General features: G+C 41.9%; 5 protein-coding genes, 2 non-coding genes and 1 pseudogene across 13 annotated transcripts in view; 2 read left to right on the top strand and 6 right to left on the bottom strand.

Annotated features, from left to right (window-relative positions):
- Positions 1-1,691, bottom strand: part of PLIN2 (perilipin 2) — a 13,390-nt gene extending 11,699 nt beyond the window's left edge. Inside the window, exons 1-4 of one of the 3 annotated variants that reach the window (XM_053571983.1) lie at positions 1,561-1,621; positions 1,291-1,317; positions 530-584; positions 246-441 (exon numbers count right to left, since the gene is read on the bottom strand). In XM_053571983.1, coding sequence (XP_053427958.1) covers positions 246-441; positions 530-559 — 226 coding nt within the window. In that variant the 5' untranslated portion in view covers positions 560-584; positions 1,291-1,317; positions 1,561-1,621. Of the gene's footprint in view, positions 1-245; positions 442-529; positions 1,318-1,560 lie in introns of all 3 variants that reach the window. The other 2 variants (XM_053571967.1, XM_053571973.1) reach the window with 2 other exon arrangements.
- A 6,350-nt stretch (positions 1,692-8,041) lies between these two features.
- LOC128580342 (U6atac minor spliceosomal RNA) lies at positions 8,042-8,165 on the bottom strand. The gene has a single exon (XR_008378635.1). It is a non-coding gene; the product is annotated as a U6atac minor spliceosomal RNA (small nuclear RNA).
- An 85,187-nt stretch (positions 8,166-93,352) lies between these two features.
- Positions 93,353-93,516, top strand: LOC128580134 (U1 spliceosomal RNA). Its single transcript, XR_008378471.1, has one exon. It is a non-coding gene; the product is annotated as a U1 spliceosomal RNA (small nuclear RNA).
- A 21,823-nt stretch (positions 93,517-115,339) lies between these two features.
- DENND4C (DENN domain containing 4C) lies at positions 115,340-231,627 on the top strand. Of its 5 annotated transcripts, none has more exons than XM_053571911.1 (33): positions 115,342-115,776; positions 135,364-135,685; positions 141,509-141,761; positions 142,557-142,626; positions 145,775-145,944; positions 153,073-153,311; positions 154,766-154,832; positions 157,164-157,222; positions 158,190-158,334; positions 161,829-162,004; positions 166,813-166,913; positions 167,729-167,947; positions 173,160-173,305; positions 175,332-175,367; positions 175,455-175,585; positions 177,491-177,623; positions 180,901-181,107; positions 183,235-183,363; positions 184,414-184,558; positions 184,820-184,966; positions 191,181-191,303; positions 193,264-193,407; positions 199,253-200,418; positions 206,382-206,559; positions 207,750-207,859; positions 208,175-208,350; positions 209,629-209,808; positions 210,848-211,043; positions 214,503-214,748; positions 216,249-216,366; positions 226,689-226,839; positions 229,350-229,414; positions 229,786-231,627. In XM_053571911.1, the coding sequence occupies exons 2-33, from the start codon at positions 135,381-135,383 to the stop codon at positions 229,920-229,922; spliced, it is 5,868 nt and encodes a 1,955-aa protein (XP_053427886.1). In that variant the 5' UTR covers positions 115,342-115,776; positions 135,364-135,380; the 3' UTR covers positions 229,923-231,627. The 5 variants fall into 5 exon arrangements, with proteins under 5 accessions (XP_053427907.1, XP_053427903.1, XP_053427886.1 ...); XM_053571916.1 differs by lacking the exon at positions 115,342-115,776 and adding an exon at positions 116,635-116,653; XM_053571932.1 differs by lacking the exon at positions 229,350-229,414 and having other exon boundaries at positions 115,340-115,776; positions 229,786-229,928.
- Positions 197,115-198,373, bottom strand: LOC128568666 (fatty acid-binding protein 5-like; annotated as a pseudogene).
- Positions 219,496-219,882, bottom strand: LOC128572047 (transmembrane protein 230-like). Its single transcript, XM_053571948.1, has one exon. It carries the CDS (start codon positions 219,874-219,876, stop codon positions 219,514-219,516), a length of 363 nt encoding a protein of 120 aa, XP_053427923.1. The 5' UTR covers positions 219,877-219,882; the 3' UTR covers positions 219,496-219,513.
- A 2,526-nt stretch (positions 231,628-234,153) lies between the features above and the next one.
- On the bottom strand, positions 234,154-242,049 carry RPS6 (ribosomal protein S6). The gene is made up of 6 exons (XM_053571940.1): positions 241,945-242,049; positions 241,255-241,386; positions 240,217-240,427; positions 239,864-240,010; positions 234,387-234,544; positions 234,154-234,281 (listed from the first exon to the last, which is right to left on the bottom strand). Exons 1-6 carry the CDS (start codon positions 241,948-241,950, stop codon positions 234,186-234,188), a joined length of 750 nt encoding a protein of 249 aa, XP_053427915.1. The 5' UTR covers positions 241,951-242,049; the 3' UTR covers positions 234,154-234,185.
- A 704-nt stretch (positions 242,050-242,753) lies between these two features.
- Positions 242,754-243,767, bottom strand: LOC128572002 (TP53-regulated inhibitor of apoptosis 1). Its single transcript, XM_053571903.1, has one exon. The coding sequence runs from the start codon at positions 243,758-243,760 to the stop codon at positions 243,530-243,532; it is 231 nt and encodes a 76-aa protein (XP_053427878.1). The 5' UTR covers positions 243,761-243,767; the 3' UTR covers positions 242,754-243,529.
- Between the last annotated feature and the right edge of the window lie 44,591 nt (positions 243,768-288,358).

Genomic DNA, 288,358 nt, shown 5'->3' with positions numbered 1-288,358 from the left:
CCCCGGATGCCTCCCTTATGATTCCAGTTGCCAACATAGAAGCATCTCTTGGGAGTTTTTTATTAAAGCATCAGGAACATCTGCTATTGCTAGGAAGTAAGCCTTCTACCGCAAGGAGGTTGCTCCATGGTTTCTAGGTAAAGGCAGAATGTGGCTCAGGTTTCCCCAATATTGCCTCTGTGAGCCCGGGGACTCACCTCCAACCAGCCCCTTGACTGCACCTTGAGGGGGAACTCAGAACTCACTCTGTGGCTCTAGCTTCTGGAAGATGGGCTGAGCACTCATCATGGCCACCGAGGTAATGGTTTTCATGCCCTTCTCTGCCATCTCACACACAGACTTCAGGTAGGGATACTGATCCTTTGTACTGACGTAAGCGGAGAACATGAGGTCATAGGTAGAGCTCACCAAGGGTAGGTTGGCCACCCTAGTCACTACGCTCTGCAACCAAAGAGCAGGAGGCGGTTATTAACTTCTCAAACCACAAAGGGACAGGAAGGAGTCCAAACCCGCTATTTAAAAGTCATACCAGCTGTGGATCAACTGCAACAGATGCCATTTTTCTTACTGGAGAAAGCAGGTATCTGCGGAAGAGAAACTTATTTCAGGACACCGGCGTAAGAGTTTCCGTGATTCATTCCCCAACCGAAACAAATGCTTATTTCAAGTTGAGAAAAATTCTAGATGACCTGGTGTATTCTTCTGCGCTTCTTAGCTTAGGGGAGACTAAGCACAGGGGTTAGGAGGTGCTCCAAGAAATTGAGAAACATTCTAGCAAGCGTTTATATGTTCCCTTAATATCTCCAACAACCCAACCCGCACGAAACGCCTGCCGCAGAGCCGCAGGGAAGGACCAGGCAGCAGTGTCCCTCCCGCCACCAGGGTCCCAACTCTGCACTCTAAAAGTGAGAACCGCCCTGGAGGCCAGGGTCAGGCGCCAGTCTCCTTTTCCCGTCACTGCGTCCCCCTTAAAATTCTGCCTTCGGGCGATTTTCTAGAGTGTTTCACTTTAATGTGCCGGCGGGACAAATGGAAATCGTTTCTCCACAACCATCCAGGCAGGCCAAGAAATAACTAAAGCGGGAGGCGCCTGTGGCCCAATGAGTAGGGCGCCGGCCCCATGCACCTAGGGTGGCGAGTTCAAACCCGGCCCCAACCAAACTGCAACAAAAAACAGCCTGGCGTTGTGGCGGGCGCCTGTAGTCCCAGCTACTCCGGAGGCTGAGGCAAGAGAATCGCCTGGACCCAGGAGCTGAGGTTGCTATGAGCTGTGACGCCACCGCACTCTACCAAGGGCGACAGAGTGAGATTCTGTCTCTACAAAAAAAAAGAAAGAAGAAATAAATAACTAAGGCGGAGCGCAGAGTGGAACAACAAAAGCGAGAAGGGAAAGCGCGGGTTCAGGAGACCGCTGGTCCCAGCCAGGACTCGGAAGCCACGAGGCGGGAGGCCCCCCGGGCCACAAGCCCCGCAGACCCCAGAGCCGCGGTCCCCAGTGCCCCCAAAGCCCCCAGACGCCCAGCTCGGCGCTGCGGGAGCACCGAGTGGGCGCGCACTCACCGACGGACCGCGGCGAAGGGAAGGACAGAGTCAGGCGAGCAAGCAATCAGCTACTGCAACTCCGACCCGGCCAAACTACGAGGCGGCGGGCTGCCGGGCTATATACCCCGCCTCGCCGCCCCGCCCCCTCCGCGCCACGTGACAGCTGGCCAGGGGAGGTGAACACCTCTGGGCAAAGCCCCACTGTTTCCTTCAGCCGCCTGCGGGCTCCTCCCTCCCTCTGCTCGCCCGCTGAGAAGGGTGGGGCCCCAGTCTGGGTGACTGGGAGTCCTGCCAGGGTGAAGGGTCCTGACGGGGACCGAGGGGAACCCGAGTCTAGGTCGGGGCCCTGCCTAGGTCAGTGGTCACCCCAGTCCGGGTCGGGGCCCTCCCTGGGTCAGTGGTCTGCCACTGAGCGGGTCTTGAGAAGGGCTGCCTGGGTTACGGTTTTGTAAAACGCACACCAGTTAACGTTAACATGTTGATTAGCACAGAGCTCTTTTAAAATGGAAACTATGGCTTCTAGGCTGTTGTTTTTAGGGTATAAATAACTTTTTAATTTGGTGAAACTCTAATCCAAGGACAGACCTGGAGAGACTGCTGTTTCACTGCTCTTTTGACTTTAAAGTCCATTCCTCACACATACTTCTAATTTAAAGTTGATCGGAATTTCCAAAAAGTCCTCAGGATATGGTTTGTTTGGTCATCTCCTTTTCTTTTCTTTTTTTTTTTCTCCCTGAAAGACTTAACTCCAAATCACTCCTAATGATAACTGCCTAGGCTAATGCGAGGTTGCCGATTTGGTGCGTGCGTGTTTGGGGGAGAGGGGCCTTATATGTGTTATACATTTTTTTTTTCAGAGACAAGAGTCTCACTTTGTCGCCCTCCGTAGAGTGCTGTGGCGTCACAGCTCACAGCAACCTCCAGCTCTTGGGCTTAGGCGATTCTCTTGCCTCAGCCTCCCGAGTAGCTGAGTCTCATTTTTTTCTTATGTAAAATCCAGAGATTTGAACCAGATTAATTAAGCAAACAGTTGTGCAATCGCCCGGGGCCAGAAAGGGTTCCGTGGACTTCTTCCTCAGTGGGTTAACCGAGGATTTCCTCTGGAAGTTCTCTCGGCTTTCAGCCTCGCCCCCATCTGCAGGCACCCCGGAGAGAACAACTGGGAGGTGAGGTGAGAAGGGAGCTGGCTCCTGGAATTGGAACTAAAGGAGAAGGCGCTGGAGCCCCAGTGATGGGGTGACCGGCTTTGTGTGTCAAGTTGTGGAGTTTAAACTGTGCGAAGTCCTCAAAGGCATTCGCCTCAATTACTTAACCAAGCTTGCCTGCGTGCAGATACTGTTTAAAGCTCCAAAATGGCCCATTATAAATGCATCCCTTGGGGCGGCGCCTGGCTAAGCGAGTAGGGCGCCCGCCCCACATACCAAAAGTTCTCTCGGCTTTCAGCCTCGTTGCGAGGTTGCCGATTTGGTGCGTGCGTGTTTGGGGGAGAGGGGCCTTATACGTGTTATACATTTTTTTTTTTTCAGAGACAAGAGTCTCACTTTGTCGCCCTCCGTAGAGTGGCGAGCCTAATCAAGTTCGAGCCTGATCCGGGCCGAACTGCAACAAAAAATAGCCGGGCGTTGTGGTGGGCACCTGTAGTCCCAGCTACTCGGGAGGCTGAGACAAGAGAATCGCCTAAGCCTAGGAGCTGGAGGTTCTGTGAGCTGTGACACTACAGCACTCTACCGAGGGCCATAAAGTGAGGCTCTGTCTCTACAAAAAAAAAAAAAAAAAATGCATCCTTTACACAGGACTGAATTAATATCTAAAAGTCCTTAGTAAGAAAAATTACAGGGCGGCGCCTGTGGCTCAGTCGGTAAGGCGCAGGCCCCATATACCGAGGGTGGCAGGTTCAAACCCAACCCCGGCTGAACTGCAACCAAAAAAAAAAAGAAAAAAAAAATAGCCGGACCTTGTGGCGGGCGCCTGTAGTCCCAGCTACTCGGGAGGCTGAGGCAAGAGAATCGCTTAAGCCCAGGAGTTGGAGGTTGCTGTGAGCTGTGTGAGGCCACGGCACTCTACCGAGGGCCATAAAGTGAGACTCTGTCTCTACAAAAAAAAAAAAAAAGAAAAATTACAGTATTTATTTCCCTTCTTCCCACCCCACCCCCAAGTAATTTAACATAAAATATAAACTAAATCATAAGTGTTTGGAAATCCAAAACAATACCGGTGGTGTTTTTTCCTATGTTCATATTTTCAGTGTTTTAAACAATTAAATTATGTTTTTCTTTTCCTTTTGGTATTCTGGCTTTCTGGCTTTCTCAGTGGTCTAAGCAAATGTTGAGTCTCCCCATTGATAATCACCCCTGCTCTGATGACCTCTCACTAATCTGACATATTATTTTGTGTCCAAAGACTCTTGCCCTTTCACCTATAAAGTGCCTCCTTCTCTTCTTTTATTGCTTTTAACCTATGAGTCACTTCCTCTCTTTAAGAGTGAGCAAGCTGGGCAGCGCCTGTGGCTCAGTGGGTAGGATGCCGGCCCCAGCCAAACTGCAACAACAAAAAAATAGCCGGGTGTTGTGGGCGCCTGTAGTCCCAGCTACTCCAGAGGCTGAGTCAAGACAATCGCCTAAGCCCAGGAGTTGGAGGTTGCAGTGAGCTGTGTGATGCCACGGCCCTCAAGGGCAATAAAGTGAGACTCCTCTTCACAAAAAAAAAAAAAAAAAAAAAAGAGTGAGCAAGCTTTCTTTGGCTTTTATTTGCCTGTGAAGAATAGGATCCCAGGGACTAATATTGTGACCAGACTCTTCAAAAACACAAAAGATGAAGCATGTTAAATACTGAACTCCCAACTCTCTTTCAGTTTCCTGACTCTGAGAACATTAAACTAGTGGAAAGGTGGATATGTACAATCCCATTTAGATAGGGTCTGTGCAGAGAAGCAGACCTGGGAAGTACCAAGCCACTCCTGTGGCAGAGCCCCTGGAGGTTTTCAGTGTTTTGCTTGATTCCCTCCGTGATTTTCATGAACTTTTATGATTTTCATGATTTTTATGAACTCCATTGCCTCCAGGGTCTGGTTCCTGCCTTTCTCAGGAGTCTCTTTGACATTTACCTGTCCTAAACTTTAAGCTCTAAGCTCTAGCCATACCAATTTATTTACTTAATAGTCCCTTGAATACATCCTAGTATAGGATTCCTGTGTGTTTATCGCTGCTTATGCTGTTTTCTCCAACTTGCTCACTGGGAATTTATTCTTCAAAACCAAGGACTCGGCTCTGTGCCTATAGCACAGTGGTTACGGTGCCAGCCACATACACCAAGGTTGATGGATTGGAACTTGGCCCAGGCCTGCCAAAACAACAATGACAGCTGCAACCAAAAATAGCCGGACATTGTGGTGGGCACCTGTAGTCCCAGCTACTTGGGAGGCTGAGGCAAGAGTATAGCTGAAGCCCAGGAGTTGGAGTTTGCTGTGAGCTGTGTGAGGCCACGGCACTCTACCGAGGGCCATAAAGTGAGACTCTGTCTCTACAAAAAAAAAAAAAAAAAAATAGCCAGGTGTTGTGGTGGGTGCCTATAGTCCCAGCTACTTGAGAGGCTAAGGCTAGAGAATAGCTTGAGCCCAAGAGTTTGAGGTTGCTGTGAACTATGACACCTCAGCACTCTACCAGGGGCAACAAAGTGAGACTCTGTCTAAAAAAAAAAAAGAAAACAGGACTTGGCTAGAAAGAAAAAACCCAGGTCATAATTCACTACCTCCACTCCCTCCCAAGAACTCCTGACTACCTTGAATGGAATCCATCATTCAGATAGACACCTCTACAATGCCTCTGTACTTTGTGCATACTTTTATGCCTGCCTTTAGCACACAATATTATTTGTTTACACCATCTTTTTCTTTAAGGATAAGATATCTCTTTTTTGTAACCCCTAGCACACATAGTAATGACTGCGCTATTCAATAAATAGTTGTTGAAATAAATTTCAGTTTGTGTGTGGTCAATTATATTTTATAAATACTGTTCTATCATTTTGTAGAAGTAACTCTTAATCAAAAATTCTCCTGGAGACTTGGTGCCCATAGCTCAGTGCTTAGGGTGCCAGCCACGTACACCAAGGCTGACAGGTCCAAACTCAGCCCAGGCCTGCTAAACAATGACAAGTACAATAACAAAAAAAAGGGTGGCGCCTGTGGCTCAAGGAGTAGGGCGCCGGTCCCATATGCCGGAGGTGGCGGGTTCAAACCCAGCCCCGGCCAAAAAACAAAAAACAAAAAACAAACAAAAAAAAAAAGCCAGGCATTGTGGCGGGCTCCTGTAGTCCCAGCTACTTGGGAGGCTGAAGCAAGAGAATAGCCCAAGAGTTGTGGGTTGCTGTGAGATGTGATGACACAGCACTCCACTGAGTGTGACATAGTGAGACTCTGTCTCAAAAAAAAAAAAAAGAAAATTCTCCTGGATTATTAAGGTAGTCAGTAGTACTCTTAATGAACTTTTGCAAATGCTGTACAGCATGGTTCTCAAAGTGGGGTCCTAGACAGCAGCATTAACATCATATGGGAACTTGTTAGAAATGCAAAATCCCAGCTCATCACCTGTGACTCAAGTGGCTAAGGCGCCAGCCACATACACCTGAGCTGGCAGGTTCGAATCCAGCCCTGGCCTGCCAAACAACGAAGATGGCTGCAACCAAAAAATAGCAGGGCGGGCGGCGCCTGTGGCTCAGTTGGTAGGACGCTGGCCCCATATACCGAGGGTGGCGGGTTCAAACCCGGCCCCGGCCAAACTGCAACCAAAAAATAGCCGGGCGTTGTGGCGGGCGCCTGTAGTCCCAGCTACTCGGGAGGCTGAGGCAGGAGAATCGCTTAGGCCCAGGAGTTGGAGGTTGCTGTGAGCTGTGTGAGGCCACGGCACTCTACCGAGGGCCATAAAGTGAGACTCTGTCTCTACAAAAAAAAAAAAAAAAATAGCAGGGCATTGTGGCAGGCGCCTGTAGTCCCAGCTACTTGGGAGGCGGAGGCAGGAGAATTGCTTGAGCCCAGGAATTGGAGGTTGCTGTGAGCTGTGATGCCACAGCACTCTACCCAGGGCGACAGCTTGAGGCTCTTTCTCAAAAAAAAAAAAAAAAAAAGAAAAGAAAAGAAAAAAAAAAGAAATGCAAAGCCCCATATACTGAGGGTGGCGGGTTCAAACCCAGCCATGGCCAAACTGCAACAACAAGAAAAAATTGCTGGGTCTTATGGCGGGCACCTATAGTCCCAGCTACTTGGGATGCTGAGGCAAGAGGATGCCTAAGCCCAATAGCTGGAGGTTGCTGTGAGCTATGACGCCACAGCACTCTACCGAGTGCAACAAAGTGAGACTCTGTCTCTAAAAAAAAAAAAAAAAGGAAAGAATGAAATGCAAATCCCCAGCTCAGCGCCTGTGGCTCAAGTGGCTAAGGCACCAGCCACATACACCTGAGCTGGTGGGTTCGTGTCCAGCCCGGGCCCACCAAATAACAATGACACCTGCAACCAAAAAATAGCTGGGTGTTGTGTCTGACACCTGTAGTCCCAGCTACTTGGGAGGCTGAGGCAGGAGAATCACTTGAGCCCAGGAGATGGAGGTTGCTATAAGCTATGATGCCACAGCACCCTACCCAGGGTGACAGCTTGAGGCTCTGTCTCAAAAAAAAAAGAAAGAAAGAAATGCAAATCCCTAGGCCCCACCCCAAGCCTAATAAATAAGAAACTTTAAGCGTGGGGCCAGAAATCTGTGTTTTAATAAATTGTCCACATGATTTTGATAATTTCTTTTTTTGGATTGCTGTCCGGATTGCTGCCCCTCTGACAAACTCTACCCACTGTTAACTTCTCTGAGGTGCTGCTCAGCTCTAAAACCATAAACTAGGAAGGGCAGTTCTGGGCTTCAAACAGGGCTTAATCTGACTCTAGAATCTACACTGTTTACTTCACATGTGCTCTTGGGAAATAAATACACTTGACCCAAATAGGCTTCAGTGTCCACATAAAGATAGCATCAGTAAGATGAGGGAGTCAGCCTCGATGATATCTAGGGTTCCTTTCAGCTGTATTATCTTAATCAAAGACAACAACAGAAATAATAGCTTACATTGTATATCACTATTCAATCTCCTTTCCAAAAATATTATCCCAAACCAAACAGGTGGCTTTTGCTATTCTCTTGTCACAAAACAGCTCTATCCCAGCACAGAGGAAATATTTCTAAATTCATTTCTTATTTTCTCCTAAACTTAAAATAGATAGAAGTATCTTTTTGGCTGGTCATGGTGGCTCACACTTGTAATCCCAGAACTACAGGAGGCTGAATTGGGAGGATCAATTGGGACCTAGAGTTTAAGACCCCCCTGAGCAAAGTAGCAAGACTTTGTCTCTATAAAATATCTACATATATCAGTGTAACTGGCTTATTGTACCCTCAATGAATCCCCAACAATAAAAAAAAAAAAAAAAAAGAAAAGAAAAAAATATCTACATATATTTTTTAAACAATGATTAGATGCCACAAAGTAGGTGGCAATTCTTTAACTGTGTGTATTATTTTCAAGCCCGAGGGCCTCTTCCATCCTTCTCAAGGGCAGAGCTAACCTTTTCTCAATTCGTACAACACTCTACAAAAATATTTATGAAAAATTTCTTAAACTATATTTCTCATGGACCAGAGACCAAGATAATGAGTCACAAGTTACAAGTCATGAGACCAGATGAGTTCTGCTTTGACCAGTTCAAACTTCGTGTACACAGGTCATCAACAGGAACAATTTTTGGATTGCCCAATTGCTCTATATTCCTAATCACCCCTAAACTTGAACCTCTTCCTTTCGTCTTTTGTTTCTTCTCCAAATACGATGGAGAAGAAAAGGCAATACCTTTTTCACATGGACTTTGTCTTGACTTGGTTTCCAAACAGACCAACCTCCTTCTCCCTATTTGAACTCTGTATCTTTTTTTTTTGGCCAGGGCTGGGTTTGAACCCACCGCCTCCGGCATATGGGACTGGCGCCCTACTCCTTGAGCCACAGGCGCCACCCTGAACTCTGTATCTTTTAGCCCACCATGGCCCCTTCCCTTCTCCCTTCTTTTTTTTTTTTTTTTTTTTGTAGAGACAGAGTCTCACTTTATGGCCCTCGGTACAGTGCTGTGGCCTCACACAGCTCACAACAACCTCCAACTCCTGGGCTTAAGCAATTCTCTTGCCTCAGCCTCCCAAGTAGCTGGGACTACAGTCCCTTCTCCCTTCTATCTTTCACAGCTCACAGCAACCTCAAACTCCTGGGCTCAAGCAATCCTCTTCCTTAGCCTCCTGAATACCTGGGACTACAAGTAACCACCACAGTGCCCAGCTAGTTTTTTCTGTTTTTAGTAGAGACAGGGTCTCACTCTTTCTAAGGTTGGTGTGGAACTCCTCAGCTCAAGCAATCCATCTGCCCCAGCATCCCCTTCCCTTCTTTATCTAAACTAGATAACTCAGATAAAAGCATTCAGAAGATAGACCTTATCAATTTCTCATCTGGACTGTTTGTCTTCCCTTCCATCTTATAGCTAGCTGTAGGTTTGAGATCTCATAAGTTGAAATTACCCGGGCTGTCACAATTTCATGTATTTTTATCATTAAGTGAATATAATTAGTAAATAAATTAATAATTATAGTTTCCTTTCTATTGTTGTTTATATCCAACCCATTCCCCACCACACAAAGGATTTAAGTTGCCTTACAAAGATGCATAGAATATAGGAAGAAAAAGTAAATTTTAAGTAGGTGAGAAAAACAAAGAAATTAATAAGAAACATATAATTTTTATATTATCATCGCCACAGTAAGTAATTAATGTTCACAATAGGAAGCCCTGAGTGATTCAACAAGGATGAAGAAACAATCCTTATAAAAGAAATCTATTACATGCAGATATGATACTGTGATTCCAATAAGCTCATACATGTATATAGTGGAAAACCTACCAACTTTGAAATTAGAGTCTATGCACCCTATGACTTTAAATCTATGCATACTATGGCGATAAGAATACCTACCTTGGCTCAGCACCTGTAGCTAAAGCGGCTAAGGCTCCACCAACATACATGGGAGCTGGCAGGTTTGAATCCGGCCCAGGCCTGCCAAACAACAATGACAACAACTATAATTCAAAAATAGCCAGGTGTTGTGGTGGGCGCCTGTAGTCTCAGCTACTTGGGAGGCTGAGGCAAGAGGATTGCTTAAGCCCAAGAGTTTGAGGTTGCTATGAGCAGTGACAACATGGCACTCTACCCCCAGGAATAACTTGAGACTCTGTCTAAATAAAAAAAAAAAAAAAAAAAGACGACGACAAACACCTACCTTGAAGAATTATTGTGCAGAAAAATAATACAATGTATATAAGGGCCCAAACATGGTGCCAGGCAAGTAGTTATATAATTTCTCCTTTTAATTTTTCTTTGATCACAGAAAAATAGAGCTAACTAAAATTTGGGTCATGAGAATTAGAAGTTTCAAGTAAGAAAAGAGACTGTGGATGATCCTTGGTCCTATCTGGTGGGTCTCTGTGTGCTTGTGTGTGCATCATAAATGGCCTGAGCATTTGCTAAAAATACAGATTCTGGGGCCTTGTCTCCAGAGATTCTGATTCACCTGATTTGGGACATAATCTAGAAATTTTTGTTTTCTTGGTTTTTTTCAATTTGAGACACAGAGTCTCACTATGGTGCCCTCAGTAGAGTGCTATGATGTCATAGCTCACAGCAACCTCAAACTCTTGGGCTTAAGCGATTCTCTTGTCTCAGCCTCCTAAGTAGCTGGGACTACAGGCACCCCCCACAATGCCTGGCTATTTTTTGGTTGCAGTTGTCATTGTTGTTTTAGCTGGCCCGGGCCAGGTTCGAACACACCAGCCTCAGTGTATGTGGCCAGCACCCTACCCACTGAGCTATGGGTTGCTACCATTTGGTTGGGTTTTTTTAGAGATGGGGTCTCTCTCTGTCACCCAGGTAAAAGAATAGTGATACAATCAGCTCATTGCAGCCTCAAATTCCCCAGCTCAAGCGATCCTTCTACCTCAGCCTCCTCAGGCACAAACCACCATGCTGAGCTGATGTTTATTTTTATTTTTTATAGAGATGAGGTCTCCCTATATTGCACAGGCTTATCTCAAACTCCTGGCTGGGATTATAGGCATAAGTAACCATGTCTGACCCAGAAATATTAAAAAGTAGCCCAGGCTGGGCACCTATAGCTCAGTGGTTAGGGTGCCAACTACGTGCTGGTAGGTTTGAACCCAGATGGGCCTGCTAAATAAAAAAAAAAAAAAAAGAAAAGAAAAGAAAAAACTAGCCGGGCATTGTGATGGAGGCCTGTAGTCCCAGCTACTAGGGAGGCCAAGGCAAGAGAATTGCTCGAGCCCAAGAGTTTGAGATTGCTGTGAGCTATGATGCCACAGCACTCTACCTACTAAGGGTGACAAAGTGAGACTCTGTCGCAATTAAAAAAAAAAAGTAGGCTCAGCGCCTGTAGCACAGTGGTTATGGTGCCAGCCATATAGACCCAGGCTGGCAGGTTCGAATCCGGCCCAGGCCAGCTGAACAAGGACAACTGCAAAAACAACAACAACAACAAAAACAAAAATAGCTGGGGGTTGTGGCGTGCACCTGTGGTCCCAGCTACTTGGGAGGCTGAGGCAAGAGACTTGCTTAAGCCCAAGAGTTGGAGGTTGCTGTGAGCTATGACATCACAGTACTCTACCACAAGGGACATAATGAGACTCTGTCTCAAAAAAAAAAAAAAAAGTAGCCCAGGTCATTCTAATGCAGGTGATCCAAGAACTACACATGAAGAAACCTTGCATTCAAGCCAGACTCTTTACAGAGGGACAAAACAGTTGAGTCATTTGCCTAAGGCACCACAACTGGCAGATGGAAATAAGAACTTGAGAGCCTGACTCCTTTTCTTTCCTCTAAGCTGCATTGCTTCCACAGTGTTTAAGAAAACACAACTTAACGATAAGTCAATTTCATCTAATTACTCTTGGGTAAGAATTGCCCTTGGCCTAGTGTGGTGGTTCACACTCGTAGTCCCAGCTGCTGAGGAAGCTGAGGGAGGAGGATCCCTTGAGTCCAGGACTTCAAGGCTGCTGTGAGTTTTGATTGCACCACTGTGCTCCAGCCTGGGATACAGAGTGAGACTTTATCTCTAAAAATTCAAGCTTAATGGTCAGGCCCAGAACCAGAAAGTAAACTCATTCCCATCCTCTAGACCTAATGACCACAAGAAAATGATTTTGAGATCATTTGAACTGTCCTTGAAAAAGACAGTTTGCTTTGCATGATGTTTGATTTTCATCCTGGGTAACCTAAGCAGCCCCTTTTTGCTCCTTAGAGACCCTACTTTCTCTGGGTGCAGTAATGTTCTTTGTTTGCTTTGAGTCTCCCTACCAGAGTGCTTCCCCACACATCCCAACCTTAATGAGCCTGTGCTCTTAACTAAAAAAGGCAAAAGGCAATTTATAAATGAATTCAAATGCAAATGATAAAGATTAGTTTATTAATGCCCACTTACAAGTTGATAAATATATATGTATATTTTCTTCTTTTTGTAGAGACAGAGTCTCACTGTACCGCCCTCGGGTAGAGTGCCGTGGCGTGACACAGCTCACAGCAACCTCTAACTCTTGGGCTTACGCGATTCTCTTGCCTCAGCCTCCCGAGCAGCTGGGACTACAGGCGCACGCCACAACGCCCGGCTATTTTTCTGTTGCAGTTTGGCCAGGGCTGGGTCCGAACCCGCCACCCGGCATATGGGACCGGCGCCCTACTCACTGAGCCACAGGTGCAGCCCCATATATGTATGTTTTCACAATTTACAAAATTCATTCTCATGCAAAGTAGAAAGGACGTTTTTTTCCTATTCTGTGCTCTGACTCAAAGAGATTGCCCTTGTGCATGGTTCCCTGTCTGTAAGTAAAAAGAGTTGGATCAAAGATCCTCTCTACAACCTTGAAGCCAAAGTTCTTCCAGCTATGTCACGCTGTCTCTGACGGATAAAGTTCTAAAGGTCCCAGTGGATATTTTTTGAATGAATGTTGAAATAAAGAGCAAGAGGAAATGAGGTAATGAGAAAGAGAGAAACAAGAGTGAGGGTTACTTCCTTAAGGGACCAAAAAGAAGCAGCTCTCAGTAGATGGGGAAGAAGGCTACGTGAGTTTAAGAATACGCCTCCACATGTGTGCACACACGCACACACACGCACCCCTTCTCCTTTGAACTATGTGTCAGTCTTCAGATTTAATTGGTTCCCAAAAAAACTTACAGATAAAATGTTTATTTTTTGCTCCTTTCCCAGGAATTAAAAATCAGGTGAAGTTCAAAACCCAGATGACAACCCTAGATTTTTAGAAGAGGCCCTATTGTTTATCTAGTCCAGTGGGCCTCTGTGTGCGTGGAAATGGCCGAGAGCACAGATCTGTAGGCAAAACGGGCCTCTCAGAGGCGGCTTTAGCAGTTTTGTTGTCCAGCTACCCTTGGAAACCCTTTCTCTCCGCCTGCCTTTATTTTTGTGAAGATGCCTAAGACTTCCATTTTGCTGAGCCCCTCCTATTGGTTGAGAGGCAGTGAGAAATAAGAGTAAGAAAAGGGAGCAATTTGGGGCTTTTTGCATATGTTCATTTTGGAAAGAGAACAGAGCTAAATGCTTTAGGAATGACTTAACCATTTTATTCACTGTCTACCGCCAGCTCTGCGATTGCATTTGGCAAAGATTCTTTTCTTAGGTTTGCTTCTGATAGGGCTAATATTGTAATCCTCAATGACTCAATCCTTAGGACTAATAATAGTAATCCTTAATGACTCATGAAACAACTGAGGAAGTTAGGGAAAATACAACTTTACCAACCAGTGCCAGTGCCATTTTCACAATTACCCCACGCTCTGAGCTGGTAGCTTGCAACTCTCAAGGTCAGGATTTGTGTCATTACTCCATGAGTCATTTCTTTTATCTGAGCCAATTAATCTAAGGTCCACATTTAATTTAATATTTGTTTTTTGCTTGTTTTCTGAGACATGGTCTCACTTCGTTGCCCTTGGTAGAGTGCTGTGGCATCATAGCTCACAGCAACCTCAAATTCTTAGGCACAAGAGATTCTCTTGCCTCAGCCTCCCAAGTAGCTGGGACTACAGGCACCTGCCACAATGCCTGGCTATTTGTTTAGAGATGGGATCTCGCTCTTGCTCAGGCTAGGCTTGAACTCCTGAGCTCAGGCATTCTACCTGCCTCCGCCTCCCAGAGGGCTAGGATTACAGTCATGAGCCACCGTGCCTATCTAACTTAATGTTTCATTAAAGGAAAATCCAAAAGTTTTCACTAAGACAGAGGGATACTGGCTCAGCACTTGTAGCTCAAGCGGCTAAGGTGCCAGCCACATACACCAGAGCTGGCAGTTTCGAATCCAGCTGGGGCCTGCCAAACAGCAATGACAACTACAGCCAAAAAATAGCCGGGCGTTGTGGCGGGTGCCTGTAGTCCCAGCTACTTGGGAGGCTGAGGCAAGAGAATCTCTTAAGCTCAGGAGTTGGAGGTCACTGTGAGTTGTAATACCATGGCACTCTACCCAGGGCAACAGCTTGAGACTCTGTCTCAAAAAAAAAAAAAGACAGGGATACATTATGATTTCCAAAGTTTAGCAGACATGCTGTTAAAATCTATGCTACTAGAAATGTCATGAAATCATCAAGAATTCAGAGTTTGTATTCTAAATGTAAGGCTCTGTTGATAGTAAACCTGATAGTTTAATTGATCTGTAAAGCAAACAAAAATCTAAATCAATCTATCCTTTTTTTTTTTATTGTTAAATCATAGCTGTGTACATTAGTATCCTTTTTTTTTTTTGAGACAGAGTCTCACTATGTTGCCCTTGGTAGAGTGCCATGGCATCACAGTTCACAACAACCTCAAACTCTTGGGCTTAATAGATTCTCTTGCTGGGTGGCACCTATGGCTCTAAGGGGTAGGGCACTGGCGCCATATGCTGGAGGTGGCAGGTTCATACACAGCCCTGGCCAAAAACTGAAAAAAAATAAAAAGAGATTCTCTTGCCTCAGCCTCCCAAGCAGCTGGGACTGCAGGCGCCCACCACAAAGCCTGGCTATATTTTGTTACAGTTGCCTTTGTTGTTTAGCTATCCCGGGTCAGTTTTGAACCCACCACCTCTGTGTATGTGGCTGGTGCCCTCACCACTGTGCTATGGACGCCAAGTCCTGTCCTTGAAGTTAGAACATTGAAATGAAAAAAAAAAAAAGCTTTGTGATACAAAGTTATGCATGTGAGAATGACATCTATCATAGCAACATTTCCAAGTCTCAAGATATTTTCGTGTTTGGGTTTTAGGAAATGAAACCAGTCATCCACTGTCAGAGAAGCAGAAACAGAGACCATTATTCTGAAACTGAAATATAGATCAGCTAGCTAACTTTTTGTTTTCCAAAATAGAACTTTTTTTAAAAAAAATCAGCTAGCTACCTATCTCCATTGACATTAACAGATCTGATTAGATACAACTAAATAGAAATGGAATACGGTCTCAGAAACACCCTCCCAGCCCTTCACTCCCTACATAAAGGTGTCTGAGGCTGGCCTTACATGTCTCAAGATATAACCCTGGAAATACAGGCAAACAGATAAATCCAGATACACCTCAGTAACCAAGAGCTGAATTCAATAAAATGCAGCCTCTTTCTTTCTTTCCTTCTTTCTTTCTTTTCTTCTTTCTTTCTTTCTTTCATTCTTTCTTTCTCTCTCTTTCTTTTCCTTTTTTGTTCTCTTAACATTGTAATCATCTTATTTTAGCTTCTCACAAATTATCATAAGGACTCTCAAAACCATCCTTTCAAAGATGAACAGAAATGGCATAGTCACAGCACTCTGCCCAGGGCAACAGAGTGAGACTCTGTCTTTAAAAAAGAGAAAGAAGGCTCAGCGACCATGGTGCAAGCGGCTAAGGCGCCAGCCATATACACCTGAGTTGACGGGTTCGAATCTAGTCAGGCCTGCCAAACAACAATGATGGCTACAACCAAAAAATAGCCGGGGGTTATGGCAGGCACCTGTAGTCCCAGCTACTTGGTAGGCAGAGGCAGGAGAATCACTTGAGCCCAGAACTTGTAGGTTGCTGTGAGCCGTGATGCTATGCACTCTACCCAGGGCAATAGCTTGAGGCTTTGTCTTAAAAAAAAAAAAAAGAGAGAGAGAGAGAGAAAGAAATGAGATAGCACATTGTAGCCAGGAGTCTTGGATTTTGGTAGGTGCCTCTAGTCTCAGGTACTTGCGAGGCTGAAGCAAGAGAGATCTCTTAAGTCCAAGAGATTGAAGTTGCTGTGAGCTATGATGATGCAATGGCACTCCACTTAAGGAGATGGGCCACAGAATGAGACTCTGTCTCAAAAAAAAAAAAAAAAAAAACGGCTGGGCACAGTGGCTCACTCCTGTAATCCTAGCACTATGAGAGGCTGAGGCAGGTGGGCTGTCTGAGCTGAGGAGTTCAAGACCAGACTGAGCAAGAGCGAGACCCCCGTCTCTAAAAACTAGCAAGGCAGGGCGGTGCCTGTGGTTCAAAGGAGTAGGGCGCCAGCCCCATATGCCAGAGGTAGTGGGTTCAAACCGAGCCCTGGCCAAAAACTGCAAAAAAAAAAAAAAAAAAACCTAGCCAGGCATTCTGGTGGGCGCTTGTTGTGGAGGGCACCTGTTGTGTTGGGCACCTGTAGTCCCAACTACTCGGGAGACAAGAGGATCGCATGAGCCCAGAAGTTGGAGGTTGCTTTGAGCTAATGACGCCACAGCACTCTACCAAGGGCAACAAAGAGAAACTCTGTGGAAGGAAGGAGGGAGGCAGGGAGGGAGGGAGGGAGGGAGGGAGGGAGGGAGGGAGGGAGGGAGGGAAGGAAGGAAGGAAGGAAGGAAGGAAGGAAGGAAGGAAGGAAGGAAGGAAGGAAGGAAGGAAGGAAGGAAGGAAGGAAGGAAGGAAGGAAGGAAGGAAGGAGAAAAACATTTTCTCATCTAAGATAAGATACTTGTTTGCTGAAGCTTATTGAAGTGTGGGGATTTCAGAATGAAATATGCCAGGTGGCGCCTCTGGCTCAAAGGAGTGGGGTGCTGGCCCAGCAAGCCAAAAACTACAAAAAAAAAAAAAAAAAAAAAGAATGAAATATGCCAACATGTTAATGGTAGCTATCATTTAGTAGGAGAGCAACAGCTCATTTTTCTTGTCTGTATTTTCTTTCTTTTTTTTGTTGCAGTTTGGCCGGGGCTGGGCCTAAACCCGCCACCCTCAGCATATGGGACCGGCGCCCCACTCACTGAGCCACAGGCGCCGCCCTTGTCTGTATTTTCTAAAATGGTGCTGTGATAGAATAAAAAGTTAGGGTTATTTTTAGATAAAGATTTTTATTAGATTGTACTTAGTGCTCAAAAAAACTGAACCAGAGGACACACCAATGACTGCTTGATTCTACCCAGCAATTTGATTACAGATAGCCAGTCACTGAGAGCAGCTCTTTGTCCTAGAAAATCTAGCTGTAAACTTCTGAACCTCTCTGAATCAAGGACTCCCACAGCTGCTTGGAAACTGTCAGCTAGAAAGTCTCAAGTTACAAGTCCAATTAATGAACCAAAACATATTGTTTCAAATGTTCCTTGAAAGTGTGGCTGTGGGAGCATAAGAAGAGTGTGGTGCCAGGGGACAAATTCCTGGTAACTTTCAAGGGCTCTACCTGCCTTCTCCAAGCAACATACATTCCCTCCAAACACCAGGACAAATCTCTGGAACTTCTCAGGGGGTGGTGTACTTAGTGCGTATACCCCAAAGGCACACAATTTACTTCCACCAGAAGTTCCAAGTTTTTAGCAGGGCATTGTGGCGGGCGCCTGTAGTCCCAGCTACTCGGGAGGCTGAGGCAAGAGAATTGCTTAAGCCCAGGAGTTGGAGGTTGCTGTGAGCTGTGTGATGCCATGGCACTCTACCGAGGGCCATAAAGTGAGACTCTGTCTCTAGGAAAAAAAAAAAAAAAAAAAGAAGTTCCAAGTTTTACCTGCAGGTTCCAAGCAACAGTTTACACAGGGATTTCTCCTCAAGCTGCCACTGTGGGATGTCCTTGCTAGGCATCAAAGACATGGCTCCTTTCCCGTATCTGCTCAAGAGACCATCATGTTCTTTTTTTTTTTTTTTTTTGTGGTTTTTGGCCAGGGCTGGGTTTGAACCCGCCACCTCCGGCATATGGGACCGGTGCCCTACTCCTTGAGCCACAGGCGCTGCCCGACCATCATGTTCTTGACAGCTCTCCATCAGGCGAGCATATGAGGCTCCTACCTGTCCTTATTCATATATGTGTTTGTTTATCGGAGGGTGAGGGAGATTCTGATGACAGCAGTCTGTAACTGAACTAAATTTTAATGTATTCATGGTAAGTAAATGCTCTGGCTATTAATTCATAACACAATTTCCTGTGAAAGATAAAAATCCAATGAAAAAAAAAAAAAGATAAAAATCAAGAACTTAAAAGTATTTCCCAGAAAAGGAATGGGGTGATTTAATCACATGATTCTCTTTTTCTCTTATACTCACACACATCTTCGCACATTCAGCACAAACTGCCAAGGAGTCTCAGTGTGTGGCATAATTTTATTTTTTGGTTAAAGATGATGTGTGTTTGAAGACACAGTCTGCTCCGAAACATGCCATCTTGAGAAACATACCAAATAATTGGCAACAGCAATCTAGAGTAGATAGATGGGCAGGGATTGCAAAAAGCTTCCACTTTTGGGCGGCGCCTGTGGCTCAGTGAGCAGGGCACCAGCCCCATATGCCGAGGGTGGCGAGTTCAAACCCGGCCCCGGCCAAACTGCAACAACAAAAAAATAGCCGGGCGTTGTGGCGGGCGCCTGTAGTCCCAGCTACTAGGGAGGCTGAGGCAAGAGAATCGCCTAAGCCCAGGAGTTGGAGGTTGCTGTGAGATGTGTGATGCCACGGCACTCTACAGAGGGCAATAAAGTGAAACTCTGTCTCTACAAAAAAAAAAAAAAAAAAGCTTCCACTTTTCATATTACTTATTTCTTTTTTTTTTTTTTTGTAGAGACAGAGTCTCACTTTATGGCCCTTGGTAGAGTCCCGTGGCCTCACACAGCTCACAGCAACCTCCAACTCCTGGACTTAAGCGATTCTCTTGCCTCAGCCTCCCGAGCAGCTGGGACTACAGGCGCCTGCCACAACGCCCGGCTATTTTTTGGTTGCAGTTTGGCCAGGGCTGGGTTTGAACCCGCCACCCTCGGTATATGGGGCCGGCGCCTTACCAACTGAGCCATAGGCGCCGCCCCATATTACTTATTTCTTACAGTGTATGAAAATGTTTAGTGAGCCTGCATTTCTATTTCTGTGAGCAGAAAGCATAAGAGAAATAAATCTTTTTGTTTTTTTTTTGAGACAGAGCCTCAAGCTGTCGCCCTGGGTAGAGTGCTGTGGCATCACAGCTCACAGCAACCTCCAACTCCTGGGCTCAAGCGAGTCTCTTGCCTCAGCCTCCCAAGTAGCTGGGACTACAGGCGCCCACCACAATGCCCAGCTATTTTTTGGTTGTAGTTGTCATTGTTGTTTGGCAGCCCGGGTTGGATTCGAACCCTCCAGCTCAGGTGTATGTGACTGGCACCTTAGCTGCTTGAGCTACAGGCGCCGAGCCCAGAAAGAAATCTTAAAACAAAAAGTAGCATGCCACATTTCCTGGCAGCGGATGGCCTATTACCCTCATTAGCTTCATTTGAACTTTCTGGTGACAGTCCTGTCCACCTATGAGAATTTCCAAGCAACTGTGAGGGCCCCTGAGCAGATTTTAATTCTCTTAATGGGTAGGAAATCATGCTTACAAGTATAAGGCTTGGAAAAAGTAGACGCCTCCAGGATTCCTTTTCTTGTGGCTCCTTCCTTTGGGTCTGTTGGAATTGTTTTCACCCTCAGAATGAGCAGGTTCCCTGAAGGTCCCTGCCTACCTTCTTGCCTCGTGTACCTTTTGCTTATTGTTGATTCCTCAGGCTTCTCAGCAAATGGCCACAGAGGTTTAATCTAGTATTCACTGTCACCAACAAATTTCATGCTTAAAGACGTGGCTCAGAACTGAGCTGTTAGGAACAGCCCTCAACGTGTGGAGGAAGCATATTGGAAGTGAGGTGGGGAGTTTTTGTGCTCTTGGACATACAAATGGTTCAGCACAGCGCACATGGCCAAGATGCCAAGAACTTTTTTTCCGTGATAGATGGGCAGGGATTGCAAAAGAATAATACAAGGGCAGCGCCTGTGGCTCAACGGAGTAGGGCGCTGGCCCCATATGCCGGAGGTGGCAGGTTCAAACCCAGCCCTGGCCAAAAACTGCAAAAAAAAAGAATAACACACAAAATATATTGTATTACTGTAAAATATATTCCAAAAGAATAATACATTGTATTCAGGGAAGCCCTGCCAAGTGTGCAGCCCTGCTGTGTTGGATGACATCAGGGACACCATACATGTAAAATTCACAACCCCTGCTCTTGAAGAGCCTAAAATACATAGTAACTGAAATCTCTGTTATAAAGAGGCAAGGTAATATCTTTCTCTCTCCCTTGTGTGTGTATAAAGGTACTGATTCCTTATTACACAGACTGAACAAGACCAGCTCATCACCAGTCTCCACATACGCCGTTTTCTTTTTTCTTTTTCTTTTCTTTGTTTTTTTTAGAGACAGAGTCTTACTTTGTCTCTCTCGGTAGAGTGCTATGGCATCACAGCTCACAGCAACCTCCAGCTCTTGGGCTTAGGTGATTCTCTTGCCTCAGCCTCCTGAGTAGCTGGGACTACAGGCACCTGCCACAACACCCAGCGGTTTTTTATACTTGCAGTTTGGCTGGGGCCAGGTTTGAACAAATCACCCTAGGTATATGGGGCTGGCAGGTGCCCTACTCAACTCACTGAGCCACAGGTGCTGCTTCACATACACATTTCTTTTCTTCTTTTCTTCTTTTCTTTTTTTCTTTCTTTCTTTCTTTCTTTTTTTTTTTTTTTTTTTTGAGACAGAGCCTCAAGCTGTCACCCTGGGTAGAGTGCTGTGGCATCACAGCTCACAGCTCACAGCAACCTCCTACTCCTGGGCTCAAGCGATTCTCCTGCCTCTGCCTCCCAAGTAGCTGGGACTACAGGCGCCCACCACAATGCCCAGCTATTTTTTGGTTGCAGCCATCACTGTTTTTTTGGGGTTTTTTTTGTAGACACAGAGTCTCACTTCATCGCCCTCAGTAAAGTGCCATGGTGTCACACAGCTCACAGCAACCTTCAACTCCTGGGCTTAGGTGATTCTCTTGCTTCAGCCTCCTGAGTAGCTGGGACTACAGGCACCTGCCATAACGCCTGGCTATTTTTTTGGTTGCAGTTTGGCTGGGGCTGGGTTGAACCCACCACCCTCAGCATATGGGGCTGGCACCGTACCCACTGAGCCACAGGCACCGTCCTGCAGCCATCACTGTTGTTTGGCAGGCCGAGCTGGATTCGAACCCGCCAGCTCAGGTGTATGTGGCTGGCGCCTTAGCCACTTGAGTCACATACACCATTTCTTAAAGATATTCTTCATTTCTTTTTTTTTTTTTCTTTTTGTAGAGACAGAGTCTCACTTTATGGCCCTCGGTAGAGTGCTGTGGCCTCACACAGCTCACAGCAACCTCCAACTCCCGGGCTTAAGCGATTCTCTTGCCTAAGCCTCCCGAGTAGCTGGGACTATAGGCGCCCGCCACAACGCCCGACCATTTTTTGGTTGCAGTTTGGCCGGGGCCGGGTTTGAACCCTCCACCCTCGGTATATGGGGCCGGCACCTTACCGACTGAGCCACAGGCGCTGCCCTATTCTTCATTTCTTAAACAAGTCAAGTATTGCCACTCAAGCTCTCACTTTCCTGTGGCCCTCCGGCTTTGGCAGTCTCCGCCACACTTTATGTCTCTCTGGGGACATATGAACAGAGGTAAGCACTGCAATGTTCCAGTCCAGTGTCTAGGAGGGCTGCTTTCATAGAACTCAACTTATGCCAGTTGCTTCAAAAATCCTCTACCAGCCAAGCACAGTGGCTCACACCTGTAATCCCAGCACTCTGGGAGGCTGACCGAGGTGAATGGATTGCCTGAGCTCAAAAGCTGAAGACCAGCCTGAGCAAGAGTGAGACCCTGTCTCTACTAAAAACAGAAAAACTAGCCAGGTGTTGTTGTGAGTGCCAATAGTCCCAGCTACTGGATAGGCTGAGGCAGAAGGATAGGCTGAGGCAAAAGTTTGAGGTTGCTGTGAGCGATGATGCCATGGCACTCAACCCAGGGTGACAGAGTGAGACTCTGTCCCAAAAAACAAGTCCTCTCACTATCCGTGTTCTGTAGCCCTTCTTCCAGGCATTGCTTCCATGTCAGGCACTCCTAGAATACGGCCCCTGAGGAGTTCCTGCTTTCTTTCCCAGCCAAGCTCACTTGAGGAAAGAAGCCCTAACCAAACTGACAAAACACTCTATTGGGACAGAATGAACACTGGGGTCCTGGAAATTCATGCAAACAGCCATTGCCAATCCAGTTGCTGCCAGCCAATTCCAAGAAGAGGCTAAAAGTAAGAGCCTGCTGGTTTATCTACCTCCTCCCACCTATGTTAAATGGTGTCCTCTTCACAGCTTACAATGCCTCCATTCTCTTGGTGACACCATTTGAACAGACTTAAGTAGCCTCCTTCTCTGACCAGTATTTGTGGGTTTATGACATTCCTTGCCAAACCACAGGGCCACCTGCACATGGTTGATCTGGCCTGTGCAAATTCCTAGAAGCCCTAGACTGGTCACATAATTACAAGCCCCAGAGCAGTAATAAGGACAACGAAAAAGGGCCAGGTGTGGTGTCTCATGTTTGTAATCCCAGCACTCTGGGAGGCGGAGGCAGGTGGATTGCCCTTAGCTCACAGGTTCGAAACCAGCCTGAGCAACAGTGAGATTTCCCCTGCCTCTAAAAAAAATAAAAATAAAAATAAAAAATAGACAGGGGCCTATAGTCCCAGCTATTTGGGAGGCTGAGGCAAGAGAATTGCTTGAGCCCCAGAGTTTGAGGTTGCTGTGAGCTATGATGCCACTGCACTCTACCAAGGGTGACAAAGTGAGACTTTGTCTAAAAAAAAAAAATAAATAAAATAAATAAATAAATAGATAGCTGGGTGTTGTGGTGGTGCCTGTAGTCCCAGCTACTCAGGAGGCTGAGGCAAGAGAACTGCTCATGCCCAAGAGTTTGAGGTTGCTGTGAGTTATGACACCATGGCACTCAACCCCAGGGTGAGTGAGTGAGACTCTGTCTTGAAAAAAGAAAGGAAGGAAAGAAGGAAGGAAGGAAGAAAGAAAGAAAGAGGCTCGGCGCCTGTGGCTGAAGCGGCTAAGGCGCCAGCCACATATACCTGAGCTGGTGGGTTCAAATCCAGCCTGGGCCCGCCAAACAACAATGACGGCTGCAACAAAAAATATCCGGGTGTTGTGGTGGGTGCCTGTAGTCCTAGCTACTTGGGAGGTGGAGGCAAGAGAATCGCTTGAGCCCAGGAGTTGGAGGTTGCTGTGAGCTGTGATGCTACAGCACTCTACCCAGGGTGACATCTTGAGGCTCTGTCTCAAAAAAGAAAAGGAAAGAAAGAGAGAAAGAGAAAGAAAAGGATAATGCCTCGGTGTCCCTAGCTTAGTGGTTAGGGCACTGGCCACATACACCAGTACTGGTGAGTTTGACTCTGGCCCAGGCCTGCTAAACAACAATGACAACTACAACAAAAAAATAGCCAGGCACGCTCGGTGCCTGTGGCTCAAGCGGCTAAAGCGCCAGCCACATACACCTGAGCTGGCAGGTTCAAATCCAGCCCGGGCCCGCCAAACAACAATGATGGCTGCAACCAAAAAATAGCCGGGCGTTGTGGCGGGTGCCTGTAGTCCCAATTACTTGGGAGGCAGAGACAGGAGACTCGCTTGAGCCCAGGAGTTTGAGGTTGCTGTGAGCTATGATGCCACAGCACTGTACCCAGGGCAACAGCTTAAGGCTGTCTCAAAAAAAAAAAGAAAAATAGCCAGGCATTGTGGCAGGTGACTAGTCCCAGCTACTTGGGAGGCTGAGGCAAGAGAATCGCTTTAAGCCCAAGAGTTTGAAGTTGCTGTGAGCTGTGATGCCACGGCACTCTACCACGGGTGACATAGTGAGACTCTGTCTCAAAAAAAAAAAAAAAGAAAGAAAGAAAGAAAAGAAAAATAGCCAGATGTTGTGGCAGGTGCCTATAATCTCAGCTATGCAGGAGGCTGAGGCGGGAAGATCAATTGAACCCAAGAGTCTGAGGTTGCTATGAGCTAGGCTGACAACATGGCATTCTAGCCCAGGCCACAGAGCAAGACTCTGTCTTAAATAACAACAACAAAAACCCACAATATGGTGTATTGGTTAAAAGGATACCTGGAATCACCCAGATCTATATTTGATACCAAAATAGTATTAAACTTGCAAAAAGCTGGGCATGGTGGCTCATGCCTGTAATTCTAGCACACTGGGAAGCCCAGGTAGGTGGATTGCCTAACTTAGGAGTTTGAGACCAGCTTGAGCAAGAGTGAGACCTCATCTCTTAAAAAAAAATAGCCAGGCTTCGTGGCAGGTGCCTATAGGCCCAGCTACTCAGGAGGCTAAGGCAAGAAGATCATTTGAGCCCAAGAGATTGAGGTTGCTATAAGCTTTGACACCACAGCATTCCACCCAGGACAACAGAGTGACTCTGTCTCAAGAAATAAAATAAAAGGGTGGCGCCTGTGGCTCAGTGAGTAGGGCGTCAGCCCCATATGCCGAGGGTGGCGGGTTCAAGCCCAGCCCCGGCCAAACTGCAACAAAAAATAGCCGGGCGTTGTGGTGGGCGCCTGTAGTCCCAGCTGCTCGGGAGGCTGAGGCAAGAGAATGGCATAAGCCCAAGAGTTAGAGGTTGCTGTGAGCCGTGTGACGCCACGGCACTCTACCGAGGGCGGTACAGTGAGACTCTGTTTCTACGAAAAAAAAAAAAAAGAAATAAAATAAAAGCTGCGAGCCGTGGCTTGTGCCTGTCATCTCAGCACTCTGGGAGGTCAAGGTGAGTGGATTGCTTGAGCTCAGAAGTTCAAGACCAGCCTGAGTAAGAGTGAGACCTCATCTCTAAAAAATAAAAATAAAAACAGCAGGGTGGGCTCGGCGTCTGTGGCTCAAGCAGCTAAGGCGCCAGCCACATACACATGAGCTGGCGGGTTCGAATCCAGCCCGGGCCTGCCAAACAATGACAGCTGCAACCCAAAAAGTAGCCAGGAGTTGTGGCTGGTGCCTGTAGTCCCACCTACTTGGGTGGTGGAGGCAGGAGAATCGCTTTAGCCCAGGAGTTGGAGGTTGCTGTGAGCTGTGATGCCACAGCATTCTACCCAGGGTGACAGCTTGAGGCTCTGTCTCAAAAAAAAGCAGGGTGTTGTGACGGGTGCCTGTAGTCCCAGCTACATGGGAGGCTGAGGCAAGAGGATCTCTTGAGCCCAAGAGTTTGAGGTTGCTGTGAGCTGTGATATCATATCACTTTACTGAGGGCAACCAAGTGAGACTCTGTCTCTAAAAAAAAAAGAGAGAGAGATAAACTAAAATAGACTTGCAAGAGATACCTCTAAAAGAAAACAGGAGGGAGCCAGGAGAGGGTGGCAGAGCTATCAGCCAGGGATGCTGGCCTCACTCTAAGAGAAGAAGAGAAGGAAGGAAGGAAGGAAGGTAAAAGCATGTTAATTACAGTGTCCTCTAAGGAAATTTGCAGGGCTATTTGGGAGCACACAAATCATCAGAGGGTCCCACATCTCCAAAGGATGATGCCTTAATATCCCTGCCACCCTGGATCGCCTGCTGGGAGCAGTCCCTGAGTGCCTGGCCTCCCCTCAGACACTGTGATGAAGTTCAGAACACAACAGGGACCCTAAGTTGATTGCTCCTTTGGTAGGAAGGGAATCCGAGAGGTGTATCTCGTGGCCACCACACTTAGTTTCTTCTTCAATAGGATAGGACAAAATCCTTGCCCACTTACCTTCCTGGGAAGTTGTGTGACTCAGAGGAGGTGATGTCTGTGAACACTTTGTAAATTTCCAAGTATGGAACAAGTACCGTATTCTTTTTTTTTTTTTTTTTGGCCAGGGCTGGGTTTGAACCCGCCACCTCCGGCATATGGGACCGGCGCCCTACTCCTTGAGCCACAGGCGCCGCCCAAGTACCGTATTCTTACACAGGACAATGTCTCAGTCATGAGGTGCAGCTGTGATATCATAGCACTTTACTGAGAGCAACCAAGTAAGACCCCCATATTCACCCCCATCTCTGTCTGCCCCCTTAGCACAAGCTGCAGCACTGGATGAGTATGCTGGGCTGCCTGGTCCACAGACCTCCAGCTAGTTCAACTTAGTTACCTCTGGGGCCCAGACCTGTCTGGAAAGCAGAAATGGAAAATGCAGCCTTTTGGCTGATAGCTAAAAATATCCTCAAATAGACTGAGCCAGCTGGACGCTGACAGGTCAGTCCCAGCCTCACAATGCCTCACTCCATGAAGCTGGACATGAACTTCCTTGGTAACCAAGGGCCCTGCACAGCAAGTTCCACAATTTAACAATAATTATGCATGTAAACTACTTGGAAAAGAGGAAGGCTATTAGACATTGAGAGCTCCATGTTTTGGTTTTTATTTTATTTATTTTTGGATAGGTAATATATGCACATGATCTGATATTCAAAACTTATAAAACGGAATAGAGTGAAAAGTCTCTCTTCCAGCTTGGTGCCCGTGGCACAGTGGTTATGGCGCCAGCCACATACATTGAGGGTGGTGGGTTCGAACCCGGCCTGGGCCAGCTAAACAACTGCAACCAAAAAAAAAAAAAATAGCTGGGCATTGTGGCAGGCGCTTGTAGTCCCAGCTACTTGGAAGGCTGAGGCAAGAGAATCACTTAAGCCCAAGAGTTTGAGGTTGCTGTGAGCTGTGACACCACAGCACTCTACCGAGGGTGACATAGTGAGACTCTATCTTCAAAAACAAAAAAAGAAAGAGAAAAGAAACGTCTCTCTTCCATTATTGTCCTTTCAATATTCTCCCTCCCTGAAGGCAATCAATGCTATTATTTTCTTGTTTAACTTTTCAGAAGAATTTTATGTGCATATTTATGCTTCTAAAATAATTTCGCAGCTCGGCACCTATGGCTCAAGCAGCTAAGGCGCCAGCCACATACATCTGAGTGGGCAGGTTCGAATCCAGCCCGGGCCCACCAAACAACATTGATGGCTGCAACCAAAAAATAGCCAAAATAGCCAGGTGCTCTGGCAGGCACCTATAGTCCCAGCTACTTGGGAGACAGAGGCAGGAGAATCGCTTGAGCCCAGGAGTGGGAGGTTGCTGTGAGCTGCGATACCACAGCACTCTACCCAGGGTGACAGCTTGAGGCTCTGTCTCAAATAAATAAATTAAATTAAATTAAATAATTTTGCAATCTGCTAAGAGAAAGTCCCTCAGAGAGTAACCACTGTTTGGACTAGACTAATGCTACTTAGAACATCTGCATATGTTCTAATTTATCTCATTTCAACTTTATTTGGGAGCACTTTTTTTTTTTTTGTAGAGACAGAGTCTCACTTTACCGCCTTCGGTAGAGAGCCATGATGTCACAGGACTCACAGCAAACTCTAGCTCTTGGGCTTCCGTGATTCTCCTGCCTCAGCAACCCGAGCAGCTGGGACTACAGGCGCCCACCACAACGTCCAGCTATTTTTTGGTTGCAGTTCAGCTGAGGCTGGGTTTGAACCCACCACCCTCGGTATATGGGGCCAGCGCCCTACTCACTGAGCCATAGGCGCCACCCCTGGGAGCACATTTTTTTTTTTTTAACTTTTCTTTTTTTTTTTTCTTTATTGTTGGGGATTCATTGAGAGTACAATAAGCCAGGTTACACTGATTGCAATTGTTAGGTAAAGTCCCTCTTGCAATCATGTCTTGCCCCCAGAAAGTATGACACACACCAAAGCTCCACCCCGCTCCCTCCATCCCTCTTTCTCCTTCCCCCCCCATAACCTTAATTGTCATTAATTGTCCTCATATCAAAATTGAGTACATAGGATTCATGCTTCTCCATTCTTGTGATGCTTTACTAAGAATAATGTCTTCCACTTCCATCCAGGTTAATACGAAGGATGTAAAGTCTCCATTTCTTTTAATAGCTGAATAGCATTCCATGGTATACATATACCACAGCTTGTTAATCCATTCCTGGGTTGATGGGCATTTAGGCTGTTTCCACATTTTGGCGACTGTAAATTGAGCTGCAATAAACAATCTAGTACAAGTGTCCTTATGATAAAAGGATTTTTTTCCTTCTGGGTAGATGCCCAGTAATGGGATTGCAGGATCAAATGGGAGGTCTAGCTTGAGTGCTTTGAGGTTTCTCCATACTTCCTTCCAGAAAGGTTGTACTAGTTTGCAGTCCCACCAGCAGTGTAAAAGTGTTCCCTTCTCTCCACATCCACGCCAGCATCTGCAGTTTTGAGATTTTGTGATGTGGGCCATTCTCACTGGGGTTAGATGGTATGTCAGGGTTGTTTTGATTTGCATTTCTCTAATATAGAGAGATGATGAACATTATTTCATATGTTTGTGAGCCATTCATCTGTCATCTTTAGAGAAGGTTCTATTCATGTCTCTTGCCCATTGATATATGGGATTGTTGGCTTTTTTCATGTGGATTAATTTGAGTTGTCTATAGATCCTAGTTATCAAGCTTTTGTCTGATTGAAAATATGCCAATATCCTTTCCCACTGTGTAGGTTGTCTCTTTGCTTTGGTTGTCTCCTTAGCTGTACAGAAGCTTTTCAGTTTAATGAAGTCCCATTTGTTTATTTTTATTGTTGCAATTGCCATGGCAGTCTTCTTCATGAAGTCTTTCCCCAGGCCGATATCTTCCAGTGTTTTTCCTATGCTTTCTTTGAGGATTTTTACTGTTTCATGCCTTAAATTTAAGTCCTTTATCCATCTTGAATCGATTTTTGTGAGTGGGGAAAGGTGTGGGTCCAGTTTCAGTCTTTTCCATGTAGACATCCAGTTCTCCCAACACCATTTATTGAATAGGGAGTCTTTCCCCCAAGGTATATTCTTGTTTGGTTTATCAAAGATTAGGTGGGTGCATCTTACAAGGGTATATAAAAAAAAAAATTAGGTGGTTGTAAGATGTTAGTTTCATTTCTTGGTTTTCGATTCGATTCCAAGTGTCTATGTCTCTATTTTTGTGCCAGTACCATGCTGTCTTGACCACTATGGCTTTGTAGTACAGACTAAAATCTGGTATGCTGATGCCCCCAGCTTTATTTTTATTACTAAGAACTGCCTTAGCGATATGGGTTTTTTTCTGGTTCCATACAAAACGCAGAATCATTTTTTCCAAATCTTGAAAGTACGATGTTGGTATTTTTATAGGAATGGCATTGAATAGATAGATTGCTTTGGGAAGTATAGACATTTTAACAATGTTGATTCTTCCCATCCATGAGCATGGTATGTTCTTCCATTGGTTAATATCCTCTGCTATTTCCTTTCTAAGGATTTCATAATTTTCTTTATAGAGGTCCTTCACCTCCTTCGTTAGGTATATTCCTAGGTATTTCATTTTCTTGAAACTACGGTGAAGGGAGTTGTGTCCTTAATTAGCTTCTCATCTTGACTGTTATTGGCGTATATTAAGGCTACTGACTTGTGGACATTGATTTTATATTCTGAAACATTACTGTATTTTTTGATGACTTCCAGGAGTCTTGTGGTTGAGTCTTTGGGGTTCTCTAAGTATAAGATCATGTCGTCAGCAAAGAGGGAGAGTTTGACCTCCTCTGCTCCCATTTGGATTCCCTTTATTTCCTTGTCTTGCCTAATTATATTGGCTAGAACTTCCAGCACTATGTTGAATAGTAAAGGTGACAGAGGACAACCTTGTCTGGTTCCAGTTCTAAGAGGAAAAGCTTTCAGTTTTATTCCATTCAGTAAAATATTAGCTGTGGGTTTGTCATAGATAGCTTCAATCAGTTTTAGAAATGTGCCACTGTTAATATGGTGGATAATGTTATGGACTTGCGTATGTTAAACCAGCCTTGCATCTCTGGGATGAAGCCTACTTGATCATGATGAATGACTTTTTTCGTGATAAGTTGTAATCTATTGGCTAGGATTTTGTTGAGAATTTTTGCATCTATATTCATGAGTGAGATTGGTCTGAAATTCTCCTTTTTGTTTGGGTCTTTTCCTGGTTTTGGTATCAGGGTGATGTTTGCTTCACAGAATGTGTTGGGGAAGATTCCTTCTTCCTCAATTTTTTGGAATAATTTCTGCAGTACAGGAATAAGCTCTTCCTTGAAGGTTTGGTAGAATTCTGGAGTGAAGCCATCTGGACCAGGGCATTTTTTGGTTGGAAGCTTTTTTATTGTTTCTTTAATCTCAGTGCTTGAAATTGGTCTGTTCAGGAGCTCTATTTCTTCCTGGCTAAGTTTAGGGAGAGGGTGTGATTCCAAATATTGATCCATTTCCTTCACATTGTCAAATTTCTGGGCATAGAGTTTCTGGTAGTATTCAGAGATGATCTCTTGTATCTCTGTGGGATCAGTTGTTATTCCCCCTTTATCATTTCTGATTGAGGTTACTAGAGATTTTTTTTTTTTTTTTTGTAGAGACAGAGTCTCACTTTATGGCCCTCGGTAGAGTGCCATGGCCTCACACAGCTCACAGCAACCTCCAACTCCTGGGCTTAAGCGATTCTCTTGCCTCAGCCTCCCGAGTAGCTGGGACTACAGGCGCCCGCCACAACGCCCGGCTATTTTTTGGTTGCAGTTTGGCGGGGGCCGGGTTTGAACCTGCCACCCTCGGTATATGGGGCCGGTGCCTTACCGATTGAGCCACAGGCGCCGCCCGAGGTTACTAGAGATTTTACTTTTCTATTTCTCGTTAGTCTGGCGAAAGGTTTATCTATTTTATTAATTTTTTCAAAAAACCAACTCCTTGTTTCATTAATTTTCAGAATGATTCTTTTGTTTTCAATTTCATTGATCTCTGATTTGATTTTGGATGTTATCAATTATCTCAATAAATGTTAATGGCTTGAATTCCCCACTGACAAATTAAAGCTCCGTGTATCTGAAAATAAGATTGCAACTCCTCTTTTCTTCTGAATTCCATTTGCCTGAAAAATTGTCTTCCAACCCTTGACTTGGAGTTTTAATTTGTCTTTTGAAGCCAGGTGTGTTTCTTGCAGACAGCAAATGGATGGCTTGTGTTTTTTAATCCAGTCAGCCAATCTATGTCTCTTCAGTGGGGAATTCAAGCCATTAACATTTATTGAGATAATTGATAAGTGTGGTAGTGTTCTATTCGTCTTATTTTGTGAGAGTCCATTGCTTAGTTTTATCTTTTGCATCAGTGTGGAGGTTAGGTTCTGACCTTTAATTTCTGAGTTCTTACTTTGCTGCTGATCCATTGTGATGGTCAGTGTGTAGAACAGGTTGAAGTATTTCCTGTAGAGCTGGTCTTGTTGTGGCGAATTTCCTCAATGGTTACCCAGTGTGCCAAAACCGGTCTCACTCTGCCCCTGGGGTTAGGGCTGTAAGGCGGCTCAGTCCCCGCCCTTAGGCTACTCAGTCACTAGGTTACCAGCCCCCGCCTGATTCTTGCTCTGTGACCCTGAGGGCGAAGCTTGCCGGGGCAGATCACTCACAATGGCTCCCTGTGGCCCACAGCCAAACACCACTAGCTCCGTCTAGCTCAGCGGCTCAGACTGGGGCCCCAGACAACGGCCAAAGTTCTCTGCACTCCAGCTCAGGCTCTCCCCAAGGCAGTTCAACTGAGTGCCAAGTCCAAAAACACCAAAATAGTTCACAGGTAAGGCCTTTCCGGTTTGCAGTCTCGCTGCTACTGTATTTACAGTTGCCAGCGGGTTTAGACCGATTGAACACACACGACCATTTACCGGTTTTCCACTGTTTTAGTCCTCCTCTTGGGGTCCAGAAGTCTCTCACTGACTCCCTGTATCCACACAGGGTTGATTACAGGCAGATCCCACCAGCCAGAGATGCCTGGAGTCCTATCTCCCCAGACTCACGGTGCCCAGATGCAAGGAAGCTGTTACTTGGCCGCCATCTTGCTCTGAACTCTCCTGGAAGCACATTTTTAAAAAACATTTTATTATGAAGATTTTCAAGCATTCAAAGAAGTTGAAAGAATTGTGGAGAGAACACCCACAGCACCAAGCTTCTGCAATTAATAGTCTGGTAGCTTTGCTTTAGATACTGTTATTATTGTTCTCCTTTTACGGCTGATGAAACTGTGTCAAATGTTAACTGTTTGTTGAAAAAGCCTACAATGTTACTTTCCTCTCCATCCTTGTCTGTTACAGTATTTCAACCAAGGTCCAAAGAGATTAATGTTCCCTGAGAAGAATCCAGTTTCTTATGGTCTTCAGATAAGCCCCAGAAAATACAAGTTCTCTTTTTCACTTATGATTTCCCTACCCTTTGGCCCTTAACATCCCACGTGGTGCTGCTATCCCTGAAAGACTTTAGCCTCACTGAGCTGAACTCATTTTTCTCCAAAGCTTGGTAGTTTTTAGACACGTGAGAGAAGCTGATCAGGCAGCCCAGCAGACTCATCCACCTTTATCTCAACAGCCTACGTGGTCAGCCACTTTGCTCCTCCCAGCATGGTTCTCAGGTTCACAGAGCAGCAGCCTTAAGCCATAAATGCATAATGTCAGGCCCACCCAGACTTACTGAATGAAGATCTGCATTTTATTTTTTTTTTATTTTTATTTTTTGAGACAGAGTCTCAAGCTGTCGCCCCGGGTAGAGTGCCATGGCGTCATAGCTCACAGCAACCTCCAACTCGGGCTCAAGTGATCCTCTTAACTTAGTTTTTTTTTTCTATTTTTTGGTAGAGACAGGGGTCTTGCTTTTGCTCAGGCTGGTCTTGAACTTGTGAGCTAAGCAATACACACACCTTGGTCTCCCAGAGTGCTAGGATTACAGGCATAAGCCACCATGCCCAGCCCTGAAGATCTGCATTTTAGTAAGATTCCCAGCCGACCCCTGTGTGCATGCCAGACCACTACATTCTCACTTCAGCCATGGATAAAGAGGAAGCCAATAGAATTTGGCCCATGTGAAAAAAAAAGCAGTTAATGGCATTTATGTTAAGAACTAGGGTGCGCCCAGTGCTAAGTGGGTAGGGCCCTGGCCACATACACCAGGGCTGGTAGGTTCAATCCCATCCTGGCCAGCTTAAAAAAAATGACAGCTCAGTGCCTGTGGCTCAAGTAGCTAAGACGCCAGCCATCTACACCTGAGCTGGAGGGTTTGAATCCAGCCTGGGCCTGCCAAACAACAATGACGGCTGCGCTGCAACCAAAAAATAGCCAGGCCTTGTGGAGGGCACCTGTAGTCCCAGCTACTTGGGAGGTAAAAGCAGGAGAGTCGCTTGAGCCCAAGAGTTGGAGGTTGTTGTTAGCTGTGATGCCACAGCACTCTACCCAGGGCAACAGCTTGAGGCTCTGTCTCAGAAAAAAAAAAAAAAAAAAAAAATGACAACTGCAACAAAAAAATAGCCAGGCTTTGTGGCAGACGCCTGTAGTCCCAGCTACTTGGGAGGCTGAGGCAAGAGTTTTAAGCCCAAGAGTTTGAGGTTTCTGTGAGCTGTGACACTATAGCAGGAGCTTTACCCAGGGTGACAGCTTTGAGACTCTGTCTCAAAAAAAAAAAAATCAAAAGCAAAAAGAAAAAAAGAAGTACTCCTTCGTTTTTTGTTGTTTTTTAGGTCTCCTTTGTTTTCTTACTCCTTTTCTTTCTTTCTTTCTTTTTTTTTTTGAGATAGAGCCTCAAGCTCTCCCCCTGGGTAGAGTGCCGTGGCATGGCAGCTCACAGAAACCTCAAACTCTTGGGCTTAAAAGACTCTCTTGCCTCAGCCTCCCAAGTAGCTGGAACTATAGGGGTCCACCACACCGCCCAGCTATTTTTTTGGTTGCAGCCATCATTGTTGTTTGGCGGGCTGGGGCTAGATTCGAACCCACCAGCTCAGGTGTATGTGGCTGGCACCTTAGTCGCTTAAGCCACAGGAGCTGAGCTTTTTTTTTTTTTTTTTTGAGACAGAGCCTCAAGCTACTGCCCTGGGTAGAGTGCCTGCCATGGCATCACAGCTCACAGAAACCTCAAACTCTTGGGCTTGAAAGATTCTCTTGCCTCAGCCTCCCAAGTAGCTGGGACTATAGGTGCCTGCCACAATGCCCGGCTATTTTTTGGTTGTAGTTTTCATTGTTGGCAGGTCCGGGCCGTATTCGAACCTGCCAGCTCTGGTGTATGTGGCTGGTGCCTTAGCCACTTGAGCTACAGGCGCCACCCTCTTACTCCTTTTCTTTACAACTATAATACCACTTCTTCAGTCCATGCTCTGTAAAAAAGGCATTACTGCTAACCTTTACAGCATTTCAAAAGCTGTTTTATCCTCCTAATTTACAGGTGAGGCTCCGAGGGTTAGAAGTTCACCCAAAGTTAAACAGCTGGAAATAGGAAGCATGTCTTCTATCAAGACCTGCTGCTCTCTTCCAACTGTAAAACAATGTCTCTTAAAATCTTGGCAATTGCTGTAGCCTCTTCCTGGCTCACCTGGCTCAGAGGCCTTATGTTTGCCTGTCTTTCAAGGCTTCTGGACCTATCTGTCCTTCTCAAGCCCTTTTCTTGGCAGCGCCTGTGGCTCAGTGAGTAGGGTACTGGCCCCATATACTGAAAGTGGCGGGTTCGAACCTGGCCCAGGCCAAACTGCAACAACAACAAAAACATAGCCAGGAGTTATGGTGGGCGCCTGTAGTCCCAAGCTACTTGGGAGGCTGAGGCAAGAGAATCTCCTAAGCCCAAGAGCTGGAAGTTGCTGTGAGCTGTGATGTCACTGCGCTCTACTGAGGGTGAGAAAATGAGACTCTGTCTCTAAAAACAAACAAACAAACAAACAAAAAAACAGCCCCTTTCTCATATCCCTTTCGCTGCTAGTTTACCTGGATCCTGTTCTTTTAGCTCCCAAGCTTCGATCAGGCACTCCTAGAATCTAAGAACAATAGGAAACATCTGTGCAACATAACAATGCCCTCCTCTAGACAGGGTGAGAAGACAGGCAGGTGCAGAAGTACTGGGGCAGGTAGGACGTGCTCTGCAGGCATGCCACATGGCAGTCCAAGTGGAGGTCTCACGTGGCTGCTGTGGATATGGTCCTGAGCTCGTGCCCACCCTGCTGGGCACAGGGATCGGTCAAATGTGGTCCCAGTCCCTCAGGAGCATTAATCCAGCAGGGTGGTAGGATATGGACACATAAAAGTACAGCAGGGGCAGAGAGGAGAGATTGCTTCTTGGTGGTGAAATAGATGATTACAAAGAGTGTGGGGTAGGTGGGAGACAGCAAACCGAGCCAGGGGGAATATGCAGAAAGACAAAAGCACCTTTGGAGAGTCTCATATAGAGAGCCCATGTGCTGATCTAGAAGGTATGTTAGAAGCCAGTGGGGAGAGACTAAGGAGGAAGATTGGGAATGGCTGAGTGGGAATCACTGCAGGTTGAGAGTGATATGAGCAATAGTGAGCCCTTGGGAGCTGGGTGTGATGGCTCATACCTGTAATCCCAGTAAGGCCAAGGCAGGAAGACCACTTGAGGCCAGGAGTTCAAGACCAGCCTGAGTAAGAGCAAGGCCCCATCTCTACAAAAAATGGGAAAATTAGCAAGCTGTGGTGACATGTTTTTAGAGTCCCAGTTTGCTGAGGAGGCTGAGGCAGGAGGATTGCTTGATCCCAGAAGTTTTGAGGTTACTGTGAGCAATGATGATGCCACTGCACTCTAGCCTGGATGATAGAGCAGGACTCTGTCTCAAAAAAAAAAAAGAAAAAAAATTGCAGACAGGATGGCATCTGTGGCTCAGTGAGTAGGGCATCAGCCCCATATACCAAGGGTGGCAGGTTCAAACCCAGCCCCGGCCAAACTGCAACAAAAAATAGGGGTGGTATTGTGGTGGGTGCCTGTAGTCCCAGCTACTTGGGAGGCTGAGGCAAGAGAATTGCCTAAGCCCAAGAGCTAGAGGTTGCTGTGAGCTGTGAAGCCCTGGCACTCTACCAAGGGTGACAAAGTAAGACTCTGTCTCTAAATAAATAAATAAATAAATAAAATAAAAAATAAAGAAATTCTCTTGCCTCAGCCTCCTAAGTAGCTGGGACTACAGGAGCTGGCCACAGTGCCTGGCTATTTTTAGACATGAGGTTTCCCTCTGGCTCAGGCTGGTCTTAAACCTGTGAGTTCAGACAATCCATCTGCCTTGGCCTCCCAGAGTGCTAGGTTTACAGATGTGAGCCACCGTACACAGCCTATGCTTACTTTTTACTTTTTATATTTTGCAAAAGGCCTACAAAACTCTTCTTTGGCAATTGTTAATTACTTTTAGGATACAGCATTCTGATTGCTTAGGCTTTCCTCAAAGCAATTTTACGTTTGTTTTATTAATGGCTTTTTTTTTTTTTTTTTTTGCAGTTTTTGGCCAGGGCTGGGTTTGAACCCACCACCTCCGGCATATGGGGCTGGCGCCCTACCCCTTTGAGCCACAGGTGCCACTCTATCAATGGCTTCTTTTTTTTTTTCTTCTTTCTCTACTGTGAGCCTGAATTATTTACCAAGTGTTGAATATTCCAAAAGTAAATTATTCACAGCTATTTTCCAAGATGATATTATTGTCAATGTTACCCTCATGTGTCCACAAGAATAGTTTCTTAATGGCATATAAACTTTAAGTCCATTGATCTTTCTCCATTAAAGCTTTCTGCATGGTGAAAATGTTCTCTATCTGTGCTGCCCATATACTAGCCACTAGCCAGATGTGGCAATTGAACACTTGAAATATGGATAATGTAAGGAATGGAATAAAAAAAATTTTTTTAACAGACAGGGTCTTGCTATTTTGCCAGGCTTGTCTGAAACTCCTGGGCTCAAATTATCCTCTGCCTCAGCTTCCTGAGTAGCTGGGACTACAGGTGTGCACTGCTGCACCTAGCTAGAATTTAATTTTTTTATTTTTAATAATTTATTTATTTATTTATTTGAGACAGAGTCCAAGCTGTTACCCTCAGTAGAGTGCTGTGGCATCACAGCTCACAGCTCACAGCTCACCTCAAACTCTCAGGCTTAAGTGATTCTCTTGCCTCAGCCTCCCAAGTAGCTGGGTCTACAGGCACCCACCACAATGCCCGGCTATTTTTTGGTTGTAGTTGTCATTGTTGTTTGGCAGGCCTGGGCTGGATTCAAACCCACCAGCTCCGGTGTATGTGGCTAGCACCCTAGCCACTTGAACTAAAGGGGCCAACCCTATTTCTAATCAATTTAAATTTAAATAGCCACATAAGGCTGTAGCTATCATAATGGACAACACCATTCTAGATCCTTTCAGCCATATCTTTCAGTATAACTTCATTTATTAAAATGGAGAGAATACAGGCAGCACCTGTGGCTCAAGGGGTAGGGCACCGACCCCATATACCAGAGGTGGCAGGTTCAAACCTGGCCCTGGCCAAAAACTGCAAAATAAATAAATAAAATAAAATGTGGAGAATAGCATCACCTGTTGCTTTGACTTATTTCATAAATGCTTTAGCACATGTTGCCTGGCATTTGTTTTATTCATGAAAAAAGTCTACTCAGCTCATTTCCAATGAACACTATTTGTCAGAAACCTTAGTAGAACCTGTGAAAGGATATAGAAATGAAATAGTTCCAATCCTCAGTCTCAAGGAGCCTATAATCTATTAGAGGAAAAAAGACTGTAGACACCTAAATGTACTACATGGAAAATGAGATGTGATCTACACAGAGAATCAGATTTAGTATGCCTTGAGGACACAGGTGCAGGAGCAGCTCATTCAGAGGGGGCATAGGAGGAGGGAGTGGAGGCTGTGTTGCAAAGAAGCTCTCACAAAAGAGGTGTTCTTAGAGCAGGTCTTTAAGAATGACTGGGATTATGTGGGTGAAGTTTATGACACACTTTGGGAAAGCTTAGTCTTATGAGACTGGGACAGAAGCTACATGTTGGAAGATGGCAGAAAATGAGGCTAGAAACATCTGAAAGGACCTTGAAAAGTGTGTCAAAGGCTCTACTACAAGAAGTTGAGCCACTGCAGTTGTCCAAGGGATATGTGAAGGGTATATGTGAGGAAGTTACAGACACAAGGCAAAAACCAGGTCATCAAGTCTTGGCGTGATGAGCCAAGGATTTTAAACTTCATTCTAAAAGAGATGTTGGAGACGGGTGAAATGGCTCATGCCTGTAATCCTAGCACTCTGGGAGGCCAAGGCCAGTGGATTGCTTGAGCTCAGGAGTTAGCAGCATGAACAAGAGAGAGATCCCATTTCTACTAAAAGTAGAAAAATCAGCCAAGCATGGTGACACATACCTGTAATAGCAGCTACTCAGGAGGCTGAGGCCAAAGGATTGCTCAAGCCCAAGAGTTTGAGGTTGCTGTGAGTCATGACACCACAGCATTCTACCCAGGGTGACAGAGTGGGACTGTCTTTAAAAAAAATTAAATAAATAGATAAAAGTGACATTGGGAGACCATTGGCAGAGGTTCACTAGAACAGTGATTTGTGCTATGAGAGGATCTTAAGTGAGCTGCAAAATTTTTAAAAAGATCATTAATTATTTTTGAAAGAATAAGCAAAAAGCACAGGCTGGGCAGGTGGCTCATGCCTGTAATCCTAGCACACTGGGAGGCCGACACAGGTGGATTGCTTGAGCTCACAAATTAGAGACCAACTACAGCAAAAGCGAGATCCCATCTTTACTAAAAATAGAAAAAATTGAGGTAAGAGGATCACTTGAGCCCAAAGAGCTGGAGGTTGCTGTGAGCTATGTTACCAGTGCACTCTACTCAGGGTGACATCTTGAGATACTGTCTCAGAAAAAAAAAAAAGAAGTTCAAAGCAGGGCGGCGCCTGTGGCTCAGTGGGTAAAGTGCCGGCCCCATATACCGAGGGTGGCGGGTTCAAACCCAGCCCCTGCTGAACTGCAACCAAAAAATAGCTGGGTGTTGTGGCGGGCGCCTGTAGTCCCAGCTACTTGGGAGGCTGAGGCAAGAGAATCGCTTAAGCCAGGGAGTTGGAGGTTGCTGTGAGCTGGGTGATGCCATGGCACTCTACCGAGGGCCATAAAGTGAGACTCTGTCTCTACAGAAAAAAAAAGAAGTTCAAAGCACAGTAAGTATATTATTTTTTTACTCCTTTTTTTTTGAGACAGAGCCTCACTTTGTCATCCTCAGTACCGGGGTGCCACAGCTCACAGCAACTTCAAGCTCTTGGGCTCAAGAGATTCTCTTTGCCTCAACCTCCCAAGTAGCTGGGACCACAGGTACCTGCCACAATGCCCTACTATTTTTAGAGTTAAGGTCTCCCTTTGGCTCAGGCTGGTCTCGAACCTGTGAACTTAGGCAATCCATCCCCGTTGGCCTACCAGAGTGCTGGGATTATAGGCATGAGCCGCCATGCCAAGCCCTTTTTACTCTTTTTTTGATCAACATAATTCAAGTGTGCTGTGGAAGTTTATCTATAGGTTCAAGTGTGCTGTGAGATAAAAAAAGGTTGAAAAATACTACACTAGGGCGGTGCCTGTGGCTCAGCGGGTAGGGCGCTGGCCCCACGTGCCGAGGGTGGTGGGTTCAAACCCAGCCCCGGCCAAACTGCAACAACAAAAAAAAAATAGCCGGGCGTTGTGGCGGGCGCCTGTAATCCCAGCTACTTGGGAGGCTGAGGCAAGAGAATCACCTAAGCCCAGGAGTTGGAGGTTGCTGTGAGCTGTGTGACGCCACGGCACTCTACCAAGGGTGATAAAGTGAGACTCTGTCTCTACAGAAAAAAAAAAAAGAAAAATACTACACTAAATCTATGTGGTCTCTGGAAGCAATGTGGAGGATGGATTGGAGAGGATTCAAGAAATATGCAGCATATCACAATATTGGAAAAACAAGCATCACACGTACTCAATACCAATTTGAAACTAGGAGATTAATGATCACATACACAAACACGAGAGAGAGAGAGAGAGAGAGAGAAAATCTCAACTAAATTCAAGAAGTGGGGAGGGTGCTCAGTAGCTTCCCACCCAGTGGGTACATTTGGCTCACTCCCTAGGTGTAGGACACAGCTACAACTCTGACTTTAATCTTGTAAATTATATAACCTAACAATTTGTACCCTTGTATTAATCTAAAATAAATAAATAAATAAACAAAATCTAAAATAAATAAATAAAAACAATGTTCTGGGGCGGTGCCTGTGGCTGAAGGAGTAGGGCGCTGGCCTCATGTACTGGGGATAGCAGGTTCAAGCCTGGACCTGGCCAAAACTGCAAAAAAAAAAAAAAGAAAGAAAGAAAAAGCCCTAAAAAGGAAGAAAAGAAAGAAATATGCAGCAAAGAGAGCTATTTTGGAAAGTACTAGTTTTGTGTGGCTGTCATGGAAACCTTAAAGAACTTTGAAATCTCTAGGAATCCAGGGGTGGAAAAAACAAGTGTTCTTCTGTCTAAAGCTGGTTTGTAGGTACCTATCTCACACTGGGGGTTATAGATGATTTCTGGAGCCTCTCAGAACACAAACCTATCCTAAGATATGGGCTGACTTCCCTCACCAGCATTTTGGCCTCTATGCATGGACTGTGGCACTCTCTCAAATGTCCCCAACTATTACAGAGCGAATGTTAATGTTACATTTCCCAGTCAGAGAATCCAGCACATCAGTAAATTGGGATACTGTGTTCTGACACCTGGATCTCTAACTCAGATTTTGCCAGTTCTGGGCTATGATGGTAGAGGGTAGAGGTGGTGATAGGTGGAATAGGAAGAGAAGAGGGCTGCTTGGGGAAGGTGGGAAACAGCAGCAGCAGAAAGAGATACGGGGGGCTTTTCTTCCCAACAAGTTCATGGCATAGTGGGTAACAATAGGGGCTCCAGAGCCAGATTGCAGGATCCTGAATTCCCATTTCCCTATCCTGTAGCTATATTACCTTAAGGAAGTTACTTAACCTCTCTGTGCTCCAGCTTCCTCACTTATAAAATAGGGAGAATGGGCTCGGCGCCTGTGGCTCAAACAGCTAAGGCGTCAGCCACATACATCTGAGCTGGCAGGTTCAAATCCAGCCCAGGCCCACCAAATAACAATGATGGCTGCAACCAAAAAATAGCTGGGCATTGTGGTGGATGCCTGTAGTCCCATCTACTTGGGAGGCAGAAGCAAGAGAATCCCTTGAGCCCAGGAGTTGGAGGTTGCTGTGAGCTGTAATGCCACAGCCCTCTACCCAGGGTGACAGCTTGAGGCACTGTCTCAAAAAAGAAAAAAAAAAATAGGGAGAATAAAATAGGCCCCACCTCTTGTGAGGCTGACCTAAAGGGCTAAGAACAATACCTAGTGTGTAGTAAGGGCTTGATAAATCTTTTTTTTTTTTTTTTTGTAGAGACAGAGTCTCACTTTATGGCCCTCGGTAGAGTGCCATGGCATCACACAGCTCACAGCAACCTCCAACTCCTGCGCTTAGGCAATTCTCTTACCTCAGCCTCCTGAGTAGCTGGGACTACAGGTGCCTGCCACAACGCCCAGCTATTTTTTGGTTGCAGTTTGGCCGGGGCCGGGTTTGAACCCACCACCCTCGGTATATGGGGCCGGTGCCTTACCGACTGAGCCACAGGCGCCGCCCTGGGGCTTGATAAATCTTAATTACTACTATTCCCACGGGATGAAAAAGATAGACAAGACACAACTTTTGGGGTCGTGACACAATTATAAGAGGGATTTTACCTAAAAAATACAATCAATGTAACCTGGTTCTTTGTACCCTCAATGAAGCCCCAACAATAAAAAAGAAAGGAAAGGAAAAAAGAAAGAAGGAAAGAGAGGAAAGAAAGAGACAAGTGCTGTTTTCTGGCTGAAATGGAAAAGAGCATTTTAACTTTAAGCATATGTGCTAATAATGTTTATGAAGTATTTAGATATCTCAAATAGGATAAAAAGGATTATTAGGTCTGCCTGAAGTACTATTCATAATTCCAGAGAATCAGATATCTAGGTGAAAGGTTGCAGGGGTTTATGCCTTTGCAACACAAACTGGACCAAAGTTCAGAGCTATTCATCTATCTTATCACAAGACCAATAAACCTTTTAGTACCACAAAGCAACATTTTAACAGGAAATGACTTACATCTAGAGTAAAGTTCCTTCCACAGTGAAAGGTTGTGCTCTCTGCTGGGCCACACATGATCAGCTGATACATTGCTCAAGATACTGGCATGCAATCAAGTTTTGCAGGGGTCAGATCATTGTCTCACTTTAGAAAGGTTTTCCATTTGCCCTAGACAGACACTTTCTCTTCTTGCGTCACTTCACAAAACACATTCACCTTAAACCCATAAGCAAAGAAAACCTTTCTCCAGCGCTCTGAGTTTATTGTTCTCTCTTTCTGGACTCTGTCTTCAGGGTCATCCAAGTGCGAGTGAGGTTCTCAGAGAAGATTGCTTGGGGAGATCGAATATTTATGAATTTTACAGGCATTGAAGAGTGGCTGCACCTGGGCTGGAAGCTGAGCAGCTAAAATTGAGAGGAGTTAAAAAGAATCATCTTTAATCAATCAACAATTGTTTGATTTTATGTTTATTTTATTTATTTTTTATACTGGGAGGCAGCGTGGTGTAGTGGGTACTTTGCTGATGGTTTCAGATGCCATTGTAAATAAACATTTCTATTTAAAAAAAAAATTCAGACAAGGAGGCCAGGTTCAGTGGTTCACACCTGTAATCCCAGCACTCTGGGAGTCTGAGGCGGATGGATTGCCTGAGTTCAGGATTTCAAGACCAGCCTGAGCAAGAGTGAGATCCTGTCTCTACTAAAATCAGAAAAACTGGCTTGGCTCCTGTAGCTTAAGTGGCTAAGGTGCCAGCCACATACACCAGAGCTGGTGGGTTCGAATCCAGCCCAGGCCTGCCAAACAATGACAACTACAACTAAAAATGGCCAGGTGTTGTGGAGGGCATCTGTAGTCCCAGCTACTTGGGAGGCTGAGGCAAGAGAATCGCTTAAACCCAGGAGTTGGAGGTTGCTGTGAGCTGTGACGCCACAGTACTCTACCCAGAGCAGCAGCTTGAGGCTCTGTCTCAAAAAAATATTAAAATTAAAATTAAAAAATAAATAAATAAAAATAAAATCAGAAAAACTAGCCAGGCATAGTGGCGGGCGGCTGTAGTCCCAGCTACTCGAGAGACTAGCTTAAGTGATCCTCTTACCTCAGGATCACTGAGCTCAAGACACTGGGGTTGCTGTGAGCTTTCATGCCATAGTACTCCAACCAGGGCAACAGAATGAGACTATCGAAATCAATAAATAAGATAAAAAAAATTCAGGCAGATCTTGTTTATAATACTAGCTTTTACCTTTGCAAAGTGCTGCATATACAAGGTAATCCACTGCAGTCTTATTTATAATAACAAATGACTGGAAATATACTAATAGGGAACTAATTAAGTAAATAGAGGTCTAACCATGTGGAAATTTACCTAAGTGGAAAAGCAAAATGCGGAGCAGTGTGTAAAGTATGTTACCCTTTTTGGAAATATAAAAAAGAGAGAAATATCTTTTATTTCATATTTGCATGTTTATTTTATTTATTTATTTTTATCTTTCTTTTTTTACTTATTTATTTATTTTTTTTTTTTTTTTATTGTTGGGGATTCATTGAGGGTACAATAAGCCAGGTTACACTGATTGCAATTGTTAGGTAAAGTCCCTCTTGCAATCATGTCTTGCCCCCATAAAGTGTGACACACACCAAGGCCCCTATATTTGCATGTTTAGAAAATAAAATATCTCGGGCGGCGCCTGTGGCTCAGTCGGTAGGGCGCCGGCCCCATATACCGAGGGTGGCGGGTTCAAACCCGGCCCCGGCCAAACTGCAACCAAAAAATAGCTGAGCGTTGTGGAGGGCGCCTGTAGTCCCAGCTACTCGGGAGGCTGAGGCAAGAGAATCGCTTAAGCCCAGGAGTTGGAAGTTTCTGTGAGCTGTGTGAGGCCATGGCACTCTACCCAGGGCCATAAAGTGAGACTCTGTCTCTACAAAAAAAAAAAAAAAGAAAAGAAAATATCTGAGCAGCACCTGTGGCTCAGTAAGTAGGGTGCCAGCCCCATATACCGAGGGTGGCGGGTTCAAACCCGGCCCCAGCCAAACTGCAACAACAACAACAAAATAGCCTGGTGTTGTGGCGGGCGCCTGTAGTCCCAGCTACTCGGGAGGCTGAGATAAGAGAATAGCCTAAGCTCGGGCGGCGCCTGTGGCTCAAGGAGTAGGGCGCCGGTCCCATATGCTGGAGGTGGCGGGTTCAAACCCAGCCCCGGCCAAAAAAATCACAAAAAAAAAAAAAGAGAATAGCCTAAGCTCAGGAGTTGGAGGTTGCTGTGAGCTGTGATGCTACAGCACTCTACCAAGCGTGATAAAGTGAGACTCTGTCTCAAAAAAAAAAAAAAAAAAAAAAGAAGAATGGGCGGCGCCTGTGGCTCAGTCGGTAAGGCGCCGGCCCCATATACCGAGGGTGGCGGGTTCAAACCCGGCCCCTGCCAAACTGCAACCAAAAAATAGCCGGGCGTTGTGGCGAGCGCCTGTAGTCCCAGCTACTCGGGAGGCTGAGGCAAGAGAATCGCTTAAGCCCAGGAATTGGAGGTTGCTGTGAGCTGTGTGAGGCCACGGCACTCTACCGAGGGCCATAAAGTGAGACTCTGTCTCTACAAAAAAAAAAAAAAAAAAAAAAGAAGAGGAAGAAGAAGAAGAAAAGAAAGTATCTCTGGAAGAATATCCCAGAAACGAGCAGTGCCTGTGGCTCAGTGGGTAGGGCACTGTCCCAATATACCAAGGGTGGGGGGTTCAAACTCGGCCCCGGCCAAACTGCAACAAAAAAATAGCCGGGCGTCGTGGCAGGCACCTGTAGTCCCAGCTACTTGGGAGGCTGAGGCAAGAGAATTGCCTAAGCCCAGGAGTTGGAGGTTGCTGTAAGCAGTGTGATGCCATGGCACTGTACCGAGGGCAATAAAGTAAGACTTTGTCTCTACAGAAAAAAAAAAAAAAGAAAGAAAGAAAAAGCATTCTAAGGGAGTAAGGGAGCATTAATTCCATTTCTCTGGAGCCTGTGTTCCCCTCCCCCCCCAAAAAAAATATATATAAAAGAAAAGAAAAGCATTTTAGGAACCTACTTATGACTGTCTTCTGAATATTCTTCACACCATAGAGGCCAGCAAAGAGGAAGAAGATGGGGGTGGGAGTTAGCATCACGGAAAAATGGAAGAAGTTTTCCAAGGACAGAGTGGTGAATCAGAAACACAGTGGGGGGCGGTGCCTGTGGTTAAAGGAGTAGGGCGCTGACCTCATATACCGGAGGTGGTGGGTTCAAACCTGGCCAGGGCCAAAAACTGCAAAATAGATAAATAAATAAATAAAATAATAAAAAAAAAAAAAAGAAACACAGTGGGATAAAAGTAAATAATAGAGGGTGGCCCCTGTGGCTCAAAGGAGTATGGCACTGGCTCCGTATACTAGACGTAGTGGGTTCAAACTCGGCCCCAGCCAAAAACCGCAAAAAAAACCCAAAAAAAGTAAATAATAGAGACAAGGAAAACAGTAGGAGTCAGGCACAAAATGTGAGCTACGAGAAGGAAAAAAAGGCAGTTAGGGTGGTACCCATAGCTCAGTGGGTAGGGTGCTGGCCACATACACAGAGGTTGGCACGTTCGAACCCGGCCTGGGCCAGCTAAAACGACACTGCGACAATGCAACAAAAAAATAGCCAAGCAGGGCGGCGCCTGTGGCTCAGTCGGTAAGGCGCCGGCCCCATATACCGAGGGTGGCGGATTCAAACCCGGCCCCGGCCAAACTGCAACCAAAAAATAGCCGGGCGTTGTGGCGGGCGCCTGTAGTCCCAGCTACTCGGGAGGCTGAGGCAAGAGAATCGCTTAAGCCCAAGAGTTGGAGGTTGCTGTGAGCTGTGTGAGGCCATGGCACTCTACCGAGGGCCATAAAGTGAGACTCTGTCTCTACAAAAAAAAAAAAAAAAATAGCCAAGCAGGAATTATGGTGGCACCTGTGGTCCCAGCTACTTGGGAGGCTGAGGCGAGAGAATCGCTTAAGCCCAAGAGTTTGAGGATTTTGTGAGCTGTGATGCCACAGCATTCCACTGAGGGTGACATACTGGAACTCTGTCTCAAAAAAAATGAGATGATATAAAAAGTGCCTAAAATAGTGGCTTATGGAATACGCAGTATTCAAATATAGTCATTAACTATAAATCGGGGGGGGGGGAATAAAAAGAAAGGCCCGGTGTTCAATAACCGTCAGATTTATTGGAAAAAAAAAGTTTCGCAGTCTTAGTGACATATAAATTAAATTGGTTATATAAGTGTTCTGTGCTAACTCAGCACTGCAGTTTGCTAATGCTAGTTTTCTACCCCTGTTGTTCTGTTTTTGTTTGAGATTGCTATTGTTTTAGTTCCATTGTTGAGGCAGCAAGGAATAAGCAGAATGTGATTGGGTTTCTCATTTCCCAGCAAGAGACATGAGAGGCAAATGAGAACCCTTTGCTGAAAGGATTTTTTTAATCTGTAAAAATGAGAACAAATATTAAGTAATCCACTTGTGGATTTAAAAAAGCTGCAATTCTGTTAGTCAGTCTTTATCTGATGAAACCAAGGTTCATCACAAAACCATGATTACACTCAAGATTTTGTACTGAAACATGGTGTGAGGATGAAACATTTACACTGCAAGGAAAAACCGCAGGCTATGGCCAGGTTAGGTGGCTCACGCCTGTAATCCTAGCACTTGGGAGGCCGAGGTGGGTGGATTGTCTGAGCTCATGGGTTCGAGGCCAGCCTAAGCAAGAGTGAGAACCCCCCTTCCTAAAAATAGCTGGGCATTGTGGTGGATGCCTATAATCCCAGCTACTTGGGAGGCTGCGGTAAGAGAATTACTTAAGCCCAAGAGTTTGAGGTTGCTGTGAGCTGTGATGCCTCAGCACTCTACCGAGGGCAATAAAGTAAGACTCTTTCTCTACAAAAAAAAAAAAAAAAAATAGCCGGACATTGTGTCTATGGTGCCTGTAGTCCCAACTACTTGGGAGACTGAGGCAAGAGAATCTCTTTTTTTTTTTTTTTTTGTAGAGACAGAGTCTCACTTTATGGCCCTCAGTAGAGTGCCCCGTGGCCTCACACAGCTCACAGCAACCTCCAACTCCTGGGCTTAAGCGATTCTCTTGCCTCAGCCTCCCAAGTAGCTGGGACTACAGGCGCCCGCCACAACGCCCGGCTATTTTTTGGTTGCAGTTTGGCCTGGGCCGGGTTTGAACCCGCCACCCTCGGTATATGGGGCCAGCGCCTTACGGGCTGAGCCACAGGCACCGCCCACAAGAGAATCTCTTAAGCCCATAGAGTTTGAGGTTGCTGTGAGCTGTGATGCCACCGCACTCTACCGAGGGCAACATAATGAAACTCTGTCTCAAAAAAGAAAGTGTGTAAACCAAGAAACCATAGATGTGTCACAAGACACAGTGCTCTTTTGTGAAATTCCTTTTAAAGTATAGTAACAATTGCTTTTGTTTACAGAAAAATTGTATAGTACAAAAGGGTACAGAATATGATTCTTTTTTTTTTTTTTTTTTGTGGTTTTTTTTTTGGCCGGGGCTAGGTTTGAACCCGCCACCTCCGGCATATGGGACCGGCGCTCTACTCCTTGAGCCACAGGCGCCGCCCCAGAATATGATTCTTAATGAAACTTCACATTAGAACCACCTGGGAAGCTTTGAAAAAATGCTAATACCTGAGCCCTACCCCTAGAGATTCTGATGTAATCAACCTGAAATGAGGCCTGTGCAATAGTAGTTTTAAAATTTCCCCAGGTGTTTCTATTATGTAACTGGAGTTGAGAAGCACTAATGTGGGATGGGAAGAAACTGTTTCTTTCACCATTGATCCGTTGGCTCTCAATTCTCCTGCTAGATGTTGCCAGGCTAGATGTTAAAATCCAGATATGTGGGCTCCGTGCCTGTAGCTCAATCAGTAGGTAGCCAGACACATACACCGATGTGGACTCAATGTAGGTCCAAGCCCAGTCCTGGCCTGCTAAACAGCAATGACAACTGCAACAACAATAACAAAAAAAATAGGCTCGGTACCTGTAGCTGAAGCAAGGCGCCAGCCACATCCACCAGAGCTGGCAGGTTTGAATCCAGCCTGGGCCCACCAAACAATAATGGCTGCAACAAAAAAATAGCCGGGCGTTGTGGTGGGTGCCTGTACTCCCAGCTACTTGGGAGGCTGAGGCGAGAGAATCGCTTAAGCCCAGGAGTTGGAGGTTGCTGTGAGCTGTGATGCCACCACACTCTACCCAGGGCGACTGCTTGAGGCTCTGTCTCAAAAAAAAAAAAAATAGGGCGGCGCCTGTGGCTCAGTCGGTAAGGCGCCAGCCCCATATACCGAGGGTGATGGGTTCAAACCCAGCCCCGGCCAAACTGCAACCAAAAAATAGCCGGGTGTTGTGGCGGGCGCCTGTGGTCCCAGCTACTCGGGAGGCTGACACAGGAGAATTGCTTAAGCCCAGGAGTTGGAGGTTGCTGTGAGCTGTGTGAGGCCACGGCACTCTACCGAGGGCCATAAAATGAGACTCTGTCTCTACAAAAAATAAATAAATAAAATAAAGTGAGACTCTGTCTCTACAAAAAAAAAAAAAATAGCCAGACCTTGTGGTGGGCGCCTGTAGTCCCAGCTACCAGGGAGGCTGAGGCAAGAGAATTGCTTAAGCCCAAGAGTTGGAGGTTGCTGTGAGCTGTGACACTATAGCACTCTACCAAGGGCAACATAGTGAGACTCTGTCTCAAAAAAAAAATTTAAAAAATCCAGATATATGTTGTGTATATGGTGCAAATATATCCCCTACATATAAATGCAGTGTGGTGATTAACAGCAAGAGCCCTAAAGTCAAGACTACCTGGGTTTAAAGATCAATTCTTCCAATCATTGGCTGTAGAAGTTGAGCACATTATCTAACTTCTCTCTGCCTCAGTCTTTTCATCTATAACATTATAATAATGTAAAAGTACTTATCTCTAAGGGTTGTTATGAAGATTAAATGAGTGCTCAAAAAATGTTGACTATTATGGTGCTCTGTTCCGTAGCATATATGCTAAATGTTGACCATTATGACTTCCCTCAGTTTTCTGCAGCTAGAAATTTTCTAATCATGTATTTTGCATATAATTTTATATCAGTACCTATAAATGTTATTTCTTTCTCTGTCCCCCAGACTAGAGTACAGTAGCATGATCACAGTTCACTACAACCTCCAACTCCCAACTGATGCTCCTGGCTCAGCCTCCCCAGGAGCTAGGACTAAAGATGCACGCCACCACCCCCAGCTAAAATTTCAAATTTTTGTAGAGATGGGGTATTGCCATGTTGCCCAGGTTGGCCTTGAACTCATGGCCTGAGGCAATCCTTCCATCTCAGCCTCCCAAAGTACTAGCATTATAGGTGTGAGCCGCCACACCTAGCCACTTCCAGTCTTTTGCTACCACAAATAATGGTGCAGTGAATATCTAGTTACATTAATATTTGTTCATAAGTCTAAGCACTATGTATCTCTAGAGAAAATGTCTGGAAGACGAATTACTGAATTAAAAAAAAATGTTTTTTTTCACAGAGTCTCAAGCTGTCCCCCTGGGTAGAGTGCTGTAGCACCAAAGCACAAAATCAGCTTTATTTTATGGTATCTATACAGGGTTGTCCAGGGGGAAGTAGCACAGACAATATGGGGAAATAGCATAAACAAAAGACATAATTTTGGTCTTACAGTACAATTGGAAGATATAAATGACTTTAATAAAGACAAATTATCTTGTTAATGGTTTCTACTTAACTTCATCAACATTTGACAAGAAGTAAGAAGGGCAAGATTGCAAGGATCTCAGCATGGTTGACAAAACAAAGGAATGTGACTTAGGGGTTTTTACTCTGTTACCACGTGACAAGGAGAAAGAAGGGAGAGATCTCAAGAATCTCTGTATAGCTAACAAAACGAAGGAAGAGCTACGTGACTTCTAGCAGAGGGAGCAAGAAGAAAGGAATATGGCTGTTTTGGGACCAGAAGAGAAGCGGTTGGGGGCTCATTCTTTGAATGTTCCCCAGCCTGTGAGGGCCCTGCTGTCTCACAGCCTGCTTTCCACAGCCTGGGCCAGGTTCCAACCCACCAGCCTGAGTGTATGTGACCCGTGCCCTACCCCCTGAGCTATGGGCACCACCTGAATTTAAACTTTTGAAAGATTGCTGAATTGTCTTCCAGTAAGCACAAATCAGTGTACACTCCCACTGACAATGTAAGAGAATGCCTGTTACCCTAAACCAAAATTGGGGATATTTACCAATCCCTTAAACTATAATTATGTCTTTTTATAGTTTATTGTGCATTTCTCTTACTATGAGAGCATTTGGAAATCTTTTCTAGAATCCAGGGAGACAGGTTTATAAACAAAAACAATACAAAAATACTGTGGCAGCAGACATCAGGACTTCAAGATGGTGTCAGTCTCACCAGTGAAGGAGAGGAAACTCATGGTGTGAAACCAAGGGAGCTGCCACCTTGGATGCTGTGGGATTTCACCCCTAAGGCATTGTTGAAGTGTTGGAAAGAGGTTACTGTCAGGGTGGCGCCTCTGGCTCAGTTAGTAGGGCGTCAGCCCCATATATGAGTGTGGTGGGTTCAAACCCGGTCCTGGCCAAACTGCAACAAAAAATAGCCGGGCTCTGTGGTGGGCACCTGTAGGCCCAGCTACTTGAGAAGCTGAGGTAAGAGAATCACCTAAGCCAGGCGTCCTCAAACTGCAGCCCGCAGGCCACATGAAGTGGTGTGAATTGTATTTGTTTCCATTTTGTTTTTTACTTCAAAATAAGATATGTGCAGTGTGCATAGGAATTTGTTCATAGTTTTGTTTTTTTTTTAAACTATAGTCCGGCCCTCCAATGGTCTGAGGGACAGTGCTTTGGCCCCCTGTTTAAAAAGTTTGAGGACGACTTCCTTTTTTTTTTTTTCTTGGAGAGAGTCTCACTATGTCGCCCTCAGTAAAGTGCTGTGACATCATAGCTCACAGCAACCTCCAACTCTTGAGCTTAAGCCATTCTCTTGCCTCAGCCTCCCAAGCAGCTGGGACTATAGGCGCCCACCACAACTTCTGGCCATTTTTTTGTTGCAGTTGTCATTGCTGTTTAGCTGGCTTGGGCCAGGTTTGGGCCCACCAGCCTCAACTGTGCTACAGTCACTGAGCCTTCACTGTCACTTCTTAAAGAAAAAAAAATTCAAGGCCAGGCAAAGTGGCTCATGTCTGTAATCCTAGCAATGGGAGACTGAGGTGGGTGGATTGCCTGAGCTCATAGGTTGGAGACCAGCCTGAGCCACGGTGAGGCCCTGTCTCTAAAAATAGCCGGGTGTTGTGGTGGATGCCTGTAGTCCCAGCTACTTGAGAGGCTCAGGCAAGAGAATCGCTAGAGCCCAGGAGTTTGAGGTTGCTGTGAGCTATGATGCCACAGCACTGTACCAAGGGCAACAAAGTAAAACTCTGTCTCAAAGAAAAAAAAAATTCACAGTAGCTTTCTCCAATTCTCTTATTCCATTCACTCTTCAGTGTATTCTAATATGAATTGTCTTTGGGGCGGCGCCTGTGGCTCAGTCGGTAGGGCGCCGGCCCCATATGCCGAGGGTGGCGGGTTCAAACCTGACCACGGCCAAACTGCAACCAAAAAATAGCCGGGCGTTGTGGCAGGCGCCTGTAGTCCCAGCTACTCGGGAGGCTGAGGCAAGAGAATCGCTTAAGCCCAGGAATTGAAGGTTGCTATGAGCTGTGTGAGGCCACGGCACTCTACCGAGGGCCATAAAGTGAGATTCTGTCTCTACAAAAATAAATAAATAAATAAATAATAAAAAAAATAAAAAGATAAAAAGTTTGAGGACGCCTAATCTAAGCCCAGGAGCTGGAGGTTGCTGTGAGCTGTGTGAGGCCACAGCACACTACTGAGGGCAACAAAGTGAGACTCTGTCTCTAAAAAAAAAGACAAAGAGGTTACTGCCAGTATTACAACAAATAGGTCAACGTGAAGAAAGGGAGCATTAGCCTGGTTTTCTCTGGTGCTGGCAGCTTCCTGGCTTTTTAGGCACTGGCTCTATTCCAAGGAATTTAAACATGAGCAGCTATGCAAGTACCACTGAAGACAGCCATTGTGAAGAGCACTCTGTCTGCTCCTGTACCCCTTCATGAGGACGTCGTTATTGCTGTCTCCTTTCATAGCCTAATTGAGAATACCCAAATAAAATGATTGGTTAGGAAAAAAAAACAGTACTGCGGAAGATGTTTTCTACAGGGCTCTGAGTTAGAAAGGAAGGTCAGATAGGCTCCATGGAGGCGGTGGTATTTGAGCGAGGTCTTGAAGGACCTCAACGAGTGGGAATTCTTCCTTGGGGCATATTGATCCTGGAATGTAGGAGGGCAAGGGCTCAATAATGATGGATTGACTTAAATAATAACATTATGGCATTTGGAGAACGTTTTCTGGGGGGCAAGGGGATTTTTAGATATCTGTGGCCAGACACCGAGGCACAAATACCAGTGCATGAGTGAGCAAACCACAGATGTAGACAGTGGGACTTTTCAGCCCTGGAGGACCAGGAGTTTGTAATGTATTAATATAGCGGAGTTCTTCCACTTTGTAATTGTTCAGCGCCATCTAATGGCCAAATAGGAAAAAGCCTATATTTTCAGTATTTTTTATTTTCAAGGAAAATTCTCTTGTGATTACACATACACAATTTTTTTTTAAAGTTTATTTCTAGGCTGGGTGCAGTGTCTCATGCCTGTAACCCCAGCCCTCTGGGAGGCCAAGGCTGGTGGATTGCTTAAGGTCAGGAGTTGGAGACCAGCATGAACAAGAGTGAGTTTTGTTTTTTAAACTAGCCAGGCGTAGTGCCAGGTGCCTGTAGTCCCAGCTACTTGGAAAGCTGAGGCAAAAGGATTGCTCAAGCCCAAGAGTTTGAGGTTGCTGTGAACTATGACTCCACGGAACTCTACCCAAGGTGATTTGAGTGAGACTGTCTCAAAAAAAAGAAAACTTATTTCTAGATTTATGGAAAAATTAAGTCTTATTTTCCCGTGAACAAAGAGAAGTGAATAAAATAAAGGCAATTAAATTGTGTGGTCTGATGGAATGAATGAAATAGAAAAAAAGTTAGAATTGGAAGAGCTCTTAGCTCCCATCTCTGCATTATGTCAATGAGAAAATTTATTTTCAGAGAAAAATGATTTGCCCAAAGCCACACAGTGAATTATTAATTCTCAGGTATATAATAGTAATAATTTTGCTACATTGAAGAGGGAAATAGTGAATACCCATCTGTTTGCAAATGACAAGGTGAAAAATGCAAACACTTTCTGATTATGCTAAAACCTATTAATTCATAATATGGAGCATGCATGGAATTCAATATCTATAATACTCAAAATAACACAGTTACTGATCATGTCATTAGGCTATTGGCCTGGCCACTAGTGGACAAAAACAGGCCAAGTTCCTATACATGTTAGACTGTATTTCAAAAAAATCGAAGTAAAGTTTTGACCTCTGTGAGAGCTGCTTTTGGAATTTTTCTTTTTGGCTCATGTGTGACAACAAGCAAAGTTGGTGCAGATGAGGATCAGTCCACATCATGTAATCATGAACACCTACCAACTTTCTTGTGTGTGTGCACTGTCACAGGGATTTAGGCAGACACAACACTATACATACCAGAGAACCAATCACGGTGAATCCATTCCTCCAAACAGTTGATCTGAGTTCAATCGAGGGCAGCTTTGAGGTGGAAGGAAAGTTACATCATCAATATGACCACCATCCTGGGAGACATTCAGAAGGTGCCAAAAAATATATACATGTTTTAAGAAAGAGCTCTTTGTATATGTGTATACATTTTTTTGGCACCCCAACATCTACTATAGAATAGTGCTAAGGATACTGCAGAGGTCCAGACCTAAATTCAATGGAATTTATCAACCTGGTAATTACATGCCCATAATTATTTTTTTTTACACTGTCTCACTCTGTCACCATGGGGTAGAGCTATGGCATCATAGCTCACAGCAATCACAAACTCTTGGACTCAAGTGACCCTCCTGTCTTGGCCTCCCAAGTAGCTGGGACTACAGGCACCTGCCACAACACCTGACTAGTTTTTCTATTTTTTAGTAGAGATGGGGTCTCGCTCTTTTTTTTTTTTTTTTTGAGACAGAGCCTCAAGCTGTTGCCCTGGGTCGAGTGCTGTGGCATCACAGCTCACAGCAACCTCCAATTCCTGGGCTTAGGCAATTCTCTTGCCTCAGCCTTCCAAGTAGCTGGGACTACATGCATCTGCCACAACGCCTAGCTATTTTTTGTTGCAGCCATCATTGTTGTTTGGCGGGCTCAGGCTGGATTTGAACCTGCCAGCTCTGGTGTATGTGGCTGGCGCCTTAGCTGCTTGAGCCACAGGCGCTGAGCAAGGGTCTCACGCTTGCTTAGGCTGGTCTCCCAACTCCTGAGCTCAAGCAATGTACCTGCCTCAGCTGCCCAGAGTGCTGGGATTACAGGCTCAAACTTTTTTTTTTTAGCTAAGGTAACATTACTTTAATAAAAAGATAAAGAAACAAAAATACACGAAGGTGGGCGGCGCCTGTGGCTCAGTCGGTAAGGCGCCAGCCCCATATACCGAGGGTGGCGGGTTCAAACCCGGCCCCGGCCAAACTGCAACCAAAAAATAGCCGGGCGTTGTGGCGGGCGCCTGTAGCCCCAGCTACTCGGGAGGCTGAGGCAAGAGAATCGCTTAAGCCCAGGAGCTGGAGGTTGCTGTGAGCTGTGTGAGGCCACGGCACTCTACCGAGGGCCATAAAGTGAGACTCTGTCTCTACAAAAAAAAAAAAAAAAAAATACACGAAGGCTCAAACATTATAGATTCCTCCCCCTCCCCCCGACATTATATTTTTTTGTATTTTTTTTTTTTTTTTTTTTTGTAGAGACAGAGTCTCACTGTACCGCCCTCGGGTAGAGTGCCGTGGCGTCACACGGCTCACAGCAACCTCTAACTCTTGGGCTTACGCGATTCTCTTGCCTCAGCCTCCCAAGCAGCTGGGACTACAGGCGCCCGCCACAACGCCCGGCTATTTTTTGGTTGCAGTTTGGCCGGGGCTGGGCTTGAACCCGCCACCCTCGGCATATGGGGCTGGCGCCCTACTCACTGAGCCACAGGCGCCGCCCTCCCCCCGACATTATATAACTGTCCAATGGAAGGGATTTTAGTAGGGAAAGGCAGAATTCCATACATGGTAATCCCCTTGATGGAATCCTTCCAATGTTTTTGTCATCTCCAACCCATGGAGCCTCTAGGACGGACCTGTTTTTTCTATTCTTGTCAGCCTTGTCAGCTCACACCTGTAATCCCAGCCACCTGGCCATATTTGGACAATTGTGATAAATGTTACAAAAAGAATGCACTTGTGCCATCATTATAAAACAGCGAACATGTGTTGAATATTTGCTATGTACTATGCACTATTCTTAACACCTAACACATTAAGTTCTTTAATGCTCACAGTAATCCTAGAATATAAGTTTTACCTTGGTTCATGGATGAGAAAATTGAGAAGCAGGTTGTTAGCTTATCCAAGGATATATAGGTAGATGGGTGAGTGGCTCTGTAGGTAAAAAGAGATAGCAGAAGGGTTTAAGCTAGTCAGAACTAGGGTGTGTGTTAAGAAGCAACTACTCATCTTACCTAAGGCTGATTGCACGTTAGTCCTCTCTGCTGAGTTCCAGATCCTCACATACCTACATACCAATTTCACGTGGCTGTCTGATAAGCATCTCAAAATTAACACATCCAAAATCACATTCTTATAGGCTATTATTCCTATGTTTTCTATCTCAGTAAATACTCTACTACCTACTTAATTATCCAAGCCAGAAAACTGGGCATCAATTTCATCCAATACTGATTTTAGATAATGAGCATGGAGGTGAACATGAGAAAAAGTTAAATAAAGTCCATATCATCATAAAAATAGTTGTTTTTTTACCCTCCTAAATTGTTTATTAGGCATAAATGTTATAAACATGACTTGTATTCGTGGTAATGGTGGAGCTGGAGAGTATTGTACCTTGTCCAAGCTGCAAGGCGAGAACCACCAATAGTGTGGTGGGACTTGCAGCCCTTCCCAAGGCCATGGCTCTGGTGGGCTGCATGCAGATGTCAGTCCATCGGAGCCATCTCCCTGTGCTTGTGGACTGGGTTGGTGATCCACTGGACGTCAGGATTTCTTCTGATAGTTTTATGGAATGGATCAATGAGGACAACCTCAAAAAAACTGTACGTGGAATCTTTACCAACCCAGTAAGAATTCAGGACTCTGGCTCAGTGCCTGCTGCTCAGTGGTTAGGGCGCTGGACACATACACCTAGGCAGGTGGGTTCGAACCCCGCCTGGATCTGCTAAACAACAATAATAACAACAACAACAACAAAATAAAGGCATTGTTCGGTTTCCTGTAGTCCCAGCTACTTGGGAGGCTGAGGCAAGAGAATCACTTAAGCCCAGAAGTTTGAGGTTGCTGAGAGCTGTGACACTATGGCAGTCTACCAAGGGTGACATAGTGAGACTCTGTCTAAAAAAAAAAAAAAAAAGAATTCAAGACTCATAGAGCCCCATAGTGATGTCCAGCTCACTCCTCAGCTGCAGACTGAAGGCTTCAGCAAACTAGCTGATCAACACCACTATGTACAGGCTTGCCACAGGTTGCACCCTTAGGAACTAGGCATTTGTGGCCACCATGGCACACAAATCCTATATATGACATAACCTTGCTTGGCCTCATATTCCAGTCTGCACCGCTTTATCCCGCCTGGTGGGCGGAGAGTCCTGAGTTCAGAGAGCTGGCAATATAGCCAGCAGCGGACCTTCAGAAGAAAGGCATTACATTACATCAGTCTGCTTCTTCCTCCACAGCCCCTAGATGTGCTTGTGTGCACCCATCTTGGCTCACCTGCTGGCTGCGCCCAGGCAAAAAGGAAAAGCCTTTCTCATAAAAGTAGTTTTTGTTTGTTTTTTTTTTGTGGTTTTTGGCCGGGGCTGGGTTTGAACCCACCACCTCCGGCATATGGGACCGGTGCCCTACTCCTTGAGCCACAGGCACCGCCCTTGTTTTTTTTTTTTTTTTTTTTGAGACAGAACCTCAAGCTGTCACCCTGGGTAAAGTGCAGTGGCATCACAGCTCACAGCAACCTCCAACTCCTGGGCTCAAGCAATTCTCCTGCCTTTGCCTCCCAAGTGGCTGGGATTACAGGCGCCTGCCACAATGCCCGGCTATTTTTTTGGTTGCAGCCCTCATTGTTGTTTGGTGGGCCTGGGCTGGATTCGAACCCTCCAGCTCAGGTGTATGTGGCTGGCGCCTTGGCCGCGTGAGCCACAGGTGCCGAGCCAAAAAATAGTTTTTATCTTGGAGACCTTTCAAAGATGACACTTTGAAAACTGCTGTACTAGCTCTGAAATCTCTTGTTAATTGTAAACATTGCAACTATCTTCTTCCAGCCTTTTTTTTGAGACAGAGTCTCAAGCCGTTGCCCTTAGGGAAATGCTGAGCCATCATAGCTCACAGCAACCTTCAACTCTTGGGCTCAAGTGATCCTCTTGCCTCAGATTTTCTGTTTTTAGTGGAGGTGGGGTCTCACTTTTGCTCTGACTGGTCTCAAACTCATGAGCTCAACCAATCTACCCACCTCGGCCTCCCAGAGTGCTAGGATTACAGGTCTGAGCCACCGTGCCCAGCCTTAAATTAGGCTTTTAATGAAGGCAATACACAACAGAAACATTCAATGAAGGGATACTTTCTGACATATTTGAGGAAAGATGAGAGACCAATGAACTAAAAAGGGCAGGTGAAGTGAGGCCGTATAAACAAGGCTGGGAAAGTGAATTGAAAGCCAGGTGCAATAAAGCCTGGGTCTTCAGACACATGAATTCAACATATAGGTAGTGAAATTCTGTTTAAGTTTTTGAGGACAGGAGTGACAGAATGACATACTGAAAGGAATACTTTAGGAAAAACCGTTAAGGAGAAATGCCTACCACTTGATAAGCCCGGTCACTATTCTGCACTGTCCTTGGGATGAAGCAGCTATGGTAAAATATAGCCAATGCCAGGCTGGGCACGGTGGCTCACTTCTGTAATCCTAGCACTCTGGGAGGCCGAGGCGGGTGGATTGCGTGAGCTCATAGGTTCGAGACCAGCCTGAGCAAGAGCGAGACTCTATCTCTAAAAATAGCTGAGTGTTGTGGCAGGCACCTGTAGTCCCAGCTACTTGAGAGGCTGAGGCAAGAGAATCGCTTGAGCCCAAGAGTTAGAGGCTGCTGTGAGTTATGACATCAGGGCACTCTACCAGGGGTGACAAAGTGAGACTCTGTCTCAAAAAAAAAAAAAAAAAGTGACTGCAACCAAAAAATAGCTGGGCATTGTGGCGGGTGCCTGTAGTCTCAGCCGCTCGGGAGGCTGAGGCAAGAGAATGGCTTAAGCCCAGGAGTTGGAGGTTGCTGTGAGCTGTGTGAGGCCATGGCACTCTACCTAGGGCCATAAAGTGAGACTCTATCTCTACAAAAAAAAAAAGTGAGACTCTGTCTCTACAAAAAAAAAAAAAAATTGTATATTGCTTTGGGTAATATGGACATTTTAACAATGTTGCTTCTTCCCAGCCATGAGCATGGTATGTTTTTCCATTTGTTAACATTTTCAGCTATTTCTTTTCTTAAAGTTTCATGGTTCTCTTTATAGAGATCTTTCACGTCCTTTGTTAGGTAAACTCCCAAATATTTCATCTTCTTTGGCACTACTGTGAAAGGAGTAAAGTCCTTGACTGTTTTTTCAGCTTGACTATTTTTGGTATATATAAAGGCTATATATAGATTTATGAGTATTGAATTTGTAACCTGAAACACTGCTGTATTCCTTGATCAATTCTAAGAGTTTTGTAGTAGAATCCCTGGTGTTTTCCAGATATACAATCATATCATCTGCGAAGAGTGAAAGTTTGATCTCTTCTGACCCTACATGGATAAACTTGATCGCCTTTTCTTGCCTGATTGCAATGCCTAAAACTTCCATTACAATGTTGAAAAGCAATGGAGACAATGGGCAACCTTGCCTGGTACCTGATTTGGATTTGATTTCAATTTAACTCCATTTAATATGATATTGACTGTGGGTTTGCTGTAGATGGCCTCTATCAGTTTAAGAAATGTCCCTTCTGGGTGGCGCCTGTGGCTCAGTCGGTAAGGCGCCAGCCCCATATACCGAGGGTGGCGGGTTCAAACCCGGCCCCGGCCGAACTGCAACCAAAAAATAGCCGGGCGTTGTAGCGGGCGCCTGTAGTCCCAGCTGCTCAGGAGGCTGAGGCAAGAGAATCGCTTAAGCCCAGGAGTTGGAGGTTGCTGTGAGCTGTGTGAGGCCACGGCACTCTACCGAGGGCCATAAAGTGAGACTCTGTCTCTACAAAAAAAAAAAAAAAAAAGAAATGTCCCTTCTATACCATTTTCTTAAGTGTTCTGATCATGAAAGGATGCTAGATATTATCAAAAGCTTTTTCTGCATCAATTGAGAGAATCATATGGTCTTTGTTTTTTAATTTGTCTATGTGATGAATTATATTTACGTATATTGAACCTGCCTTGAGACGCTGGGATGAAACCTCCACTTGGTCATGATGTATAATTTGTTTGATGTGTTGCTGAATTCTGTTTGTTAGGATCTTGTCGAATATCTTTGCATCTATATTCATTAGTGATATTGGTCTATAATTTTTCTTTTCTTGTCGGGTCTTTTCCTGTTTTGGGGATCAAGGTGATGTTTGCTTCATAGAATGTGTTGGGTAGTATTCCTTCTTTTTTTATATTTTGGAAAAGGTTGAGTAATACAGGTACTAGTTAACCTCTTTAAAGGTTTGGTAGAATTCCAATGTGAAGCCATCTGGTCCTGGGCTTTTCTTTTTAGGGAGATTTTGTATAGTTGATGTTATTTCAGAACTTGATATAGGCCTGTTCAACATTTCTACTTGATTCTGGCTAAGTCTTGGAAGGTGGCATGCTTCCAGGTATTGGTCAATTTCCTTCAGATTTTCATATTTCTTTTCTTTTTTTTTTTTTTTTTTGTAGAGACAGAGTCTCACTGTACCGCCCTCAGGTAGAGTGCCTGACATCACACGGCTCACAGCAACCTCTAACTCTTGGGCTTACGCGATTCTCTTGCCTCAGCTTCCCGAGTAGCTGGGACTACAGGCGCCCGCCACAACGCCCGGCTATTTTTTTTTTTGTTGCAGTTTGGCCGGGGCTGGGTTTGAACCCGCCACCTTCGGCATATGGGGCCGGCGCCCTACTCACTGAGCCACAGGTGCCGCCCTCTTTTTTTTTTTTTTATGGTTAGGTTAGCCAAAGGTTTATCTATTTAATTGATCTTTTCAAAAAACCAACTTTTTGCTTTATCGATCTATTGTATAATCCTTTTGTTTTCAATTTTATTTAATTCTGCTCTAATTTTGGTTATTTCTTTTCTTCTACTGGGTTTGGGATGTTCTTCCTTTTCCAGTTGCTTATGTGTCCCATTAAGTTGTTAACTTCCTCTCTTTCCGTTCTCTTGAGGAAGACTTGCAGTGCTATAAATTTCCCTCTTAGGACTGCCTTTGTGGTCTCCCAGGGTTCTCATAATTCATGTCTTCATTATCATTTTGTTTCAAAATTTTGGTAATTTCCTTCTTAATCTCCTCTATGACCCAGCTATCATTCAGCATAAGGTTATTTAGTTTCCATGTTTTTATATGAGTGTGCAGATTCCTGTTGTTACTGAGTTCAACTTTTATTCCATGATGGTCCGAGAAGATGCAAGGAATAAGTTCTGTTCTTTTAAATTTGCTGAGGTTAGACTTGTGACCTAAGATGTGATCAATTTTGGAGGATGTTCCATGGGCTGATGAGAAGAATGTGTATTCAATTTTGTTAGGATGAAATGTTCTGTAGATATCTGTTAAATCCAATTGTTGAATGGTTAAGCTTAAATCTAAAATTTCTTTTTTTTTTTAAATCTAAAATTTCTTTGTCTGCGCCCTACTCCTTGAGCCACAGGCACCACCCTCTTTGTGAGTTTCTTATTGGAGGATCTATCCAACACTGCCAAAGGAGTGTTAAAATCTCTGACTATTATGGTGCTGAACCTCCAGCTCTTGGGCTTAGGCGATTCTCTTGCCTCAGCCTCCTGTGTAACTGGGACTACCGGTGCTCGCCATGATGCCCGGCTATTTTTTTGTTGCAGGTTGGTTGGGGCTGAATTCGAACCCACTACCCTTGGTATATGGGGCCAGTACCCTACTCACTGAACCACAGGCACCGCCCAGGGGGATTTGTGTTTTTAACAAGCTTTGTGAATGAGTTTTTAGCAATCCATTCATTGCTTTCTGAAATCAGTCCTGCTCATCATACCAGTATGATCAAGAGAGAACATTGATGTTTCTTTAGCTCCTACCTACTTTTCCTGTTTTTTCTTCTACGGTGACCATATAACATTATTGGAAATGAAATTTTATCAGGGAGGGAGAATAGCGGGGTGGATTTTTAAACGTTCTGACTCTGTAATCTCATCTTGGGCCAAGACAATTTCATGGCCTCTGCAACAGTCTTATGACCTTCACACAGATTAATCCCATCTTTGGCTAAGTGGAGCTCGTGACCTCTGCCTATTTCATCCTCAGCTAAGAAGATCTTTCAACCTCTACCGAGATGATTCTCTTAAGCCAGCGGTTCTCAACTTATGGGTCATGACCCCTTTAGGGGTCAAACGAACCTTTTACAGGGGTTACCTAAGACTGTCCTGCATATCAGATATTTACATTACGATTCATAACAGTAGCAAAATAACAGTTACGAAGTAGCAACTAAAATAATTTTATGGTTAGGGGTCACCACAACATGACGAACTGTATTAAAGGGTCATGACATTAGGAAGGAGTTTGAGACCAGCCTGAGCAAAATATCAAGACCTTATTTTTACAAAAAATAGAAAAATTAGTCAGGTGCAGTGGCACATGCCTGTAATCCTACCTATTGAGAGGCTTGAGCCAGGGAGTTTGAGGCTGGATGAAATGAGATATGACCATACCACTGTACTCTACCTGTGCAAGTAAGCAAAACTGTCTCAATAAATAATTAAGATAAAATAAAAATAAGTAAAGACATGATTGCAAGAGGGACTTTACCTAACAATTGCAATCAGTGTAACCTGGCTTATTGTACCCTCAATGAATCCCCAACAATAAAAAAAAAAAAAATTGTGTTTAAAAAAAAAAAAAATAAGTAGGCTGATGGCTCGGCACCCATAGCACAGTGGTTACAGCGCCAGCCACATACACACAAGGCTGGTGGGTTCGAACCCAGCCCAGGCCTGCTAAACAACAATGACAACTGCAACAAAAAAATAGTGGGGTGTTGTGGCAGGCGCCTGTAGTCCCAGCTACTTGGGAGGCTGAGGCAAGAGAATTGTTTAAGCCCAAAAGTTTAAGGTTGCTGTGAGTTGTGATGCCATAGCACTCTACCTAGGATGACATAGTGAGACTCTGTCTCAAAAATAAAAAAGAAGCAGGCTAGAAGCAGTGGTTCACGCCTGTAATCCCAGCACTTGGGAGGCTGAGGTGGGTGGATTGCCTGAGCTCACGAATTCAAGACCAGCCTGAGCCAGAGCAAGACCTTGTCTCTAGCACAGCACCTGTGGCTCAGTGGGTAGTGCACCAGCCCCATATACCGAGGGTGGTGGGTTTGAACCTGACCCTGGCCAAACTGTAACAAAAAATAGCAGGGCATTGTGGAAGGCGCCTGTGGTCCCAGCTACTTGGGAGGCTGAGGCAAGAGAATCCCCTAAGCCCAGGAGTTGGAGGTTGCTGTGAGCTATGACACCACAGCACCCTACTGAGGGCAATAAAGTGAGACTCTGTCTCTAAAAAAAAAAGACCTTGTCTCTAAAACTATCCAGGCATTTTGGCAGGTACCTGTAGTCCCAGGTACTTGGGAGGGCAACGAAGTGAAACTGACTAAAAAACTAAATAAGTAATAAATAAAATAAGCAAAAAACACATATTACTGCGTCCTTCCCTGGAGATAACAATATCTTTCTTTCTTTTTTTTGGAGACAGAGTCTCAGTATGTCACCCTCGGTAGAGTATGGTGGGGTCACAGCTCACAGCAACCTCAAACTCTTGGGCTTAAGCGATTCTCTTGCCTCAGCCTCCTAAGTAGCTGAGCTGGGACTACAGGTGCCTCCACAATGCCTGGCTAGTTTTGGTTGGAGTTGTCATTGTTGTTTAGCAGGCCTGGGCCAGATTCGAACCCACCAGCCTGTGTATATGTGACTGGCGCCCTAATCACTGAGCTAAGGGCTCTGAGCAGAGATAACAGTATCTTAATCTAGGTGACTCAAATATAGGTAACTCTTAGAGCATACACTGGAAAACAATGTGAAACCCAGTGAAGAAAATCTCAAGAAACTGTGAAGATGTGTGGTCTCTCTTTTTTTTTTTTGAGACAGAGCCTCAAGCTGTCACCCTGGGTAGAGTGCAATGGCATCACAGCTCATAGCAACCTCCAACTCCTGGGCTTAAGCGATTCTCTTGCCTCAGCCTCCCAAGTAGCTGGAAGTACAGGTGCCTTCCACAGCGCCTGGCTATTTTTTGGTTGGAGTTGTCATTGTTGTTTAGCAGGCCCGGGCTGGATTCGAACCTGCCAGCTCTGGTGTTTGTGGCTGGCGCCTTAGCCGCTTGAGCTACAGGCGCCGAGCTGGAATTGATTCATTTTGGAAAGAGAGTGTTCAGGGTGGAACCTGTGGCTCAGTCGGTAGGGCGCCAGCCCCATGTGCTGAGGGTGGCGGGTTCAAACCCAGCCCCGGCCGAACTGCAGCCAAAAGAATAGCCGGGCGTTGTGGCGGGCGCCTATAGTCACAGCTACTCGGGAGGCTGAGGCAGGAGAATTGCTTAAGCCCAGGAGTTGGAGGTTGCTGTGAGCTGTGTGATGCCACGGCACTCTACCGAGGGCCATAAAGTGAGACTCTGTCTCTACAAAAAAAAAAAAAGAAAGAGAGCATTCAGTAATCTCTGAAGCATGGAAACATTTTTTCCATTTTTGGTGTGCAAACAGATTGTTGGCCTTCCTCTTTGAGGCAGGCCCAGACAAAATCTCACTGGCCCTTCCAATAGCATTTCTCCACAAATGAAATTAGGTCAAAGAGAAAATTCAGAGCAGTCTGAGGAAGGAAAAAACATGCTTGAAATGCAACATAAAGCTGGGGCAAGGAGACATCTCACCGTCTTTGTTTGCTTTGGTAAAGGTTGGTGGCTTGTCACATGGACCTCAGGCCTTCCTGTTCTCTGCAGCTGCCTTCTGAGTCATTGTGGGCTTCAGGGGAGGGCCCTCTATCTTCAGGGAACAGAATAAACACATGACTTTTAGGTGAGGCCACTGTGTCAAGACAACTTAAAAACTAAAGCACAACTGCATAACTGCTGATTCTCATTTATTTAAAGAAGTTCTTTAATATTTTTTTGTCTGTAACTGAAAATTAGCAGCAGACACAAAAAACAAGCTGGTAAGTGGAATTCACATCTGGTCAGTGAGAACTGGTGTCAGTCCTATTAAGTCATAAGATCACTTAAGAGCAGGGCGGCGCCTGTGGCTCAGCGGGTAGGGCGCCGGTCCCATATGCCGGAGATGGCGGGTTCAAACCCAGCCCCGGCCAAAAAAAAAAAAAAAAACCAAAATAAGATCACTTAAGAGCAGAGTGTACTGGGCGGCGCCTGTGGCTCAGTGAGTAGGGTGCCGGCCCCATATGCCGAGGGTGGTGGGTTCAAACCCAGCCCCGGCCAAACTGCAACAACAAAAAAATAGCCGGGTGTTGTGGCAGGCGCCTGTAGTCCCAGCTGCTCGGGAGGCTGAGGCAAGAGAATCACATAAGCCCAAGAGCTGGAGGTTGCTGTGAGCCGTGTGACGCCACGGCCCGAGGGCAGTAAAGTGTGAGACTCTGTCTCTACAAAAAAAAAAAAAAAAAAAAGAGCAGAGTGTACTAACAGGGTAAAACATTAAACCAAAAGCCATACTTCCTTATAACATTTGGGGTTTCCTAAGCGATCTTTAAAATGACACTGCAGAATGCCTAGCAGGAAATACCATACAGTAGACCCTCCATAATTGGCCATCTCCCTACATTCATCACCTCCTTAAACTGACCGACTTTTCCTTGACCAGATATATACCACATGAGCACATCAGTGCAGTAGGCCTGGTTCCTTATGTTCACCACTCTGTATGCTGACCAGTTTATAACAGTCCCTTAGGTGGTCAACTTACAGAGCTACTATAGTTAGAAAGGCTAACCTTTGGCTGGGCGAGGTGGCTCATGCCTGTAATCCTAGCACTCTGGGAGGCCAAGGCAGGTGGATCACCTGAACTCAGGAGTTTAAGACCAACCTGAGCAAGAGTGAGATGTCTCTAAAAAGTAACTGGGTGGTCTGGCATGGTGGCTCACACCTGTAATCCTAGCACTCTGGGAGGCTGAGGGAAGTAGATTGCCTGAGCTCATGGGTTCGAGACCAGCCTGAGCCAGAGTGAGAACTTCTAAAAAAAACCAGGCACTGTGGTGGGTGCTTGTAGTCCCAGCCACTTGGGAGGCTAAGGCAAGACAATTGCTTAAGCCTAAGAGTTTGAGGTTGCTGTGAGCTGTGATACCATAGCACTCTACCCAGGGTGACAAAGTGAGACTCTGTCTCAAAAAAGAAAAGCCAACCTTTGCTTTTTTCTTTCCATTGTCCTCAGCTGTTGCAGAAGACTGTTGCTTATATTATACTCTATGATTTAAGATTTTTTTTTTTTGTAGAGACAGTTTCACTTTATCGCCCTCGGTAGAGTGCCGTGGCGTCACACAGCTCACAGCAACCTCCAACTCCTGGGCCTAGGCGATTCTCCTGCCTCAGCCTCCCGAGTAGCTGGGACTACAGGCACCCGCCACAACGCCCGGCTATTTTCTTGTTGCAGTTTGGCCGGGGCCGGGTTTGAACCCGCCACCCTCGGTATATGGGGCCGGGGCCCTGCTCACTGAGCCACAGGCGCCGCCTGATTTAAGATTTTTGTATTAAGTAGGTTAAATTGTAAGGAAGCCTCTCAAAATTTTAATGCTTTCAGTTTTTATTTTTATTTTTATGTTTTATTTATTTATTTTTTTAGAGATAGTGTCTCACTTTGTTGCCCTCAGTAGAGTGCTGTGTCTTCACAGCTCACAGCAACCTCCAGCTCTTGGGTTTAGATGATTCTCTTGACTCAGCCTCCCGATTATCTGGGACTACAGGTGCCTGTCACAATGCCTGGCTATTTTTTTGGTGGAGTTTGGCCAGAACCAGGTTTGAACCTGCCACCCTCCATATATGGGGCCAGCGCCCTACCCACTGAGCCACAGGCGCTGCCCTCAGTCAGTTTGTTTGTTTTTAACTAGTAAAGTACAGTAGTGAGAGGGGGGAGATAAACCTTTTATTTATTTTTTATTTCAAATTAACATGAGGATACAGATTTGTAGATTACTTTATTCTCACTTACAAGATAAAGTTCAAGTTGCAGAAGAGCCCCTCACCAAGGGGGTGTGCTGAACACCCTTGCATTGTGCACATTCAGTGAGACCCGCCAATCATCCTCACCCCTTCCCCTCTTCTTCTTTAACCCTTCCCTTGCTAGACTATATCTGTGTTTTACCACTCATATGAGTGTGTAATTGTTCATATATTGGTTTCATATTAGTATTGAGTATATTGGATTTTTTTTTTTCTTTTGAGACAGAGTCTCACGTTGTCACTCTGGGTAGAGTACCCTGATGTCATAGCTCACAGCAACCATAAATTCTTTTTTTTTTTTTTTTGTTAGCAACCATAAATTCTTGAGCTCAAGTGATCCTCTTGCCTTGGCCTCCCAGGTAGCTGAGACTACAGACTCCTGTCATAACACCCAGCTAGTTTTTAGACACAGTCTTGTTCAAGGCTGGTCTTGAACCCATGAGCTCAGGCGATCCACGTGCCTAGGCCTCTCAGAGTACTAGGATTACAGGTGTGAGCCACTGGGCCTGGTATTTTTTTTTCCATTCTTGAGATACTTTACTAAGAAGAATGTGTTTCAACTCCATCCAGGTAAACATAAAAGATGTTAAGTCTCCATTTTTTTTTTTTGTAGAGACAGTCTCACTTTATCGCCCTTGGTAGATAAAGACAGTCTCACTTTATCACACAGTTCACAGCAGCCTCCAGCTCCTGGGCTCAGGCGATTCTCTTGCCTCAGTCTCCCAAGTAGCTGGGACTACAGGCACCCCCCACAATGCCTGGCTATATTTTTGTTGCAGTTCGGCCGGGGCCGGGTTTGAACCTGCCACCCTCGGTGTATGGAGTGGGCACCCTACTCACTGAGCCACAGGCACTGCCCTAATTGTACCTTTATAAAATATTTATTATAAAATTTTACAAAATGGTGGCTCCTGTGGCTCAAAGGAATAGGGCGCTGGCCCCATATGCTGGAGATGGTGGGTTCAAACCCAGCCCCAGCCAACAACTGCAAAAACAAAACAAACAAAAAACCACAAAATTTTACAAAATATTTACAAAATACTCTACGTGTTGGCTATCTCTTTAGAAATGAATATTTTGTAAATAAAGATGATTTAGCTATAATTTCCCATTTTCCCTATGAATGGTTACTTGAGGGGTGACTTTAGGTACTCTGTATATTACAAAATTACATCTGAAATATATAAGTTTTAATAGTATGGCAGTAACCTCTCTATAACCTTTTAAAAAATAAGTCTGACTGGGCTTGGTAGCTCATGTGTAATCCTAATACTCTGGAAGGCCAAGGTGGGAGAATCACTTGAGATCAGTAGTTCTAGGCTTTAGTAGCTATGATTACACCACTGTACTCCAGCCCGGGTAATAGAGTGAGACCCTGTCTCTTAATTAACAAAGAAAACAAATTAATTAATAAATAAATCTTAATAGAAGAGATGGTAATATCACTCCTTAAGGTTCTCTTTCTCAATAAAGGGTAATTCAGCATACATGCAATTTAAGTTACCCAGAAAGGGATTGAGTAATAAGTGTGTTAATCATAGGCTACATAGTCATCAGCACTGTTCAAAATAATACTCACCCCTTCAGTAACTCAAAAGGAAACTAAAGAGCAAAAATCCAGGATTTGTTTCCCCACAACCAAAACACAAGAATGCCCATAACCATTATGAAGCATTAATCATTTGAAGATCTCCTTCCTGTTAACCTCAAGAGATTATCATGTTTCTCCCTTACTGTCAGGAGATTTAGCATTCTGCCCTGGCTCTGTGCCTGTAGTCATAAATTGATCTTATCCTTAAAACTTTAAAACCCTTGTTTTTCTTTCTTTCTTTTTTTATTTTTTATTTTTTTTTTAAGACAAGAGAGCCTCAAGCTGTCGTCCTAGGTAGAGTGCTGTGGCATCACAGCTCACAGCAACCTCCAACTCCTGGACTCAAGCGATTCTCCTGCCTCATCCTCCCAATTAACTGGGACTACAGGCGCCGGCCACAATGCCTATTTTTTTGGTTGCAGCCGTCATTGTTGTTTGGCGGGCCTGGGCTGGATTCAAACCTGCCAGCGCAGGTGTATGTGGTTGGCACCTCAGCCGCTTGAGCCACAGGCGCTGAGCCAGCAGAGCTCTTCTATTCAAACAAAAAGACAAAAAGTAAGACAAAATCTAGATAGGGCGGTGCCTGCTGCTCAGTGGGTAGGGCACTGGCCCCATATATGGAGAGTGGTGGGTTCAAACCTAGCCCCGGCCAAACTGCAACAACAAAAAAAATAGCCTGGTATTGTGGTGGGCGCCTGTAGTCCCAGCTACTGGAGAGGCCGAGGCAAGAAAATCGCCTAAGCCCAAGAGCTGGAGGTTGCCGTGAGCTGTGATGCCACAGCACTCTACCGAGGGTGACAAAGTGAGACTCTGTCTCAAAAAAAAAAAAAAAAGCTAGATAGCTTTATTTGAAGGAGGGTAGGTATTTGATGCCTCCTGGCTAGTCTCCCCATTTCCTTTCTGCAGTTCTTCAGGGGAGCCCTAGAGCTTCACTGCACAGCTTAAACCATTGACTTATTCCAACCTTCTGATTTCACTGATTGGTAAAACAGACCCAGAGATATTAAGGGACTTTTTGAGTTCATTATAAATTTATAGCAAATTCAGGACCTGTTGTTCATTATTATACCCATAGTCACAATAATTAACGTTTATTGAATGATTTATTTGGGCTAAGCACTGCTCAGTATTTCACTTGCATTATCTCACTTACTCCTTACACTAACCCTTGAAGGTATAGTTACAGCTAAGATCAATTTAATTGATAAGAAAAGTGAGAGGATAGGTAAACTGCCCAAGATCACGCAGTCACCATCTTGTCCTCCTCAGCTTCAATTTCTTCATCAGCAAGAAGGAGCTGGACAAGATAAGCATCTGAAGTTGCATGCTAGCGTGCACCTGTAAAATTCTATAGCCATGACTGCAAGTGGTGAGACTGGTTCTTCCACTATGAATTGTTCCTTTAGAACCAGTTACTCTTTTCTGAGACTTAACTATTTGAGTCCTAGAGAGGCACGTTTTTAAGATGCAATTGTTTCTTTTTATTATTTATTTATTTTTTAATACTAGTCAAACGCAGTAGTGAATAGAGGGTAAGAGAACAAGGAGTTCAATCTATCACTGATGTGTGAACAATCAAGTGAGATGACTACCATTGGACCAGCCAAATGCGATTGTTTCAATTCGCCTATGGGGAAGTCTAATAACCTTATGCCTTTGAGCAAGTACTTCCATCGAATTAGTGTTGTTGATTTGATAAAAGGTATTGTAGGGGGTCAGAATATGCTGCCCTGAATACAGGTATGTCACTTTGTTATTTTGATCTGAAGACAATTGAGAAATAGCAGGTGCAAAAGAAACTCTTGGTACTCCCCCATCTTGACATAAATTTCTATTTGTAAAGGTGTCTTCCTCTCCTCTCCAGGGAAAGAACAACTCTTAATCATCCTAGACTCTTACCAGTGCAGACTCTTATTAGTGCAGGGATCAGAGATGGCCCTGAGAAAGGAAGCTACACAGCAAACTTTACTACAATAATCCTTATCTTCTATAAATGTATCCCCATATATGTAACTGCTTGCAGTTTGCTGCCCCTAAAAGCTTAAACCCCTTTTCCTTTGTCTTGCTACTTAGTAAGATGCTAAATAAGCTCCAAATTTCAACCAGTCCTTTGAGGGTTACTCATAACTGAGCTTGTCCTGTATGTGTGCTGCATATGTTAATACACTCTTTTTCTCTTGTTAATCTATCTTTTGTAGTTTGATTCCAGGGCTCCAACTGGAGAATCTACTAGGAGGGGAGAAGAAAAGGCTTTTCCTCCCTCCCCTACAGTTTGATGGTGGTGTGTTGCTTTGGGCTTAGTCTTTGTGGTCTGAAAACTATGATGTAGGTGGTGAGAAAAGATAGAAAGGGCTCCTTGGGGAAGATTATCCAGCAGTAGAAGCAGGAAAAAGAAGAGGAGTAGCCAAAAGTAGGAAAAGGATGAGTAGCAAAAAGTAAATTGAGTTTAAGAAAAGGCAAGTAAGTAAGGTAGCAACAGCAGGAAACGTCTGGGGGAATGTGAATTTAGAGCAATTTCTTTTTATGTAAATTGACAGAATCTATTAACAATGGGCAAAATTTTACTTTTCCATCACTTTGATTAAAAATGTAATTTTGTGTATGAAATACAAAATTTATTACCTCAATAATTTTGGTGGCATTGTGATGACCTCACAAAGAAGAGAGCGATATTTTTATAAAGCTAACCAGTTCTGGCTCGGCGCCTGTAGCACAGTGGTTATGGCACCAGCCACATACACCAAGGGTGGTGGGTTTGAACTCAGCCCCAGCCAGATAAACAACAATGACAACTGCAACAAAAAATAGCCAGGTGTTGTGGCAGCTGGGACCTGTAGTCCCAGCTACTTCGGAGGCTCAGGCAGGAGAATTGGTTAAGCTCAAGAGTTTGAGGTTACTGTGAGCTGTAACACCATGGCACTCTACCCAGGGCGACATAGATAACGAGTTCTTCAACTTCGACCAATATATTATACATAGAGATGATTTCATCTGACCTCAAAGTAGCATGACTCGGGCGGCGCCTGTGGCTCAGTGAGTAGGGCGTCGGCCCCATATGCTGAGGGTGGCGGGTTCAAACCCAGCCCCGGCCAAACTGCAACCAAAAAATAGCTGGGTGTTGTGGCGGGTGCCTGTAGTCCCAGCTACTCAGGAGGCTGAGGGAAGAGAATCGCTTAAGCCCAGGAGTTGGAGGTTGCTGTGAGCTGTGTGAGGCCACGGCACTCTACCAACGGCCATAAAGTAAGACTCTGTCTCTACAAAAAAAAAAAAAAGTAGCATGACTCTTTAATCTGCCTTATTTTATTGTTTCAAATAACATTTAAATTCATGGATAGTTCACTACTTCCCTACATTTGGATTTTCTTTTTTTTTTTTTTTTTTGTGGTTTTTGGCCGGGGCTAGGTTTGAACCTGCCACCTCCTACATGTGGGACCGGGGCCCTACTCCTTGAGCCATAGGCACCGCCCTACATTTGGATTTTCTGCACACAAGGTTAGATTTCTTATCTCTCTGTGTATACATGCCAACTTAAAGAACAGACTTTTTTTTACTCAAAGAGTAAAATTACGGTGATTTTAAAAATTGACTTCATAATTCTGCTTTGCCTCTGAGTTTTTCCTCCAATCTAGCCTCATCCCCTATCCCATTCACCTTTCCTCCAGTAATACCCTCTTTCTTTCTTTCTTTCACTCTCTCTTTTCTTCTCCTTCCTTCCTTCTTTTCTTTCTTCCTTCTTTCCTTCCTTCCTTCCTTCCTTCCTTCCTTCCTTCCTTCCTTCCTTCCTTCCTTCCTTCCTTCCTTCCTTTCCTTCCTTTCTTTCTTTTTTCAGAGTCTCACTCTGTCACCCTGGGTAGAGTGCCATGGTGGCATAGCTCAGAGCAACCTCAAAGTCTTACGCTCAAGAGATCCTCTTGCCTCAGCCTCCCAAGTAGCTGGAACCACAGGAGCCCACCACAACGAGAGAGAGTCATAGTCTCTCTCTTGCTCAGGCTGGTCTCAAACTCCTGAGCTCAAGAAATCCAACTGCCTTAGCCTTCCAGAGTGCTAGAATTACAGGTGTGAGCCACTGCACGTGGCCCCCAATTTCTTATAGTTCCCCCAAATACTTGGTCACATCTCTACTAACTTGGCATATGCTGTTCCCTCTAACTGGAACACCTTCCCTTCTCTCTATTCCGCACTGTAATAGGCCTGGCTAACTCCTCTTCACCCTCTAAGGCTCAGCTCAATGAAGTTTCACTTCTTCTTGGAGATCCTTGTTATTACAAAACCACAGTAAATCTCTTTGTATATATCTTTTCTTCACTTGTATGTATCTTTGCACACATTCCTGACTGTGCTTTTAGTGGAAATGATTAGAAGTGGAGTTACTGTGACAAAGATTATTCACATTTGCAAAGATGTTAATCCAAGGCAAGGCCAGGTATTCACACCTATAATCCTAGCACTCCAGGAGCCTGAGGCAGGAGGATCCCTTGAACTCAGGAATTCAAGATCAACCTGAGCAAGAGCAAGGCCCTGTCTCTAAAAATTAGAAAAATTAACTGGGCATGTGGCAGGCTCCTGTAGTCCCATGTACTTGGGAGTTTGAGGTAAGTGATCACTTGAAGTTGCTGTGAGCTAGGCTGAGGCCGTGACACTCTAGCCTGTGCATTAGAGTCTGATTCTGTCTTAAAATAAAATAAAATAAAAATAAAGAACATATCAACAAAAGGAAGGAGAAGGAAGGGGAGGGAGGAAGGGAGGAGAGGAGGAAAGGAGAAAGGGAGGACGGAAGGAAGGAAGAAAGAAAGGAATGGAGGAAGGAGGTGCAGGGGGGCCAGCCTTAGGTGACCTAAGATATCTGTTTGAGAAAGAGAAAAAAATGAAAATGTTATTTTCACTAATCCTTTTTGGTTATTCGGTCTCTGTGCTAGAGACCATTCCTTAGCGAGGATTTTCCAAAGTTATCACCTGTTCTATTCATCTATCTTGCTGCTGGGTGTGTTATCCTAAATTTTATCTGGTACAAGTATTTATGTACCTGATTTCCTAATTTGCAGAAGCTCTCTGGGATCACCTACAGGGTACAAGTAATAGCCCTGTACTCAGAGGTTCCATGTGTCTTTCTTTCTTTTTTTTTTTTTTGAGAGTCTTACTTTGTCACCCTCAGTAGAGTGCCGTGGCGTTACAGCTCTCGGCAACCTACAGCTCCTTGGGCTTAGGCGATTCTCTTGTCTTAGCCTTCCAAGTAGCTGGGACTATAGGCACCCACCACAACATCCAACTATTTCTTTGTTCCAGTTTGGCCAAGGCTGGGTTTGAACCCGCCACCCTTGGTATATGAGGCCAGCCCCCTACTCACTGAGCCACAGGCGCTGCCCGAGGTTCCATGTTTCTTTTTCTTTTTTTTTTTTTTTGAGACAGAGTCTCACTAGGTTGCCCTCGGTAGAGTGTCGTGGCATCACAGCTCATAGCAACCTCAAACTTGAGCTCAAGTGATTCTCTTGCCTCAGCCTCCTAAGTAGCTCGGACCACAGGCTCCTGCCACAATGCCTGGCTATTTTTTGTTGCAGTTGTCATTGTTGGTTAGCTGGCCTGGGCTGGGTTTGAACCCACCAACTTCGGTGTATGTGGCTGGTGCTGTAACCACTGTGGTATAGATGCCGAGCTGGTTCTATGTTTCTTTTCTAAACCAGCCCTGTATTGGACATTGTGTGCAAGGTAACAGTCCATTTCCCCTGCCAATCCTCACGTTTGTAATTATTGCTATGTCCTTTCTGCCGCCTTTCCATGCCACCATGAATGGTGCCTTGTAGAGACTCTTAAAACTAGGTATTATCTTAAGAACTGCACTAAGACTGAAAAATGTTCTCATTGTGTGAACCTTAGCCTTGAAATCCAGAACTTGTAGATATTTATAGGTGACTGCTAAATGGTTTCATTCTCTTACTCTAGACCCAACCTTGACTTTGTCCCTGTCAGTATAGGAAAGCTAGAAAGCCACAAACATAAGCAAGGTGGCTGAGGTCACGCAGAAGCCTTGGGGATTTCTATGAAAGACTGTGTGAAACATACAGACTGGCCAAATTATTGTGTGAAGCCACAAAGGGGTGAGAAAAAGGGCCAATTGAATAGAAATCCGACCAACCAAAAACCTTCAAGAGGGCAGTGCCTGTGGTTCAGTGAGTAGGGCACTGGCCCCATATAGTGAGGATGGTGGGTTCAAACCTGGCCCTGGCGAAGCTGCAACAACAACAAAAAAAAATAGCTGGGCATTGTGGTGAGTGCCTGTAGTCCCAGCTACTCTGGAGGCTGAGGCAAGAGAATCGCTTAAGCCCAAAGAGCTGGAGGTTGCTGTGAGCTGTGACACCATGGCACTCTACCGAGGGCAACAAAGTGAGACTCTATCTCCAAAAACATAAAAATAAAAAAATAAAAATCCAAGGTTGGTTGTAGAGGTTATATGCATGAAGCGTTCACTTAGGATAGAATGAAAAAGAAAATTAAGAGGATTCTGGGGGGTTCTACAAAAAAAAAAAAAAGGGCGGCGCCTGTGGCTCAGTCAGTAAGGCGCCGGCCCCATATACCGAGGGTGGTGGGTTCAAACCCGGCCCCGGCCAAACTGCAACCAAAAAATAGCCGGATGTTGTGGCAGGCGCCTGTAGTCCCAGCTACTTGGGAGGCTGAGGCAAGAGAATCGCTTAAGCCCAGGAGTTGGAGCTTGCTGTGAGCTGTGTGAGGCCACAGCACTCTACCGAGGGCCATAAAGTGAGACTCTGTCTCTACAAAAAAAAAAAAAAAAAAGAAGCTTCTGGGGAAATACTTATACATTTCCCTGTTGGGCACCCTTGCCAAGAAAGTTAGCCAGCATTGTGTGGCATGCAGCCAACACAATACTAAACAGGAACTTGGTGCCCTTAGCTCAGTGGTTAGGGCACCAGCCACATACACCAAGGAAGGAGACTTCAAACCTGGCCCAGTTAACAGCAACGACAACTACAACAACTATAAAAAAAAGCCAGGTGTTGTGGCAGGCACCTGTAGTCCCAGCTACGTGAGAGGCTGAGGCAACAGAATCGTTTGAGCCCAAGAGTTTGACGTTGCTGTGAGCTGTGACTCTACAGCACTCTACAGAGGGTGACATAGTAAATCTCTGTCTCAAAGAAAAACAAACAAACAAACAAACAAACAAAAACCTAAATAGGGACCATCCCTGCAGCCTGAAATTCAGTCATACAGGGAAGCCCCTTTTGAATATGTGCAAATGGATTATACTGAGTTGTTCAGATATGGAGGAAATTGGTACTTACTAGTTTTTGTTTGCACATACTCAGGATAAGTAGAAGCTTTCCCCACCAGGCCTGAAATAGCAAAAGTGTTGCTCAGAGAAATTGCCCCATGGTTTAGGTTGCCACTCCGGTTCAGATCTGACAACAGACTGGCCTTCATAACAGAGATAGTGCAAATGACAACTAAAGCTTTGAATATCATCTGGAAACTGTATGTGACATATAGGCCTCAAAGCTCAGGCAGGGTTAGAGTGCATGAACAGGGCCATAAGAGTAGGAATCAATAAACTCTGCCAGGAAGCAAAGCTTAATTGGGTACAGGCCTTGCCACTGGTCTTATTCAATATTAGATATACCATTTCAAAGGAGTCAGGGTACTCCCCTTATTTTATGAAATAATGTATAACAGGCCTTCACCAATTCTGTGCAATTTAGCAAAGACTCCTAAAAGAACTGAGAGAGTAAATTCAATAGGCAGTTAGAAGCCCTAGAAAGAGTAGTAAGGAAGATCTGCACGTAGGTAATTAACCATGTTCTATTTAGTCTTTTGTATCTGTAGATCCTTTCTCTCCAGGGGATCAAGTGTTGGTCAAGGATCAGAACCCAGTCCTCCTCAAACCAAGATAGAAGGAGTCCTACACTGTCATCCTGATTGCACCCATAGCAGCAAAAGTGGAAGGGATCCTCGCCTGGATCCATCACAGCAGGCCGAAGAGAGCATAACTGCCCCTGTGGGAAGCAGAGGTAACTTTTAAGATGGTCAACATGCCCTGTTGACATCAGCCACATACTGGGAGATGGTCCAGCCACATACTGGGAGCTGGCTGGGCAACACACAGCTGAAGCTTGAGGAAATTCCTTGCAGGACTTGTCTTTCTTTTTTTTTTTCTTTTGAGACAGAGATTCACTTTGCTGCCCTTGGTAGAGGGGTATGGCATCACAGCTCACAGCAACCTCAACCTTTTGGGCTTATGCGATTCTCTTTTCTCAGCCTCCCAAGTAGCTGGGACTATTGGCGCCTGCCACAATGCCTGGCTAGTTTTAGAGATGAGGTCTTGCTCTGGCTCAGGCTGGTCTCGAACCTGTGAGCTCAGGTAATCCACCCACCTTGGCCTCCCAGACTGCTAGGATAAGAGGCATGAACCACTGCACCCGGCTGTGGGACTTGTCTTATTTGATCTTTGGACTTTGGGAAAAGGACAGGTGGAATGTGATCTGTGCACCTATACCACTAAGATAGGACAAAAGGTGACACCTTTATAGCTTTTATGAATTTGAAGGCACCCAGAAGGGAACTTGCACTCATAATCGGACACAGTACTCAATATGTGACATAGGGAAAAGTGATAACCTATATATATATTAGCCCCCCACCACAGTACAGTGAAGGCCTGGGTAGAGAAACTGAGAGGAGTCATACACAGTCCCTGAATCTGAATGTTGGTCCAGACCAGGGAAATAGGAAAGCCCAGCCAGGTGACTCTGAAATGTAATGCCTGCAGTGCCATGTGAGGGCGTGGAAGGAACTGGGGAAGAAACTACAGGGCAGACCAGAAATACCTTGTGCCTTAGACTTTGTAGAATAGTGGTGCAAGGTCGAATGTGAAAGGTGAAAATATATTATAGAGAGCACCTGAGACAGCGAGAACTGCAGCAAAAGAAATATGCTCAAAAGAAGGCGTGAAGAGATTGCTCCATAGAGTCAGTGTAACCCCTGGAGCTAGTCTTACAAATTAATAACCAAGTAAAATGATATGAAACACTACCGGCTAGGGCACAAGTGCTCATGGTGCATACATTTCTTAAAATATATATGGATGGGTGGCACCTGTGGCTCAGGGAGTAGGGTACCGGCCTCATATACTAAGGGTGTTGGGTTTGAACCCAGCCCTGGCCAAACCTCAACAAAAAATAGCCGGGCGTTCTGGTGGGCACCTGTAGTTCCAGCTACTCAGGAGGCTGAGGCAAGAGAATCACCTAAGCCCAAGAGCTGGAGGTTGCTGTGAGCTGTGACTCCATGGCACTCTTCCAAGGGCAGCAAAGTGAGACTCTGCCTCTAAAAAAAATAAAAAATAATAAAATAATGGGTGGCGCCTGTGGCTCAAAGGGGTAGGACACTTGTCCCATATGCCGGAGGTGGCTGGTTCAAACCCAGCCCTGGCCAAAAAAAAAAAAATAATAATAATAATCATAATCATAAAATAAATGAAATATGTGTGGAGTCTCAGTGCCCGTAGCACAGTGGTTATGTAGGCTGGCAGGTTCGAACAGCCACATACACGGAAGCTGGCAGGTTCGAACACATACCAGGCCAGATCAACAATGACAACTGCGACAAAAAAACAGATGGGCATTGTGGTGGGTGCCTGTAGTCCCAGCTGCTTTAGAGGCTGAGGCAAGACACTTGTTTAAGCCCAAGAATTTGAGGTTGCTATGAGCTGTGATGCCACGGCCCTCTACCAAGGGCAACATAGTAAGACTCTGTCTCAAAAAAAAAAGAAAAATACACACACACACACACACACACACACACATATATATACATACGTAGGGAGTCGCAAAAGGGGGAATGAGACTGTGGCGTCACAGCTCATAGCAACCTCAAACTCCTGAGCTTGGCCTCCATAAGAGCTGCACTGCAACCCCTGACCCACGACCTGTGCCCACTGGGCCACTACACAGGGAGTAACTACACAGGGTCACTCCCTACAAAGATCCAGCAACAATATAGTGATCCTCCTGGGGTCTAATCTTAGAGAGACATCTCCCAACTCTGAGGACAGCCAGAGGCAATGGTGAAAAACAATCATGAGGCAAAATCAACAGAAAAACTCTAGCATTATGAATAATCAGAGTAGATAAACTCCCCCAAGGATCAATGGGGCAGACACAGCACAAGATCCCATGCACAAACGAATAGCTGAGATGTCAGAAATTGAATTCAGAATCTGGATAGCAAATAAGATTGAATTAGAATTCCAAGCAGTAACCCAAAAGATATCTCAAGAATTCAACAAATTCAAAGACCAAATGACCAAAGATTTTGACACACTGAGACAAGAAGTTGCAGCCCTCAAAGATCTGAGAAACCTTCGGTAACAGAATGGAGCAAGCAGAAGAAAGGATTTCTGACACTGAAGACAAAGCTTTCTAATGCTCACAAACTCTCAAAGAGGAAGAGAAGTAGAGGGCAAAAACAGATCACTCTCTCAAAGAGCTCTGGGATAATTCGAAGAAAACCAATATTCGTCTTATAGGGATCCCTGAAAGTGATGAAGTGACTTCACAAGGCACAGAGTCTCTTCTCCATGAGATTATGAAAGAGAACTTTCCACACATGCCAAGAGATTCTGAAATTCAGATAGCAGACAGTTTCAGAACTCCAGCAGGACTCCACCCAAATAAGACATCCCCCAGACACATCATAATCAATTTCACTAAAGTTAATATGAAGGAGAAAATTCTGAAAGCAGCCAGACGAAAGAAAACCATCACCTACAAGGGGAAGAATATCAGAATAACTGAAGATCTCTCTGCTGAAATCTTTCAAGCTAGAAAAGGATGCTCATCGACTTTTAATCTCCTAAAACAAAATAACTTTCAACCCAGGATCCTGTACCCAGCTAAACTGAGTTTCATTTATGATGGAGAAATTAAATACTTTAATGACATTCACATGTTGAAGAAATTTGCCATAACTAAACCAGCTCTCCAGGATATTCTCAGACCTATCCTCCATGAAGACCAGCGTAATCCTCCACCATAAAAGTAAACCCTCCCAGAAATTTTGATCAAATTCCAACTTCCATAGTCGCAAAAGGATTAAAAATGTCCACCGGACTCTCGAAAGGCTTATCAATATTCTCAATTAATGTGAATGGTTTAAATTGTCCTCTAAAGAGGCACAGGTTGGCTGACGGGATACAAAAACTCAAGCCAGATATCTGCTCCATACAAGAATCGCATCTTACATTAAAAGACATTATATAGACTCACTCAAGGTGAAGGGATGGTCATCTATACTCCAGGCAAATGGAAAGCAGAAAAGAAGACGTTGCAATCCTATTCACAGACACGATAGGCTTTAAACAAACCGAAATAAGAAAGGATAAAGATGGACACTTCATATTTGTTAAAGGTAATACTCAATATGATGAGATTTCAATTATTAATATTTATGCACCCAACCAAAACGCACCTCAATTTATAAGAGAAACTCTAACAGACATGAGCAACTTGATTTCCTCCAGTTCCATAGTAGTTGGAGATTTTAACACCCCTTTAGCAGTGCTGGATAGATCCTCCAAAAAGAAGCTAAGCAAAGAAATTCTAGATTTAAATTTAACCATTCAACATCTGGACTTAACAGACATCTACAGAACATTTTATCCCAACAAAACTAAATACACATTCTTCTCGTCAGCCCACGAAACATACTCCAAAATCGACCACAACCTAGGCCACAAATCTAACCTCAGCAAATTTAAAAAAATAGAAATTATTCCTTGCATCTTCTCAGACCATCAAGGAATGGTCTGAGTTGGACCAGACCATGGAAAAGTTGAACTCAATAACAACAGGAACCTGCATACCCATACAAAAACATGGAAGCTAAACAACCTTATGCTGAAGGATACAGGGGTTATAGACGAGATTAAGAAGGAAATCACCAAATTTTTGGAACAAAACAACAATCGAGACACAAATAACCAGGACTTTGTGATACTGCAAAGGCAGTCCTAAAAGGGAAATTTATAGCACTGCAAGCCTTCTTCAAGAAAACGGAAAGAGAGGAAGTTAATAACTTAATGGGACATCTCAAGCGACTGGAGAAGGAAGAACAATCCAACCCCAAACCCAGCAGAAGAAAAGAAATAATCAAAATCAGAGCAGAATTAAATGAAATTGAAAACAGAAGAATTGTACAACAGATCAATGAATCCAAAAGTTGGTTTTTTGAAAAGATCAATAAGGGCGGCGCCTGTGGCTCAGTGAGTAGGGCGCCGGCCCCATATGCCGAGGGTGGTGGGTTCAAACCTAGCCCTGGCAAAAATTGCAACAAAAAAATAGCTGGGCATTGTGGCGGGCGCCTGTAGTCCCAGCTGCTCGGGAGGCTGAGGCAAGAGAATCGCACAAGCCCAAGAGTTAGAGGTTGCTGTGAGCCGTGTGACGCCACGGCACTCTACCTGAGGGCGGTACAGTGAGACTCTGTCTCTACAAAAAAAAAAAAAAGGAAAAGATCAATAAAATAGATAAACCTTTGGCCAACCTAACCAGGAAAAAGAGAGTAAAATCTCTAATTTTATCAATCAGAAATAGTAACGATGAAATAACAACAGACCCCTCAGAAATCAAAAAAATCCTTAACGAATACTACAAGAAACTCTACTCTCAGAAATATGAAATCTGAAAGAAATCGACCAATACCTGGAAGTACACCACCTACCAAGACTTAGCCAGAATGAAGTGGAAATGTTGAACAGACCTATATCAAGTTCTGAAATAGCATCAACTACAAAATCTCCCTAAAAAGAAAAGCCCAGGACCAGATGGCTTTACATCAGAATTCTACCAAACCTTTAAAGAAGAACTAGTACCTATACTACTAAACCTCTTCCAAATTATAGAAAAAGAAGGAATATTACCCAACACATTCTACGAAGCAAACATCACCTTGATCCTCAAACCAGGGAAAGACCCAACAAGAAAAGAAAATTATAGACCAATATCACTAATGAATATTGATGCTAAAATACTCAATAAGATCCTAACAAACAGAATCCAACAACACATCAAAAAAATTATACACCACGACCAAGTGGGATTTATCCTAGGGTCTCAAGGCTAGTTCAATATACGTAAATCTATAAATGTAATTCAGCACATAAACAAACTGAAAAATAAGGACCATATGATTCTTTCAATTGATGCAGAAAAAGCTTTTGATAATATCCAGCATCCCTTCATGATCAGAACACTTAAGAAAATTGGTACAGAAGAGACATTTCTTAAACTAATAGAGGCCATCTACAGCAGACCCACAGCCAATATCGTATTGAATGGAGTTAAATTGAAATCATTTCCACTTAGATCAGGAACCAGGCAAGGTTGCCCATTATCTCCATTGCTCTTTAACATTGTAATGGAAGTTTTAGCCATTGCAATTGAGGAAGAAAAGGTGATCAAGGGTATCCACATAGGGTCAGAAGAGATCAAACTTTCATGCTTCGCGGACGATATGATCCTATATCTAGAAAACACTAGGGATTCTACTACAAAACTTTTAGAAGTGATCAAGGAATATAGCAATGTCTCAGGCTACAAAATCAACACCCATAAATCTGTAGCCTTTATATATACCAACAATAACCAAGCTGAAAAAACAGTCAAGGAGTCTATTCCTTTCACAGTAGTGCCAAAGAAGATGAAATATTTGGGAGTATACCTAACAAAGGGTGTGAAAGACCTCTACAAAGAGAACTATGAAACTTTAAGAAAAGAAATAGCTGAAGATTTTTAACAAATGGAAAAACATACCATGCTCATGGCTGGGAAGAATCAACATTGTTAAAATATACTACCCAAAGCAATATACAATTTTAATGCAATTCCTATTAAAGCTCCATTGTCATATTTTAAAGATCTTGAAAAAATAATACTTCATTTTATATGGAATCAGAAAAAACCTCAAATAGCCAAAACAATTTACTCAGCAATAAAAACACAGCAGGAGGAATCACACTTCCAGACCTGACACTGTACTATAAATTGATAGTGATCAAAACAGCATGGTATTGGCACAAAAACAGAGAAGTAGATGTCTGGAACAGAATAGAGAACCAAGAGATGAAACCAGCTACTTACTTATTTGATCTTTGACAAGCCAATTAAAAACATTCATTGGGGAAAAGATTCCCTATTTAACAAATGGTGCTGGGTGAACTGGCTGGCAACCTATAGAAGATTGAAACTGGACCCACACCTTTCACCATTAACTAAGATAGACTCTCACTAGATAAAAGATTTAAACTTAAGACATGAAACTAAATTACTTCAAGTAAAAATACTTGAAGAAGGGGCGGCACCTGTGGCTCAGAGGAGTAGGCGCCAGCCCCATATGCCGGAGGTGGTGGGTTCAAACCCAGCCCCGGCCAAAAACTACAAAGAAAAAAAAAAAAAGTACTTGAAGAAAGTGCAGGGAAAACTCTTCAAATGCAGGGAAAATTCTTCTTCTTCATGGAAAAAGCCGAAACTAAAAACTTCAAGTAAAAATACTTGAAGAAAGTGCAGGGAAAAGTCTTGAAGAACCTGTAGTCCCAGCTACTCGGGAGGCTGAGGCAAGAGAATCGCTTAAGCCCAGGAGTTGGAGGTTGCTGTGAGCTGTGCGAGGCCACGGCACTCTACCGAGGGCCATAAAGTGAGACTCTGTCTCTACAAAAAAAAAAAAAAAGAAAAGTCTTGAAGAAATCAGCCTGGGTGAATATTTTATGAGGAGGACTCCCCAGGCACTTGAAGCAGTATCAAAAACACACTACTGGGACCTGATCAAACTAAAAAGCTTCTGCACAGCCAAGAACATAGTAAGTAAAGCAAGCAGACAGCCCTCAGAATGGGAGAAAATATTTGCAGGTTATACCTCCAATAAAGGTCTAATAACCAGAATCCACAGAGAACTCAAACGTATTAGCAAGAAAAGAACACGTGATTCCATCTCAGGGTGGGCAAGGGACTTGAAGAGAAACTTCTCTAAAGAAGACAGACGCACGATCTACAGGCACATGAAAAAAAGCTCATCATCCTTAATCATCAGAGAAATGCAAATCAAAAGTACTTTGAGATATCACCTAACCCCAGTAAGAGTAGCCCACATAACAAAGTCCCAAAACCAGAGATGTTGGCGTGGATGTGGAGAAAAGGGCACACTTGTACACTGCTGGTGGGAAGGCACACTAATACGTTCTTTCTGGAATGATGTTTGGAGAATACTTAGAGACCTAAAAATAGACCTGCCATTCTATCCTATAATTCCTTTACTAGGTTTATACCCAGAAGACCAAACATCACAATATAACAAAGACATCTGTACCAGAATGTTTATTGCAGCCCAATTCATAATTGCTAAGTCATGGAAGAAGTCCAAGTGCCCATCAACCCACAAACGGACTAGCAAATTGTGGTACATGTATACCATGGAATATTATGCAGCCTTAAAGAAAGATGGAGACTCTACTTCTTTCATGTTTACATGGATGGAGCTGGAACATACTCATCTTAGCAAAGTATCTCAGGAATGGAAGAAAAAGTATCCAATGTACTCAGCCCTACTATGAAGCTAAATTATAGCTTTCACATGAAGACTATAACCCAACTATAGCACAAGACTATGAGGAAAGGGCCAAGGAAGGGGAAGGGAGGGAGGGTAATAGGTGGGGTCACACCTACAGTGCATCTTAGAATGGGTACAGGCGAAACTTACTAAAGGCAGAATACAATTGTCTACATACAATAAGTAAGAAAATGCCATGAAGGCTACGTTGAACAGTTTGATGAGAATATTTCAGATTGTATATGAAACCAGCATATTGTACCCTTTGATTGCACTAATGTACACAGCTATGATTTAACAAAAAATAAATAAATTAATTAAAAAAAATTAAAACTGAAAAAAATAGGGTGGGGGGGGGAATGAGAGAAGATACCCAAGAAGGGTAAAGTCTAAGAGAACAGAGGTTTTTATTTTTTTGAGGCAGAGTCTCAGTATGTTGCCCTTGGTAGAGGGCCATGGCATCACAGCTCACAGCATCCTCAAATTCTTGGGCTTAATTGATTCTCTTGCCTCAGCCTCCCAAGTAGCAGGAATTACAGGCACCTGCCACAACGCCCGGCTATTTTTTGTTACATTTGTCATTGTTGTTTGGCGGCCTGTGCTGGATTTGAACCTGCCAGCTCAGGTGTATGTGGCTGGCGCCTTAGCCGCTTGAGCCACAGGCGCAGAGCCAAAGCCTTCTTTTTCTTAAATATGGTGTTTGGGTATTTGTTCTCTCCACTGGGCCTCGTTTTCCTGCAATAATAGCATGTGTTCCTGCATAGATAAACTGTATTTATTTTTTGAGACAGAGTCTCACTATGTCACCCTTGGTAGAGTGTCGTGATGTCACAGCTCACAGCAACCTCAAACTCTTGGGCTTAAGAGTTCTTTTGCCTCAGCCTCCCTAGTAGCTGGGACGACAGGTGCCCACCACAACACCTAGCTATTTTTGTTGTTGTTGTAATTGTCGTTGTTTGGCAGGCCCAGGCTGGGTTCAAATTGGCCAGCTTTGGTGTATGTGACTGACACCCTAACTGCTGAGCTACAGGCGCTGAGCCTAAACTGAGTATTTAAATATTGTATTTAGGCCCTGCATGATGGCTCATGCCTGTAATCCTAGCACTTTGGGAGGCTGAAGCAGGAGCACTGTTTGAGGCCAGGAGTTCAAGATCAACCCGAGCAACATAGCTGAGACCTTGTCTCTACAAAAAAAAAAAACAAGAAATAAAAATTTGGGCGGCGCCTGTGGCTTAGTGAGTAGGGTGCTGGCCCCATATACCGAGAGTGGTGTGTTCGAACCTGGTCCCGGCCAAACTACAACAAAAAATAGCTGGGCATTGTGGCAGGTGCCTGTAGTCCCAGCTACTTGGGAGGCTGAGGCAAGAGAATCGGCTAAGCCCTGGAGTTGGAGGTTGCTGTGAGCTGTGACGCCATAGTACTCTACTGAGGGCAATAAAGTGAGACTGTGTCTATAAAAAAAAGAAAAGAAAGAAGGCTTGGTGCCTGTGGCTCAAGCGGTTAAGGCGCCAGCCACATACATCTGAGCTGGCAGGTTCAAATCCAGCCTGGGCCCACCAAACAACAATGATGGCTGCAACCAAAAAATAGCCAGGCATGTGGCAGGCACCTGTAGTCCCAGCTACTTGGGAGGCTGAGGCAGGAGAATCGCTTGAGCCCAGGAGTTGGAGGTTGCTATGAGGTGTGATGCCACGGCACTCTGCCCAGGGAGACAGCTTGAGGCTCTGTCTCAAAGAAAAAAAAAAGAAATAAAAAGTTAGGTGGGTGTGTTGGTGTGCACCTGCAGTCCCAACTTCTTGGGAGGCTGAGTCAGGGCAATCTTTTGAACTCAGGAGGTTGATGTTATAGTGAATTACGATGAGGTCACTGCCCTTTAGTCTGGGCAAAAGAACAAGATCTTGACTCAAAAAACAAAACAAAAATATTGTATTTAAGCATTCTATGAGACCAGGCAAGGTGGCTTATACCTGTACTGCTAGCATTCTGGGAGGCTGAGGTGAGTGGACTGCCTCACAGTTTCGAGACTAGCCTTAGCAAGAGAGAGACCCTGTCTCTAAAAATAGCCAGGCATTATGGTGGGCGCCAGTAGTCCCAGCTGCTAGGGAGACTGAGGCAAGAGAATCCCTTGAGTCCAAGAGTTTGAGGCTGCTATGAGCTATGCCATGCTGCCCTAGCATTCAACCCCAGGGTGACTGAGGGAGATTCTATCTTACATAAATAAATAAACATTCTTAAGTGTCAGACTTCTTTTCTTTAGCTTTTCCACAGATACAAAAATTTAGTTCTTGTTTACACTCTGCAATTAAAATGAAGGTAGAAAAATGTGACTCTTTTGAACTGTAGATATTTAAATAAGACTAATTTGCTGCAGGGCTGGTGGCTCAATCCTGTAATCCTAGCACTCTGGGAGGCCTGAGGCCGGTGTTTTGCTTGAACTCACAGGTTTGAGACCAGCCTGAGACAGAGTTGGGCGGTGCCTGTGGCTCAATGAGTAGGGTGCTAGCCCCATATAACGAGGGTGGCGGGTTTGAATCCAGCCCAGGCCAAACTGCAAAAAATAAAAAAAATAAAATAAATAAAAATAGCCGGGCTTTATAGTGGGCTCCTGTAATCCCAGCTACTTGGGAGGCTGAGGCAAGAGAATCGCCTAAGCCCAAGAGCTGGAGGTTGCTGTGAGCTGTGATGCCACAGCACTCTACCGAGGGCGATAAAGTCAGACTCCGTCTCTAAAAATAAATAAATAATAAAAATAGCCGGGTGTTGTGGCGGGCACTACAGTCCCAGCTACTAGGCAGGTTGAGGCAAGAGAATCCATTTGAGCCCAAGAGTTTGAAGTCGCTGTGAGCTGTGACGCCATAGTACTTTACCAAGGGTGACAAAGTGAGACTCTGTCTCAAAAAAAAAAAAAAAAAGACTGTTAGAGACATGATTACAAGAGGGACTTTACCTAACAATTGCAATCAGTGTAACCTGGCTTATTGTACCCTCAATGAATCCCCAACAATAAAAAAAAAAAAGAAAAAAAAAAGACTAATTTGCAGACATTATGGTAAAATAAAATGGCTAAAACATTTTTATAGATGCTAAAACTCACTGTTCAAATAAAACCTAAGTTAGAAGTCTAGCATGTGAAACAGATGAAAATACTATAAATGCAGTTGCTTTGTTTAAGTAGGAAGGAAGACTTTGCCTCCACCATTCAAAACAAAACAAACAAACAACAACAACAAAAAAAACCGAAAAGATGCAGGCAGGTCTAAGCAGCTCCTTAGTGTTCCACAAGCACAGTTTAAAATCTCTGGGGAACTCTGCCCCTAATTACACAGTCTTTGCAAGGTAAAGAGACTCCCTGGGTTTCTGACAGAACACTCCAGTTTCCTACTTGTTAGATGAAGGAGGTGGAGTACAACTCCGTAAAAGCCCTTCCTGTGGTCAAAGTCTACAATCCTCTAGCTCTGAAGTAGCTAAAATAAACACTGGTAGCTACTGGCTTCTAAAATGTTTACCAGTCACCCCAGTGCTTAAGGAATTGGAACAAAGATCAAAACAAGCCCTGGGCTATAACCACCTTTCCCAAACCCACAAAATAAACAGCCAACAGCAGATAAAAATAGAGGGTAGGGATAGGCTTAGACCAAGGAGAATGGTCTGAACAAAGGGCAGCTGCTTTTTCACTGATCTTTCTTATCTCTTAGATAAAGATAGTTAATGGGCCATAAATACAAACAAAGAGGAGGGCCTAGAAGCAGCATTTCACTCCCCGTGGGAGGGGCGCAGTGCCACAAGAAAAAGCAACAGAGGCAAGTCCTTCCTGAGATGGGAAACTGGCCAGGGTCAGACAGCTGTGGGTCAGGTGAACTCTAGGACAGAGCAGGAATTGTGCTGACCAAGGTGCTGCCAAGGTGGGGGAGGCTGTACTGAATAAGTGACAGCCTTCCATGCAGGGGGAGCCTCAGCCAATGTACTCATGATTGAATGAGGTGAGTGGACCATGTGCATTGGCAGCTCCAGTGAGTTTACTAGAAATGCAGACTCTCAGGTCCAACCTACACCTATCTGCATTTTAACAAGATCCCTGGTAACTGTGAATTAAAGCTTGGGTGTGGCTGGAACATTAGCCTCACAAAAACATTAACCATGCTGGCAGTAACTGATGAAAGGGAAACCCCTGAACACTCAAGCCATCCCATCTATGAGTTCCACCAATTTTAGTAAAGGAGCTAAAGGTTAAAAAGCACTTCAGGGCCAGGTGTGATGGTGGCTCTTGCTTGTAATCCTGCACTCTGGGAGGCAGAGACAGGAAAACTGCTTGAGGCCAGGAGTCTAGCCTGAGCAGATCTAGACCCTACAAAAAAATTAGGATTAGCAGGGCATGGTGGCGGGCACCTGTGGTTCCAGGTACTTTGTAGGCTGAGGCAGGAGGATCACTTGAGCTCCAGGAATTTGAGGTGAGCATGATGATGGCACTGCCAAGGTGGAAGAGGCTGTACTGAATAAGGGACGTGACTTTAGCCTGGGTGACAGAGTAAGACCCTGTCTCAAACAATAGAAAAACTCTGCTACTTGGGAGGCTGAGGCAAGAGGATTGCTTGAGCCTGGGAGTTTGAGGTTGCTGTGAGCTGTGACACCATAGCACTCTACCGAGGGCAACATAGCAAAACTCTCTCAAAAAAAAAAAAAGAGAGATAAAATCATCATTCAATCCTGGAAAAAATCAATAGCACAGATCTAACTAACTAATCCTGACATAAAATAGTTAAGGATGATATTATAAATTTAGCAATGGAAATAAAGAAGCTGAACGCCAATGTTGTTACCATCTAGTAAATCCTATCTGTAAGGCTAATGAGGTTGGATCTATATCAATTTCAGTAACTTCACACACAGTGCCTCACATATAATTGACATTCGATAAATCATTGAATTAACATATGAAGATACTATACAATTTGTAGTTTAAAGGGTAAATTTTATGTTATGTGAATTATATATTTTAAAAATAAGTAGTAGGCTCAGCGCCTGTGACTCAAACGGCTAAGGTGCCAGCCACATACATCTGAGCTGGTAGGTTCGAATTCAGCCTGGGCCTGCCAAACAATGATGGCTGCAACCAAAACATAGCTGGGCGTTGTGGCAGGCACCTGTAGTCCCAGCTACTTGGGAGGCAGAAGCAAGAGAATCGCTTAAGCCCAGGCGTTGGAGGTTGCTGTGATGCTACAGCACTCTACCCAGAGTGACGGCTTGAGGCTCTGTCTCAAAAAAAAAATAACAATAATAATAAGTAGTAAAGGTAGTATGCCAGGAATATACATGGCCAGAGGCCATGTTTGGTTTGTTTGTTTGCTTGTTTGTTTGTTAGTTTGTTTTGAGACAGAGTCTCACTATGTCACCCTTGGTAGAGTGCCCTGGTGTCACAGCTCATAGCAACCTCAAACTCTTGGGCTTAAGCAATTCTCTTGCCTCAGCCTCCCAAGTAACTGGGACTACAGGTGCCTTCCACAACACCCAGCTATGTTTTTTTTGTAGTTGTCATTGTTGTTTAGTGGGCCTGGGCCAGTTTCTAACCCTCCAGCTCCCGTGTATGGGGCAGGTGCCCTAACTGCTGAGCTACAGGTGCTGAGCCACCAGGCTTGGTTTGTTCACCATACTATCCCTAGCACAAATTTAGAATATGCCTGACACATGGCTTAAGAAGTATTTGAGGGGCTCAGCGCCCATAACTCAGTGGCTAGGGCACCAGCCACATACACCAGAGTGGTGGGTTTGAATCCAGCCCAGGCCTGCCAAACAATAATGCCAATTACAACCAAAAATAGACAGACAAGAGAACAGCTGAGGCAAGAATCACTTACGCCTAAGAGTTTGAGGTTTCTGTGAGCTGTGAAGTAATGCCATGGCACTGTACCAAGGATGACATAATGAGACTGTCTCAGAAAAAAAAGTATTTGAGGAAATTGGCTCAGCACTCATTGCTCAGTGGTTAGGGTGCCAGCTATATACACCAGGGCTGGCGGTTTGAACCCGGCCCAGGTCTGCTAAACAGCAATGACAACAACAATGAAATAGCTGGGCATTGTGGTGGGCGCCTGTAGTCCCAGCTACTTGGGAGGCTGAGGCAAGAGAATCACTTGAGGGTGGTACCTGTGGCTCAAAGGAGTAGGGCACTGGCCCCATATACCGGAGAGGGCAGGTTTAAACCCAGCCTTGGCAAAAAAAAAAAAAAAAAAGAGAGAGAGAATCACTTGAGCCCAAGAGTTTGAGGTTGTTGTGAGCTGTGATGCCACAGCACTCTACTGAGGGCAACATAGTGAGAAAAAAAAAGCATTTGAGTAAAGGCCAGGCGCAGTGGCTCGCACCTGTAATCCTAGCACTTTGGGAGGCCGAGGTGGGTGGATTGCCTTGAGTTCACGGGTTCGAGACCAGCCTGAGCAAGAGTGAGACCCCCGTCTTCAAAAACAGCTGGGTGTTGTGGTGGGTGCCTGTAGTCTCAGCTACTTGGGAGGCTGAGGCAAGAAGTAGTAGGCTCGGACCTACTTTACTTTAATTGCTGGATTTTCATGACATCAAAGATGAATTTACCTGACATTGAAAAGGACTGTGCATCTGGGCGGCGCCTGTGGTTCAAAGGAGTATGGCGCAGGCCCCATATGCCAGAGGTGGTGGGTTCAAATGCAGCCCCGGCCAAAAACTGCAAAAAAAAAAAAAAAAAAAAAAAAAATTGGGGCTGGGCGAGATGGCTCAAGCCTTTAATCCTGGCCCCGTGCCTGTAGCTCAGTGACTAGGGCACTGGCCACATACACCAAGGCTGGCCGGGTTTGAGTCTGGCGTGGGCCTGCTAAAGAACAATGACAACAACAACCAAAAAATAGCTGGGCGTTGTGGTGGGCACCTGTAGTCCCAGCAACTTGGGAGGTTGAGACAAGAGAATCCCTTAAGCAGGCATTGTGGTGTTTGAGATTGCTGTGAACTGTCATGCTATAGCAGTCCACTGTGGGTGACATAGTAAGACTCTGTCTCAAAAAAAAAAAAAAAGCCTATAATCCTACCACTCTGGGAGGCTGAGGCAGGTGGATTGCCCTGAGCTCACAGGTTCAAGACCAGCCTGAGCAAGTGAAACCTTGTCACCTTGTCTCTAAAAATAGCCGAGCATTGTCATGAGCACCTGTAGTCCCAGCTACTTGGGAGGCTGAGGCAAGAGAATCGCTTAAGCCAAGAGTTTGAGGTTGCTGTGAGCTGTGACGCCATGACAGTCTACCAAGGGCAACAAAGTGAGACTCTGTCTCCCCCCCGCCAAAAAATTTGTGCATGGCTTGGTGCCTGTAGCACAGTAGTTACAGAGCCAGCCACGTACACTGAGGGTGGCGGGTTTGAACCCAGGCCAGGCCAACTAAACAACTGCAACAAAAAAAAATTGCCGGGCATTGTGACAGGTGCCTGTAGTCCCAGCTACTTGGGAGACTGAGGCAAGAGAATTGCTTAAGTCCAAGGGTTTGAGGTTTTTGTGAGCTGTGACACCACTGTATTCTACCAAGGGTGACATAGTGAGACTCTGTCTCAAAAAAAAAATTGTATAATATTTGATATATACAAAAGAATGTGTTATAAAATATAATAATAAAACAAACAATCTCCTTAAGAACAAGAACATTATCAATATCAGGATCTACTTCCTTTTTTTTGTAGAGACAGAGTCTCACTTTACTGCCCTCCGTAGAGTGCCGTAGCGTCACACAGCTCACAGCAACCTCCAGCTCTTGGGCTTAAGCGATTCTCTTGCCTCAACCTCCCGAGCAGCTGGGACTACAGGCGCCCCCCATATTATTTTTGTTGCATTTTGGCTGGGGCTGGGTTTGAACCCGCCACCCTGGGTATATGGGGCCGACGACCTACTCACTGAGCCACAGGCGCCCCCTGATCTACTTCTTTTTTTTTTGAGACAGAGCCTCAAGCTGTCACCCTGGGTAGAATGCTGTGGCAACACAGCTCATAGCAACCTCCAACTCCTGGGCTCAAGTGATTCTCCTGCCTTAGCCTCCCAAGTAGCTGGGACTATAGGCACCCGCCACAACACCCAGCTATTTTTTGGTTACAGCTGTCATTGTTGTTTGGCGGGCCCGGGCTGGATTCAAACCCGCCAGCTCAGATGTATGGTGCCTGGCGCCTTAGTCTTTTGAGCCACAGGTGCTGAGCCCAGGATCTACTTCTTTTTGAGATTTTAATTCCTATTTCTGAAGGGGTCTGGCTTCCAGCTACCTAATGTTAATGCAAAAGGTTTGGAAACACATATTCGATAAGGTGTGTATGTAATAATGGCTTTACAATTTTACCATCTTTTTCTTTTCTTTTTTTGAGATAGAGTCTCATGGTGTCATAGCTCACAGCAACCTCAGACTACTGGGTTTAAGCGATTCCCTTACCTCAACCTCCCAAGTAAGTGGGACCATAGGTGCCTGCCACAATGCCTGGCTATAGTTATTTATTTATTTATTTATTTATTTATATGTATTTTTTTTTTGAGACAGAGTCTCACTATGTCACCCTTGGTAGAGTGCCATGGCGCCACAACTCACAGCAACCTCAAACTCTTGGGCTTAAGTCATTCTCTTGCCTCAGCCTCCCAAGTAGCTGGGACTACAGGCATTTGCCGCAGTATACAGCTATCACACATATTTTAATATCTATCTTGAACTCTTTTCAAGATGCAAAGATATAAGTCCCTAATAGTGGAATTTCAGGGCTTGTAGTAGGCTTATCTGTGGGCATGTGACATATAATTAATTGATTTCATATTTTTATATGTATTTATTTATTTTGAGACAGGGTCTCATTTTGTTGCCCTCGGTAGAGTGCTGTGGCATCACAACTCACAGCAACCTCAAACTCTTGGGCTTAAGCGATTCTCTTACCTCAGCCTCCCAAGTAGTTGGGACTATAGGCGCCTGCCACAACATCCAGCTGTTTTTTCGTTGTAGTTGTCATTGTTCTTTGGCAGGCCTGGGCTGGATTCGAACCCGCCAGCTCCAGTGTATGTGGCCAGTGCCCTAGCCGCTGAGCTATAGATGCTGAGCCAATTTCATATTTTTAGAGACAGAGTCACCCAGGCTAGGGTGCATTTTGCTTGGTCACCCAGGCTAGGGTAGGGTGCATTGGCCGGACCATAGGTCAAACTCCTGGCCTCTAGTAGTCTTCCTACTTTGGCCTTCTAAAGTTCTGGGATTACAAGAGTGAGCCAATGTACCAACCAGGTAGGAAATTTATTTAGGATTAAGGTCTTCTCAAATTGTGGCAAACAAGGTATAGTAGAACCTCTATAAGTTAACCACTCAAGGGATTATGACAAACTGGTCAACAAATGGAGGTGGTCAACATAAAGAACTATCGTACTTTACTGATACATGTTCAGTCTATGAAAATTAGGTTAACTTAGGTTGATACAGAAAGCTCAACTATGGAGGTTCAACTATATTTGTAATTCCAGAAAGACAGCATTATATTGAAACTCCCAGATAGTCAGATATTAGGCAACCCAAACGGCTCTGGGCCCATGATATAGGTGTTAATAATTTGATATTATAATTCAAACAAGTTGGGGGCGGCGCCTGTGGCTCAAGGAGTAGGGCACTGGTCCCATATGCCGGAGGTGGCGAGTTCAAACCCAGCCCCGGCCAAAAAAAAAAAAAAAAAATATATATATATATATATATATATATGTATATATACTTACCTGGCAGGGGAGATACCATGATCACGAAGGTGGTTTTCCCAGGGCGAGGCTTATCCATTGCACTCCGGATGTGCTGACCCCTGCGATTTCCCCAAATGTGGGAAACTCGACTGCATAATTTGTGGTAATGGGGGACTGTGTTCGCGCTTTCCCCTGAAAAAAAAAAAAATAATAATTCAAACAAGTTGGCATCATATTCATATGCTCACAGTAAGATTTTATAAGAGCATAAAGCCAAGTTCATGCTAAGTAAGTATATTCCTGATCCCTCATGCATTTGCATGTCCATAAATAAGCATATCGGTAGACTGATGAAAGAATCAGGAAAGGTGAACAGTGAGACACACCAGAGCAGAATTAGGTAGGGGGAAACCTAGATGCCTCCTATTAAATTTGTGAACCATGGTTCAGCGCCTGTAGCACAGTGATTACGGTGCCAGCCACATAGACCCAGGGTGGCGGATTTGAACCTGGCCCTGGCAAGCTAAACAACAATGAAAACTACAACAATGACAACTACAACAACAAAAAATAGCTGGGTATTGTGGCAGGCACCTGTAGTCCCAGCTACTTGGGAGGCTGAGGCAAGAGAATCACTTAAGCCCAAGAATTTGAGGTTGCTGTGAGCTGTGAGGACAACATAGTGAGACTCTGTCCCCCAAAATAAATAAATAAATAATACATGAATGAATAAATAAATAAATTTCTGAACCAGACCAAACCATTCTAGCAAATGTATCTATATCTGGAGAGCAAATGAGATGAGCATTCAATGACAGATTTCAAGTGTGTAACACAGGAATGTCTTAGTTCAGCACTGGCAACTAGTCTAGCAGGTTCTTCTTATACCTTTGGGAAAAAAGCCTGTACAAACGGATAAGTCTTGCACAATGTCTTTTATTTATTTATTTATTTATTTTAATTATTATTTTTTTTTGAGACAGAGTTTCACTATGTTGCCCTGGGTAGAGTTCCATGGCTTCACAGCTCACAGCAACCTCCAACTCTTGGGCTTAAGCGATTCTCTTGCCTCAGCCTCCCAAGTAGTTGGGACTACAGGCACCTGCCACAATGCTAGGCTATTTTTGTTGTTGTTGTAGTTGTCGTTGTTGTAGTTGTCACTGTTGTTTAGCAGGCCCAGGCTGGGTTCAAACGCGCCCAGCCCTGGTGTATGTGGCCAGCACCCCAATCACTGTGCTACGGACGCCAAGCCATGCACAATGTCTTTTAGATTAACAAATTTACATTTTTTCTGTAATCCTAGTATTCTGGGAGGCTGAGGCAGGTGGATTGCTTGAGCTCAGAAGTTCAAGACCAGCCTGAGCAAGAGCAAGACACTGTCTCTACTGAAAATAGAAAAATTAGCCAGGAGTTGGGGGGGAGCACCCATAGACCCAGCTACTTGGGAGGCTGAGGCAAGAGGATCTCTTAAGCTCAAGAGTTTGAGCTTGCTGTGAGCTATAATGCCAAGTCTCAAAACAAAACAAAACAAAACAAAAAAAAAGAATTACAATTTTATATAAGCACCCTCCACCTAAGAAGAGTCATATCAGGAGATTAAGAATTATACTTTTCTAGCTGAATTAATATTTTCCCTGTAGTTTTAGTCTCTAGGACTTGAGAAATAATATCTCAGTATAAAAGGTGTGTGCAAGGAGCTTGAGGGTGTCAAAGTTCAGGAATTTGAATTAAAGGCCAGGATGGGACAAAAGTGAAAAACAAGCCAAAGATAGGATCTGAAATGTGAAAAACTAAATCAACTAAAATCAGAATGCAAAGAGAGCACAGGAAGACTGGTATTCAACAGCACAGCAAAGCTTCTGTATATTTTTCTAAAAAGGACTAAAAATGTAAACAGTCTCCTACGTCAGAGAATCTGGCAAGGCTGGCTGGGAGATGAGATCATTTCTTATTTGGTCACAAGTTCATGTTTGTCAGCCAACCTCGATACCTTGACTACACACGGGATATTATGGATTAAATCAGCCAGTATAGGTATTTGGCAAACAATTATTAAGCCAGTAAATTAGTACACCTTACATTTGTTTAAATTATTATATCGAGGAGGAGTTCCTGAGAATTAATTTTTATCTATGATATCCATACGCAGAAAAGATTGTGTAACTTACTTGGAAGAAGTCCTCATTTGTAGATTCATCAAACAAAGAATTACTATTTGCATACTATAACAAGTTATTGTCAAAAATCTAACAATAATAGCACAACTTTGCAAAAACACTTGCACACATGCTTAATAATATTTCTGGTTTGATCTTCCTATTATAGCTATAGATTGCAAGTTCAGCATTCTTGTAATTGTTTATTCATTTAGATTTCACAGATATAAATTATGTTTGGTGTTGACTAGGATCCAAACAATTGGCCTTCAGGAGTAGGAATGGTCTTTTAATTCTAATAGTAGTAAAATTATTTTAAAGGATGTAGGAATGATTAAACAAGAGGAAGATGCAAATATTTTTCTTCTCTCTAATATAAAAATACAGATAGGGCTATTGCTAAACATCATGTTTAGATGATACCTGATACGACACCCATATCAGACAAAATTTTATTGAAAACACAGTTATAGGCTAAATATGATACTGATGATACTGTTTTCTACAATTCAAATATATCACATCTTGGGAGTTATTTACTTATTTGTTTATTTTATTTATTTATTTTTTGAGACAGAGTCTTACTATGTTGCCCTTGGTAGAGTGCTGTGGCGTCACAGCTCACAGCAACCTCAAACTCTTGGGCTCAAGCGATTCTCTTGCATCAGCCTCCCGAGTAGCTGGGACTACAGGTGCCCACCACAACTCCCAGCTGCTTTTTTTGGTTGCAGTTTTTATTGTTGCTCAGCAGGTCAGGGCCAGGTTTGAACCCACCAGCCCCAGTGTATGAGGCTGGCGCTGAGCCACTGAGCTACAGGCGCCAAGCCATATCTTGGGGGTTTTGCATAGACTGAATAGAAAGGCTTCTTTCTAACTGATGCTAAATATCTCTCTTTTTTTTTGTTTTTTGGCCAGGGCTAGGTTTGAACCTGCCACCTGCAGCATATGGGACTGGTGCCCTACTCCTTGAGCCAAAGGTGCTGCCCTTTTTTTTTTTTTTTTTTGAGACAGAGTCTCAAACTGTTGCCTCGGGTAGAGTGCCGTGGCATCATATGTCACAGCAACCTCCAACTCTTGGGTTCAAGCAATCCTTTTGCCCCAGTTTTTTTATTTTTAGGCCGTCTGGAAGCTGTGAACTCAAGCAATCCACACATCTCGGCCTCCCAGAATGCTAGGATTACAGGAGTGAGCTACTGTGCCTGGCCTTTTTTTTGAGACAGAATCTCACTCAGTGCCCTGGTACATTGTCGTGGTGTTGTAGCTAACAGCTACCTCAAGCGACCCTCTTGCCTCAGCCTCCCAAGTAGCTAGGACTACAAGCACTCCCCACAATGCTTGGCTAGTTTTTCTTTTTTTTAGCAGAGTCTTGTCTTCCTCACGCTACCCACCTAGGCTTTCTAGAGTTCTAGGATTATAGGCCTGAGCCAACGCACCTGGCCTAACTAAATGTAATCCTCTCAAAGGTCTACTGTCAAGATTAGTACCCATACTTCACACCAAAATTCCAATGGGAACATGAGCTCAGTGAAATTCTTCTCCATCTTAATCCAGTCCAAACTTTTTTCTTTTTTTTTTTGTAGAGACAGAGTCTCACTTTATGGCCCTCGGTAGAGTGCCGTGGCCTCACACAGCTCACAGCAACCTCCAACTCCTGGGCTTAAGCGATTCTCTTGCCTCAGCCTCCCGAGTAGCTGGGACTACAGGCGCCCGCCACAACGCCCGGCTATTTTTGGTTGCAGTTTGGCCGGGGCCGGGTTTGAACCCACCACCCTTGGTATATGGGGCCGGCACCTTACCTACTAAGCCACAGGCGCCGCCCCTTTTTTCTTTTTTTTTTGAGACCAGGTCTTGCTCTGTTGCCCAGGCTACAGTGGGCTCAAGCAATCCTCTTACCTTGGTCTCCCAAGTAGCTGGGACTGCAGGTGAGCATCACCATCCCTGGCTGATTTTTCTGTTTTTTTATAGAGAGAGGGATCTCACTATGTTGTTTGGTATGGAACTCCGGGCCTCAAGTGATCCTCCTGTCTTGGTCTCCCAAAGAGGTGGGATTATAGGCTTGAGCCAACTCATCTGGCCCAGACTATTTTCTTGCTAAACAAAATTACTTGAAGAATTAACTTAGGGGCTTGGTGCCCATGTAGTACAGTGGTTACAGCACCAGCCACATACACTGAGGCTGGCGGGTTCAAACCCGGCCCTGGGCCAGCTAAACAACTGCAACAAAAAAATAGCCAGGCATTGTGGCAGAAGCCTGTAGTCCCAGCTACTTGGGAGGCTGAGGCAAGAGAATCTCTTAAGCCTAAGAGTTTGAGGTTGCTGTGAGCTGTGACACCGTGGCACTCTACCAAGGGTGACATAGTGAGACTCTGTCTCAAAAAGAAAAAAAAGAGTTAACTTAGGTTTGGTTTCCTTAGTTTCTCCTCACTACCCAGATCAGCTAAAGGTCCTTATCAGTATTTTCTCACTGCTTTATTTTTTTTCCACTTGAGATCAGAATAAAGAAATGATAGTTACAAAACACATCCAAGGGCTGTGCCTGTGGCTCAGTCCGTAAGGCGCCGGCCCCGGGTGAACTGCAACCAAAAAATAGCTGGGCGTTGTGGCGGGCACCTGTAGTCCCAGCTACTCGGGAGGCTGAGGCAAGAGAATTGCTTAAGCCCAGGAGTTGGAGGTTGCTGTGAGCTGTGTGATGCCATGGCACTCTACCGAGGGCCATAAAGTGAGACTCTGTCTCTACAAAAAAAACAAAAACACGTCCAAATACCTGTGAGCTCAGGGCAATCCAACCACATTTGCCTTCCAGAGTGCTAGGATTACAGGCGTGAGCCCCTGAACCAGCCTTCACACAGGTTTTATTTTATTTTATTTATTTTTATTTTTTTTTTTAGAGACAGAGTCTCACCTTGTTGTCCTCGGTAGAGTGCTGTCACATCACAGCTCACAGCAACCTCCAGCTCTTGGGCTTAGGCAATTCTCTTGCCTTAGCCTCCCCAGTAGCTGGGACTATAGGGGCGGCCAGAATGCCTGGCTATTTTTTCGTTGCAGTTTGGCCGGGCCGAACCTGCCACCCTCGATATATGAGGCTGGCGCCCTACTCACTGAGCCACATGCACTGCCCCTTCATGCAGGTTTTAAAAATGATCTTCTGGCAGCACTGTAGCTCAGGCGGCAGGGCTCTGGCCACAGACACTTGGGGTGGCCAATTCAAACCCTGCTGGGGTCTGCTAAACAACAATGACAACTGCAACCAAAAAAATAGCCGGCCTATGGTGGGCGCCTGGCTTAGCAGCCAGCCACATACACCAGAGCTGGAGGGTTTGAACCCAGCCCAGGGCCTGCCAAACAACAAGGACAACTACAACCAAAAAATAGCCAGGTGTTGTGGCAAAGGCCTATAGTACCAGCTACTTGGGAGGCTGAGGCAAGAGAATCGCTTAAGCCCAAGAGTTTGAGGTTGCTGTGAGCTGTGATGGCACAGCACTCTACCCAGGATGACAGCCTGAGACTCTGTCTCCAAAAAAAAAAAAGATCTTCTGGTACATATTATTTTTTACACTGTACTTTTCTATATTAAAAATAATTTTTTGGGGTGGCGCCTGTGGCTCAGTGGCAGGGCACCAGCCCCATATGCCAAGGGTGGTGGGTTTAAACCCAGCCCCAGCCAAACCACAACAAAATAAAAAATAGCCAGGCATTGTGGTGGGCACCTGTAGTCCCAGCTACTCAGGAGGTTGAGGCAAGAGAATCGCCTAAACCCAGGAATTGGAGGTGCTGTCAGCTGTGATGCTATGGCACTCTACCATGGACAATAAAGTGAAACTCTGTCTCTACAAAAAAAATAAGTAAATAAAAATAGAATAAATTTGTAACAACATAATTTTTAATATGATGCATAGGAGTCCATCTTATAGATATCCTACAATTGCGTTATTGAATATTTACTATTAACCTTGGTTATTTTTTAGTTAAATTTCTTTTTTCTTTCTCTCTTTTTTTTTTTGTAGAGACAAAGTCTCACTTTATCGCCATTGGTAGAGTGCTGTGGTGTCACACAGCTCACAGAAACCTCCAACTCCTGGGCTTAGGAGATTCTCTTGCCTCAGCCTCCCAAGCAGCTGGGACTACAGGCCCCCACCACAACGCCTGGCTATTTTTTTGTCGCAGTTTGGCCAGGGTTGGATTTGAACCCGCTACTCTCGGTGCCATACTCACAGGCATCACCCTCTTTTCTTTTCTTTTCTTTTTTTTAATTTTTGAGATAGACTCACTCCGTTGCCCCAGGCTAGAGCACCCTGGCACCAGCCTAGCTCACAGCAACCTACACTCCTGGGTTCAAGGTATCCTCCTACACTCCTGGATTTAAGCCATCCTCCTGCCTTCGCCTCCCAAGTAGCTGGGAATAAAGGTACCTGCCACAATGGCTGGCTAATTAAAATTTCCACAAAGGTTTCTTTTCTTTTTTTTTTTTTTTGCTTGTTTGTTTCTTGGGGTTTTTTTTAGATAAGGTCTGGCTTCATTACCCCAATTATAGTGCAGTGGTATCATTCTAGCTCACTGCAACCTCAAACTCCTGGGTGCAAGGAATCTTCCTGCCTTATCCTCCTGAGAAGCTGGCACCACACACATAGGCCACAACAGCTAGCTAATTTTTTCTTTCTTTTTTTTTTTTTTTGGTAGAGACAGAGTCTCACTTTATGGCCCTCGGTAGAGTGCCGTGGCCTCACACAGCTCACAGCAACCTCCAACTCCTGGGCTTAAGCGATTCTCTTGCCTCAGCCTCCCGAGTAGCTGGGACTACAGGCGCCCGCCACAACGCCCGGCTATTTTTTTTTTTTTTTTTTGGTTGCAGTTTGGCCGGGGCGGGTTTGAACCCGCCACCCTTGGTATATGGGGCTGATGCCCTACTGACTGAGCCACAGGCACCGCCCAATTTTTTCTAGTTTTTGTACAGATAGGTCTGTGTGAGTCATTCAAGTTGCTTTTATTATTTTTATTTATTTATTTATTTATTTAGACAGAGCCTCAAGCTGTTGCCCTGGGTAGAGTGTCGTGGCATCACAGCTCATAGATACCTCCACCTCCTGGGCTCAAGTGATTCTCCTGCCTCTGCCTCCCAAGTAGCTGGGACTACAGGCGCCCGCCACAATGCCGGGCTATTTTTTGGTTGCAGCCATCGTTGTTGTTTGGCAGTCCCAAGCTGGATTCGAACCTGCCAGCTCAGGTGTATGTGGCTGGCGCCCTAGCCACTTGAGCCATGCCAGTTTTATTCTTTTTTTAAAATTTATTTTATTTCTTTTTTTAAAGACAGAGTATCATTTTGTTGCCCTCGGTAGAGTGCTGTGGCGTCACAGCTCGCAGCAACCTCCAGTTCTTGGGCTTATGAGATTCTCTTGCCTCAGCCTCCAGATTAGCTGGGACTACAGGCACCTGCCACGATGCCTGTCTATTTTTTTGTTGCAGCTTGGCTGGGGCTATGTTCAAACCTGCCACCCTCGGTATATGGGGCTAGCACCCTACTCACTGAGCCACAGGCATTGCCCTCAGGTTGGATTTTAAACTCCTGGCTTCAAGTGATCCTCCCTTCTTAATCTCCCAAAGTGCTAGGATTACAGATGTGAGCCACTGCACTCAGCCAAATTTCTACAAATGTATTTGTTGGATAAGAAGGTATGTGAGGTAACTCAGGTCTATAATTCTAGCATTCTGGGATGTCACAGTGGGAGGATCACTTGAGCTCAGGATTTTGAAACCAACCTGAGCAAGATACAGACCCTATCTCTAATGAAAAGTAGAAAAATTACCTGGCTGCTGGGCGCCATGGCTCACGCCTGTAATTCTAGCACTCTGGGAGTCCAACTCGGGTGGATAGCTTGAGCTCACGGGTTCGAGAGCAGCCTGATAGTCCCAGCTACTTGGGAGGCTGAGGAAAGAGAATAGCTTAAGCCCAAGTGTTTAGGTTGTTATGTGCTGTGACGCCACAGCACTCTGCCTCAAAAAATAAATTTAAAAAAGGAAGATTCTGTCTCTACTAAAAATAGAAAAACTGGGGTGGCACCTGTGGCTCAAGGAGTAGGGCACCGGCCCCAAATGCTGGAGGTGGTGGGTTCAAACCCAGCCCTGGCCAAAAACCGCAAAAAAAAAAAAAAAAAAAAAAAAGAAAAACTGAGGCAAGAGGATCGCTTGAGCCTGAATTAGAGGTTGCTGTGAGCCATGATGCCATAGCACTTTACCCGGGATGACAGCTTGAGACTTTGTCTCAAAAAAAAAAAAAAAAAAAGAAAGAATTGGGCGGCGCCTGTGGCTCAAGGAGTAGGGCGCCAGTCCCATATCCCAGAGGTGGAGGGTTCAAACCCAGCCCTGGCCAAAAAAAAAAAAAAAGAAAGAATAAAAGATAAATTACTGGGATAGCGCCTGTGGCTCAAAGGAGTAGGGCGCCAACCCCATATGCCAGACGTGCTGGGTTCAAGCCCAGCCCCGGCCAAAAACTGCAAAAAAAAAAAAAAAAAGGAAGAAAAAGAAAAATTACCTGGGCACCCTGCTGCACACCTGTCAGTCTGGCTACTCAGAACGCTGAAGTAGGAGGATCTCTTGAGCCCAGTTGTTTGATGAGCTATGGTTATGCCTCTGCATGCTACCCAGACCAAAAAAAAAAAAAAGATAAAAGAAAGAAGAAGGGAAGGAAGGAAGGAAGGAAAGAAAGAAAGCTCGGTACCTAGGGCGGCGCCTGGGGCTCGGTTGGTAAGGCGCCGGCCCCATATACCAAGGGTGACGGGTTCAAACCCGGCCCCTGCCAAACTGCAACCAAAAAATAGCCGGGCGTTGTGGTGGGCGCCTGTAGTCCCAGCTACTTGGGAGGCTGAGGCAAGAGAATCGCTTAAGCCCAGGAGTTGGAGGTTGCTGTGAGCTATGTGAGGCCACGGCACTCTACGGAGGGCCATAAAGTGAGACTCTGTCTCTACAAAAAAAAAAAAAAAAAAGAAAGCTCGGTACCTATAGCTTAGCAGCCAGCCACATACACCAGAGCTGGAGGGTTTGAACCCAGCCCAGGGCCTGCCAAACAACAAGGACAACTACAACCAAAAAATAGCCAGGTGTTGTGGCAAAGGCCTATAGTACCAGCTACTTGGGAGGCTGAGGCAAGAGAATCGCTTAAGCCCAAGAGTTTGAGGTTGCTGTGAGCTGTGATGCCATAGCACTCTCCCGAGGGCAACAAAGTAAGACTCTGTCTCAATAAAAAATAAAAAAAGATAATGATTTGAAAGAGGTATATATATAAACAGTTGAGATTCATGTACTTATCACATGGGTCAGTACCTAAGTTTTGAGATACACAAAAATCAAGAAACATAAAAATCCACCTAGATGGAAACAAATGAAGCCGTCTCAGCAATATGGATAAGGCAAGAAGTTAAAACCTGCATGAGTAGATCAAAAAGGAAGTTTCTTGGAAGTGAAATAATGAACCATAACACAAAACTTTCTATCTCGAAACTTTTGTAGAGACCTATGTTATAACTCTGCCATCTTTGGAGCTGGGACTACAGGTATGTGCTATTATACTTGGCTAATTTTTTAATTTTTTGTAGAGACTAGGTCTCACCATGTTGGGTAGGCTACTCTCAACTCTTGGCCACAAGTGTTCCTCCTGCTTTGGCCTCCCAAAGTACTGGGATTACAGATGTGTGCCACCATGCCCTACCAACAATATTTAATAAAGCATCATCTTTCTCTAATCTTATCTTATGGTAATTTGTGTCCTTAAGTTTGTGAGTTACATATTCTGTTCCTCTGATCTGTCTTCCTAGTTGAACGCTTGTTTTAATTTTTAAACTTTAAGTAGATTTTAATGTCTGCTAGGTAAACAAGATTTAAAGACAATTTATGGTCTGAATGTTTATGACATACATATAATGGAAAAGGGGTAAATACTCTACTATGTCAAGAAGTCCAGTAAGATGCATTTCACTGCAAGTATCAGAAACTTATCTCAAATGGCTTTAAAAATAAGGGATTTTACTGGTTCATAAATATGGAAGTACAGAGGTGGATGGGGCTTTATGTTAAATTTGACTGGTCTTTGGCTCCATTACCTGTGGTTTTCCCTGTTCTTCCCCCATATAAATTGGCTTTGTCTTCAGAGATTGGCTTCCTTCATTATAGCAAGATTGCTTCCAGCAGTCATTTGAGGATATTGCCTCCGAAACCTTTCCTTTCAGACTAATTGAGCCAACTTAGGTGATTTACCTAATGTTGGGCCAAAACTGTGTTGGAAGTTAATGTGTTTTTGTTTTTGTTTGAGACAGTCTCACTTTATTGCTCTCTGTAGAGTGTCATGGCATGGCATGGCTCACAGGAACCTCAGACTCCTGGGCTCAAACCGTGTTCTTGCCTCACCTTCCTGAGTGGCTGGGAATACAGACCCCACAATGTCTGGCTAGTTTTTTGGAGATGGGTCTCGCTCTTGCTCAGGCTGGTCTGGAACTCCTGAGCTCAAGCAATCCACCCTCCATGGCCTCCTAGAGTGCAGAGATTACAGGTGTGAGCCACTGCTTTCAGCCCAGAGTTAATGTTTTAATAATGATTTTTGTTTTTGTTTCTGTTTTTTTTTTAAGGTTATACATATATATATTTTTAATTTAATTTAATTTTTTGAGAGACAGTCTCACTTTGTCACCCTCAGTGGAATGCTGTGGCAACATAGCTCACAGCAACCTCAAACTCTCAGGCTGGCTTAAGTGATTCTCTTGCCTCAGTCTCCCAAGTAGCTGGGATTACAGGCACCTGCCACAATGCCTGGCTAGTTATTTTAGAGATGGGGTTTTGCTTTGCTTAGGGTGGTCTAAAATTCCTGAATTCTGACAATCCACCTGCCTTGGCTTCCCAAGTGCTGGGATTACGGGCATGAGCCACTGTGCCTGGCCTTGGTAATGATTTTTGGCATGAATTATTCCCTGGAAAGAGATGGGATTTCTATAGGATTTGTCTTCAGTTACTTTCCTATAGAACTCTTACATCTTGGATGGTCCTACTTAAGACATGGGGATACAGCTCTTCTTTCATGCAGTAGTTTCATGAGAATTCTCTTGTATGCAGAAATAATCTCTCGTTGTGACTTATCTCATAAGTCTACCACAGAAGGAAAATGTGGCTTAGTTTCATGATAGAGCTGCTTTATTTTACTACAATATTTTTACAAAAACAGTTTTGTTTCTATGGCTAAATTATACTAATGTGATCTATAGACATTAAGAAAGCTGGGCGGCGCCTGTGGCTCAGCAGGTAGGGCGCCGGTCCCATATGCCAGAGGTGGCGGGTTCAAACCCAGCCCCGGCCAAAAAACCAAAAAAAAAAAAAAAAAAAGAAAGCAGATATAGGGTGGCGCCTGTGGCTCAGTGAGTAGGGCGCCGGCCCCATAGGCCGAGGGTGGTGGGTTCAAACCCAGCCCCGGCCAAACTGCAACAAAAAAATAGCCGGGCGTTGTGGCGGGCGCCTGTAGTCCCAGCTGTACCGTCATGGCATTCTACTGAGGGTGACAAAGTGAAACTCTGCCTTAAAAAAAAAGAAACTGTAATAAATGGCAGAACAGTATCAGTAATCATTTGAGATGGAAAGAAGAAAATAGCTATGCATTCTAACCTAATTTTACACAGTTCGATATAAATGGAGGGAAGCTGTTTTCCCCATTCCGGTAGACAACAGGTAGAGTGAGACAGCACAACTACCACTATATGGTGGCAGAGGACATCAACAAACCAGAGTTGAGACAGGCCAGAAATTACAGCAGAAAAAAAAATTCAAATTTCCAAATTGGAAGAAAAGAGTGTTGCTTTTATTTAAAGATATATGTGATACAATTTTGTAAGCTGTATTAAATGGAGGGAAGCAATGCGTGGCTGAGATGTCAGTGGATTTATTGGTTCATTGGCATGGAGTGTTTATTTATTTATTTATTTTTGAGAAAGAGTCTCAAGCTGTTACCCTGGGTAGAGTGTCATGGTGTCATAGCTCATGGCAACCTCCAACTCTTGGGCTCTTTGTATCCAACTCTTTCCATTTCGAAGGATCAACAGTACAACAGAACTATTTCAACACTTTTCTGTTGTTGTAGGTTTAACCTCTTTACCTTTATGTAAATTCATTCATTTCAATGGTGTTAGTATAATCCATGAGTTGTTCACTCCCTAATTAACTTCTCTAACCCTGAATTGTCCAGAGCTATAGATTCAGTTTGAGGTTGTTGTGAGCTATGACGCCATGGCACTCTACTCAGGGTGATAGAATAAGTGTGTCAAAAAAAAAACCCTTTAAAAATAAAAAAAGAGGGGTGGTGCCTGTGGCTCAGTGGGTAGGGCACCGGCCCCATATACCCAGGGTGGCAGGTTTGAACCGGGCCCTGGCCAAACTGCATCAAAAACATAGCCAGGTGTTGTGGTGAGTGCCTGTAGTCCCAGCTACTTGGGAGGCTGAGGCAAGAGAATTGCCTAAGCCCAGGAGTTGGAGGTTGCTGTGAGCTGTGACGCCATAGCACTCTATGGAGGGTGATAAAGTAAGACTCTGTCTCAAAAAAAAAAAAAAGAATAACCCTTAGATTTCTTTCTTTCTTTTTTTTTTTTAATTGAGCAGATGCCATATTGCAAAATGGGGTAGCTTAAAAAGAAATGGTTTTGGTGGGGACAAAGTAGGAGGAAATTAAGAGTTGTATTTTAAGCATATAAAGTGTGAGATGCTGGAAATAGTGGATGATTTAATCTATAGCTCAGGGAAATTTGAGGCTAGGGACCTTAATTTGGGAGTGACAACCCATGGATTACACTAACACCATTGAGATGAATGCATTCACTTAAGGGTAAAGAAGCTGAACCTAGAACAACAATAAAGGGTTTAAATAGTTGTTTTGCTATTGATCCATTTTATTCTATTTTATTTTATTTTTGCAGTTTTTGGCCAGGGCCAGGTTTGAACCCACCACCTTGGGTATATGGGTCTGGTGCCCTACTCCTTGAGCCATAGGCACTGCCCCCTATTGATCCATTTTAGAGACAGTTTTTTTTTTTTTTTTAGACAGTCTCAAGTTGTCACTCTGGGTAGAGTGCTATGGCATCACTGCTCACAGCAACCTCAAACTCTTTGGGCTTAAGCGATTCTCTTGCTTCAGCCTCCCAAGTAGCTGGGACTACAGGTGTCCGCCACAATGCCCAGCATTTTTTTAAAATTATAGTTGTCATTGTTGTTTGGCAGGGCCGGGCTGGATTCAAACCTGCCAGCTCTGGTGTATATGGCTGGCGCCCTAGCAGCTTGAGCTACAGGGACTGAGCCTACACACAATTTTAATATTTGCTCTAGTTCATTTCTTCCTTTTCTGTGTGAAAAAAACATAAAATGGGGGAAATTTTGAATAGATGTTAAAGGGAATTAGTGCTACATTCCAATTCTCTTTTTGTTAGGGCATGTAAAATAACACTTCGCCCAGTTAACTCAGATTGAATATAAACTGGAAATTAAGTGTTATTCTTGAGATTATTAGGCAGCCTCTGATTCTTATGTATCAGATGGAGTCTTTTTTTTTTTAGAGACAGTCTCACTTTGTCGCCCTTGGTAGAGTGATGTAGCGTCACAGCTCACAGAAACCTCCAGGTTTGGGCTTAGGCGATTCTCTTGCCTCACCCTCCCGAGTAGCCGGAACTACAGGCGCCCACCACAATGCCCCGTTATTTTTGGTTGCAGTTAGGCTGGGGCTGGGTTTGAACCCATCTCCCTTGGTACATGGGGCTTGCGCCCTACTCACTGAGCCACAGGTGCCGCCCACGGATGGAGTCTTTGATCTGATTCATGAAGTACCTTTAGACATTAAAACTTCAAAGGAAAGGATCCCTGACCTACATTCTCTGAAGCCTGGGGGAAGCTGGAAGTAAGACTGAGGCAGCAACATTCTGCCTCAGAGATATATGGCAATCTGTAATAAAAGCCAGCATGCAGGAGTTGCATCCAAGGGAATAGAGTGGCAGGTGGTCAGAGAGGATAAAATACCAATATTTTTAGGTTCTTTTACATAAAAATTAATATGAATGAATATATGAGCAAGGAATAGTGGCATGAGGATGGGATGGGAGGATCACTTGAGTACAGGAGTTTGAGGCCAGCGTCAGCAATACAGAGAGATCATACTGTTACACTGTACAACTATTTTTGTTTATAATAATATATTATTGGTTTTATTGTTTTCTATAATGTTTAAAAAAAATAATCCTTGAAATAAAAAAATATTTATTTCTAGATATATAATCAGGACAATTTGCTATGATGTACCAGAACTGAGGCCCAGAAAAGGGGGTCCAAAGGAAGAGTCAAGCTTGAGTTAGGACTGGCAACAGTCCTCTAAGGTGCGAAACTAGGAACATATTTAGCCATTATAGTTGCATGTGGACAAGTGTCACTGAGGGAGACTGGCCATATTTTGAGATGAGTTCTAAAGCACAGCCACTAATCCCCAATATCCGGGAAAGAATACTGCGGGGGTGGAGGCCCATAAAAGTTAGCTACTAGGCTGCAGGCCTTATGTCTCCGATACTCATACAGACTATATTCCTACTCCGCCCATTAGTCCTTTCTCTGTTTTCTTCTCTCTGCTAACTGCATCTCTTCTTTATGATCTATTAGGACACTGTTCTCAGGATCACTTATTCTTATCCAACTCAGGATGAAGAGCTTTGTTCTAGTCCTTACCAGCCTACCCTAGCTGTTTTGGCCTATAAATTTAGAAAAGAAAGCTGAATAAAGAATGTGTTGAGTAACTCCAAAAGATCTAGAGGAGCCCACTCTGATAATGCTGAGACAGAGCCCTGAGCCAGATATGAGAAGGGAGCACAAAGGGAAGAGTGTGCTAACTATCCCCACGGAGTGATACACGGGGTCATTTAGATACCATTAATAAAACAGAATGTCTGTTGATTTTATATTTATTTATTTATTTTTGAGACAGTCTCATTTTGTCACTCTTGGTAGAGTGCTGGGGCGTCACAGCTCACAGCAACCTCAAATTCTTGGGATTAAACGATTTCTTGCCTCAGCCTCCCAAGTAGCTGGGACTACAGACCCCTGCCACAAGACGCCTTGCTGTTTTTTTTTTTGTAGTTATCATTGTTGTTTGGCAGGCCCAGGGCTGGGTTCGAAACCGCCAACTCCAGTGCATGTGGTCAGTGCCCTAGCTGCGGAGCCAAGTCAATGCCTGGCTAGTTTTAGAGATGGGGTCTCACTCTTGCTCAGGCTGGTCTCCAACTCCTGAGCTCAGGCAATTCACCCACCTCGGTCTCCCAAGTGTTGGGATTACAGGTGGGAGCCACTTCAACAGGCCTTCTTGATTTTATTTTAATTAAAACAGTGGCCAAGAGCACCATATGTGTGAGGCACTGGCCCTTCAAATACTATGTTTTTCGAAATTAATTAAGGGGGAACCAGAACCAAATAACCTGCCAGTCTATATAATATGCAGATTACAGATCCCAAAGTGGATTTTTACGCTATGGAGGCTGTCCTAGGAAATCTGGAGCAAGTTATTCTGTTTGGCAAAATAAAGACCTATGAATTTAGTAGTTTCTCCTCAATACTCACATACGAAATCACCAAAAATGCGAGTCGGAGACTCAATAAACTTTGTTGGGGGCTGTGTGTGGTGGCTCATGCCTGTAATCCTAGCACTCTGGGAGACCGAGGTGGGAGGAATGCTTCAGCTCAGGAGTCCAAGACCAGCCTGAGCAAAAGTGAGACCCTATCGCTACTAAAAATAGAAAAACTGAGCCAACAGAATCACTTGAGCCCCAGTTGAAGGTTGCCCTGAGCTATGATGCCACAGCACTCTACCGAGGGCAACAAAGTGAGACTCTGTCTCAAAAAAAACCCACAAGAAAACAAAAAAACTTTGTTGGGCCCTAATTTTCTCATCTTTCAAATGAGTTAATTAGAACAGATGATCTCTAAAGATTCTTCCCCTTGGCTCCAAATTTAGGGTTTCACGAAATACTCAAAAAAAAAAAAAAACAACAAAAAACAATTTTTGTACTATAGAAAATTTAAAAAGGACACCAAAGCTGGGCGAGGTGGCTCACACCTGTAATGCTAGCACTTGGAAGGCTGAGGCTGGTGGATTGCTTGAGCTCACAGGTTGGAGACCAGCCTGAGCCAGAGTGAAACTTCATCTCTAAAAATTGCTAGGCATTGTGGGGGGTGGGGGGTGGGGGGGTCCTATAGCCCCAGCTACCCGGGAGGCTAAGACAAGAGAAATACTTAAGCCCAAGAGTTTGAGGTTGCTGTGAGCTGTGATGCCCCCACACTCTACCAAGGGTGATAAAGTGAGAATCTGTCTCCAAAAAAAAAAAAAAAAGAAAGAAAAGAAAATCTTCAACATTTCCATTCGACCCCTTTGCATTGCAGATCCACAGAAATCTTCAGTAAGCATGCTTAGTCAGAAAGCCCGGCTATTTTGTTGTTGTTGTGGTTGTTATTGTTGTTTGGCAGGCCCAGGCTGGGTTCGAACCCGTCAGCCTGGGTGAATGTGGCTGGCGTCATAGCTGCTGAGCTACAGGCACCGAGCCACCTATGCATTGTTGTATCTGCTATGTAAGCTCAACAGAAAAGATGGTGGAGGGTGGTGCCTGTGGCTCAGTGAGAAGGGCGCTGGCCCCATATGCTGAGGGTAGTGGGTTCAAATCCAGCCACGGCCAAACTGCAACAAAAAAATAGCCGGGCTTTGTGGCGGGCGCCTGTAGTCTCAGCTACTCGGGAGGCTGAGGCAAGAGAATCGCGTAAGCCCAAGAGTTAGAGGTTGCTGTGAGCCGTGTGACGCCACGGCACTCTACCCAAGGGCAGTACAGTGAGACTCTGTCTTCACAAATAAAAAAAAAAGATGGTGGTATAATGAACATAACAATTATATCGTCACTGGGCTTTCCAACTTCCCTCCCACTTTTTAGACAGTCAAGTATTCTTTTTTTAGATACATAGTCTTATTTTGTTGCCTGCGGTAGAGTGCAGTGGTGTCACAGCTCACAGCAACCTCCAGGTCTTGGGTTTAGGTGATTCTCCTGCCTCAGCCTTCTGAGTAGCTGGGACTACAGGTGCCCGCCACAATGCTTGGCTATTTTTTGTTGCAGTTTGGCCGGGGCTGGGTTTGAACCCGCCACCCTTGTTATATGGGGACGGTGCCCTACTCACTGAGCCACAGGTGTCACCCAACAGTCAAATATTTATATATTAAAAATTAGGCTTGGCGCCTGTAGCTCAGTGGCTAGGGTGCTAGCCATGTACATGGGAGCTGGTTGGCTTGAATCCAGCCTGGGCCTGCCAAACAATGACAAATACAACCAAAAAATAACTGGGCATTGTAGTGGGCACCACTAGTCCCAGCTACTTGGGAGGGTGAGGCAAGAGAATAGTGTAAGCCCAAGAGTTTGAGGTTGCTGTAAGCTATGACATCACAGTACTCTACTCAGGGTGACAGCTTGATACTCTGTCTAAAAAAAAAGTAAAAGGAACTTTTCCTATCCTGAATGTAATTTTCCTAAAATTACATTTAAGAAAGTTGCTGATGTAGCTCAAGCACCTAAGGTGCCAGCCACATATGCTAGACCTGGCAGGTTCGAATCTAGCCCAGGCCTGCCAAACAACGACAACTACAACCAAAAAATAGCCAGGCATTGTGGTGGGCACACGTAGTCCCAGCTACTCGGGAGGCTGAGGCAAGACAATCGCCTAAGTCCAGGAGTTGGAGGTTGCTGTGAGTTGTGGGGTCATGGCACTCTCCCCAGGGCCATAGCTTGAGGCGCTGTCTCAAAGAAAAAAAAAAAGCTGCTGAATCAAGAGTTCCCAGACCTAACAACAGCAACCCAAATAACAAATTAGGCCCAAAATATACAAGGTCATTCTATAAAATTTTGAGCAGAAAATGACAAAGAAAACCTATGGTAGGGTGGCACCTGTGGTTCAGGGAGCTGGGCCCTGGCTCCATATATTGAGGGTGGTGGGTTCAAACCCGGCCCTGGCCAAACTGAAACAAAAAAATAGCCAGGCATTGTGGTGGAGCCTGTAGTCCCAGCTACTCAGGAGGCTGAGGCAAGAGAATCGCCTAAGCTCAGGAGCTGGAGGTTGCTGTGAGCTGTGACACCACAGCACTCTACGGAGGGCGACAAAGTGAGACTCTGTGTATAACAACAACAAAAAATCCTATAGTAAATCTATAGAGCAATTAAAAAATTTTTATTTTATTTTTTATATTTATTTATTTTTTTTTTTTGAGACAGAGTCTCACTATGTTGCCCTCGGTAGAGTTCAGTGAAATCACAGCTCACAGCAACTTCAAACTCTTGGGCTCAAGCAATTCTTTTTTTTTTTTTTTGGTGGTTTTTGGCCAGGGCTAGGTTTGAACCTGCCACCTCCGGCATATGGGACCGGCACCCTACTCCTTGAGCCACAGGCGCTGCCCCGGCTCAAGCGATTCTTTTGCCTCAACCTCCCAAGTAGCTAGGACTACAGGCGCCCACCACAATGCCCGGCCATTTTTTGGTTGCAGTTTTCACTGTTGTTTCAGCAGGCCTGGGCAGGCCGGAACTCACCAACTTTGGTGCATTTGGCTGGCGCCCTACTCACTGAGCTATGGGTACTAAGCCAAAAATTTTATTTTATTTATTATTATTGTTCTTGAGACAGAGTCTCAAGCTGTTGCTCTGGGTGTTTTTTTTTTTTTGTAGAGACAGAGTCTTACTTTTATGGCCCTCGGTAGAGTGCCGTGGCATCACACAGCTCACAGCAACCTCCAACTCCTGGGCTTAAGCGATTCTCTTGCCTCAGCCTCCCGAGTAGCTGGGACTACAGGCGCCCGCCACAACGCCCAGCTATTTTTTGGTTGTAGTTCAGCCGGGGCCGGGTTTGAACCCGCCACCCTCGGTATATGGGGCTGGCGCCTTACTGACTGAGCCACAGGCGCCGCCCTTTTTTTTTTTTTTTTTTTTTAAGAGATAGAGTATCACTTTGAGTCCCTCGGTAGAGCGCTGTGGCATTACAGCTCACAGCAACCTCCAACTTTTGGGCTTAGGTGATTCTTTTGCCTTAGCCTCCCGAGTAGCTGGGACTACAGGCGCCCGCCACAATGCCTGGCTATTTTTTGGCTGTAGTTGTCACTGTTGTTTGGCAGGACCAAGCTGGATTCCAATCTGCCTGCTCTGGTGTACGTGACTGGCCCCCTAGTAGCTGAGCTACAGAAGCTGAGCCTAAAATAAAATTTTAAAATAATAAAAATTAAAAATAAAATTTAAAAGTTAATAAAATTAATTTTCTCACAATTACAATAGTGAGAAAAATTAAATAAATTCTTAACTCCTACAGTGTCTTTTTTTCTTTTTTGAGACTGAGCCTCAAGCTGTCGCCCTGGGTAGAGTGCCATAGCATCACAGCTCACAGCAATCTCCAACTACTGGGCTTAAGCGATTCTCTTGCCTCAGCCTCTGCAGTAGCTGGGACTACAGGCACCTGCCACAATGCCTGGCTATTTTTTGGTTGTAGTTGTCATTGTTGTTTGGCAGGCCTGGGCTGGATTCGAACCTGCCAGCTCTGGTCTATGTGGCTGGCGCCGAGCTACAAGCACCGAGCCCCCCCCCACTTTCTTTTTTGAGACAGTCTCACTTTGTCCCCCCCGGGTAGAGTGCAGTAGCATCACAGCTCACAGTAACCTCAAACTCTTGGGCTTAAGTGATTCTCTTGCCTCAGCCTCCCAAGTAGCTGGGACTATAAGCGCCTGCCATAACCCCCAGCTATTTTTTAGAGATGGGGTCTCACTCTTGCTCAGGCTGGTCTGGAACCTGTGAGCTCAGATGATCCACCCGCCTTGGCCTTCCAAGTGCTGGGATTATAGGTGTGAGCCACAAGCCTTCAACTCCTACATTGTAAAGTGAGAAAAATCAATCAAGTGACTACTGATTTTTCTACTGATTTCATCCATTTTTCATTTCTGTGGGTGAAAACACACCACACACACACAAATCTAAGAAGAAAAAATTTATTTTTTTGTAGAGACAGAGTCTCACTGTACCGCCCTTGGTAGAGTGCCGTGGCGTCACACGGCTCACAGCAACCTCTAAGTCTTGGGCTTACGCGATTCTCTTGCCTCAGCTTCCCGAGCAGCTGGGACTACAGGCGCCCGCCACAACGCCCGGCTGTTTTTTGGTTGCAGTTTGGCCGGGGCTGGGTTTGAACCCGGCACCCTCGGCATATGGGGCCGGCGCCCTACTCACTGAGCCACAGGCGCCGCCCGGAAGAAAAAATTTAGCACAGTGGTTCTCAATCTTCCTAATGCCGCGACCCTTTAATACAGTTCCTCATGTTGTGGTGACCCCCAACCATAAAATTATTTTCATTGCTACTAGCAACAAAATTAATTCACCACAACATGAGGAACTGTATTAAAGGGTCGCGGCATTAGGAAGGTTGAGAACCACTGACTTAGAAAAATGGAGTAAACTATCAATTTTTCAGTGTTAATAAAATGTGCCTACAGAGGAATCTTGTCCATATTACATACTTTAAAACTAATAATTAATTTGCATTTTGGGAAGAAAGACTAAGTCCACAAACTCAATTTCAGTATTAAATCCTTTTTAAAACTTCTATCCAGACTGTCATGTCAAATTGACAATAGCGCATTTATGACCCAGGTCTAATTTCACACTTTAAAGCAAAATTACAAATTTTAATAGCGAGTAATTCTCAGGGAAAATAATCATTATAGTGATCATAGTATGTGAATACTCACCAGATAAGCACAACTCTTATCAATTCTAATTTTGACCTGCCATGGAATCTGTGAAGTCATTCGCCAAATTTTTTTTTGCCAGGAGGTAAAAAAGTTTTATTTCAAATCATTTGTCTTTTCCTGAACAACTAGTTCTTCTTTCTCACTGTGATAACTTAAAAATGTCCAAAGAGGCCGGCAGGGTCGGTAGCTCTCACCTGTAATCCCAGCACTCTGGGAGCCCCAGGCAGGTGAATGGCCTAAGCTCACGGGTTCGAGACCAGCCTGAGCCAAAGCGAGGCCCCAGTCTCTAAAAATAGCAGGGCGTTGTGGTGGGCCCTTATAGTCCCAGCTACTTGGTAGGGTGAGGCAAGAGAATCGCTTAAGCCCAGGAGTTTAGGGTTGCTGTACTGAGGGTGACAAAGTGAGACTCAGTCTCAATAAAACCAACAACAAAATCGTCCAAAAAATTCTTACAAAATTTGCATTAGAGCAAGACGAAGCAGCAGGTGTCTGTGTCGGTAAGGAAGCAACACTTAGAAGGCGAGAGGGTACTGATTATCTCAACCAACCATTTCCACATCTGGAATCCCGTCCCGAAATCTCGGCAGAAGCAGGGAAAGCAAACGCGCAGACGACTCAGCGGGGCGCTGTGACCAACGGGCTACGGGAAGCGTCAGCCCACGGGGCTCTCCCCGGCCTCGGGGCCCCTCAGTCACGCGTGGGAATTCTAACTTCCACCCAGGGAAGGAACTGCGCGTTCCTTGCGGCACACTCTTCAATGACCTTCAACCAGTCGCCCTCATTTTTTTTGGTCTCTCTAAACCCCCAGAGGACCAGTCACCACCTGACTGAGGACAAGGCAATAAACCCAGACCACGCGATGAGCCTGAGCCCAGCAGGAAGGAGTGCAAAGCCACGGCCATCTCAGCTTCTGCTCCACCCGCCACTCGAACTCAGCTCCGAGGCTCGCCGGCGGGGCGGGCTCCGCCTCCGAGCCCCGCGGGGGTCCTGCAGCGGTAGGGGGAGGGGAGTCCAGGCCCTGTGGCTCAAGGCCCTCTCCCGGGCGGGGCTTCAGCGCCGCCCCGCCCTGCACCCCCCACGCCCTCATCCACTCGCCACCGCAGTAGGAAAGGGAGAGGGAGGGGATAAGGAAAGTGCTGTTCTGTGGAAAGGGGCGGAAGGAGGGGGAGGAAAAAAGGGAACAGAAACATGGCGGTCAGCTGTCGGGACTGCGGTGCGGCGGGCAGCTCCTAGGAGACCTGCCACCCTCACCGCACGGCCGCCAAGAGAGCCGATACGCCGGCGCGGGCTCCAGCTCCCAGCCGTTACCCCTGGCTGCGGGCGGCGCCCCTGGGGACCCAGCCGGACAGGCGGCGCAGGCGCAGATCGGGCCGTAGCGGCGGCCGCCGGAGCAAGTCCCCCCACCCTGCCCGGCCGAGGGCGCCCAGGCAGCGAACCGGCGCTTGCACGCCCCAGGAAGGAGTTTTGTCTGGGTGGCGCTGACGAAGGAGCGGGCGGCAGGTGAGGCTGCGGCTCTGGGCCTTTCGCGGCGAGCCCTGTGCTGTGCCTTCGCGAGTCCTGCGCTCCAAGGCGGGGAGGGCGCGGGGCAGGTAGCTTCAGGGAGGGCTGAGTTCCCCGTGGCTGGCCTGCGGGGGGTCGCTGAGGAGGCGTAGAGTGGCTGGTGCTGGCTTTCCCGGCCTAGTTTCTCCGCGGTTTCCGAGGGCGGGGAGTCCCCGAAGCCTGCGGGAGGTGCTGGGGAAGAAGCTGCTCTTGGAAGGGCCTCCCCGCGCCGCTGCTGCCTGGGCGCTTCAGAACCACTCGCGTGCTTGCACGAGGGGTCTGGGCCCGAAGGACCGGCTGGGTGGGCGTAGGCTGGGCAGGGAGCGGGATCTGGGGTTCACTGGGGAAGGAGTGGTTGGCCGAGCGCAGGGAAAGTTGGGGCTGGGGGTTGGGAGGCCTCTCGGGAGAGGTTGTGGGACCAAGGCGGGTGGGGGACTGCGGGCAGGAGAAGAGGGGGCCCAGGCAGGTGTCGCAGGTGAATTGAGGACATTTCCTCCCATACCTTACGGTGGCCAATCTTCGGGGTTTCTTTGTCGGGTATGACTTTTAGGAAGGCGGGTTCCTTTCAACTCCAGAGTAACTAAACACAAAACCAACTAATAATCCCCTAGTGCTGACTCTTGCAAAGAGCTGGAACTTTTTGCCTTGAGGATGCCGTCATGTCTCTCCCCACCTTTTTTTTTTTTTTTCCTCCATAGGCCTTTTTCCTCCTGAAGACCGTACTTGAATCAGAACAAATGAGGAATGACCCAGTTTTCAAATAGTAACCTCTTCTCCTATTATGTGTTTGTTTCACATGGGAAAATTTAGGGCAGTTACTGCAGTCATTTGTGCAACTGTAAGTGAAAGTGCTATCTGCAGTAGTGAATGAACCCTTAGCTGTCTGTGCACTCTTGCCTCAGAGAGATTGTCAAGCCCTGTAGCCTGAGAAGTTGACCTCCTGAGCCTGTTTAATTGTGTGCAAACCATGTTGGTGCTCATTCTTCCTAGAACCCACTTTGGCTAGGAGAAGATCTAGGGGTAGATCTTACCTTTCCGTCTGGATATAGTAAGATACAGGAGGATGTTAGTGCTAAGACGCTTAAGTTTTAAATACTTGATTTGCGGTGATGTATATTAAGGTATCTGAAATGCACAGAATGTTGTATGATTTTTGTGTGTTCACACGATAAGAGTAAAAATTAGTTGCAAAACGAAAATGTTATCTCTGAGCGTTAAAATAATAGCTGTTTTTGATCACTGTAACCATGAAAAAATTCTTATATTTTCTGCCCTTTTCTTTGTATTGCCGTTAAAGAGTTGGTAAACTTCTTGGTGTAGGACTGGGAACTCAGCAGTGAACTTAAATTTGTATTCATGAACATGGTCTACCTTTCACATAGGCTTACTCCGACTCATTTTTTCTGGTAATGGCAAAGGGTTTTCTGCCACTCAGTCCACAGTTTTCCCTTCGTTGGTATCTTTGTTGACAATTTTTCCAGGTACAGTCTTTGATAAAGATTAGGGTTGTAATCTTTTTTTTTTTTTTTTTTGTAGAGACAAGAGTCTCACTTTATGGCCCTCAGTAGAGTGCTGTGGCCTCACCCAGCTCACAACAGCTCACAGCAACCTCCAACTTCTGGGCTTAAGTGATTCTCTTGTCTCAGCCTCCCGAGTAGCTGGGACTACAGGCGTCCGCAACAACGCCCGGCTATTTTTTTTTTTTTTGGTTGCAGTTTGGCCGGGCAGGGTTTGAACCCGCCACCCTTGGTATATGGGGCTGGCGCCCTACCGACTGAGCCACAGGCGCTGCCCTCTAATCTTTTTTTTTTGCCGTTTTTGGCTGGGGTTGGGTTTGAACCTGCCACCTCCAGTATATGGAGCTGGTGCCACCCTCCTTTTTTTTTTTAATTTTTTAATTAATTAATTTTATTTTATTTCTTAGAGACAGAGTTTCACTTTATTATCCTCGGTAGAGTGCGTGGGTCTCACAGCTCACAGCAACCTCTAGCTCTGGGGCTTAGGCTATTCTCTTGCCTCAGCCTCCCTAGTAACTGGGACCACAGGTGCCTGCCACAATGCCCAGCTATTTTTTTGTTACAGTTTGTCTGGGGCCAGGTTTGAACCCACCACCCTCGGTATACAGGGCTGGTACCCTACCCATTGAGCCATAGGTGCTGCCCATCTAATCTTTTATATTATCTATTTAGTGAACTGATCATATGCCAGTTGACTTTGGTTACTTTGTATAGTGTACAGACTTACTTTAGACTTTTTGATTTGGCTAAAAGAAAAGCTATGGTGTTAGAAATGTTAAGGATGTATGTTGGAGTAGTTTATGCCTGTATGATTTGTAAATGAATGCATTTTTTTTGAGACAGAGTCTCACTTTGTTGCTCCTGGTAGAGTGCTGTGGCCATCATAGCTCATAGTAACCTCAAATTCTTGGGCTCAAGAGATTCTCTTGCCTCAGCCTCCCCAGTAGCTGGGATTACAGGCGCCCACCACAACGCCTGGCTATTTTTAGAGATGAGGTCTTGCTGTGGCTCTGGCTGGTCTTGAACTGTGAGCTTAGGCAGTCCACCCGCCTCGGCCTCTCAGAATGCTAGGGAGGCTAGGATTACAGGCGTGAGCCACTGTGCCTGGCCTGAGTGCGTTCTGTTTTTGAGAGTAAATACTCTATTTTGTAGTATAAACTCAAGCTTTTTTTTTTTTTTGGCCAGGGCTGGGTTTGAACCCACCACCTCCAGTATATGGGGCCGGCGCCCTACTCCTTTGAGCCACGGGCGCCGCCCTAAACTCAAGTTTTAGCTGAAAAAATTGGCAGCAGAGTTGTTGTGTGAACTGTTCTTACAATGCAAATGTTTTACATAACAAGGAACTGCTGTGGTGTGTAGGCTATTAACAATTCATGGTGCCAGACTTGAAAGGTTATTTGGTTGAGGTGCTCTCTATAAAGAAACATGTTAAGTATATCTGCAATGAAAGCTAATTTGTAGCTGTACCCTAGGTATTTTGCCTGATAAATAATAACACAATACGACACCATTGCTCTTTGTGTATCTGCCAGTTAAGACCAAAACATCTGCTATTTTCTTTTTTTTTTTTTTTTTTGTAGAGACAGAGTCTCACTGACTGCCCTCGGGTAGAGTGCCATGGCGGGTAGAGTGCCGTGGCGTCACACGGCTCACAGCAACCTCTAACTCTTGGGCTTATGCTATTCTCTTGCCTCAGACTCCTGAGCAACATCTGCTATTTTCATTGGAGTTTTTTCCAAGACAAATAGTGGTTTTGCATTGACTTTGCTGCTCAGTTTGAAAGTTAAGTTTCAGTTTTATGTTTATGTCTTAAGTACACATTGTAAAATAAAAAAAGAAAGTTGCTGAATCAGTATCAGGTTGTTTCATTTAGTCTTTCTGATTTGCAAAATGGGATTTCTGTCATAATTTCAATTTCCAATGTAATATGCTGGCTGAAGCTTAGATAATGAGGGCAAAGACACTTTCATAATACATGAATTAAAATGCTGTCTACTCAGTGGTGGGTCATGCCTCTAATCCTAGCACTCAGGGAGGTTCAGGCCAGTGGATTGCTTGAGCTCAGGAGTTCAAGACCACCCTGAGCAAGAGTGAGATCCTGTCTCTACTAAAAATAGAAAAAGTAGCTGGGCATTGTGGTGGGAGCCTCTATTACCAGCTACTAAGGAGGCTGAGTCAAGAGGATCTCTTGAGTCCAATTTCAATTTAGTCCTCAATTTGATACTACACTATAGTAGCTCTAAAGATCCACTGCAAAGGAAATAGATCAAAGAAAGTTTATTTTGGGTGATGCCTGTGGCTCAGTGGATAGTGCCCCATATACTGAGAGTGGCGGGTTCAAACCCGGCCCCAGCCAAACTGCAACAAAAAAATAGCCGGGCGTTATGGCAGACACCTGTAGTCGACAGTTCAAAGGTAATTTGGCATGGACCATCATATTCTCAAAATGATTTCATTAACAGCATTTTTTTTTTTTTTTTTTTTTTAGAGACAGAGTTTCACTTTATGGCCCTCGGTAGAGTGCTGTGGCATCACACAGCTCACAGCAACCTCCAACTCCTGGGCTTAAGCGATTCTCTTGCCTCAGCCTCCCGAGTAGCTGGGACTACAGGCGCCCGCCACAACACCCAGCTATTTTTTGGTTTGCAGTTCAGCCGGGGCTGGGTTTGAACCCGCCACCCTCGGTATATGGGGCCGGCGCCTTACCAACTGAGCCACAGGCGCCGCCCACTAATAGCATTTTTTAATTCAGTGCCTAGGAATCAAAATATAAATGCATTAATTCTCTGTTACTGACTTGTTACAAGTTTCTGTGTATGTTTACTTTTATATGAAATAATAGAATTCTTACATTTTAGTAACTTGTGAGGCTTAAATATGTGTAAGTGTTCCTTGTTTCTTTCTTTCTTTCTTTTTTTTTTTTTTTTTGCAGTTTCTGGTCAGGGCTGGGTTTGAACCCACCACCTCTGGCATATGGGGCTGGCGCCCTAGCCCTTTGAGCCACAGGTGCCGCCCTCTTTCTTTCTTTTTTTTTTTTTTTTGAGACAGAGCCTCAAGCCGTCGCCCTGGGTAGAGTGTGGCGGCATCACAGCTCACAGCAACCTCCAGCTCCTGGGCTCAAGCGATTTTTCCTCCCTCCACCTCCCAAGTAGCTGGGACTACAGGTGCCTGCCACAACACCCGGCTATTTTTTGGTTGCAACCGTCATTGTTGTTTGGTAGGCCCGGGCTGGATTCAAACCCGTCAGCTCAGATGTAATATGGCTGGCGCCTTAGCCCCTTGAGCCATAGGCGCTGAGCCTTCTTTTTTTTTTTTTTTTGAGACAGAGTCTCACTATGTCACCCTCAGTAGAGTGATGTGATGTCACAGCTCACAGCAACCTTGGGCTTAAGCGATTCTCTTGCTTCAGCCTCCCAAGTAGCTGGGACTACAGGCATGGTAATTATCAGAACACTGGCAAGAGTGGTTTTAGTTTGTAGGGCTAGAAAAAAGTCACCCTGGAAAGAGCTGGAGAAAAAACCAGAAACTTAAAAAGTAGAGACACCAAGTAAAAGCAATTTTTTTTGAGACAGAATCACTCTGTGGCCTTGGCCAGAGTGCTGTGGCATCGCAGCTCACAACACCCTCAAACTCTTGGGTTCTAGTGATCCTTTTGCCTGTACCTCCCACCAAGCTGGGACTACAGGTGCCCACCACAATGTCTGGCTAGTTTTTCTATTTTTAGTAGAGAACTGGCGTCTCACTCTCGCTCTGGCTGTATCGCCAGCCCTATAAACTAAAACTACTCTTGTCAGTGTTCTTACTAAATTGCCCTTTCTTTTATTACAATTGTACAGAAGTGATTGATCAGTTCTTGTTTTTAGAAAAACTTTATGTTTTTGAGACAGAGTCTCAAGCTGTCGCCCTGGGTAGAGTGCCATGGTGTCATTGCTCACAGCAACCTCACACTTGGGCTCAGTTGATCCTCTTGCCTCAGTTTTTCTATTTTTAGTAGAGACTGGGTCTCACTTTTGCTCAGGCTGGTCTTGAACCTGTGAGCTCAAGCAGTCCACCCGCCTTGGCCTCCCAGAGTTGCTAGCATTACAGGTGTAAGCTGCCGTGCCTGGCCTAGAAAAACTTTACTTGGTTTTCTTTTTTTTTTTTTTGTGGTTTTTGGCCGGGGCTAGGTTTGAAACCGCCACCTCCGGCATATGGGACCGACGCCCTACTACTTGAGCCACAGGCACCGCCCCTTTACTTGGTTTTCTGTGCTATCCTGATTCTTTCCTGATTTATGGCAGCTCCTTTTAGTCTTATTTTCTAGTTTCTTGTCCCTTCCTTCTAAGGTTGACATGTCATAGACTAAGGCTTTATAACTTTTTTATATCAGTAATTCATTAATTTCTTAGGGTATCTTTTTTTTTTAATTTTTTTTCTTTTTTTGGTCGTCTCGGTAGAGTGCTGTGGCGTCACAGCTCACAGCAACCTCCAACTCTTGGGCTTCGGTGATTCTCTTGCCTCAGCCTCCTGAGTAGCTGGGACTATAGGCACCCGCCACAATGCCCGGCTATTTTTTTGTTGCAGTTTGGCCGGGGTGGGTTTGAACCCACCACCCTCAGTATATGGGGCTGGCACCCTACTCACTGAACACAGGTACTGCCCTTCATAGGGTATCTAATCTAATTCCATGGCTGTAAGTATTTTTTTTTTTTTTTGAGACAGAACCTCAAGCTGTCACCCTGGTTAGAGTGCCATGGTGTCACAACCCACAGCAACCTTCAACTCCTGGACTTAAGTGATTCTTTTGCCTCAGTGTCCCACAGGTGCCCGCCACATGCCTGGCTATTTTTTGGTTGGAGTTGTTATTGTTGTTTGGCAGGCTCAGGCTGGATTAGAATCTGGCAGCTCTAGTGTATGTGGCTGGCACATTAGCCGTTTGAGCTACAGGTGCTGAGCCAGGCACAGCTATTTTTATTTTTATTTTTATGTTATTTATTTATTTTTTTGTGACAGAGTCTCAAGCTGTTGCCTTCGATAGAGTGCTGTGGCATCACAGCTCACAGCAACCTCCAACTCCTGGGCTCAAGCGATTTTCCTGCCTCCACTTCCCAAGTAGCTGGGACTACAGGCGCCCACCACAACGCCTGGCTATTGTTTGGTTGTAGCTGTCATTGTTGTTTGGCAGGCCCAGGCTGGATCCAAACCTGCCAGCTCAGGTATATGTGGCTAGCGCCTTAGCCGCTTGAGCCACAGGTGCCAAGCCACACAGCTATTTTAAGGGACGAGGTCTCACTCTGGCGCAGGCTGGTCTTGAACCAGAGAGCTCAGGCAATCCACCTGCCTCGGCCTCCCAAGTGCTGGGATAACAGGCGTGAGCCCCTGCCCCTGGCCATGGCTGTAAGTATTGATTTGCTTTTGACTTCATCTTTGACATCTTTGTTAACTCCACACTATGTTGGCCTGCATTTTAATTTTAACTTGTCCAAAACAGAAAATTTGATTGATTTCCTAAAAGCTATCCTTTTCTCAGTCCTCACCATTTCAGTAAATGTCCCCGAACTGGAAATCATTCTTTTCTCTTTTTTCCTCCTATTTCCAAATCATCATCAGCAGCTTTACCTTAAAACTACAGGAGAGTGTCCACCGTCAACCACCTCCTCAAGTTCACCTAATTTTCATCGACTCAACGTGTGTCACATCTACTCAATGGAAGTTCCGTATTTTAACCACCTCCATGTGTTGACCAGTTTGTTACAGTCCCTTGGGTGGTCAGCTTATGGAATTTCTACTGTCTTTCCCAAACATTATTGTTTTGTTATTTTTTATTGTTTAGAATTTTAGAGACAAGGTCTGGCTATGTTGCCCAACCTCGTCTTGAACTCCTGAGCTCAAATGATCCTCTTGCTTCATAGCCTCTCAAAGTGCTGTGATGTAGGCATGAGCTACTATGCCTAGCTGTGGTAGCCTTCTATTCTTCCTGCCTAAAATGTTCTTCCTTTATTTATTTAAAAAATATTTTTTTGTAGAGATGGGGTTTTGGTATGTTGCCCAGGCTCATCTTGAACTCCTGGCCTCAGATGATCCTTCTGCCTTGGGCTCCCAAATAAACATTGAACCACCATGTCTGGTGGATAGCTCATTTCTTTCTGTTGTTGCAGTTTGGCCGGGGCCAGGTTTGAACCCGCTACCTTTGGTATATGGCAGGCGTCCTCAAACTTTTTAAACAGGAGGCCAATTCACTGTCCCTTGGACCGTTGGAGGGCCAGACTATAGTTTAAAAAAAAAAAACTATGGGGCGGCGCCTGTGGCTCAGCGGGTAGGGCGCCGGCCCCATATGCCGAGGGTGGCGGGTTCAAACCCAGCCCCGGCCAAACTGCAACAAAAAAAAATAGCCGGGTGTTGTGGCAGGCGCCTGTAGTCCCAGCTGCTCGGGAGGCTGAGGCAAGAGAATCACGTAAGCCCAAGGATTTGGAGGTTGCTGTGAGCTGTGTGAAGCCACGGCACTCTACCGAGGGCGATAAAGTGAGACTCTGTCTCTACAAAAAAAAAAAAACTATGAACAAATTCTATGCACACTGCACATATCTTATTTTGAAGTAAAAAACAAAACGGGAACAAATAAAATTCACACCGCTTCATGTGGCCCGTGGGCTGCAGTTTGAGGATGCCTGGTATATGGGGCCGGCGCCCTACCCACTGAGCCACAGGCGCCACCCAAGGATAGCTCATTTCTTTTTTTTTTTTTGAGAAGGAGTCTCATTTTTTTTTTTTTTTTTTGTAGAGACAGAGTCTCACTGTACCGCCCTCGGGTAGAGTGCCGTGGCGTCACACGGCTCACAGCAACCTCTAACTCCTGGGCTTACGCGATTCTCCTGCCTCAGCCTCCCGAGCAGCTGGGACTACAGGCGCCCGCCACAACGCTCGGCTATTTTTTTGTTGCAGTTTGGCCGGGGCTGGGTTTGAACCCGCCACCCTCGGCATATGGGGCTGGCGCCCTACTCACTGAGCCACAGGCGCTGCCCGATAGCTCATTTCTTATTAGCACTGAATAATCCATTTTCTGGATGTACTAGTCACTTTATCCATTCACCTACCAAAGGACATCTTTGCTTCTTCCCAGTTTGGGCGATTATGAATAAAGCTGCTACAGGCCTGGCACAGTGGCTCACACCCGTTAGCACTTTGGGAAGCTGAGGTGGGAGGATCGCTTGAGGCCACAAGTTTGACATCAGCTTGAGCAAAAGTGAGACTCCATCTCTACAAAAAATAAGAAAATTAGCTGTGCTGGTACTTCCCCAGCTTCTTGGGAGACTGAGGCAGGAGGATCACTTGAGCCCAGGAATTTGAGGTTGCAATCTGCTTTGATGACACCACTGTACTCTAGTCAGGTAAAAAGAAAATTTACAATAAATGTTCTTCTATTTTCTTTTGTTGTTTGTTTTCTGAGACAGTCTCACATTGTTGCCCCAGATAGAGTGCTGTGGTATCAGCCTAGCTCATACCAACCTCAAACTATTGGGCTCAAGTGATCCTCTTGCCTTAGCCTCCCACGTATCTGGGAGTACAGGTGCCCACCACAACGCCTGGTTAGAGTTTCTATTTGTAGTAGAGATGGGGTCTCATTCTTGCTGAGGCTAGTCTCAAACTCCTGAGCTCAAGCAGTCTACCTGCCTCAGCCTCCCAGAGTGCTAGGATTATAGACGTGAATCAACTCTTCTGGCTACTATAAAATTTTTTTTTTTTTTTTTTTTTTAGAGACAGAGTCTCACTTTGTTGCCCTTGGTAGAGTGCTGTGGCATCACAGTTCACAGCAACCTCCAGCTCTTGGGCTTAGGCGATTCTCTTGTCTCAGCCTCTCAAGTAGCTGGGATTACAGGAGCCACAACACCCAGATATTTTGTTGTTGTTGTTGCAGTTTGGCTGGGGCCGGGTTTGAACCTGCCACCCTCGGTATATGGGGCTGGCGCCCTACTCACTGAGCCACAGGTGCCGCCCCTACTATAAATATTATATGCAAGTTTTTGTGCGGTAGACATAAGTTTTTTACTCTTTTGGGTAAATACCAAGGAGCATGATTGCTGGATTGTTATGTCAAGAGTGCATTTAGGGGCAGCACCCATAGGTCAGTGGTTAGGGCCCCGGCCATATACACCAAGGCTGGCGGATTCGAACCCAGCCTGGGCCAGCTAAAACAATAAGGACAAGTACAACAACAGCAACAACAACAAAATAGCCAGGTGTTGTGGTGGGCGCCTGTAGTCCCAGCTACTTAGGAGGCTGACGTGAGAGAATTGCTAAAGCCCAAGACTTTGAGGTTGCTGTGAACTGTGATGCCACATCACTCTACCCAGCTTGACAGCTTGAGACTTTGTCTCAAAATAAAAAAAAAAAAAGTGCATTTAGTCTTCTTCCTCTTGACAGTTGGAAAAAAATAAAGAAAAATAAAATTTCATAAGGAAAGAGTGTATTGGCAGCTCACAGCAACCTCCAGCTCTTGGGCTTAGGTGATTCTCTTGCCTCAGCCTCCCGAATAGCTGGGACTACAGGCGCCCGCTAGTGCCCGGCTACTTTTTGTTGCAGTTTGGCTGGGGTCAGGTTCAAACATGCCATCTTTGGTATATGGGTCCGGTGCCCTACTCAGTGAGCCACAGGCGTCGCCTGCATTTTGCTATTCTAATAGGCATGTAATAGTATCTTATTTTTTTTTTTTTATTGTTGGGGATTCATTGAGGGTACAATAAGCCAGTTACACTGATTGCAAATTAGTATCTTATTTTAATATGTATTGTTCTTATGATATATGATGTGGAGCATCTTTTCAAATGCTTTTTTTGCCATCTACATATCTTATTTGATAAGGTATCTATTAAGGCTTTTGGCCCATTTTTAAAATCAACTTGTTTGGGCAGCCCCTGGGGCTTAAGGTGTAGGGTGCCAGCCCCATATCTGAGAAGTGGCAGGTTCAAACCTGGCCCGGACCCGCCCCCCAAAAAATCTGCTTGTTTGTATACCTTTTGTATAATAGTCTTTTATTGGATGTCATTTGCAAATATTTCCTCCCAGTCTGTGACTTTTTTTTGGTATTCTTTTGATATGTCCTTCATTGAGGAGAACTTTTTCATCTTTTTTTTTTTAGACAGAGCCTCAAGCTATCACCCTGGGTAGAGTGCTGTGGCGTCACAGCTCACAGCACCCTCCAACTCGTGGGCTTAAGTGATTCTCTTGCCTTAGCCTCCCAAGTAGCTGGGACTACAGGCGTCTGCCAACAGTGCCTGGCTATTTTTTGGTTGTAGTTGTCATTATTTGGCAGGCCCAGGCTGGATTCGAACCCGCCAGCTCTAGTGTATGTGGCTGGCACCTTAACTTCTTGAGCTACAGGTGCCACCAGAACTTTTTCATCTTAATCAAGTCTGGCTTGTGAAGCCTTTCCTTCATGGATTGTACATTTGGTGTGAGGTATTTAGTACATCATTGCCAAATGGGAGGTCATTTAGATTTTCTCTTGTGTTTTACACTTACCTTAATTTTTTGATTGGATGGTGTATTTACGTCTCTTTTTAATTTGTTATTGTTTCCACTTTGTATTTCCACTATAATATTCAAATAAACTTAGTAGGATATTTAGTATCCTAAAACTAAATAAACTGTGAATGGGAGACCCAAATGAATAAAATAGTATGTTTTGCTTCTTTGTAACATCTATTGGAGCTCTTCATGACTGGCTTTTGTCTGTCTGTAAATTGCTGAAGATATCAGATATCTGAGTTTCAGAAACTTTTAGCCCGATTGTTACTTTGTGCTCAGTAGGTAACATATAGGAACAATAAATGAGTAAAAACCTTTAAGGAAAACAAAGGAAAAAGTCTGCAGGTGAAAGCTTTAAATCTACCAGGTCTTTGTGGGTGAGCCTTCCCCCCCTTTTGCCTATCCCCAGAATATATGTATGTTTGTGTATGCGTGTATACATATACAAAATATTTTAATGGGTTTTATATTCTACCTTTTTAGTGTTATAGAGTGTCTATTTACTTAATGAGTTGAAACCAGTATTTCACTCTTATTTTCTTACCTTTCCTGCTTTCCTCTATGCTTTTGTTAAAAATCTCAAAGGACAGGATCTGCTTTAAAAAAAACTTTAAAGAAGTCAAACTTTCAGTAAAGTTACAAGAATATTATAATGAATTCCCATTATCCTTTTCACTTAGATTTACCAATAAACTTTTTTTTTTTTCTGAGACAGAGTCTCACGTTGTCACCCCAGTAGAGTGCCTTGGTGTCATAACTCACAGCAACCTCAAACTCTTGGACTCAAGGTGGTCCTCTTGCTTCAGCCTCCCTAGTAGTGGGACTATAGGTGTGAGCCACAGCGCCTGAGTATTTTTAGAGATGGGGTCTCCCTCTTGCTCAAGCTGGTGTCAAACTCCTGAGCTCAAGCAATCCACTTGCCTTGGCCTCCCAGAGTGCTAGGACTACAGGTGAGCCACTGCACCTGGCCTATATTTTGTTCTTTATCTCTATGTATGTTGATTGTTATTATCTTTCTATCTATGAATGAGACAGTGTCTCACTTGGTTGCCTAGGCTTTAGCCTAGCTCATAGCAACCTCAAACCCCTGGGTTTAAGTGATCCTTCTGTCTCAAGCCTCCCAAGTACCTGACACTGCAAGCATCCACCAAAATGCCTGGCTAATTTTTTCTATTTTCAGTAGACATGAGGTTTGGCTTTTGCTCAGGCTGGTCTGGAACTCCTGAGCTCAAGCAACCTCACGCCTCTGCCTCCCAAAGTGTTAGGATTGCAGACATGTACCACTTTGCCCAGACTTATTTTTTGATTGAATCATTTCAGAATAAGTTCAGCATATATTTTCTAAGCACAAAGACATTCTTTTACACAGCAGTATCCTCATTTTGAGACTCACATTTTAATTTCTTTTAATTTATAATAGTGTCTCACATTTTTTTCCTCTTTTATTCTGTTGAAATTAAAAAAAATTGGCATTTAGGGTGGCACCTGTGGCTCAGTGGGTGCTGGCCCCATATACCGAGGGTGGCGGGTTCAAACCCGGCCCCGGCCAAACTGCAACAAAATAATAGGCATTGTGGTGGACACCTGTAGTTCCAGCTACTTGGGAGGCTGAGGTAAGAGAATCGCTTAAGCCCAGCAGTTGGAGGTTGCCGTGAGCAGTGTGTGATGCCACGGTACTCTACTGAGGGCAATAAAGTGAGACACTGTCTCTACAAAAAAAAAAAAAATTGGCATTTAATTTGGGTTTTTCACCTTAAACCTTCATGATTGGATTAAACTGTGAAATTTTTGTTAGGGATATTACAAAACTAATGGTGGTATTTGTGTCTTATCAGAAGGCTTGTAATACTAGTTTGGCTTTTTTTTTGAGACAGAGTCTCACTTTATCACCCTCGGAAGAGTGCTGTGGCGTTACAGCTCACAGCGACCTCAAACTTTTGGGCTTAAGTGATTCTCTTGCTTCACCCTCCTGAGTAGCAGGGACTACAGGCACCTGCCACAAATGCCCAGCTATTTTTTTTTTTTTTTTTGAGACAGAGTCTCACTTTGTTGCCCTTGGTAGAGTGTCATGGCATCACAGCTGTCAGCAACCTCCAACTTCTGGGCTTAGGCGATTCTCTTGCCTCAGCCTCCCGAGTAGCTGGGATTACAGGTACCCACCACAATGTCTGGCTGTTTTTTGGTTGTAGTTGTCATTGTTGTTTGGCAAGGCCCAGCTGGATTCGAACCTGCCAGCTTTGGTATATGTGGCTGGCGCCTTAGCCACTTGAGCTATCGGCATGGAGCCATTGACAACTTAACTTGAATCTGAATACTATGATGACTATAAAATGGTTATTTTCTATATTCTTCTACTTTTTTTTTTTGAGACATGGTCTCCCGTTGTTGCCCTTTGTGGAGTGCAGTGGCTCTACATACTCATCCTAGCTCACTGCAGCCTCAGACTTCTGGGTGCGAGCTGTCTTCCTGCCTGATCCTTCTGAGTGGCTGAGACTACAGGTGCGTGCCTGGATAATTTTTTCTATGTCTGGTAGAGATGTTGTCAGGCAGGTCTTTAACTCCTGTTCTCAAGTGATCTTCTTGACTCAGCTTTTCAGAGTGTAGCATTTATAGGAGTGAGTTACCTCACCTGACCCCATTTCTCTACATTTATTAGTTGGCATTCTGTTGTGAAGTTTTCCCTTCCTTCTCTCTTCTTCATTCATTTTATTTCATAATATCAGTATGGACTCAAGGCTTTAAAAGATCAGTGTATTATAATCCATTATTATAACTCATCTTGATGCAGAAATTGTCCACAGATTGGCCAATGGCAGATTCTTTTTTTTTCTTTTTCTTTTTTTTTTAGAGACAGAGTCTCACTTTGTCACCCTCAGCAGAGTGCTATAGTGTCACAGCTCACAGCCACCTCCAGCTCTTGGATTTAGGCAATTCTCTAGCCTCAGCCTCCCAAGTAGCTGGGACTACAGGCGCCTGCCACAACAACTGGCTATTTTTTGTTGCAGTTTGGCTGGGTTCATCCCCGTCACCTTTGGTGTATGGGGCTATGCCCTACTCACCCCCCATGGCAGATTCTTCAAGTTAGTTCCTGTATTCTTTTGCTATTAAGGAATGGTATTAAGAAACAGACTTAAGCCAGCAGAGTTGCAAACACCTGTAAGCCTAGCACTCTGGGAGGCCGAGGGAGGTGGATTGCTTGAGCTCAGGAGTTCCAGACTAGCCTGAGCAAAAATGAGACCCCGTCTCTACTGAAAACAGAAAAAAATAGTTGAGCATTGTGATGCACACCTGTAGTCTCAACTACTCTAGAAGCTGAGGCAAGAGGATTGCTTGAGCCCAAGAGTTTGAGGTTACAGTGAGCTATGATGATGCTAAGGCACTCTACCCAGGGGAAGGCAGAGTGAGACTCTGTCTCAAAACAAACACAAAAATAAATAAATAAACCCTTGGGGCCAGGCGCAGTGGCTCATGCCTGTAGTCCCAGCACTCTGGGAGGCCGAGGAGGTTGGATTGCCTGAGATCACAGGCTGCAGACCAGCCTAAGCCACAGCAAGACCCTGCCTCTACAAATAGCCGGGCATAGGCACCTATAGTCCCAGTTATTTGAGAGGCTGAGGCAAAAGAATCACTAGAGCCCAAGAGTTAGAGGTTTCTGTGAGCTGTGATGCCACGGTACTCTACCGAGGGCGACAAAGTGAGACTATGTCTCAAAACAACAACAACAACAACAAAAAAAACCCTCAAAGATTTAGATGCTGGGTATATTTCTGTTAGGGTGAGTGACACTGACCCTGTGGTGTTTTTTAGCAGACAGAACTAGGAGAAACACACACACATTTTTTACATGCTTTGTTGAGAAATAATTCACATAGCACACAATTTGTCCATAATATAACTCACATGGTTATTGGTTTTTAGTGTACTTGCAGAATTGCTTTACTCTCTTGGGGCGCTGGCCCCATATACCGAGGGTGGCGTGTTCGAACCCTGCCTAGGCCAAACTGCAACAACAACAACAAAATAGCTGGGCGTTGTGGCGGGCGCCTGTGGTCCTAGCAGCTTGGGAGGCTGAGGCAAGAGAATTGCTTAAGCCCAGGAGTTCAAGTTCAAGGTTGCTGTGAGCTGTAACGCTATAGTATTCTACTGAGGGCGATAAAGTGAGACTGTCTCAAAAAAAAAAAAAAAAGAATTAAGGGTGGCGCCTGTGGCTCAAAGGAGTAGGGCTCCGGCCCCATATGCTAGAAGTGGCGGGTTCAAACCTAGCCCCGGCCAAAAACTGCAAAAAAAAAAAAAAAATTGCTCAATTCTCACCACAATAAACATTTTTGCCACTTGTCTGCTCTTTAGTTTTGTAGATTTGCTTTCTCTGAATGTTTCATGTAAGTGGAATCATGCTGTATGTGATCTTTTATGATTGGCTTCTTCCACTTAGTATAATGTTTCAAGATCCACCCATGTTATAGCATGTGTCAGTACTTAATTTTTTTGTTGTTGAATGACATCTCATTTTATGAATGTATCACATTTATCCATTCATCACTTGATAGCTATGTGGGATTTTTTTGGGTTATTATCAATAATGTTATTTCTGAATAATTTTAGATTTATACAAAGTTAATATTTTGGAGAATTTCTGTGTTCCTTTGTGGTTAACATTTCATATTACTAGGGTGTATTTGTCAAAACTAAGAAATCAACATTCGTGCATTGCTTTTTTTTTTTTTTTTTTTTGAGACAGAGTTTCACTGTGTCGCCCTCAGTAGAGTGCCAGTGTCATAACAACTTACTACTCACAGCAACCCCAAACTCTTGGGCTTAAGCAGTTCTCTTGCCTCAGCCTCTCAAGTAGCTTGCACTACAGGTGCCTGCCACAATGCTCCAGTATTTTTTTGTTATTGTTGTCATTGTTGTTTAGCAGGCCCTGTCTGGGTTTGAACCTACCAGCCCCAGTGCCCGTAGCCATCACCGTGACTGAGCTACGGGTGCTGAGCCCGTTGCAGTGCTATTAACTGAAGTCCAGATTTTATTTTAATTCACAAGTTTTTATATTAATGTGCTTTTTCTGTTCTAGGATCCAGTTCAGGGTACCATATTAAATTTTAGTATATCTATCTATCTGTAGATACACACACGTATATTTTTTGAGACAGAGTCAGTTTGTTGCTCTCAGTAGAATACCATGGTGTTATAGCTCACAGCAACCTCAAACTCTTGGGCTGAAGCAGTCCTCTTGCCTCAGCCTCCCAAGTATTTGGGACTACAGGTACCCACACAACGCCTGGCTATTTTTGTAGATGGGGTCTTGCTCTTTTTCAGGCTGTTCTCTTAACTCCTGAGCTCAGGCAGTCCACCCTTCTTGGCCTTCCTGGAGTGCTAAGATTACATGTATGAGCTACCATACCTGACCGTGTGTGTGTGTGTGTGTGTGTGTGTGAGCGCGCGCGCATAAATCATGCATTCATATTGATTTTTTTTTTTTTTTAAGAGACAGAGTCTCACTTTATTGCCTTCAGTAGAGTGCCGTGGCATCACATTTCACAGCAATCTCCAACTCCTGGATTAGGCGATTCTCTTGCCTCAGCCTCCTGGGTATCTGGGACTATAGGCACCTGCCACGCCTGGCTATTTTTTTGTTGTGGTTTGGCCAGGGCCGGGTTCGAACTTGATACCCTTGGTATGTGGGACCTGCGCCCTACCCACTGAGCCACAGGTGCCGCCTTCATATTGATTATTTTTAATTCTATTCCAATACATACATTCTTACCTCCTCTCATCTCTTTTTTCTTGTTTTTCTCTTTCAGAGTACATATATAATTTCAGCCTTCTAAGTAAAGGTCAAGATTTTCTTTTCAATTCTTCCTTTTTTTTTTTTTTTTTTTTGTGGTTTTTGGCCGGGGCTGGGTTTGAACCCGCCACCTCCGGCATATGGGACCGGCGCCCTACTCCTTGAGCCACCCTTCTTTTCAATTCTTTATGTCAGAGTATTGTGTTCAAAAGTTATTTGGATTAGTTCTTCTTTTCATCCCCTTCTATTTGATTATATTATCAGATTAATGTGTAGTAAGGTCCATTTGCTTATGTAGCTTTTAATGGTGAAGCTAGGCATTTGCCAGTTCAGTATATTTTTTTCTACACTTTAGAAGCTGTTCTTTAGACTTTTTTTTTTTGTAGAGACAGAGTTTCACTTTATGGAAAGAGAATTGCTCAAGCTCAAGAGTTTGAGGTTGCTGTGAGCTATCACACCACAAGCACTCTACCCAGGGCAACAGCTTGAGACTGTCTCAAAAAAATAGATAAATAAAAAGAACTGGTATAGAATGGCTTATGCAGATGTTTGAGGAAGAATGTGGCTCACACCTGTAATCCTAGCACTCTGAGAGGCCAGAGGTGGGAGGATTGCTTGAGTTTTTAAGACCAGCCTGAACAAGTGACCTCATCTCTACTAAAAATAGAAAAAAACTAGCCAGGTGTCATGCTAGGAGACTATAGTCCCAGCTAATGGGGAAGCTGAGGCACAAGGATTACTTGAGCCCAGGAATTTGAGGTGGTTGTGAGCTAGGCTGACACCACCTCACTGTAGCCTGGTCAGTAGGTAACAGAGCGAGACTCTGTCTCCAAAAACAAAACAAAGCAAACAACAACAACAAAAACACTTTAAATTTAGTTATAATAAACTGAAATTTTATGGGCAGCACCTGTGGCTCAGTGAGTAGGGCGCTGGCCCCATATATTGAGCGTGGTGGGTTCAAACCCAGCCCCGGCCAAACTGCAACAAAAAAATAGCTGGGCATTATGGTGGGCCCCTGTAGTCCCAGCTACTGGAGAGGCTGAGGCAAGAGAATCACTTGAGCCCAAGAGTTTGAGGTTGCTGTGAGCTATGATGCCATGGCACTCTACCAAGGGCGTTAAGTGAGACTCTGTCTCAAAAAAAATAAAAATAAATAAAATAAAATAAAAAAATAAACTAAATTAAAAAAATAATAAAAAAATTTTAAAAAAAGTGCAAATATTTCAAACTTTAGGTGCTTATTTTTATTTTTATTTTTTTTTTGTGGTTTTTGGCCGGGCCTGGGTTTGAACCCACCACCTACGGCATATGGGACCTGCGCCCTACTCACTGAACTACAGGCGCCGCCCAGGTGCTTAATTTTTTTGCCTTTATTTTTTTCTGCTTTCTGTTTGAAATAGAAGTTTAATTTTATTCTTAGAGCTATTGAGTTTAAAGGTAATAGAAATATTCACTCAGTAATACTACTTTATAGCACCTAAGTCACTTAATGTGTATTTTATATACTTTTTTTCTTTTTTGGTGGTTGTAGTTTTTTTTTTTTGTGACAGAGTGTCAAGCTGTTACCCTGGATAGAGTGCTGTGGTGCCACAGCTCACAGCAACCTCAAACTCTTGGGCTTAAGCCAGCGGTTCTCAACTTGTGGGTTGCGACCCCTTTGTACTAATGAAAACACATCACGGCATTAGGAAGATTGAGAACCACTGGCTTAAGCAATTCTTTTGCCTCAGCTTCTCAAGTAGCTAGGACTACAGGCTCCCGCCACAGTAGCCCAGCTATTTTTTGGTTGTAGTTGTCATTGTTGTTTGGCAGGCTCAGGCTGGTTTTGAACCCACCAGCTCCAGTGTATGTGGCTGGCGCCCTAGCCGCTGAGCTACAGGCATTGAGCCTGGTGGTTGTAGTTTCTTATGCTCTATCTAATAGTTATATATGAGATATTTAATAATTCTTAAATTTGCATATTTTACATGGTGTTTATTATGTAAAGTGTATTGCTTATAAGAGACAAGAGTCCTAACTGGATTACTTAGAGGAGTCTTTGATGATATTTATTACTATTTTCTGTGTTAGACCTTGACTAATACAGGATACATTCAGTTTGTTTCAATGTGACATTTAGCCGTAGGACTCCTGTAACTTTAAAGAGGAGTATTTTTTTTTTTTTTTTATTTTTAATTTCAGTGTGCTTGTTCATTCTTCTTTGTTCTAAGTACTCCTTTTTTGTTGATTTTCTTCTTTCTCCTGCAGTGCTGGCTGTTTTTGATGTTGTTGGTAGAGACGGGGTCTTACTCTGGCTGACTGCTGCTCATATGGGTTTTGAACCTCTGAGCTCAGGCAATCCACCTGCCTCGGCCTCCCACAGCGCTGGGACTACAGGCGTGAGCCACCACGCCCGGCCTGGAGGAGTATTTTTTAAATAGTCTGAATATTGTTCATTAAGTGCATTTTGCTTAATGGAAAGCACTGTAGCCCATCTCTGACAGTTTGTTTATTCTTCATAGAGCCTTAGGCACAAGAAAGGATCATGGTTGTGTTACAAATGAACTGATGCTATTAATTTGGACCTTGTATCAGGTAAAAGCTGAAAAGATAAAAGCAGTGTCCTCCTCAGAATGACAATTTGATTATAAATCCAACTGGGAAGAGTGCTGGTTGGTCATTGTTAACTCAAGGTTATTATAATTTTAGTGAGTCAGGATAAAGTATTTTATTAAATCGACGTCTTTTTCTCCCTTCTAGGAAATCATATAGCAGCCATGATAGAAGACAAAGGTCTGAGAGTGACAGACTACTTTGTTGTGGCGGGTCTCACTGATACATCTACTCTGTTGGATCAAGAAGTAAATCGTTTAGATACTAAGTCAACTGGACCTAAAGCTCCAATTACAGACATTGCTGTTATTATCAAATCAGCTGGGGAAGCAGTCCCTGAAGGTTACACCTGTGTTGAAGCAACTCCATCAGCTCTCCAAGCGAATTTGAACTATGGAAGTCTGAAAAGCCCAGAACTTTACCTCTGTTATAAGAGAGGGAGGGATAAACCACCCCTCACAGATATTGGGTATGGTGACTTATTTTCTTTTGCTATCTTGAAGGGAAGTTCATGGGAACAGAAATTTGAAATCTTGATAGTTTTATTATTATTTGTTACTACATGATCAAGTATAGTAATTTATTACATTTCAGTATCCACTTTTTTTTTTTTTGAGACAGAGTTTTGTTTTGTCACCCTCGATAAAGTGCTGTGGTGTCACAGCACTCAGCAACCTCAAACTCTTGGGTTTAGGCGACTCTCTTGCCTCAGTCTCCTGAGTAGCTGGGACTACAGGTGCCCACCACAATGCCTGGCTGTTTTGTTGTTGTTGTTGTTGTTGTAGTTTGGGGCTGGGTTCGAACCTGCCACCCTTGGTATATGGGGCCAGCGCCCTACCCACAGAGTCACAGGCGCTGCCCTTCAGTATCCACCTTTACTGAATTTCTCTGCATTGTACTTGAATAGTGAGATCATTTCCTTACAAAACAATATTGAAATGAAGGCATTAGACCCTGAAATGTCATTACTTTTCTGTTGTACTCAACAGATAAGCTCATTAATTAAATGTGAAAGAACAAAAAGCTATAGTAAAAGACACTATAATTTTAAGGTGCTAATGGATTATATAATGAGTTTTTAGGAAGCCCTGAACTCATTTAACAAAGGAGCAGACTATTTTTTTTTTTTGAGACAGAGTCTCAAGCTGTTACCCTCAGTAGAATGCTGTGGCATCACAGCTCCACAGCAGCCTCAAACTCTTGGGTTTAAGCGATTCTCTTGCCTCAGCCTCCTAAGTACCTGGGACTACAGGCCCACCAAAACAACTGGCTTTTTTTTGTTGTTATTGTAGTTGTCACTGTTGTTTGGCAGGCCTGGGCTGGGTTTGAACCCACCAGCTCCAGTTTATGTGGCTGGTGCACTAGCTGCTAAGCTACAGGTGCCGAGCTGGAGGAGCAGGCTATTTTAAATACTATTGTACTGTATGGTTTTTAGTGCTGGGAGGAGGGTGTTTACAGCTAGGAAGTGTAGTTGTTTTTTTTTTGTAGAGACAGAGTCTCACTTTACTGGTAGAGTGCCATGACGTCACAGGACTCACAGCAACCTCTAGCTCTTGGGCTTACGCGATTCTTTTGCCTTAGCCTCCTGAACAGCTGGGACTACGGGCGCAACGCCCGGCTATTTTTTTTTTTTTTTTGGCCGGGGCTGGGTTTGAACCCGCCACCTCCGGCATATGGGACCGGCGCCCTACTCACTGAGCCACAGGCGCCGCCCAACGCCCGGCTATTTTTTGGTTGTAGTTTGGCCGAGGCTGGGCCCAAACCCGGCACCCTTGGTATATGGGGCCGGTGCCCTACTCACTGAGCCATAGGCGTTGCCCGCTAGGAAGTGTAGTTTTGTTTTTATAGATGCGTAATACATAGTAGATATACATAGTAGAGTACATGTGAGGATTTAATAGATTCATATAATTTATTTTATTTTTTATTTTTTTTAAAGCATTTTAGTTTATTTTTAATTTTTTTGTTGTTGCAGTTTGGCTGGGGCCGGGTTTGAACTCATCACCCTCAGTATATGGGGCTGGCACCCTACTCACTGAGCCACAGGCACCACCCACATTCATATAATTTATGAAGATCAAACCAGTGTACTTGGGATATTCATCACCTTAAATATGTGTCTTTTTTATATTCAAACTATTTGAATTCTATTGAAACATAAAATGATTATCGTGAACTGTAATTACTGTCCTGATCTGGCTAAGACTAGGTCTTATTTCTTCTGTATTCGTACCCATTAGTCAACTCCTCCGTGTCCCCTTACCCCTTCTAACCTTCCTGTTCCTGTTTACCCCCAACCACCTATTAGGTATTCTCTGTTCTCATGAAATTCACTTTTCTAGTTCCCACATGACTAAGAACATGTGATATTTCTTTTTGTGTGCTTGGTTTATTTTACTTCACATAATAACCTCTAGTTCCATCCATTTTGCTGCATATGACAGGATTTCATTCTTTTTTATGGCTGAATAATTTGTCATTTTGTGTGTGTGTGTCTGTACACACATACTATATAGATATTTTTTGCTTTTTATTTTGCTTTCACATTTTCTTTATTGATTCATGGGCACTTAGGTTAATTCTGTATTTTAACTGAGGTGAAATGAAATTTCATTATAGTCTTGATTTGCATTTCTCTGATGATTAATAATGCTGAGCATTTTGTTAGATATCTGTTGGTCATTTGTTTATCTTGTGACAGAGTATTGCTTTGTTGCCCAGGCTAGAGTGCCATGGCTTCAGTCTAGCTCACAGAAACCTCAAACTCTAGGCTCAAGTAATCTTCCTGCCTCGGTCTCCCACAGTGCTATGATTATAGGTGTGACCTGCCCCTGGCCTTATCAGATACTTTTTTGGCATCTGTTGAAAAAAAATCATACAGGCTCAGTGCCCAAAGCACATTAGTTATGGCACCAGCTATATGCATTGAGGGTGGTGGGTTTGAGCCCAGCCTGGGCTAGCTAAACAACAATGACAACTGCAACAAAAAAATAGCCAGGCATTGTGGTGGGCGCCTATAGTCCTAGCTACTTGGGAGGCTGAGGCAAGAGAATCACTCATGCCCAAGAGTTTGAGGTTTCTGTGAGCTGTGATGCAACGGCACTCTACCAAGGGCAACATAGTGAGACTGTCTCAAAAAAAAAAAAAAAATATGGTTTTTGTTCTTGGTCCTATTAATGTGATGCATTACATTTATTTATTTATTTTTTTTTTTGAGACAGCATCTCTCTATGTCACCCAGGGTGTCACAGCTCACAGCAACCTTAACCTCTTGGGTTTAAGCAATTCTCTTGTCTCAGCCTTCCAAGTAGCTGGGACTATAGGCGCCCACCACAATGCCTGGCTATTTTTTGTTGCAGTTGTAATTTGTTTAGCAGGCCTGGGCCGGGTTTGAACCTGCTAGCCTCTGTGTATGTGGATGGTGCTGTAACACAGGTGCCGGGTCAGATGTATCACATTTATTGATTTGGATGTTTTGAACTATACTTGCAACCCTGGGATGAATCTAACTTGATTGTAGTTGTATTTGGTTTGCTGATACTTTGCTGTGAAGCTTTGTATCTATGTTCATCATTCATATTGGCCTGTAGCTGTTCCTTCCTCTTCATTTTTATTTTTTTAAGAGTTTAAGTTAAATTGGTTTTCTTTAAATACTTGGTAGAATTCAGCAGTGAAGCCATCAGGTCCTGGGCTTTTCTTTGATGGGAGGGAAACTTTTTATTATGGCTTTGATCTTGTTATTTGTTATTGATTTATTGAGGTTTTCTATTTCTTCATGGTTCAATGTTGCTATATTCTATGTGTCCAGGAATTTATTCATTTTTTTCTAGGTTTTCTAGTGTGTTGGGTCATAGTTGTTTGTAATATTCTCTACTGATTGTTCTATTTCTGTGCCTCAGTTGTCATGTCTTGTTTCTTATGTTATTTATTTGGTTTTCTTTTCTTTTATTGTTAATTTAGCTAAGATTTACTGACTTTTTTTTTTTTTTAAGAGACAGTCTCAAGCTGTCACCCTGGGTAGAGTGTGGTGGCGTCACAGATCACAGCAACCTCAAACTCTTGGGCTTAAGCTATCTTCTTGCCTCAGCCTCCCAAGTAGCTGGGACTACAGGCGCCTGCCACAACTTCCGGCTAGTTTTTGGTTATAGTTCTCATTGTTGTTTGATGATCCCGGGCTGGATTTGAACCTGCCAGCTCTAGTGTATGTGGCTGGCACCCTAGCCTCTTGAGCTACAGGTGCCGAGCCTTTTTTTCTTTTTTGAGACAGAGTCTCACTATGTCGCCCTGCATAGAGTGCCATAGCATCACACCTCACAGCAACCTCAGACTCTTGGGCTTAAGCGATTCTCATGCCTCAGCCTCCCAAGTAGCTGGAAGTATAGGTGCCTGTCACGGTGCCCAGCTATTTTTTTGTGGTTGTCATTGTTGGTTAGCTGGCCCAGGCAGGGTTTGAACTTAACAGCCCTAGTGTATGTGGCTGGTGCCCTAAGCACTGAGCTACAGGTGCTGAGCCAACTGATTTTATCTTTTTAAAACACCAACTTTTTTTGGGGGGTGGTGCCTGTGGCTCAAAGGATTAGGGTGCTGGCCCATGCCGGAGGTGGCGGGTTCAAACCCAGCCCCGGCCAAAAACTGCAAAAAAAAGAAAAAAAAAGAAAGAAACACCAACTTTTTGTTTCATTTGTTTTATTACTCTTCTGGGCAGGGGTTGTCCCATTTCATTTATTTTGCTCTGATTTTTATCTCTTTCCTTCTACTTAATTTTGGGTATGGTTTTGATTTTTTCTTTTTTTTTTTTTTTAATACAGAGTCTCAAGTGCCCTGGGTAGAGTGTGATGGTGTCATAGCTCACAGCAACCTCCAGCTCGGGCTCAAGCTATCTTCTTGCCTCAAATTTTCTATTTTAAAAGATTTTCACTTTTGGGCGGCGCCTGTGGCTCATTCGGTAAGGTGCCAGCCCCATATGCCAAGGGTGGCAGGTTCAAACCCGGCCCCGGCCAAACTGCAACCAAAAAATAGCTGGGCATTGTGGTGGGCGCCTGTAGTCCCAGCTACTCGGGAGGCTGAGGCAACAGAATCGCTTGGGCCCAGGAGCTGGAGGTTGCTGTGAGCTGTGTGAGGCCACGGCACTCTACCAAGGGCCATAAAGTGAGACTCTGTCACTACAAAAAAAAAAAAGATTTTCACTTTTGCTCAGGCTGATCTGGAACTCAAGAGCTCAAGCAATCCACCTGCTTGGGCTTCCCAGAGTGCTAGGATTACAGGCATCAGCCACCATGGTTGGCCTGTTCTTCCTGTTCTAATTTTAATTTTTTTTTTTTTTTATATTAGCTGACTTTCTTTTTTTTTTTTTTTTTATTGTTGGGGATTCATTGAGGGTACCATAAGCCAGGTTACACTGATTGAAATTGTTAGGTAAAGTCCCTCTTGCAATCATGTCTTGCCCCCATAAAGTGTGACACACACCAAGGCCCCACCCCCCTCCCTCCGTCCCTCTTTCCTAATTTTAATTTTTTTAGAGATAGAGTCTTGCTCTGTTGCCTAGGCTGGAGTGCAGTCGGACTATCATAGCTCATTGAGCCTTGAACTCCTGGGTTAAAGCGATCCTCAATAATACAGGTGCAAACCATCGCACTGGCTAATTTTGTTTTGTCTTGCTTAGAAAACTAAAGTCTGGAATACACTGGATAACTATTATTATTATTATTTTTTGAGACAGAATTTCACTTTGTCACCCTCGGTAGAGTGCCACAGGCACTGCCCAAAGGGTTTTCTTTTTCTTTTGCAGTTTTTGGCTGGGGCTGGGTTTGAACCCACCACCTCCGATATATGGGGCCGGCGCCCTACTCTTTGGGCCACAGGTGCCACTCTCTGGTTAAAGGATTTTTAAAGGTAAAAGTTTGACAGGAATTATGAAGGAAATTTTTGTGAAGCCATCATAATATTTAATAAAACTTCTAGGAATTGACTGAGAATGTTTTTGGTATTGCCCCTTTGTTTTTTTTTTGTGTTTCTTGTAGTAAGCAATAAAAAATCAAGTTGTTTGACCCTATATCCTTCTTAAAGTACATTTTAGCTTTTGAAATAGTTCAGAGAATTAAAGTTCCCAAGGTAATAATTTTAATTTCTGTTTGTAATTAAGATTTGGGGAACAATAGGAGAGACCCAACTTTTTTCACTCAGAGCTAGTCAGAATAAAATTTTTTTTTAAATTTTTGTTTCAAGAAGAAAACCAGTAATAACCTTAAAGAAATATATGTATGTATCTATTTCTCTCCTCCCTGCCATGCAGAGTTTTATATGAAGGGAAAGAACGGCTTATTCCAGGCTGTGAAGTGATCCAAGCCACACCTTATGGTCGCTGTGCCAATGTCAACAATAGTTCAACTACTTCACAAAGAATCTTTATCACTTACCGAAGGGCTCCTCCAATTCGACCCCAGAATTCCTTGGCTGTAACTGATATCTGTGTTATTGTAACCAGTAAAGGAGAAACACCTCCTCATACCTTTTGTAAAGTTGACAAAAACTTAAATTGTGGAATGGTAAGAATAAAGTCATTTCATTTTTGATACTTTTTTGATTCCTGTTTACTGTAATTTACTCCTATTTTATACTTTAGTGATTTTTGTTTTTAGTATTTTCTTTTTCTTAATTATTTTTAGCTCTCTAATTTTTATAATTTATTTTTGAGACAGAGTCTCACTGTGTTGCCCTCAGTAGAGTGCTGTGGACATCACAGCTCACAGGAACTTCAAGCTCTTGGGCTTAAGTGATTCTCTTGCCACAGCCTCCAAGTAACTGGGACTACAGGCGCCTGCCACAACAGCTTGAACCTGCCAGCCTTGATGTATGTGGCCAGTGTTCTACTCACTGAGCTACGGGTGCTGAGCCAATTTTAGTGTTTTCTTTCTTTCTTTTTATTTTTATTTTTATTTTTTTTTTTGAGACAGAGTCTCACTATGTCACCTTGGTACAGTGCTGTGACGTCACAGCTCACAGCAACCTCCAACTCCTGGGCTTAGGCGATTCTCCTGGCTCAGCCTCCCAAGCAACTGGGACTGCAGGCGCCCACTGCAACGCCCGGCTATTTTTGTTGCAGTTTGGCCCGGTTTGGGTTTGAACCTGCCACCCTCAATATATGGGGCTGGTGCCCTACCCACTGAGCAATAGGTGCTGCCCCAATTTTAGTATTTTCAACTTCATTTTTTGCTATAGTTTATAATCTGTTAGATAAAGATAAGTTTTAAATAGACTCTCCTGAATAATCAGAATCTTTAGATAGCTTTCAATAAAATCAATTTTCTTGTCTTTTTATAAACTTAATTTATATTTTACAGTGGGGTTCCAGTGTGTTTCTTTGTTATAAGAAGTCTGTACCTGCTTCAAATGCAGTAGCATATAAAGCTGGTAAGTGAATTTTAAGAAATTGTCTGTATTACTATGTTTATTGGTGCTCATTAACATTTAGCTAGTAGAGACAAAATATGAGTCTTTGTGTAGTTTGTAGAATTGATCTATTTATAAAATTAAATTGTCTATAATTTTAAAGGCATAGTCTTAAGCAGTTCTTGAGCGAAGAAAATAAAAAAAATAAAGGCGTAGATTTTCTTAAATACATTACATACTGCAAGGTATATTTATATACCCCTCTCACACATAAAAACATGCTATTAATCACATTTAAATTTTTATTCAAAGAAATCATATGGAATATGATATGGAATAAACATTCAAGTTTTGGTCTACATTAATAAATTTAACAATTTAATGGAAAGTTGCTTATTCTCTGACCTTTTATATTTTGGCATCAGAAAGATGTCAACATACGTCTTTACTTCTTATATTTCCTTTTCTTATCTCTGTGTGTCTGATTTGAAACCATGTTACTTGCCATGAAAGGTGGACTTGCTTCCTTTCTCCCTTGTTGCAAAGAATCAGCTATATGGAGGAGAGGAGGGCCTGAGAAACTTTTCTGCCATGAAGTATTTGAGAAATCTCTTGTCATATTCTTACTGCATAGTAAAGTGTCAAGGGCTGTAAAGATTTAAGTGTGACTTCTTCATCCCACTGGTATGGTGGGTTAAAAACTGAAAATACAGGTATGCTCCAGTTGTAAATAGAAGAGATACTGGAATACTTCTTTGAGAAAAGAAGCAGTGTCAATTAATTTTTGACTATACACAGTTTATGGAATAAAGTTTTACTTTACGAAAGTTAGACAAATCCATATCTGAAAAATCTTGATTGTCCTCATAAAAATGTTCACACTAATGAATCAAACCATTTAATTTATAATATAAAATAAAGGCAACAACTATAAAATTCAATATTATTTTTAAATGTGATACTGTTCATTCTGAGTGCTGCTGTAGCATTTTGATTATATGTGATTTTCTAAAACGTTTAACTTTTTTTGGTGGGGAGAAAGTATCACTTAAAAAATCTTATAGAAAGAAGCTTTGTGAAAGTATTCAGATATTTCATATATGATACTTAATTTAGAATACAGAGTTTTTGAGACTGAATTTGGACTAAGAAATTCTACTGATTTTCAAGTTTTTAGCTTAGAGATATATTGGAGACATTACAGGCTAATTTACTGATGCCATCTAGCTACTTTATTCTTTTTTTTTGAGACAGAGCCTCAAGCTATCACCCTGGGTAGAGTGCTGTAGCATCACAGCTCACAGCAACTTCCAACTCCTGGGCTCAAACTATTCTCCTGCCTCCGCCTCCCAAGTACCTGGGATTACAGGCACCTGCACAATGCTCGGCTATTTTTTGGTTGCAGCCATCGTTGTTTGGCGGGCCTGGGCTGGATTCGAACCTGCTAGTGCAGGTGTATGTGGCTGGTGCGTTAGCTGCTTGAGCGCCAAGCTTTTTTTTTTTGAGACAGAGTCTTATGTTGCCCTCGGTAGAGTGTCGTGGCGTCACAGCTCACAGCAGCCTCAAACTCTTGGGCTCAAGCGATTCTCCTGCCTCAGCCTCCCAAGTAACTGGGACTACAGGCACCAATCACAACGCTTGGCTATATTTTGGTTGTAGTTGTCATTGTTTGGCAGGCTCTGGCTGGGATTGAACCCACCAGCTCTGGTGTATGTGGCTGGCACCCTAGCCACTGAGCTACAGAGAGCAAGCCTGAAGGGGCTTTTTTTTATGTTACTCAGAGCGCACCCTGTTTCTGTTCTCTGGGTTTCACATATGCTGTACTCAGTCACGAGGGTTTCTTTTTCATTTACTTCTCATGTTGCATGCCTTTTACAGTGCTTCTCTCTTAGATGAGTTGAGGAGCTATGATAATTTCTGTTGCCTTGGCATTATTTCGTAATAGTTGTCCCTTCTCTGAATGTTTTACAGAAGACCAATCGAAATAGTTGATAAATTTTTCTGTATGTTTCTTGCCATTCTGTATGTTTCTTGCCATTCTGCACAAGGTGTTGGCATATGTAGAAGCAAATACAGTAAGATTGGTGATCAAAATTGGTTGAATAGAATCTTGACTAGTCAGTTTGTTTATTTATTTATTTTTGGAGACAGAGTCTCACTTTGTAGCCCTTGGTAGGGTGCTGTGGTGTCATAGCTCACCGCAACCTCCAACTGTTTTTCTTTTTTTTTTTTTTTTTCTTTTTTTTGAGACAGAGTCTCAAGCTGTTGCTCACACCTCACAGCAACCTCAAACTCGAGGGCTTAACCGATTCTCTTGACTCAGCCTCCCACCCTACTACAGGCACCTGCCATAATGCCTGGCTATTTTTGAAGTTTTTTTTTTTTCTTTTCTTTCTTTTTTTTTTTTTTTTGTCTGTTCTTCCTTTAGGCGATTCTCTTTCCCTTTGCCTCCCGAGTAGCTGACACCCAGTGCTTTTTTTTTGTTGTTGTTGTTTGAGACGGTGTTTCACTCTGGCTCACTCCAGCTCATGCTGGTCTCAAACCTCCAAGCTCAGGCAATCCACCCGCCTCGGCCTCCCACAGTGCTGGGACTACAGGTGTGAGCAACCACACCCAGCTACGCCTGTCTATTTTTTGGTTATAGTTGTCATTGTTGTTTGGCAGGCCCAGACTGGATTCAAACCTGCCAACTCTGGTGTATGTGGCTGGCGCCCTATCTGCTTGAGCTACAGGCACTGAGCTGCAACCTCAAACTCTTGGGCTCAAGCGATTCTCCTGCCTCAGCCTCCCAAATAGCTGGGACTATAGGTGCTGCCACAACGCCTGACTATTTTTTGGTGCAGTTGTCATTGTTGTTTAGCTGGCCTGGGCCAGGTTCGAACCCTCCAGCCTTGATGTATGTGGCTGGCACCATAACCACTGTGCTGTGGGAGTGGAGTCTTGACTATATATTTAATACATTTCTATGTTATAATCAGCTATAAGCCCATGGGTAAAATAAAAAGGGTAAATTGGTAATTTATTTTAATTTCTATTTAAGAAAATTGATGTTGTAATTTCACATAAATTTTGCCATGAAATTTAGTATTGAAATATTCTATTAATGTATATTATTTATAGAGAAGTGACTATATTTAAAGAATTCATCATTGTCTCCTTTCTCTAAAAGGCTTAATTTTTAGATATCCAGAAGATGACTATGAGTCATTTCCACTCTCAGAATCTGTACCTCTTTTCTGTCTCCCTATGGGAGCCACGATTGAATGCTGGGACCCTAACACCAAATATCCACTTCCAGTTTTTTCAACTTTTGTCCTGACAGGTTCTTCAGCTGAAAAGGTATATATTTGCCTTATTGATTAAACCTGTTTTGTTCATGTTTTTATCCCTTAAAATGGTTATTATAAGTTATTTGAATGTTAAGATTATTTAGACATGATACATTTTGGTTTAAAATTATATTATAATGCTCAAGATGAAAAGTCAACATTAACATTGGCACCAGGATACTAATGCTCCTGGAGCATTTACAGAGGCAAATATAAAGTCTCTCTGGAGAGACATTCCCAAAACCTATGACATGTAGGGACCATAGAAAGAGTCAGGAAGTCATTAGACTCTCAAGACACTGAAATGACTAAATGACAATATAAAAGATGTTATAAATGGAACACATAATTGAAATGATTTACAGCGTAATAGAGGGGCTCAGAATATTAAGGAAAGAACAGGATATTTTGAAAATTAAATAGATTAGAAAAAGAATCGAATGTTTGGAAATGAAAAATGTGGTCCTCGGGCGGCGCCTGTGGCTCAGTGAGTAGGGCGCCGGCCCCATATACCAAGGGTGGCGGGTTCAAACCCAGCCCCGGCCAAACTGCAACAAAAAAATAGCGGGCATTGTGGCGGGCGCCTGAAGTCCCAGCTACTCGGGAGGCTGAGGCAGGAGAATCGCCTAAGCCCAGGAGTTGGAGGTTGCTGTGAGCTGTGTGACGCCACGGCACTCTACCGAGGGCCATAAAGTGAGACTCTGTCTCTACAAAAAAAAAAAAAAAAAAAGAAAAAGAAAAATGTGGTCTTCAAAATAAAAAAATTTATGTTTTGAATGGTTGGACAGCAGATGGAACATACTTGAGGGAGCATTTGTGAAGTGGAAGATAGGTTACCTTCAATGTGGCACAGAAAAACGTAAAACATAAGGAGTTTTAAAATGTAGAGCATGGAACCAGAAGGTCCAATAGATAATAAATTCAAATGAGTTTCAGAAGGAGAGAAAATAGAAAAGGAAAGCATTCTAAAAGCTAATGGTTGATTGAGAGTTTTTCAAGTTGATGAAAATTGAGTCTTTAGATTAAAGATGTACTCTAAACCTGCAGCAGAAAAAATTAAGTAAATAAATAAATGACTAAACCCATCTCTTTTTATATCATAGTTGAAACTATGGGATACCATAGACAAAAACCAATGAGAGAGAAAAGACATGTTTATTGTCTTCTGTAAAACATGTATTGTATAACTGTAATAATGAATAAATATGACAGATTAAAATAAGAGGGGGTAAAAATAATATTTAAAAGTAAAAACCAGATAATAGTAGAAATTTAAAAATTGAAACTTTCTTAGGAAATTTGATAAAATTGGCAATTTTATTGAAAAAATATAACCTAGACTGACTCATATGGTTTAAACAAAATATATCTACGAAATCTGACAAATAAGCTCCCGAACTCATCCTAGAAAAAGTGCCACATACCTCATTGCTGGATACTGTTCCCCCTGGGAAGCCACTGCACCGATGTCAGTGCCTAGTTCACCCTTCAAAGCAATTTTATTTATTTATTTATTTATTTATTTTTTGGCCGGGGCTAGGTTTTGAACCCACCACCTCCGGCATTCAAAGCAATTTTAGAACTCCTTTTCTGGGATGGACATCAAAGCTATTGTCATATTATCCTTGATGTCCTTAATATCATCAAAGTGTTTTCCTTTCAATATGTCCTTTATCTTGGGATAAAGTAAAAAGTCATTGGGAGCCAGATCAGGGGAGTAGGGAGGATGTTGCAATACAGTTATTTGTTTACTGGCTAAAAACTCCCTCTCAGACAATGCTATATAAGCTGGTTCATTGTCGTGATGCAAAAGCCATGAGTTGTTGGTGAGAAGTTCAGGTTATTTTCAGTTAAGATTTTCCTGTTTTTCTTTTTGCAGTTTTTGGCTGGGACTGGGTTTGAACCCGCCACCTCCGGCATTTGAGGCCGGTGCCCAACTCCTTTGAGCCACAGGCGCTGCCCAATTTTCCTCTTTTTCTATCAGTGTTTACTTGGTCTGCAATGTTTCTCATAGGCAGCTGACAATTTTAATGCACAATTTGATGACTTTTTGCAATGTTTTTGGTTCTGCTCATTAATGTCAACCCTGACCTCTCTTCATCAGTGATGCTTTCTCTCCTCTCAGAAAAACATTTAATCCATCTGTATACTACCATTTTCTTCATGGCATTATTCCCATAAACTTGGACTAACATGTCCCTGATTTCACTTCCACTCCTGCCAAGTTTAGCAAGAAATTTAATGTTTGTTCATTGCTCTAATTCAAGCTCCAACTTTCTTGTGATAGCCCCAAAAAACATGCAATGATAATAATGATCTCTACTCAGCAAGATACTGCCGCAGGTCGACACAAATACAGCTGTGAGACTGGTATACTGTGGTTATGAAACCTTACCAACTTGTTTGTACAGTGCTGCCAACATAAATGCACAGTGGCAAGTTCTTGAACTTAATTTGTCAGACCTTATATGACCTCATTCTAATGGCTACAAGTTTATAACTACTATATTAAAGATGATATATATATATATATATATATAAAGTATCCAGCACAGTGTCCAGAACATTATAAATATGGAGTGAAGGTCAATACTATATTAACTAGAGATAGTTGCCTACACGTAAACTAATTTATTAGCTTAATAATCATCTATAATTTCTCTTGGGGACTTCCCATTTGGATTTCTCCCCTCTTTGTTGCCAGAGGTTCTGTTCTGCCTCTTCTCTTTCCCTCTTTTGCTTATCATGCTTATCAATCTTCCTGTCAATAAATTTTATCCTGTCATTTAAAAAAAATTATATACATATATATAATTTCTCTTGTTGAAAGTAATAATATAACTGGAAATTTTAAAATCTTCAAATACAAAAAAAAATTAAAAAAAAAAATCTTCAAATACTACCACATTTACTTTGACCTCATTGAGACGTGGGTCCCACATGATCTGCTAGGCGTATGCATTGGTTAGGAGATAACCAGCATGTGAGCCCTGACATGTATAAAGTCATATTGCTTGTTAAAGACGTTGAGTTCACTTTGAGATAGTTGTATCTGAGAATGTTGTTTCTGTAAGGGCAGTGGTTAATGTGATATATGTAATTACTAAATAGTTACAAGATTTATAAAATATAGATCTAAGGGTTGATTTTTTTTGGGAGGAAGGGATGGGAGTAATGACAGGAATGCTTCACAGAGGAAGTGGAAACATAGCAGCATTTTGAAGAATGGACAGATTGGGGGAAGCACCAGAGCAGAACAAAATGTACAAAGTCACAAAATTATGAAATATTATATGTGCTTGGTACTGTAGGTAGCTCTGTATCATTGCACAGGAAGAGGAATAGTAGGTACTATTAGGAATTGAGAATATCATTCCGTTTACATGGACTCTGATATTTGATCTGTAATGGGAAACTTCTGAAGAGTTACATTATACTTCCAAGGATTATATCTTCCAAGTGTTTTCCACTTAGATTCTTCTTCTGACACCAATTTGGGCTTACTGCAGTAGTTGCTTTGATATGTCGTGAATGAATTAGGAATGACTTCCCTGTTTTAGGCTTGGGGATTGAATAGCGTTACTAAGTGAGATTGAGAATATTAGAAGAAGTATGCAGATAATGAGTTCACTTTTGAAAATACTGGATTATGATGCTTATGGAACATCCAGGTGAAGATTATTGAGTAGTCATTTGGAAAGTTAAGAATCTGGAATTCAGGAAAGAGGTCAGGCAGAACTTGAAAGAAAGCTAAGTGTTTCGTTAATACCATGATTATAGTTAAAGACATGAGAGAATGAAATTTCCCAAAGAGAAGTAGAAGGGAAATGTGAAGTTAGATCCTTGGGAAATAGCAGTATTTAAGTGATGGGCAACACAAATGGATCCAGTGTAGGAAAGAGAAAAGTAGCCAGAGAACAGAGAGAAATTTGTATCATCAAATTTGTATTCTTTTGGGGACTTGCCATTTGGATTCCCCCCATTTCTATTGTCAAAGGAGAAGAGAGTTTCAAGATAGAGGAATGTATCTTGTGTCATAGAGAGATCAAAAGAAATTAATCACTGAAAGTGGTTCAATTAGGAAGTTATTGAAAACCTTGATTTGAATTGTTTTAGTGGAGATGGAAGGTAGATTGTAGTGGATTGAGGTGAAGAAAATAGAATGTAAGAACAAACATGTAAGTAGTTTAAAGGTGCTTGACCAAATGTCTAGGGGGAGAAAGCAAAGGAAGCTGTATGGAGGCTCATAGGTTGAAAGAAGCTGAAGGGATAAAGGAAATAAAAAGTTTAGATGTGCGGCTCGGCACCTGTGGCTTAAGCGGCTAAGGCGCCAGCCACAACACCTGAGCTGGTGGGTTCAAATGCAGCCTGGACCTGCCAAACAACAATGATGGCTGCAACCAGAAAATAGCTATAGTCCCAGCTACTTGGAAGGCAGAGGCAGGAGAATCGCTTGAGCCCAGGAGTTGGAGGTTGCTATGAGCTGTGATACCACAGCATTCTACCCAGGGTGACAGCTTGAGGCTCTGTCTCAAAAAAAAAAACAAAACAATTTTAGATGTGACTGAAAAATAGGTATGCCTTATACCATATACAAAAATTAACTCAAATGGATTAAAGACCTAAACTTAAGAGCTAAAAGTATAAAACTCCTAGAAGAAAACTACATTGGATTTGGCAGTGATTATTTTGGATATGACACCAAAAGCACAGCTAACAAAAGGAAAAAAAAATTATACTGTGGAAGGTCAAGGTGGGTGGATTGCATGAGCTCACAGGTTCAAGACCAGCCTGAGCCAGAGCAAGACCTCATCTCTAAAAATAGCCTGGTGTAGTGGCGGGTGCCTGTTGTCCTAGTTACTTGGGAGGCTGAGGCAAGAGAATCATTTGAGCCCAAGAGTTTGCGGTTGCTGTGAGCTATGATGCCATTGCACTCTACTAATGGCAATATAGTGAGACTTTGTCTCCACAAAAAAAAAAAAAAAAATCAAAATTAAACACTTTTTTAAATCAAAAGAGTGAAAAGATAACCCACAGAAAATGAGAAAATATTTGCAAATCACTTATCTGATGAAGTATTTATATCCAGGTATATAAAGACCTCCTTCAACTCAACAGTAAAAAACTGAACAACCCAGTTAGAAAACGGGCAAAGGACTAGAATGGGTATCTCTCTCTTTTTTTTGATACGTAGTCTCACTTTGTCACCTAGGCTACAGTGCTATGGCTTCAGTCTAGCTGACAGACTTCAAACTCCTGGGCTCAAGCAGTCCTCCTGCCTTGGCCTCCCAGAGTGCTAGGATTACAGGCATGAGCCACCACACCTGGCCTGAATAGCTGTTTTCTTTAAAGAAGACATACAAATGGTTAATAACCTCATGAAAAGATGCTCACTAGTCATTAGGGAAATGCAAATGAAAAGGACAGTGAGATACCACTTTGTGTCCACTTGGATGGCTATTTTGGTAATGGAAAATAAGCACTGGCTACAATGTGGAGGAACTGGGCCTCCAAACTTTGCTGATGGGCATGTAAAGTGCTGGTGCTGCTTTGGAAGATAGCTTGGCAGCTCCTCTAAGAGTTACATAGAATTACCATGTGATTCAGCATTTCCACTAAGTATATACTCCTTGAAAGCAAGGACTCAAACAGATATTGTACACCGATTTCTTTCTTTTCTGTCTTTTTTTTTTTTTTGAGACAGAGTCTCACTACATCGCCCTTGGTAGAGTGCTGTGGTATCACAGCTGACAGCAATCTCCAACTCTTGGGCTTAAGCCATTCTCTCGCCTCAGCGTCCCAAGTAGCTGGGACCATAGGCGCCCTCCACAACACCCAACTGTTTTTTTTTGTTGCAGTCATTACAACAGTTGTTTAATGTTTTTGTTGAAGTTGTTTAGCTGGCCCAGGGCAGCTCGAACCCGCCAGCCTCAGTGCATGTGGCTGGCGCTGTAACTACTGTGCTATGGGCGTTGGCTATTTTTTTTTTGGCCAGGGCTGGGTTTGAACCCGCTACTTCTAGCATATGGGGCCTGCATCCTGCTCTTTTGAGCCACAAGTGCCGCCCACTGGCTATTTTTTTTGTTGCAGTTGTTATTGTTTAGTTGGCTTGGGTTGGGTTCGAACCTGCCATCCTCCGTGCATGTGGACAGTGCTGTAACCACTGTGCTACCTGCGCCGAGCCTGTACACTGATTTTTATAGCAGCATTATTCACAATAGGCAAAAGGTAGAAACAATCCACATGTCCACCAGCAGATGAATGGATAAACAAAATGTAGTATGTACCTGTGATACAATTTTTTTTTTTTTTTGAGACAGAGTCTCACTATGTCGCTCTTGATAGAGTGCTGTGAAATCACCGCTCACAGCAACCTGAAACTCTTGGGCTTAAGCTATTCTCTTGCCTCAGCCTCCCAAGTAGCTGGGACTACAGGTACCTTCCGCAGTAGCCCAGCTATTTTTGTTGTTGTTGTTGTAGTTGTCATTGTTGTTTAGCTGGCCTGGGCTGGCCTCGAACCTGCCACCCTTGGTGTATGTGACTGGCTCCGTAACCACTATGCTACGGGCGCCGAGCCCTGTGATAGAATATTATTCATTCCTTCAAAAGGAATGAAATCCACATATATGGTATAGTATGAATGAGCCTTGAAAACGCTATACTAAATGAAATAAGCCAGGCACAAAAGAACAAATATGGTATGATTTCACTTACCTAAAATAGATAAATTTGTAGAGCTAGACAGTAGATTATAGATAGCCAGGACTTGGAGTTGGGGTGGGAGAATGGAAAGTTAATGTTTAAGGGTGATGAAAAATGAGTACAAATTGATGGAGGTTATTAGAGTATATTTTCTAGGTTAGGGGCTAAGTAAAAATTGTTTAAAAGTGAAAACAAATTATAAGAAGTTACAATCCATTTTTGTATAAGATACATACTTGAATGTATGATTGTAGTGACAAATATCTAGAGGGAATTATATCAAAATCTGGTTATCTCTGAGATAGGATATTGGGTGAGATTTTTCTTTTCATTTATCTGTATAATATGCACTCCAAGCAAACATTTCTTGTATAATAGAAAAAGAGAAGTTAATTTTTAAAAACAAATCTTACAACAGAATTCTATTACTCTGTAGGTATATGGAGCTGCCATCCAGTTTTATGAACCTTACTCCCGGGAACTTCTATCAGAAAAACAGCTAATGCAGCTGGGCCTATTGACACCTGTGGAGAGAAAAATGGTCCCTAAATCCATCAATTCAAACAAATGCATTTGTTTACTGTCACACTGGCCTTTTTTTGAAGCTTTTAGAAAATTTCTTATGTTTATTTACAAACTTTCTGTGTCTGGACCACATCCTCTTCCCATTGAAAAGTATGTATAATGATTAGATAGCTATCTAGTGAAAAATAGAAATATACATTTGATTGTCTTTTAGCAGTGAAGTTGAAAGAGGAGAGCACATCCTACTTTTTACTTACTCCCCTTTTCACCTCAATCATTAACTGTGAACTTAATTAAAATTTATAAATGCTAGTAAGGATAGTCAAATAATCTTTTGAGAATTCAGCTGAAGAAATAACTCCTATAAATCGTGTGTGTTCTTTGTAATTATTCTCTAAGAGAAAAATAGTTACTGATACACCCACATACATATACCCTATACAGGTGGTCATTCCATGTTGTAACTATAAAATTTCTCTAAACTGATGTAGAATTAGTAAGAATGAGTTAATTGATGTTGAAAGTGAGGTTTTGGTTTTGGCACTGACAGAATTTTTCATACTTTCCCTTTGAATTGTAATTTCTTTTGTCATGGAAATCTTTTGTACTGTTTTTAAATCATCTTTATTGATTTTTAGTGGCTCATTCACTTTTTATTATAATATATAATTTATATACTCTTCTAACAAACTAAGAAGTGTCGAGAGCTTTGTGTAATGTATTAAGTATATATAATCATAGATTTTTTTTTCTTACAATTCAAAAAAATTTCACTTCAGAGCAGAAAGAATAGATGTGAAACATACTGGTTCAGTGGGCAAGGTGGGTATAATTACTTGAAGGTTGTAAAATAATGCTGTTCAAACATCAACTTTAAAAATAGCATAATGTGCGTAAACTCATCACAATTTGGTATGGACATATGGTTTTAATATTAATGTGCTCTGGAAGGCCAGTTTAATGATTTATAGTTTTAGATTTAACTTTTAGCTATCAGATTAATTTAAACCTTTTTATAGTAAAGTTTGATGTTAGTGACAAGTAAGCAACTTTTTGAGAAATTAAGGTTCTATGAATAATTTGTGAAAAAAAATCAATGTATACAATTATTTTTCTCAGGTGAAGTAATACCTTGCATTTTAGTGGCTAGTAAGAGGTCAAAATTTTGAATAAAATTAAGAAGCTTATTTATAGATGGAGAAATAGAATAGGTGGTTTGCCCAAAGTTATAGTGGTAAATTGGGGATTCAGTTCGGTATTAGTGTTGATGTGTTATATCACAGTTAGTTGTTCCTTGTACTGGCACTGATAACCAGGGTTATAGAAGTTACCTTCTTTCATGAAAACTAGTTTCATATTAGTTTTTTCTGGTAACAGGGATATAAATGTAGATTTTGAATCACAAAATAACATTGTTCATTTCAGAAGTTTAATGTGGATGAATACATTAATATATAGTAAGCAAATTTATTTATTTTGCATGAGTTTTAGATAAATGGCTTTATCATATCTGGAATGATAATGTAGTGATATTTAAGATTTGTTAAAATCTGTGAGACATTGTAGAAACATAGTTATGATCTTTATTTCAAAATTTTTTCCAGGCACATTTCACATTTTATGCAAAACATACCTTTTCCTTCACCACAAAGACCAAGAATCCTTGTACAGGTAATCAAAAAAGAGTATATTTGGGGAGAACTCTGCATATGTTCATTCTAGTCATTGCAGAATGACTAGAATAGATTCTGTTAATATACAGGCAGTCTCTGAGTTACAAACATCCGACTTATGTACAGCTTGCACTTAGGAATGGAGGCCGTCACAGTAATTCCCCGAGTTTCAAATATTAGTTGATATACAACTTGCACTTACAAATGGAGGCTATTATAGGTAATGGGTAAATGTGCCTTTTCTAACTTACATATAAATTCAACTTAAGAACAAACTTACCTATCTCGTTTGTAACCCTTTGGGTTTGAGGTGGAGCAATATGCATTCAAAAAGTCCTTGAATTCCTTGTATTTTGGAGCTTTACTAAACAGCCTTTCTTACTGGTTTTTGGATTTTGCTGTACAGAAATGAAATAATTATAATCCTTGGTTCATGACATTATTATCATTGCTCTATGCCATGGCCTTTATGTAGCAGTTTTCTTTTTTTTTTTTTTTTTTTGTAGAGACAGAGTCTCACTGTACCGCCCTCGGGTAGAGTGCCGGGGCGTCACACGGCTCACAGCAACCTCTAACTCCTGGGCTTACACGATTCTCTTGCCTCAGCCTCCCGAGCAGCTGGGACTACAGGCACCCGCCACAACGCCCAGCTATTTTTTTGTTGCAGTTTGGCCGGGGCTGGGTTTGAACCCTCCACCCTCGGCATATGGGGCCGGCGCCCTACTCACTGAGCCACAGGCGCCGCCCTGTAGCAGTTTTCTTTTTGGGAGATAGAGTCTCACTTTGTTGCCTTGGGTAGAGTACCATGGTATTGTCATAGCTCCCAGCAACCTCAAACTGTTGAGCTCAAGGGACCCTCTTGTCTCAGTGTCCCGAGTAGCTGGGACTGTGGGCCCCTACCACAATGCCCAGCTAGTTTTTCTAATTATTATTATTTCTTTAAGTAGAGACGGGATTTTGTTCTTGCTCAGGCTGGTCTCCAAATCCTGAACTCAAGCAGTCCCTTCTCCTTGGCCTCCCAGAGTGCTAGATGACAGATGTGAGCCACCATTCCTAGCCTTTTTCTTTTTTTGAGACAGAGTCTCATGTAGCAAAAAATTTCTTAATGTAAAACCCCAAATTATGGGCAAGTTCTTAACAGTGTCTAATATTAAATATAAAATGGGTTATGGTTGGAAGGGGTATTTGAAACAGTCTATAATAGTGGTTTTCAAAGTAGAAGACCTATATAGGTATACAGCTTGTTGGTATATGCAGTTTACTGTGTGAGATCAGTATAGGCATGTTGGTAGAAATGATTCCACTGATCAGATGCTTGGATGTGGGAGCAAGGTTAGATTGCCATAAAAGTTACTCAGTATTGGGCAGTGCCTATGGCTCAGTGGATTGGGTGCTGGCCCCATATACCGAGGGTGGCAGGTTCAAACCCAGCCCCAGCCAAATTGCAACAAAAAAATAGCCAGGCGTTGTGGAAGGCTCCTGTAGTTCCAACTGAGGCAGGAGAATCGCCTAAGCCCAGGAGTTGGAGGTTGCTATGAGCTGTGTGACGCCACGGCACTCTTGAGAGCCGTAAAGTGAGACTGTTTCTACAAAAAAAAAAAAAAAAAGTTACTCAGTATTTTGCTGTCCTTTCATTTATTCTCTCTTCCTGGACCCTAACAGTTTGCATACTGGCACTTTGAATAGCACTGGTCTATATGTATAGGGTCAAACTGTTTAAAAATTTTGCTAAGACATTCTTTATATTCTATGTGATGGGATTAAGTTACACATTGTTGATCTTCAACGTGTTTCAGTTCAGCATATATTAATGATATGTCAGCAAACTGTCCAGTGCTTACCAGTCTGTTAGGTAAATAAATGAGGTTTTTCTAAAGCCATTATTCATCCAGGCAGTAGCATGAGCCTATAATCCCAGCAACTCAGGAGTCTGAGATGGGAGGATCCATTGAGCCCAGGAGTTTGAGACCACTCTGGATAACACAGCAAGACTCTGTCTCAAAAAAAAAAAAAAAAAAAAGCAGTTATTCCATAATTTTTAAAAATCAAAATCAAACCATTTAACAAAAAAGAACTAATGTAGGGTGGTGCCTGTGGCTCAAGGAGTAGGGCGCCGGTCCCATGTGCCAGAGGTGGTGGGTTCAAACCCAGCCCTGGCCAAAAACCACAAAAAAAAAAAAAAAAAAAAAAAAGAACTAATGTAATACCTCTGAGTAAATACAGCTATCGTTTTATATTTTAGTATGTATCAAAAAAGTATCTGCATATTAAATAACTGTTTTCTATTTTACCCTAGAGTGATTTGCTTAATTTATCTTTTTTTTTTAAGCTGTCAGTCCATGATGCATTAATATTATCACAGCCAGTTTCTACACCTTTACCACTAAGGTAATTAATAGTATTTAAAATAATATACTTATTCATTTGGAGCAGAATGTTGTAAAATATTTTAGTAACCCCTAAAATAATACAATTAAATGTTACTTTACAAACTAGATAAGGATAGCTTTAATGTTTCTAACTTTAGCCGCTGGATGGACGGATGGTAGGATGGTAGGGCTGCTTTACAAGTGAGAACCCCTGGGAGAGTTGCAGAATTGGATATAGGGAATATCCTTTTTCTCTCATTCCCCTTCCAATTTCTAGTTCATAACTAAATGTTCAAGGTGAATTGATTTTAATCTTCTGAATGTCTTGAATGCATTTACTTCTCTTCAGCTGCATCCCTAGAATGGACTAGTGCAGCGGTTCTCTGTATTAAAGGGTCGTGGCATTAGGAAGGTTGAGAACCACTGGGTTAGTGTGATGTCCTACCCAGACTACTTTGTTAACTTGATTGGGACTGGTTTACTCTTGTTTTCCTTCAGGGCTTTATCCACCTTGCAACCAGTGTGTCCTTTTGAAAATGCATGTATAAATACCATTTTAATTTCAGCTCAATCTCTTGCATTCCCCCTCCCCTCCCTTCCTCTATGATACTTTGGTTGCAATAGACTTACTTCAATTTCTTGAAGATGACAATAGCTCTTTCTTGCCCTTGGGCCTTTGCCCTTTGCATTTGTTGTCTCCTATCCCTTCACTCTCACCCCCTGCTTCCATTCTTTTGAGCTCAGTTCAAATGGTTGTTCTTGAGGAAAATCTTCCCTGATATATGCCCCTTTGTTACACCAGATGTGAGTTTAAATCACCTTGGGTTATATTATCTCATTACATTTGTTACTTTTCATTTACTAAATCAAGACTTAAAATTAATAAATTTCCAATCTATTAATACTTAGGAAATAATTTAATGAGCATATCTTAACATTTTTAACGAAAGATTTCACAATTAACCTCTTTCTTTTATTTTTTCTAGTGGAGCCAATTTTAGCACCTTGTTGATGAATCTGGGTCCTGAGAACTGTGCTACACTGTTGCATTTTGTTTTACTTGAGGGTAAAATCCTGCTGCATTCTCTTAGGCCAGCTGTATTGACTGGGGTAGCTGAAGCTGTTGTAGCTGTAAGTACTTTTCTTTTCAGTACAAAATTACAAGAGAATTTTTACTCTAAAAGCAGCTTTAAAAATTATCAGCCTAGGCCAGGTGTGGTGGCTCACACCTGTAATCCTAGAACTCTGGGAGGCTGAGGCGGGTGGATTGCCCTGAGCTCACAGGTTCTAGACCAGCCTGAGCAAGAGTAAGACCCCATCTCTAAAAATAGCTGGGCATTGTGGCGGGAGAATCATTTGAGCCCAAGAGTTTGAGGTTTCTGTGAGCTATGACACAACGGGATTCTACCAAGGATAACAAAATTACGGTCTCTAAAAAAAAAAAGAAAGAAAGAAAAAGGCAAATAAAAAAAAATTATCAGCCTTGTAAAGCTTTATCCTAAATATAATCAGGTAGCAAAGAGATAATACAGGAGGTTTATAAAGAAAACAAAGGTGATTTATATTTCAGGAAAAATGCCAGCTTTTAATTTTTTATATTTTAGGGTTTTCTAGAGAGTAAAAACTATATGATTAAATAATCATAAAACTGGTGAATGAAGCTGATTGTATAAATGAGAGGTACTGGCCAATTTCAATTACAATGTAATTGTAATTCACTATGCAAATGAATTACAGGTTAATTTCTCCTAATTTTAACTTTTAATCGTTGTGAGCCAACAATACTATAGTATACAAAAGCTTAGCTCTTGTAAAAAAGCTAAATAAAAATTAAATCAAGTCATCCCTCTGCTTAAAACCTGTTAATGACTTCTTATTGCACGTAGAAAGACGTCTACTTATATAAGGCTTTAAAGGCCATAGGATAGAACTTTGATGTTCCATTTCTTTTATTTTTTTTGTAGAGACAGAGTCTCACTTTATGGCCCTCGGTAGAGTGCCGTGGCCTCACACAGCTCACAGCAACCTCCAACTCCTGGGCTTAAGCGATTCTCTTGCCTCAGCCTCCCGAGTAGCTGGGACTACAGGCGCCTGCCACAACGCCCGGCTATTTTTTGGTTGCGGTTTGGCCGGGGCCGGGTTTGAACCTGCCACCCTCGGTATATGGGGCTGGCGCCTTAGTGACTGAGCCACAGGCGCCGCCCCTTGATGTTCCATTTCTTTAACTCTGTCTCTAACTAATTTAAAATACTTGATTCTCCTTTCTTCTCTTCCGCATTTTAAGAATGTACATCTCTTGAAAGTAAGGACTGTATTCTCAGGCCTTGTTATAGGTGTCTAGCATGGAGTAGGCACTCAATAAATACTTCTTAGTACAACAAATGGGGTATGTCTCCAAGATCTTTTTTTTTTTTTTTTTTGTACAGAGTCTCACTTTATGGCCCTTGGTAGAGTGCCGTGGCCTCACACACCTCACAGCAACCTCCAACTCCTGGGCTTAAGTGATTCTCTTGCCTCAGCCTCCCGAGTAGCTGGGACCACAGGCACAGGCGCCCACCACAACGCCCGGCTATTTTTTGGTTGCAGTTTGGCCGGGGCCAGGTTTGAACCTGCCACCCTCGGTATATGGGGCCGGCGCCTTACCGACTGAGCCACAGGTGCCGCCCGGTCTCCAAGATCTTAATTTGGTCAGAGAAATGTTACTAGGATAGAAAACAATAACCATATGAGATGATGTACAGAAGGATCCTCATCAAGTGTTGCTTTTCTAAGTCTCTAAGTGAAAACAAAAGTTTTCATAATGTATAAATAATACAAATATTTGTTGATGAACTGACCAGTTTTAGAAATTTCCCACTCGAATATTTCTTTCTAAAACTGTTTATTCACGTCCCTTTGTCAGAATCTTTCCGGCCAAGTCTCTTGATTGATTTTAGTAATATAGTACAAGAACAGGTGAGCAAATTCAAATTGGAATTGGTAATCTTAATAAAAATGCAAAATTGTATGAGGTTTATAGTAATTGATGTTAGAGAGCTGTCTGAACTATATGCAAAGCCATTGACAAATCAGGATTTCGTAGTTAGGCATTTTTTGGGGATGAGCAATGATAGACCTTGAAAGATAGAGAGAATTTTTAAGGTAGAAGAAAAAAAATTACTAAGAACAATTAAAAAAAATTTTTTTTTTTTTGAGACAGAGTCTCACTCTGTTGCCCTGGGTAGAGTGCTGTAGCATCATAGCTAACAGCAGCCTCAAACTCTTGGGTTTAAGAGATCCTCTTGCCTCAGCCTCTTCAGTAACTACCCTGTTTCCCCTAAAATAAGACAGTATCTTATTTTAAGGTGTGCCCCAAAGATGTGCTAGGTCTTATTTTCAGGGGACGTCTTATCTTTCCTGTAAGTAGGTCTTATTTTCGGGGAAACAGGGTAGGACTATAGATGCCTAACAGAATGCTCTGCTGGTTTTTCTGTTTTTAGTAGAGATGGGGTCTTGATCTTGCTCAGTCTGATCTCTAGAACTCTAAGTCCTGAGCTTAGGCTATTTACCCACCTTGACCTCCCCAAAACAATTAAAATTTGTGTCAGCCAATTATTTAAAAGTTTTAAATTTTTTTTTTACTTATCAAAAACGTCTTTTATTTTAAAAAAGCACACATGATACAATTAAAGTAGAGCTTTATAAAGGAAAACTGGTAAAGATTCCTGAGAAATGTTTTATATTGATTATATTTTTGAGATGTCAAGCTTCCCTGAAGTTGGATCATTTTATATAATTTGAGTAGTTAGGAAATTTTTTTGTTGAGATTTTCAATTAATTGTTAGCATTCCCAAGAGAATTATTTGTTTTTTAAAATTCTTGATATTTGTGTTGGGTTTTGGTCAGAGGTTATTTTTAGAATTAATAGGTGGATGGAATGCATAAGATCTCGTTTGTTTTATAATATTTTGGATAGTCTTTTTTTTTTTTTTTTTTTTTTTTGAGACAGAGTCTCACTTTATTGCTGTCCGTACAGTGCCGTGGCATTACAGCTCATAGCAACCTCCAACTCCTGGGCTTAGGCCATTCTCTTGCCTCAAGCCTCCCGAGAAGCTGGGACTACAGGCGCCTGCCACAACGCCTGGCTATTTTTTTGTTGCAGTTTGGCCGGGGCCGGGTTTGAACTCGCCACCCTCCGTATATGGGGCTGGCGTCTTACCCACTGAGCCACAGGCGCCGCCCAATATTTTGGTAGTCTTATCTCTCTGCTTTGGGACTCTTTCCATAGAGTGATGGTGTGGGTTTTGTGTAAGTATTAGAAAAGTTAGCCTGCAAAGAGCTGTTAGTATTTTTATAGCACTTGTGATCATTGTCATGCTTGAAAGTTTTAATCCTGTTGGTTCATAGTATTTGGAATAAAGTTTAAGGTAAAAAACAAAACTAGACTTAACTCTTTTTTTTTTTTTTTGGTTGTAGTTGTTGTCATTTGGCAGGCCCGGGCTGGATTGGAACCTACCAGCTCTGGTTTATGTGGCTGGTGCCCTAGCTGTTGAGCTACAGGCACTGGGTCAGACTTAAGTGCTTTTTCATTGTCTCTTTTGGGTAATATTAAAAGTTGGTTAATTTGTCAAAACTTTTTCCCCTAGATGATCTTTCCGTTTCAGTGGCAATGCCCGTATATTCCTCTCTGTCCACTCTCACTGGCTGGGGTGCTCAGTGCACCTTTACCATTTATAGTTGGAGTTGACTCAAGGTATTTTGATCTTCATGACCCACCACAAGATGTCGTTTGCATTGACTTGGATACAAACATGTTATATGTGTAAGTTGATTCATTTTATATTATCTCCCATTTATATATTTCATCACATATAGTTAACAGTTCTTTGAAAGTATCTACAAATATTTTTTTTTTGAAAGTTGTTAATAAATTTTCCTGTTAAATGCAGCATTTCTCAACAAAGGCAGGTATCAGAATCTGGGAAAGCTGTGTGATTTGAAAAAAAAAAGTGTTTGATGTTATAATAGTTTGTACTGGTTTGGGTAATGTTAGCAGTAGACAGGAGCTATTTGTATATTAAAAGAGAATATGGGGTGGCGCCTGTGGCTCAAGGAGTAGGGCATTGGTCCCATATGCTGGAGGTGGCAGGTTCAAACCTAGCCCCGGCCAAAAAAAACCAAAAAAAAAGAGAATATGGGTTTGCAAAAATTGTTAAATATGGGGCGGCGCCTGTGGCTCAAGGAGTAGGGCGCCGGTCCCATATGCCGGAGGTGGCGGGTTCAAACCCAGCCCGGCCAAAAACCAAAAAAAAAAAAAAAAAAATTGTTAAATATGCTTTCAGAGCTCAAGAAATGATATGCTTTGTAAGTTTAATTCAAAATCCACATGTAAGTAAAAAGGGTTTACCTACTTGAGATAAAATTTAGTTATAATATTGGGTAATATTACACCATTTTCTTTCTTTCTTTTTTTTTTTTTTTGTAGAGACAGAGTCTCACTTTATGGCCCTTGGTAGAGTGCCATGGCATCACACAGCTCACAGCAACCTCCAACTCCTGGGCTTAAGCGATTCTCTTGCCTCAGCCTCCCGAGTAGCTGGGACTACAGGTGCCCGCCACAACGCCTGGCTATTTTTTTTGGTTTCAGTTCAGCCTGGGCCGGGTTTGAACCCGCCACCCTCGGTATATGGGGCCGGCACCTTACCGACTGAGCCACAGGTGCCGCCCACACCATTTTCTTAGTTATCAGGATTTAAATCTTATAAGGATCTATTCTTTACTGTATAGACATTGATAATAGAAATCAGTCAGAGTCTGTGTTTGGCGGAGGTGATAAGTACAGCAGTGGTATAATTGAGGGTTCTGAGAGTGGCACCACATTAATGAAAGAAGTAACTCTGAACAGGTGGTTAAGAGCTACCTCCTTTACTCTGAAAAGGTGGGGAAGAGCAGTAAGTATTGAAAATTCTGTAGTGTTGGTGCCAGCTTCCAGATCTTACACCACTTTTATTCTTTGTAGTTTGAGGTTGGCAGAAAATAAATAGAGAAAAATTGGGGGAAGTCTTAAATAATCATGGCAGCAGAATAGGTTGGGAAAATATTTATGTGGACCAAAAGAATAACTTAAGGAAGAAAGCATTGGCCGTAACTTAAAGTATAATTTTGAAATGGATCTACCATTGTATTTTTGACACTGAATAGCTATAATAGCTCCTTAACTATATATTAAAATTCACTTGCAGTCTGAAAGTAATGAATTACGTATGTTTTTGTAGCATATGTTTGTTGTTTATAAATTGCTTTCCCTGAGAAACAATTATTTTAGAAATGTATTCAGCATAGTGGTTTTAGAAATAATTGTTTACGAAGTTATAACTCAGGTTTTTACCTTATTTTATTTACTATTCTGAATAAAATAATATTATAGAGATTCTTAATCTTCAGAATAGCCTCCATAAAATTTCTATTACTCAAAAACCTTGTTTTTCTGAAGCCAGGTGTGGTGGCTCACACCTATAATCCTAGCCACCTGGGAAGCTGAGGTGGGTGGATTGCTTGAGCTGGTCAGGAGTTCGAGACGAGCCTGAGCAAGAGCGAAACTCTGTCTCTACTAAAATAAAGAAAAGAAAAAAAACTAGCCAGGCATGGTAGTAAGAACCTATGGTCCCAGCTACTTGGGAGGCTGAGGCAAGAGGATCGCTTGAGCCCGAGAGTTTGAGGTTGCTGTGAGCTATGATGATGCCATTGCACTCTACCCAGGGCAACAGTGAGACTCTGTCTCAAAAACACCCCAAGGTTTAGAAACCTTATTTTTTTTTTTTTATTTATTAAATAATAGCTGTGTACATTAATGCGATCATGGGGCACCAAACACAGGTTTTATATACCATATTTTCATCACACTAGTTAACATACCCTTCCTGGCATTTTCTAAGTTACTGTGTTAAGACATTTATATTCTACATTTACTAAGTTTCACATGTACCCTTGTAAGATGCACTGTAGGTGTAATCCCACCAATTACCGTTCCTCCGCCCATCCTCCCCCCTCCCTCCCCTTCCTCTCCCCCTTCCCCATATTCTTAGGTTATAACTGGGTTATAGCTTTCATATGAAAGTCATAAATTAGTTTCATAGTAGGGCTGAGTACCTTGGATACTTTTTCTTCCATTCTTGAGATACTTTACTAAGAAGAATATGCTCTAGCTCCATCCATGTGAACATGAAAGAGGTAAAGTCTCCATCTTTCTTTAAGGCTGCATAATATTCCATGGAGAAACCTTGTTTTCTAAAATAACTTTGTACTATTTGTACAATTGTACTTAAAGAATTATGAAATGATTTTGATACCCCAAAATTATAGAATAAATGGAAGTAAGTGAACTTCCATTTATTCACCACAGTCTTTATTTATTTTTTATTTTTTTTTTTTGTAGAGACAGAGTCTCACTGTACGCCCTCGGTAGAGTGCCGTGGCGTCACACGGCTCACAGCAACCTCTAACTCGGGCTTACGCGATTCTCCTGCCTCAGCCTCCCGAGTAGCTGGGACTACAGGCGCCCGCCACAACGCCCGGCTATTTTTTTGTTGCAGTTTGGCCAGGGCTGGGTTTGAACCCGCCACCCTCGGTATATGGGGCCAGCGCCCTACTCACTGAGCCACAGGCACCGCCCCCACCACAGTCTTTATTAAGAAATAAAATATCAAGAGTGAGACCCCATCTCTACTAAAAATAGAAAAACTGGGCTCAGTGCTCATAGCACAGTGGTTATGGCACCAGCCACATACAGTGAGGCTGGTGGTTTTAAACCTGGCCTGGGCCAGCTAAACAACAATGACAGCTGCAACAAAAAATAGGTGGGTGTTGGGCGGCGCCTGTGGATCAGTGAGTAGGGCGCTGGCCCCATATGCCGAGGGTGGCGGGTTTGGACCCAGCCCCGGCCAAATTGCAACAGAAAAATAGCCGGGCGTTGTGGCGGGCGCCTGTAGTCCCAGCTGCTCGGGAGGCTGAGACAAGAGAATCGCTTAAGCCCAGGAATTGGAGGTTGCTGTGAGCTGTGTGAGGCCAAGGCACTCTACCGAGGGCCATAAAGTGAGACTCGGTCTCTACAAAAAAAAAAAAACAATAGGTGGGCGTTGTGGCGAGCACCTGTGGTCCCAGCTATTTGGGAGACGGAGGCAAGAAGATCACTTAAGCCCAAGAGTTGGAGGTTGCTTTGAGCTGTGACGCAATGGCACTTTACCTAGGGGGATGTAATGAGACTCTGTCTCAAAAAAAGAAAAGAAAAGAAAAACTGAGGAGAGAGGATCAATCACTTGATTCTGAGAGTTGGAGGTTGCTGTGAGCTATGATGATGCCATGCACTGTACCCAGAGCTTGAGATTCTGTCTTAAAAAAAAAAATTACTAATAAATTTGAAAACCCTGCATAGTCATCCCCAGATATATACGTATATATCTTGCTCCTTTTTTTCAAAGGTAACCATTATCTTGGATTTGGTGTTTATTATTTCTATGTGTTTTAAAAATTTATTATATATCATGAATCTAAATGAAATTTTACTTTTCATACTCAAAATTTTTTACTGTATGAATAGTTTTCTGTAAACTGCTTTTTTTTGTTGTTGTTGCAGTTTGGCTGGGTCCGGATTCGAACCCACCACCCTTGGTATGTGGGGCCGGCACCCTACTCACTGAGCCACCGGCCCTGCCCGTAAACTGCTTTTTTGCTCAGCATTCTTTGTGAGGTTTATCCACCAATAGATGTAGCTTTAATCATTTTCAAATGTCATCAGTGTTGATGGACATTTAGATTGTATGTAGATCTTGGTGATTATGAACAGGATGTCCTAATTATTATTGTACATATTTCTTTGGGTACATGTGGGAATTCCTCTGAACCATAAACCTGGAAGCACTAATGTTAGGCGGTGAGCATCTTCAGAGTAATAGCTGATGCCAAATTACCCCTCCTTTTGTACTCCCTCTTCAGCAGCAATTGAGAGTTGCTCATGGTAATTTTAAACTCGTTTAAGCGATTCTCTTGCCTCAGCCTCCAGAGCAGCTGGGACTACTGGCACCCGCCACAGTGCCTGGCTATCTTTTTGGTTGCAGCCATTGTTGTTGTTTGGCGGGCCCGGGCTGGATTTGAACCCGCCAGATGAGGTGTATGTATGTGGCTGGTGCCTTAGCCGCTTGAGCCACAGGCACTGAGCCGCCTGGCTATTTTTTTGAGACGGGGGTTCACTCTTGTTCAAGCTGGTCTCAAACCCATGAGCTCAGGCAGTCTACCCACCTCAGCCTCCCAGAATGCTGGAATTATGGGCGTGAGCCACTGCGCCTGGCCTAAGATGTAACTTTTGAAGCTATGCTTCAGTGTGATATTCCTGACTCCAACATTGAAAATCTGTGTTGGAGAATTAGAAAGAAATGAACAAATTTGACTGAAGTCAGTTGAAATGAACAAAACTACTTATTCAAACTGCTTGTATCAATTGTAATGATAATAAAAACATCCTTTTCGTTTTCTTTTTTATTTTGACATAAAATTTTGTTCAGTAAAAGCATATTATGAATAACAATTATTCACTATATTAATAATGAATTTATTAATTTTGTTCTTATTTAATAGATCAGATGAAAAGAAGAACATGAACTGGAAACAGCTTCCCAAAAAGCCATGCAAAAATCTACTTAGTACCTTAAAGAAATTGTATCCTCAACTATCTTCAGGTAAATGTAAGGAAAAAGGAATATGTATATAGAGAGAGAGAGAGAAAGAGACAGAGCCTCAAGCTGTCCCCCTGGATAGAGCGCTGTGGCATCACAGCTCACAGCAACCTCCAACTCTTGGGCTCAAGCGATTCTCCTGTCTCTGCCTCCCAAGTAGCTGGGACCTCAGGCGCCTGCCACAAGGCCCAGCTATGTTTTGGTTACAGCTGTCATTGTTGTTTGGTGGGCCCAGGCTGGATTCGAACCCACCAGCTCAGGTGTATGTGGCTGGTGCCTTAGCTGCTTGAGTCACAGGTACCGAGCTGGAAAAAGGAATATTTTTAATGAAAGAATGTAAATGTATACAAGAAAATTCTTAAAAAAAAAAGAAAAGAAAAGAAAATTTTTCTGAAATTTAAACATAATATTATTGTATTTAAAAAGACTCATTACTTAAAATTCTAAGTCAATATTGTTCATGATTTTTTTTTCTTCTTTTTTTTTTTGTGATTTTTGGCCAGGGCTAGGTTTGAACCCACCACCTCTGGCATGTGGGACCAACACCCTACTCCTTGAGCCACAGGCGCCACCCTGTTCATGATTTTTTAAGCATATTTTCTGTGCCCTGCCTGCTTGAGGCTCCCTGCTAGTCTTTGTCAGTGATCTCTTATTTATTTATTTTATTAAATCATAAACACATAGAGTGATCTTTTTATGTTAATGGAGAGTGGAATTTTAAGAGGTGATGGGCTTTATTTTGGGTGTTTCCTTAATTGACCAATCATTCTAGATATTACTTTATATATTAATGCCATTCTCTGTATTTATTTTGTCAGTTCACCGAAAAACTCAAGAAAGTTCAGCAATTGAGATGACTCCAATTGAAGCAGATTTCTCCTGGCAAAAGAAGATGACACAACTTGAGATGGAAATTCAAGAGGCATTTTTACGCTTTATGGCATCTATTTTAAAAGGATATAGAACATATCTCAGACCAATAACAGAGGCTCCTTCAAATAAAGCCACAGCTGCTGATTCATTGTTTGATCGACAGGGTGAGAAGCATTGAAAATAAAATATAATTGCTTTTTATTGAATTGAGAAGTATTTCCTACTTGATCCAGCTACCAAGAAATATTTACTATTTAAGAAATATACTTGAATTCATATTCAAGTATAATTATAGGTCCTGTATTGTAATCTAGCTTTCTGAGTAGAAACAAGTTGCTAGCATCTATCTTTACTTTGTGTTTGTCTTATGTCCAAATTTTCTCTTCTTAGAAGGATGTCAGTTTTATTGGATCAAGGCCTGGCCCATCCTAATTACTTCATTTGAACTTAATTACCTCTTAAACAACCCTGTCACCAAATACAGTAGAATCTCTGTAAGTTGACCACCCAAGGGATTGTAAGAAACTGGTCAACATATGGAGATGGTCAACATAAGGAACTAGGCCCTCTGTACTGATAATATACCATGTGCTGTGTATCCAGTCTTTGAAAATTAGGTCAACTTAATTAGTTGGTCAATGTAGGGAGGTAGTTTAATACGGAGGGGTGTTCTACTGTAGTTATATTCTGAGGTATAAGGGGTCAGTACTTTAACATATAAATTTTGGGGAGACACGATTTGGCCCATAACAACATGTTTGGGAATAAACATAAACTGGTACGATTTGACCAGAGTGATGAACTTTAGCAGTATTGTGGAAAATAAGACTACAAATAAGATTAGGGCTCAGATTGTGGGTAGTCTTAATGCCAGACTGTGAGTTTTCCTAATGGGCGGTAGTGGAGCATTAGTTCATTCTGTCTCTCTCTCATTCTTTCTCCATTAACAAAAGAAATTTAGAAAGATATTTACTCATTTTCTGAGGCCTGAGGTTTTTGTTGTAAACAGAATAGCATTTGGTGTATTAGGGGACACAGACATCAGACAATAAAATAAGTACTAATTACATTTTAATAAGTGTTGAGGGAAAATTTGGTTACAGTAAGAGTGCTAGCAAGGTCAGAGAAATGTTCCTTGAAGAAATAACAATTAAGTGTGGACCTAAAAAAGAAATTAACTAGGGGTTTGAGGTCACCTTTTTTCCTTTGGAGACAGAGTCTCACTTTATCACCCTCTGTAGAGTGCAATGGCATCATAGCTCACAGCAAGCTCAAACTCTTGGGCTCAAGTGAGTCTCTTGCCTCAGCCTTCTGAGTAGCTGGGACTATAGGTGACTGCCACAATGCCTGGCTTTTAAAGACAGGGGTCTCACTCTTGCTCAGGGTAGTGGCGAACCTGTGAGTTCAGGCAATCCACCCACTTTGGCCTCCCAGAATGCTAGGATTACAGGGCTGAGCCACCGCACATGGCTGAGGTCAACTTTTTATTAGGGATTCTTTCAGACAAAAAATACAGAGTAATATAATGTACCATCATATAGCTGTCTACCAACATCATTGTTTTTGTTTCATTTATCTTTAATTTACTCATTTTTAAAGGTACTTTAAACCAAACTCCAAACAGGACATTGTTTTTCCCATAAATTTTTAGTTTTTGTTTGGAATTTCTTGGATATTTGCTTTTGGCTAATTGTATCATTACGTTGTTATTAAATAACATTTCTTCTATCACCTGTATTTTTTGTAAACTTGTGGTAGGATCAGAAACTGCACTGTCCAGTAGAAATACAAATACAATACAATATATGAAACACATATAATTTTAATATTTTAGTAGCCACAGTAAAAAAAAAGTAAGAAGTAGGGGAAATTAATGTTAACAATTTATTTTCTCTAATATATTCAAAACAGTAGAATTTTGGATATAATCAAGTTTTAAAAATTATTAATAAAATCTTTTACTTTTTTTTTTTTCCCTAAGAGACAGAGCCTCACTTTGTTGCCCTTGGTAGAGTGCTGTAGTGTCACAGCTCACAGCAACCTCCAGCTCTTGGGCTTAGGTGATTCTCTTGCTCAGCCTCTTGAGTAGCTGGGACGACAGGTGCCTACCACAACGCCCGCCCAGCTGTTTTGTGTTGCAGTTGGCCAGGAACAGGTTCGAACCCGCCACCCTCCGTATATGGGGCCGGCACCCTACTCACTGAGCCATCCTCATCTTTTACATTCTTTTCTTCAAACTAAGTCTTTGAAACCTGGCATGCATTTTATTTTTAACAGCATGTCTCAATTTGGGTCTGTTACACCTCAAGTCCTGAATTGCCACATATGGGTAGTGGTTACTGAATTAAAAACTGTGTAGAACTAGAGGCTTGATTAGATTCAGGTTAAGTTCTCTTGGCAAGGAGTACTAAAACATGGTGCTTGCCGCATTCACCACAACCTATTGTATCAGACTGACAGGCCCATACATGTCTGGCTGTCCCACTTTTAGAGCCCCTAGGTTTAAGTGTTGGTACCCTCATTCATTCATTATAGTTTCTCCATCAACCTTTCACTTAATTATTTTAGCAGCCTTTGCTGATCATTTCATAGATTCATTAGAAAAAGGAAAAAAAAACCTTTTTATTACTACTTGTGGAAAATAATTTATTTCTGTGTCATTTAAGCATTTTTCTACTAGTTAGTATGAAAGGGGTGGGGATGAGGACCACAGCATGTAGATCACCCCCAGGCATCAAAGAAAGAAAGACTGGAGAGAAAAGTAGCTCAAAAACAAGACTTGAAAAGGGGGTGTTAGCTATATTATACAGGATCTTTTAGTATCAGTAATGATTTTAGTCTTTATCCTGAGAGTAATTGGAAGCCTGTGAAGGATATTTAAGTAGACAATAGTATCAGATTTTCATTAAAAAAAAAAAAATTACTATGAGTGTTTAAAAAAAAAAATCTCCTTGGGTTCCATGCAGAGGTTTCATTGGAAGCATTGTATTAACTAATAAGGATAAGCAATTACTAATAAGGATACAGTAAGCATTGTATTAACTAATAATTCCATGTTTTAATACTCCTTGCCAAGGTTAATGCATTGGTCCAAGTGATAGATTTGGTGGTGGTTGTGTGAATGGAAGAGTGACTTTTAGGAGGTATATTGAAATAGAACTTGGTGATTGAATATGGAATATGAACTAGAGGGAGGGCATATACAGCGGCTCACGCCCTAGCATATGGCGGGGGGGGGGGGGCAAGGTAGGAGGATTGCTTGAGCTCAGGAGACTAGCCTGAGAATGAGACCCCCATCTCCAAAAACATAGAAAAATTGGCAGGACACAGTGGTGCACCCCTCTGGTCCCAGCTACTCGGAAGTCTGAGGCAGGAGGATCATTTGAGCCCAGGAGTGTGCTGTGAGCTATGAACTGTCTAATGGGAAAAAAAAAACAAACCCAGGAGCTAGAGATACGAAGAGCACCTTTGAGCTTTTTGTCTTTAACAACCAAGTAAATGACCATGCCCTTTATTAAGTGAAACAGCAGAAAAAGGGGAAAAGGATCTAATTATTTGTTGAGGAAGTTTTTTTTTTTTTCCTTTTCTGAGATGTAAAAGAAAGACTATGCTGATGAGAAGTAGCTAATGGAGGTGGAGATTTGTGCTGAGAACATTGGAGGAGCTAGAATCCTAAGCTCATGTAATGAGCTTATCTTTACATAGGATGGGAGACATATCCATTGTAAAAACACAGAGGAATTAAATGGTAGCTGCAGATTCCCAGATTTTGTAGTGAAATAGATGTAGTTAGTTCCCATTTAAAGATCTTTTTTTGTGTGTGCAATATAATGTATGATCATTTGGGGATGGGGGCTGAGGGCATGGAGAGCATTTAAAAATTGGAGGTACTGTAGTTGTGAAAACATGTGTAGAGAGAAATCAAGTTGATTCCAAAAATATTAATAAGGTTTCTGGTCAGGGATGAAGGCATAAGTGCTTCTGATCTGTCCCCTTAACTTGTGCTAAATCACACTAATGTACATCAAAGAAAGTAGGAAGTACACTCCTCCAGGGCTGGGTTAAGCTAGGTGGGTTTGTCTAAAAAGATAAAAGAGCAAAAGTGTTGAGAATAAGAAAGTAATTGAAATGATGAACGTGAACATGGAACCAACGTTGGATGGGAGGGAGGTGTAGGTATAGGTAAAATGGTCAGTGGGTTGGAGAGTTAAGTTAGTACCCAACCCCCCCACCCCCACCCCAAATGGTTGGTAGAAGTACTAAAGTAAGCAAACCAGAAATGCAGGGTTAATGGGGCTAAGAATGATGTGAAAATTAGAGATTTAGGAGACACTCCTATTTCTTATAGTTGTTTGAATGCTATAAGAAAATTCAGGGAGTATGACTGTGTAGAAGTTGATGATTGAGGTGTTATAGGCCATAGGATCATTGAAAATCAAGGAATTAAGGACCCAAAGTATTTCCTGGTTTGTGCTTGTGTGTGTGGAAGAATGATGATGCTAAAAATTCTTGGAAAGGAGGAGACCTTGAATCCCCTGGTCTTCAGTGAATGAAGGAGAGTGTGTCCCTGAAGTCAATAGATAACCACAGTTAATAGAGGAAAGGGTGGAATAGCCAGGTGTTTGAAACTTAAGTAAGTAGAATTGTGTCTAAGATGATATGGAAATAAATGGTCCGGGGGCATTGCAGAGGAAGAACATTGACCCTTAGGAAATTGAACAGTGGCTCAAAATTATGTAGAGTATCAGAAGTTTCTACTTTGAGCTGTAGGGCTAGAGGTTCCTCATAAGGAATTCAGACTTCAGTGAAAAGGTTAATGGTTTAAGTTTTGATCTTTTTTTTTTTTTTTTTGTGATACACAGAAGGAGCTGTATGTAATTACTGCAGAAGGAGCTGTATATGACTATTACAGATTGAGCATTTCTAACCTGAAAATCTCAAATCTGAACTGCTTCAAAATCTGAAACTTTTGAATGCTGACATGACATCACAAGTGGTCAATTATACATATAAGTACTTAGTACAAACTTTGTTTCATGTACAAAATTATTTAAAATATTGAATGAAATTACTTTCAAGCTATGTATGTAAGGTATATGTGAAATATAAATGGATTTCCTGTTTAGACTTGGGTCCCATCCCCAAGATATCTCATTATATATATGCAAATAATTCAAAATCTGAAAAAAATCCAAAATCCTGACACTTCTGTTCCCAGCATTTTGGATAAGGGATACTCAACCTGTAGAAGCTTCTCTAAATGTGGATATATGTATAAAGAGAATGTCATGTAGGTAACACCAAGTTTAAAATGTTTACTATAATGTCTAACTCCACTTTGAAATTTGAATTTAATTGTGATTTTGTTTTCTTCAGGATTTTTAAAAAGTCGAGATCGTGCCTATACAAAATTCTATACCCTTTTGTCTAAAACACAGATTTTTATTCGTTTTATTGAAGAATGTAGTTTTGTAAGTGATAAAGATACTGGATTGGCATTTTTTGATGACTGCATAGAAAAGGTAAAACTTTGTCCTATATACCAATGTTAAGAAAAAAGTTTGGCTTACCTGTATAACCATCGTTAGTATTGTTAGCCCAGAGTGATCTGAGCAAGACAATATAGGGGTGCTGTGTGTTTGTGTTATTGAATCAGGGGTTAATATAAGAATTTTTTTTTTGGTAGTATCAAGTTTCTACACATGGCTATTTTTCCCTTTGAATTTTACTTTGGTTTTGTAGCTATTAAGTACTAGAAACATTTCAGTAAGCCTCTTAAATCTTGTTACTTTTTATTTTTATTTTTTATTGTTGGGGATTCATTGAGGGTACAATAAGCCAATATTTTTTATTTAAAAGAATGAGACTTAGTTTTATGATTTAATTTGATGTGGGTTTTTTCAAATTAAAAAATTTAGTTTTAGGGCAGCGCCTGTGGCTCAGTGGGTAGGGCATCAGCCCCATGTACTGAGGGTGGTGGGTTCAAACCCGGCCTCTGCCAAACTGCAACAAAAAATAGCCGGGTATTGTAGTAGGTGCATGCAGTCCTATCTACCCAGGAGGCTGAGGCAAGAGAATCTCCTAAGCCCAGGAGTTGGAGCTTGCTATGAGCTGTGATGCCACAGCATTCTACTGAGGGCGATAGAGTGAGACTCTGTCTCTAAAAAAAAAAAAAATTCAGTTTTAGGTGAGCAGGGTGGCTCATATCTATAATCCTAGCACTCTGGGAGGATGAAGCGGGTGAATTGTTTGAGCTCAGGAGTTTGAGACCAGCCTGAGCAAGACCGAGACCTTGTCTCTACTAAAAATAGAAAAACTGGCCTAGTGTTCTGTTGGGTGCCTGTAGTCCCAGCTACTCAGAAGGTTGAGACAAGAGGATTGTTCAAGCCTAAGAGTTTGAGTTTGCTGTGAGCTATGATGCAATGTTACTTCTACCCCAGGAGACAGAATGAGATTGTCTCAAAATAAAAATAAAAATAAATAAAAAATTTAGTGATATGGGTAGTAGAAGCCCATATTCTTTTGTTTTAATGTCTTTCCAAATACTTTTGCTAATATATTTTTCCCCCAATGATGGATATTTGGAAATATATTTACATTTTACCTATCCCATCTAAGGAGGCTTGATTATTGACAGTGATGACTTGGTTATCTATTTTTTTCTAATTTTTAATAGAGCTTTTATTTTTGCTAAGTAGATCTTGGGGCCAGTTGTTGATGTAAGCCATATATTACTGAAAATTTGATATTGTATTTTAAAAAGGTGGAATATTATGATTTAATTTTTGTAGGCCCCTAATGATTGATATGCCTTAGAAGACTTGAGTAATTTTTTTCCATTCTATCAGTGTGTTCTAAAACTCTAGCAATGTAATTAAAACTATCCAACATTTTTGTTTATTTATAAAATTGATGACCAGGCATTGGCTCATGCCTGTAATCCCAGCACTTTGGGAACCAAGGCAGTAGGATCATTTGAGGACAGAAATCTGAGACCAGCCTGGGTATATAGCAAATGCTCTCTCTACAAACACACAAAAAAATTAGCCATGCATGGTGGCATGTGCCTGTAGTCTTAGCTACCCAGGAGGCTGAACCAGAAGGATTATAGGAATCCGGGAGATGGAGGTTACAGCAAGCTATGGTACACCTGGGCTGACAGATTGAGACTTTGTCTCTTAAAACAAAAAATTGATATTCCAACATTTTCCAGTTAGATGGGAAGCTTAAATAATATCACAATAATGCCGGGGCTTAATAATAAAATTTTTTATTTCAGAAGCCAGATTCTCCTGTGATTGGCCATCTTTTATTTGCAAATAAGGTTTATGAAATAACTAATCAAAATGAATTGTTTTCTATCTTAATAGCTACAAGTGACATATACTCTAGCCTAAGAGTATAGGACCTAACAATATCTTGTGAAATGTTTTATGTCTACCAGTACTAAAAAAGGATAGTTTTTTTTTCTCAATCAGAATTTAAGATAAAAATCTCTATTAGATTCATAGTGGACGTTTTCATTAAGAATCTCTTCTTTTATCCTAGTTGTTTCCTGATAAAGGCACAGAGAAAACAGATAAGGTATTTTTTTCTTAAACTCAAGAATTGACATTTTAGAGTTAGATCTTGCTTATCTGCAAATTAATTAGAGAAAATAATCATTTTCAGGTTGATTTTGATTCAGCAGAAGATACCAAATTGATAGAACTAGATGATTCACAGAAAAGTGAGCACACAGTATTTATTATGCCACCAGAGCCACCTCCTGATGATGGAAAAGACCTGTCACCAAAGTACAGGTAGCAGGAATTATTTTAAGAATTATTTGGGCACAGCTTTATACTTTATTTTTATTTATTTTTTCTGCAATTATTAGTAGAAATGTATATTTAGTTATCTGTGGATGTCATTTTCAGCATTAACTTAGTGAACTAATGGAGAGATGCAACCAGGTATTATAATTTAGAATTGGATGGCCTTGTTAGAGGGGAAGACAGATGTTGATCATTATTTACCTTAATGTTTAAAATCATTTTTTAATCTTTAAAAATTTCAGTTGGGAAGAAGAAAAAAAGTACTTTATGAAGTACTTCTCTCCCTTTGAGAATTTTCTTATTAATATAAAAACCGTAAAATTCTTATGAATTAGTTAGATATCAGGAAAAAAGTAGAGGGTCAGGAATCATTCTTTATTAAAATAAAGAATAGGGTTATGTTTCCTAGTTTAAAAAAAATTTAAAATAAAGAATGGGATTTGGATGTGAATCTTCTAATAAATTAGAATGGATTGTTTTTTATTATAATCATGATAATACAAATTATTAAACTTAGAAAATCAACCAGAACGGAAAATGAAATAACATCATTTTAGAACCAATACTTACTTCTGTTAACAATTATATATATGTATGTATCATATGGGAATATGCATATATGAGTTCATCTTGTATATATTCTTTTCAATCTGCGTTTTGCCTTTAATAGTGTGAATATTTTCCCATGCCATTGAATATTTTTGTGCCATCATTTTTAATGACCAGCTTGCATTGCATTTATTGTGATTTATTTAACTAGTGTCCTATGGATTTGTTTCTAGTTCTTGGCTGTCTGTATCTTTGTGTACATACATAGTTATTTTTCTAGGGCAAGGCTATATTCCTAAAAGGATTTCTAAAATAGAAAGTAAAATAAATCCGTTTCTAAAATACAGAATTAATATATAGTCTTATCAGGACTCATAAAAATGAAGTGTGTGTATCTGAGATTGAGTGGCTTAATTCAGTACTATATTGATTTCTATAACTATAGACCTCTTTTCAACTGTGGTTTAACTACTAGAAATTGGAATCTAGGTATTGACAAACAAGGTAAAATCAAATAGGGAGAGGCATTATTTTCTAGAAGAAAATTAGCCAGAAGACATTAAGACAATTCTGAGAAGAAATGCAAAGCCAATGATATGAAAATATATTCAGCTTTTCTGGTATTCAAAGAACTATAAACCAAAATGATGAGTAGAAGCATTTCAACCTTCATATGGAGGACAGGTTACCCTACTAGGTGGAATGTATGTTTAAGTATAACCTTTTTGGAAATAATTTGATAGTGATTATAATAATTTTAATTCTCTTGATAAACATTAACCTCATAAACTCTATTATTGAGTAGTCATTCTAAGAAATTAAGCAGAAGTATTTACAAAGATATACATATAAAAATATTTAATTTTAATAATTCAGAAATAACCTAATGTCTATTGTAGTAAGGAATTGATTAAACAATGGTTTATCTCTAAAGTAAAAATATATAGATATTTTTCTTTTAAATACCAATAGAAGGCAATTTTGTGAAGAAAAACATGAAATTACATAGTTAAGTAATGTTTTTCATATAAATTATCAAATACATGGATTTGATAAAAGGGTTATTAATTTCTCTGTTAAATAAAATCAGGGTTTTCTGGTTTTTAGGGATTGGTTGAAATTAGCAAATAGATTTAGGAGGTGCCAGAGTTCCCATGAAGGTAGTCTATCTTATAACTATGTCATGTTACATTTTTGAACAATTTTTTTTTCATATAAGGATTTTAAAAGAATAATACTGGGTACTATTTGAAGTCTAGAAAATATTTGCCTAAATGCTAAAATAATATGAAGGATTAACATGTTTTAAATCAGCAATTGTATTTTTGCTTTTTATTTTAGTTATAAATACTTTCCAAGACTGGACCTTAAGCTTTTTGACAGACCACAGGAGTTGAAACTTTGTTTTAGTAGAAACCCTACTGGGAATAGCATTACAAACAGTCCAGCTCTCATGGCTAAGAGAACTAAACAGGTCAGATGTTCTTTGTCTAATAAATGTTAATTTAAAATGTAAAATATATTTGTAATATGCAGCTGATGGTTTAGAATTATCACCCACAACAACCATTTGAAGACACACTGGGGTTGTTAGTGAATTAAACTAGATTTCTTGCAGTTCTACTAAAAATATTAATGCTAAGGTTTTTGAATGTTTGTTTATGTTTTAAGAGACTCTTTGGGAACTAAATCTACTTTATTAACAGGTAATTTATATGCCATACCGTTTATCCACTTAAGTGTACAATTCGGTGGCTCTTAGTATATTCACAGGGTTGTACAACCCACCACCATAATTAATTTTAGAATAGGTATGGTGGCTCATACCTGTAATCCTAGCACTTGGTAGGCCGAGGCACATGGATTGCCTGAGCTCGCAGGTTCAAGACCAGCCTGAGCCAGAGCAAGACCTCCGTCTCTAAAAAAAATAGCCAGGTTTTGTGGCAGGTGCCTGCAGTCCCAGTTATTCAGGAGGCTGAGACAAGAGAATTGCTCGAGCCCAGGAGTCTGAGATTGCTGTGAGCTATGACGCCAGAGCACTCTACCAAGGGCAACAAAGTGAGCCTCTGTCTCAAAAAAGAAAAAAATTAAAATAAATAAAAAAAAAAAAATAGAACATTTTCATCATTCCTGAAAGAAAGCCCCCATCCCTTAGCTGTTAACCCCTGATCGCTCAGTCCTCCATAGCCCTAGGCAACTATGAACTTATTTTCTAAACTATTTTCTTTATAGATTTGTCTATTTTGGGCATTTTATATGAATAGAATTGTGTGACATGTTCCTTTGTGACTGGCTTCTTCCACTTAGCATAATGTTCTCAGGGTTCATCCATGTTGCAGCATGTATTTCATTTCTTTCCATTGCTCAATAATATCCCATTGTATAGATACACCACATTTTATTTATGCACTTATGGATGTGTGGGTATTTCTTACTTTTTGGCTGTTATGAATAATGGAAATGAATATATGTGTACAGGTGTTTGTGTAGATGTATGTTTTTATTTCTCTTGGGTATATACCTAGGAATAGAATTGCTGTGGTATATGGTAACTTAGTGTTCAACCTTTTGAGAAACTACCAGGCTGTTTTCTGCGGTGACTGCACCATTTTTGCATTTCCTCCAGCAATTTTGTAACATCTTTGTCAGTTCTTTTTTTTTTTTTGTCAATTCTTATTATCTTTCTTTTTTTTTTTTTTATCATAGCTATCTAGTGAGTGTGAAGCAGTATCTCACTGTCATTTTAATTTGTAATTCCCTGTTGGCTAATGTAAATATACTTTATACCAAATGTTAAATTCTAAGAGGATTTAAGGGGAGTTAACTTAGAACGGCTTGGACATCTTGCTTTGCTATTACTATTTCTGATTTAGGTGTAAAGAAGTATGCTATAGTTAGTTATAAATTAAAATTAAATACCTTCTGACATTTTGGGGGTCTTCAATGCATGGAAAATTTTAGAATAAAATTCTTAGTTTAGCTTTTACCAATTTTTTGATAGTCTCCCAGATCTTAGACAAATCCTGAGGTATTGCCTAATAACTTACAGTTCATCTTTCTTTCATAATTGTCTGAAGAGAACACTAAAGATTTTTTTTTTTTTTTTTTACTGTTATCAACTAACTATAGGCAACTTTTATTTATTTATTTATTTTTTTGGCTTGGGCTGGGTTTGAACCCACCATCTCCGGCATATGAGGCTGGCGCTGTACTCCTTTGAGCCACAGGCACCACCCTATAGGCAACTTTTAAAAAGGGGAGAATTTGGGCTTGGCGCCTGTGGCTCAAGTGGCTAAGGCGCCAGCCACATATATCTGAGCTGTTTGGTTCGAATCCAGCTCGGGCTTGCCAAACAACAGTGATGGCTGCAACCAAAAGATAGCTGGGCGTTATGGCAGGGGCCTGTAGTCCCAGCTATTTGGGAGGAAGAGGCAGGAGAATTGCTTAAGCCCAGGAGTTGGAGGTTGCTGTGAACTGTGATGCCACAGTACTCTACCCACGGCGACAGCTTGAGGCTCTGTCTCAAAAAAAAAAAAAAAACCAAAAAACGGAGAGAATTTTTTTCTACTCAGCCTCTAAAACTCATTTTAAGCAGAATTATTTCCTCCCTGTGCTAGCTGGAAAATTAAAAAAAAACAAAAACATAAGATCTTAGAAAATCTAGGGCATATATTTGAAAATACATTTTCACATCTTGCAGAGATAGAGCTCAAAAGTAAAATCAATATACCAAGATCTTTTTATTTAGAACAAATGCCAGGAGAGGAGTCTTTACTGCAGAGTGTACAATGGCTCTGACATATCTGGAAGACTCTAATTTCTTGGAGTGTGTACAGTTTGATAAAGCTCAGCAGGTGATGGATACTTATTCTTCCACCTAAATCAGAATGAAAATCAAAAAGCACAATAATCAAGACTATTAAGTAGGAAAATTTGTGTTGACTGCAAAGGAATAGTTCTTTTTAGGGAATCGTTGAGAGAATTACACAGACTGTAAATAGAGTGGAAATCTTGGAAAGAGATAGCTGTGGGAATCATAAACTTTGGCAGGGAGGAGTGAGAAGAATATCACTTTTAAAAATTGGGGTTGGAGAACTCATAGCTACAAATGGTTCAATCAGGGGTGTATGGTTTTAGTTATCCTTTCACCTGTCAAACATGAGTGCCTTCTGTGTGAAGGGCATCTTATTAACCATTGTATTATGAAAATATGAATGATCTTTGCTCTTAAAGCATTTCTAGTCTGTCAGGAGACATGTGCTTGCCAACAAATAGTTGCACTACTGTAAATGAGTGTTTAGAGAGTTACATAGCAGTAAGTAGGAAGCCACTCACAAAAGTAAAACTATGAAATGCTTGATTTTGGGATCAAGTTTCACATTAAAATAAAGTATCATGAGAATGGAAAAGCAAGTATCCAAGGTACTGAATACTAATATGAAGCCAGCAGGTGAACTAATACGTACCCATACAAGAGAAAAAGTCAATTTAATTAAAGTTGGTGGGGGGCGGTGGGAGGGGTATTGGTGTGCTCCCAACTAATGGGCACACCTCCTGGGTGCAGGACACAACTGCAACAGGTACCTTAACTAACAGATGCAAACACTATAATCTAATCGTTTGTACCTTCATATTAATCTGGAAAGAAAGTGTTCCACATTAAATTCTCCTCTCCCTTTTCCTTCTCATTTCTCCCCTTACCCTAATGTATTTCAACAAATACCGTAATGTTTTATTTATTCTCTTTCTAGGAGATAAAATCAGCTCATAAATTGGCGAAGAGATGTTACACAAATCCACCACAGTGGGCCAAGTGTCTATTCAGTCATTGTTACAGTTTATGGTTTATTTGTCTCCCAGCCTATGTTAGAGTTTCTCATCCTAAGGTCCGAGCACTTCAACAGGCATATGATGTACTTGTTAAGATGAGGAAAACAGATGTGGATCCATTAGATGAGGCAAGTATGACAAATCGAGTTATTGTTACTCAGATAAATTTTAGTTTTGTACTTTGAAGGAAATTATTTTCAAGCGTTTTTATTAGGCAAGAAAAGTAGAACTATTACTCTGTTTCATAGAGCTAGTACACATACTGTTTATTTTAAAATATATCTATTTAAAAATTACTGTTTTGGAATGAAGCAGAGATGTCCTTACTTAGACTAGATTGTTTGCCCTTGATAAATTGAAAATAACATTGAGGCTCGGCACCTGTGGCTCAAGCGGCTAAGGCGCCAGCCACATACACCTGAGCTGTTAGGTTCAAATCCAGCCCGAGCTTGCCAAACAACAATGACGGCTGCAACTAAAAAATAGCCAGGCATTGTGGCGGGTACCTGTAGTCCCAGCTACTTGGGAGGTAGAGGCAGGAGAATCGCTTGAGCCCAGGAGTTGGAGGTTGCTGTGAGCTGTGATGCTACAGCACTCTACCCAGGGCAACAGCTTGAGGCTCTGTCTCAAAAAAAAAAGAAAAGAAGATTGAGATTCATTTTATTCTTAATATAACTTAACTAGGTAACAGATAGGGAATTGTCTTTTCGTAAATAGCTCTCCCCTTAGGACTTGTGTCTTAGGGTAAGTTACATTAACTTGTTTGTGTTTGACATTTTAGCCCACATAATTGTTTACTTGGGGGCCTGTACTGTGCATTGTAGGACGTTTAGCAGCATCTCACTAGATGCCGATAGCCTCCCCTTCCACCTACAGGTTATGACAGTCAGGAATGTCCTGTGTCACATGTTTTCCTGGAGACCAGAATTGCCTCTGGAGAACCACCGATATAGATAATAATAGTACCTTCCTGGAAAGGTTAATTTGAAGATTAAATTGGGTAATAGACATAAAGTGCCTGGCTCATAGTAAACACTCAGTAAATGATGCACAAGACATTTTCATGTGTTTATCTCTTAAGCCTCTGAACCATCCTAAGAGGTAGAGAGTGATACCATCCAGTCAGTGGTTAAGGACACTAAAGCACTCATTTGTCTTTTCACTATGCTATTTTTCCCTTTAAAATTTATTATTATTTTGGTCGGTACTTGTGGCTCAGTGAGTAGGGTGCTGGCCCCATATACCGAGGGTGATGGGTTCAAATCTGGCCATACTGCAACAAAAAAAATAGCGGAGCATTGTGGCAGGTGCCTGTAGTCCCAGCTACTCGGGAGGCTGAGGCAAGAGAATAGCCTAAGCCCAAGAGCTGGAGGTTGCTGTGAGCTGTGACACTATGGCACTCTACCCAGGGCGACAAAGTGAGACTCTGTCTCTTAAAAAAAAAATTTATTACAATTTCTGGTGTTAATTCTTGTTTGTTAACTACAAGTGATATTTATTTATTTATTTATTGAGACAAGAGTCTTAGTATGTCGCCCCAGTAGAGTGCTATGATGTCATAGCTCACAGCAACCTCAAATTTTTGGGCGTAAGTGATTCTCCTGCTCAGCCTCCCAAGTAGCTGGACTATAGGTGCCTGTCACAATGCCTGGCTATTTTTTGGTTATTGTTGTCGTTGTTACACAGGCCTGGTCTGGGTTTGAACCCACCAGCCCCCGTGTGTGTGGCCGGCACCCTAACCACTGAGCTATGGATGCCAGGCCTACAAGTGATATTTAGAACCAGAATTTAGAATGAAAAGTCTTTGCTAAAAATACTACAATGTACTTAACTTTCTTCCTGTTCTTTTTAAGGTTAATTCTATTTGTTATATAGGCATTCTGGAGACACTTGCTTAATTCCTTTGTCATAGAATATAATGCATAGTGATTGGGGAGAGAGCTATTTTAATCATATGTGCTTAGAATGAATTCCTTTTCAGGTATGGAGAGTAATAGTTATTCTCTTTGTATACACTTCTTTACTTAAACAAATAGGACATGTGCACATAGTTCTTATGTGAAATAGTTGATAATGATAATACTTCCTTAATGAATAGGGTTTAAAATAATTTAAGGTCACAAGTACAAACCAGCACAAAGGAGAAAATAGTGCTTAATAACTTTCTAAAAAGAATAAAGTCATTGAAAAATCTGTGCAAGTCACAAATAGACTAATGTGCTGACTACTGATGCTTTCCTATTATGTTTTGTTAGGTGTGCTATCGAGTAGTAATGCAGCTTTGTGGACTTTGGGGTCATCCTGTTTTAGCAGTGAGAGTCTTATTTGAAATGAAAACTGCTAAGATAAAGCCAAATGCTATTACATATGGTTATTACAATAAGGTAAGTAGGATTGACATTAGGTAAATATGCTGTTTATTAAGAATGATGATTTTTTTTTTTTTAAGAGACAGAATCTCACTTTATTGCCCTTAGTAGAGTGCTGTGGTGTCACAGCTCACAGCACCCCCAACTCCTGGGCTTAAGCAATTCTCTTGCCTCAGCCTCCTGAGTATCTGGGACTATAGGTGCCTGCCATAACACCTGGCTATTTTTAGTTGCAGTTTGGCTGGGGTCAGGTTCGAACCCTCCACCCTCGGTATATGGGGCTGTCACCTTACCCACTGAGTCACAGGCGCCGCCCAAGAATGATGATTTTTTTTTTTAATACCTTTTATTATTCATGTGATTTCTCAGGTAGTTTTGGAGGTATAATTCTTTCCTTTCGTTTTTTTTTGTTTTTTTGTTTTTTTGAGACAGAATCTCCCTGTGTTGCCCTTCATAGAGTGATGTGGCATCACAGCTCACAGCAACCTCTAGCTCTTGGGCTCTCTTGCCTCAGCCTCCCGAGCAGCTGGGATTATAGGTGCCCACCACAATACCTGGCTATTTTTTTGTTGCAATTTGGCTGGGGCTGGTTTTGAACCCTCCACCCTCAGTATTTGGGGCTGGCTCAGTAAGTATACTCACTGAGCCACAGGCACCACCATGTACCTCATAATTTTAATTTGTATTTTTCTGATGTTTAGTGATGATGTTGAACATTTTTTAATATACCTATTGCCTGGTATAATTCTTTATATGTGAATCAGTAGAGCCTCCATAGTTGACCACATCCCTACATTGACCACCTTCTTAAGTTGACCTAATTTTCATAGACCAGACATGCACCACATGTATGTATCAGTACAGTGGACCTGGTTCCTTACGTTGAGCACATTTGTATGTTGATCCGTTGTAGTCCCTTGGGTAGTCATCTTACAGAGCTTCTTCTATGTATGTGTGTGCATATATATGTGTACACATACAAACATACATACCCATATAGATATGTATTTTTACACTCAGATATTCCTCATGATCTTTATTTTTTTACCTTTGTTTTACATTTAGGTAGTTTTGGAGAGCCCGTGGCCTAGCAGTACACGAAGTGGTATCTTCTTATGGACGAAGGTACGAAATGTGATACATGGCTTGGCACAGTTTAGGCAGCCACTTAAGAAGACTGTGCAAAAGTCACAGGTCTCCTCAATATCAGGTAATACATGTGACCGGAAATATACTTGCTTGCTGAATCATTACTTTTACACGCCTATGAGTTTTTAATTAAATGAAGTGGGAAAACGTAAATAAATTCTGGTTGATATTACAAAGACAGATTATCTTAGTCCAAAATTATTTATTTATTTTTTAGAAATTTAGAAGGTGTTCTACAACTGTAAGTGTAGAAGGTGTTCTACAACTGTTTCAGACATTATCAATGCATGAGTTATTGAACTGCTGTTGTCCTTATCTTTAGCTTCTCAGAATGCCACAGGTGGAAGTGATGGGGACACGGTGAGCCACAGTAGCGTGGATAGTGCTAATGACGCTAACAATGGGGAGCACACTGTCTTCGTCAGAGATTTAATCAGGCTTGATTCCATTGATAATCACTCTAGCACAGGTACTAAAACCAGGATTTTACTATTACTAACCCTTCACTCACTCTTGTGTTACGTCTTTCTTTTTACAGAAATCTTTTACCCTCTTTGAGTTTGTGTGATATGAATACCTTAAAAGTACTGTATATTGGCTGGGTGCAGTGGCTCGCTCCTATAATCCCAGCACTCAGGAGGCCCAGGTGGGTGGATTGCTTGAGCTCAGGAGTTGGAGAACAGACTGAGCAAGAGCGAGATCCCATCTCTAAAAATAGACGGGTGTTGTAGTGGGTGCCTGTAGTCTCATCTACTCAGAAAAAAATGATCGCTTGAGCCCAAGAGTTTGAGGTTGCTGTAAGCTGTGATGCTATGGCACTCTACAGAGGGTGACAGAATGAGACTCTGTCTCAAAAAAAAAAAACCCCAAAAAACAAAAACTACTATATATTAATAAGAGAAGAAATTACATCTCTGCAGGTCACTTCTCTTTATTTCCAGTAGCATAAAATTAACTTTGGAGTGCAGTAAACAGTGCTCTAGTGTGGTGCTTTTTTGTATTTGCTTATCATTAATTTGTGAAAGTATTTGATATAATTGTTAGGAATTGGTGAGCTAATGAAATTTGAACATTAGTGATACAACTTGTAAATGTTTTTATAAAAAGGCAAATATATCTTAAAACTTTGACATTATGAATATTGAAGAGGGAAGACAATAAGTCACACATGAAGAGAAAAAGTATTTGTTTAAATGACCTTTTTTTTAATTTGAAAAGCTGCTGAAGTTACTGGTATGTACATAGCTGTGGGCATAACTGTCCTCTGAAGTTAGAAATAAGAGCAATTAAAGTAGCACATTGGGCAGATACGTGTGTTGCATACCTTTCTTCTTGTGTTGTGGTTTTTTTTTTTTTGTAGTGGTGTTGTGGTTGTTTTTAATATCTCAAGCCTTCCTTTTAAAAGAATTCTGAGTCTGATTCCTGTGCTTCACCTGATGAACTTGTCTCGATGACTGAAGTTTCCTTTTCTCTGCTTTCTGTTGCTTTGCTTTTTGCTCTGTGCTGTTTCTTGGTGCTGCATTTGTCCTGGGCTGTCATGGTATGGGGTGCAGACAGACTTGTATGACGTGAAGCTATGGATACACGTGTGCGTTAATTCTACCCTTGAATGTTAACCACTTCAGGTAATTTCCTGTTTCTTAGGTTAAATTTTGCTGCCATGCAAGGGTGGGGGAAAGACCTTTTGTTGTACTTACTACAAGCAGAAAACAGTTTTTATTTTCTTGACTTTTCTCCTTTAGATAATTGTAATTATGTACAGATTGCTGAAAATATCCAACTAACATTTTATTGTCAATTTGCAAAGCATACGTGTTACCTTACTTGAAGATATGTTATGCCTTGCTATAATTTTGTTTTGAGGTTGGTTGGTGGCATAATTTTGTCAAAAATACAGTGTTACGGACATTAAAGAATTCATTGTTCCTATTATTGATATGGTTGTTTATTTCCAAAACTGGTCTGCCAAATTTTTGTGCTAAAATACCTTCCCTGAGGCTAGAGCACCAGCCACATACACTGTAGCTGACGGGTTCAAAGCCAGACCGGGCCTGCCAAACAACAATGACAACTACAACCAAAAAAATGGCCGGGTGTTGTGGCAGGTGCCTGTAGTCCCACCTGCTTGGGAGGCTGAAGCTAGACAATTGCTCAAGCCCAGGAGTTTGAGGTTGCTGTGAGTTGTGATGCCATGGCACTCTACCCACGGTGACGGCTTGAGACTCTTGTCTCAAAAAATAAATAAATAAATAAATAATTACCTTCCCATAATTACAGGAGCATGTATAAATCATTGAAAGTCAACATAAAGCTGTAGGTTACAATCCTATTTCTGATTAACTTTCTTAATTTATAATCCTGCTTGTAAATTAACAAATAGGAATTACTATGAAACTTTCATTTTAAAGTTACCTTATTTTGCCTTTATTTTTTCCTAATACCTGTGGAAGAAATGAGTTTTGTATATAAAAAAACAAGAAAATAAGTTTTTGATTGCTGGGTGTGGTAGCTCATGCTTGTAATCCCAGCACTTGGGAGGCGGAGGCAGGTGGATTGCCTGAGCTCATGAGTTTGAGACCAACCTGAGCAAGAGTGAGACCCTGTCTCTAAAAAAAAATAACCAGGTTCTGTTATGGGCACCTCTAGTCCCAGTTACCTGGGAGGCTGAGGCAAGAGAATCACTTGAACAAGAGTTTGAGGTTGCTGTGAGCTGAGATATTATGGCACTCTACCAAGGGTGACCAAGTAAGACTCTCTCAAAAAAGTAAAAAGTAGTTTTTGGCCTGCAACCAGTTTACTAGTATTGTTAATAATAATAATATATAAATACCCCTTTATTCCTCTAGCTTTTTAAGTTTGTCTCATTATAGAGGCAATTTAGTCCTTTAGTGGAAAACGATGATCTCCTAATAATCCTGGGTACTTGTTACAAAGATTGCAATAGTTGGGGAAGAATCTTCCGAGTCCTCTTTTGTAATTTCTCCTTCGCCCCCCTTTTTTTTTTGAGAAAGAGTCTTACTATGTTGCCCTTGGTAGAGTGCTGTGGCATCACAGCTCACAGCAACCTCAAACTCTTGGGCTTAAGCTATTCTCTTGCCTCAGCCTCCCAAGTAGCTGGGACTACAGGTACCTGCCACAGTGCTGGGCTGTTTTTTGGTTGCAGTTGTTTAGTTGGCCAGGGCTGGGTTCAAACCTGCCACCCTCAGAGTGTGTGGCTGGGGCTGTAACTGCTGTGCTATGGGTGCTGAGCCTCTCTGTTTTTTTTTTTTTAAAGAAATGGGGTCTCACTCTGTCGCCCACGGTGTGAATGTGGTAGCACAATCATAGCTCACAGCAGCCTCAAACTCTTGGGCTCAGGAAATCCTCCTTACCCTGTCTGGTAGCTGGGACTACAAGTGTGAGCTACTGCACCCAGCCTACACATTTCTTTATAGCTGCATTTCAAATGGCTGAATCCCAGACATTGAGTTTACAATGACTGTGTGTCTCTGTAGGGCTTCCTATGATATCATTCGATACTTTTGGGAAATCTTCCAGCACAGTTGCTAAAATTGCTCATTGCATTAAGGATTATCTCTTGGAATCTTTCCACTTGGTACCCGATGTAGAGTCACTTAGCTATTAGGGACATATTTGGGCTTAATGAATTTACCCAGTTCCCAGTCTAGTGTTCATTTTGTGGCACTATATTGTTTTACCAGACTTTTGGGGGGGCAATAAAATGACTGAAGTTAGTCACTCTATCCAGTAGTAATAGTATTAAGATGCTTAAATCTTTTTTTTTTAGAGACAGAATCTCACTTTGTTGCCCTTGGTAGAGTGCTGTGGCGTCACAGCTCACAGCAACCTCCAGCTCTTGGGCTTAGGCTATTCTCTTGCCTCAGCCTCCCGAGTAGCTGGGACTACAGGCACCCACCACAACACCCAGCTATTTTGTTGTTGTTGTTGTTGCAGTTTGGCCGGGGCCGGGTTCGAACTGCCACCCTTGGTATATGGGGCTGGTGCCCTACTCACTGAGCCACAGGCGCCGCCCCCTGTTTAATTCTTTTGTTATATGGCAAACCCAAAGTCTAAGTGGCACAAAGTGGAAGACACTATGTATTTTATGTGTCTTTTATTCATATCTTGATACTGATTTCTCTAGTAACTGGTCTTAGTTTTAGTTTCAAATTACAGAACTTGAAAGCCAAAACAGACTTTTGAAAAACGATTTTAAAATAATTTCAAACATATAAAAAAGTTGCAAGAATAATTGAATATCTTTTGTTTAGATTCACTCCCTTTTTTTGCCACATTTCATTTATTGTTTTCATTCTGTATGCATATGTATGTCATTTATTTTTCCTAAATCATGTGAGCAGGTTATATACATTGTGCCCTTTTACCTCTTAATACTTCAGTGGTATTTTCTCTTATATAACCACAGTTTAGTTACCAAATTTTGGAAAACATCCGTATACTACTTTAATCCGTATTCTGAATTCCACTTTTGTGAGCTGTGCTAATGTCTTTGGACTCCATCTCTTTAGGGTCCTTTAACCTGACATAGTTCTTCAGCCTTTCTTCGTCTTTTATGACTTTGACCTTTTCGAAGAATTAATTTTAGTTATTTTATGGCATGTTCTTTGAATTTGTCTGATCATTCCTTGTTACTAGGTTATGCATCCATGGGTGTGCTACACAGTGATACCGTATCCTTTTGCAATTATCACTTTCTGCCCCTTGTCAGTGATGTTAATTTTGATCATCTGGTCTCAGTATCATCTGGTTTCTCTCTGTACAGTTACTGTTTTCCCCCTTGCAGGTAGTAAGCCATCTATGAGGGGATACTCAGAGACCCTGTGATAATAACCTTTCTCATCACTTTTTTTCTTTTAAATTTGGCATCCATCGGTGATGCTTATCTGAACTAATCTTTACTGTGGTGGTTACAAAGTAACAACTTTGCCAGTTCTCTTTCCACATTCTTCTAGTGTATGGAAAAATTTCCCTTCTCCATTTTTTTCATCTTTTTCCCTTCTTTCGTCCCCTCCCTTTTTACCTCCCTCCCTCGATCCCTCTGGACTCCATCCCCCACCCCCCGCCCAGTGGCATGGAGTCACAGCTTATAGCAATCTTTTTTTTTTGACAGAGTCTCACTTTGTCGCCCTCAGTAGAGTGCTGTAGCTTCATAGCTCACAGCAACCTCAAACTCTTGGGCTTAAGAAATTTTCTTGCCTCAGGTGGCACCTGTGGCTTAAAGGAGTAGGGCGCTGGCCCCACATGTCGGAGGTGGTGGGTTCAAACCCAGCCCTGGCCAAAAAAAAAAAAAGGAAATTTTCTTCCCTCAACTCCTGAGTAGCTGTGACTACAGGAGCCCACCACAACGTCCAGCTATGTATTAGAGATGAGGTCTTGCTCTGGCTCAGGCTGATCTTGAATCCATGAGCTCAGGCGATCCACCCACCTCGGCCTCCCAAGTGTTGGAATTACAGGTGTGAAACACCATGCTTGACCTATGGATTCCTATTTTATTCATTGAATTATTGTCCGTTATTGTCTTCGTTTGACCCTTAGGTATGCCAGTGTTGGCCAATGAGCACTCTTTTAAGCTGGTTTTATTGTCCTTTTAACATGCCCCTTTCATGTTTTTGAGCACTTCCTTTATGGCACAACAGAATATCCCTGGTTCATCATTATATCTCTTCTGCCTGAGCTCTGGAGTCAGCCATTTTCTTCAGGGATGCAAGGTTCCTTTTAATGGAGAACTGGTTGTAGAAACCAGGATCTGGACTCCAAGTATGCACACTGCTACCAAAATGTTACTGCTTCTAGACTTTATTTTTTAAGCAAAAAGAGCTAGAAAATATGTTCACTGTACACAAAATATAATTTTAGAATTTTGCACACAAACTCCCTGTGCAAGTCAGGATTAGTAAGTAGTTCAGGGTTTGACTATTACCCCCAGCCTTTGGAGTCTACACTCATAATAATGTGTTTAAAAATTACTTGTCTTAGTTCTCCTGTGACCCCATTCAGTATGATGATGTTATTCATATGCAGTACAATTTGCTTCATTTGTTTCTCTTTGCATTCAATTTTAGCCCTCACTCCCAATTTTATTGGTTTCAGTTTTGAATATATATAAGTACATTATATCTTATATATTTCAAAAATTACTTTTTATAACATAATAAGCCATAATTAGAGAAGTTTTCTTTTTTTTTTATTAAATCATAACTGTAGAGAAGTTTTCTCCTTCTGTGTTTATTATATCCCGTTTCCCCACCCCTTGTAGGTTATCATTTTTACTATTTTCTGATTCATCTTTCTTGGATTTCTTTTTTCAAAAATAGGCAGATATATGCGTATTTTATTTCCTTTCTTTCTTACACAAAAGTTAGCATTCTATAGACAATCTCCAAAAATGACTTTTGAAAACATCTTGTCCAAAGCTCTTTAATTTCCAGGCAAGGAAGTTAAGGTTCAGTTCTTCCAAATGTGCAATGGTCTTTAGTCTTTCATGTTCCTGTTTCTACTGTTCCTTCCTTCTCGTTGTCGTTTTTTTAATTTTATGTGTGCCTTGTATACTCTTTTCTTTTCTCTAAGTTTGTGTAGGTCAGTGGAATTTTCTTTTGATATTTTATATGTGAATTATAAATACATGAGAACACTTACATGTATACCTGCTTTCTCTTTAATAGGTGGTCAGTCTGACCAAGGCTATGGGTCTAAGGATGAACTTATAAAGGATGATACAGAAAGTCATGTGACTGAAGAACAAGTAACAAGAGAATTGATAACGGAAACAAAACTGCAAAAAGAAGGTGAAGTACCGATATTTATGAGCTTTACTTACAGAAAAATGCAGGTATTAATTAAAAGTTTATCTGTGTTGATAATTTTGGTGATAATTTTCAGAAACGTAAGATGTATGGCTCACGCCTGTAATCCCAGCACTCTTGGAGGCTGATGCAGGTGGATTGCCTGAACTCAAGCGTTTGAGACCAGCTTGAGCCCGAGCAAGACCCTGTCTCTAAAAATAGCTGGGCGTTGTGGCGGGCACCTGTAATCCCAGCTACTCAGGAGGCTGAGACAAGAGAATCGCTTGAGCCCAAGAGTTTAAGGTTGCTGTGAGCTATGATGCGACAGCACTCTACTGAGGGCTACAAAGTGAGACTGTCTCAAAAAAAAAAAAAAAACACAAAAATGTAACGTGTGGCTAATAAGATAGTATATATTATTATATAAGGTAGATTATGAAAGTCTCTAAACTTTAGAATTTATGAGATCTTAGGAGACTTTGGAAGTCAGCTCTTAATTTTGTAGAAAAGTACAACCTTTTGTTGTATTTGCCAAAGTAACACACTTACTTTGTAACAAAACCAGAGCTAAACTTTGAGTCATCATTTCAGTGCCTCTTTTTATTTTAAAATGTTTTTTTCATTAGAGGTCCTTCAAATATCTAAGTTGGTTTTTGTCATTGGTAGTTTAAAAAATATTCTTTTTTTTTTTTTGAGACAGAATCTTACTTTGTCGCCCTTGGTAGAGTGCTGTGGTGTCACAGCTCACAGCAACCTCCAATTCCTGGGCTTAAGTGATTCTCTTGCCTCAGCCTCCTGAGTAGCTGGGACTACAGCTGCCTGTCACAATGCTTGGCTATTTTTTGTTGCAATTTGTCTGGGGCCGGGTTCGAAACTGCCACCCTCAGTGTATGGGGCCTGCGCCCTACCCATTGAGCCACAGGCGCTGCCCATTTTTTGTTTGTTTATTTGTTTTTGAGACAGAGCCTCAAGCTGTCATCCTGGGTAGAGTGCTGTGGCATCACAGCTCACAACAACCTCTAACTCCTGGGCTTAAACGATTCTCTTGCCTCAGCCTCCCAAGTAGGTGGGACTTACAGGCACCTGCCACAACGCCCAGCTATTTTTTTGGTTGCGGTTATTATTGTTGTTTTGGCAAGCCCGGGCTGGATTCGAACCTGCCAGCTCTGGTGTATGTGGCTGGTACCTTAGCCGCTTGAGCTACAGACGCTGAGCCAAAATATTCTTTTTATTTTTTTATTTTTTTGAGACAGAGTCTCACTCTGTGTCTTGGGTAGAGTGCTGTGGCATCATAGGTCACAGCAACCTCAAAGTCTTGGGTTCCAGAAATCCTCTTGCCTCAGTCTCCCAAGTAGGTGAGACTATAGGCACTTGCTACAACTCCCACCTAGTTTTCTTCTTTATAATAGAGATAGGGTCTCTCTTTACCTTGGGCTGGTCTCAACTTCTTGAGCTCAGGCAATCCACCCACCTCAGCTTCCTAGAGTGCTTGGATTACAGGCGTGAGCTACCAAGCCTGGCCAGTAGGTTATAAGTATTCTGTGTGGTTTCCTGGTTTGTATAGGACTCATTAAGGTAGAGATGATTTATTGTAATCATTTTATGGAAATATGGAAGAATATTTTGGTAATAAGATGTTCTTCCTATTCTCTTACACAAAAGCACAGTTGCTTTGATGGTCTTACTTATTTTATCCCCTAGAGTTATGCAGAAGCAAGCCTCTCTCCTACTTGCCAAGTGATGAATAGGAGAGCTGAAGTCCAGAGACTTGATTCAGTCAATATTGATGATAATTATGGCATAGAGCAAATCACACAATGATTCAGTAATAAAATAGTCAGATATTCCCTCCTTTTGGAGAAAAAGTACTGTAGATATAGTATTTAAATATTAGTGTATGGTATCTGTTCAATATTACCAAAAGTAGGAATAATAACATCCAAATATGTTTTTTTTCCAAAAGCATGTGATGTCTCTTCTATTGTGGCAAAACATACACAACCTAATCAAGAGCCTCAGAGTCCTACTGACCCCCCTGCATGGAGCAGCAGTATTGTGAAAGTCCCATCTGGTATATTTGATAGCAACAGTAGGAAAAGTAGTACTGGTGAGTCTTTACATATTAGTTATTAAACATTTAAAATATACTTCCACATACACGTATGTGTCATTAATGACATTATTGATTTAATTGTAATGTATTTGACAAAGAACCGGAGTGACTATGTGACATTTAAAAATTTAAATATAGGCGTGGTGCCGTAGCACAGTAGGTACAGTGCCAGCCACATAAACCCAGTCTAGTGAGTTCAAGCCTGGCTAAATAACAGTGACAACTGCAACAAAAAAATAATTTGGCATTGTGGCAGGCACCTATAGTTCCAGCTACTTGGGAGGGTGAGGCAAGAGAATCACTTAAGCCCAAGAGTTGGAAGTTGCTGTGAGCTGTGATGCCCATTCTACGGAGGGCGACATAATGAGACTCTGTCTCAAAATAAAAAATTTAAATGTTGTTACTTAAAGGTTAATTTCCAAAGGAGGGGGGTGTATTTAGTGTGTTTGATTGTTACTTGGAATGCCTTTTCCTGTTGTAGTGGCTGTTCTCCCTAGGGCAGCAATTCTCAACCTGTGGGTTGCGACCCACAAGAACTGTATTAAGGGGCCGCAGCATTAGGAAGGTTGCAAACCATTATCCTAGAGCCTCCTGTATCCATTAAGAACAGAGAGGCAGTGACTGATGGAATCCCAGAGGGTTTATGTACATGGTGTTTATTATCACTGAAGGAAAATGGAAGACAAATATTCATATCATTTCCACTCTACACAGATATACCAGTGGCTCTTTAATTTCGGCTCATTTGTTATAGGTACCCTGAGCGACTTTTTATTTATAATTATTTGTAATAAGTACCTGTGTGAGTGTGAGACTCCCTTGATTTCTATTTGAGGTTATTTGTCGGCCTCCCAAGTACACACAAGGCATACATCTAAATACTATATGATTTTAAAGGACAGTGAAATTGGTGTGTGTATTTTGCACTTTGTTAGTGGTAGCTTTGGTTTACTTCTTGAAAGTCAACTATCTTATTGGAAAATGTATCTTTTGGATAACTTTATAGAAATTAATTTGTTCAACTTCTTAAATGAATGTAAAAGTGCCCCTTCTTCTTAAAGTCTTTTCTCTTTGTATTTACTGTGATACCAAGTTTAGTTCATTACTTTTTTGTAATACTTAAGAAGTAGGTCTAAAGGATTTTTGAGTTAAGAATTATATACATTGTAGGTCTTATTTTCCTAACCTGTTGATAGCAAGGAGAGTGGGGGAAAGGAGGGCAGAATTTCTTGATCAAAGGTTCAGCATCCTCTCAGAGCACTGAAATAGACATAGCCTGGGGATTTGTGTGTTTCCCTCCTTTTTTACTCATTTTATTCTCATATCACATCTTGATATAGGAAAATTTATTCCACTAAGAAAGAAGGGGATGGTAATGGGGCTTTTGCCAGCATATTAAACATGCATTTTAGAATTGAATAAAATGTGCCACTTAATTCCTATAAATACTATGAGAATCAATATTTGCAAAGATCTGTTTCTCAAATATTGGGAACAGTTTTCAAAACAGGTATAAATTTTGGAGTTATAAAATAGTTCAGTTTAATTCCCCTAAAAGCCATAAAAACATCTCTACGTGCTTATTAGTAGCTCTGATTAATAAATATGATTATGACTATTATTTAGTACTAATTTGAAAGATTATAAAGAATGTTGAAATCAGTTTGAAGTTATAGAAAAGATCTTATCAAAGATTGTTTTTCTCCTTAAATTTCCCAGATAGAGCATTATGCTTTTTAAAAAGCAAATGAGAATCCTACATGAGTGGATAGTGTTTTGGTCATTTCAGGGTGCTATCACAGAATTCCATAGACTAGGTGGCTATAAACAACAGAAATTTATTTATTAGAGTTCTGGGGTCTAGAAAGTTCAAGATTAGTGCATCAGAATGGTGGATTCCAGTGAGGGCCCTTTTCTAGGTTGTAGACTACTGACTTGTTTTTGTATCCTCACATGGCACAGAGTGAAAGGCCTCTCTGGGGTCTCTTTAAAGGCACTAACCCCATTTGTGAGGGCTTCACTTTCATGACCTAATTACCTCTCTTAAGGTTCCACCTCCTAATGCCATCATATTGAGGGTTAGAATTTCAATGTAAGAATTTTAGGGGGCACAAAAATTGACTCCATAACAGGTTAGACTTAACTTCCAATAATGATTCAAATCTGAAATATCCATGGTATTAGAGTAGAAAAATTGTATGGTAGCAAGGGTAAAAGTTTGCTTGTTTCTCACAAAGCTAGGGGAGGTTTCTAAGGCCAGTAACATATTTTTGCTTGCTTGCTTGCTTAATTTACTTTGAGATAGAGTCTCACTTTGCCGCCCTTGGTAGAGTGCCATGGTGTCACAGCTCACAGCAACCTCAAATTCCTGGGCACAAGCGATTCTTTTGCCTTAGCCTCCTGAGTAGCTGGGACTACTGGCGCCTGTGACAACGCCCAGCTATTTCTAGAGACGGGGTCTTGCTCTTGCTCAAGCTGGTCTTGAACCCTTGAACTCAGTAAATCTACCCAGTTTGGCCTCCTAGAGTGCTAAGATTATAGGCATGAGCTACCACACCCAGCACATATTTTTGCTTTATTTGATTAAAGAAGACTGACCTCTGTGAGTACTGAGATCATGTCTGTTTTATTTGCCATTGTATTCCTAGCACTTCACATAGTAGATGGAAGTAGGCATTCAGATATTTGTTGAAGAAATGAATATATCTGAAAATTTTTTGTTCATAGTTTATTACTCTTCTTAGGATGTGCCAATTCTAAGCATTCCATGCTGAATTCTTTTTTTTTTTGAGACAGGGTCTCACTTTCTTGCCCGTGGTAGATTCCTGTGACATTATACCTCACAGCAACCTCAAACTCTTGGGCTTAAGAGATCCTCTTGCCTCAGCCTCCCAAGTAGCTGGGACTATAGGCGCTTGCCACATCACCTAGCTGTTACTTAGAGACGAGGTCTTAACTCTTGCTCAGGTGGGTCTCGAACCTGTGAGCTCAGGGCAGTTCACCTATCTTGGCCTCCCAGAGTGCTGGGATTATAGGCATGAGCCACTATGCTGGGTGCCATGCTGAATTCTTTTACATTGGAGCAGTAAGTCTTTGACTGTAACAAATATATAATTCATCCATAGTTTTAAATTTGATTTATGCGCAATAGATTCCTGGCAAGTATTTGCTGAAGGATATATGAAGAGTAAGATGGAAGAGATTATTTCTGTGTGTGTGTATGTGCGTTTATCATGCCAGGTCTTTAAGATTTTGACAAATTGGTCCTCATAAAAAGTATATAGATAACTTTTTAAAAGTCCAGATGTGAAATTTTAAGAAAAGTCAAAAGTTGAACCAATTCTAGAAATCGTAAATACTGTTTTCCTTCTTTAGTTCATTATATTTTCTGAGACATGTTACCAACTCAATTTTCTTTTCTTTGATATTGGTATTTGGAATCATTTTAACATGGATTAGCATGAGATCATTTCTTTTTAAGTTTGCTTCTTTTTTTTTTTTTTCTAGCACAAACATATTTATTAACCAAAGAGAGGAACGTAATTAAACCAACATTTTGAAATAGTTGCATGTAAAATATCTGTGATAAAGATAATTGAATACAGTAATGAAAAAAGAAAAGCAGTATAGAGACTTGCTCATTGAACTGAGCTTGTTCATTCTCATAACTAATTCCTGCCAAGAGTAATGCTGGAATTTTCCTACATCCGAGTACAGGTGACATTGTTCATGATGCATTCCACCACTAACTTCCCATCTGTCAATTTTCTAGTTATTGTACTTTCTTTCCCATCCCATTCTTGATGTGCCATCTGTGTACTTGTAGACAGTCTGAATTTTTCTGCCATCAGCTGTATTTTATTCAAACTTCTCTCTCTAAGACACAAGAAAACTGTGTTGTTTTCAAAGTGCTTTCAGTTTTTATGGTGAGGTTTTTGCCATCACAAGTGATGATACAATCTGGTTTGGCCATTGCACCCATTTTTCGTAGAGCTAGCCACACTCCTAGTTCCTTCATGTATTCATTAAAGCCTTTGCTGTCTACCAGGCGCCATCTTCCTACAAGCTGCTGAATGGTGGCCCTGGTGGGCGTGGGTGGTGGGCGGGTGGTGGGAGCAGAGGAGGGTCTAGTGTGGGGCGCTCTTAAGTTTGCTTTTTAACTTCAGAATGTATTTCTTAAATTGAATGTAAGACTCTTAAAGTGTAAGAAATAAGAAAGACCTCTGTTTATTGGTGAGTGTAATATATTTTAGCGTACTATACTGTTATATCCAGCATATATTGCATGAACTCTTTTTTTTTTTTTCAAGTCAGACCTAATGCTGAGCATGAACTCTTTTTCTGATGGGTATATATGCGTAGAGGATGAAAGGCAGGTTATACATTAAAATGTTATCTCTCTCTTTTTTTTTTTTTTTGAGGCAGAGCCTCAAGCTGTTGTCCTGGGTAGAGTGCCATGGCGTCACAATTCACAACAGCCTCCAACTCCTGGGCCTAAGGGATTCTTTTGCCTCAGCCTCCCAAGTAGCTGGGACTACACGTGCCCACCACAATACCCGGCTATTTTTTTTGGGTTGTAGTTGTCTTTGTTGTTTGGCAGGCCTAGGGTGGATTCAAACCCGCCAGCTCTGGTGTATGTGGCTGGCGCCTTAGCTGCTTGAACTACAGGTGCCAAGCCTAAAATGTTATCTCTTAACCACTGTCTGATTTCTCTTTGTTCATTGTGATTTACTTCTAAAATGAGTGCAATCTTGTAAGGTCAGCTGGAATTTGGCTTGTGAAGGGGGGAGGCAGCCAGTGATTTTCCCTCCAGTCAGACCAAGTGCTTCTGTTTCTGCCAATCTGAGGCTTTTCTCATTTCAGGGAAGGTGACATTATTTCTAGGCTAGAAATCCGGTTTAGTGTAACTCTGTGGGTAAAATGTGATGTCAGACCTCTCTCTCTGAATCTTGCCTACCATTAGACTTTTGGCAGGTTATTTAAAATCTTTCAGAACCTTTATTTTGTCAATTATAATAAGTAGCCCTCCTTAAGGGTTTTTGTGAATATTAACTAATTTATATGTAAACATCTAGTTCTGTGGCTAGTATACATTAGAATGAACATATAGCATTGCCATTTTCAAATCCGAAAATAATGCAATCCACAATTCCATGTCTTTCAAACAAATAGAAACTCCTCAAAAAATGGTAGCTATGATCTGAAGAGAAGCACTAACTTGGCTGAGTGACTTTGGACTGTAAATATATAGCATATAATGTACTCTCATTTCCTGAGTCGTTTGGCACTTTGTTGTAACATGGCTTATTCTTGCTCAGATTTGGATAAACTATAAATTAAGTCACATAGTTCAATTATAAATTATTGTGTGGGTTTAACACATTCAGAGTGGAATCATTAACTGTCTTGACTGCCTTACTCAACAATAAAAATCTGTTTTCAGAAAACAAAAAGTTACCGTTTTATCTTATCACAATTAGAGTTAAAAAAATTATAAAATGTTATCTCTGGGAGACAGATTTGAATAGCTTTTTGGGAGTACTTTTTTGGATATACTGTTTTTCTTCTTTATGTCTTCTAAATGTTGTGACTTTTTTACTCAGAGTATGTATCGTTTTCACAATAAGGAAAACAGTAAACATTTTAATAAAAGTTACATTAAAGCCAGGCATACTGCTGTGTGCCTGTAGTCCCTTGGGAGTCGGTGGTGAGAGGATCATTTATGCTCAAGAGTTTAAGGCCAGCCTGGGCAACATACCAAAATTTTGTTTTTAGTAATAAAAAAAGGATTACATTGGGAAATAGATATTCACTTTTAATATTTTACTGTCCCTTTTAGGTAGTACATCAAATGTGCTATTTTCTACTCAAGATTCATTTGAAGATGCAGCCTTTGGAGAAGTTACTAATCTCAAGAAGAATGGTGATAGAGGAGAAAAAAGAGAAAAGCGTTTTCCGGAGAGGAGTTGTAGTTTCAGTTCTGAAAGTCGAGCAGGAATGTTGCTTAAGAAGAGCAGTTTGGATTTGAATTCAAGTGAAATGGCTATCATGATGGGAGCAGATGCCAAGATTCTCACAGCGGCATTGACGTGTCCTAAGACTTCTCTTCATACTGCAAGAACCCATAGCTTTGAGAATGTTAGCTGTCACCTAGCTGATAGTAGAACTCGTGTGTTGGAAAGCACTTGGGATCCTGAACACAGATCATCGTCTGTGCTAGAGATGCTTGAGGAAAGCCAGGAGCTTCTAGAGCCTGTGGTTGATGTTGATGTAGCTAAAACTACAGTGTCAGAGAATACACATGATAGTCTACAAAGTGAGAGTAACAGTAATCAGCCAAGAGACTTAAAAACAGGATCCAGAGACCTGATGCATAAAAGAAGTAGTTTATATGGTATTGCTAAAGCTGTTGAGAGGGAAGATGTTGAAACTGGACTAGATCCTTTGTCTCTTTTAGCCACTGAATGTACAGGAGAAAAAACTCCTGATTCTGAGGATAAGGCATTTTCTCCAGTTATTGCACGCAATCTGGCTGATGAAATTGAAAGCTATATGAACCTAAAAAGTCCCCTGGGTAGTAAATCTTCCAGTATGGAATTACACAGAGAGGGAAACAGAGATTCTGGCACTACCACTGCAATTATTCGCCCTTTAGAGAGGAGATCAAGTCTACCTTCAGAGCCTGATCTACCAGCGCAGGAGAATACTGAAAGTGAAAACACCTTCCCTGCCGGATTCAAGTCTAAAACTTTTACTGGACGTTTCAAGCCGCAAACTCCCTCTCGAACTCATAAAGAACGTTCAACTTCTTTGTCAGCGCTAGTGCGTTCCTCGCCACATGGCTCTTTGGGTTCTGTAGTAAATTCTTTGTCAGGGCTAAAGCTGGATAATATACTATCAGGGCCCAAGGTAGACGTCCTAAAATCTGGTATGAAACAAGCAGCGACAGTAGCCAGTAAGATGTGGGTAGCTATGGCATCTGCCTACAGCTACTCAGATGAAGAGGTAAGAGTTTTGGTAAAAGAGTAGCTATGGTCTGATACTGGAATGCTTGTAGTATCTTTTAAAAAATATATGTATTATTATTTATTTATTTATTCCTTTTCTTCCTTTAGCTATTCTCTTGCCCTTAGCCTTCCAAGTAGCTGGGACTGCAGGTGCCTGCCACAACGCCTGACTTTTTTTGGGTAGAGATGGGGTCTCACTCTGGCTCACTCCAGCTCAGGATGATCTCAAACCTCTGAGCTCAGGCAATCCACCTGCCTCAGCGGTGTGAACCACCATGCCCAGCCATTATTATTATTATTATTTTTTTTAGAGACAGAGTCTCTAAAAAGGAGACAGAGTTTGTGCTGTGGTGTCACAGCTCACAGAAACCTCCAGCTCTTGGGCTTAGGCTATTCTCTTGCCTCAGCCTCCCGAGTAGCTGGGACTACAGGCATCTGCCACAATGCCGGGCTATTTTTTGTTGCAGTTTGGGGCCGGGTTCGAACCTGCCACCCTTGGTATATGGGGCTGGTGCCCTACTCACTGAGCCACAGGCACCACCCTAAAAATATATGCATTATTATTTAGAGCTTTCTGGTAACTTTTATTTTTGTATTTTGAAACTTTATGGATATTCGGTTTCTTTCTTTGAAGTAACTTGAACATGTATGTAAGGAAGTTAATAATGTAGAAATAGAATACCAGGACCACTTCACTTTATAATTCCATTAATCATTCTACACCAAAATATTAAGTTTATTTCTGTAAAAGTTTAATGATTAGTGTTTTTTTTAAGGGACAGAGTCTTCCTATGTTGCCCTGAGTGGAGTGCTGTAGTGTCACAGCTCACAGCAACCTCAATGGGCTTAAGTGATTCTCTTGCCTCAGCCTCCCAAGTAGCTGGAACTACAAGTGCCTGCCACATTGCCCAGCTATTTTTTTTTGAAGTTGTGATTGTTATTTGGCAGGCCCGGGCTGGGTTCAAACCTGCCAGTTCTGGTGTATCTGGCTGGCACCCTAGCTGCTGAGCTACAGGTGCTGAGCCTAATGATTAGTGTTTTAAGGTAATAATTTCATATTATAGGTGCACAGCACTCTTACCCATGTTATCTCCTTAATATACATAAAATCAATCTGCAGCTTAATCCACAGATTTCATACTGCATTACAAAAATGATTAAGTTTAAAAAAATTATTACAAGGCGGTGCCTGTGGCTCAGTGGGTAGGGCGCCGGTCCCATATGCCGGAGGTGGCGGGTTCAAACCCAGCCCCGGCCAAAAAAAAACCACACACAAAAAAAATTATTACAAATAGAGTTAATCATGAAATCTTTTTATGAAAATGGAAGTGAGGAATTTTTTCTTATTTGTTTTACAGGAAAAATAATTAAAAATCTCACCTTGTAGTCAAAGAATTAGACCATGTATAGAGTACTTTTAATCTAGTAGAAAATATCTTTTATGTTTGCTATTATTATTACAATAGTATATTCTAGGTAATATTATAAGTTACATAACTTTTTATATATGAATATGTGTGCACACGTATTTGTTTAATTTTCATAATAATCCCATGAGGGTATTACTACTGTTTTCCACATTTTATAGATAATTTGTGTAGGTTTGACACAGTTGCTCACACATGTAATCCTAGTACTCTGGGAGGCTGAGGTGGGTGGATTGGTTGAGTTTATGAGTTCAAAACCAGCCTGAGCAGGATTGAGACCCCATCTGTAAAAATAGCCAGGCTTTGTGGTGGGCATCTGTATCCCAGCTACTTGGGAGGCTGAGGTAAGAGAATTACTTGAGCCTAAGTGTTTGAGGTTGCTATGAGCTGTGATGTCATGGTGCTGTACCACGGGCAACAAAGTGAGACTCTTTTTTTTTTGAGACAAAGCCTCAAACTGTCACCCTGGGTAGAGTGCTGTGTCATCACAGCTCACAGCAACCTCCAACTCTTGGGCTTAAGCGATTCTCTTGCCTCCACCTCTCAAGTAGCTGGGACTACAGGCGCCCGCCACAATGCCCGGCTATTTTTTGGTTGTAGTTGTCATTGTGTGGCAGGCCCGGGCTGGATTTGAACCCGCCAGCTTTGGTGCATGTGGCTGGTGCCCAAGCCGGAACTCTCTTAAAGAAAAAAAAAAAAGGATTATTTATGAGATTCAGAGATTAGTTTCTCAAGATTACTAATGAGTGGTAGAAGTAGGATCGGAAGTCAAGGAGACTGGTTCTAGAGCTCATGCTCTTACCTTAGAAGTAATGTCTTAAGAGGAAATGTCAAAGAGTAACATATTAAACGGGAGCTGTCCAGAAAAAGCAAAAGAGGTGATATCTAAGTTGTGGTTTGAAGGATAAATTTGAAATTTTAGGTTAGTTAAAGCAATAAAGTGGCCAGAGGAGTATATCCGGGAGAATAATGTGGAAAAACATGGAAGCTTAAAGCATTGTGCATTCTCAAATTGTTAACGGTTTAAGTAGAAATTAGAGTCATGGAAAAAGAATTGTACAAATAAGACTTATTTACCATTTGAAGGAAAACTTTATTCTATAGGCAAAATGTTAATTGAATTAAAAGTAGAGTGTTGAGTATTATATAAAACAAACTATATTTTATTTATTTTTCTTTTTTTATTGTTAAATCATAGCTGTGTACATTAGTGCAATCAAGGGGTACAGTGTGCTGGTTTCATATACAATCTGAAATATTCTCATCAAACTGTTCAACATAGCCTTCATGGCATTTTCTTAGTTATTGTAATGTAGACATTTGTATTCTGCCTTTAGTAAGTTTCGCCTGTACCCATTCTAAGATGCACCATAGGTGTGGCCCCACCCCCAATCCTCCCTCTACCCTAACCGCCCCCCTCCCTTCCCCTTCCTTGACCCTTTCCTCATAGTCTTGTGCTATAGTTGGGTTATAGCCTTCATGTGAAAGCTATAATTTAGCTTCATAGTAGGGCTAACAAACTGTATTTTAAACAGTTTACAAGGTCAGTCAAATAAAGGCAAAACAAAATGGCTTCCACAGTGTCTTAACCTGGTATTATGATTAAAAAAACAACATCAGGGCGGCGCCTGTGGCTCAGTCAGTAAGGCGCCGGCCCCATATACCGAGGGTGGCGGGTTCAAACCCCGCCCCGGCCAAACTACAACCAAAAAATAGCTGGGCGTTGTGGCGGGCGCCTGTAGTCTCAGCTACTCGGGAGGCTGAGGCAAGAGATTCGCTTAAGCCCAGGAGATGGAGGTTGCTGTGAGCTGTGTGAGGCCACGGCACTCTACCAAGGGCCATAAAGTGAGACTCTGTCTCTACAAAAAAAAAAAAACAACATCAATAGGGTGAATGCTTTTTATTTTTGAAATTTTATATTTAAAATATTAAAAATAAAAATAATTTATATAGAGTTATTTGGACTTAGACTGTATGACACTGTAAATTCCAAGTAGTTGTGCATCTAGTCTTTGCTGTGGCCTTGACACTAGTAGCAATGCCTGGCATAACCAAATAAATATTAGCAAGTGATGGAACGAGCAAGTCTATAAAATGCTTATAACTTTTATCCAGAATTTAAGGAAATAATTAGGTATATATATAAAAGTAACTCAAAGGAATTCATCTATGTAGTTTATATAAGATGTAAAGGCATTTTGAATGTTTAAGCAATGGAGAATTCACCAAATACGTAATAGTATATCATAATAGTTTATAGGGATTTAAATAACATAGAGGAAAGTTTAATGACATAAAAATATATGAGAATTATCAAAATGTTTTCTATCTCCAGGGGTGTCCCACTTGTGGCCCGTGGGCCACATGCTGATTTTGTGAGGACATTTTTTGCTTATCTCTGGTGGTTGATACCATAAAAAGTATGCTGCATGGACCTTTTTTTTTTTGCTAATCAGCTTTTATCAGTGTCTATGTAATGTATGGCCCAAGACAATTCTTATTCTTGCGACGTACTACAGAGAAAAAAAGATTGGACACCCCTGAATTCTAAACTAAAGTTTTGGCAGTCACTTAGTAGTTATGGACAATAGTGTTTAGAACTTCAGTCATATCTTATGCCTCTCATAACAATCCCATTCCTAGCTGAAATTCTCACGACAACCTTATTTGAAAAGACTCATTTAAAAATAACTAAAAGTGGGCTTGGTGCCTGTAGCTCAAGTGGCTAAGGGGCCAACCACATACCCCGGAGCTGGCGGGTTCCAATCTAGGGCCTGTCTGATAACAATGACAACTACAACCAAAAAATGGCTGGACGTTGTGGCAGGTGCCCTGTAGTCCCAGCTACTTGGGAGGCTGAGGCAGGAGAATCACTTAAGCCTAGGAGTTGGAGGTTGCTGTGAGCTGTGATGCCATGGCACTCTACCCAGGGCGACAGCTTGAGGCTATCTCAAAAAACAAAACAAACAAAAAACTTAAAAGTTAGGCTGGGCGCAGTGGCTCACACCTGTAATCCTAGCACTCTGGGAGGTCAAGGTGGGTGGATTGCCTGAGCTCATGAGTTCGAGACCAGCCTGAGCCAGTGCGAGACCTCGTCTCTAAAAATAGCTGGGCGTTCTGGCGGGTGCCTGTAGTCCCAGCTACTGGGGAGGCTAAGGCAAGAGAATCATTTGAGCCCCAGAGTTTGAGGTTGCTGTGAGCTGTGACACCATGGTACTCTATTGAGGGCAACAACATGAGACTGTCTCTAAATAAATAATATAAAGAATAACTAGAAGTTAGAATTAATTTCTCTAAGGTCATACACCTATTTACTATGCCAGTCTGGCTCAAAGTCCCCACTCTACTTGTACTGGGATTCCTGATTCCATTGGAAGCAGTGTGAGTTCTTTATTTTATAATCGACTTACCATAATAGACAAATAGTTCCTTTATTTTATGTATTGACTATTGAGAGACACCTAGGGACACACCTGGAGTACAGTAAAATCTTCATTTATTTATGTTTTTGAGACAGTGCCTCAAGCTGTCACCCTGGGTAGAGTGCTGTGGCATCACAGCTCACAGCAACCTCCAACTCCTGGATTTTTTTTTTTTTTTGTAGAGACAGAGTCTAACTTCATGGCCCTCTGTAGAGTGCCGTGGCCTCACACAGCCCACAGCAACCTCCAACTCCTGGGCTTTAAGCGATTCTTTTGCCTCAGCCTCCCGAGCAGCTGGGACTACAGGCGCCCACCACAATGCCCGGCTATTTTTTGGTTGCAGTTTGGCCAGGGCTGGGTTTGAACCCGCCACCCTTGGTATATGGGGCCGGTGCCTCACCGACTGAGCCACAGGCGCCGCCCAACTCCTGGATTTTTAAGCAATTCTCTTGCCTCATCCTCCCAAATAGCTGGGACTACAGGTGCCCGCCACAATGCCCGACTATTTTTTGGTTGCAGCCATCATTGTTTGGTGGGCCCGGGCTGGATTCGAACCTGCCAGCTCTCACGTATGTGGCTGGCGCTTTAGCTGCTTGAGCTATAGGCGCCAAACCCGTATAGTCTTTCTTAAAGTATTATAGGCTATGGCTTGAATATCTTACAAGTGTGGAAGGGAAGTTCCAAATAAGAATGAGAAGATTATTTTTTTTTTGAGGCAGAGTTTTACTTTGTCACCATAGGTAGAGTGCTGTGGCATCATAGCTCACAGCAACCTCAAATTCTTGGACGCAAGCCATTCTCTTGCCTTATTAGCATTTCAAGTAACTGAGTGCCTGCCACAATGCCAGGCTATCTTTAAAGGTGGGGTCTTGCTCTGGCTTAGTCTGGTCTGGAACCTATGAGCTCAGAGCAGTCCACTCAGCTCGGCCTCCCAGGGTGCTAGGATTACAGGCATGAGCCACAGTGCCTGGCCGATTTGATGATTTTGAAAAATTGGGGAAAGATGCTGGTTTTTTATGGTTCAAGAGTTTAATTTTGAGAAGGATATAGTGAGTATATTCCCATTGGAGAAGGTATTACTTATGTATGTGGGGTCTTATTTTTAATTAAAGGAGGAACCTAATAGAGATTACAGCTTCCCAGCTGGCCTTGAAGACCATATTTTGGGGGAGACTATATCACCTGATGCAAATATATCAGGCGTGGTCCCCAGTGAACTTACCCAGAGCAACACAAGTCTTGGCAGTACCAACAGCAGTGGTGATGTGGGAAAACTGCATTATTCAACAGGTATGGGGGAGAATTATCCTTTCTTTATTTAATCTTTGTTTGTTTTAATTTAGATGTCCTCTATAAGCTTCATTTGTTGAGATCATCTGGTAGATTTTTAATAATAGCTATACCTTACTATCTATGCAGATTTTGTATGAGTACTATAAGTTCTTTAGTCCCCTACTAGTTTATTTTTAGTTGTCTATATTTGTGGAATATATGAGTTCTTAAACTAAAGTTTAAGTTCAGAACTATTTGGGGACTTCATATCTATGTGCACATACAGTTTTATATTGAACCATTTAAAAAAAGCAATTGCAGACTTCATGATACTTCCCCCCTGAATACTTTGGCATGCATTTCCAAAGAATAAGGACATTCCTACATAATAAGTTATGATGCCCAAGCCTTAGGCTAAAACTTTTGAAACTGAATTTATGGATGGGGCCTTGGGAATGTGTTTTTTTTTTTTTTTTTTTTTTTTAGAGACAGAGTCTCACTTTATTGCCCTCAGTAGAATGCTATGGCGTCACACAGCTCACAGCAACCTCCAGCTTCCGGGCATAGGCGATTCTCTTGCCTCAGCCTCCCAAGTAGCTGGGACTACAGGCGCCCGCCACAACGCCCCGCTATTTTATGTTGCAGTTTGGCCAGAGCTGGGTTTGAACCCACCACCCTTGGTATATGGGGCCGGCGCCCTACTCACTGAGCCACAGGCGCCGCCGGGAATGTGTTTTTTTAACCAGCTCTCTGGGTGAATCAGATGTATAGTAGAGTTTGAGAATTTCTGGATGGTATCATTGAAATTTCTTAACTCTGTTACTTTTAAAAATTGAATTCTGGATGGCACCTATGGCTCAAAGGAGTAGGGCACTGGCCCTATATGCCAGACGTGGCGGGTTCAAACCCAGCCCCAGCCAAAAAGTGGAAAAAAAAAATTGGATTCTATTCTTTTTCTCTGACTTTTTATTATGAAAAGTTTCAAATGTCCTGAAAAGTTGAAGGAATCACGTAATGAACAATTATATATTCTCCACCTGGATTTAATTAACTGTTGTATCTGTGTACACGTACAGTTTTATTCGGAACCATTTGAAAAAAGAAATTGCAGACTTCATGATAACTTCCCCCCTAAATATTTTGGCATGCATTCCCAAAGAATAAGGACATTTCCTACATAAGGTCTAATGATGCTTTTTCCTCTCCAGGTGAAGTTCCACTTCCAAGAGGCATGAAAGGGCAAGACTTTGAGAAATCTGAGCATGGTTCTTCTCAAAATACCAGCATGTCTAGCATCTATCAGAATTGTGCAATGGAGGTAAAAGTTCTGTATTCTGCTCCTGATAGAGTGGCTGTAAACATATTTTTAATTTCAGAATGGCATTTAACAGGATTCTGTATGATGCCTTCATGGACAGAATAATAAGTCATTTTGTTGAATTTGTTTGGTGTCTTATGTTAAGTAAGACAATGAACTTGTAGTTTACCTGTATTGTAAGTATTGTAATAGAGCTGTTAAATCTAAATGTGATCAATAGAATAGTAAAATCTTAAGCTTACCTCAAGAGTATGTCCTGTTAAGGTTAATTTTTACTATAGGGGTTCTCCATGTCTACATTTTTCCTATTCTTAGGTTTTGATGTCAAGTTGTTCGCAGTGTAGAGCTTGCGGAGCTTTAGTTTATGATGAAGAAATAATGGCTGGATGGACGGCAGATGATTCAAATTTGAATACAACCTGTCCATTCTGTAAAAGCAACTTCTTGCCTCTTCTCAATATAGAATTTAAAGACTTGAGAGGCTCTGCAAGGTTAGTACTATAAAAGCTCCCTCAAGAGGTAAGTGCCTCCAACAAAGACATGACTCCTGGGGGAAGAGCAAAATACTCATGGTATGCTCCAGGCCTGCCTTTCCTTTATATCCCTAAACTTTAGTCTTTGAGTAAAAAATACTATTAATGTGAGAGACTACTTTTCCATTTTATTTAAAGTAGAATTATTATTAATAGTTGATTCTTGGAAATCAAACTTTATTCAAGCCCTTTGTCTCTGTGACCTTCATTATACATTCTAGAAGGAAAAAAAGGACAAAAAAAAAAAGACTTAAACTTTGTTGCTGCTTTCACTTTTCATTAGTGCTCTAGACAGTGAAATGGCCAAATTCTAGGCAATAGAAAAAGGACTAGCTAGTCATTATCAGACATTAAGTAATGGAGTTTATATGCTGACTTAAGTAATTATGCTTGCTTACTATCCTGTTTGTTTTATGGAGCAAAGGAATTTTATATTACTGTCTGCCTTTAGCTGCTTTTTCTTCTTAAATCTTAAATCATAGAGGTATTTTCTTTCTAGTTTATCTTAGCTGCAGGCATGGAGCTAACTCAAATCATACTGTTTGATTACTGATACTGTCACTACTGGTCTCTGTTGGACGCAGTGGCTCACACCTGTAATCCTAGCACTCTGGGAGGCCGAGGCAAGTGAATTGCCTGAGCTCACAGGTTTGAGACCAGCCTGAGCCAGAGCTAGACCCCATCTCTAAAAATAGCCGTGTGTTGTGGTGGGCACCTGTAGTCCCAGCTACTTGGGAGACTGAGGCAAGAGGATTGCTTGAGTCCAAGAGTTTGAGGTTGCTGCGAGCTGTGACACCATGGCACTCTTCTGAGGGTGACCAAGTGAGACTCTGCCTCAAAAATAAATAAATAAATAAATAAATAAAATAGAACACTGTGGTTACTATAGTTCTTTTTTTTAAACTTGAGAAATTAATAAAGTATTTTGCTTCTCTTCTTCTTCAATAGTTTTCTTTAATAGTTCTTAAAAATGGAAAGGATCTTATATTGGACTACCCCAGACCTTTGATTTGAAAAGATTAGGGTAACAGAAGAGAAAAAGGAAAAGGAAGAAAGAAAGAGAATGAATGTGTGTGTGTGTGTGTGTGTGTGTACATTTGAAATAGGTAACACTTTCCTTAGGGATTGTATTCTTCATTATTGAATGCTTCATGTAAAGCAATTCCAAATATGATGAAATTTAGAAAACTCAAGAATTTTTAAAGAGGTTTTTTTTTTTTACTATTCCATATTTAGCTTTTTCCTGAAACCAAGTACTTCTGGTGACAGTTTACAAAGTGGAAGCATTCCATTGGCAAGTGAATCAGAGAACAAACCTGTATCCAGTTTAGAAGAACCTGACTTGATCAGCTTTATGGATGTCCCCAAACATAACCAGACGATAAGTGAGGAAACAAGCTGTACAGTTGAACCAAGGTATCATGGGATAGAGTGCTCTCTTTATAATAAAGTGTGTACCCTTGTAAAAATTCCCTCCTAACTCTTGTAGGCATAAGTTGTGGCATTTAAAATATTTAATCTTTTTACTATCACATAGTATTTAAATATCTATGGATGAATCTGATGACAGACCTTTTTGAACTATGTTTAATGTTTGACAGTGGTCATTTATAAAATGGACTTCTCAATAGTACAAAATATTTCACCTTTAATACAGTCACTACCAATTTCCAGAGGTTATTCTCTTTACTGGAAATGCATACTTTTCTCTTGAATACTGTTTGAATCAAACATTTTTTGAGAGTCTATTGTGTGCTAAGCATTAAAAATTAAAAAGTAAATAAGATTTGGTGGACCATGGCCTAGAGATCATATACTCATCGGCAACTTCACAATACTTATTTGCATGCAGCATACTTCTAGATGATTTTATTTAATAAAGATGAAATTATGTATAAAGGAACTGAATGGGCACTTCGTCTTTTTAAAATAATTTGTTATCTATGATATATCCTATTCCCACCTCTCACCAGAGTCGTTTACTCTATCCTGCTCTTCTGATGATCAGTTCTACAAATATGCTTGAAGAAAATTTAATTTTTAATAAGCAGTACTGAGTTTTAGCTATGCTTAGTAGGTTTAAGATTCATTGTAGTAGGCTTGGCGCCTACAGCTCAAGCAGCTAAGGCGCCAGCCACATACACCAGAGCTGGCCGGTTTGAATCCAGCCCAGGCCTGCCAAACAGCAATGACAACTGCAACCAAAAAATAGCCGGGTGTTGTGGCGGGTGCCTGTAATCCTAACTACTTGGGAGGCTGAGGCAAGAGAATCGCTTAAGCCCAGGAGTTGGAGGTTGCTGTGAGCTGTGATGCCACGGTACTCTACCCAGGGTGACAGCTTGAAGCTCTGTCTCAAAAAAAAAAAAAAAAAAAAAGATTCATTGTATAAACACTGTAGCACTATAAGTTTAGTTTTCTTTAACAAACAAAAACTTTGTTCTCTCTTTTTTAAAAGTGATGAAATAAAGAAAGCCGGTGGAGATGTCCAAACTATGAAAATTTCTTCTGTGCCTAATAGCCTGTCAAAGCGAAATGTATCTTTGACTAGAAGTCACAGTGTTGGAGGCCCCTTGCAAAATATTGACTTTATCCAGCGACCATTTCACGGCATTTCAACAGTTAGTCTTCCAAACAGTCTGCAGGAAGTTGTGGTATGTAATGATATAGTAACTATACTATGTATGGATGCAAATATTTGTTAGAACATTATATAATTTTTTTTTTGCAGTTTTTGGCCCGGGGTGGGCTTGAACCCGCCATCTCCAGCATATGGGGCCGGCACCCTACCCCCTTGAGCCACAGGCGCCATCCCTATATAATTCTTTTATAGTAGACTTATTTTAATAACATGACAAATAATAGATAAGAAATTTTCTGTAAACAAACTAAGAACTCTTAAAGTTTAATCTTTTTGTTATGAGGAATTTCAAATATGTGCAGAAAACCCCAGAAAACTATGAGTCCCTTGACCCATCATTTAGCTTCAGCAATTTCTACTTTATGGCCATTCTTTTATATATACCCTCATTTGTTTCCCTTTTCCTAGATTATTTTGAAGCAGATTTCAACATCATATATTCTATTTGTACATACTTCAGTATGTATCCCTAAGTGATGAGGATTTGAAATATATATAATCACAATACCAGTATCATACAAAAAAAAATCATTGAGTTATTCAGTCTGTTCAAATTTATGATTGTCTCAAAAATGTCAAATGCATGTTTTTGATATAGTTTGAGGAGTCAAGATCAAATAAAGTTCATTTATTATAAGAGGGCTGGGCACGATGGTCCATGCCTGTAATCCCAGCACTCTGAGAGGCTGAGGCAGTCAGATCACCTGAGCTCCCAAGTCAAGACCCACCTGAGCTAGAGTGAGACCTCCTCTCTAAAAAAAAAAAAGCTGAGAATTGTGGCAGGTGCCTATAATCCTAGCTACATAGGAGGCTGAGATAAGAAAATCACTTGAGTCCAGGAGTCTGAGGTTGCTGTGAGCTACAACGTCACATAACTCTCTTGGGGAGACAAAGTGAGACTGTGTCTGAAAAAAAAAAAAAAAAATCCATCCATTACAATTTGTTGGTACAATTTTTAGTCTTTTAAAACCTATAGACTTTATTTTTTTTCCCTTGCAGTTTATGTGCTGATAAAAGCAATTAATTTGCCCTTTGGACACTGGAATTTCCCATAGTCAAGATTTTGCTGAAGTAGCCCTATAAATTGGTATTTGTATTGAGCAGCTTGATTTGATTTAGGGTCTTTGTTTTATTATTCATTTGTTTTTAAAAAGACAATTTTAGGCTGGGCCTTGTGGCTTACGCCTGTAAACCCAGCACTCTGGGAGGCCAAGGCACATGAATTGCTTGAGCTCAGGAATTCGACAACAGCTTGAGTAAGATGGAGTCCCTGCCTCTAAAAATAGCTGGATGTTGTGGCGGGTGCCTGTAGTCCCAACTACTTGGGAGGCTGAGGCTAGAGGATTATTTGAGCCCAAGAGTTTGAGGTTCCTGTGAGCTATGACAACATGGCATACCACCAAGGTTGACAAAAGAGACTGTGTTTTTAAAAAAATATATAGATATACTAAAATGTAAGACAAAGTGAGACTGCTTAAAAAAAATTGACAATTTTATCGGTGGTATATTACTTCTGGTAGTAAACGTAAACTTTCTTTGTGATGTTAGTGGCTGTTATTGTCTCAATGCCTAGATAAAGTCATTTATTAGGAGCTGTAAAATATAATAGTCTAATACTGTCATTTCTTCTTTGTAATATGGAATTAATACATTACAAGGAGAAACTTCACATCTTTTGCTTAGTTTTCTAAAGATGAAATTTAGGCTCAGTGCCTGTAGCACAGTGGTTATAGCACCAGCCATGTACACTGAAGGTGGTGGGTTCAAACCTGGCCCGGGCCAGCTAAACAACAATGACAACTGCAACAAAAAATAGCCGGATGTTCTGGTGGGCACCTGTAGTTCCAGCTACTTGGGAGGCTGAGGCAAGAGAATCACTTCAGCCCAAAAGTTGGAGGTTGCTGTGAACTGTGAGGCCACGGCACTCTACCAAGGGTGACATAGTGTGACTTTATCTCAAAAAAAAATAAAAAATAAATGTTTGATTCTTTCCTTTTATTTACCAGTTTTCAAAATAACAAGTTAGGTCTCTTATCATTCTTCAAGGTGATCAATTAATTGGGGGGAATAGAGTACTATGAACTCATTGATTTAAAAACATTTATGTTTAGGAGAGTCAGGAAAAATTAAATAAATCAGTAAATAATAAACATTTATGTTTAAAGCTAACTGTTTTTATCTTTATTCTTTTTTCTTTTTTTTGAGATGAGAGTCTCACTTTATTGCCCACGGTAGAGTGCTGTGGCATCACAGCTCACCAGCTCTTGGGCTTAGGTGATTCTCTTGCCTCAGCCTCCTGAGTAGCTGGGACTACAGGCACCTGCCACAATGCCCGGCTATTTTTTTGTTGTTGTTGCAGTTTGGCCAGGGCCAGGTTTGAACCTGCCACCCTTAGTATATGGGGCCGGCGCCCTACCCACTGAGCCACAGGCATTGCCCCAGTTTTTCTATTTTTTAGTAAAGATGGGGGTCTCACTTTTACTCTTGCTGGTCTTGAGCTCATGAGCTCAAGCAATCCACTTGCCTCAGCCTCCCAGAATGCTAGGATTATAGGCGTGAGCCACTGCACCTGGCTCTAGTGGCTTTTTTGTAATTTTTTTTAAGCTTTCTTACATCACAAGATGTTTCATGCTATGTTGTGTATTTTCTTCCTCAGACCAAGAATCAGCCATTTGTTTACGAAACCCTGTTTTCTTTTAGAGGGAAATGGTTTTAGAGAGTACAGTGTGGCACCAGGGTATTTATTATTAACAAGTTGGTCATGTATATTTTATCCTGATTATAATATGCATAACTTACAAAGCCTAGGTTGGGTTTTATTTTTCATTTATTTCATTTGTATTATCAAAATGCTATTTTTAAATCCCTTCTGTTTTTATTAGAATCAAATTTTAAAGGGCAGAGCCTGTGACTCAGAGGAGTGGGGCACTGGGCCCATATACCAAAGGTGGTGGGTTCAAACCCGGCCCTGGCCAAAAACTGCAAAAAAAAATAAAATAAAATAGAATTAAAAAAAAAAATTAAAGCAAGTTATATATAATTTTAATAGGAATCAATAAAGAATATGAACACAAAACATTACCCCATCTGTTCAGATGTAGTAGTAGAAAGATTAAGTCCCACATTTTTCACACACATAGATCACTCTGAATCATCTGAAATGCCAATATTTTTTATAAAAATGTGAAAAGAAAGAATGAATCATACATTAGGCCATTTCTCTTATTAATATGAGATAGAAACTATTTTCAGGGACCTGCTGAAATATGGATTATTAATGTTCTCACTCAGTGATTTAAAGGTATTTAAAATGGAGTATTTTTCTTTCATTAGGGTGTTCTTTGTGTAGCACTAGTCCTAAAATAACTGATTTTAAAGGGATAGACAGGAAATTATAATCTTATTGAGAAGTGCTCTTAAGTATAAAGAATTGAACAGATAATATTCACTTCTTTTTGTATTGTTTTTTAAGGATCCTTTAGGAAAAAGGCCCAATCCTCCGCCTGTTTCTGTGCCCTACTTGAGTCCTCTAGTGCTTCGGAAAGAACTTGAATCCCTGCTAGAAAATGAAGGCGATCAAGTGATTCACACATCCTCTTTCATCAATCAACATCCAATCATTTTCTGGAACCTCGTTTGGTACTTCAGACGTTTGGACCTTCCTAGTAACTTACCAGGACTTATCCTCACATCGGAGCATTGTAATGAAGGTGTACAGGTAGGGTACTATCATCTATGTCTATCTTACATTGGTTTTAGGTTGAGGCTTAACTTCATGTTCCTGAAAGTATACAACAGTAGTTTAATAAGGTTTATTTCCCTCTCATTTAAAAGTTTGGATACGCAGTCCAAGGATGGTGCGGGGTTAGGGACTTGAGATCCTTTTCTCTTTTTGCTTAGCTCTACCTGACCCTTGTTCCCAAGTTCTACTTCTGGTCCAGGACAGCTGATTACCTCCAAGTTATCACGTTCACATTCCAGCCAGCAGTAAACAGAAAAATGTATAGAGGAGATTATGTCTTTTTTCTTAAGAGACAGCTCCTGGAGTTGTACATAATATTTTCACATGTACTTCATCTAGCTGCAAGCGTTGCTAGAAAGGTAGCTTTTATTCCAAACTGTCATACTCCCAACTTTGAAAAGACTCATACTATCCATAGTTTTCAGATGATACTACATATAATTAAAAGTTAGAAAAGTAGTTCACATGCTGAATAAATGATGGGAAAGCCAAGATCCTATCTGACTCCAAAGCTCCTACTCTACTTGCCCTAAGTCTACTACAGACAGTGTCCAACAGTTGCCAAGCATAGGGAAAAAAAGGGAAACTGTACCTTTATTTACAAAATATTTAATACGAGATTTTACAAAGAGGTGACCAACATACAGAGAATATTTTGTAAATTTTGTAATGAATTTGTTTTATTTATTTATTTTTTTGGGGGGCCGGGGCTGGGTTTGAACCTGCCACCTCCAGTATATGGGGCTGGCGTCCTACTCCTTGAGCCACCGGCACCACTCTGTAATGAATATTTTGTAAATAAAAGTACCAGTACATTTATCAACAATCTCCCTCCCACCTTCCCAATGTATGGTAACTTTATGGATGGCCTGTACTGTACTGAATCCTTGAGAGACATCCAGACCTCAGACATACACATGTGGTGCAACAAAATCTTTTCTCAGCCAGGTGTAGTACCTCACTCCTGTAATCCTAGCACTCTGGAAGGTTGAGGCAGGTGGATTGCTTGAGCTTACAAGTTCAAGACCAGCCTCAGCAAGAGCAAGACCTTGTCTCTAAAAACTAGCTGGGCGTTGTGTTGGGTGCCTGTAGTCCCAGCTACTTGGGGGGCTGATGCAAGAGGATCACTTGAATACAAGAATTTGAGGTTGCTGTGAGCTATGACACCACGGTACTCTACTGAGGGTAACAAAGTGTCTTATACTTTAATTTAAAATTTTTTTGTAATGGTGTTTAATCTTTTATGTGACCAGTATGCCAGTTACCAAGTTGTCATTCTAATCCCTAAAATTCACAGTGAGAAACTTAAACCTCAGAAAATAATAAGAACATTTATTGTTAGACGTTCATAAAAGTTAAAATTCTGTGTAGAATTTTAGGTCCAGAATTTTGAAAGAACTCATCTGTCAAGTTTTGGTAGAGCCACTGTCAATTATTATGCTGAGGATACTAATACTGTCTGTTGATCTCTTTTAGCTTCCTCTGTCATCTCTGTCCCAGGATAGTAAACTTGTGTATATTCAGCTGTTATGGGATAATATCAACCTTCATCAGGAACCAGGAGAGCCTCTGTATGTCTCATGGAGGAATTTTAGTAAGTAAAATAGAATTAAAGACAGATTCAAACTACATACAATCCAGATTTCATCCACAGTTGAATTGATAAGCAAATTTAGCACAGTCCATCCACATACTACTCAAGCAGTAAGGAAGAATAGACTATTAAAAAAAATAGAATTAAACAGAATTAAATTTCTCTAGAATTAAAGAGAAAAGCAAATTATTTTGCTTTTTTTTTTTAAGTTTAGTTAATTGAAATTGATTGGTATTATACTGACCTGTATGAGAAGTCTGACAGGTTCTCAACCAAGTTGAATAGTTTTTTATGACTTGTCAAATACCAATTTAGTTGGGTATTTTAAGAGTAAATTCTGTATGGTGGAAGAGTAATTTAGATGTATTGGTATGGGACCATAATTTCAGTTATACTGATGGGTACTGGCTAGTCTTAGAGATTATGCCTTCATTTTTTTTTTTTTTTGAGACAGAGTCTCACTATGTTGCCTTCAGTAGAGTGCTGTGGCATCACAGCTCACAGCAACCTCAAACTCTTGGGCTCAAGCAATTCTCTTGCCTCAGCCTCTCAAGTAGCTGGGACTACAGGTGCCCACAACAACACCTGGCTATTTTTTTGTTACAGTTGTCGTTGTTGCTTTAGATGGCCTGGGCCGGGTATGAACCTGCCAGCCTCAGTGTATGTGGCTGGCACCCTACCTGCTGAGCTATGGGCACTGCCTCTGCCTGCATTTTTTTTTTTTTGTAGAGACGGAGTCTCGCTTTACTGCCCTCGGTAGAGTGCCGTGGCGTCACACGGCTCACAGCAACCTCCAGCTCTTGGGGTTATGTGATTCTCTTGCCTCAGCCTCCCAAGCAGCTGGGACTACAGGCGCCCGCCACAATGCCCGGCTATTTTTTTGTTGTTGCAGTTTGGCTGGGGCTGGGTTTGTACCCACCACCCTCGGCATATGGGGCCGGCGCCATACTCATTGAGCCACAGGTGCCGCCCAATGCATTTTTAATCTTTTATATTTAGAACATGTTTTTACAAGGCATTTAAAGAGTTACTTTTTTTTTTTTTTAAACAGATATATATGTTTATGTAGTTAGAAACCTTTGACAACTTTGGGAGGTGAGCTGGGGGAGAAAATATTTACTCCTCATTCTCTCAGATGTTTACTTTTCACTTTATACCTTTCTGTTCCATATTGATTTTTTTGACCATAGCATCATTACCTTTATAAGGAGCAAATGATTTAGCTTGGCAGAAACGTTCTGTCTGAGCTTTGTTTTATAAACACTGCCCAACATGAGACTTTATGTATCACCTCATACCTTCAGGGTCAAAGCCCAGGAATTCTAGAGTATTGGACTCCCTAGCCCACCCTCCCATGACCAAATGCATCTAACATTGGAAGCTGCTTTAGGACACCTTCTTTTTGTCCCTCCATTTCCTGAGTCCTCCTTTTTCTTCCATATGCGCTCATTCCACTGGTGCTCTAAACTGGCCCTATGGCTCCTAAGACACTGTCCAAGTACTGACTCCCAGATTTCTATCTCCAGTCTACAACTCCTGAGCTCTAGATACACATGGGCCCTGGAGTTACCTTCTCAACAGCTCCACCCGGATATCAAGTAGATACCTAAATTTAACACATGCAAAACTTATCTTCACCCCATAACTTGCTCTACCCACAGCCTTCTAAATTGCTACTGATAGAATGTCCAAGCTTCTAGCTCCCCAAGTCCACAATTTCAGAGTAAAAGAATGACTGGAAAGAAGAGTCTGATTCATACGCCAGTGACCTGAAACAAAGGCAATCCTCGATATTAGGATTTAAGACATTGTAAGATCATAAAAAGTATCTTCTGAAATGTTTAAAGTTAACTCATTTTAAGTTTAGAATCTGGATTTCAGTATTTTAATTTTTGAGTATAAGTCACTTTTTGCAAGCTAACAAACAGAATCAGCCTAAGGGAATCTAGTCTTCTAGGGATCTATACTTGTGATCTTTAGCAGAATGACATCATTACACAAGGTCTGGCAAAAGGGTTATAAACTTTAAATAACAACCCTTATTTACATTTTTCATTAGGGAACAGCCAAAAGTTCATTCTTTAAAGGCATGATATATAGAATATCTTGATATGTACAGGACACAATGAATGGTCCAAATTATATGCTGTTCAACCTACTGGCAATATAGATCACAGCTGGCCAAGGACTGGTAAACAGAGAAAGGGTTTAAATTTTGAAAACTCGCTCTGCAATTTAAAAAATTCCCAGTTGCGGGGCGGCGCCTGTGGCTCAGTCGGTAAGGCGCCGGCCCCACATACCGAGGGTGGCGGGTTCAAACCCGGCCCCGGCTGAACTGCAACCAAAAAATAGCTGGGCATGGTGGCGGGCTCCTGTCGTCCCAGCTACTCGGGAGTCTGAGGCAAGAGAATCGCTTAAGCCCAGGAGTTGGAAGTTGCTGTGAGCTGTGTGATGCCATGGCACTCTACCCGAAGGGCGTCAAGTGACACTCTGTCTCTACAAAAAAAAAAAAAAATTCCCAGTTGCTGTCAATAAGAAAGCAAGTAAAAAATACTACACATATTTTTGATTTTTTCCACGTTCTTCAACTAGAACATGAAGGTAGCAGATAAGATACTTAGCCATTTAAAAAATAAATTACTAATTGCAATCAGTGTAACCTGGCTTATTGTACCCTTAATGAATCCCCAACAATAAAAAAAAAAAATACATTACCTAGTAATAAGAAATTAGACATATTGCATTCTTCCATTTGCTGCAAAAACAAATTAACAATAAAGACTATTTAAAAGAAACATTCAACTCTAAAGCGGTGGTGGTAGCAATGACTTTCCACTATAGTATAACTTCCCATTTTCCCAGATAATTAACATTGCTCCGTGATACATATTCCTACAGAAAAACTTGCTAGGAGTTTTTGCCAGGGCGAGAAGATGAAAAACAGAGCATGTCCTAATTAGCTAATTAATAAGCTCAGTTAACATCTTTGGGATGGACCCATAACATCTGGCCATTGTTTTGTTATACATAACAAACTTCAGAATCCCTTAGCCCTTAGTGATAGTTTCTGCTCAGGTTCTCCAATTTAGGTCTAGTTCCACTAGAGGAGTTTCTAACTCCTCTCCTCAGGGCTAAGATAGGTGGGTGTTAGTCATCAAAGTCTGGAATGTCATTATAGGAGTAACCCCGGTAGCCTTTGGATGCATAGTAGGCAATGCGCAGGTGGTAAAATCCAGGGAGGAACACCAGAATACCAATGATCAGGACCAGAACGGTTCGGTCTGCCCCGCCTTTGCTGATGTAGCCCAACAGCAGGAGGGAGCCTATGATAATGAGAAAGGCGCCAATCAAAAACAGTACCATGCCAAGTACAACAGCCTTATAAGGAATCTTAGGAAGGCTTTTCTTAAACTGAAGGTCAATGTAGCCATCATCTGTGCCTGAGAGCCTTGAGTATGTCACGTTACTACTGGGGATTCCGGTAGCCAGGTTGGTACAGGAAGGCATCATAACACACTGACACGGCTATGCTAACAAACAAAACTGATTCTAGAAAGAGGCCAACCGTGCCCTGGTGGGCGGCACAGTCCGCCAGGAGCGCAAGCTAGCAGGCCGGAAGTGGCGCGCTGGTTAAAGAGTTACTATTCATGTACTCAGAAGCCTTGTGAGTGAATAAGAAGAATGCAAATACTGTAATCCAATTGGTAAGTGAGCAAATGATATTAATAGATAGTTCATAGAAAAAATGTTAGGTGGCTTATAAACAGTATTAGTTTACTAGGGCTTCCGTAATGAAGTAGCACAGACTGGGTGGCTTTTACAGCAGAAATGTATCTTCTCATAATTCCAGATGCTAGAAGTCCAAAATCAAGGTGTCGGCAGGTATGGTTTCTTTTGAGGCCTCTCTCCTTGGCACAGAGATGGCTACCTCCTAGTTGTGCCCTCACACAGCCTCTCTGCATGCATACATGGATGTGCACACATCTTGATGTGTCTTTTTTTATTAAGGACAGTAGTCACATTGGATTAGGGCTTTATCCTTCTTTTGTTTTGCAGTTTTGGCTGGGGCGGGCTTGAACCCACCACCCCCGGTATATGGGGCCAGCGCCCTACTCCTTGAGCCACGGGTGCCGCCCTCTCTGTTAAACTATATTTCTCAAGACCTTATCTCTAAATATAGTCACATTGGCAATTAGGTAGGGCTTCAACATATGAATTTGGCAGGGGTGAGCACAATTCAGTCTGTAACATAAACATATGAAAATTTAGTATTTAGGGGTGGCGCCTGTGGCTCAGCGGGTAGGGTGCGGCCCCATATGCCGAGGGTGGCGGGTTCAAACCCAGCCCCAGCCAAACTGCAACCAAAAAATAGCCGGGCGTTGTGGCGGGCGCCTGTAGTCCCAGCTACTTGGGAGGCTGAGTCAAGAGAATTGCCTAAGCCCAAGGATTTGGAGGTTGCTGTGAGCTGTGTGACGCCACAGCACTCTACCAAGGGCGATAAGGAGAGACTCTGTCTCTACAAAAAAACAAAATTTAGTATTTAGTTAACTGTAATTTTATTTTTTTTTAAAAAAAGGAAGATATAAACTTATCAAATTGGCAAAAAAATTTAAAGATTAATAATATTGTTGAAGGTGAGAAGGAAAAACAGTTTGACACACTGTTAAAAGTATAAAATGATACATTTCTGGAGAAAAATAATTGTAAACATGCAGATTTAATATGTAGACAAATTAGGAATTGCAATTAGAGAACTCTGTTCTACCTAAATATAGTATGAACCTGTTTGTACAAGGATGTTTACTGCAGGATTTTTTATAATAATGGAAAAATTTAACATAAATATTCAACAGGAGTACTGTGGTAAATCCTGTAGTATAAAAAGCCAATAAAAAGAGTAAGTAATAATTGTTTGTATATGGGTGTTTGGATGCCATTATGTAGTGAATGAAAAAACACAAGTTGTAGAACAATATATAATCTTTTCCCTTTTTTGTAGAAAAACAAAACCACAAAGTAGAAATTATGTATCTGTATTTTGAAGGTATACATAAAATATATCTCAAACTGTTAATAGTGACTACTCAGAAAAGAAAGGGAAAAAGTTCAATCTTTATTTTATATTGTTCTGTGTTTTTTTCAACAATCTGTCATTACTTTGCAATTTTTTACTTAAAACTGGAAGGGAAATGCTTTCCCTTGGTATGCCAGTCACAAAATTATGATTAATATAAACTAGCGCTGGGCACGGTGTCTCATGCCCATAATCCTAGCACTCTGGAAGGCCAAGGAGGGTAGATTGCTTGAGCTCATGAGTTTGAGAACAGCCTAAGCAAGAGCAAGACTGTGTCTCTAAAAATAGCTGGGCATTGTGGCAGGCACCTGTAGTTCCAGCTACTTGGCAGGCAGAGGCAAGAGAATCACTTTCGCCCAAGAGTTTGAAGTTGCTGGGAGCTATGACAGCAGGACACTCTACTGAGGGCAACAAAATGAGACTCTGTCTCCAAAAAAAAAAAAAAGTATATATATTTATTTATTAATTAATAATAAACTGCTTTTCCTTTAATTTTCCTACAGTCATGATATTTGAATACTTTTTAGGTATGAGTAAAATGATCTTGAAATTTATGCTAGAAAGAATAGAATTTAGTTATTTTCCTGTATCCTTTGAAATAGACAAGTGTTTTAGATGTTCTGTGATTTGTGGTTGGTATAAAACTGGGTGCTCTCAAGAATGGCCATTTTAAGCTCCGTGCCTGTAGCTCAGTGAGTAGGGTGCTGGCCACATACAGTGAGGCTGATCGGTTTGAGCCTGGCCCAGGCCTGCTAAACAATGACAACTGCAACCAAAAAATAGCAGGGCTTTGTTGTGGGTGCCTGTAGTCCCAGCTACTTGGGAGGCTGAGGCAAGCCCAAGTATTTGAGGTTGCTGTGAGCTGTGATACTACAGTGCTCTACAGAGAGTGACATAGTGAGACTCTGTCTCAAAAAATAATGGCCATGTTTCTGTACTTGACTGGGTGCTTTAAATGAAGAATTAGCATACAAATAATATTAAAAGACATAATGAGAATTGAGATGACTTCTGGAATGGCCAGATGAGGCGCTCTGCAGACCCACTCTTCAGTGAAACAACTGTAATTAGTGAAAATTATTTTTTTAAAAAGTAGCATTTGGAAATTGTCCTAAGACTATAAAGCAAATGAAGGACCATTTATTTATTTATTTTTTTTAATCTACTAAATCTTACTGAAAAGGGCAGGTTTCTGTTGCACTTGAGCCACTACTTGCTAACCCCTGTGGAGCTCCCAAAGCCTCTAGCATCTCCCTTGGAAAAGCAACCTTCCAGCATTTCTTATCCTTCTAGCTCTGTATTGCCAAGGCTGAATTCTTGGTGAATGTGGTTAAAAAGTGGAAGTTCAGTTCTTCCATTTCCCTCCGTTCATAGGTCAGAGGCTATATCCCCAGTTGTAACAGCAGACTTAGAATACTGGGTCCCCAATTATTCTCACTGCAGTTCACTCATAGGGTAGGCATTTTATTCTAAGAGAGGTGAGCTGAAAAGACTCTCTCCAGCACCCTGCTCATAAAGCAAGTGTGTCACTTTAAGAGAAGGGCTATTATTTCCAGCCTTAGCTCCAGAGCAGTGGCTTAGGAACTTTGCTTAGGAGCAGAGGGAGAGCATAAGAATAGAGAGCTCTGAAACTCTCTCCAAAGGAGATGACTTTATTTTTAGAACCCTGTGTGAAGAAGTTCAAGCCTGAGAGCACTCTTGAAAACAGTGGACATTTTAGTGGGAAGGCTGGTATTACTCTGATAGAAAAACCAAACATAGATGCCATTTGAAAAGAAAATTCAGAATCAACATCACTTATGAATATAGACATAAAAATCTTCAAAAAATACAAGCAAACTGAATCCAGCAATATAGAAGAAAGATTGTATACCATGACTAAATGGGATTTATCTCAAGCATGTGGCTTCAGTTTAACATTTGAAAATTAATTAGTGCCAGGTCCAGTGGCTCAAGCCTATAATCCCAGCTCTGGGGAGGCCAAGGCAGGTAGATTGCCTGAGCTCACAGGTTTGAGACCAGCCTGAGCAAGAGTGAGACCCCATCTCTAAAAAATAGCTGGGCGTTGTGGTGGGTGCCTAGGGTCCCAGCTACTTGGGAAGCTAAAATAAGAGGATAGCTTAAACCTAAGAGTTTGAGGTTGCTGTGAGTTAAGATGCCACAGCACTCTACTGAGGGTGAGCAACTGAGACTCTGTCTAAAAAAAAAAGAAAAAAAATTAGTATTATATATCATATCAATAAAGCAAAAGACAAAATCCACGTGATTGTCTCAATAGGTGCAGCCAAAGCATTTGACAAAATCCATCACATCACCCTTTGTTTAGAATGCTCAGCAAGCTAAGAATAGAAAAGAATTTCCTTATCTTGACAATGGGTATCTACCCACATATGAAAATCCACAGTTGAAATCATACTTAATGGTAAAAGAGTAAATGCTTTCCCCCTAAATACAGCGATAAGAGGATGTTTGCTTATGCCATTTCCATTTACCTTTGTGTTGGAATCTAGCTAGAGCAATTAGGCCAGAAAATAAACACCATCCAAATTAGAAAAGAAGAAGTAAAATTATTTAAGATTATATGATCATACATGTAGAAAATTCTAAGGAATACACATCATATACACATACATATACTCATAATGTATTGGAACTAATATTGGCAAAGTTGCAGGATATATGATTTAATATACAGAAATCAATGTATTTCTATGTACTTTTGAACAAATAATCCAAATTGTAATTAAGAAAAACTCATTTATAATAGGACTAAAAAGAATAAAAATATTGGGTGGCACATGTGGCTCAAAGGAGTAGGGCACCAGCCCCATATGCCAGAGGTGGTGGGTTCAAACCCAGCCCCAACCAAAAACTGCAAAAAAAAAGAATAAAAATACTTATAAATTTGACAGAAGAAGTGCAAAACTTAACATTCTGAAAACTGAAATCATTATTGGAACAAATTAAAGAATACCTGAATAAATGTAAAGAAATCCTAAGTTTATGGATTGAAAAAGTTAATATTATTAAGATGACAGTAGTCCTAAATTGAACTTCAGTTTGAATGCAGTTTCTATCAAAATTCCAGGTAGCTTCTTTGCATGAATTGACAATCCTATCCTAAAATTCATATGGATATTTAAGGGACCCAGAATAGCCAAAACAATTCAGCAGACGGAGCAACATAGTGAGACCCTGACTCTATAAAACTTTTTTTTCAAACTTAGCTGAGCACATGGTGGTGTGCATCTGTATTCCCAACTACTTGGGAGTTTCAGATGGAAGGATTGTTTGAGCCCTAGAGTACAAGGTTACAATGAGGTATGACTGCACCACTGCACTCCACCCTGGATGACAGAGCAAGCCCTGTCTTATTAAAAAATAAAGTGTACAATTTAGTGGGTTTTAGTATATTTGTTTTCAACTGAAGAAATAGTGGTGCTGTGGTTTTTTTTTTTTTTTTTTAAATTGAGGTAGAGTTTCCCTTTGTTACCCTCAGTAGAGTGCTATGGTGTCATTGCTCACAGCAACCTCAAATTCTTGGGCTCAAGCTATTCTCTTGCCTTAGCCTCCCTAGTATCTGGGACCACAGGTGCCCGCCACAGTGCCCAGCTACTTTTTTTTTTTTTTTTAACAGGCCTAGGCTGGGTTCGAACCTACCACCCCAGAGCATGTGGCTGGCGCCCTAACCACTGTAGCACCCCTACTGCTATGGGTTTTTTTTTTTGAGACAGAGCCTCAAGCTGTCGCCTGGGTAGAGTGCCTTGGCATCACAGCTCACAGGAACCTCCAACTCCTGGGCTCAAGCAATTCTCTTGCCTCAGCCACCCAAGTAGCTGGGATTATAGGTGCCCAACATGACGCCCGGCTAGTTTTTGGTTGTAGTTGTCATTGTTGCTTGGTGGACCCAGGCTGGATTCGAACCTGCCAGCTCTGGTGTATGTGGCTGTTGCCTTAGCTGCTTGAGCTACAGGCGCCAAGCCACTGCTATGGGTTTTGATCCTAGATCTTCTACCTGTTAAATTAAAGAGATTGATTAGATTTGTTTACATGCTATGCTGTGACTTTAGAACCTAACCTAAAATACAGTATCTTTGTTTACCTGGATGAATTATATGGTTTGGGAATTGTATCTCATTAGAGTTATTATTTTAAAAAGTGAGGGAAAGGAGAAACAATGGAATTGCTTATTATATTTATCAGGTAGAAGGATTAAATCTTGTAGCAGCCAGTTTTTCCTGTTATTATCCTAACAGAGAAATTTGCTGTTTCTTTGGTTAAACACAAATGAAGTATTACTTGCCTTTATTTAAAGGCTGTGTTTTATAAATAGTACATTGCTTAGGACAGGCACTCAGAGTGAGGCTGAGGACTTGTTGGATACATAGTCCATCTCATGCAAATGTGATTATAAATAAAGTCATATAGCTTCTGAAATTACCTGGATTATTAACGTTTTCCCTTTTTCCAGGACAAGCACACCTTGTTGAATTTGTGTATGTTTAATAACATTATGGTTTATATCCACTCTACCAGTGACACACTTTTTGTTTCTATTGAGACTGGGTCTTACTGTGTTGCCCAGGCTGGTCTTGAACTCCTGAGCTCAAATGATCCTTCTATTGTCAGCCTCCTGAGTAGCTGGATCTACAAGCATGTGCCACTATATCCAGTTAGAAGTACTTTTATATAGTCTATATAAATGTTTGTTCTAGAATTAATAGTTCTAGAATTACTCTTGAATTAATTAAGATTAGACTCTGTTATATTTAATAGAATATAAGAGGCTTAGATAGGTAAAGATTATTCTTTCACACAATGAAGTTATGAATTATATCATGTATACCATAAATATGTACAGTTTTTGTCAGTTAATAAAATTTTAAATGAAAAAAGTTATAAATTAGTCTAGGACTGGTAGGCAACTCCTCTGTCATTTGGGACCCAGGGTCTTTCTGTGTGTTCTGCTTTACTATCAGTAAAGATGGCTTTGTGGTTGTAAGATGACTGCATCGCATGCCAGCTTCAGTCAGTAAGTCATCAACTGGGGGAGAAGGGTGGAGGGACAGGTCTCCCTATCTGAAAAATAGAAGCAGGAAAACCCTTTTGGGCTGAGCACATTGCTACAAAATTTTACTAGTAACGGGGAGGTGATATTGAATAAGCAAATAAAAAATGCCACAACTCTGGGAAAATACTTCTTTAATAATTATTAAAAACTTATTATTTACTATGTTCTTTTTGTTAGATTCTGAAAAGAAATTGTCTCTCCTGTCAGAGGAACAGCAAGCAACAAGCACTTTAGTGGAAACTATTAGGCAAAGTATTCAGCATAATGATGTTCTTAAACCCATCAGCCTGCTGTCACAGCAAATGAAGCCAGACACGAAAAGACAAAGGTAAGAATTCAGTATTTTTTGCTTGGTGTGCCGCTCTCTGATTCCACTTTTTTTTTTTTTTTTTAGAATTTTTATTTATTTATTTTTTTTTGGTTTTTGGCTGGGGCTGGGTTTGAACCCGCCACCTCAGGCATATGGGACCAGCGCCCTACCCCTTTGAGCCACAGATGCCGCCCTGATTCCACTTTTTAAAAAATTATTTTAGCTCCCGAATCAGCCTGGCTCTTGCATGCACCATGTCTGGTTTCTCCAGCGTTGCTGCAATGAAGAAAGGGGTTCAGCAGCTCAGGCTGGAAGCATTAAAGTTTCCCAGGCAGCTGCAGAGCTGAAACAATTTTGTCTGCAGAAGGCTCAAAATGATCCTCTCCTGATTGGAGTATCTTTAAGAATAAATCCCTTCAGATCCCAGTGATACAGTGAACCTTTCGAGGTTTCTCAAACCACTTCTCATGAACTGGAGCTAAAGAGAGCTAAATTTGAAGCCTGTACAAAAGCTTATCCCTGTAACAAAATGCCATAACACATAAAGTTCTACTTTTGCCAGTACTTAACATCTACCTCTCTGAATTTTCGTGAATTTCTGCTTCACAAGGGTAATTGTTTTATATACACTAGGGGCAGCAGACAATAAAATACTTAGTATAAAAAAAAAATTATTTTATTTTTGTCTTGGTGCCTGTGGCACGGTGGTTACGGCGTTGGCCACATACACTAAGGCTGGCGGGTTCGACTCTGTCCCTGGGCCAGCTAAACAACAATGAAAGCTGCAACAAAAAAATGGCTGGGCGTTGTGGTAAGCACCGGTAGTCTCAGCTACTTGGGAGGCTGAGGCTAGAGAATCCCTTAAGCCTAAGAGTTTGAGGTTGCTGTGAGCTGTGATGGCACAGCACTGTACTGAGGACGGCATAGTGAGACTGTCTCCTTCCCCCAAAAAGGTTATTTTACTTTTTGAAATATGTTTAGTTGTGAAGAAAAGACACGCTCATTGGAAAACATCTGATTGTTTTAAAAAATGCTACACACATATATGCATTCCTACTGGAACACAAACACACAATAAAAGTGCAGGGGAAATGGATTACATTTTAAGAAGATAATTCGTGGATGTTTAAAATGTACTGCCTTTTGGAAACATTACTGCTGTTCACTGGAGACCTGTGGTTAACACTGATAAATTAGTACCTATGTAGTAGTTGGTCAGGCCCTTTGATACTCACACATCTTTTCTTTTCATATTGGATGTAAAAGAATATGGAATTAGGAGGAGAAACATTTTAGGCAAGTGACAGAAGCAGTGGCGCTCTTCTGATCCTATTACTATTGTCTGCTAATGTGCTTGGATTAGTACTCATCCCCCCACAGCATAAGTGAATTTTGCAGTGGAAACTTCAGAAAAGGGGGGGCATAACCAAGGGTCCCTTCAAGTTTCTTCAGTTGTGGCAACTTTAAATGTAATCTCAGAATAGGGCAAGAATTGATACAAAAATGAATGGATCCACTTGTAATCTCAACAGTTGAGGCAGAGATGACATTCTCGACAATCTAAAGAGCAGCTTGCTTCATCTGTCTGTAGTTCAGGCCAGGAAAGTAATAGCAGAAATGTCATGAGATGGTTTCTGAAGTTTCTAAAGAATGCTATATGAAGCCTTACCTTTTTTCAGTTCATTTCTTAAATTTTCCTCTCATCTTTGTTTTTAGCAACTGAGTCATGAAGTTCATTTTTAATGTGTGTGAAATTTTTGTATTCACAAAACAAGTAAAGGTGATTTCTCCTCTGCTATTGAGTGAAATAGCAAAGAGCCCATACTACCTTTCACAGTTTGTGTGTAAGGGTTTTAGACCCCTATCTTAACTCAGAAATTAATGTGTTACTTTCTTGAGAGACAAAAAAGGAGAGAAGACTCTGCTTTTACATATTTAATTTATAATAAAGTTAAAGCCATTTTGTTATTGGTTTGTAGCTTTGTGCCCATTAACCTTTCTTTTTTAACGTTTTTTATTTCTATTTCTTAATTTTTTTGCAGTTTTTGGCCAGGGCTGGGCTTGACCCCGCCACCCCTGGTATATGGGGCTGGCGCCCTACTCCTTGAGCCACAGGCACCACCCTCTTTTTTTAACCTTTTAATTTGAAATACTCATGGTAAGTTGCAAAAATATTATAGAGTTCCATGTACCCTGCACCCAGCTTTCTCCAAAGGTAACATTTCATATAACTGCAGTGTAATATCAGTACCACAATATTGATACAGATACATTACTGTGAACTAGATTACAGATTAATCTGTTTTCACCATTTTTATTTTATTATTTTTTATTGTTGGGGATTCATTGTATTTTCACCATTTTTTTTTGGCCGGGGCTAGGTTTGAACCCGCCACCTCCGGCATATGGGACGGGCGCCCTACTCCTTGAGCCACAGGAGCCACCGTGTTTTCACCATTTTTAAAAACCATGCATCTGTATGTATTTTTATGCTATTTTCTCACTTTTAAAATATATTTGTTTTATAGGAGTTTGTACAGAGAAATCCTCTTCTTATCATTAGTGTCTCTTGGAAGAGAGAATATTGATATTGGTAAGTTGGTTAATGAAGGATTAGCTTCTTAGTTTTGTTTTCTAAAGTAACTTTTAAAAGTTGTAGTTAGTGCCAATAATTCACTTGCCTTTGAAAGGATTTCTACATTTAGAGGTGGGCATGGTGGCTCACACCTGTAATCCCAGCAGCTTTGGGAGGCTGAGATGGGAGAATTGCTTGAGGCCAGGAGTTCAACACCAGCCTCGGCAACATAATGAGACCCCATCTCTAAAGAAACCCAAAATTTAAAATAGAAAAGGGATATCTACCTTGAAATGTGTAGTTATGTAATTTTACTGTACCATTTTTTAATGAGTAGCCTTTGCTTATTATTAACAAATTACAACTACATTTTTGAAAATTTCTTTCAGAGGCTTTTGACAGTGAATATGGAATTGCATACAATAGTCTGTCTTCAGAGATCATTGAGAAGTTGCAGAAAATTGATGCTCCACCAAGTGTCAGCGTGGAGTGGTGCAGGAAGTGTTTTGGAGCACCTTTCATTTAAATAAGGAGACTCATTAGAATTTTGAATACATAAGACTGGGGGAATAGAGTCAATTTGGAAACATTCAAAGTTTTTTTCAAATCCTAAGAAATGGTGAAATTAAAAAGAAGTAACTTTTGGGAACAATATATAATGAATTGTAAAATACTGAATCATCTTGAAATGTAAAATGTCCCAGGGTTTACTGATATTGAAGATTTTTAACTCCCAAACTGTTTATCTGCCTCTATTGAAAACGACTTTGGGATTTTTCAGTATTTGTTATAGTAGATAGAAATAATGAGAAACTATATGCATTTGAGGCATTGTTTATATTTGAAGACATTGGATTTGGGGAGTGGCAAATTAAACTTGCCTAACCCCCAAAACAAAAGAAATTTCTCAATTACAAGAGCAACTATTTGTGTATGTAATGTACAGGTGTGGGGCTGTGTAGGTATGTATATATACAGCCATATTATAATGTATATTTATTAAAATTCTTAGAGTATTGCAGTTTTCTGAAAGGGTCCCATTGACTGTTAAATAAATGACTTAAAATTCATCTGTAGTCATTAATCTCAAAATTACCTGGAAGTCTGATGCCTTCCCTCTGACTTTGAATTTAATATATTTTGACCTTTTATATCATGTATTATCTTGATCGATGGATTGTCTTAAGTTTCCAGTTATTTCCATCTTCATCCCAGTAATTTGGAACAGCTTTAAAATTGGAATGAGTTTGTCATCAGATAGTTAAAATGAAATTAAATCAGCTTTCTTATAATTAACAGAAATAATAAGAACATGCTTAAAATGCTAAAGTATGTCACTGGACCTGGAGATCTTTTTCCAGGTACATAAATTGTTATATTAGTCACTTTTAAAAACCTGTGGGATAAACTTGCACTGAACACAGAAGTTTTATTGTATAGTATTTAGATTTGATGCTTGTGAGTAAATTGTGCATTTGTAAATACTGTTTTTAAGATTGAATCAAGTAAGTCTTTAAAGCTTATTGATCTTATTGTCAGTAGATTTTAAAAAAACAGTACTTCATATGCCTTACTTTAACATTATCATGCCTTTTATTAAAAATATCCCAGAGGAACGAGTTTGCCTTAACTCTGTGTGGTTTAAGAAGCCAGTGGTTCTATGTGTATGTTTACAGTAATTTATGCAGATGATTAAATCAGTTGACACAAAAATTTTACTTCCATGTGGTAGAATTAACAGCACAACTTTTCTCTTCTACTTGGTATAACCTTTTAAGAGTTATACCTATTGTTCCAGTCTTTCAACATTTCAGGATTATTCTGACCTATGCAGAAATGTATGAATTTGAATTTGTGAAAATTCTAAGCGAAAGAACTTGTCAAAAATTATGTACAGTTTTCATTACCTTCAAAATGAATCTTTTGCACTGTCTCAGAATATATATTTTTGCAACTTAAGACTTGGTTCTAGTTTTAATACTTCACACTGATACAACACCAAATTTGGAATTACCTTGCCTATAAAAAAAGAGGTTGAATAAAATGAAAAATTTAATTTGCTGTGCCTTTGTCTGTTACATTAAGTCTCCAGAGATCTGTAGAATTTGAATCTTTATGATATGTAAAAGTCTTAAGTATTTTTTCATTTCTTCTGTACAGTTTTCATAACTTCAATTTATTCAGCACTTCTCAAAAAATCTACAATAAAGATCTTATATGTTTCGGCTTTATGATGAAATTATAATTTTTTTTTTTTTTTCGAGAAGAGTTTCACTTTGTCACCCTCGGTAGAGTGCTGTTGTGTCACAGCTCACAGCATCCTCCAGCTCTTGGGCTTAGGCGATTCTCTTGCCTCAGCCTCCCAAGTAGCTGGGACTACAGGTGCCTACCACAATGCGCAGCTATTTTTTGTTGCAGTTTGGCTGGGGCTGGTTCAAACCCGCCACCCTTGGTATGTGGGGCTGGTGCCCTACTCACTGAGCCACAGGTACCACCCAAAATTTTGACTTTTGTAATAACTTTTAAAATATAAATAAAGTAACTTTTAGTACCTTATTTTTATTTATTTTTTGCAGTTTTTGGCTGGGGCTGGGTTTGAACCCACCACCTCCAGCATATGGGGCCGGTGCCCTATTCCTTTGAGCCAGACACCTCCTGGGACTGATTTCTTGTATTAAACACTCACCACAGAAAAAAAGTAACACTAAATATGTTATCTATGGATTTAGAAATGCCCATAGGGAGGCTCGGCACCTGTAGCACAGTGGTTACAGGTTCGGCCACATACACTGACTGAAACTGGTGGGTTCAAACTCAGCCCAGGCCAGCTAAACAATGGCAACTACAACAAAAAAAAATAGCCAGGCATGGGCGGCTCCTGTGGCTCAGTGCATAGGGCACCAGCCCCATATACCTAGGGTGGTGGGTTCAAACCCAGCCCTGGTCAAACTGCAACAAAAAATAGCAGGTACCTACTAGTCCCAGCTATTTGGGAGGCTGAGGCAAGAGAATTGCCTAAGCCCAGGAGTTGGAAGTTGCTGTGAGCTGTGTGATGCCATGGCACTCTGCCAAGGGGGAAAAAGTGACTCTTGTCTCTAAAAAAAAGAAAAAATAGCCAGGCATTGTGGTGGGCACCTGTAGTCCCAGCTACTTGGGAGGCTGAGGCAAGAGAATCTCTTAAGCCTAAGAGTTTTGACGTTGCTGTGGGCTGTGATACCATGGCACTCTTAAGAGGACAGCATAGTGCGACTATCTCAAAAAAAAAAAAACAAAAAACACAGGGTTGTCTTTTCTTTTGTTGCACATTGGAATAAGAGTTGTTTGGGGCCATACAGTAAATACACAAACACTAAAAAACTAGTGAAAAGATCTGCACATACTTTTTGCGATATCCAACACCACAAATAAGAAAACAAAATGCTTACAAAATGACCATGCATCTGTGGTACCTAGAATGACTGTCATCACTTTATGAAACTTAATAATCCTGGCAACTTCTAACAGCAGTCTTTCACTTCAGCCAAGATTACTCTGACTTCTGATACCAATTTCTTTACACTTTGTAGGTTGATTACAAGTAGGGTGGCTAAGAACTTAACAAATTAATGGGCTCCCATATTCATTTGCTGTTACATTTCTGGTATACATTTAATAGCAGGATTGAACCTTTGTCTACTTATTTCATTGTCACTACATGCCTTGAAATCAGTGAAGTGCTTCTCAAGTTGTACATATCCTGATCAGATACTGGTTAATGTACAACTCCAGGTTGAATACAGAACTTGTCATGTGACTTTTAAAGCTATTTGTAGCTGTGTCAGCTACAAATATTTGGCTTTGGATAAAATGCTACATTTCCCTTTGCTTTTTAAGTTCCTTAATTTATATTGCCAATTAAGATTTGTCATTTTTTTTTTTTCATTTTGGCCGGGGCGGGGTTTGAACCCGCCACCTACGGCATATGGGGCCAGCACCCTACTCCTTTGAGCCACACGAGCTGCCCATGCTATGCAACTTTTTAATATCACATAGTTAGAGCAATGAGGATGTTTTACAGTTGTCAAAGATCTTACAGGCCAGCAACTGAGGACTGATAATATTGGCCTCAAGGGGGAGCTTTTTAGTAATGTAAAATGTGGGGCCCTCCCCATCTACATTTTATCCGTATTCCCAGGTGATTCACATGTATATTTATATGGTAAAACACTGCTTTAGGCTCTACATTATCACCTAGAGTTGAAATGAAGTGTACTTATTGGCAGTCATCTTTCCAAAGTGTAAAACAGCAACAGCACAAATAATTCACAAGAATTGAAAAGCTTTGTTAATGCAATAAATTTACACTGGTTTAAAAAACTTTGTAGTATTTAAAAATGGTGTCCATTAAAACTATGCTTAACAAGTTGTCTTTTTAAAAAATAACATACATATCCATCTTCACAAGGGTGGCTTTTATGTATTGAATTGTGTTATAGATGTTTTAAAAAGCTATATTCCTAAAATAAACTATAAAAGATGAACAGACCTAGTCATTTATTTCCCTTCAGCGTTCAGTGCCTTTCCAAAGATATCTTACACCAACCACTTTTCCTGAGCCTTCTGTTCATCCAAAGAAACCCTTCATCCTGTCCATCTCTCTTCCATTACCATCACATAAGTCAGTCTCTGATGTTGCCCACCACTAGACTGCTGTATGCATTGCCTATAAACTAACTTGCTTATTAATTAGATCAATGAAAAGTCAGTAAAAAAGATAAGAACTCATTTATTTGTTACTCAAAAACAATCCTTATTTTTGACTGGATTCAGACTTAGAAGTGGATGCTCTCAGAGAGGACAGCCTGCGTCTTTTGGCAATCTGTTCCTGGCGCTTTTCTTTGGCCTCCTAAACAAAATTAAAAAGCAGAGTTAAGAGTTAAAAAGATCTGTCTAGGATAAACATGCAAAATCAAAGCTACCCTGACGTTTCTTTCCCCAATCTTAGGCTCACCTTCATTCTCTTGGCCAAAAGTTTAGCATATTCTGCAGCCTCTTCCTTATTTTTCTTAGTACGCTGTTTCTTCAGAGCAATGCGCCGGCGTTTATGTTGTAAGACACGTGGAGTTACAAGACGCTGAATCTTGGGTGCTTTGGTCCTAGGTTTCTTACCTGAAAATGCAAACGACAATCATTTCAAGCAGACTCATGTTCATTAGGATCTGCTTTAAAATATTAGGTAAGCTTAATAGAATGAACAGTATCTAGGAAAAATTTTTGAGGCCTTTTAAATCAAATCTGAACTCTTCTACAACTACTCTAAAATACTCATTACATCCTCTACAAAAATCTAAAAGATTTCTACTACAAAACTTTTAGAAGTGATCAAGGAATACAGCAATGTCTTAGTCTACAAAATCAACTCCCATAAATCTGTAGCCTTTAATACCAACAATAACCAAGCTGAACAGTCAAGGACTCTATTCCTTTCACAGTAGTGCTAAAGAAGATGAAATATTTGGGAGTATACCTAACAAAGGACGTGAAAGATCTCTACAAAGAGAACCTATGAAACTCTAAGAAAAGAAATAGCCGAAGATGTTAACAGATGGAAAAACATACCATGCTCATGGCTGGGAAGAATCAACATTGTTAAAATGTCCATACTGCCCAAAGCAATATATAATTTAAATGCAATTCCTATTAAAGCTCCATTGTCATACTTTAAAGATCTTGAAAAAATAATAACTTCGTTTTATATGGAATCAGAAAAAAACTCAAATAGCCAAAACATTACTGAGCAATAAAAACAAAGCAGGAGGAATCACGCTACCAGACCTGAGACTGTACTATAAATCCATAGTGATCAAAACAGCATGGTACTGGCACAAAAGCAGAGAAGTAGATGTCTGGAACAGAATACAGAACCAAGAGATGGATCCAGCTACTTAGCGTTATTTGATCTTTGACAAGCCAATTAAAAACATTCAGTGGGGAAAAGATTACCTATTCAACAAATGGTGCTGGGTCAACTGGCTGGCAACCTGTAGAAGATTGAAACTGGACCCACACCTTTCACCATTAACTAAGATAGACTCTCACTGGATAAAAGATTTAAACTTAAGACATGAAACTATAAAAATACTTGAAGAAAGTGCAGGGAAAACTCTTCAAGGAATCGTCCTGGGTGAATATTTTATGAGGAGGACTCCCCAGGCAATTGAAGCAGTATCCAAAATACACTACTGGGACCTGATCAAACTAAAAAGCTTCTGCACAGCCAAGAACATAGTAAAGCAAGCAGACAGCCCTCAGAATGGGAGAAAATATTTGCAGGTTATACCTCCAATAAAGGTCTAATAACCAGAATCCACAGAGAACTCAAACATATTAACAAGAAAAGAACATGTGACCCCATCTCAGGGTGGGCAAGGGACTTGAAGAGAAACTTCTCTAAAGAAGACTGATGCATAAATCTACAAACACATGAAAAAAAGCTCATCATCCTTAATCATCAGAGAAATACAAATCAAAACTACTCTGAGATATCACCTAACCCCAGTAAGAGTAGCCCACATAACAAAATCCCAAAACCAGAAATGTTGGCATGGATGTGGAGGAAAGGGCACACTTCTACACTGCTGGTGGGAATGCCCACTAATACGTTCCTTCTGGAAGGATGTTTGGAGAACACTTAGAGACCTAAAAATAGACCTGCCATTCGATCCTATAATTCCTTTACTAGGTTTATACTCAGAAGACCAAAAGTCACACTGTAACAAAGACATCTGTACCAGAATGTTTATTGCAGCCCAATTCATAATTGCTAAGTCATGGAAGAAGCCCAAGTGCCCATCGACCCACGAATGGACTAGCAAATTGTGGTACATGTATACCATGGAATACTATGCAGCCTTAAAGAAAGATGGAGACTTTACCTCTTTTGTGTTTACATGGATGGAGCTGGAACATGTTCTTCTTAGCAAAGTTATCTCAGGAATGGAAGAAAAAGTATCCAATGTACTCAGCCCTACTATGAAGCTAAATTATAGCTTTCACATGAAGACTATAACCCAACGATAGCACAGGACTATGGGGAAAGGGCCAAGGAAGGGGAAGGGAAGGGGGAGGTTTTGGTGGAGGGAGGGTAATGGGTGGGGCCACATCTATGGTGCATCTTAGAATGGGTACAGGCGATTGCACTAATGTACACAGCTATGATTTAACAAAAAAAAGATAAAAATAAATAAATAAAATCTGAACTCTTCTGCAACTACTCTAAAATACTCATTCCATCCTCTACAAAAATCTAGAAGATTTCTACTACAGAACTTTTAGAAGTGATCAAGGAATACAGCAATGTCAGTCTACAAAATCAACACCCATAAATCTGTAGCCTTTATATACCAACAATAACCAAGCCGAAAAAACTGTCAAGGACTCAATTCCTTTCACAGTAGTGCCAAAGATGAAATATTTGGGAGTATACCTAACAAAGGACGTGAAAGATCTCTACAAAGAGAACTATGAAACTCTAAGAAGAGAAATAGCTGAAGATGTTAACAAATGGAAAAATATACCATGCTCATGGCCGGGAAGAATTAACATTGTTAAAATGTCCATACTACCCAAAGCAATATATAATTTTATGCAATTCCTATTAAAGCTCCACTGTCATATTTTAAAGATCTTGAAAAAATAATACTTCATTTTATATGGAATCAGAAAAAAAACCTCGAATAGCCAAAACATTACTCAGCAATAAAAACACAGCAGGAAGAATCACACTACCAGACCTGAAACTGTACTATAAATTGACAGTGATCAAAACAGCATGGTATTGGCACAAAAACAGAGAAGTAGATGTCTGGAACAGAGTAGAGAACCAAGAGATGAATCCGGCTACTTACCGTCATTTGATCTTTGACAAGCCAATTAAAAACATTCAGTGGGGGAAAAGACTCCCTATTTAACAAATGGTGCTGGGTGAACTGGCTGGCAATCTGTAGAAGATTGAAACTGGACCCACGCCTTTCATCATTAACTCTCACTGCATTGACTAAGATAGACTCTCACTGGATAAAAGATTTAAACTTAAGACATGAAACTATAAAAATACTTGAAGAAAGTGCAGGGAAAACTCTTGAAGGAAATCGGCCTGAGTGAGTATTTTATGACTCCCCAGGCAATTGAAGCAGTATCAAAAATACACTGCTGGGACCTGATCAAACCAAAAAGCTTCTGCACAGCCAAGAACATAGTGAGTAAAGCAAGCAGACAGCCTTCAGAATGGGAGAAAGTATTTGCAGGTTATACCTCTGATAAGGATCTAATAACCAGAATCCACAGAGAACTCAAACGTATTAGCAACAAAAAGACATGTGATCCCATCTCAGGGTGGGCAAGGGACTTGAAGAGAAACTTTTCTAAAGAAGACAGACGCATGATCTACAAACACATGAAAAAAAGATCATCCTTATTCATCAGAGAAATGCAAAACAAAATTATTTTGTGTATCACCTAACCCCAGTAAGAGTAGCTCACATAACAAAATTCCAAAACCAGAGATGTTGGCGTGGATGTGAAGAAAAGGGCACACTTCTGCGCTGCTGGTGGGAATGAACACTAATAAGTTCCTTCTGGAAGGATGTTTGGAGAATACTTAGAGACCTAAAAATAGACCTGCCATTCGATCCTATAATTCCTTTACTAGGTTTATACCCAGAAGACCAAAAATCACAATATAACAAAGACATCTGTACCAGAATGTTTATTGCAGCCCAATTCATAATTGCTAAGTCATGGAAGAAGCCCAAGTGCCCATCGACCCACGAATGGACTAGCAAATTGTGGCACATGTATACCATGGAATATTATGCAGCCTTAAAGAGAGATGGAGACTTTACCTCTTTCATGTTTACATGGATGGAGCTGGAACATATTCTTAGCAAAGTATCTCAGGAATGGTAGAAAAAGTATCCAATGTACTCAGCCCTACTATGAAGCTAAACTATAGCTTTCACATGAAGGCTATAACGCAACTACAGCACAAGACTATGAGGAAAGGGCCAAGGAAGGGGAAGGGATGGGGAGGTTAGGGTGGAGGGAGGGTAATGGGTGGGGCTACACCTACAGTGTATCTTAGAATGGGTACAGGTGAAACTTACTAAAGGCAGAATACAAATGTCTACATACAATAACTAAGAAAATGCCATGAAGGCTACGTTGAACAGTTTGATGAGAATATTTCAGATTGTGTATGAAACCAGCACATTGTACCCCTTGATTGCTCTAATGTACATAGCTATGATTTAACAATAAAAAAAAAAGAAAAAAAAAATCTAAAAGATGTGCTAAATATGTCAAAAATGCAAAGAAAACTAAAGTCCTGATGAATAACCAGGCTAACTCTACTACATGCCAGTGTTTTTACTAAAATACATGGCATTACTTTATGCATAGTCAACTGGTCTGTGAAAACTATGTAAACCATTATCTATTTCTTCATTCTACCATTTTATGTCTGCATCTGTATTTCCCAAGACAGTTCTGCCAATATGGGGAACATAACCATTAATATCAGAATGCGTAGCATATTGTTTTATTATGAGTATCTTCTATCTTCATGTAGCCTTTCTGATTTGTACTCCAGAAGTGCCCACAGATTATAGATCTGGTTTGGAGCACATGTATTCATCTTAGTTCATCGAAGGTAATCAATTCTGAGAAGAGATGCTAAATTATTCTGATTCTGTTGAAACACTAATCACCCTCACCATAGATAAAAGAACCATCTTAAAAACCACATTTTTGTTACACTGATTTCCAGGAGTGAGATTATGGGGGAACTGCCCTATATTTGCCAATTAAATTTTTTGCCAGGTAAGCTTCATGTCTTCAGGACCTGATAGATACACAGCACATAGTAGGTGCCTAAGTATTTGAAATGAATGACTATTGAGCACACTATGTGCTAAGTACAGGTGTAACTCACACCAATCTTGAAAACTAAAGGCAGGGCGGTGCCTGTGGCTCAAGGAGTAGGGTGCCGGTCCCATATGCTGCAGGTGGCAGGTTCAAACCTAGCCCCGGCCAAAAACCAAAAAAAGAAAACTAAAGGTAAAACTTCAAACCCACACATCTGCTCCCTAGTATTCTTGGTAGAATGGTATTTTTTTTTTTTTAGCTTCTAATTCTCGCAACTCTTATTATAATCCATATTGGGCAAGGAAACAAGGGAGCAGAAGTTAAAATCAATTTCAATAGATGAAGTGTTTATTTCTTTTGTAAGCCAAATAATTCTAAAACTCTACCACGAGGATTACAAAAGTATGAAGATGGGATCATAGACTCGTAATTTGCCATCATTCTCATAACTCCTAAAGCTAATAGTAATGAACCTAAAAAAAAAAAATTACCTTCTAATATATGCACACAAAATGGTAGCCCACATCACAAAAAATAGGCCATAAATCGCCTTATCCTTCCTACCTTCTTTGTTTAAGGGCTTTCTCACAACATATTGGCGAACATCATCTTCTTTAGACAGATTGAAAAGTTTGCGGATTCTGCTAGCTCTTTTAGGCCCCAGACGCCGAGGTACAGTAGTGTCAGTCAGTCCAGGGATATCCTTCTCTCCTTTGAACAAAGAGATTTTAATTTAACAAATTCCTTGTTAAGAATCCTAAATTATTAGAGGGCTCACAGTGAACGGATAATTTGTAATGATCCAGGCAAGGGAAGAATACCCACAAGTATGTGGATAGTCCCAATGAAAAAGCATTTGGACAACTGTCTTCTAATGAATTTCAATGAAAATCAAATTTAACACCAGAAAGCCTCACCTTTTTTTACAATAACCAAGTTGAGAACACTCAGATTGGCATCCACAATGCAACCCCGAACAGATTTGCGCTTCCTTTCTCCAGTTCTCCTTGGTCTATAACAGGAATGCCCCTTACTCAGCAGCAGGCGGACGCGGCCATGGGTCAAGACACCCTGCTTCATGGGGAAACCTTGCTTGTCATTTCCACCACTGATTCGGACCACATAACCCTGCACAAGTATAAAACGACACAATCACTATTCTGAATTTATTATAAAGGACAGAATGTATCATCTATGAGCCACACCTCTATTTGAGGAATTATAATTCATTAAGATCAATGCGAACCAATGAATCCCCAACAATAAAAAAAAAAAAATTGTTCACCATTGTAAAAAAAAAAAATCAATCCGAACGTCTTTCTAAGCAAATCAATGTTTCCTCTGATCTCTAACTTTTGTCTACATTTCCAACTTCAGAAGTTCAATTATCAATTCCTTTCCCTCAAGTCACATCTCTAACCTATGTTTTATTACAGGTGATGATATTCAAGAAACCAAAAATATCAAAGAGCTACAAATCAAACAGTTCTTCTTAGCACTTAAAAATAGCTCTACTTTATAATAAAGTGACATTTAGAGTAACTTACCCAAGATCAGTAACTTTCTATTCCTGGAAAGATCAGAATTCAGAACCTTGAGTCACAACCCTATGCCAATGCCAATTACTACAGCGTTTACCGTCTTTTACTTAAATCTTCTGCAACAACTTAATAGCCAACTTTTTTTTTTGAGACAGAGTCTCACTATGTCGCTGTCGCGTCGCAGCTCACAGCAACCTCAAGCTCTCGGGCTTAAGAGATTCTCTTGCCTCAGCCTTACAAGTAGCTCGGAGGGACTACAGGTGCCCGCCACAACGCCGGCTATTTTTTTTGTAGTTGCAGTTGTCACTGTTGTTTGGCAGGCCGGACTGGGTTCGAACCCCCAGCCCCGGTGGATGTGGCCGGCGCCCTAACCACTGAATCAGGGGCGCCTAGCCTTTAATAGGCAACTTTTACCTTCCATTCTTCACCCAGTGCGTCAGCAGCAACTTCTGTGGCCATTCGCTTCTCATAGAAAGTACGAAGTTTGCGTTCATCGTCCACTTCAATGAGTTTCTGGCAGCCAGTGGCTGGGAAGGAGATATTCAGCTAAGGAATTAAAGGAGGAGGGCTTAATAAACTTTATTAAGCTTGTATAACCTCGTAGAAAGGTAATTCTATTGCAAAAAGCCTTTCGTGTCACTTACACAATCAGAAAACGTGAGCTACCGCTCTCACTCACTGAAAAGCACGTGAAAGCATGGTAACGCTCAGCCCGCACCGCACTAAATAGGACACGTTTTCCTTCAAGCCCCGCGGAACAACTCCGGGGGCGACCGCGATCCGCAGCCGTTCACCTGCCCGGAGCATGGAGCCCGACCTAAGTACCGAGGTCAAAAGGCACACGACAGGCCCGCCGCAAACTGGGCTGCTAGCGCACGCGAGGACGTCACCATGGCGCTCCCGGCCCGGCGCAGCTCCAGCGGCAATCGCCCGCCATCCGCTCCCCGAAGGACCTCCAGCCCCCGAAGGACAAAGTTTCTCCTGCTTCAGACCCTTCTCCACTTAGGGCCACTATCTCCAAGTGATGAGACTGCGGTAATTCCGCCTTCTGGGACGCGATACGCAGCCTTTAAGCCTCATACAAAACCCAACACCACCTCCTACCTTCATCCTGAAGTATCTGAACGCCTCCCAGGCGCCACAGAAAAGAGGCCCGACTTCCGCTTAGTACAGATCACATAGGCATTTCCAGTTCTCGCGAGATGAGCAGACGCCTGGGATAGCGGAAGTGAGTACGGTGGGCGGTACTTCCGGGTTTGTGGTTAATCAGCCGTCGGGAGGTGAATTGGTAGGCGAAAGGTTTGACTCTGCGCTGGTTAACAGTGCACTGGTCAGGCTGACGTTCACTTTGTGGTGTGAGCCCTTCCTCTGCCTAGTATTTTCGGCTCTCTCTGGGCCTTGTGGCTGGGCCTCGGCGGAACCTCAGTTCCGACCCTGGACACTGTGCGTCTGATGTTACTGAAGTAGGAGAATATCGACTGGGGTTCGGCTCCTCCCTTGGGCTATTTTGTCCCTTAGGCTCGAAGATTTCCACTTCGAGAACTTATCCTACCGTGGTCCTAGCGATTCACAGCGAGAAATCCTGAAACCCGTGATTTGTTTTTCCTTTCAATACTGGATGATCCGCTTGGCTTTTTAATCGCTCTGCAGTTTTCTCTGTCCTCACAGAATGAGGTCCTCATCACCTTTTCGCGAACCCAGTAGCAACCGTTACCCCGAGTCTATTGTCTCCTTGCTTGCTTTCTTGGCTCTGCGATCTTTTTTTTTTTTTTTTTTAATGATAGAAATTAACTGTTCTGGTTTATTCCATCTTCATGATTACAGATATTACTGGGCAGGGTGGGCAAATAAAGCAAACACCACCACCACCACCACCACCTACCCACCCCCAATCATTTCATCAGATGTAGCATTTTACATATGCAGGATGACTTAATTCACTGATGTGGGTTGAAGCTGGCAGCAGCAAATCTTTGCTATTCAGGTTTTTCTTCCAGTGACTCCAAGCATCTTAATTCTTGAACTACACTGTGGTGTTCACTGCAACATTCTTGAAGCTTTCACATTTTAATCCAACACCTCTCTTTAAGGCAGGGAACTGTTAAAAGCTGTCTTCCTTTTTGTGAATCCAGGCCACCAGTTGCTTAACTGTTAGTTACTTTATAAAAATAAAACTGTGCTCCCAAGCACATTTTCTGATTGAAAATGTGCCCGGATCCCTTTTCAGAGCATTAGTTCCCTGAGAGAAAAAAGAGGTCCCAACCAATTGCTTTCCTTAACAATGACCTCAGTATAGTATACATAATGTCCTTTGCAGCAAAAATCAAGAGGTCAGGCAACCTTGATCATCCTGACTAGTTTATCTACATACAAGATATAGTTAAAGCTGATCCCAAATTAAATATTACAATCATAACCCCAAGAAATTATTCCATGTTTAGCACATTGTGTTCTAAGAAATTATTCCATGTTGGCGCATTGAGTTCTTGTAAGATGCCAGAAAAAGTGAGAAATCATCAAAGAGTTCGCCTTTTAAAACTTGAGGAAAACATCAAGGAGGAGGAAATAAAACTCTTCTCTCCTAAATTCCTCATCAAATCTGATGGCTATCTTCACAGCCTTGGTTGACATAATCCAAAGTCCTCAATTTCCTGATTTGAGGAATCTGTTTTCAAGGTGACTGTCAAGGTCAAGAAGAGTTTTCAGGCTTTTCTTTGCCATGGCCCATGAATTCCAATCCTTCAATAGGAATCTCTTTCTCCTTTATTGCTTTCTGAACACACTGCTGGTAACGTTTGAAAAGGTCGGTGCACGGATCCCCGGAGCCGTCCCCCTTGAGAAACTTCTCGGCAAACCAGCGATTGAAGCACTGGTCGTACTCGCGCTTCATGTCCGTGCAGGCCTCCCCTACGCTGTTCATGGCTACCTTAGTCGGCTCTGCGATCTTTTTAAAACCCAAAGTTTTATCATTCTCTTGCTAGTAAGGTATTGTTTCCCACTGCAGTTGAATACTGTCCAAACTCCTTCCCATGACTTCGCTAACTTTCCAGTCTCAAATTTACCTCGTCAGTGTGAGATAATGCCATGCAGACATTTCAGATTAAATGTCGCCTCCTAAGGGAAGCCTTTCCTAAACACACTACCTAAAATAGAATCTCCGACCCGCATCATATTCTCTAGTATAGCACTGTTTTCCCTTATAGTATTTAATCGTGATATCTGATGCATAAGTGTCAGCTGACTCCTCAACTAGATAACTTTAGTCGGGACTCACATCTTCATTGTGGTATGCTCAGGTCAACACTGAGTGCGTGACACATAAAAAGAAAGTGCTGGATAAATATTTCCTCCGTTCTGGTTTGTACTGTAGTAAATAGTCTATCGGAACGTGGCATTATGGAGTCAACCAGCAGAGGATAAGTGAATGTATTATAGTGAGTCTTGTATCAGCAATGATGCAACTCGTATAGAAAGATATAAAAAAGTGCATTTGATTAGCCCTCTAGAAAATTTCTAGGAGACCAGCCTGGACAACATAGTGAGACGCTGTGTCTTAAAAAGTAAAAAAAATTAGGGCGGCGCCTGTGGCTCAGTGGTAGAGCCCTGGCCCCATACACTGTGGGTGGCGGGTCCGAACCCGGCCCTGGCCAAACTGCAAAAAAAAAAAAAAAAAAAAATAGCCAGCCGTTGTGGTGGGCACCTGTAGTCCCAGCTACTCGGGAAGCTGAGGCAAGAGAATCGCCTAAGCCCAAGAGCTGGAGGTTGTTGTGAGCTGTGACGTCACGGTACTCTACCGAGGGCGACAGAGTGAGACTCTGTCTCTACAAAAATAAATAAATAAAAAATAAAAAAGCCAAGCATGGTAGTGCATGCCTGTATTCCTCACTACCCAGGAGGCTGTGGCAGAAGGATCTCTTGGATACAGGAGTTTGAGGCTTTGTGAGCTGTAATCACACCACTGGGTGGCAAAGACCCTGTCTCTAAAATCATCATCATCATAAATGGAAAAAACACTATATGCTGTATATTTTTGTTTTTGAGGTGAAATTGACATGACAATTTTAAAGTGAACAATTTAGTGGTATTTAACATATTCAAAATATTGTGCAACCACCACCTCTATTGAGTTTTGAAACTTCATCATCCATTAAGTAGTTGTTCCTCATTCCCCATTTCCTGGCAGCCTGTCTCTATGGATTTATCTATTCTGCATATTTCACGTAAATGGAATTATACAATATGTGACCTTTTCTGCCTGGCTTCTAGTATTTCCGAGTTCATCTTTGTTGTAGAATGTATCAGTACTTCGTGACTTTTTATGGCTGAATATATTCCACTGTAGGTATAGACTGCAATTTGTGCATTCATCCATTGATGTACATTTGGGCTGTTTCTATTTTTTTAACTATTGTGAATAGTGCTGCTATGTTTGAGTACCTCTTTTTAATTCTTTTGGGTATATACCGAGAATTGAAATTGCTGGGTCATATAGTAATTCTATGTTTAACTCCTGGAGGAGCTACAAAACTGTATTTCACAGCAGCTGAACCACTTTACAGTTTTGCCATATCTACCAGCAATGTATGAGCACTCCAATTGCTCCACATCCTGACCAACACTTGTGATTTTCTGTGATTTGTTTGTTTTGTTATTACAGCCATACTAATGGGTGTGATAGGGTACCTCATTGTGGTTTTGATTTGCATTTTCCTAATAACTGTTGATGTTAAGAGGTTTTCATGTGTTTGTTGGATATTTGTACATCTTCTTTCTAGAAATGTCTAGTCAAGCTCTTAACTCTACCGCCTTTTTTGGCTCTAGTTATTTTCATTGAGGTAATAGTGGTGAATTAATGTGAGGCAAAGAGTAAGTCTAGGGCTGTGCCCAGGTTTCTTTCTTTTAAAACATTTTGAATGCATTTTTAAATTGTGGTAAAAATATATAACATGAATTTTATCTTCTTAACCATTTTTAAACTTGCACTTCAGTAATATTAATACATTCACAGTGTTGTAAAACGGATCTTCAGGACTTTCTCATCTGGCAAAATGGAAACGCCATACTCATTAAACAACTCCCCTATTTCCCTTCCCTCAGCCTTTGGTAAATATTTAAAAATAGATTGCCAAATCCAAGGTCAGGAAAATTTACCCCTCTAATCTTAAAGATTTACCCATGTATTATGGTTTAATTCCTGTGTTTAGGTCATTGATCCATTTTTAGTTTATTTTTTAATATGGTGTGAGGTAAGGTAACACAACTTCATTCTTTACATGTGGATATATATTTGGTCCAGCACCATTTGTCAAAGAGACTGTTCTCTCCCTCATTGAATGGTTTGTCATTCTTTTTGTTGTTGTTATTGTAGTTTGGCCAGGGCCAGGTTCGGACCAGCCACCCTTGATATATGGGGCTGGTGCCCTACTCACTGAGTCACAGGCGCTGCCCCATTTTGTCACTCTTGTTGAAAATTGATTACCATTGATGTTTGGGTTTGTTTTTGCACGTTACACTGTTTTGATTACTATAGGTTTGTAATAAGTGTCAACACAGGATGAGTGAGTCCTTTGACTTAGTTCTTTTTTCAGGATAGGTTTAGCTCTTAAAGATCCCTTCCAATTCCATATGAATTTTAGGGTTAGCTTGTCCATTTCTGCAAAACATGCAGTGAGAGCTTGCATTTAATCTATAGATAAATTGGGGAGTACTTCTATCTCTACAATATTAAGTCTTCCAACCCATAAACACAGGATGTCTTCCCATTTACTGCCATGTGCTGCATAACAGTGTTTTGGTCAATAATTTACCATATATATGGAGGTAGTCCCATAAGATAATGGAACTGGAAAATTCCTATCACCTAGTGACACCTTGATGATCCTGACCTTGTGTAGGCCTAGGCTAATGTGTGTGTTTGTGTCTTAGCTTTTGGCAAAAATGTTTAAAATTCTTAAAAAAATTAAAAGTAGAAAAAAATTCCTAGAATAGGCATATAAAGAAAGTATTTTTGCACAGCTATACAATGTGTGTTTTAAGTGTTATAAAAAAGAGTCAAAAATTAACAAAAATTTAAAGGTTTATAAAGTTAAAGTATAGGCTAATTTATTATTGGAAGAAAAATATTTTTTATAAATTCAGTGTTGCCTAAGTATAGTGTTTATAAAATCTGCAGTAGTGTATAGTAATATCCTGAGCCTACATATTCACTCACCACTTACTGACATACCCAGAGCAATGTCCAGTTCTGCAAGCCCCATTTGTGACCATTTTTTATCTTTCACGTATTTTTACTATATATTTTATGTTTTGGTACACAAATAGTCACCATTGTGTTATAGTAGCATACAGTATATACTGTAGTAATGTCATACAGGATTGTAGCCTTAGGCAAATGTTCTCCAGATTCATCCAGGTTCTTCCAAAAGATATGAAATCTCCACCTTTTAAGTCTGAGTGGTGTTCCATAGTATATGTATTGTTCCAGAGTATATGTATACTTAGTGTTGTCCTGTTAGTGACAACACATGAATAGACTTAGTGTTAAGTCTATTCATTAAACATAGTGTTAAGTCTATTCATGTGTTAAAGGGCACCTGGTTTTTTCCCACATTTTGGTATTTGTGAATAGTGCTGTTATAAACATTTGAGTGCAAATACCTTTATGGTAAAATTACTTTTTTTCTTTTGGGTAGACACCTAGTAATGGGATTGCAGGATCAAATGATAGGTCTACTTTTAACTTCTTTGAGAAATCTCCATACTTCTTTCCACAGAGGCTGTCTTAGTTTGCAGTGCCACCAACAGTGCATAAGTGGTCCCTTCTCTCTGCACCATCACAGCATGTGTTACTTTGGGACCTTGTGATATGGGCTGTTATAAGGGGGTTAGATGATATTTCAAAGTGGCGTTGGTTTTCATTTCTAATTATTTGGGATGATGAGGATTTTTTTCATGTGTTTTTTGGCCATTCCTCTGTTATCATGAAAAAAGTTTCTGTTCATGTCTCTTGCCCAATTTTTAGTGGGGTTGATTGGTCTTGTTGATTTGCTTGAGTTCTTTACAGATTCTTATTATTAGCCCTTTGTCATATTTGTAGCATGCAAATATCTTTTCCCATTCTGTTGGTTGTCTATTTGTTAATTGTGTTCTTAGCTATGCAGAAGCTTTTTAACTTGATTGGGCCCCATTTATTTCTGTTGTTGCTGTGATTACCAGCGGGGTCTTCTTCATAAATTCTTTCCCTAGGCTGGTAAGATTAAGGGTTTTTACCACACTTTCTTCTAGAGTTTTTATAGTTTCATGTTTTAGATTTAAATCTTTCATCCATTATGAGTTAATTTTTGTAAGAAGTGCAGGTCCTATTTTAGTCTTTTGCACCTGGCTAACCAGTTCTCCTAGCACCATTTATTGAAAAGGGATTCTTTTCCCCAGTGTATGCTGTTATTTGCTTTGTAAAAGATCAGATGTCAATATGAGGCTGTTTTCAACTATAGATTCTCAGTTCTGTCCCATAAATGTATGTCTCTATTTTTATTCCAATACCATAGTGTTTTTATCATTAGAAACTTGTAGTATAGCTTGAAGTTTGGTAAATTGATGCTTCCAGATTTATTTTTCATAGAATTGCATTGGCTATTTGGGATTCTTTTTCTGCTTCAATACAAAATATAGACCTATTTTTTCAAGGTCTTTAAAATATTATTGATGCGGGACAAGGCAGCACCATGACCTGCTGCCTTAGCCCTGGAGGTGTTGATGCTCCTGCGGATGGAGGAACCAGCTTGCTGCAAAGGCTGGACACCTGCGGGGGGTGGGAGATGCTGGAGCCTTGCTGTCTCCTCCACCTGCATTTCTGACTGGTGGATTTCCTGTCAGTTTTCAAGGCCTGAGAGTTCATTGGACAGCTGGCTGTAACTGACAGGACTCATACCCTAGCAGAACAACCCCCTGCCACTATATAAACCCCTGAGCAGAAAGCCCAAAGACAGACCTCCAGGAAGGAGCAGGAGAGCTTGTTCCCCTCCTGGGTTCTCTCTGCCAGGAGGTTTGGTTTTTGTAGTTGTTGTAATTTTTGTTTCTGTAAATAAATCCTGACTTACCACTGATCTTGTGGTCCATCGTTTTATTCTTCAATTCGCTGCGACCAAGAACCTGAAATTCTGGTATCGTTATGTTGGTATTTTGTTGGGCATTGCATTAAATCTGTAGATTGCTTTATGTAGTACGTAGGAGGAAGATAGGTTGACTTCTCAGAGGAGCACCCCACCTCAATTCTGAGGTAACCAAGGAGAATGCCTGCAAGTGGGCAATTCCTGAGAATCTTTAGAATCACAAAAGAGGAAAAGAATTTGGAGGTGTCTGGAGGCCTGTTCAGTATGGACTAGGCCCCTAAGCCCATGCATTTGAGAGTCAATAGATGGGAGGGATTAAACTCTTCCAATATGTTGTTAAATTAGACAACATGGTTTACTCCCCTACATGAACAGAGCTTACTTCTCCTTCCCTCTCTGTTGACACCACTGGCTGTTTATCAACCCCCTGCCACTTACCCTGGCTTTCTCTAGCCAGTCTTTGTTAAAAACAAACTAATAAAAACCTTCAGAAGAAGCTAGGAAGGGGCTGCATTTTCTTGGTCTAATCAGCCCGAGTTAGTGTAAGCCATCTCTAGGCATCCTCAGACTTGTTTTTCCTTAACACTGGTGTTGAGTTAGTTATTTCCAGCATCATTTCCTAGCTGGCATTCAAACCAGGTCGGAGTTCTTGAGCATTGACCCCTGACAGTAGTATAGACATTTTAACAATGTTTGTTTTCCCAAGCCATGAGCATGATATGTTCTTCCATCTGTTAACATTCTCTGTAATTTCTTTTCTTAAGGTTTCATAGTTCTTTTTATTTTTTTTGAGGCAGAGTCTCAAGCTGTGGCCCTTTGTAGATTGCCATGGCATCACAGCTCACAGCAACCTCAAACTCTTGGGCTTAAGCAATTCTCTTGCCTCAGCCTCCCAAGTAGCTGAGACTACAGGTGCCCGCCACAATGCCCGGCTATTTTTTGGTTGCAGTTGTCATTGTTTTAGCTGGCCTGGGCTGGGTTTGAACCCACTAGCCTTGGTGTATGTGGCTAGCTATGGGCACAGCCTGGTTTCATAGTTCTTTCTGTAGAGATCCTTCATATCCTTTGTTAAATATATTTTGAGGAACTTCATTTTCTTTGATGTATTGTGAAGGGTATTGTGTCTTTTATTCTCAGCTTACTATTGTTGGGGCATGTGAAGGCTACTGATTTGTGTCCACTGAATTAATAACCTGAAACATTGCTATATTTCTTTATCAATTCCAGGAGTCTCACAGTTGAGTCCTTGGGGTTTTCTAGGTATAAGATCATATCATCAGCAAAGAGCAGTAGTTTGACTACTCTGTCCCCATTTGGATTCCCTTGATATCTTTCTCTTGTCTGATTGCATTGGCTGGGACTTCCAGCACTATGTTGAACAGTAGTGGCAATAGTGGACATCCTTGTCTGCTTCCAGTTCTAAGTGGAAATGCTTTCAGTTTTTCTAAATTCAAATACAATGTTGGCTGTGGGTTTGTCTTAGATGGCTTCAGTTTAGGTAATGTCCCATCTATGCCAGTTTTCTTAAATATTCTTGTCAGAAAAGGCTGCTGAATTTTGTCAAATGTTTTTTCTGCATCTATTGAGAAGATCATAAGGTTAAGGTCTTTGTTTTTACTTTGTTTACATGGTGAATTATATTTATAGATTTGCGTATGTTTAAGCAGCCTTGCATCCCTGGGGCAAAGCTCACCTGGTCATGATGAATTATTTTTTGATATATAGCCGAACTCTGTTTGCTAAAATTTTATGGAGTATTTTTGTGTCAATGTTCATTAATCATATTGCTCTGTGTTTTTCTTTTTTTGTTGTGCTCTTTCCTGATTTTGGTATCAGGTTAATATTTGCTGCATAGAGGGAATTGAAGAGGATTCTTTCCTTATCAATGTTTTTGAATAGGTTCTGGATTATAGGTACAACCTCTTTGAAGGTTTGGTAAAATGCTGATGAGAAACCATCATTTTCAGGATTTTTTTGTTGGGAGTTTTTTTTTTTAATTGAGAACATTTATTTTTTTAATTAAATCATAGCTGTGTACATTAATGCAATTATGGGGTACAATATGCTGGTTTTATATACAATTTGAAGTACTTTCATCAAAGTGGTTAACATAGTCTTCACCTTATTTTCTTAGTTATTGTGTTAAGACATTTACATTCTACACTTAGTAGATTTAACATGTACCCTTGTAAAATGCACCATAGGTGTGGTCCCACCAATTATCCTCCCTCCACTCCTTCTTTCCCCTCCCCTCCCCCTCCTCTTTCCCCTTCATCTTGGGCTGTAGTTTGGTTATAGCTTTGATATTGAAGTATGGGTGCTTATAAATTAGTTTCATAGTAGAGCTAAGTACATTAGATACTTTTTCTTCCATTCTTGAGATACTTTGCTGAGAAGAGTATGTTCCAGCTTCATCCATGTAAACATAAAAGACATAGGGAGTTTTTTTAATGGTTTCAATTTGAGTGCTTTTATTAGTCTGTTCAAGAGTTCTACTTGTGGCAGGGCCCAGTGGTTCATGCTTGTAATCCTAGCACTCTGGGAGGCCGAGGCAGGTGGATTGCCTGAGCTCAAAGATTCAAGAAAAGCCTGAGCAAGAGTGAGACCCCATTTCTAAAAATAGCCAGGTGTTGTGGCGGGCATCTGTAGTCCCAGCTACTTGGGAGGCTGAGGCAAGAGAATTGCTTGAGCCCAAGAGTTTGAGGTTGCTGTGAACTATATGGTACTCTACTGAGGATAACAAAGTGAGACTCTGTCTCAAAAAAAAAAAAAAAGAGTTCTACTTGTTCCTGGTTGAGTCTGGAGAGGTAGTCTGTCTATTTCCTCCATATTTTCACATTTCCAGGGATAGACATTTTTGTATTATTCGGTGATAGTATTTTGTATTTCTGTGGTATCTATTGTTTCCCCTTTTTCATTTCTGATAGAGCTTATTAGAGATTTTATTTTTCTATTTCTGATTAATCTGGCCAAAGTTTTATCAATGTCATTTATCTTTTAAAGAACCGACTTTTTGTTTTGTTGATCTTCAGAATGGTTCTTTTATTATTAATTGCATTTAGTTCTGATTTTGGTTATTTTTTTTTTAATTGTTAAATCATAGCTGTGTACATTAGTGCAATCAAGGGGTACAGTGTCCTGGTTTCATATACAGTCTGAAATATTCTCATCAAACTGTTCAATGTAGCCTTCATGGCATTTTCTTAGTTACTGTATGTAGACATTTGTATTCTGCCTTTAGTAAGTTTTGCCTGTACCCATTCTAAGATGCACCATAGGTGTGGCCCCACCCATAACCCTCCCTCCACCCTAACCTCCCTCCTCCCTTCCCCTTCTTTGGCCCTTTCCCCATAGTCTTGTGCTATAGTTGGGTTATAGCCTTCATGTGAAAGCTATAATTTAGCTTCATAGTAGGGCTGAGTACATTGGATACTTTTTCTTTCATTCCTGAGATACTTTGCTAAGAAGAATATGTTCCAGCTCCATCCATGTAAACATGAAAGAGGTAAAGTCCCCATCTTTCTTTAAGGCTGCATAATATTCCATGGTATACATGAACCACAATTTGCTAGTTCATTTGTGGGTCGATGGGCACTTGGGCTTCTTCCATGACTTAGCAATTATGAATTGGGCTGCAATAAACATTCTGGTACAGATGTCTATGTTATATTGTGATTTTTGGTCTTCTGGGTATAAACCTAGTAAAGGAATTATAGGATTAAATGGCAGGTCTATTTCTAGGTCTCTAAGTATTCTCCAAACATCCTTCCAGAGGGAACATATTAGTGTGCATTCCCACCAGCAGTGTAGAAGTGTGCCCTTTTCTCCACATCCACGCCAACATCTCTGGTTTTGGGATTTTGTTATGTGGGCTACTCTTACTGGGGTTAGGTGATATCTCAAAGTAATTTTGATTTGCATTTCTCTGGTGATTAAGGATGATGAGCTTTTTTTCATGTGTTTATAGATTGTGCGTCTGTCTTCTTTAGAGAAGTTTCTCTTCAAGTCCCTTGCCCAGTCTGCAATGGGATCACTTGTTCTTTTCTTGCTTATATGTTTGAGTTCTCTGTGGATTCTGATTATTAAACCTTTATTGGAGGTATAACCTGCAAATATTTTCTCCCATTCTGAGGGCTGTCTGCTTGCTTTACTTACTATGTTCTTGGCTGTGCAGAAGCTTTTTAGTTTGATCAGGTCCCAGTAGTGTATTTTTGATACTGCTTCAGTTGCCTGGGGAGTCCTCCTTATAAAATATTCACCCAGGCTGATTCCTTCAAGAGTTTTCCCTGCACTTTCTTCAAGTATTTTTATAGTTTCATGTCTTAAGGTTAAATCTTTTATCCAGTGAGAGTCTATCTTAGTTAATGGTGAAAGGTGTGGGTCCAGTTTCAATCTTCTACAGGTTGCCAGCCAGTTCATCCAGCACCATTTGTTAAATAGGGAATCTTTTTCCCACTGAATGTCTTTAATTGGCTTGTCAAAGATCAAATAACGTTAAGTAGCTAAGTACATTAGATACTTTTGGTTCTCTATTCTATTCCAGACATCTACTTCTCTTGGTTCTCTATTCTATTCCAGACATCTACTTCTCTGTTTTTGTGCCAATACCATGCTGTTTTGATCACTATCAATTTATAGTACAGTCTCGGGTCTGGTAGTGTGATTCCTCCTGCTGTGTTTTTATTGTTGAGTAATGTTTTGGCTATTTGAGTTTTTTTCTGATTCCATATCAAACGAAGTATTTTTTTTTCAAGATCTTTAAAATATGACAATGGAGCTTTAATAGGAATTGCATTAAAATTGTATATTGCTTTGGGTAGTATAGACATTTTAACAATGTTGATTCTTCCCAGCCATGAGCATGGTATGTTTTTCCATTTGTTAACATCTTCAGCTATTTCTTTTCTTAAAGTTTCATAGTTCTCTTTGTAGAGGTCTTTCACGTCCTTTCTTAGGTATACTCCCAAATATTTCATCTTCTTTAGCACTACTGTGAAAGGAATAGAGTTCTTGACTGTTTTTTTGGCTTGGTTATTGTTGGTATATATAAAGGCTACAGATTTATGGGTGTTGATTTTTTAGCCTGAGACATTGCTGTATTCCTTGATCACTTCTAAAAGTTTTATAGTAGAATCCCTAGTGTTTTCCAGATATACGATAATATCATCTGTGAAGAGTGAAAGTTTGATCTCTTCTGACCTATGTGGATACCCTTGATCGCCTTTTCTTCCCTAATTGCAATGGCTAAACCTTCTATTACAATGTTAAAGAGCAATGGAGACAATGGGCAACCTTGCCTGGTTCCTGAACTAAGCAGAAATGATTTCAATTTAACTCCATTCAATACGATATTGGCTGTGGGTTTGCTGTAGATGGCCTCTATTAGTTTAAAAAAGGTCCCTTCTATACCAATTTTCTTAAGTATTCTGATCATGAAGGGATGCTGGATATAATCAAAAGCTTTTTCTGCATCAATTGAAAGAATCATATGGTCCTTACTTTTTAGTTTGTTTATGTGCTGAATTGCATTTATAGATTTAAACGTATTGAACCAGCCTTGAGACCCTTGGATAATTCCCACTTGGTCATGGTGTATAATTTTTTTGATGTGTTGCTGGATTCTGTTTGTTAGGATCTTATTGAGTATTTTAGCATCAATATTCATTAGTGATATTGGTCTATAATTTTCTTTTCTTGTTGGGTCTTTCCCTGGTTTGGGGATTAAGGTGATGTTAGCTTCGTAGAATGTGTTGGGTAATATTCCTTCTTTTTCTATAATTTGGAAGAGGTTTAGTAGTATAGGTACTAGTTCTTCTTTAAAGGTTTGGTAGAATTCTGACGTAAAGCCATCTGGTCCTGGGCTTTTCTTTTTAGGGAGATTTTGTATAGTTGATGCTATTTCAGAACTTGATATAGGTCTGTTCAACATTTCCACTTCATTCTGGCTAAGTCTTGGTAGGTGGCATACTTCCAGGTATTGGTCAATTTCTTTCAGATTTTCATATTTGTGAGAGTAGAGTTTCTTGTAGTATTCGTTAAGGATTTTTTTAATTTCTGAGGGGTCTGTTGTTATTTCATCATTACCATTTCTGATTGATGAAATTAGAGATTTTATTCTTTTTTTCCTGGTTGGGTTGGCCAAAGGTTTATCTAATTTATTGATCTTTTCAAAAAACCAACTTTTGGATTTATTGATCTGTTGTATAATTCTTTTGTTTTCAATTTCATTTAATTCTGCTCTGATTTTGGTTATTTCTTTTCTTCTGCTGGGTTTGGGGTTGGAGTGTTCTTCCTTCTCCGGTTGCTTGAGATGTCCCATTAAGTTATTAACTTCTTCTCTTTCCGTTTTCTTGAGGAAGGCTTGCGGTGCTATAAATTTCCCTCTTAGGACTGCCTTTGCAGTATCCCAGAGGTTCTGATAATTCATGTCTTCATTGTTGTTTTGTTCCAAGAATTTGGTGATTTCCTTCTTAATCTCATCTATAACCCATCTATCCTTCAGCATAAAGTTGTTTAGTTTCCATGTTTTTGTAAGGGTATGCAGATTCCTGTTGTTATTGAGTTCAACTTTTATTCCATGATGGTCTGAGAAGATGCAAGGAATAATTTCTATTTATTTATTTATTTATTTTCACAATTTTATTTTTTTATTATTATTTTTTTAATTTCTATTTTTTTTAATTTGCTGAGGTTATATTTGTGGCCTAGGATGTGGTTGATTTTGGAGTATGTTCCGTGGGCTGATGAGAAGAATGTGTATTCAGTTTTGTTGAGATGAAATGTTCTGTAGATGTCTCTTAAGTCCAGTTGTTGAATGGTTAAGTTTAAATCTAAAATTTCTTTGCTTAGCTTCTTTTTGGAGGATCTGTCCAGCACTGCTAAAGGGGTGTTAAAATTTCCAGCTACTATGATACTGAAGGAAATCAAGTTGCTCATGTCTGTTAGAGTTTCTCTTATAAATTGAGGTGCATTCTGGTTGGGTGCATAAATATTAATAATTGAAAGCTCATCATATTGAGTATTACCTTTAACAAATATGAAGTGTCCTTCCTGATCCTTCCTTATTTCGGTAGGTTTAAAGCCTATTGTATCTGCGAATAGGATTGCAACGCCTGCTTTTTTCTGCTTTCCATTTGCCTGGAGTATAGATGACCATTCCTTCATCTTGAACCTATATTTGTCTTTTAATGTAAGATGCGATTCTTGTATGCAGCAGATATCTGGTTTGAGTTTTTGTATCCAGTCAGCCAACCTGTGCCTCTTTAGAGGACAATTTAAAGCATTAACATTAATTGAGAATATTGATAAGCCTTTCGAGAGTCCGGTGGACATTTTTAATCCTTTTGCGACTGTGGAAGTTGGAATTTGATCAAAATTTTCTGGGTGGGTTACTTTTGTGGTGGAGGATTACAGTGGTCTTTATAAAGGATAGGTCTGAGAATATCCTGGAGAGCTGGTTTAGTTATGGCAAATTTCTTCAACATGTGAATGTCATTGAAGTATTTAATTTCTCAGTCATAAATGAAACTCAGTTTAGCTGGGTACAGGATCCTGGGTTGAAAGTTGTTTTGTTTTAGGAGATTAAAAGTTGATGAGCATCATCTTCTAGCTTGAAAGGTTTCAGCAGAGAGATCTGCAGTTATTCTAATATTCTTGCCCTTATAGGTGATGGTTTTCTTTCGTCTGGCTTCTTTCAGAATTTTCTCCTTCATATTACCTTTAGGGAAATTGATTATGATGTGTCTGGGGGATGTCTTATTTGGGTTGAAGTCGTGCTGGAGTTCTGAAACTGTCTGCTATCTGAATTTCAGAATCTCTTGGCATGTGTGGAAAGTTCTCTTTCATAATCTCATGGAGAAGAGACTCTGTGCCTTGTGAAGCCACTTCGTTGCTTTCGGGGATCCCTATAAGACAAATATTTGTCTTCTTCAAATTATCCCAGAGCTCTCTGAGAGAGTGATCTGTTTTTGCCCTCCATTTCTCTTCCTCTTTTAGAGTTTAGGAGTGTTCGAAAGCTTTGTCTTTAGCATCAGAAATTCTTTCTTCTGCTTACTCCATTCTGTTACTGAGGGATTCTACTGTGTTTTTCAGATCTTTGAGGGCTGCAACTTCTTGTCTCAATGTGTCAAAATCTTTGGTCATTTGGTCTTTGAATTCGTTAAATTCTTGAGATATTTTTTGTGTTAGTGCTTGGAATTCTAATTCGATCTTACTTGCTATCCAGATTCTGAATTCGATTTCTGGCATCTCAGCTACTTGTTTGTGCATGGGATCTTGTGCTGTGTCTGCCCCATTGATCCTTCGGGGAGTTGATCTACTCTGATTATTCTTTTTTTTTTTTTTGTAGAGACAGAGTCTCACTTTATTGCCCTCGGTAGAGTACCATGGCCTCACACAGCTCACAGCAACCTCCAACTCCTGGGCCTAAGAGATTCTCTTGCCTCAGCCTCCCAAGTAGCTGGGACTACAGGCGCCCGCCACAACGCCCAGCTATTTTTTGGTTGCAGTTTGGCCGGGGCCGGGCCTGAACCCTCCACCCTCGGCATATGGGGCCGGCGCCCTACCAACTGAGCCACAGGTGCCGCCCCTACTCTGATTATTCTTATTGCCAGAGTTTTTCTGTTGATTTCGTCTCATGATTGGATTTCACTATCGCCTTTGGCCATCCTGAGAGTTGGGGAGGTGTCTCTCCAAGATTAGACCCCAGCGGGATCACTCTATTGTTGCTGGATCTTTATAGGGAGTGACCCTGTGTAGTTCCTCTGGGGCTGCCCCAGCCAGGGAGTTCTTGTTGTGAAAGCAGCTCCGGAGTGTGACACACCTGGATCCAGGGTGGGAGGTGGTGCACACCGTTCTGGGAGTGCCTGGTGCCCAGTGACTTTGGCACAGAGAGCCCAAGGCTCCAGCAGTCTCTGGCCAGGAGAAGGGCTCCATGTAGAGGCAGGGAGGGCTCTGGAGGGCATGTGGCTCCCAGAGTCCCTGGCCAGACCAGCGGGCCGGTGTGGAAGTTGGGAGGGTACAGGAGGGAGTACACATGGTTGCACGCCTCCCGCAGTTCCTGGTCAGGGCATGCAGAGGCCCAGCGGGCGTGGGTCACCAGTCGTGGCCCAGCTTTTATGGAGGTCTGGGTGGCACCAAGCCCAGGAGTTTGAGGTTGCTATGAGCTGTGATGCCACGGCACTCTACCCAGGGCAACGGCCCGAGGCTCCAGTGTGCCAAAAGTGGTCTCACTCTGCCCCTGAGGGTTATGGCTGCAAGGCAGCTCAGTCCCCGCCTTTAGGCTGCTCAGTCACTAGGTTACTAGCTCCTGCCCGATCCTTGCTCTGTGACCCTGAGGGCAGAGCTTGCTGGTGCAGTTCTCTCACATTGGCTCCCTGCGGCCCATAGCCAAACACTATTAGCTCTGTCTGGCTCAGCGGCTCAGTCTGGGGCCCTAGACAATGCCCAAAGTTTTCTGCACTCCTGCTCAAGCTCTCCCCAAGGCAGTTGAACTGAGTGCCAAATCCAAAAACACCGATACAGTTCACAGGTAAGGCCTTTCTGGTTGGCAGTCTCAATGCTGCTTGTATTTTGGCTGCCGGTGGGATTATGTCGATTGAATGCACACAACCACTTGACAGTTTTCCACTGTTTTTGTCCTCTCTTGGGGTCCAGAAGTCCCTTGCTGACTCCCTGGATCCGCAAAGGGATGATTATAGGCAGATCCCACGAGCCAGAGATGCCTGGAGTATTATCTCCCCAGACTCCCTGTGCCAAGTTCCAGGGAAGGTGTTACTTGGCCACCATCTTCCTCCACTCTCCTCTGATTTTGGTTATTTCTTTTCTTCTTCTGGGTTCCAGTTTCTTGAGATCATTCATAAAATTGTTGATTTGTGCTGTTTCTGATTTCTGAATGTGGGCATTTAATGCAATGAATTTACCTATTACAACTACTTTTATAGTATCCCACAGAGTTTGATAGCTTGTGGCCTCATTGTCATTTTTGTTCAAGAAATCTAGTAATTTCTTTTTTTATCCCCTCTTTGATCCAGCTATCATTTAGCAATAAGTTGTTTAATTTCATGAGTGAGATTAGTGTTTTTGTTGGAATTGATTTCTACTTTAATTCCATTGTGGTCTCTAAAAATATAAGGTATAAATTGCTGTTTTTTCAAATTTGTTGAGGTTTGATTAATTTTTATTTTTATTATTCATTTATTTATTTGTAGAGATAGAGTTTCACTTTATTGCCCTCAGTAGAGTGCCATGCCATCACACAGTTTACAGCAAGCTCTAACTTATCTGGACTTAGGCAATTCTCTTGCCTCTCCTCCTAAGTAGCTAGGGCTACAGGCGCCTGCCCAAAAAAAATGTCTGGCTATTTTTTTGTTGCAGTTTGGCTGGGGCCAGGTTTGAACCCGCCACCCTCATTATATGGGGCCGGCGCCCTACCGACTGAGCCACAGGCGCCACCGTTGAGGTTTGATTTGTGACATAGAGTATGATCGATTTTGGAGAATGAGGTGATAAGTAGAATGTATATTCAGTAGTACTGGGGTGAAATGTTCTGTGTATGTTTATTAAGACTATTTGTCTAGAGACATATTTAAGTCCGTCATTTCTCTGCTTAGTTTCTGTTTGGAGGATCTGTCCAGTTCTATCAGTGGAGTGTTGAAGCCCCTGGCTATTATGGTATTGTTGTTTATCATATTGTTCAGACTAAGTAGGGTCTGCTTTATAAAATCTGGGAGCGTTTAAGTTGGGTGCATAAATATTTAGGATTGAAATGTTTTCTTGTTGGATTGTTGCCTTGACCAATATAGAGTGTCTGTCTTTGTCTCTTTAGTTTTCTTGCTTTGAAGTCAATTGTATCTGCAATAAGAATTGCAGCTTCTACTTACTTTTGGTTTCCATTTGCACAAAATATTGTTTTTCATCCCTTTACCCCAATTCTTGGTTTGTCTTTGAGGAGCAGATTCGTTACCTGAAGACAGTATATAGTTGGCATGTACTTTTTTATTCAGACAACCAGACTGTGTCTCTTCAGCAGGGAATCAAAGTGATTCACATTTATTGAGAGGATTGATAGGTGGGGTGGAGTTCAGTTCATCTTGTTGTGTGGGGCTCTGTTGCCTTGTTTTATCATGTGGGCCATTGTGGTAGCTTTGTCCTTTGGTTTTCAGGTGTCTTTATTTTGTTGGGAGTCCATTTTTTTTTTTTTTTTCAGTTTTTGGCCCGGGCTGGGTTTGAACCTGCCACCTCCGGCATATGGGGCTGGCGCCCTGCCCCTTTGAGCCACAGGTGCCGCCCGGGAGTCCATTGTTTTGATTTGAGCACTTCCTGAAGAGAAAGGTCTTAATTGCTTGTCAGTAAATGATTCAATTTCTCCATCGAATTAGGAACCTTAGTTTTGCAGGATACAGAATTCTTGGCTGGAATTATTTTGGTGGGTTTTTTTTTTTTTGTTTGTTTGTTTGTTTTTAAGATTGAAGGCAGGAGCCTACTCTCTTCTGGCTTGTAAAGTTTCCACTGAGAAGTTAGTTGCTAACCTGATGGGTTTGGTCTTGTATGTTAGCTGCTGCTTACATACGGCTGCTTGCAGAACTTTCTCTTTCATTTTGATTTTGGCCAGGTTAATTATTATGTGTCTGAGAGATGTTCTATTTGAATCGAGTCTTCCAGGAGTTTGATATCTGTCTGTGTCTCTGTCAATGTTTGGGAAATTTTCTCTTTCTCTCTCTTTTTTTTAGACAGAATCTCATTTTGTTGTCCCCAGTAGAGTGCCATGGCATAGCTCATAGCAAACTCAGACTCTTGGGCTCAAGCGATTCTCTTCCCTCAGCTTCCCAAGTAGCTGGGACTATAGGCACCCACCACAATGCCTGGCTATTTTTTGTTTTTATTAAATCATAGCTGTGTACAATAATGCAATTATGGGGTACAATGTGCTGGTTTTGTATACAATTTGAAATACTTTCATCAAAGTGGTTAACATAGCCTTCACCACATTTTCGTAGTTATTGTGTTAAGACATTTATATTCTACATCTAGGAGATTTAATATGTACCCTTGTAAAATGCACCATAGGTGTGGTCCCACCAATTACCAACGCCTGGCTATTTTTAGAGACAGGGTCTTGCCTTAGCTCAGGTAGGTCTTGAACTTGTAAGGTCAGGCAATCCACCCATCTGAGCTTCCCAGAGTGCTGGGATTACAGGCATGAGCCACCACACCCGGCCTGGATCAACTATAACATCTTCAACTAGAGCTTCCATGCTTTTAGGACTCTCTTATCCTTCCTGGATACCTATAATTTGTATGTTTGAATGCTTCATGTAGTTCCCTAACTCTGTAAAAGATTGGTCTGCCTTTATTCTGTTGTTTTCTGCCTCTTTAAATGACTGGATTAGTTCAAGAGCCTTGTCTTCAGACTCTGAGATTCTTTCTTCTCCTCTGTTGAAAATTTCTACTACATTTTGAAACTCCCTGAATGCATCCTTCAATTCTTTCAGCTCAGTTATATCCTTTCTTATTTTGTCCAGATCCTTGAATATTTGTCTTTCATTTCATTAATTTTGGAGGATATCTTTTGGACTTCTTTTTCCACATTTTCCCTTCAATTCCATTCGTTGTATTTGGCATCCATAATCTGAATTCCATTTCTATCGTTTCCAACATTTTTTTGGAGCTGGATTGTTCTGTAGTAGTGCCATTGTGATCCCTTAGGGGAGTTGATCTCTTCTGGTTCTTCATGTAGCCGACGAATTTTTACTGGTTTCTCTTCATGTGTGGTTCCTTCTTCTTTATTTCTTCCCCTATTTTCTTCTCTCTTTTCCTCCTTTCCTGTGTTCTTTTTTAGATCTGGGTCTTGGGCTTAAAATGACTTATCCTCTTAGGTATCCAAGAGAGTTAAAAAAAAAAAATTAACACTAGGTGGTGCTCCAGTATCAGCAGAGACAGATGGTGCTGAAAGTGAAGTTATCCGGATTTTGCATTGCCCAGGGTTCACAACTGGTTGTCAAGGAAAACCTGGCTGGGCCTCCTGTTCCGTTCTTGAAGACCCAGGGAATGGTGCCTCAGCCTTGGAGAATATGTTCGATATCCAAGGATGTTGCAACCTAGTTCTGAAACCAGTTACAGAGTAAGGTATATCTTTGCTTGAATGGAAATCATGCCTCAGTGATCCACACGGGACACAGAGATTGAAAGGAGGACTGGACCTCTCTGTTCTGTTTGGTGGAGCTGCGGAATCAGTCCAAAGATGATTATCCAAGCTTGGAAGGCAGAGCTGGAGCCAGCCACAGCAGGTCAACATGTAGGGCCTCAGAGTCCCTGGGAAGCTGCACAAAGCTGGGCCCACATACAGGTCAGCAGACTCGGGGCCTCAGTGATCTCCTTGCCTCCCCTATATCCTGCCACATTGGGGTGGCAGGTAGCATCTCCCAATTGCATTAGGCCACTGGGTCTCCCTCACCTGATCCATGCCCAGACCTGCCTGCACTCTGTGAGGGAAATGCCAGCCAGAAGTTACCAGCCCTCTCCCAAAGAAGCTATGGAATAGACCACTCCCTCTGGCCCTTCCTAAAAGGGCCTGTGTTAGTGGCCTGACAACACTGTGGGTCTCCAACTCCTGTTTGCCCCACTCCAGACCCTCTGCCAGGTGGCATAGACCCTCTCAGGCATTGGGTCAGTCCCTGGTCCACCCCTCCAGGAGATTGTAGAGGGTTGTGGAGTTTTTCTAGTGGCTCTAATCACCTAGCAATTCCAGGTGCAGGCCAATTCCTGGGTGGCCATGCTCCTCTTCACAGCTCCTCTTGCTGGCTTCCCTCCCTTCTTTTCTGCTCCCGCTTTCCCATGCTGTCTCTCTGTGCCTTTACACACACAGTGTCTTCTTACCAACCATCACTTGTAGAAGACTGTGCTTTTCACCTGGACTGTGAATTACTCCTTTTACCTTTTTGATTAATATAATTCCTAGCTATTTTATTTTTTGGCATTCTATTTTAACTGAAACTGTTTTCTTAATTTCCTTTTTATAGTAACTATTCATTGGTGTATAGAAATAATTGATTTTAGCATGCTGATTTCATACCCCAAAACTTTGCTGAATGCATTTATTAGCTCTGATAGTTTTCTTGTGGATTCTTTGGAATCTTTCATATATAGGATCATGTCGTCTGCAAACAGAGATTTACTTCTTTCTTTCCAAATGTTATGCCTTTTTCTTTTCTTTTTTTTTTTTTTTGCTTTGTTTTTATGGCTAGAACTTCCAGTACAATGTTGAATAACTTTGGTGGAAGCAAGCATTTTGTGTATGTAATCTTAAGTTTTAGTTTGGAAAACTTTTGAGAAATACAAACAATAGCTAGGATTACAACTCCATTTTCTATGTGGTCTCTTTTTCTCCCCCACTAGTATAATTAGATTAATAAAAGCTTGTCTTCAAAATCAACTGAAAGTTTTTTAAGGATGGATATTTTCTATTTGTGTAATTTCTGATTACATAAATGGTTCATACCAGGCTCTGCCTTTGAAATGGAAATTGTCATTCCTCCCAAGGGACTTGGCCACATGTACTGCATTTAATTGTGGTCTGGTGTGTGACAATCTTGTTCACAAACGACAACTTTTTGCTTTAATATTACATTACAATGTAATGTTGAATACATGTTCAGCAAAATTGCAACTAAAGTATGTGAAATATTTCATATGGTACAGCTCTTTCAAGTAATTTATTAACAGCAAATAAATACAGAACAACTTCAAGCAAAACAAGTGGATCACAACTTACCTCTCTGACTATGGCTGGTAAATTCATTTGGCATCGAGACTGATTTTGATTTTTTCTTTTAAAAAAAATATTATTGGAGGCTCGGTGCCTGTGGCTCAAGCGGCTAAGGTGCCAGCCACATACACCTGAGCTGGCGGGTTTGAATCCAGCCCAGCCCACCAAACAACAATGATAGCTGCAACCAAAAAATAGCTGGGCGTTGTGGCAGGTGCCTGTAGTGCCAGCTACTTGGGACGTGGAGACAGGAGAATCACTTGAGTCCAGGAGTTGGAGGTTGCTATGAGCTGTGATGTGACGGCACTCTACCCAGGGGGACAGCTTGAGGCTCTGTCTCAAAAAAAAAAAAAATTATTGGAAAAAAAAATATTATTGGCTCAGTGCCTGTAGCTCAAGTGGCTAAAGCACCAGCCACATACATTAGAACTGGCAGGCTCGAATCCAGCCTGGGCATGCTAAACAACAATGATAACTACAACCAAAAAATAGCCAGGCATTGTGGCTGGTGCCTGTAGTCTCAGTTACTTGGGAGGCTGAGGCAGGAGAATTGCTTAAGCCCAGGAGTTGGGGGTTTCTGTGACCTGTGATGCTATAGCCCTCTACCCAGAGTGGCAGCTTGAGGCTCTGTTTCAAAAACTAAATAAATAAATAAAAATAAAAATAAAAAAATAAAAAATATTATTGTTTGAGGCAGGGTCTTTATCACTCAGGTCAGTGTGCAGTAGTATGATTATAGCTAACTATAGTAGCCCTGAACTCCAGGGCTAAATTAATCCTCCTGCTTCGGCCTCTGAAGTAGCTATGACTACAGGCATGTACCTGGCTATTTTTTTATTTTTTGTAGCGATGGGGTTCTCACTATGTTGTCCAGCTGGTCTCAAATTCCTGACTTAAAGTGATCCTCCTGCCTCCATCTCCCAAAGTGCTGAGATTACAGGTATAAGCTTGGTTTTGATTTTAAAAACATATAAAGGAAATTAAGTCTTATAATTGAGAAAGCATGGTATGTTGGATTAAGTAAAGTATGAGGAAGATCTCTGTGAATCAATATGGAATGGTTTCTTATGTATATTGAATGAGAAAAGCAGGTCACCTTTTTTTATAGGAAGGAAAGGAACAATTAAATAAAAATATGGCTGGGCATGATTACATATGCCCGCAATTCTAGCTATTGGGAAGGCTGAGGCAGGAAGATTACTTGAGCCCAGAAGTTTGAGTCTAGCCTGGACAATAGTAAGACCCTTTAAAGAAAGAAACAAAGAATCAGATATATATTTGTGTATTTGTTTCAAAAGGAAAGAATAAAAAAAAATTAATTAAACTGATTAACTTTAGTGTCAATGGTAGAGGGTATAAAAGTGGAGACAAGACTTCCTTGAGTATTCCTTTTATTAAGTTATGACATTTATGTAAATGGTTATAAATATTTTTAAAAATAAATAGAAAGCGTAAAAAAATATAAACAGAAATAAATTTCTGCTCAGCACCTGTAGCTTAGCAGCTAGGGCACCAGCCACATATACCAGAGCTGGTGGGTTCAAACCCAGCCTGGGCCTGCCAAACAATGACAACTACAACAACAAAATAGCTGGGCATTGTGGCAGGCACCTATAGTCCCAGCTATATGGGAGGCTGAGGCAAGAGAATCACTGAAGCCCAAAAGTTTGAGGTTGCTGTGAGCTGTGATGCCACAGCACTTTACTGAGGGCGACATAGTAAGACTCTGTCTCAAAAAAAAAAGAAAGAAATTTCCTAATAATATGTATCAAAATGAAATATAATCAGATAAACATTAATTTCAAGAAACTTTTGAATACATTATCCTAATTGAGGCTATAGTGCAAGGACCAAAAGAACTGCAAGTGTGAGTGTGTGATAAGAAATAACCTAATGGGGACCAGGCACAGTGGTGCATGCCTGTAATCCTAGCACTTTGGGAAGCCAAGACAGGAGAATTATTTGAGGCCAGGAGCTTGAGATTAGCCTGAATGACATAGAATGACCATGTCTCTACAAAAAAAATGAAAAATAGCCAGGCACCGTGGCTCACGCCCATAATCCTAGCACTCTCGAAAGCCGAAGCAGGTGGATTGCCCGAGCTCACAGGTTTGAGACCAGCCCAAGCAAGAGCAAGACCCCGTCTCTAAAAATAGCCAGGTGTTGTGGCAGGCTCCTGTAGTCCCAGCTACTTGGGAGGCTGAGACAAGAGAATCACTTGAGCCCAAGAGTTTGAGGTTGTTATGAGCTATGATGCTAGGGCGTGCTACTGAGGGTGACAAAGTGAGACTCTGTCTAAAATAAAAAAGAAAAGAATAAATAAATAAATAAATTAGCTGGGCATAGCTGTAGTCCCAGCTATGGTAGGCTATGGAAGGAGGATTGCTGGAGCCTGGAAGTTGGAGATTGCAGTGAGCTAGGATGATGCCACTGCATAGCAGTCTGGATGACAGAGTGAGACAGTGTCTCAAAAATAAATAAATAAATAATAAAGAGATTACCTAATGGGTACTCCCTACACTAATCAGGTGAAGGTTACACAAAATACCAAGACTTCACCACTGTGCAATATATCCATGCAACAAATGTGTACATGTACCCTATAAATCTAAAAATAACCACCACCACCAAGAACTGCAAGAGAATCTTGAACTTTACTTATTAAGTTTGTTAATGAATAGTTAGCCTTAAAATTCCCAAACTATTTTATACATAAGATAAAACAAATAAATAAATTGATATCTTGGGAAGTAGGATTTCCATTGTGGTATTTACAAATATATAGAAAACACTACAGAAGAATTTTGTGGAGTTGGATTCAAATTGAAAGTACCAGTATGTACTCACAGTTTTTTGAAAATTATTTACCTTTTTTTTTTTTTTTTTTTGAGACAGAGCCTCAAGCTATCGCCCTGGGTAGAGTGCTTTGGCATCACAGCTCACAGCAACCTCTAACTCCTGGGCTCAGGCAATTCTCCTGCCTCTGCCTCCCAAGTAGCTGGGACTACAGGTGCCCGGCCACAATGCCCGGCTATTTTTTTGGTTGCAGCCGGCATTGTTGTTTGGCGAGCCCAGGCTGGATTTGACCTGCCAGCTCAGGTGTATGTGGCTGGTGCCTTAGCCACTTGAACCACAGGTGCCGAAACAGAAAATTATTTACTTCTTAGCGTGTCCTATGATAGGGGCCAGTAGCAATGATACCCTAGTAATAGTGAGCTTATCTAGCACCCCATATTGGTTTCTAAATACCATGTTCCACTCAAAGAATTCTGAGTTATACAGAGACTTTGATTTCAGATCTACAGCGAATAAAGAAAAAGGTAATTCTAGAAGGTAAGTCAGAAAGAAACACCTCAAAGACTAATGAGTACATGTCAAAGGACAAAGATACTCTGAATCCAAATATGAGGAAAATCATCAGAGAGCCAGAATGTGGGTTGTTCTGCAAGACAACTGACCTGTAATCATAAAAATCCATGTTGTAAAAAGTTAAAAAACGTGGGGAGCTGCAATTGTTCTAAATTAAAAGAATCTAAAGAGACTTCATAATCAGCACAATGCAGGAAGTTGGATTAGATGTTGAATAGTGTAAGGTGGGGAAGGGGGAGCTAAAAAAGACATTTTAGGGACAATTGGTAAACTTTAAATTAGGATTGTCTATTATATTAGATTACCAAAATAATGTTAATTTTTTATGTGCAGTAATGATACTGAAGTATGTGGCAGAATATCCTTATTCTTAGGAAATTTGCATGTTAGAGTGTATAGAGGTGAAATGGTGTTTGCAGTTTACTTTCAAATGGTTCAGGGGAAAAACATGTACATGCTGAGAAAAATCAAAAGCAAATAGAAATAATATTAACAAGTCGTGAATTTTGCGAAGGATATTTGGGTGTTCATTGTATTATTCTTTTAACATTTCTTGGGTTCTGAAATTTTTCAAAGTAAGAAAAGTTATGAAATGAAGGTTTAAGAGGTTGAATGGGTAGCACTTTACAATTACTAGAATGTAGTAATGGAAGGAGAGCATAGAGCCCCAAATAACAACTAGATTTCTGGCTTGTCACCTGGGTACGGTCACTGAGATGGAGAACACTGATGGAAGAGCAGGCACAGAGAGCGAGCTGGGAACTCGCTGTGGATGCCCTGAGTGTGAAGGGTCAATTGGCTGTGAAAGTGAAGATGGCCAGTGGGCTGTTGGGTGTACAGGTTTGGAGGTTGAGTGTTTGACACATGGAAGGAGGTGGGCTCTGAGTGAAGGCCCATGTTAGTTTGCTAGGGGTGTCATAACAACAGACTACCACAATACCATCATCGCCACTGTCATTACCCCCAGCACCTCTCACTAAGACTGTGTTGGTTAAACAACACAAGTTTATGTTCTCATGGTTCTGGAGGCTGAAAGACCGAGGTCACAATGTCAGCAAGATTGGCTTCTTCTGAGCCCTCTTTCCTTGGCTTATGGATGGCCATCTTCTCTCTGCATTTCTCCTTTCATAGTCTTTCCTTTCTTTGTGGCCTAGTCTTTTTTATAAGGACACCAGTCTCACAGTTAGGGCTCATCCTAGCGATCTCGTTTTAACCTCTTTAAAGGCCCTATCTCTAGTTACATTCCGAGGTCCTGAGGTGGGGGGGACTTTACCACATGAATTCTGGGGAGACACAATTCAGCCCACAGCAGGGTCTCTCAGCCACACAGATCCTGATGAACAGAATGCCTTTCTGTATTTTGTGGCATTAAGGGAGAGTAAGCCTAAAAGGAGTCGGTAAAGGGAAATTTACTCCTAACTCATTGGTAATTATGTGAGTTTCTGAAGTGTTTTGGGGAACAGGAATGTTTTCCAAAAAGAGGTAGAAATACAGAGAGGAAGAGAAGTAGGGAGGGAGGAAATGAGTTCGTGCGTTTCAGTAAGTTGTCTCCCTTCGGGCCCAAGTCAAGGAAACAGGAAAAAAAAATCCTTTAGACACAAAAAACTAAATCTCAAGGACAATTCCACTTGTGATTTTTAAACATGTCACACTATGTTTGGGAAAGGAAGTTAAAGAAGTGAAGCAAGGAAAACTCCTTGGCATTATTTCTGTCACTACATCCAGGAACAAGAATTACAATGGATTTTTCACCCCTTGTGTCAGGGACTAGGGGATGTTTTTGCAGAATTGTGGAAAAAAGATCTAGCATATGTTTATTTATTAAAGGTTTGGTGGTGGGCAGAGAGAGGAAGACAAAAAAAAAATACTTTCTTTTTTTTTAAAATCAGATCCAGTTACTCTATTAGGGCAATCTATCAGTGGTGTGATTTTTTTTTTTTTTTTTTGAGACCGCATCTCACTCTGCCTTGGGTAGAGTGCCGTGGTGTCATAGCTCACAGCAACCTGAAACTCTTGGACTCAAGAGATCCTCTTGTCTCAGCCTCCCGAGTAGCTGGGACTACAGGTGCCCGCTACAATGCCCGACTGTTTTTAGAGATAGGGTCTTGCTCTTGCTCAGGCTGTTCTTGAACTCTCATGAGCTCAGGCAATCCACCCACCTTGGCCTCCCAGAGTGCTGGGATTACAGGCATGAACCACCTTGACTGGCCCCATATTTTCTTTTTCTTTTTTTTTTTTGAGACAGAGTCTCACTATGTTGCTCTTGGTAGAGTGCTGTAGTGTCACAGCTCACAGCAACCTCAAACTCTTGGGTTTAAGCCATTCTCTTGCCTCAGCCTCCCAAGTAGCTGGGACTACAGGCACCCGCCACAACGCCCAGCTATTTTTTTGTTGTAGTTGTCATTGTTATTTAGCAGGCCTGCACCAGGCTCAAACCTGCCAGCCATGGTGTATATGGCTGACACCTTAACCACTGTAGTATGGGTGCCGAGCCCCCATATTTTTTTCTTTTCTTTCTTTTTTTTTTTTTTTATTGTTGGGGATTCATTGAGGGTATAAGAAACCAGGTTACACTGATTGCATTTGTTAGGCAAAGTCCTTCTTGCAATCGTGTCTTGCCCCCAAAAGGTGTGGCACACACCAAGGCCCCACCCTTTTTTTCTTTTCTTAATAGTTACATGACCTTGGGAAACTTTTTCCTCTCTGTGTGTCTTAATTTCCTCACCTGCACAATAAAGATACCTTCCTCATAGAGTTCTCATTAGGAATTAATGAACTAAAACATGAAAAATTTAAAAAGTTCTTGGTACATAGTAGACCTTCAAATAAACGTCAACTCTCCTCATCCTCCCTGCCACACCACCATCATCACCACTGTCATTCCCGCAGCGCCTCTGACTTAGCTCATTTTATTCTCATTGTTGGCCGCATCTTCCTTTCTCCTCTCCACCTCTTTGGCTTAAGTTGTGCTGCTTCTGGGAATTTTCCTTAAGGATTCCAACCCAGGTTTACATTGCTTTAAGGAGGAGATGGAAGCCTGAAGTTGGTGCTGAGGTATCTGGATGCAGATGGTAGGCAGAACTGGGGACAGTTCTCAGCAACATCATTCAACAACCGTATGCTAAGCACCTATTTACATCAGCACCAGGTTAGCAACAGGGGGTAGAGAGAGGAAGAAGAGTGGTTCTTGCTTTCAGGGAACTTTTTAACCTAATGGAGAAAGAAAACAGGATCGGCAGGTAAAGGGATACAACAGAAGTTGTTAAAAGAAACAAATACATAGCAGCAACTGTAGCTCAGTGGGGAGGACACCGGCCACATACACCCAGGCTGGCAGGTGGGCCTGCTAAACAACAATGAACAACTGCAACAACAAAAAAATATAGCTGGGCATTGTGGTGGGCGCCTGTAGTCCCAGCTACTTGGGAGGCTGTGGCAAGAGAATCGCTTAAGCCCCAAGGGTTTGAGGTTGCTGTGATGCCACAGCACTCTACCCAAGGCGACATAGTGAGACTCTGTCTCAAATAAACAAACAAACACCCCCCCAATACAGCAAAAAACAGGAAATGTTCTAAATATCTGGATCATCTACCATCAGCCTAGAAATGTGCCAAAATATTTCCTTTTGTGGGTTCACAAACTTAAATTGACTTCTTATAAAGCTTTGCTTGGAGAATTTACCAAGAAAAAGTACTCAGAGGAAATTGTATAGTCTAAATGGTGGTACATGCATGTCATGGAATACTATTCAGCCATAAAAAGATGGTGACTTCGCATCTTTTGTATTAACCTGGATGGAGTTGAAACACATTCTTCTTAGTAAAGTATCACAAGAATGGAGAAGCCATTATCTAGTGTACTCAATACACAGCAGATGATCTGAAGCACACCCATATAGGAGAAAAACTCATTTTAATTCAAGCTGGGGGTGGGTGGGAGTTGGGTGATTTAACTGAATGGGCAAGGGTTAGGGGTGTTTGGCACACCTTTTGTATGTGGGACATAATCACAAGCAGGACTCTACTACAATTTATTAATCTTTTCCTGATTTGATGAGTATTTAGGTTGTTTCCACATCTTGGTGATTGTAAATTGAGCTTCAATAAACAATCTAGTGCAAATGTCCTTATGATAAAATGATTTTTTTTTCTTCTGGGTAGATGCCTAGTAGTGGAATTGTGGGGTCAATTGGGAGATCTAATTTGAGATCTTTGAGGATTCTCTATACTTCTTTCCAAAGAGGCTGTATTAGTTTGTAGTCCCATTGGCAGTGTAAAAGTTATAATTACTTTTTTTGTGTGGAGATGGGGTCTCACTATTTTGTCTGGTCTCTAACTTTTGGGTTCAAGTGGTCCTTCTGTCTCAGCCTCCCAAAGTACTGGGATCACAGGTGTAAGCCACTACACTCAGCCTGTAGTTTTAATAGATATTGCTACAATAACTTGCTTCCCAGAGGATCATTCCAGTTTATACTCCACTGGCAATGTAGGAGAGTGTCTGTTTCCCTAAGTCTTGCTAAGTTTTATCAATTTGGATAAAACTAAGTTTTATCAAATTGGATTTTATCAGTCTGTTAGAGAAACAAATTTTGATGTAGTTTTAGTTTATAGTTCATTACTGTACATTACGTTTTTTGTTTCTATCTTTTACCCATGTTTTTTCTATTGGATTAGCACTTTCTGTATAAAGGAAATTAACCCTGTATAAAATTTCTACATTTTTCCCAGTGTGCCTCTTCCTTCCTTCCTTAACAGTTTTATTAAAACATAATTTACATACTATACAATTCACTCATTTAAAGTATAAAAATTCAATGTTAAATATATCTCAGAGTTGTCCAACTATCACTACAATTTATCTTTAGAACATTTTCATTTCCCTAAAAAGAAACCCTATACCCCTATCTTCCTTTTCCCAAATTCCCTCTCCCCAAATACCACTAGGCAACCACTAATCTACTTCTGTCTACAAGGATTGACCCGTTCTAGACATTTCTTTAAATGGAGTCACATGATATGCAGTCTTTAGTGACTCATTTCTTTTGCTTTGTTGCTATTTTTAAAATCTGCTCTAGTCAAAATTTCATCTACACTTAAACTATTCTTTTTTTTTTTTTTTTTGAGACAGTGCTGTCGTCCTGGGTAGAGTGCTGTGGCATCACAGCTCACAGAAACCTCCAACTCCTGGGCTTAAGTGATTCTCCTGCCTCCACCTCCCAAGTAGCTGGGACTACAGGTGCCTGCACAACGCCCAGACATTTTTTCATGCAGAGGTCATTGTTGTTTGGCAGGCTGGGTCTGGATTCGAACCCGCCAGCTCAGGTGTATGTGGCTGGCGCCTTAGCCACTTGAGCCACAGGCACTGAGCCTGCATTTTAAAACTATTCTTTAGAGGATGACTAACTGTATCCCTTCATCCTTCTTGCTTTCTTCTGTTTTTGTTCCTTCTGTCTCACTAGCTGTGCCTTCTCAGTCTTCCTTCCAGCTAGCTCCTCCTCCTCCCCGTTCCTCTAGACACGGGAGTCCCCAGACTCAGTCCTTGCTCCTCTTTTCTGTCTGCACCTCCTCTCAGCCACTCATCTGGCCCTCGGCATTGGAGAGACTAGCTTTATATAAAAATCTGCTCCTATAGAATTATGCTTCTGAGAATGTCATAAACATATCTTTCCCATTCTATCTGCTAAATATGGCTAAAACCCCTAGATATTGTATGTAAAACAAACAGCTGAAAGATAGAAAGAAGACTTAGAATTGAAGAATTCAGCAATACAAAATGCCAGTAGGCATAGATGAAAATAGCCCAGCAAAAGCCTGATTTTTCTAGTCAAAAGACAAGCAAAGAGCCAGCCTCTAGACAGAAAACTTTTAGACAGTAACCCCCTACCTCAGCCAAACACCACAGAAAAAAATATCATAGTCCTAACCCCAGCTACACAAGCAAATGCTGAGTACAAATCTAGACTTTACCTTAGTGAGGTTGTAACAAGGGGTCTTAACAATCCTGCCAGGTGGTGTCAGAGAAAGCAAAGTAGGGAAATGAAATTTATCCCAGCTTGCCAGTGACGAGCCTTCCCTTGTTCCCTGAGAAGTCAGGGGAGACTCACTACATAGAGACTCTGGACATCCACCCCCACCCACAGGTAAGAGGGAGTCTGCCCTCAGGTCAGATAGTCAATTTGGATAACTATCTGCATAGGGAATAAATGACCAGATCAGTGTCAGGGAAAGCCAGCTAGAACAGAGGGTTTGAATAAGATCTGGGTTGTGGCTTGGTGCCTTGTAGCTCTGTGGCTAACGCACCAACCGCATACACTGGAGCTGGTGGGTTCGAACCTAGCCCGGGCCTGCCAAACAACAATGATAACTACAACCAAAAAATAGCCAGGTGTTGTGGCGGGTGCCTTAGTCCCAGCTACTTGGGCGGCTGAGGCAAGAGAATCGCTTGAGCCCAAGAGTTGGAGGTTGCTGTGAGCTGTGATGCCGTGGCACTATAATGAGGGCAACATAGTAAGACTCTTTCTCAAAAAAAAAAAAAAAAAATTCTGGGGTTGTATAACATAAAACAGAAATGTCTAGGTCTCAAAGGAAAATAATTTTTCATACCAAGAGCCAGGAAGTTCTCAAACTAAGTGAAAAAGGCAAAAAATAGATGCCAATGTGGAGATAACAGATGTTAGGACCATCTGACAATGATTTTAAAGCAGCCAGGGTTTAAAGAATACTTCAATGAGCAATCATAAAAAAATGCTTGAAATAAATGGAAAAAATATTTCTATTTCTTAAAAAAAAAAAAAAAGAAAGTCTCAGCAAAGTAATATAAGCTACAAAGAAGAACCAAATGGAAATTTTAGACTTGAAAAATATAATAACCAAAATAAACAACCAAAATGGAGGGAATAGAAGAAAGAATCAGTGAAATGAAAGACAGAACAATGGAAATAGACTAATCTGAAAAACAAACTGAAAAAAAAAAAATGAAGATGAGCCTAAGGGAACCGGGAACTAGAAGAAAAGGTCTAATCTTCGTGTCATTGGTGTTCTGAAAGAAAGGAGAAAAAGAGCAAAGCTGAAAAAGTACTGAAAAAATAATGGCCAGAAACTCCCCAAATTTGTTTTTTTGTTTTGTTTTTGAGACAGAGTCTCACTTTATCACCCTCGGTAGAATGCTGTGGCGTCATAGCTCACAACAATCTCCAACTCTTGGGCTCAAGCGATTCTCTTGCCTCAGCCTCCCAACTAGCTGGGACTATAGGCATCTGCCACAACTCCCAGCTATTTTTAGAGAGGAGGTCTGTCTCTGGCTTAGGCTGGTCTGGAACCTGTGAGCTCAGGCAATCCACCTGCCTTGGCCTCCCATAGTGCTAGGATTATAGGCATGAGCCACCTTGCCGGGCCATGTTCTGCTAATTTTTAAACATTTTCTTTTTTTTTTTTTTGAGACATAGTCTCACTATGTCACTCTGGGTAGAGTGCTGTGGCGTCACAGCTCATAGCAACCTCAAACTCTTGGGCTTAAGTGATTCTCTTGCCTCAGCTTCGAAAGTAGCTGAGACTATAGGCACCCACCACAATGCTGGACTATTTTTTGCTTTGTTTGTTTGTTTGTTTGTAGAGACAGAGTCTCACTTTATCACCCTTGGTAGAGTGCTGTGGTGTCACACAGCTCACAGTAATCTCCAACTCCTAGGCTTAGGTGATTCTCTTGCCTCAGCCTCCTGAACAGGTTTGAACCCTCCACCCTTGGTATATGAGGCTGGTGCCCTATCCACTGAGCCACAGGTGCCGCCTAGCTGGGCTATCTTTTGGTTGTAGTTATCATTGTTGTTTGGCAGGCCTGGGCTGGATTTGAACCTGCCAGCTCTGGCTTATGTGGCTGGTGCCCTAATTGCTGAGCTACAGGCACCGAGCCTAATTTTTAATTTTTTTTCTTCTTTTAGAAAGAAAGAGTCTTTAGACTTTAGAAAGAGTCTCACTTTGTCACCCTTGGTAGAGTGCCATGGCATCACAGCTTACAGCAACCTCTAGCTCTTGGGCTTAGGCAATTCTCTTGCCTCAGCCTCCCATATAGCTGGGACTACAGGTGCCCACCACAGTGCCCTTCTATTTTCTTGTTGCAGTTTGCTGGGGCTGGGTTTGAGCCCGCCACCCTCGGTATATGGGGCTGGCGCCCTAATCAGTGAGCCACAGGCACTGCCCTAAATTTTTTGTTTTTCCCAGTTTTTGGCCTGGGCTGGGTTTGAACCTGCCACCTCCGGCATAGGGGCTGGCGCCCTACCCCTTTGAGCCACAGGTGCCACCCCACGCCCTAAATATTTTTTATGGAGATGGGGGTCGCTGTATGTTGCCCAAATTGGTATTAAGCTTTTGGTCTCAAGCAGTCCTCCTGCCTTGGCCTACCAAAGTGCTGAGCTTATGGGTGTGAGCCACCAAGCCTGGCTATTTTTTTTTTTTTAACTTTTATTTGCTTTTATTATAGGCTGAATTTATTCCCATGACATAACTTTCTGTTTTGTCTGGGGTATCTTTTTCTTCTGTGCAACCTCATCCTCTGCTTAAGGAACAATTTGGTGATTTTCAATAAGATTATTTTGATGTGGCAGGGGGAGCTCATGTATGGGTTGATCCAACCATTAACACTGTAAGTACCGTGGTACATCTTGGGAGCTTTGTTAACCTGGATATGTTCAACGGCCAGAGAATCTACATCTAAACCTTTAAATTCAGCATTACTCTCTGCTTATTTAAGTACATGCAGCAAAAGTTCAGCACTCTTTTTGGGCCACTGACTCTGTGCCCAGCCCACTGTGTGGCCTGGGCACACCCACCAACTCACAATTACAATATTGAAATGGTACACATTGTTTCGACAAAGAGACATCTTTCAGACACTTGGTGGCTTTTTGTATATGCATACCCTTGATGGTCTAGGCAATTTCACAGGTGTTCTTAAAGTGAACATGAATATTGTTTATTTGCTTGATTTTGTGAGGTTTTCTGGATCATCTGAATAGCAAAACATTTTCACAGATTACCTCAGGCCACTTAGGGGAAGAAGAGGACCATAGCAATATTAAATATGCGTGCGCTGAATATCAGAGCTACAAAATGTGATTTTTCTTCTTTAATTTGTTAGGATGGTAAATTGATTTTTGAATATGCTTCACACAATGGAGACAAAAAGCATTTCACAGAATTCAATGCCCATTCATGTTTTTAAAAATTCTAGGAAAATAGGAATAGAAGGAAACTTTCTGTTACACAGACCCACTTAATTTTATGAAAAAATAAAAAAGTTTAAAATTTTCTCAACTTGACAAAGGGCATCTACCAAAAACGTGTAGTTAATATTATACTTAATAGGGCAGTGCCTGTGGCTCAAAGGGGTAGGGTGCCAGTCCCATATGCTGGAGGTGGCGGGTTCAAACCCAGCCCCAGCCAAAAACTGCAAAAAAAAAAAAAAAAAAAAAAATTATACTTAATAGTACAAGACTGAATGCTTTCCACTTAAGCTCAGGAAAAGGTAATGTCTTTTGTCACCACTCATAATTACCTACTAAGAAAATTCTGAAAGCTCTACAAAGTCCTAGATGTAATAAGTGAGTACAGGAAAGTCACCAAATACAAGATAAAATACAAAATCCAATCATATTTCTGTGTATTAGCAATGAAGATGTAAACATTAGGCAATGCCATTTACAATCACTCAAGGAAAGAAATGAAATCTAACAAAATACGTATAATATTTAAGTGTTGAAAAGCCAACAATGTTAATGAAAGAAATCAAAGAAGATCTAAATTAATGGAGAAACATACCATATTTGTGGATTAGAGATCTCAATATAGTAAAGATGTCAGTTCTTCTCAAATGAATATACAGGTTTAAGCATTTCCTGTCAAAGTCTCAGGAAATGTTTTTAACAGATACATAGTCAAGATTATTCTAAAAGCTATATGGAAAAACAACAAAATTAAATAACTACAATTTTAAAAGGAACACAGTGTGAGAAATAAGTCAACCAAGTCTGGTTTTAAGACTTATTACAGCATATAAACAAGCTGTACTGGCAGAGGAACAGATACATAGGTCAGTGGATAAAATAGGGAACCCAGAAATATATCCACACAAATATGTCCACCTGATTTTTGACAAAGTTGTAAATCAATTTAATGGAGGAAAGATAATCTTTCCACAAATGCTGCTAGAGCAATGGAACATCCATAGGCAAAAAATTAACCCTGGACCTGAGACTCACACTTTACATAAAAAGTAAACCAAAAAGGATCTTGGCCTGGCGTGGTGGCTCACACTTGTAATCCTAGCATTCTGGAAGGCCAAGGTAGGTGTATTGCTTGAGCTTAGGAGTTGGAGACCAGCCGGAGCAAGAGTGAGACTCTGTCTACTAAAAATAGAAAAACTAGCCAAGCGTTGTGGCGGGTGACTGTAGTCCAAGCTACTCGGGAGGGAGGCAAGAGGATCACTAGAGCCTAAGAGTCTGAGATTGCTGTGAGCTATGACACTACAGTACTCTAGCCTGGGGCAACAGAGTGAGACTCTTGTCTCCAAAAAAAAAAAAAAAAAAAGGATCCTGAACTGAAATGTAAAACTTTTAGAAAAACCATGGAAGAAAAACTTTTAGATCTAGGGGTAGGCAAGTTCCTAGTTTTGATACCAAAAGCATGAGTTATAAGATTGATAAATTGAACTTCATTTAAATTAACAACTTTTACTCTAAGATCCTGTCTATGACTGTAAAGACAAGCTGTAGAGTTGGAGAATATATTTGTAAAGCACATATCTGACAAAGGTCTAGTAGCTAGAATATATAAAGAACCATTAAACCTCAACAGTAACATCACTTGTAGAGGAATTAAGAATTTCATCAAACTTCTCTCCAGAAACCATGAAAGCAAGAAAAGAATGTGCTAAAATATTTAAAGTGTTAAAAGAAAAACCTACCAACCTATAATTCTGTATCTAGTGAAATTATCCTTCAAAAGTGAAAGAGAAATAAAGACTTTTTCAGACATACAAAAACTGAGGAATCCGTCACCAGTAAATCTGTTTCACGAGAAATGTTAAACGAACCTTTTTAGAGAGAGAAAAATTATATAAGTCAGAAACACAAACCCACATAAAGAAAGGAGGAGTGTTACAGAAAGAATAAATGAAGGCAAAAGAAAATCTATTTTTTTGAAAGGGGCAGCCTTGCAAAAATTACTAAAGTAACAGGAAAATACCTAATCCTGCAATTTGCTAGTAACAGTTAAAGATCAATCCTATAAATTCTCTTGCTGACAGGCACCCTACCCCCATGGGAATTCAGAAAAGGGCTGAACAGACAGAAGGAGATGTAAATCTTTCTCTTTCGAAATTGCTTTCAAGAATTTGTTTCTTCTGGAGTTTCTGAGTAAACAACAAGGAAGGAGCAGGCAGGCATCAGCCATATCTCCCATCTCCTGCAATAATCCCTCATTTCCAAAGAAAGGCACGGGAGCCAGCTCGTGGACCTTGACATCCACTCCAGCTTGTTTTTCTTATTTCCCTGCAGCTAAGAAAAAAGAAAGGAGTGGAAATAACAGTTTCTCAGCTGTAGGCTGCCAATCGCCTGCCCCCTTAAAAGCTGTGAGCCTCTTGGTCTCAGCTGTGAGCATTCTTTCTTCCTTTCTTTCTTTGGGATGTCACACTGTCTCCCTGCTCTCTTTTCTTTCTCTCTCTCCCTCTCATACTCCCTCTTTCCTTCTCAGAAGATAAAATAAACATATTTTTATATCCTATTCTTGGTCTAGAGAAATTGTTTTCTCATTGGCATGGAGCACCTACTTTCTACCCTAACATTTTTATTCTAAAAAATAATCAAGCAATCTATGTAGAATCCGAAGCAAAGGTATGAAGACATTTTACCAAGGGAGATATACAGAGGTTATTAAGCACATGAAAAGATAAATACTCAACATGATTAGCCATTGGGAGATACATATTAAAACTTTAACAAGACCACACAACTATCAGAATAGCTAAAATAAGAAATAGTGACAACTCTAAAAGCTGGTGAGGATATGGAGAAACTGGTTCACTCATACATTGCTTGTAGACATGTAAAATGAGCTACTCTGGAAAACAATTTGACAGTATTTAAAAAAAATAAACATGGAATTACCAGAAGACCTAGCACTTGCATCCCTGGTCATTTATCCTAGATAAATGATGACATTCACACAAAAACCTGTAATGAATGGTGATATCAGTCTTGTTTGCAATACCTCCCCCCCAAATGTTCTTTAGTGGGTGAATGGTTAAACAAACTGTGGTTCATCCACACCCTGGACTACTACTCAGCAATAAAAGGGAAAAACTATAGATATATGCAACAATCTGAATAATCCTTCAGGGAATTATTCTTGTTGAAAAAAATTTTTTTAAAGGGTATATTCTGCATTATTTCATTAATATGCCACATTTTTGAAATGACAAAATTATAGACACCTTTATCATGCAATGGTTTGATCCTGTTAGGATTATTAAAGCTTGTGACTATCTAAAGGCTGGGAGAAGACCTTTCTGGGCCTAACAAACACAGATAACAATTATGGCAGCCGTTAGCCCTGGGATTTCAACAGGTTCTTCCACAGATGGAAGTTGAGAGTGGGATTTAATCTGGTCACTCGCTCATTGTCTGTAGGACACCGTGCATTACCCAGGAGCACCACTGAGGGCAAAATCATGCTCATTTTCTGCAGGATACCACACAATACCCAGGAGCACCACTGACAGGGCAGAGAGAGCTGCCCTCTGCCTGCTGGCTCAGAGACAACAGGGTCTCTACCTATTTACTTCTTGTTCCTAAATGATTGGCTGGAAAGGTGGGCACTGTGAAAATCCACCATTCATTTGTAGTTAGTTGATATATGCAAGAAGGTGACTAAATTGTTTTCTAAAAATGTCACTAATTCTGCCAAAGGTTTATTTGAAATGCTTGTTATAAAATACATTAGTAACTTTCTCATGTAATTCTTGCAGTGTGTCCATTTTGAGAATCATCACAAATTTCCCTTCTTTCTTTCCTTCCTTCCTTCCTTCCTTTCTTTTTGAGACAGAGTCTCATTTTGTCACCCTTGGTAGAGTGCCATGGTGGGATACCTCACAGCAACCTCAAACTCTTGGGCTCAAGCGATTTTCTTGCCTCAGCCTCCCAAGTAACTAGGACTACAGGTGGCCACCACAATGCCCAGCTATTTTTAGAGATGAGGGCTCGCTCTGGCTCAGGCTGGTCTTGAACCTGTGAGCTCAGGCAATCCATCTGCCTTGGCCTCCCAGAATGCTAGGATTACAGGCATGAGCCACTGTGCCCGGCCTATCACAAATTTCTAGAAGGAAATTCCTTTAAATTTTCACACTTCAGAGGAAGAACAAATGTCCCCCAATTATTTATTTATTTCTCAGGCCTCTTTGTTATTAAGAATGATTAAAGATCTTTGTCTCTCTTTTCTTTTTTGAAACAAAGTCTCACTCAGTTGCCCTGGGGTTGAGTGTTGTGACATCATAACACACAGCAGACCCAAACTCCTGGGCTTGAGCAATCCTCTGGCCTCAGCCTCCAGAGTAGCTGGGACTATAGGTGCTCACCACAACACCAGACCAGTTTTTCTATTTTTAATAGAGATGGGGTCTTGCTTTCCTCAGGTTGGTCCTGAACTCTTGAGCTTGGGCGATCAACCTGCCTCAGCCTCCCAGAGTGCTAGGATTGCAGGCGTGACCCCCTGTGCCCGACCTCTTTTTTTTTTTTGAGACAGAGCCTCAAGCTGTCACCCTGGGTACAGTGCTGTGGAATCACAGTTCATAGCAACCTCCAACTCCTGGGCTCAAGCGAGTCTCCTGCCTCTGCCTCCCAAGTAACTAGGACTACAGGCGCCCGCCACAACGCCCGGCTATTTTTTTTGTTTTTGGTTGCAGCCGTCATTGTTTGGCGGGCCTGGGCTGGATTCGAACCCGCCAGCTCAGGTGTATGTGGCTGGTGCCTTAGCCGCTTGAGCCACAGGCACCGAGCCAGTGCCTGACCTCTTTGTCTCTTCTTGGTGGCTATCTAGAAACTTTCTTGGCAATAACTGCCCCCACCTGCATACACTACATCAGAGCCTTACCTCTGTTATAATAGGGAATTGTGTACAGAAGGATCATCTTCTCACTGGTCCCAATCCTTTCCACTTCTTTAAGGATCCAATCTCATATTATGTCTCTCATTTTTAGTACACAATGCTTTCTCCCACTTTTTTTTTCAGGAGTATATACTGCTTTATCTTCTCTCGTCCTTGGAATGTGTCCAGGTGTTCATATATACTTTCCACATACCCTACTTTCTTAGCATAGAGTTCAGTTAGAACACATGGCTTTCAGTTCCAGAAACCCAAGTCCATCTATCTTAAGTGACAATGTGACTTTACTATAAAGGTCGTGGGGTATCTTAAGAGCCCTTATGTGTGGGTGGATCTTCAGGCATAGAAGTTCTGGAGCCAGAACTTCTGTCCCATCAGGACTATCCATCTCTTTCTCTACAGCCCTCTTTGGAACTGCATCATTAGTGTCTCTCACTGCCGACCAGTGCTACCTGCTCCCCCGTTCATCTGGTGGAACAGGCCATCAGTAGTGCGCAGGTGTACGTCTCCACTTCATCTGGCAGCCAGGTAGAATCGGAAAAGCTCTCTTTTGATTCCAAATTCTCACTCATGCATTCTGAGTAGCCAGCTTGGATCAAGACCCACTCCTGGACCAATGAGCTCTAGCCACAGAGCCGGGTCACAGTATATTACCATGCTGTTCCCATGGTAGCCACCCGAATGGAGTTGGGAGTCCCTCTTGAATAGGAAGGAGCAGAGGTCTCAGGAAAGGAGGGAATGCCTGTACTGGGACACACAGAACTATACACGGGTACTTCACATTGAATTGAAAAATCTCAAATTTTCAATTCCATCTACTCCCATCGTTTTCAAGATCTAATTTCACTTCTGACCCATGTTGTCTTTCACACTTTAAATCGGTTTCTCTTCAAGCTCCTTTTTTGGGGGCTCGAATTTGTTCGAGACTCTCCTATGGCAAAGGAAGGTCCTGTCCCTTTTCCACCATGTAAATGTCAACTGCCCCCTATTCACACCTTACCCCCACCTGATCTCTCTCTTTACTTCCTTCTTCCACACCACCTCTATTTTCCCAGGGTATTTCCTGGTCTTTGAAAGCTGAAGACAAAGTAGAGTGAAGGAAGCAGGAGGTTTATATAGGCCTTTGTGATGCAGCCCTTGCCGTAGATGTGACAGGTAGTCTCTGATGTGCCAGTGTCCCCTCCTTCATAGCCAATCCAGGAACCTCCTGGGTTGTGCACCATGGCGCTGACCAGTCTCTGACCTTCCTAGATTCCTGTCTCCAGAAAGTCTGTGTCTGCAGCACCACCTGGCCCCCACCTAGGCTGCTGATAGTCAACTGTTTACTAAAAAGGGTGGATCCCCTCTCTGAGATGCTGTTTGCTATTTGCTCCCTCAGACTGGAGTAACTCCTCATTGCCAGTCCTGTGCTCTCTGGAATGAAAGGGAAAGGTAACAGCCGCAGTTTGGACCCGAGCTGCCTTTATAAGTGAATCTGCTGCTAAAGGCCAAGCCCTTGGCACTTATTCACCAACACATATTTCTGCTTCTCTTGGCTACAGGGATGTTTGTGGGGACTACCTTTGCTTCTTTGGTTTTTTTTTTTTGTAGAGATAGAGTCTCACTTCATGGCCCTCGGTAGAGTGCCGTGGCCTCACACGGCTCACAGCAACCTCTAACTCCTGGGCTTAAGCGATTCTTTTGCCTCAGCCTCCCGAGCAGCTGGGACTACAGGTGCCCGCCACAATGCCCGGCTATTTTTTGGTTGCAGTTTGGCCAGGGCCGGGTTTGAACCCACCACCCTCGGTATATGGGGCTGGCGCCTTACTGACTGAGCCACAGGCGCCTCCCGCTTCTTTGTTTTTTTTTTTAAAAAAACATTTTATTATGGCAATTTTTTTTTTTTTTTTTTTGAGACAAAGTCTCACTTTGTTGCCCACTCTTGGTAGAGTGCCCTGCCATCACAGCTCACATCAACCTCAAACTCTTGGGCTTAAACGATTGTCTTGCCTCAGTCTCCCAAGTGGCTGGGACTACAGGTGCCCGTCATAGTGCCCAGCTATTTTATTTTATTTTATTTTATTTTTAAGAGACAGGGTCTTGCTCTGGCTCAGGCTGGTCTCAAACTTGTGAGCTTAAGCAATCCACCCGCCTTGGCCTCCCAGAGTGCTAGGATTACAGGAGTGAGCCACTATTATGGAAAATTTTAAACAGGAGCAGAGTAAAGGTTAACGTGTCTACAACCCACTTTCAAGAAGTATGCATTTGAGGCCAATGTTGCTTTCATTATGCCCCCACACCAATACCAAATTCCATCATTCCAAAGCAAATTGTAGATAATATACTTTACCTGTAAATATGTTAGTATGTGTCTAAACAACAATTCTTCTTTTTTGTTTATTTTTGGCTTTGGTCAGATCTGTTGAGGTACCCTTTTTAGGTATATAGTTTTGAGGTTTTATAAACTCAGTCACATAACCATCACGATCAGGATAGAACAGTGCTGTCTCCTCCACAAACTCCCCCATATCCCTTTGCAGTGAACTTCTTCTCCCACCCCCAGGCAACCACAGATGTGTTTTCTATTTCTATAGTTTTATCTTTTCCAAACTGTCATAAAAAATGAAATCATACAGTATGTAGTCTTTTGAAGCCTCACTTTTATTATTTTTTTTTAGAGACAGAGTTTCATTTTGTCACCCTCGGTAGAATGCTGTGGCATCACAGCTCATAGCAACCTCCAGCTCCTGGGCCTAGGCAATTTTCTTGCCTCAGCCTCCCGAGTAGCTGGGACTACAGGTGCCCACCACAAGACCCGGCTATTGTTTTGGCGGGGGCCGGCCTTGGATCCACCATCCTCACTCAGTATACGGGGCCGGCGCCCTATTCACTGAGCCACAGGTGCCGCCTGAAGCCTCACTTTAAAAAACAGAATCATAATAAATATCATCACATCACCCCTGAATCAATAGGAATTCCTTAATATCATCAAATATTCAATGCTCACATTTCCACAATCATCCTAAAAAGTTTTTTTTTTTTTTACTCTCTGATATAGGATCTATGTAAGATCTACACTACAATTGGTTGGTTGTTATATGTCTCAAGAGTCTTTTAATCTATAGGTTTACCTTCCTATCTTTTGTTTAATAAATTGAGTTGTCACAAACTGTTTTCCAGCACCTGAATTTTATTGATAGTCTCTGCAATCAGTGTTGTTATTTCTTCTGTTTTCTGCTGGAATGTGGTCCATGGATCAGCAGCAACCGCATCACTTGGGAGTTTGTTAGACCTGCAGAATGTTGGGCTCCACTTAAGACCAACTGAATCCCGAATCTCATTTTAAACAAGATTCCTTGGTGACTCTGTTCCTATAAAATGGTAGCAAGCCCCGAGAGTCTTGTTTAGGGATATTTTTGCAAGCCTTTGGTGGTGCTACACTCCTCGTTTTTCAGGCCTGCCCACTTGCTCCCCTCTGTGCCTCCCTGTTCCTTGTCAGCCAGGACATGGGCCTCCTTGCAACTGCAACTTCTGTGAATGTTAAGCACGAGAGATGCGCTCTGTCACCCTCCCCCATTCTCTGCTTCTGCTGCAGCTTTCAGGTATCTTGTGTATCCTTATGGTTCACAAGTCTTCCTCTCTAATCCTGACCTGTCCTTGCTTGGTCTCCTAACTTGCCTTTTCAGTTGCTAAGAGAATATCTCTTCCCAGGTATTCTATTCAGCCTACACTTTTTTTTTTTTTTTTGAGACAGAGCCTCAAGCTGTCGCCCTGGGTCGAGTACCATAGCATCACACCTCACAGCAACCTCCAACTCCTGGGCTCAAGGAAATCTCCTGCCTCCGCCTCCCAAGTAGGTGGGACCACAGGTGCCCGCCACAATGCCTGGCTATTTTTTGGTTGCAGCCGTCATTGTTGTTTGGAGGGCCCAGGCTGGATTCCAACCCAGCAGCTCAGGTGTATATGGCTGGCGCCTTAGCCGCCTGAGCCACAGGCGCTGAGCCCAGCCTACACTTTTAACTCAAGAAGTCAAAACCTAAACCACTATTTCCCCTTCTATCTTTCCTTTTACATTAGCTTTTTTTTTTTTTTTGAGACTGTGTCTCACTCTGTTGCCCCTGGCTAGAGTGCCAGGGTGTCATAGCTGCAACAACCTCAAACTCCTGGGCTCACTGATGCCCCTGCCTCAGCCTCTGGAGTAGCTGGGACTTACAGGCACCTCACACAATATCCAGCTAGTTTTTCTATTTTTAGTAGAGATAGGGTCTCACTCTTGCTCGGGCTGGTCTTGAACTCTTGCGCTCAAGTGATCCACCTGCCTTGGCCTCCCAGAGTGCTAGGATTACAGGCGTAAACCACCGTGCCTGACCCTATTTTGGATTAGTAACCTAGATATTTCCTGTTCACTCAGACTAAACTATTTGAAACTGTTTGCTATTTTTTTCCCACTCTTTCATGTCTTAACTCTAATTAGTAGTATAGCTTTATTCATTTTCCTTCTGTATCTGTCAGCCTTCATGAGGTTATGCTGGTGTAAGAAATAATCCTCCCAAATATTGGTGGTTTACAATACAAAGTTTATTTGTTGTCCGTGTTATATGTTGGCTGTGAGTTGACTGCAGCTCTGATCTGTTTCCTCCATTCCAGGATCCAGTCTGGACCACAATCCTAATTTGGGTTATGAAAGAGGGGAAAATAAGAATGGCAGAATTAGCAATGGCTTTCAAAGCCTCTGCTCAGTGATGGTGTAATTGCACGTTTCATTGACCACAGCAAATGACAAGGCCAAGTCCCATGTCCATGGGCTGGGAAACAATTTATGACAATTGCCATTTTACATCTCAGTTGTATCCCTTCGTTCAATTCCCTTTACCTCTGCCTAATCCTCACCTCTCTTCAAATCCACTTCCTCAGGGAAGCCTTCTCTGATACCCTCAGACTAGGTCGCAGCTGCAGCTATCAGCTGTCTCGGCACTTGCACTTCTCCCTTATGATACATGTGGCATGATTGTAATAATTTATGCACATGTTTAATTTGTTTTTCCCCTAGTCTGCAAACTCTATGAAGGCGGAGATAGTACTTACAGTCTCTATTTTGTTTACTATTTAATCCTTGGAACCTAGAAAAGTGGCTGACATACAGCAGTATTCAATAATTACATGCAAATGGATGAATGAATGCGTGTCATGCCCGTATTATCCCTCACCTGGATTTCTGAGAGGCTTTACCAGTAATCTGAAATCTAATTTGATCTTTTGCCATCAGGGTTTTTTTTTTTGGAGTGGGGATAGAGCCTCACTTTATCATCCTCTGTTGAGTGCCATGGTGTCATACCTCACAGCAACCTCAAACTCTTGGGCTCAAGCAATTCTCTTGCTTCAGTCTCACCAGTAGCTGGGACTACAGGTGCCTGCCACAATGCCCGGCTATCTTTTAGACATAAGGTCTCACTCTGGCTCGGGCTGGTCTCAAACATGTGAGCTCAGGCAATCCACCCACCTCAGCCTTCCAGAGTGCTGGGATTACAGGTGTGAGCCGTCACACCCAGTTGAGAGTAAGTCTTTAAGAAGAAACCCTGGCCGGGCGCGATGGCTCACGCCAGTAATCCTAGCACTCTGGGAGGCTGAGGTGGATGGATTGCTTGAGCTCTGGAGTTTAAGACTAGCTTGAGCAAGAGTGAGACCCCCATCTCTACTAAAAATAGGAAAACTAGTCAGGCATAGTGGTGTATACCTATAGTCCCAGCTACTTGGGAGGCTGAGGCAGGAGGATTGCTCAATCCTAAGAGTTTGAGGTTACTGTGAGCTACTATAAGACCAAGGCACTCAACCCAGGGAGACAGAGTAAGACTCTAAAAAAAAAAAAAAAAAAGACTTACTTTCTTCATACAATTCATTAGTCTTCCAGGTCAGCCTCTTCTTTTTTAGTTTCTTGAATGTCACTCCCTCAGACCTGTTCCTTCTGTAGAATTCCCTCCCCTCGCTGCTCTGTCGGGTTAACTATTCATCTTGGAAATCTCCACTCTGAGGCTACCTCCTCTGCTGAACCTCTTGTCTCATATTAGCACTTGTCATGTTGCACTGAATGGTTTGCATGCCTCTATTAGACAATGGTTTGTGTGCCTCTATTAGACTAAGGGTCATGAGGCCACAAGCTACTTTATCGGCTTTTATATTTTCTAGTGCTTAATATAAGGAGCTTTGCACAAAGTAGACGCTCAAATATTGCTGGTTACATCTTTGCAGGCTACAGTTAGTTAACAAATAACTCCTTATCTACCCAGAAGCCACAGTTCAAACATACTTTGAACAAATTCTATGCCCTTTAAGCACAGGCAACCAGAATCTACTTATTTTTACTGTACTTCCCATCCTAACACTGTGCTTTTCCAGTGCAGATTATGAAAGAGAGGCACTTCCTAAATAGAGGCCCCTGGAATAGCAGAAAGTGGCTCTTTGTGGCCTGTCCTGTGTGTAACCAAAGGGCATCTGACATAGCCCACAGGCGTACTTTCTGGTAGGGGCCTGCTTCCTACAGTTCTCTTCTACGTTCTTAGCCCGACGCTGTCTCAGATTTTAAAGAAACAAACAGACTTGCTGGCTTCTCTTGTTTTCTTCCTAGCTGAAGGGATGTGGGGGACTCAGAGCCCCTGGTTTCCCTCAGGAAAGGATGGCCTCCTTTATTGGGCTCTTCTTTCTTTCCTTGGTGGCAACAGCAATCTTGGGTTGGATTTGTTTTTTTCAAGAAGCAAAGTGTACAGTCCACAGTGAATTTTTTTCCCTGACACACGCTGGCCAAGATAGTGGCTCTCCACTTTGATCAGGAGTCACAATCACTTGAGGGCTTGTTGAGCCAGAAATTATTGGGCTCCACCCAGAGTTTCTGATTTAATAGGTCTGCCTTGGGGACTGGACAACTGGCATTTCTAAATAGTTCCAGGTGCTGCTGCTGCTGGTCATCCGGCCTAAACAATAGTCCCCTAGCAAGACCACAGTGAAAAGCTCTGTCACATGGGAGAATATAGACATTTCATCCTTGATCAGGCACTTTTGCTTCATTTACAGAGGCGACTGTATTTTTTTCCCCAATGAAGCCTTTGTGTCAAGTTCCACTTGTGGAACCAGTTGAACTAGATATTTACTAT

The sequence above is a fragment of the Nycticebus coucang genome, chromosome 2 (assembly GCF_027406575.1).
Source record: "Nycticebus coucang isolate mNycCou1 chromosome 2, mNycCou1.pri, whole genome shotgun sequence".
NCBI lineage: Eukaryota > Metazoa > Chordata > Mammalia > Primates > Lorisidae > Nycticebus > Nycticebus coucang.
Note: the sequence above shows the minus strand (reverse complement) of the source record. Positions and strands in the feature narration are given on the sequence as shown.

Coding starts and splice junctions, on each gene's coding strand:
- DENND4C (XM_053571911.1), top strand. CDS start 135,381: ATGATAGAAGACAAAGGTCTGAGAGTGACAGACTACTTTGTTGTGGCG. Junction 135,686..141,508: donor CCACCCCTCACAGATATTGG/GTATGGTGACTT, acceptor CCTGCCATGCAG/AGTTTTATATGAAGGGAAAG. Junction 175,368..175,454: donor GCACAGAGAAAACAGATAAG/GTATTTTTTTCT, acceptor AATCATTTTCAG/GTTGATTTTGATTCAGCAGA.
- LOC128572047 (XM_053571948.1), bottom strand. CDS start 219,876: ATGATGCCTTCCTGTACCAACCTGGCTACCGGAATCCCCAGTAGTAAC.
- RPS6 (XM_053571940.1), bottom strand. Junction 240,011..240,216: donor CTTGGTTATTGTAAAAAAAG/GTGAGGCTTTCT, acceptor CTTTGTTCAAAG/GAGAGAAGGATATCCCTGGA. Junction 234,282..234,386: donor TTTTGGCCAAGAGAATGAAG/GTGAGCCTAAGA, acceptor AATTTTGTTTAG/GAGGCCAAAGAAAAGCGCCA.
- LOC128572002 (XM_053571903.1), bottom strand. CDS start 243,760: ATGAACAGCGTAGGGGAGGCCTGCACGGACATGAAGCGCGAGTACGAC.